General features: G+C 38.7%; 3 protein-coding genes across 4 annotated transcripts; 2 read left to right on the top strand and 1 right to left on the bottom strand.

The window, feature by feature from the left end:
- The first annotated feature begins 36,737 nt into the window (after positions 1–36,737).
- Positions 36,738–41,242, top strand: INSM2 (INSM transcriptional repressor 2). The gene has a single exon (XM_085061877.1). It carries the CDS (start codon positions 36,738–36,740, stop codon positions 38,145–38,147), a length of 1,410 nt encoding a protein of 469 aa, XP_084918003.1. The 3' UTR covers positions 38,148–41,242.
- Positions 40,251–171,787, bottom strand: RALGAPA1 (Ral GTPase activating protein catalytic subunit alpha 1). Of its 2 annotated transcripts, XM_085061879.1 has the most exons (42): positions 171,411–171,787; positions 160,291–160,401; positions 159,764–159,813; positions 158,327–158,384; positions 157,594–157,637; positions 156,495–156,672; positions 154,795–154,910; positions 152,718–152,856; positions 146,404–146,612; positions 145,807–146,046; positions 143,437–143,625; positions 142,834–142,971; positions 140,474–140,622; positions 139,066–139,195; positions 138,092–138,329; positions 136,665–136,826; positions 132,337–132,477; positions 124,611–126,182; positions 122,584–122,708; positions 120,216–120,432; positions 118,890–119,066; positions 115,463–115,615; positions 113,781–113,974; positions 113,547–113,645; positions 113,279–113,434; positions 111,700–111,828; positions 110,588–110,713; positions 109,671–109,729; positions 107,527–107,635; positions 103,949–104,059; positions 102,933–103,001; positions 101,533–101,670; positions 100,613–100,796; positions 92,884–93,748; positions 91,337–91,408; positions 90,269–90,392; positions 89,390–89,545; positions 77,991–78,149; positions 75,680–75,807; positions 55,507–55,631; positions 43,142–43,256; positions 40,251–41,601 (listed from the first exon to the last, which is right to left on the bottom strand). In XM_085061879.1, exons 1-42 carry the CDS (start codon positions 171,514–171,516, stop codon positions 41,505–41,507), a joined length of 7,857 nt encoding a protein of 2,618 aa, XP_084918005.1. In that variant the 5' UTR covers positions 171,517–171,787; the 3' UTR covers positions 40,251–41,504. The 2 variants fall into 2 exon arrangements, with proteins under 2 accessions (XP_084918005.1, XP_084918006.1); XM_085061880.1 differs by lacking the exons at positions 43,142–43,256; positions 132,337–132,477 and having other exon boundaries at positions 171,411–171,786.
- An 8,581-nt stretch (positions 171,788–180,368) lies between these two features.
- BRMS1L (BRMS1 like transcriptional repressor) lies at positions 180,369–201,927 on the top strand. Its single transcript, XM_085061878.1, has 10 exons — positions 180,369–180,582; positions 185,619–185,709; positions 188,650–188,777; positions 191,423–191,502; positions 195,042–195,138; positions 195,496–195,579; positions 196,416–196,480; positions 197,915–197,954; positions 198,637–198,763; positions 200,390–201,927. Exons 1-10 carry the CDS (start codon positions 180,447–180,449, stop codon positions 200,511–200,513), a joined length of 972 nt encoding a protein of 323 aa, XP_084918004.1. The 5' UTR covers positions 180,369–180,446; the 3' UTR covers positions 200,514–201,927.
- Positions 201,928–279,789: the final 77,862 nt, after the last annotated feature.

Here is a 279,789-nt window from a genome sequence, read left to right as displayed (position 1 = left end):
CTCCAGCAAACACATTAAATTGTAATTTCCTGATTGCCACGCTAATCATGACAGCAGTCTAGTGTTGTTGACTTACCAGAGTTGGTCCCTCAACTTCATCCTTTTGTGATTGCTGCTGCACATACCTATTAAATGTTTCCTCTTATTTAATGTCAGAGACTGTACATGGCTCCCAGTAAATGTACAAGAAAAGGTAGTTAACAACATCCAGCAAGATCTTGGCCCAGGATGTTAAAGCCAAATGCAAAGCAAACCAGTGAAGTAGACCTGCTGTCTGTACATGCATGTGCACATGCAGATACCCCTTGAAATAGGTCTCTAGTTTGTTGCTTCAAAGTCTATGGACTTTGTAGTGCAAGAGAAGCCAGGGGACACTTGACGTTGTCATTTTGATAATATTTTGCAGTTAAAATCCACATAGCTCAGTCTCCCATTTACAGCTGCTGCAGAGATAAAAACCAGGCAGCTCCAAACACTTAGTCCAGTGGTAAACAAGGAAAACGTATTTCCCTCCTGCTTTCTAATAATAATATGAGTAACTAATTTGAAAGTTTAAAGAAAACAGCCAAATGAGAGAAAGGAAAGTTATGCAAAGTCCGTTTTTGTCAGCCAGGATGAGGGCCAAAGGTGTTGCATGTGCCATGTGGCCTGTATGCCTACCTCCTCAAAATTTTTAATCAGGGATTATTATGGGGTGGTCAGATACTCCAAAGAGCAGAATGGTGGATGCAGTAGGAAGCATTTCTCCATCTAATTTGAGCTGATATAATATCCAAGCAAATAGTGTGCAGGGTAATTTTTGGCACCTAAAGCCAAGGTCCAAATTAGGGCATTTAAAGTCCTACCCATGTGCCACAGACACAAAAATAGAGTTAGCTGCAGTGTCTTGACCAGAGTCTAATGGATCTAGAGTTCTGGTTGGTTACACTAGTCTGTTTTTATTTTTTGACTGCAGCTTATTTTTGGCATGTCTTACACTGATGTATTTCATCCCTGGAAAGGTCTGTATTTCTCTACATGAACTGTGGGCTCTTTGTATATCAATTGGTTGCATTTCTGGGGATCCTTAGGGATGAGATGTACTATATAAATTTAAACTGCTTTTATTGTTATGCCTTAAGGGTAAATATAAGTCAAGTAATTTGAAATTTGCTACCACTTGGAAGACAAGTTTTCTCTGGTGTCATTCCCATTTTTCATGTGGAAGCTTTGTTAAAGCATGTTGCTCAAAAAGCTTTAAGCTGATGCTCACTGCCTGATGCAGCAAAGCTTGCTGCCACATGTGTTTCATGTAGGAATAAAGAGTCTTAGGGAGGGAGAAGAGAAGTAAAGGCAGGTCTCTTGAGCTTGTTTTACTACTTTCCCTCCAGCAATACGTTGCTCCCCATCAGTACAGCCCCCTGTGTGGTTGCAGACAGAGTGGAAGCACCTGATGGTGAAAATACGAACTGGGAGCATGCTAATAATTAAAAAGGGACTTTCCCCTGCAGACAGCTGTGACATTTGGTAATGTTACAGTCTCTAGTTCTTCCCAGCAAGTAGGAATATTGCAAAGGTGGAGAGGGCAGAACAGTGGGACCATGCAGAAAACTGAGCTGGTGAACATTTGGGAAGGATAGCCTGGCAGAGTGGTAGCATGCACAGCCAGCTGGGCTGTGCAAAGGGGGAGCTGCTTTCCTTTCTGTTTGGATTACAGAGAAAGTCAAAACCGGATCTGGATATAAATTTCTCTGGGTTACTAGGTGGTATTTTGAGCAAACTAGAGGCCTTAACTGAGTTACTCTGGGGCTGTCAGAGCCAGGCTGCATGTGGGCAGTGAGAACTGTTTGTTTCAGCACTTAGCTTGCTCTGAACTTTTAATGCTCTTGTGCAACCCTGTGCCTAAAGTTAGTGGTGCAAATAATGCTAGATAACAATAAAAAGCTAGCATACTGCTCCTCTGTGCACAGTGGGAGCCCAGTGCAGTGGACAGGCACATGGCAAGCCTGAATTAGAAGCTGAACTGCATGGGATTTCCCTGGGGACGGATGTGGCAAACAGGGACTAATGAACTGAATGCTGTAGCTGTGTGTCTGAACTAGCAGGGGAGCTGCCAGGGGAGGAAGCAGGAAATGCTAGACAATACTAACGGTATAACCCTGAGAGGAAAAACCCACAACAACACAAGATGAACTTTGGGCTGTGTGCTTCCTGAAAAAGCCCAGGGACTGCCAGCCAAGGGATTGTCGAGGTCAGCTCCTCCTGTGCTCACCCTCTTTGGAGGAAGGCAGGCTCTCTGCTCTTTGCTCCTTCTCCTGGTGAAAGTCCTCTGGAGTCACACAGCCTGGCAGACAGCATGGCTCCGGGTGTGGTGACCCCAGTCTGCTATCCACAAATTGCCTGAGGCTGGCAAGGGGCGTCAGCAGCAGCTGCTGCTGAGATAGTTCTAATGAGTGGCTTGGCTTTTAAATATCTCAGTGCAAAACGCCCATCTGGGTGTTCTGGGGCTCTGCTTGGGAAGCTCCCAAGGTTTTAACCTGAGTTTCTTCTGGCATGGCTTGAGCTGTGCTCAGAGCTGGATCATTGGCTGTGTCAGCGGGGAGCATGCAGCATTGCCAAGGGCAGGATGTGCTTCTGGTGCCATGTCCTGGTCCAGCCCATCCTTCTTCTAGCTAAACAAATGACTGTTGATGAGATTGGGGCTATAGCACCTGGGGCAGCACAGTTATTCTCCACGGGAGAGCAAGCTGGGAGAAGAGCTCCAAGGGACTGCAAAGAGCTAGACTGCATTTGGAGGAGCGTTAGCTGAACTCTGATTTTACACACAGAGAGGCTGAAAGCAGGCTGAGAGAGGTTAAATACATCTCATGCTCTGCATGCTCCAAGTATTGCCTGCAGTCCCAGGACACAGGTTCTCTAGACCAGGTTATAATAAAATCCTCATTTTCTTGCACAGCTCCCATCCCCTTATTTTCATGCAGCCCATTGTTTACTCTGAGAATGATCTCTCCCAGGGCAGGTGATGACCAGCAGTAAGTTTGGGGCCACCATCGCATGTGGGAGCCAGGAAATGAGCAGTGCCATCCTGTGGTGCTGCTTTACCTCTGCTGCCCAGCCGGTGGTCGGAAGGTGGGTGTTCCTGCTTGTCCTGTGGTATCCGATCTGCATGTAGAAAAGGGGAACTGGAAGTAACACTGCATCTTACAGAGTGGGCTGGGACTAGTGGTTCATTATTGAAGCTGTTTTGGGAAGGAAGAGGGAGCAAATGGAGATTGCAACACAGATTTTCCAGCGTCTACAGAGTTTAAATTTATCTCTCTCCAAGTCTGTATCCATTCCTGGGATAACTTTTCATTTAGCATATGCCTTTTAGGGCTCCAATTTCTTTGGATTTCATGGAAGTAATTTACTAACTTATGGTTGTGGTGTCTCCCAGACAGAAATATCTCTCTGGGATAAGCTCTCTGGGAAAGCTTTCCTTTCTTGGAAAGATGGGTCATGCACAGGCAGTTCTGTGAACTCCCCATCCTGTGCTCATGCTGTGGGGAGGTCTGGAGGGCCTGCCCATGGCATAGCCCTGAGGACACATGGTGCTGGCTATCCCTAAATGTTCAGAATCCTGTACAAATGGTGGAAACTAGTCCTTGAGTTCTTCCCAGACCAAATTTCCGAGCAGGCAAAAATATAACTTGCTTGGGAAAACATTGACCTCTGGTAACAAGCTTAGGGTCACAGGCTCAGTTTCATGCTTAAGTCAGGAAGATTCGTGGAGGCTTTGAAATACATTTGTGGGAAATCGAGCAAGGGAAGTGAGGTGGGAGGGAGTGATTTTCCCCAGAGCATTAAAGAAAATCTGTATCAGTCCCTCTTCGAAACAGGTGTTTGACTGTCACATTAATTCTTCTGCCTGCATTCTTGACATGAACCCTTTTCTTGGCTGGATCCTCTGCCTCCCAAAGCCCAGCATCCCACTGTGACCATTGCAGCTACCTTCTGTATCCTCACCAGATGGCAGATCTTTGGCCCTGCAGACCTGGGAGATAGAAGTCATCACAGTCAGTGTTCTTGTGTCCAGGAGCCTAAAGGAACTCTAGCTGCTGGAGCAGTGGTCTGCCCATTTGGTGGGAAAGCTCCAGTTGGGAAAACTTTCACATCAGCTCTGATCTCTCTGCATTGCCATGGTGCTGTGCAGGCAGAACCTTACCTGTAACCTTCTGAATGTGGTGAAGGACACCTGTGGGAAGACACCTGTAGTCAAGGCCTCCCATGTGGGCAGGCACTGCTGCAGGGCAGGGGCTCAGCCTGGCTTTGGGAGAGTGGGGTGAGCCTCTCTGTGGAGGAGGGACAGGAGGGCAGTATAAGCAGGGTCTTAGCTTATGGGGCAAGGGTGGGGTATGCCTGAGAGGGTGGAGGAGGAAATAGCTTACTGGGCTGTTGCACTGCTGCCCTCACAGGTGGCACCCACTCAAGCGGAGTTTGGAAAGAACCCATTTCAGCCTAGTTTAGCTCAGGTTGTTTTAATCCTGTTGGGGTGAGCTGCTGTGAGAAATCACATCACATATGATCAAGCATGCATTGGCAGAGGCAGGCACATTTCCCAAATGGTTTCTTCCCTAAGGACCATGCAGAGGCACCAAAATGTGTTGCCTTACAGGAAGGATGGAGCCCCCGGGAGGTGGATTGGGCAGATAAAAGCCTTCTCCTTGGGAGCTCAACTGCACATTAGCTTCAGCTGCATCATCAAAGTGAGTCATTCAATAAAAACAATTAGCTGAGGAAATATCACTAAAGAGTAATAATTATCTAAACGTCCTAGCATTGACCATTTAGAGGACTAAATCAACACAACAAATTGTGTTAATGAATGCTAATTCAAATCTAATAACTTTCTGGTTTATTTGATTATGTATAAAGAATTCACCTGCGATATTTGGACAGGATGAGGTGGCAGACCAACCAGATGCTTGGTCACCTGCCTACCCTGTGGACTCTGTGAATGTGTGGTCCCCAACCTGCCAACAGCAAATAGCAGTGTCCCCTATTTAGTGTGCAGAGCAGGAGAACAGTGCTGAGATGTCTAGGTACCCTTCATCTGGGCAGGCAACTGTGATGATCTTCAGAGAGGTTTATGCCCATGCAGAAATGCGGTGAAGCCTCTCAGGAGAGGTTACATTCTCCTTTCTGCCTCCTTGCCTGAAGGCTCTCACAGAGGTCGGAATCTCCTAAACTGGATGACTGGACAAAGTCACACAAACACCAGATATCCATGTTGTCTCCCTGGGAATAAAGGGGTATGGAGGGAACAAATGCTTAAAAGTGACAATTGCAGTTCCAGACAAGAACAAGTTGCACTTGTAATTCATGTTGGAAACTGACCCTCTGGCTTGGGGTTTTTACTCTGTTCTCCTGTCCTCATCGCTAGTACCTAGGCTCTGGAGGCACACAGGTCTTCCCTGAAGTGCTTCATGCTCTGGATGGACTGTGATCATCCTTCATTTTATTATGCATGGATGTTGTTTTGTTGTGTCTAGACACTGGTATGATGTTTTCCACCGCAATATCTAGAAATTATGAATGTTATAGATCCAGTGGGATTCAGCTTGGTGCTGGAATTGCCCGCATGCTTCCCTTAAAGGTGCAGTGCCAGCACACCCACCCTTCTTAGTCAATACTTGCAGGTTCTTGGAAGAGATTGATTCAGAAAAGTTGTTCTTTAACAGTATTTCAAGAAAGAAATCAGCAAAGGTACCAAGAAAGCAGCCTGCCCTGAAAACTGTTGCCTGCCATACTATTTTCATGTCTGTAGAAATTGTTGTGTTTAGCTCTTCTTGTGCTCTGCAAATGCAGGAAGGAGTGAGTGTGTCTGGCATAGGGACCGGTTATGCATTCTTGCAATGTGGTGTGCCAGGGGTGGCTAAAACCCAGCACCTCTGAGATGAGCAGCTGTCAGACTGTGCTCATGCCTCTCTTGTTGATGGTCTATCCACTGAACCATGTTTTTGTCTCAGGTGAAAAGCAGTGCAGGCATCAACAAGGCGAATTTCTCACTACAGCATTGAATGGTGGGCTTAATATGCAGCTGAATCACTGTGATGTGCTGCAGCAGGTCTGGCTCCATCCCTCTTGCACTCACCATCCACAGGTCTAGCAGTGGGAACAGGAGCCACCTCAGGGAGCTGGGAACACTTGCCATCAGCGGAGGGAGGCTGGCCATGCTGTTGGTAGGAGCAGTCCTTGCACCACAAGGACAGGGCTTCTTTGCTTGTCTGCTAGTATTAACATTCATTTGCTCTCTGAAGCAGACTTGGTTTATTTTTTCTTTTAGGTCATTCTGTGTAACATAATCATATTGGAGTAGAATTCTTCTGCCTAATCAAATGAAACTTCATGTAGTTAGTTTGTCCTTAGCATTTACTAATGAATGCAATTGTGAGGATTTAGTTTCTCACATGGTTAATAGGAAGGCATTTAGATAATTACAGCTGTCTAGTGTCTTTCCACTGCTAATCGCTTTTACTGCCTGGTTCATTTCCAGACCAGCAAGTGAAGCTCTGGCACACAGTTGTGCAGGGAAACTGCCCCTGTGGTTATGTATTGCTGTATTCCTGATATGATGGTTTGTAGGTGTGAAGTCAGTTCCCAGCTCCAACCTAAATTTCATATGAACTTCAGAAAATCACAGCCTTGCTGTGATCCAGCTTAGAATAGAAAAATATAAGCAGACAAATATGTGATGGTCCTGCTCCTGGACTGTGCATCCAGCTTCCAGAGCTTTAGGAGTTTTCCATGTACCTTTGTTTAGAAGCTGCAGTGAATGTCTTTAATCCCTTGCTGGACTTTGCCACATCTTTGATCTCCATGATAACCTGTGACATTGATGCTGAACAGAAACCTGCACCAAAAATCCCTGGTGTTTGTTTTAAAAGTACTAGGTGGTATTTTAATTGAGAAAAATCAATATTTCTGTTAAGTGAAACAGGGATTTTGTTCTTCACCTTTTTAGGGCACCTGTGATATGACTGAGCTGTCACCACCCTCTGCTGTCCCCTTTCCAAGCTTTAGCTAGTCCTGCTTCTATCCTGGTTATTTTTTTCTCAAGTGAGAACCTTTACATACCTGGTCGCCTTTTACAGAACCTATCATTTTTCCTGGCTACCTTTTTAATACAGAGTGCAAACTGTAGTTAAGAAGGATTTATAGAAAGGTAATGTGATGTTTTCTGGTTGGTCCTATTAATTCTGGTAATCCTTCCTGGTGTTTTGCCCACCATGGAGCCCTGATCTCAAGTATCCATCATGGCTCTAAAATTAATTTCCTAGTAAAACCAGTTCATTTAAAGTCTCTGACATGTATAGATTTCCCCCCTCAGGTGCTGTATAGTGCATTTGTTCATGTGGAATTTAATGCAAAATCTAACTTCTTACTGCTGTGCTACATCACATTATGAAATATTTTTGTACTTTGTAGCTGTAGTTTAATCTTTTCTGAATAATTCTGTGTCAACTTCAGCCTTTGCTGCTTTGCCCTTCACTTCGTTTACTTTGATCATTTATGGGTGCGGTAAAAAACTTGGCATTGTTTTCTTTAAAGACAAGATCTGGGGGAGGAAACATGCCTATTACACAAGCTAAATGAAGTACGTTACAATGATGATTATGGCAATGATAGTTCTCATAACCTTTTTTGTCATTGCTCTGTCCTTTGATAGTTATCTTGTTGCTAACAAACAATTCAGTAGCTGTTTGGAGCAGTACTATCTTTTCAGGAGCTAAATGGGTCAAGGAGTTCCTGCCAGCAGGAGAGATTTCTGTACTGGTTAGATGAAGAGAACCAGGAGGAAGCCATTTTTTGGCTAACATTAAATCAAAATTAGAAGCTGTGACTACCGTTCTGACAGAGATGAAGGACCCTCGGAAACTCTAGCATCCCTCCCAGCTGTCGCTCCTCAGTTTATTATGACTATTTAATTTTAATTAACAAATATTATTTTAGTCTAGTTTATCATTACTTTCTCCCCCCAGACAGTATCATTACTGTTTGCTCCCCCCAGAGTTTCAGTGTGGCATCCCTCTCCGTCCCGCTCCTCTCGCGGTGATGGAGCAGGGGAAAAGGGTAGGACAAGGGGAAGGGAAAAGCTCCTCTCCCCCGCCGCTGCAGCCCCCGGGAGGAGCTCGTCCGCCCGGCGCAGCGCGGCTCTCGCCGCCGCTGTCCCTGCCGCTCGCCGCTTCCCTGTCCTTGTGAAGCTCAGGGAGGGCTGCGGGCGGTGCTGGGTTTCCCTCTAGTGGTGCCTGAGCCCTGCAGAAGGATGCAGTGTCCCTTCCAAGAGGTAGGTGTGGCTGGGTTGAGAGCCTGCCAAGCTCACCTTTCCAGAGGTACCCGATCCATGGAGACCGAAGTTTGTCTCCAGGAGAACAGCACTGGCTTTACGGTAAAAACAATATAGCTGTGTTTCCTCCGTTAGACTCCCAAGCTATGTCTTTATGAAGGACTCTTCTCTCCTTTACCATGTGAGGTCAGTGTTCTTGTTGCATTCTAGTTCAATAATGACACTGTTTGGTGCAGTCCAAGTCTGCTGGCATTTGGCACAGCATTCATGGCACAGCTGAAAAGTTTGTTTCCAGAAATCTATATCTGGATGAGTTGGGATGCTGAAGCATCAAGCTTGTTCCTGGTCACCTGGTGCTTCTTTGGGGAAGGCCATGTCAGGCTGTGACTCTCTCACTGATGTGCTGCTGTCTAGTACTACAAGCAACAGGCAGATATTGGTAAAAATAATGGTAGAATTGTTGAAAATAACCGTACTTTAAATATGCAGAAAACAAAGTGTTGAACATATCGGAACTGAGGTAAAACGCCTTGTATGGACAAGACACTCTTCACAAATAGGGACCAGAGATATTCACAGCTTATCACAGAGTATTTTGAGTTGGAAGTGACCCACAAGGATCATTGAATCCAACTCCTAATCTCTAGCCACTGCATAAACATATAGTAATCTCCTTCTCCACTGCTACTTGCAGGGCCTTCAAGTTTCCTCAAGATGTTCTGGGTAAGGGATTTTCACCTTCTTTAAAAAATATCCCATGTCTCAAGGCAATTGCAAGTGGGTAGCTAAATCCTCCAGCTCCTCTTAGATCTAATATAAATGGCATCAAGGAGTGGATTGGAGAGATCCTTAATGACAACAGCTCAGAGCAGTATGGAGCATGCTGGCTTGAGCCCAAAGGTGGGGGAGTCCTGCCTGCAGGGTGTCCTGCCCAAGGATGGGGTACCCTATGCCCACCTTCCTGAGAAGTTTGGAGTTACTCTGAGCAAACCTCATGCCTGCTCCTCACTGCCTATTGACTGTGAATGCTAGCAAGTTCAATGCAATATTTTTAACCTGTCCTGTGCACAATTAACCAAAGCAAACCCTTGGGAGGAGCAAGGTGCAGGACCTTCTGACCCAAGCTTCCAGGTCTGTCTGCATTGCATCATTACCTTGTGCCTTTATGTCACTGTGTTTCAGAGTAAACCTCTCTCCCCTTGCCCAGTCTGCACATTCTCTCCTGAGACGAGCAAGACTGTTGAGGCAATGCCACCTGTTGTTGACCCACATTTGACCATCTTGGCACTTGCATGCTGGCAATAACACTTGGATTCTCCAGCACTGCTGTTGGCCTTGCTTCCTCCATATATTTTCCTGCCAACCTGTTATCTTCCTCACTTTCTGTCCCTTCAGCAGCAGTGGCTAGAAGCCATTACAAGGCTGCACTCTTCTCATCATAAGTGGGTCTTGTAATGAGAAAAGGAAACATTGTTTTGTTCCTTGACATCTGGTAGGGGAAGCAGGTGATTCTTCTGATTACTGCTCTTAAAATGAAACAGCTATTAAGGGTACTTTAAAATGTTATTAGTGTGTTGAAGTAGTAATGTTAATAGTTAATTTGTGCTCAATAATATTATATCTTTTAAATATTATTATTACATTGTCTTGTAGGAACAGCTTTAAAGGTTCTTCATTGGCCTTTATTTAGGGCAAAGCACGAGCACTGGCAATGGCCGAGCACTGACTGAATGTGCATCCAGCTCTGGGTGGGATGCAATCATGGGACTTGGGCAGGACTCAGACACTTCAGTTCAGAGCTGTGATGATGAGAGCTGCCTCCCAGTGATTGTCTGACTGTGGCCTAAAGTCTGTGAATGCCACACTTTCATGTGGTGAAGGATTTCAGCTGCTGAGCATCCAGTGTTTCAGCCTCCACGCAGACCCACAGTTCTGGGGATCTTCAGCCCATTTTCCTACAGGACCTGGCTGGAGTGGGCTTGGTATACTGGTGCTTTCCTTGGAAACAACCCCTGCTCTCCTTTTTCCAACAGGTCAGTGGTTATCGCACTGAGGACCTGGGTTCCATCCCTTCCTCCCAATGAGGCCTGGAAGTGCCTAGGCCCATGAACTGCTCATCACACGCCTTTGGTAAGGTGCTGCTTTGTGAAGACTTTTCACAATTTCTTTTGTTGGGGAAAAAAGAGAAGCTGGGAGAAGATTTATGCAGAAGAGGAGGTGTCTGCTTCAGTCACTGGACACAGCTACTCAGTGACTATTTCATGGGCAAGATAAGCTCTCATTGAAGCATGGCCTGAAGCCCTGGATGTCCTGCTCTCCAGGTGAGCACTCCCATTCCTTCATGGTCTTTCACAATCTCCGGAAGATGCTGAATGTTTGCAAGGGGCCAAAAGTGAATGAATGGAAAAGCCAATCTAGAAAATCTGTTAAATAAAATGACACCACTCAGGAATTGCCTGAGCCAAAGAGGGCTGTTGAGAGAATATTTAGAGAGAGTACCACTTTGTGATTTCCTGTTCCTATATTTTTCTCAAAGCACCTGCTTTTGTCCACTGTAGGAGACAAAATACAAGATTAGATTGACTTTCAGCAAGTAAACAGTATATTTTAATAAAAATATATCTATAAAATATAAAATATGAAATATAAAATGGATGTATATTTATAAAGCTACACAGGCCTTTCTGTTCTGTCTTCTTGGTAGCATTTCTCAAAATCCTGGTTTTTGTGAATGAGTCTTGGGCGGTGATCCTAGTTGTATGAGAAAGCTTAAAATTAACCAGCTAATAAAGTAATGAAAATGAGAATAACATTAAGGCTGCAAAATGAAGCACTTAGAAGGAAGAAAACGGCAAAATAAAGGGACTTGTAATCTTAGGATTGTAACTTTTTGGAAATTCCCAGTCTGATGCCCTGCTGTGTGTACTAGGAGAGACTTGCTTTACACAGTAGTACTCTATTTTTAACATAGGCTCCCTCCCTTTTTCGTATCACAGTGTGGGGGATGACTAGCATTGAATTAAAGCCCAGACTGAAGGAGAGAGTAGCCTGCAGAGTCCTACCTCCTCCTCCTGCCCTCAGAAGCTAATGGGCAGAGAAGAGCTGCTGGTGAACACTGACTATGGTCACCAAGCGCCCCTGAGAGAGTGCCAGTGCAATGTTGGATGTCTTCAGTGAAATCACATTTTTCAACAGAGGGTTTAGATTCTGGATGCTGACTGAGGGCACCTGGTGCTTAGCTGTAGAAATGTTTGTCCCACCTCAATTCCTGTCAGCTAAAGCTGTGCATGTCTGACAGCCCCACTTATTACGAGTAAAATTTCTATGTCAGGGCCCAATTCTAAATATCTTTTTTACTGGAAGCAGGATTAGCTCATAGTATACATGATTACATACTTAGAAGAATCTATCTTTGTTTATGGCAGTGTCCATGCAGACATTTATAGTTAGGTACTCTACTATAAAAATAACATGAGAAAAAATGTTTTGATGGCAACAGCACTGATAACCAGGAAGTTATTTAATGCTTTACATGCAAGTACATGTAAAGGGTGAAAATTGGATGTTTTGGTATAATAATTTTTCCTCTGTGATCAGATATGCATATACAGGTAGCTTGTCATGTTGGCATAACATGACATGAGCAGACAGCAGTTAATACAAAGATGGTCTGTCCTCTAACAAATGAGCACTATTTGTGGTGTATAACACTGCAACGATGAGCAGTGATGTGTAATCCCTCTGCCCAGGACCTCCTCAGACTGCTGGGCAGATGTTCTGGCAGACTTTGAGACTTTAAAGTGGAATCTGCTCTTCCTTAACCCCCAAATCTTCATGAGCCACAATGTTTTTTTCTTCCTGTTATCTCTCATAATTTTTTCCGTTCCTTGTTTGACTGTGGTAACACTTCCACTTACCTTAGTAGTTGCCTTTCTGCCTCACATGTAACTTTTTTTTCTATTGATCATGACTGTCAGCATTTCCCATCTCTGTCTCTTCTGCTCAGGTAGTATTTCCTCAATAGTGGCACTGTTGTTCTTTGGGGTGACCTCAGGGCTTAAGGGTGTGTTACAAATGCCTGATGTCACTATGCCTGTACAGAATTCTTGGTCTGCGGTAAGAGTTTCCTTAGGGACACTGATGGTATGGAAAAAAACGTGGAGACTGAGGATGGGTTTGTCATGCTTTGGCTGTGTTGGTCAAGGGCCAGGCCACAAAGAGACCAAAAAAACTGTCAAAATATCTCATTTAGGCTGTGGTGAGTTGCCCCTGAAAGTTATTGTCATGTGAAAGGTGCTTTTTTTCCCCCAAAAAACAAAAACCTATCTGGTTTCATAATCTATTAAAGGATGACTTGACAACTAAGAAAAAGACTATTTTTCTAACATGTTGTCATAGTTGTGCCTTGCCTGTCTGTGAAAGAATACACCTGCTACTCAGCCTGAAAATTGCCTCCCAGCAGTTAGTGAAGCTATCACTTTCCTCTGTGATGAAGTTAAAATGTAATTAAGGTTATGCCACTTTGGAGGATTTCATTGGTGACGTGGTGGGTAAAGGGAGGCAAGACTGTGGAGACGAAATGTGCTGGAAATTAGCATGAGGTATTTTGTACTCACATCAGTCTTCAGTGTGTCCTGGCAGTTTGTCATGAGAGAGTCTGTTGGAGGATGTGATGTTTTGACTGTGATACACAGCATGAAAATGTGGGATGAGCAGGAAGGCAGGTGTGATGGGGAATTTTCTAGAGTATTTGGTCAAAACTTAATATAAACAGATTATTGGGGGCAGGTGGAAGTGTGATTAAGTAACAATTGGCATCCTTTATCTGTGTGGAAGGATGACAGAACTTCCTCTTGAAACGAGAAGAGAAATTTCTAAAGTAACAGCTTCTAAAGTATAATCTGCTCAGATTTTTTCACTTCCCAACATGTCTAGAGGTTACAGTAGAGACTGCATCAAAGAGAGTGTTTACTCTTCAGTTTTATTGTCCATTTTTATAATTAAAATTGGAAACTGTCATTTTGCAGCAAATTTAAAATAAACAGAACGTAACTTTCACAAAGTCCTCAAAGAAAACAAAAAATCCCATAGGTGTTGACACATCCTATCATCAGGTTGAGAAGGTAAGTACGAGGAAAATGATTGTTATCAGGTGTGAATCAACATACAGTGGATTTGCTCACAACTGAAGAAGGTGACAGGTATAACATATGCATTAATAAAAGTCCAAATGGAAGGTATGGCCATAATTAGAAATGGTACTTGAAGCAATGCTATTGATTCCAGGAAGTGAATTTAATTTGATGGCTTTTACTGTAATTAACACAATGGTTTGTATCAGCATAGATCTCTTAACATTATTATCTAAGTTGACAAATTATGAAATTAAATGTTCATTTAAAATGCAATTCAAAAATTTTAAAGGTTTTATTGAGTCAATGGATCTCAGTTAATTTCCTTAAAGCTAACGGACCTGATTTTTTTTTTTATTCTGACAGTTTTCTGCAAATGAAGCTACTTCTGATTTATATCAATACTGCAATAAAAGCAACATATACAAAGGAAACATTCACAGGTTCTGATGAGTTCTTGACAGCCTGCATTGCATATGCTTTGCAAACTTGAAAGGTATTTTCTTTGTAGCATTAGATTTTAATGGTACTGAATGTAACGTGCACATATAATAACAATAATTCACTTTTCTTGTGTTTGCCCATTTACCTTGTCATATGTCTGCTAGATGCAGGGTCTGGTTCTCTTCTCTTTTGCACCTGTTTTACCCAAGGGCTGTTTATTTTGATGCAGTTACTCCTGATTTAGACCTGTGTATATGAATCTGTTATCTGCGAGAGGTAAATTAATGCTTTTAATCAAGACCACTCTTCTGCCTACCCATCAACATCAAAGCCTAGACATGCTATTAGTTATTGAGAAAGGAAGCACAGTGTGAGTAAGCAGCCCTCAGCTATCTCTGGATCCCCATTACCAGAATTTTAGCACCATTACCTCAAAACCATGAATACTTTTATCCTCACAGTAACTTGGAAAGGCTATATATCCCATTTTACAGACCAAAGCCACAAAAGGAGGCAGAATTTGGACAGAAATAAGGTGCCTAAACCCCAGTGTAATCCTTAAGACCATTTTGAGCAGCTGCTACCCAAAGTCTCCCTACTTTGAAGATGACTCTGTTGTGGCTCCCACATAAATGAAGATTTCTTTCTGACCACACCTTGAAGAACCCTGATCTTGTCAGGTCATAGGAGCCACCTGTTCTAAACATTGCTCTGTCAGAAAGGTGGCCTCAGCAGGACTCTCTCCACAGGAGGGTGAATCTGCCATCATCTACTTGGAGTCTGCTGAAATCCTCAAGACGGATGTCACATTTAACACCACTGGAGTCCCTTTCTTACTTTTTCCTTCCCTTTTGCCAGATACAAAAAACTCTGGCAGTATTATCACTGGTCTTGTATTTGGTAACTGAATGAATAGATCAGACTATTTGGGAAGATTCAGAGCTGCCTGTGCATGCTTTCAGTTAACTGCCCATGCCAAGAGCCAAGAGAGAAAGGTAGGACTTCCCAGTTTATTGATTTCACTGAGGCCTGGTGAAGATGCAGTGCATCGCCTCTGTTTCCGCATGCCATCTACTCCAGTGGAACCAGGCCACTCTGCTGAGCTTGTTTCCTCGGAGATGGGTAAGAAATATAGGTCTTCATGCTAGATTTCTTGTAGTCTGGGTAAAATATTCCACTAGGCAGCTGAGCTATAGGGTACTATACAGAACAACAGCTGAATGAAGTCATATGAGCTCCGTGGAGCAGGGACTGGAACAGGTAGTTAAATTTTGCTCTGGTTGTCTTAGACAACAAAGTTGACCATTCTCTTCCCCCTTCTCTGTGAGTATTTTAATAATTCAAGGACAGTAGCATCATCCCTACAGAAGGAGTGGAGAATGCCCCAATACAGCTAACTCTCATCAGATGGTGAGGAACACTTAGAAAGGGGAAGGGTGGACTCTTCTTGGAGTGATAAAAGCATTGAGTCTGTTTTTCTGTGTCTTGGATGCATGTGACAAACTGTTGTACGAGGGTGTAAAATATGGTGTAGGTGTCTGTACCTCAAGTGAGCAATGGCACTTAAATGCAATGTTGCACCAGAATGCCCAATCCTAAGGAAGGCTGGAGGTTGCCATGCAGCAGCCTTAACAATGTTCATTGGCCTCCTTACGTGTTTCCCTGCTCCTTGTGACAGCCGTACATCCAGCTGCGAATGATCCTCTGCTCTTCAGGCGATGCTGGGCGCTCAGGCGAGGGCTGTGGCACCTGCCAGGGCGACCTGGCGCCTGTGGGCTGGGTGCTGCGGCGGGCAGCCAGCACAGTGGTGGCACCAGCAGTTCCCGGCTGCGCCGAGATTAATTAACAAGCACATTCAAAAGGCATTTCGGCATTTCAAGACAGAGATCGCGCATATCTAGCTGGCTGGCGAGTTGGCCCGCGCGGTCTGCCCCGCTCTCCAGCGCTCTGCTCAACTCCTCCCCTCTGGAGGGGAAATAGCGAGAGCGGTGGGAGCCGCGCCGCGGGGCTTGGCGGGGAGGCGAGGGGGGCGAGGGGAAGGGCGGCGGGGCAGGGCGGGGCGGCACGGGGCGGCGGGGCCCATGCCCGGGCCCATGCCGGTGCCGGGATCGGAGCCGATGCCGGTGCCAGTGCCAGTGCCGGGATCGGAGCCGATGCCAGGGCCGAGTCCCGGGCCGGGGCGGTGGAGCAGCCCCGCCTGCCCTGCGGAGCTGTCCCGCCCCGTGGTGCTGAAACACGGCCAGCGCCGCCGTGCCGGCTCATCCCGAACCTGCCCCTGCCCTGCCCACCACAGCTCCCCAGCAGGGACCAGCAAGCACTCGGGACGCGACGAACAAGGGCCAAGTAATTTCTTGAAATACACGGCCACACGTGTAGACTGCAGTCCCTCTCTATTTGCAGGCTGATTATGGCTCTAATTGCTTTGCTATTTATCTGTGAAGCATCTTGTTCCACATTGAGGATAACAACATTAGGAATCGTTGTGAAGAATTCTAATTAGTTAAACCCAAAACTTTGAATTTCCATCCCGGCTGGAAAGTGAAATGCTCTGAGATAATTATACGTTTATAGATTATTTATGCTCTGGACAATTATACAATTATACAGACAATTATATGCTGTTGACCTGAACAATATTCCTTACCAATGGCAACAGTAGAAAAGAAAATAGGCAAACAAATTGATAGGCAACTCAGCTATAGAATTATTTTAAGAAGATAGATAGAAAAGTGCACATTTTTCAAAACAACGTCATGGTCCAATATTGTAATGTGAGTGAATGAAAAATTAGTTTAAGAGAAAGCCAAAAGAGAAATAATTCTCTAAGCTTAAAAACTAAAAGTTAAACTCTGGCTTTATTTCTACACGTGTGATTTTTCAGAGAAGTAATGAATAAAATTATAATTACTAATAACAAATAGAATAACAAGTTTCTATTAATGCCTATAAACTCATCTTCCTTAATCAGATAATGACTAATAGAAGCATTCAGAAAGTAGTTAAGAGATATATTTTTTTTAAAACCAAGTGGCTAAGAAATGTAATCCGACTGTACCTCAGTAATTGTTAAAGGAAGGACCCATTATCATAATTATGTTTCTGGAACAAACATTATTTCAATGTGATAAAAGATGACATGACACTAAAGGTAAAGCCACAGCAGATGTTACATGAGTAACAAGACAATATGCCCACATTCTGGTAATTTCTCCCCCCCAGACATGTTCTCATTAATCTGTGATTAATAGGATTTGAGTATAGTAAATGATGTTGATCTATTGTCTGTCTTTGTCCCACAGCATAGAGAGAGCAATTTGTCAGCTCAGCTTTTGTGTGACTGTTTAATAGCAAAGAGGGGGAGAGAAAAGACGCTAATCTTCTAATTGGCATCTATAGAGAAAGGTCTAAGAACACTGCCTGCCTGGAAATAGCTTGTGTGCAATTCCTATGCCTGCGAGGCTGAGGCAGACAGACAGCCGTAGCACCCCAGGTACCCATGGAAAAGGAACAGCGTGTTCCTCTCACACAATGAGCCGCTGTCCAAAGGGAGAGTGGAGAGCAAGGTGCACTGCAGAACAAGGTGCAATTGCTAACTCTTCCAAGTCTGTTGTGCTTCAGCCTGTTATGTCAAGGGAGTACTTCTTGACTGGTGTGACTTTATTAAAGACAGAAAGCTTCCTCCTTCCCAGAGCAGAAAGCAGAATGAGGTGGGGGAGAAAAAGTGGGTAGTGATGAAGACCAGAATAGTCCTCTCACCAGCAAAATCAGAATCAATGGAGAGAACATGAAGTGCTCAAACACCTTTCCAGAGATGTCAGGTGAACAGTGGCTTTGTGCTAATATAGTGTCACTTCTAATTTAACTGTCCTCCTCAGGTGCGAAGGTTACCTAATGAAATGACTGTCTTCAGATACAAATAATTTCACTATTAAGTCACTGGTCCTAATATAGCAAAACATGAAAGCTACTGCTTAAAACTAGGTATGAGGACAAGTGCTTTGTTTTTCTGCCATCCTCAAGTACCTATTTTATGCCCTTCCAAAGGTCAGAATGAAGACTTGGCTTTTGGGTGCAGTTGAGGACTGGATCCCTCTGGTGCATCTACATTGCAGCAAAATGCAGGTTTATTTTGTATAATGATTTCTTAAGTGGTGAATGGTAACTAAGAGTTCCTTGTTCAGTTTAATGACCTGAGCCATTCTGACAAAACAACATTCGAGATAATGGAACAACTTTCAAAAAATGCATTCCTTTATAGAGTTTAGGGTGCTTTATCCTGCTCAAGATGCAGTGAAAAATATTCCTGCTCCTGGGAGTTTCAGTCTAAATCCGTACACTTAGGGTAAGGTCATGCCTTATGCAATGCTTTTGTACAAGTATATGTTGTGGCCAGGTTCAAATACTGCAAGCTTTGGTTATTTTTTAAAAATGAGGTTAGTTTTTATTTTTTAAAGGCTCAGAGCTGTGAGAATGGAGAGGTTTGTTAATCTTGTAAGCAAATAAGCAAGCAAAATGCCCCCAAAGGCTTGCTCTGAGTAGACTCAGAGGTGTTGCAAGGCTTCAGGTAGCTGTCTGTGATCTGGACTTCATCTGACAAAGCCCTCTGCATCAGGGCATGAATTTATTGCATCTGTCCATCACCACAGCTCATTACATGGAACATCAACTGTCACATATTTTCCAACATATTAATCTCTATCTAGGACATGAAGTTGTTGTGAGTGCTATTTGTTATTTGATAGTTCATGCTCTCAGCCTGCTCAAAAAGCTGCTTAGTTAAGAAGGATCAAAATTCAGAATGACATTGTTCTTTAAGAAAGCATTATTACAGAGACTCTCACACTGTTAAAATGCAAGAATATCATGATAGTAGCAAGTGTTATAAAATGTTATTTTATAGCATTACCTGCTTTCTGCTCATCTCTTAATATCACTGTGCTTAGAGGGGGAAGAAGGCTGCATTTGGAGCAGTTATCTCCTAGGCAGGCAATAGCATCTGGTGATATTAAAATGTCATCAAATGAAAATATATGCAACAGCTTCCACCTCATTTGAATATGAAATGCAAAGACAATCCAAGGCAGACAAATGCTTGTTTAGAGTGATATCTGAATACAAAGGCTGGATCATCAATAATAGATAAAGGTTTTTTGCTTGTTGTAAATTAGAGGTATGATGGGTATTCTAGTTTTGTTTTTTAATTATTTATCACATTAGCAAGGCTGGCTTTTACAAAACACCAGGCAGAGTAAAAATGTAAAATATGAAGCGAGAAGAATTAATTTTATAATCTGACACTAGAATAAAGCATCCAAGCCCTCTATCAACTACACTGAAAATTAGATAGTAACATTCTGGTAGTTCTGTCAAAGTCAAATACAGAAGCAATTGTTAAGTGTTGATAGGCAGTGGATAGAAGGTGTAATCCGCTGGGAAGGTTTTGATCCAAAATGAAACAGTTTTCTACCCCTGCTAGTCAGGCAGAAATCTAATTACTCTCTTTTGATCTCTATGGAGAGGTAAACCAAAGAGTTATAGGTTATGGACAGTTTTATTGATTTTTATCTCAGAAATCAACAAGTGCAGGCTTTACACTTTACACATACTTGCTTAGCTGGTGATAGGATCAAATATTTCAAACTGGCTTTCCCTGCTACCAAGTCAATAAGCCTCTTAGTTGTTTTGTTCAAGTTGCACTGTGGATGTTAATATTACAGAACTTTTTGCACTTAAAGGCTTTGGGAGAAAAGATTGTCAGGTTTATATTCGGGCATTTTAAGCAAATATCTAAGCTTTTTTTTTTCCTATCTACTTATTTCTCTCTTGCAAGACTGCACTGTTAGATTATGGCTGTATCTGGACAAGCAGCTGTATTTTTATCTCTGCATGTGAGGAAAGGATCTTCATTACAAAAGCAGCAGAACCACAGTCTGAAACAGAAGCATCTGCCAGTTTCTGCAAGTTTAGCATCCCTTCCACTGACAAAGTAGAAAAGGACAACTGCAATTCAGTTGGCAACAGCAGTTAAACCCTTTCTGGAGTGCTCACAAGATATTTCTAAGGTAGTCCTGGAGTGCAAAGGAGGAGAAAGATTTCTGTTTCTGGAATCTGCAGTGTACCTTTGAGAAATCAGACACAAACTTCACTGCTTGTATTCTAGCACTGAAATATACCTTGGTCCTTTGTCCTGTCTCTGTGGGTGCAAACATTTCCACAAATGCCCATTCTCATCAACTACAGCTTATGAAAATATTTAATCTTAAATATGCCAGCCCTTCTTCTCCCAGTTACTTCCTATAAATCCTGTGCAATTTTGCAGGATGAGTTTGGACATGGGCTGAAATGACCACGGAGAGAGAATGCCTTGTTTTTCATGAAGACCCTCTCATGGATCTTTTTGATTAAGTGTGAATGTGTGTGAAAGATTTCACTAGCAGTCTCACCTAAAACCTTGGCATGCAATCATGTCCTCAATCCAGCAAACTGGAGTTGTGCTATCGAGCTAAAAGATGTCAAGATTTCATGCCAGCTTTTAAGATGTATAATTATTTGGGGTCTGTTGTTAATTGTACATATTCATGCAATCTAATCAGTCTTCAAGAATGTGCATCAAGTCAGGGTCTGCTTGTTCATACACACAAAAAGCAGTTATTCTCATTTAACTCCAATGTCAGAGCCACAGGCACAGACACAGAGCCTGGGATGCGTGTAGCTTCGTGATTATTTTGATAGCTTCTCTTCTTTGTGTCCTGGGAGATAAGGCTGTTTCTCCCACAGCTGCACTTTTTCCTGAATGACTGACAACCCCTTTAGAGGAGATCAACCCCTTTTTGTGCCCTTTCACTCACTCGGAGGTTATCAGCTAAAACTGCACTCAGCATTCAATCACATCTTTCCCCTGTGGCTGTAACTCCTGTTAACACAATTAACCTTCTGATGGGAACATAAAATGAATCTAGGGAGGGAAAAAGAGCAGAAATACATTCCCATGTTAAGGATTAAATGGCCTTAGTGCTTACAGCAGTGTTTTTTCACGTCTCTCTCTTCCACAACATTGTGTGTAAGGGGCTATTAGCAGGAAATCACCTGTCACAAAATTCTTCCTAGTAATCCTGGCAGCTCTTATTTTATCAGTGTTTTATTGTTTTTTTGGATTTTAATTTATTTTAAGGTTAATGGAAAGTATTATGGAACACAAAACTAAATAGACAAGCAAATACAAATCTGTATTTCTTTGTGTATTTGTGTTTTGGTTTGCTTATGTGCCTCTCTCCCACCAAAAAAAAAAATCAAAATCTAAATCTGAAAGATACTGTTTGACAGCCAACATTTTCTTTTTTTTTTTTTTTGGCAAGGGGAATGATGCTGACAAAAAATATCTGTCTTCTTTTGGGTGCCTTTTCTTATGGCAGCATTTTTAAATGATAAACAAAGCCATTGTATGTTCATGTTTATTCTCATTTCCTGTGTTTCTGTACTGAGCTCTGTATGTGCTCCCTTGGCTGTGCCCTAGAGTGTGTCTACTCTAAGCATGTTTTAGCCACAGTATTTTTGAGAAATCTGTGTACACCCCCAACTCTCCCAAACCTGAGATATGAATTTTCATCCAATTTTCCCCTCTTTAATTCTCTCTTTGCTGCATGGGTGGCTCATTGTCCTGAAGAGCTGGGGGTCTGATATGGAGGCCAGCAACATCTCCCTGGGCACAGGGAGGTTGGAGCCTGTGGCACCAGCTTCTGTGCAGGTCTGATACTGAAAAAAACTCTGGCCTGCCTCTGGTTCTCACTCTGGTTATCTTGAGCAAGCTAGTGCTCTGCTCCACCTTGCTCTGCAAAAATATTCATGGAGGATTTCCCTTAATTTTAAGTGAACTGAAGTCCTCATATAATGACCTGGTCATCTATTTGAGCTGCTGAGGCAAAGTACTTGGAGCCCACTGACTCCCAGTGATGAGGCTGAAGGTGGAACAAGGCTGGAAGGCACTTGTTCTCTGACAGTCTATACCCACTCTGTGGTCAGGAGAAGGATGTGTAGATTCTGGGCTTTTTGAATTTCTCTGGTCTTGTCTATACTGAAGTATTGTCCAGCAGCAGGTAATTGGCCTCTGTATGGTTTTAGTATTCCAGGTGTTTGCAGGTCGTGGTGAAATTTGTAACTGGTCAAGGGATGGAAAATGAACATCACTTTTCTAGCACAGACACATCCCCAAGCACACAGCGGTTTAACTGAGGCAGCAGTTAAATGAGAGGAGGACATTTCATGTTTTTCTGTAAGATTACAGTAATGCTGATTTTGACTCTACCCCATTTACCAGGTTTGCATAAACACAATAAGTGCCCAGGTCTAGCTGCTAAAGTGTGCCTGCACTCTTCCTCTGTTGATTGAATGAGTTTTATGCAATGGCTCTGGTGACAGATCTAGGGGACTTTCATCATTGCAGTATCAGATATTTATCATGCAAGTGCCAGATTTGTATTTTCAGCACCATTCTCAGAGGCAGAGGTAATTGCTTAAACAATAACTGAAGCAAGCAGAGAAAGACAACAAGCCACTCCTTGATCTGTAATTATAGATTTTTGTATGCTGTGATGCAGGGGATAATATTATATGCACATAGTAGGAAGAAATGGACAAGGCAAAATAATTTGGGACAGACTTTAATAATGTCCAATCTGCCTTGTATGCTGTTAAATTTCCAAGTTTCTTTCCCAGTTTCTTGTTATAACCCTGTTCTCCCAAGTAGGGAGTTAGGTGATGATATGTATGTGTGTGGACTTTACAGTGTTGCTACTGTAGATTTGTAAAAGTGTCATGAGGCTAAAACTTACATTGAAAACCCCACAGTTAATAATGTTCGAATGTGTCCTTGGCAAAATAAAAGAAAGGTTTTGCGGCCAGAGAAGTCTTCTTCAACAGCACAAGTGCCTCATGCTGTTGAAGAAGAGCCAGGGGAGCTCTGTGGACCTGCCAGTTTGCAGATGAAGATGCTATAGGGCTTGCAAAAGAAGAGCAAGAAAACACAGTTCACAGGAAAAGGAAGATGCAAGGATATCAGCTGACAGCTAAAGACTGGGCTAATTTTCATTATAGGTTTTTTTCTCTATTTCATACCTTTTTTCTCTTTTCAGTTCAGATGTGATAGTTTTTCACCTATCCTTGTCCTGAGAATTGATCGTTCGATCCATTGGAGATTGCTGGCATGAAGAAAACACTTGGAGTAATTAAAGTGAGGAAGGCTGATGTCGGGATTGCTTCTCTCTTTCAAAGGAACTACGACAGAAAACTGTTTTGTTTGAAAGCAAACTTCATTCCAGTGGATTCAGTATCCATACTGACACAATTGAAACATGGCTTATTGTAGAGCTGTAGCAATGGAGCATGACTGTGGAGTTCTGCAGTGATCACCCGTAAGGTAAGGGTACAGCACGAGAATTGCACATAGAAAGACCAATGAGGGGTGAGGCAAGGTTAATAATATTGTGTGCCTGGCTCACACCAGGATGCTGTGGATCACTTTTCGCAAGATACCAGTTAGCCATTGTCCTTCCGCTCACAACTGCCCCTAACTCTCATCTTACACCTTTCTGTTGCTGCATCTTTAGAGGACACAGAACCTGTGTGTGTTTGGGGGGGTTGCAAGGAGGTGGCCCCAACAAGATGCACTGTGTGACAGGGCAAGGGCTTCACCTGGGGCATGTGTGCAGAAGTGTTTTTGACTGGGCTGAGCCAGCTGGGAAGCCCATAACCAGCACGGTGGTGGGTTGAGGGCAATGCCATCAGCTTGGGATTTCCCACTGGGGAGAGAGACATGGATGTAAACCAAATGGCTGTAAAAATGTGAATGCAGGACATATTAAGCAGCTCTTATCCTCCCAAAAGGCATGTATGCTGGGGTGTTATGTAAATCTTGAAAGGATATAGCCTCCAGCTCATCCCATTGTTGAAAAGGATTAAGCCTCTCTGAGTGCTGGGCACTTAGGGATTATGGTTCAGCATCCAGAGAGGGGTGCACCTGACTGACTGGCGGTGTTTAAGGGCTTTATACCTTCACTGAACACCTACAGCTGTTAGGATTTCTTTTGCTTGTTTTATGGAAATGTCAGGACAGATACTCTTAGTTTTCCCATGTCCCATTGAAATGCAGATCATCATGATCTCCCTCCCTGGATCCACGCACAGATGTGCTACTGAAAAGCACTATTTGAGAGATGGCATTCTATCTTCTCTGCTAAACTTGGTCACCTTTATGCAGAGCAGCTACCACATGCATCCTCCTTCATTGCCAAAGACCCACAGCTATATCATGTAGATGTGTCACCAATCCCCTCCCACAACAGCCTGTGTTTTACAGTCTACAGCACTTCAGGTTACTTCTTCAGGTAGAAGTTCAGTATTGTGGTCCAACCCTTGGGAATTAGTGTGTGAGCTGGCTCTGCAGTACAGGGGTGATATGGTTATCAGTCCTTCTGACAGGGCTGGAGCAGGCACTGACTGGTGGGAGGGCTTGTGCATTACTACACAATACATCAAAACTCTGGTGCGGCATCTTCTTCAGAAGAGGAGAAGAATTTTTCACTGCCTCATGTGCCTCTGTGCAGGGCTCTGTCATTCCACACACTGAAAACACAGCATCAGGGGACTCAACCAAGAGTGGAGAAGGCTAGGCTTGGGTATTCTGAAACATGTGATCTGATTAAGATGCCACTTAACACAACTGTAGGCTTTTGGAAAGGAGTCTTCTAGTACAGTTCTTGAAGGGAAAAAAGAAAAAAGAGCTTAACTGGGGAATTAACTGAGACAATTAGGTAGTATAGATTATTTCCTCTTCCTCAGCTTCTTCAGGTGGAAGTGGTGGGACAGCCTTCTGCACCAACAATTGCAAGAAAGTTACACCTTCACTTCATCTATTTTTTCATTGAGATGAAGTCCTTTTGTTACAATTCGAGTGTAACTGAGGCTGTATGATCTAGGCTGTCCACTGCTGTTTTATACTCTGCATTCAACAGCTCAGAGTCACAATGGACATCAGTGACAAGTGGTGTCCCTCAAGGGTCTGTATTTGGACCAGTTATTTAATATCTTCATTAATTACATAGATGAAATGCATTCTCAGCAAGTTTGCAGATGACACCAAGCTGAGTGGTGCTGTTGACACACCTGAAGGATGGGATGCCATCCAGAGGGACCTAGACTCTGGGTGGCATCAAGCTCGAGAAGTGCAAAGTGCTGCACCTGGGTTGGGGCAACTGCTGGTATCAACACAGGCTGTGGATGAGCAGATCAGAGCAGCCCTGCCCAGAAGGATTTGGGGGTGCTGGTGGATGAGAGGCTGGACATGAGCCAGCCATGTGCATTCACAGCCCAAAAAGCCAAACTTATCCTGGGCTGCATCCAAAGCAGTGTGGGCAGCAGGGAGAGGGAGGGGATTCTGCCCCTCTGCTCTGGTGAGACCCCACCTGTAGTGCTGCATCAGCTCTGGGGTCCTCAGCACAGGAAGGACATTGACCTGCTGGAGTGAGTCCAGAGGAGGCCACCAAGATGGTTGCAGGGATAAAACACCTTTCCTATGAGGAAAGGCTGAGAGAATTGGAATTGTTCAGCCTGGCGAAGAGAAGGCTTTGGGGTGACCTAATTGTGGTCTCCCAGCACCTGAAGGGAGCTTACAAGAAGAATGGAGAGAGACTTTGTACAAGGGCACGTAGTGACAGAACCAGGGGGAAAGACTTCAAACTAAAAGAGGGTTGACTTAGATTAGATATTAGGAAATAATTCTGTACTGTGAGAGTGGTGAGGCACTGGAACATGTTGCCCCAAGAAATGGTGGATGCCCCATCTCTGGAAGTGTTCAAGGCCAGGTTGGATGGAGCTCTGAGCAAACTGGTATTGTGGGAGGTGTCTCTGTCCATGGCAGGGGGTTTGGAACAAAATTATATTTTGTTTGGAACAAAACCCAGGCCATTCTTGGACTCCATGATTATCCAGTTTTGCTTATCTGAGCTGAAGCTCAGAAAACAATAGAGAAAACAAGGGAAGATGCTAATAGGGTTGGAACTGCTGTTTCAAAACATCTGCTGTTCTCCATTTTTCTTGGCTTTTGCTTCCCACCCCTTTCATTCCAGTAGGCATCTCTTGATGAAACATAAGTAAAATCCACTGGTCTGCATTTCAGAAAGTTGTCTTCAAACTTTCAAACATGGTAGACATTTTCATCTATTATTCTCCATGCACAAAAACTGCAATGGAAAAGTATCAGAGCAAAATCGGCAGTGTATGCCTGGAGGTCTCTTTGAAAAAATAGACCCATTCAAAACTATATTTCCCCCTTAGTCCTAAATAACTGGTTTATGTTCCAGGTGAATTTCTACTGCAATTTGCAGTTCTACTTTTTCAATTATCCATTTTTCCTTTATTGAGATCTTATTCATTTCCATTTACTTCTGCAAAGTCTTTTTTCCTGTTCACAGTGCCATTATGCCTTCCCTGACTATCTCTTTGAAATTAAGTGCTTGGTTCTTTATCTTTTCATCATTAATTACTGATGTCTTTTTGACCTCTGCTTTGTAAGTGACCATGTCATATTTCTATTTCCTATCTTTTAGGCTTGTTTAAGATATTTTTTTTTCCTTTAACGACCTGCTCTGAATAGCTTTGTTCTTGTTTTTCAGTCATTTCCCAGAATGGCCACGCAGCAGAACCTTTGCCCTCCTCTCTTGTTTTTCATCTTGTCTCTACTGTATCAATGGCCTAGTTAAAAATGTATTTTACAGCTCACTGAGGCCAAACCTCTCTCAGTTTTTATAATTATGCTGAGTATAATCTCAAAAACCTTTTGCTGTGACTGAGGCCAGTTAGCACCTCTCTTTTGAGGGACAGATGTGAACAGAAGTGGGTGCTGCTGTTAGACTTGGGGTTTGGTTTAGAAGAACACGAACAGAAGCCAAGAATCTTGGATTAGTGAAATGTTAGTTTAAATGGCTGAGGACTTTTTCCTGTGTAAATGTTGTAAACTCCTTTTTGGCAAGTTCTTCAGTGAGATGGATGAATCTTTGGTACTTCAGGAAGACTCAAACCTGTTGTTAGGTATCAAAATTATTTCTTGGACTGGTTCCACATATACCATTTCACCATCCCTTATAGTGGCATTTTCACTTGCTTCTTCCTTCTTAATAATTCTCCAAGGGTTTTTTTTTAATTTTATAATTGAAAATATTCAAATAATTCATAAATTATTTTTCTGTCTTTGCCAAATCTCCCATTAGTGTCAGTGGAATCTCATTTAGCAGGGAAGGTTAGACTCCACCATTGCTTCTCAGTATTCCTTTCTCAAGGAGTGACAGCTAGGAAGGAAGGCCAGCTGTTTTTTTCAAAAGTGTGAGAGTGCTGAGCTTTGCCACTGAAATATATTTAACATATGTGTAGGGGGAGACATGATAAATGCAGGCATTTGCTGTCATTTTGTTCTTTTAAATAAATAACTGAGTATAATGGGTCTCAGCCACAGAATGAACGTAATGAACCTTCAAAAAAGATGTTGTCTGAGAGAAATATTTACCACTGAGGAAGGGATTGTTAGAGAAATGAGGATTGTTTAGACGTTAGTGGGTGAGGTAAGAATCTATTAAAGAAATTAAAAGCAAAGATGACTCATCACACATTTCTGCTTGTTTGTAAGAGACACATGAGAGGCAGGGATTTCAAAACATTTGTATTAGAAAAACATCAATAACAAAGCCCCCTGATTTAATTTTTTAGTCTCATGGGCTTCAAAAGAAGATGTGACTTTTCCACATTTGCCTTGAAAAACACACAGCACTGGAAACGAGAGAAGGCCTGCTTTGCCTTGCTACATTTCATTTCTAGACTGGTCACATCCAGGTGATATTTACACCATTTCCTTCTCTGCAAAAATCTAGAAACTGTTGCTGTTGCATTGAGAGTCAGGTTTCTGAGATGTCTCAAAGGGGAAGGCACATGTCCTGATGCTGCTGCTGAGGCTCCAGTGGCTTGCCAAGGAAAGCCTGCCTCACCTCCTGCTCACCACTTACCCCCGTGGATGCTCCCCTTCTCCAGCCAGCCCACCACTCTCCCTGCTAAGAAAATCCCTCTGCAACAGAGATCAAGGGAGACAATCAGCTCTCTGTGTTTTGCTTTCCCTGCCACAGGCAGGAGACCCTTGCAGTGGGTTAGTGTAATGATTTAGGCACAATACAATAGGGCCAGGCTTTATGAGGTTATGTGGGTACTGGAGCAAAGTCTCACAGCACAGCTGTAGTAGAAAATTTATCTTAAAGTGTTTTTCATAGCAGAATACAGATAATATTTATAATATAATATAATATAATATAATATAATATAATATAATATAATAATATTGTATTATTTTCTATTATATTGTATTATAATGTAATATAATATTACAGAATTTTTTGGGTACCTTTGTTATAGCAAGTTAATAGACAACACAGGAACAAAAATATGAAACAGAGAAAGAAGTGAAAGAAGAGGAAAATATGTACGTAGAGAAGCAAGGTGCTAGCCTGTACAGTGACTATCTTGGGAAAGAAAAGGAGTTACAGTTTAGCAAGTCTCTATCCCTTTCATTGTAGCACTTAAGTTTTGCTGAACAATATTGTTTCAGATGCCTCCTGCAAATCCATCATCTGTAAAAGCAGCCCTTGAAAATGAACTGGCTCGTACGAGCTCCTGCTAATTTTGACAGGGCAGTCAGTAAAGTCCTGACATGGTGGAAAGTGGCAATAATTTGCCCGCTGTGGAAGAGGCACATCAAGGACCAAATACACTTATAAGGCTGTGCAGCAGCTGGGAAGGAGGGAGCCAGGGAGGAGAGGGAAGAGTGTGACCTGGCTGTTCCCCAGGTGAGACAGAGCCACTTGACCGAGCACTGCTAGGAAGAGTTGCAACACTGCTGCAGCGCTGCTGCTCCTCTCCCTTCCTCAGCTCCTGACTCGGCAGAGCCCAGTGATTCTGAGTGGGGACAGGCAGAGCCCTGCAGCTCTCTGACTTGGATGAGAAGTGCCACACATTCAGGAAAATTAAGCTGTGCTGAGCTAAGGACGGCAGTGTAAAATTCCTGTGAGATTTCTCCAGTCTGCCCCAAGGGCTTATTCTGAGGATGAGAAGGCTAGGCACAGGGAGGGAGGACAAAAGGGACAAGGAGGTTCTGAGGTCTCACATCCTTCTTGAAAAGGTGCTCTATGATCTTGCAAGGTCAGCAGAAAGTGAAGGGAGCTACTTCGGGTTGTGGAGGCATCCTCCCCATCCCCTGAACCAGCACCACCTCCTGCATGGGCTGGGCACAGTAGGCACTGCAACACAAACTGGCTTCTGGGGGCTTTGCTTTTTAGGAAAAAATGATTTCTTTCTGAAGTGTAACTTTATGGGGGAAAAAAATTCTCATTTTGAGAATTAATAAAACGTGTTTATTTTAATGACACTTTTCCTCTTTACTCCATACCACTTAAAATGCCAAACTGCATTTTTCCTCCCACTTAAAGATACAATAAGCCATATAACCATAAACCAGACATAGGACATTTCAACCCAGAAACCAACTGTTTTCAGATTCATCATGCTCTACAAAAAATGCCTTTATCCTAAGAAATACCACGCAGCCATAGCAGTCACTGCCATGTTTGTTACAACACATGGTAGTTGTATAAATCCTAGCTCAGACATTCTTTATTGCAATTTTCATTTCTGATACAGTTCTGTTTGTGTATCTTCCACCTGAACATACTGTGCTTCTGTTTAACTGTCTATTTATAGTCATAAGAGAAATAAACATATAAAATAAATGCATCTTGATGCATAGCTGTGCAGCAGTACAGATGTTTTATTAATGAAAATGAATCCAGCTTTTTGTAAGTCATGGCAGCAATATAACATATCATTGTTTGCTTTTCTGCTAGATGGTCCCTGCTGTTTTTACATAGAAATTCCTGTAATACTTAACGGACATCTGGAAGAATTCAGCCAATTAATCGAATTCACGCAGGAGCTAGGCTAATGGCTGTCTGAAAGGCAGATTACATTAAATCAAACTTGCAATATGAATGAAAGTACTTAATCATACATGCAACATTCATTAGACGTGGCACAGCAAGTGTTTTGATTACTTTAATGAAAGATCAGGTAAAGTGCATCAACTGAACAGATTGAAGAGACAGCATGCTTACAAATGTTTGATTATGTTGACTATCAACAGAAACAGTGCCAGTAATTTATAGCAAAACATATTTGGAGGAGGAGGAGGAGGAGGAGGAGGAGGAGGAGGAGGAGGAGGAGGAGGAGGAGGATGGAGCTGGTGAACTTGGGAGGCAAAGTGAAATTTAGGCCTTGTCTCCAAGCACTTTAATTCATATTTAGGATAGCAATACTTTAATGTCAAAAAAGAAGCAAAACAAATGTAAGTGGAGAATCCTGCATACAAGCTGCTAGGGATCACTTATGTTAGCACTACTTGGAGCCTGATGCTGGTTTTGAGTCTCCTCTCTGACTTTGGAGTAAATAGAGCTAAGTCTAAATGGAAAAAATATTTTCAAAACAAGGAGATATATAGTCAGTGATTTTGGTTTGGTGCTGCTTTCCATCTGGGTTCTGCTGGAGACATCCTCTAGTCACCACTGCCCTTGCCTTCTATGCAGGCACTGGCTCCTGGAGAGGGGAGGAAGGTGAAGAGGAGCTTTGGCTGTGCATCATCCTGAAGCAGTGATGCATTTTCCCTTATCCCACCACAGCAGCCAGCAGAGTATTTTGTCATTGCCCTCCAGGGCTGCCCATGGGTGTTCACCCACAAAACAAGGGAAGAGTTTCCATCCTGACACACACTTGCCATGAACCAGCACGGCGGCCTCGCCTCTCTGAAGCTTTGTGCACAATGGGCGTTTGCCAGGTCTCACTTGTGGATGAACAAGGCAGCTGGAGGTGCACTGTTGGACAAGAGCAGCAGGTCTCTGACCTTTCCTTTGCCCATTTCTGTCATATTCCCTGCAAAGAGATGAATCACCATTCCATTTTGGGAGTGATCATCCTCCTCGTTCCTTTTCTGAGAGGCAGGCACCCAGCTCAGATGTGGTTTATTTCCTTGTAATGCGATTTTCCTGCTAGTTTCTTTTGAGTGCTGCTCTGCCAAGCTGTTTCTAGCCAGCTTTCTATGCCGGTTTGCTTGTCTTCTCCCACCCTCTGCCACTGGTGTCCTTATCAGCATCTCCCATGCTCCATCTGCCCCTTTGCAACTGTTGCTGGCAATGGTGGCTCCTGCACTGCAATCTGCTTTGCAGTGGCCAGGCCATGCCTGCCCCTTATTCCACAATAAATCCTGCCATTCCATTGCATAGGCAAGCAAAGACAGTTCTGGAAGGAAAAGGACCTGGGAATTGGGTGTGACCTGAAGAAAATGGAGGGAGAAATAGAGAGAGTATCGGAGTAGGGATGGGAGAAAGGTCTTGGGCAACAGCCCTGGGGAATTGCCTGTTTCACCTCTGAGTCGGAGGAATTTTATTGAATAAAACAGCCTTAGCACAGGGGCATGAAAAATTTACTGGGCGGGGAAAGAAAAAAGGTAAATATTTTCCTGAGGTCTCAGCTCCCTGCCAACATCCCTGCAGAACTGAACATGCTCCAGTGCCACCACAAGAGCAGGATGAAGTGTGACCATAACAAAATTAAGTATTTGTGGCTGTGATTCATCTGGTCCTGATTTCTGCTCTCTGAAAGCCTCCTAGATTAAGCCCTTTTTGAAAATTAGGAAATGAGCATGTTCCTCTGTCCTGTCTAAACTTTACTGGAGGCAGGCATGGAGTTTCCCAGCGCAGCGTGCAGCAGAGGCATCCCTCTGAAACTTCATTTCTCTCACCCTGCTGCTGCCTTGTCTTCTGGTCTCTTCAGTTGTTGCTCTCTTTGCATACAGAGCCATCCACCTGTCTGCACACACACCTACACCGAGCACAGCTGGGACTCCACTGCCCTGAAAGCCACTACTGATACCCAGATGATTAATTACCATGGCCTTCTGTACCAGGAGATCTTTTTTTCCCATAAGTTACATTATTTAAGGATGCTTGTAGGGAACAGACTGCTGAACATCTCATGCCAAAGGAAGCCGAATCTTCCTATTTATGACACTGTGAGATCAATAAATAACTCCATTGCAGGCAACTTTGGCAAATGGTAAATGACTTCAGCCTGTGGGGTGTGAGCTGAAATCCAGATGAAATCTGTAATGAAGTAACAAAAGTCATAATGGTCCCATCTAGTCTCCTCTAATTTGTATAAGTTTGGGAATGTCAGTGTACTCCCTGGAGAGGACCTGGTCTCCCCACAATGGGCTAATGCAGATGGATAAGGGGAAGAACCAAAACATGAGAGTGCTCCTTTAGCCCTAGTGCAGCTGCTCACTTATGGAGTAGGGACAGGAGCCACGACACTACTGTCCTCCCAGTATCACCTTAGTGATGGGTGATGTGACCAATTCACAGCATCAACTTCATTTGTGGAAAAAGAGGAAGGTTGAATGTTTTCATAGTGTCTTCTAAACTCTTCAAATCCCTCTAACCCAAGTACCTTCACAGAACAGTGTTTTCTACCTTCCCTTACAGAAAGCTTTTTGTTAATATTTGAGCAATGAAGAAAACACAGCAGCTGTTAGCATCATTTTCCTCTTGAAGCAGATTGTCCTCAGGTAAAACAAAACACAATGAAGATACTAGCAAGGTCAGTTATATTAGACAATCCATATCCTTATAATGCAGATATTTCCTTCAATGTCTGTCACCAGTATCAAATCCCCAACTGCAGCAAGATAATTGGCAGCCTTGTTCTAGGGGGAAGATGAAATGGCTTCTGTTGCCACCAAAACCAGCCTGGATTTTGTTTAAGTGCTGGAGCCTGGGGGTGGCATCGCTCATCGAGCTATATTGCTGGAGAGTCATGTATCAAGGACAGGCTTCAGAGGCAGCTTCTGTCTCCCTCCTATTTACTGCTCCATTAATTACAAACCAGATGTCAGGGGAAGATTTAAAAGTCAACTTTATTTGAAATCCTGCAATAGAAAAAACTTGACCACAACAATTTTTTTTTGTGGTGGGGTGGGGAAACTTGAAGGAAAGAAATGTTCTTTAATAATTTGCTTATAGTTCTTTTCTATTTTATTTTTAACTCTTTTTTTTTCAAAGTTGTGGTTATTTTTTCTTTTACTAAGTGGCAAAAGGCATTTCTCTTTTTTTTTCTGTCCCCTCAGCCCCTAGAAGAATTTTTAGGGTTTTCTCTGAGAACCAGACCTCACTCAAGACCTCCTCTCTGCCAGCTGGCAATTCTGTCATACATTCCTCTTGCTGTTTATGCCCCAAGACTGTTGAGAAACAAATGCAGCTGACCACTTGCTTGACAATGTTTTATTTGCGGACCACACTACATCTTTTCAGTGTCTGCACAGGCTTCCAGGTGTCCTGGAGCTGCTGGAGACATGGCTGGGGCTGAAAGCAATGGGATCCCTGCCTCACAGCCAGAGATGACAGTCCCTGGACAGTTGGGACATACAAGGACCTGGGTGATGAACTTCTAGTGCCATACTCTGGAGCACTCTGGGCAATAAGAATCCCCCAGAATCCTCCAGCATCCTCCAGAATCACAGAATCATGGAATCATTTTGGTTGAAAAAGACCTTTTAGAGGTCAGCCATTCACCCAGCACTGACAAGTCCACCACTTAACCATGTCCCTAAAAGAAGGCACCAACAAGGAAAGGCATTTGGAGGAACCTGAAAATTGTCCTCACTTTGGAATGTCCCCAAGAGGTTGGTCCAGCCATTATTGAATCTGATTGCTGAATCATGACAGGGTTTGAATGGGCCCCTCAGGCTTATTTTAGCAGCAAATTATGAACAAGGTTAAAAGTCCCTTCACACAAAATGAGAAACTTCAGCAAAAAGGGAGGCAGAGCAGTGCCATACTACTCTTGTTTTCATTCCTTAGCACACCAACATTCAGCCTCAACCAGAGAGGAGGGAATAGACTGAGGAAGCAAAGCATGTAAGAGGAGGAACTGGTTCCTTTTGTTTTCACTCCACCAGTTCCCCCCTAGCTACTGCATTTTTCCACTAGAAGTTTGATTTCCTATTTACTGTGGGATTAACCCTTTGGTTAATCTCAGGTCAAATAAGGATGACTCTCATGGGTAAGCAGCCAACATGTTTAATCAAGGCCAACCTGATTTTAGCAGACTGTAGAGAACACAGTGTAAGGACAGTAGCAATAACATCATTCAGTTCCTTGCTGAGAAAAGCTTTGACCTGAAATAAAGTTCCCTTGTCACCCCCTCAGGGTGAGGGGCTACACTCTCAGCTATGTGATGGGACTAACGGAATGTAATTAGTCAGTGGAAAAAAGATCCAGCAAATTTATGCAGGTTTTGGGGGAGTGTGCACAAAATTGCTAACTATTCTTACAAATTATCTGAATTTTCTAATTATAAAATTTTTGGAAGGATTAAAGGATAATGGCAAGAAGATGAACCCATGTAACAGTTTGGAAAGCTTAGAAGCTGTGAGAGTTGGGTGTGATGCCAATCACTAGGGTTACATTCTCTTATAAATGTGGGAGGGAGGGGAAATAATCTGTAATCGCAGAATATTGACCCTTTGAGTGGGAGCTGGGGCACTGGGGCAGAGACAGCCTGGGGAAACCAGCATGTTTACTGAGAGAAATGAATCACAAGGTGGCTGGACTGCCTTGAATCCCCAGGCAATTTTGCCAGTGTTTTTGTGCGCGCACTGGCACATGCTGCAGCAAGAAAAAGGATGGAATGATGGGTTCTATAGTTTTGGGTCCCACCTTAGACACTGATCATAAACTGAAGGCAAGTTTGGAAGGCTACAAGAGGGCTGTGCTAGAGGGCACTGTGAGCAAGGGGGAGGCACAGTCGGGCACCAAATCACAGGGAAGAGCCAGAAGCACAGCAGGAGGGACAGGGGTTGTGGAGATGGAGCAGTGATTCCAGGTCTGTGACTGTAGGCTATCCCCCAGGCCTTCCCATGATATCTGGGCCATGTTAGATGATGACAGTGGGGGCCTGGAGAAAATCCCTGATGCAATTCCAGCCTACAGATTTTACTGGAAAAATGTTTGGTGTTTCAGTAAACACTCAGCACACCTTATTTCCAACTGGCACTTTACCTTCTGCTGCTTCTGTGAGGGAAAAGGCATTGTTGGATTCCTCATCTTTTAGGACTAGAAACTGAACTGGACATTCCAGAACTGAGCATTCCCACCACAGACTATTTTTGCAATGTGACAAAAGCAAATGAAACATTACTGGGAACATTATTTAAAAGGGGAAACTGAAAGAACTATTTACATATCACTTGGAGAAACAGTGGATCTATAACCAGAGATCCAGTTACTCAGTGAGAAATGTAGCTGGGAAGTTCAGCTACAACGGTAAAAAATGTTGGGTAAAAATCAAGCAGCCACTCAGTGGAGTGACCTAACTGCACGAAAGCATGGCTCATTGGTCCCAATTACAGCCGTTTGTACTAACAAAGGGTGATCTCTAGCCCACGGAGTCTGTAATCCAATCTGAGATTCAGTGCAACCATGAAAATGGAGGAAAATGGGAGAGGAGAGTAATGTAAAACATGATTAAGATTTTGCTAAGCAAATATAATCAGAGCACTTACACAGAGACGTGGTTGAGTGTTATGAGCAGGTGGGGCATTCTGGTCTTGCATGAAGGCTTCAAATCTTCCACTTCTGGAAAGCCCCTCGAATCAGAGGTGCTGTTTCTCCCTTTCTCCTGGTGCTCTCCACTTCCTCCGGCTAGGGGATGCTTCCAGCAGAGGGTGAGTCTGACCATCCTGCCGTGGCAAGGGACGTCTGTCCGTGGGCAGGGATGGAGCGAGCCTTTAACGGGGCATTTCCAATGGCACGCCACCTCGTGTATGCTGCGGGCAGCGGGTCTGCGGGCGGGACAGCACCGCCCGGCCCCCAGACACAGGCTCGGGTTCATGGGCGGTGAAATAGGAGTCGCTGGTATCGCGTGGTGGGGCCGGAGGTGCTGCTGAAACCCCGCTGCTAGTGCGCTTTATTCCCCTAAAAAGCCACCAGACTCACGGCACGGGGAACGGGCCGGGACTGGCATCGGGGCGGAGTGGGGGAGGTTCGGGCGCTTTTGCAGTTTGCTGTACGACACCTCAGTCTTGCCTCCCCTGGGCTCGGGAAGCTGCCCGCGGGTGATGCTGCCAAGGGACCACAGTCATGGCCATTACGCAGAGCCGTGATTTAGCATTTTACGCGGCGGTGGCAGCCCTGCTCTCGCACTGGGAGCTCACCGCAATACCGGAACTTTTCTGGCTACTTCTGGGAAAAGTCCTGATGTGGCCGTGGAGGAGGACGGAGCCGGTTCTCAGCTCTGGCTCCCTTCAGCGGACAGGCGTGGGGGCGATCCGTGCGGCCCCGGCGGCGGATGAAGGCACCGGCACAAACACTCACGCGAGACGCCCCTGCTCGAGCCCTGCGCGGCTCCTCGGCAGGAGTCTCTCTCATCTCGGGGTCTCTCCCATCTCGGAGCCATTCCCGGCCCACAGCTCACTCAGGGCAGGGCGCCGTGGCAAGCGCTCCCGGGACACCCCGCCCGTCCTGCAGCCCAAGCTCGCCCGCCCCGGCGGCGACAGCCCCGGCCCGCTCCGGCCGCCGCCGCCCCCCGCCGCCAGCGCCGGCCCCAACTCCTCATTGGCCGCGGCCGCCGGAGGGCGGATGACGCCCGGGCTGGAGCGGGCACCGGGGCTATAAAGCCGGGCGGGCTGGCGGCGCCGCGCTCCCGCCGCCCCGCACAGCCCCGCCATGCCGCGCGGCTTCCTCGTCAAGCGCAGCCGGCGCCCCGGCGGCTCCTACCGGGCGCGCCCGCGGGAGCGGGACCCGGACCGGGAGCCTCCGCCCGCCCCGCCGCCGCCCCCGCCGCCCGCCGGCGGGGACAGCCCCGCCGCTAGGCAGGGGGCGGAGGAGGAGGAGGAGGGCGAGGAGGAGGAGGAGGGAGCCGTCGCCGCTTGCCCCGCGACGTGGCCTCCCGGCGGCGGCTGCGGCGGCCCCGGGCTCACCCCGCCGGACGGTCCGGCCGCATGGGGAGCGACGGGGCCGTGCAGCGCGGCGGGGCCGCGGGCGGCTCTCTTCGAGCGGTGCCTCAGCTCCCCCGCGTCCGCCGAGTCCTTCCCCCTGGCCGCCTCCTTCCCGCCCGCCGAGAAGCTGCTGCTGCAGCCGCGCACGCCGCTGCCCGCCCCGCCGCTGCCCTCGGTGCCCGCGCTGAAGCGGCCGTCGCGGGCCAAGGCGCCGGCCAAGAAGGGCAAGGCCACGAGGAAGCTGAGCTTCGCCGACGAGGTGACCACCTCGCCCGTGCTGGGGCTGCGCATCAAAGAGGAGGGGCCCGAGGGCCGGCCGGCTCCGCCGGCGGGGCGCACGCCGCTGGGCGAGTTCATCTGCCAGCTGTGCAAGGAGCAGTATGCTGACCCCCTGGCGCTGGCCCAGCACCGCTGCTCCCGCATCGTGCGCGTCGAGTACCGCTGCCCCGAGTGCCACAAGATCTTCAGTTGTCCCGCCAACCTGGCCTCGCACCGCCGCTGGCACAAGCCGCGTCCCGGTCCCAGCGCCGAAGGCGCGGCCTCCGCCCCGCCGGGCAAGGAGAACAGCCCCGAGCGGCGGCCCCGCGGCCCCGCCGCGCCCCCGCCCCAGCCACCGCCGCCGGCCCGTCAGCACCGCGGCGGCGCGGACAGCGCCGGCGGCACCCCGGCCGCCTCCGGCCCCGGCCCGGCTCACGGCGGCGCTCCCGGTCCGGGCGGCGGCCCCGGCGGGGAGGCGTTCGCCTGCCCCTGCTGCCAAAAGCGCTTCCGGCGGCAGGCTTACCTCCGCAAGCACCTGGGCACCCACGGGGCAGCGCGGCCCGCCGCCTTCGGCCCGCCGGAGCGCGGGCCCCTCGCCTTCGCCTGCCACCTCTGCGGCGCCCGCTTCCCCTCGGCGGATATCAGGGACAAGCACCGGCTGTGGCACGCCGTGCGGGAGGAGCTGCTGCTGCCGCCGCCGCCTCCCGCCGTGGTCCCCGAGAGCGGCGCGGCGGGCGGCGAGCGGCAGGGCTTCCCCTGCAAGCACTGCCCCGCCACCTTCTTCAGCGCGCCCGGGCTGGCGCGGCACGCCAGCAAGTGCCACCCGCCGGAGAGCAGGCAGGTCCTGCTGCTCCAGGTGCCCGTCCGGCCGGGCTGCTAGGCCCGCGGCCGCCCCGGTGGGACTGCTCCGAGAGCCCGGGCTAGCCGAGCGAGCCCCGGCCACGCTGTAATTCCTATGGAAAGTCGCGGCTCTCACGGCTACGACGTCGGAGGAGCCGCGCGGTGATTCCCGCTCGCCTTCCCCGGCCGGTGGGTAGCGACGCGCACCGGCACGGCGGCGTGTTCAGCCCACGGGCGGCACTGCCGGCAGCGCTCACGCCGAGCCCCGTGGGGAGGGAGCGCCGGGCAGCCCCCCAGCCTCCTGGGCGGCCCCGGGCTGGCGGCAGCAGGCGAGGAGCCTCGCCGGCAGCAGCCGAGAGGCGGGCGATGCCGTCGGCCTACCGCCGGTACATCTTCCGTGGCGACGGACAGAAGTACAGCTGTATATAGGGTATCTAAAGAGAGGAATTATTTTTCGTGAGAAAAGGAGCCTGATCTAGTGACCTTGTTTTAATAGCCTTAGCCCCCGAGCTTCAACATTCGTAAGGTGTTTCGTTTGCTGTACTCTGTACTAAGATAGCCAAGGTAAATGTTCATATTAAGTCAGTGTCGAGTCATATAATAGCTAGCAAAACGTATGGGAAATTAATTGTGCTGTCTGCTTAACTGAAATACAAGATGTTGATCTTCTATAGCTAAGTATGCATCTCCTGCTTACCCTGTGTGTCTGTACTCTAGCAACCGTGCGGTAGGCAAAACACACGTCTCTGGCAGCTGCCCATTCCAAAACCCGCTCCGCTCCGTTAGTGGCTCGTTAGTGCGGCACCGACAGTAGCCAGAAGGGCAGTTCAGTCTCACCACGCTGGGCAGTGTGTGGCCCCGCCAGCTCCTGCATCGCAGGCAGGCGGGAAGGACCCTGTGTGCAGCTCACCTTTCCAGGCAGCCTCCGACCCCTCTCCCCTGTGAGCTGTGCTTTCGATGTGAGCTCCTCCGAGTCTTGTGAACAGCTGAAATTAGGACACGAGGCAGTCTTTACACATGTTGCTAAAGCACAGGTGACAGGCTACTTTCCTTCCCCCTAATGACACCTACCTTTAGCAAAGCAATCTGTGGTGTGTATTCCCAGGCTTTGACAGTGCTCTGGCCAAATGCTTTGAAATGCTGTTGAATTTACCAGCTACCGACACTTCAGCCAGTATTTGTTTGTTTATTTATTTATTTATTTATTTACTTATTTAATTTTCCCACGATGGCTTGTTTCTAAATGTGATAGCAGATGAGGCTAAAAATAAGGGCAAGAAAATTCAATAAAAGATTTAAGACAAAGCTCACGCCTTTCTTGAATACAGCAGGGCAAAGTGGGTCAGCTGGTGATTTCCGAAGAACCAAACTGATCCCAGTCATAGTCTTTGTTCTAACACTCTCTCTGAAATGAGCATGCAAAATATTTCAATCTCTTGATTAGCATCCCCTAAATAAATTATTTCTGTAGTTTTATATTTTGCTACACACAACAAAAGATGTATCGTGCCCAAAGGCTGCAAGTGAGCGATAAGTGCTTTATGTTAAATGTGTTCACGGACTTTGTCATTTTAGTTCCAGGACCTGGACAAATGAATTAATGCAATATAACCTAATGCAGCCAAGATTTGCTTTCTGACAAAGGAGGCTAAACTTGCAACTCACTAATATGCCAAAAATAAAGCATGTTATTTTAAGTTGTGCATTTTTCCATCATTTGTTGGTAACAGAGACTTATGTAAAAATGCTGTTTATGCAATTAAATGAGTTTGCCCCTGGAGAAAGTCACTGTCTTTTTTTAAATCACTGTTCTCCTTTCTCCCCTTGTGTAGTCAAAGATGACGAGCTCCAGACCACACAAATGTGATGATTATTAACTGCTCCTACAATTAGCACTTGAACAAGCAGCCTGCAGGAGGGAACGGCCTATGCTTTATATTACCTGCAGAGCTACATGCAATGTATTTACTAGATCTGGCGGAAAGTTCTCAGTTGGGCATTCTTGCAAACTCATGTGTACTTTTAAATGCAAATGAAAACTAAGCTGCGTATTGCATTTAATTGTGTATTCCATGTCCATGTAATACACAATTCTTCTATAAATTGGGTCTAAGAATCTAATCAGTGAGGTGAATGACTAATGTACAAAAGGTGGAAAGAATAATTTTATTGGATTATTAAATAGCATGTCTTCTCTTCAACCATTACAAATTTGTAGATACTACATGAATGACAATACATAATTTCTTTTTTTATTTTTGCCCATATGATATATTTACACATGCAGTTAGTACCAATGCCATGCTACATCTTGTTAACAGCATTTTGTTGTTTACTAGACTCAAAATGTGAGCATTTCACGTTTTGTAGGAAAATACCTCTGGGTGGGTGGAATTTGTGTTCTAATCTGCGCTCAGAGGGTTGAAATTATCAGCATTTCAGGCCAGGCTCCCGGAGCATGTTCCCTTTTCTTCCCTAGTACCCATCATCACAGCAAGTGTTTGTTTTTAATTTTTTTTTTAATGTAAGAAAAGAGAATATACATCTAGATGGAGCAGCCTAATGATAATGGCTAAAACTCATGAAACTTGATGGCATTTACTATTGACACCACTTGGAAAAGCAAACATTATAAAAATATTTGGAAGCCAAGCATAAGTAGAATTTCAGCACAGTGATTTTTTTTTTTCTGGCATAGATTATCTGCAGAATTATCAAATGATACATCACTTTATGATGAAAGAGTTGGTGCTATGAGTAAATTATTTCATTTGGACTCTGTAATGCTTGAAAGGCCATTGAACTATTTTATTCTCAACATAAATAATCTGTACACATCCTGTGCATTAACATTGTGACATCTGACAAAGACTTTACAAATGCAATTTCAATTTAAAATTGTACATTCATTTTCAAATTGTACATGTTTCTTTCTTTGTTACAGAGAAAATTGCAATGGGGCACAATAAATACAGTGTAATCCAACTGCAGTCTCCAATTCCATATTAAGATCAACCAGAGTTAAAACTCCAAGTTAGAATATCATAATCATCCAAGAAGGTAAAAGGTGCAGGTTACAAACTGCACTGCAAAGAAAAAAAAAAAGGCAGACTGGAGTTTGACGAAAAAAACAAAGCTAAAATATTTAAGTAAAATTCCAGTGTCACTGTTTAAAATAAACATACAGAAAAGGAGTATGCAGGGCATGGGCACACACACATGAGAGACATTATCCTTGAGTGAAAGGTGTGAGCAGTAAAAAAAAATCAAAACCCAGTGAGAGGCTGCAGGAAGGGTGGCCAATTTCTGTTCACTAGAAAGCTGCAGGCATCTTGCCACTTAGGACTTGTTGGCTGAGCCAGAGGAGCGGCGCAGTTTCATGGACATACGGCTCTTGCTAGTCCGAGGAGACATTGGAGAGGCTAAGTCTGTTCCATCCACCTGTGCTGTTGCTGCTGCTGGAGTTTCTCCCGGCTGAGTCTCTGGGCAGAAGCCTGCAGAGGACAGCAAGAACCAGACGGGTCAGTGCTGCCTTCCGCACCTGCAGCACGGGATCTCATAGCAAGGGGCAGAGAGGATTTTCAGTGCTGCTGTCACTGCCACAGCATCTCCTAGCCCTTTACCAGCTGTGGGTGATGGTACTGCTCATGGAACTAGCCATAAATCCACCCCTAGCGAAAAGATGATTCCAGAAACCACTGAGCTATGGGACTGCAGAACCCCCTTGCCCTGAGCAATTGAGGCAGCACTGAAGTGGGAAGTTCTCCTGCTAACCAGGGAAAGAAACACCTCCAGTTCCCTTGCAGGGATGGGGAATCATTATTCAAACCATAACCCAGAAGAATCCAGTCTTTAATGAGAACATGAAAGTTAACAGCTCATTGCACATGAAAGGAGCTCTAGGAATGCTGCTGAAGAGGTGGAGTGAATTGGGGGCCAACTGAGAGATCAATACATCTTCTCCCATCCCGACTTTAGTTGGTGTTTCAAAAGGCAAATTTCTACAGGGCCCACAAGGCAGAAGCTTGAACAGATTGTACTAACTGGTTGCACTATACATTTATATTTCTTTGTAAAAGGAACAAGATGAATTTGAGACAACGATATGTAATTCATTAGCTCAGTGCCCAGCTATGCTCCAGTGGTCCCGGAGCCCTCACTGCAAGGGGGAAAGGCTCTTTCCTATATACAGCCTGTCTCCAAATCTTCTTCCATAAAGGTACAAAAGGGAAAGGAGAATATACGAAAACAATATTACATTCTCCTTCCCATACTACAGAAAATTATGAACTCCCGTCTGTAAAACTAAACTGCATTTTAATTAGCCATTTACAGAGACTGACAGTGTGATTGAACCCAGCAACCTCAGTTGCCTCTAAAGGCTTCTGACCCATATAAATTATAGACAGAAGCCTAGTCCTGCAGGTGTCAATGGGGAAACCCCTGCAGACTGAAGTAAGCCAGAAATCACTTCCTATTTCTTCCACATCATGCTATTACTGGTAATTCTTTAAAATAATAATGCAATAATCAGAACTGAAGATCTGTCTCAGTAGGCATTTCACATATAAAGGGTGCAAAAATCATCCAAAACTGGTCATGATTTATTCTGGAAGATTCCTCTAAAATCAAATGAGGTCATAAGTTAAGAAGTCTAGGAGCAAATTTAAAAGATTGTCACAAACCTGTGGTATTTAGCAACCTGGCTGTTGTCCTGGCCTGGTCCCTCACCTGCCTGCTCCAGAGCAACAGCACAGTACTTTCTATCTTCACACTGACATGACCCATCAGAGTGACAGGGGAGAGAAAGGGCTGCTATTTGTTCCCCAGCTGGTGACAGTAATTCTGTTCATGAACTAGGTACTTTACTGCCAAACAATCTGGAAAAGCATGATAATGCCTGACTCACTGTGCCTTATAGAAAAAGGCATTTTCTGAAATTCTATCTTGTTCTGATTTTACAAGAAATTAAAGCATTTCAAATGGTGGAAATTAGAGAATAGAAAATAACCGTTGTTGTTTTGCACAGCATACCATTCACAGCTAGCGTGAAAGACCTTCCGTTTCAAGCCTTTGCCCTTTACCTTGATGTGGCCAATGCTTTCTAGTGGAGGTTTTGGAAGGAGAAGAAATATCACAGCATTTCTTTCTTTGTTGAGAATGAAGAAGTGATGAGGAAGAAGGAGTGGAAAGAAGTGAGGAAGGGGGAGGAGAAAAGATAAAAGATAACAGGTGTGAGACATGAGACACGAACCGCAGAGATTGAAGGGTATTAACAGATGAGCACAGAAAACGGAATTTCGAATTTCATTATGCAATTGCTGCTCATGCTACAGGTTAAAGAGAGTGATGAGTTAGTTATGTGCAATGAAGCAACAGCTCTGAAATCCGGCATCATACTTACCAACTAAGCATTACAAGAAAAAACAGGAAGGGAGAGAGAAAGAAAAGAATTCTATAACATTATCCAGATCCAGCAACCTTGTTAATAGCAACTCAGATACATCCTAAACACTGTCTGAAATGCTTGCTTAACATCTGTGAAAACAGCTAAATACTCACAAACATACACACAACTGAGAAGGAAAAACAAATGGAACTTGATATATGGCTTCTGCTCCCCAGCTACTTCACAGTACTGAATATGTTAAAATTATAGCCAGTGTTAACCTGAGATTCCTGAAATCATGTAAAGAAGAAAAAGCAGCAGCTAGTTTTAAGCTAGTTAGTCTGCACTTGAAGGGCTAAGCCCTAGGGTGAAATTTTATCACGGGTTGTTGGATAAAGAAAACCTTGGTCTGCCCCATTATTTCAACTTCAGTATTATTCCAGTGGTACCTTAAAATTTTGTTTCTAATTCCTGCAGACAAAAGCACAAATTCACATTTAACCACATTTTTGTAAAAGAAACTTAAAGCTATTGAAGAACAGAAGTCATGTAAAGTGATTTTCACATCTAAACATACCACACCAGAGGAGTGAAGAATAACAGAACTTAAAATATATTTAAAGTCTGACAGAAATTAACAGATTAATTAGTAACTAAATTTCTTTGAATTTTAGATAAGCATATAGATTTATATATACATACATATGCTCATACACATGTGGATATTAACTATGGTATATAAAAAATTTGCAGGTTTTGCTTCCCCTTCAGAGTTTGAAAATTTTCAGTATAAAATGCTGTAATCTTTATCTCTCTTCATAATTCTGGTCAGGACTGTGTTAATTTTTGCAGTAGGCAAGAGCAGGTATGGCTAGGACCTGGAGGTTATCCTATACCACCTTATGTCATTTTCTGGGTCAGTGTAGTGTGGCAAAGGGAGTGGTATTGTTGTGTGGGGTCCACCTCCTACATCAAATCATTTGCCTCTTTTTTGTACCCTCTGTCATTAGCACTGTTGTTGTTACTGGATGTTTTCTTATCTCATTGCTTTTTCCAGTACAAAATGTTCTTATCTCTTGAGCTTTACCTTTTATGTCTCCAATTCTCCTCTCCAGCCTGTAGAGGGGAAGGGGAGTGGGAGTGATGGAGCAGCGCATGCTTTGGAGTGGTTTTAGGGAACACTGAATTGGAGAATACCATTCCTAAACCACAACAGCCTTCTTTGGTGCCCAATGTGAGGCATGAAGGGTTGAGATAACAACAGATCTGCCCAGAGCGAGTTGAAGACAAATTTGATCTAATCAGATTTGATTTGTTGTGTTAGGTCCTGATCTACTGGTCAGTGTTGCTTGGTCTGGTCATGTGGGTGTGGTACCTAACCAAACCAACCCCACACGTCTGCTGTAACATCCTCCAAAACCGCAACAAATGGCACCCAAACATGGGGCAGAAGCCACCCTGGAAAGCGTCCCCCTGCAGCCGCAACTGCGGCAGGGGAGTAGTCGCATTTGGGAAGCCATTTCCCCGACGAGAAGCTTGCATTCAGCGAGAAGACCGAAGGGGCGGCTGGTAGCCTCTGGAAAAAAGTCGCGCTTTTCAAGGAGGTCGGCCGAACGGCGGTGGACCATCCCGAGTGATTTTTTTTGATTCTCCGTGCTTGGTAAGCCCTCTGGAAAGCCCCTTGGGAGGGGAGCCGGTGAAAGCCTGGTCGGCTTGGTACGAGGGTCCCTTTTTCTTTTTAGTTTGTTCTTTTTGCCTCGGTGTGGGTGGAGGGTTAGAGGTGGTGTCTTGTCGAGGTGAAGGGAGTCGCGCTCCATGTAAAATCTCGACAAGAAAAAACCCACTTCTAACAAGGAGAGACCTAAGTTTTGTGCCCCCATTTTGGGAGAAGTTTTTCTTATAAAATTAGACATATTTTATAAGGAATGGGGAATCAGCTGTTGTATGGGAAGTTTTTGCACGCGAGAGATAAAGTAAACTAATCTGTGTTTTGTTTTATTTAGTTATCTGGCAGTGAAAAACCCTTGTTCTCTCCCTAATAACCACCTTCCCCTGCATGTATCCCCCAACATGGTGCCGACCATGTGTTGGTGGCACCCCCTCCTCCACCAGCTCGTGTTCCCCCTCTGTCCCTCAGGAGACAGCTGATCGTACGTTTTTCAGCCTCTCCTGTCCCTTTCCCGGGTTAGAACTGATCACTCTAACTCGAGATCCCTGCTAACCTCCTTTCCTGTGCCCCAAACCTCAGCCGAGCTGACTCCACGTGTTTTCCAATATGGCGCCGGCCGCATGGTCAGACACGCCATGTTGCCTTCTTCCCCTTAAAATTTTCCCAAGCTTGCCGAAGCTCCACCCCCTGCATCCCTCGTGTTCCGTTGTAGCCCCTCCCCCCGCGTCGGTGGGCGCTCCCTTTGGTTACAGATCCTTCCCCATCTGAGTATTTCTCTTCGGTGCGGGCCCCTCCTCCCATCCTCTCAGGTGTTCCCTCTCAGCCAGAAGCAGCTATAGCCTGGCCAGGAGCGGAGCCGCACCTCCAGTTTCCCGTAGCAAGCTCGGAGGAGCCGGTGGGGCTGCACCTCTAGCTCCCCGCAGCAGACACTGCCCCCGGAGCCCGGTAGAGCTGCGCCAGAACAGTCCCTGAAGCTGTGCTGCCATCTGGCCGTGCTGGAGCCTAGTGGAACTGTTCCAGACCCAGCAGAGCCACAGCAGGGAAGAGCTGTGTGTCACCCAGTGGAGCTGCGCTGCGTCCAAAGTTTTCTCCCTCTCCTAAGCTGAGAAAGACTTCGGTGACAACCCCGTTGCTGCTGCAAACCCTGCCTTCATCTTAGCAGCCCCAGCAAAAGAAAAACAGACTACAAACATACTGCAGTCCGAAAATTCAGCCTTACTGAATTCCAACATCAAAATCAGCCAGCTGCATCATCGTTTTCCCCATACTCACAGCAAAACTAATTTTGTCATTGCTTTACATTATGTTGTTTTACCATTTTCCTGTTGTTTAAAAATTTGCTATGAAAGTTTTTAGAAAAGCCTTTCCCTCTTTAATTTAGTAAAAAATGGGGAAATATTGTGATAATGGCTGCAAGTTCCCCACACCCCTTTCTTAACGACTGTACTTGTCACCTATTGTCCTGCCTTCCCTACTCCACATAGTCCTAGCCACGCCCCCAGTTTTCCCTATTGGTTCCTGTACCCTAACCCCACGTGGCCCTGGCCACTCCCTCGGGTTTCCCTATTGGTTCCTGTACTCCTAACTCCGCCCCTGTACCTCCCCTGTACCCAGAGGTCACTGGGCCTGTGTGCTGTCCCTGCCCCTCTCTGTTTCCCTATAAAACCCCTTACCCTCCGCCATCTTGCTGTCTATGCTCCACGTGTGTCTATGCTCCACATGTGGCTGTGCATGTGAGGCCTTCGCCCTCGAGGCATCTCTGCCTCGGGGAGGTCGTTGGCCTCTGCTGCACCATGCGAATAAACATCTTCCATGACACAACGCATAACCCTCCTCGCCTCCTTTATCATCGCCGGTTGTGGAAGCAGACAGACCAGAGCTAGCCTTATGGCTCCCCGGCCGGTGAGAGCGCAGTGTCCAGCCCTGGGACAGAGGGTTTGGAGCACTGAAGCGCTGAACTGGGCCGGGTAGAGAAGCTCTAGGGTAAAGTCTGCTGCAACATCCTCTAAACCGCAACACCTAACCCTGTACATGTTTCTGTATATGCACTATGTGTTCACAATGGTGCTCTTTTTCAGAGCAGGGAGAGGGATCTAGATTGCTTTATTGTTGTTTTGTGGGGTATCAGTTCATGACATAATAACATCAAGGACAATGAGGGTCATTTGAGATGTGAATCCAGCATTGCTCTCCTATCCTTACTCAGGCACTGCCTCTGGGAGGCCACTAATAATCACACCCAGTCTGTGGGGGAAAAGGGGGAAGATGATTTTCCCCAGCTTTTCATCTGCCTTTCCTCTTTCAGAGCTGTTAAAACAGCTTTTGAGAATTTTGAATTCCTGCTGGATCTTATGGAAAGCATATTCTTGTTGCTAAGTCTGACATGTCTCCTCAGGGCTGTCTATACCACATTTAGAGTCAGGACAGAGATTTCTAGGGAGGTCATTTAGAGATCTGTCCTGAGGTGGTCTGGCAGTTCACCTACACGACCCTAATAAAGTGACAGAATATTTGCAAAGAGAATGCTGTGGCAACTCCAGAGAGGAGCACTACAGAAGATGTCTGTGCATCTACATGACATACTTTTTTAGCCAACCTCTCTACCCAGGCAGTGATGTCTTGCCACAGTTACATGGTTCCTTCTGCACTGCCAGTTGCTCTTTTCACATCGTTCTTGCCACACCCACAGACCCACCATCCATGAGTCAGTGCAGAGGTAGAAGGCTGGCCATTCCTCTTGTTCAGTGACATCTGAAGCCAGCTGGATGGCTTTCAGCTCTGCACCCTCACTTGATCCACCTTTTCCCTCAATAGCTTCTGCAACTTCCATTTTTGATGCATCCCTACAAAATGCTAGGAACCATCAGTGAAGAGAGCATATCCTTTTTTGTTTTCTGGTAGCTGATTACATGGTGGCGTTGGAGTTGGGCTACTGAAGAACCACGCAACAATGGACAGATGGATTGGGCTACCAAGATTAAAGTGTCACAGGTGGATCTGGCCTGGCAACATAAGGGTGAATTATTTCTGACTCGCTGGGCCCATAATACCTCAGGTCACCATTGAAGAGATGCAACACCCAGATGGGCTTGTGATTGAGGGGTGGACACCATATCCCAGGTTATCCATAACCATGAACTATGCACTGCAATCAGTCAGGCTAAGTGGGTAAAGCCTCTTTGGTGTGGGGGATGATGATCGAAATATAAATGTGAGGAGGCCTGGCAGATCAATCACATCACACTCCCACAAATCTGCCAAGGCAAGTGCTATGTGCTGACAATGGTGGAAACAACCACTGGATGGCTGGAGATGTGCCCTGTGCCTCAGGCCACTGCCCAGAACACCACCCCTGAAAAGCAGCTCATGTGGTGACATAGCACCCCCAAAAAAATTTAGTTGGACAATGTGACTCATTTAAAAAATAGCCTCATAGACACCTGGGCCAGAAAGCATGATATTGAGTGGGTGCATCATATTCCCTATCCTGCACCAGTCTCTGGAAAAATAGAACGATAAAAAAACACATTGAAAGCAAGGGGTGGTGGGACCTTCAAACACTGGGCTCTGCATTTAGTGAAGGCCCCATGGTGAGTTAACAAGACAGGATCTACCTTGCTGGCCCTGCCCAATCAAAACCTCCATGTACAGCAGAAGGATATAAAGTCCTTGTGGAGCATATAAGAAATGTGTTAGGGAAGACAGTTTGGATTAGTCCTGCCTCAAGCAAAGGCATCAATAGGATCCCATCCCATGGGATTGTTTTGGCTTAAGGGCCTGGGTGCACTGGGTGGGTGATGCAGTGGGACAGGGAAATACAATGTGTACCTCCAGGGAGTTTGATTTTTGGGTTAGAACAGTCTGTAATGCTGAATTATCTAAAAGTGGCTGCTGAATGACACTGCCACTGTATGCCAGAACTACCTTGGACAATGAATATGAACTGCTCCAATTGTGAGCTCCTGGTGCAGCTTGCAACCACCTGACAGCACACCAGCTCTCCTGTCCTGGGAGATACCTATGATGGATTGAACCCACAGTCATGGACTAAAGGACCTCAACAGACACCCTCATGGGACGGTCATTGACTATGGAAATGTTACTCATGCTTGTGTATGCATGAATATATATTTATACAGGTGGAAGATGTAGGGTCTGGGCATGATGTAGATGGTATAGTATAAGGGAAATGTCCTAGTTCTGGCCAGGACAGGGTTGATTTTTGCAGTAGCCAGAAGGGGACATGGCTAGGAAACAGAGGTTATTCTATACAACTTTGTGTCATTCTCCAGGGATGGAGGAAGGGCTTGCTTCCAGACTGGTGTAGCATGTCAGAGGGAATAGTTGAGAATTGTCAGGAATGGGGTATGTGTGTGTGCCCATGTGAGTTGTTTGCCTCCCTCTTGTACCTTCTGTCATTAGTATTGTTGTTGCTGCTGCTGCTGTTCATTTTCTTATCTCCTTGCTGTTTCCAGTAAATTGTTGTTATCTCAACCCCATGGCCTTTGCCTTGCATGCCTTCAGTTCTCCTCTCCAGCCCACCAAGGGAAGGAGGAGTGATAAAGCGGCACGTGGTTTGGAGTGGTTTCAGTGGGAACACTGAATTGGAAAATACCATTCTTAAACCACAGCAAAATATTTAGTTATCTAAAGTATAAAAATAGGGTTATATATGAAGGTTTTATGGACAAATGATGTGAAGCCAGAAAGGTCCATAAAATAAAATTGATGGCTTTGGATTTTTAAGAGGCTGAAAAACGTCAGGAAGTGATCCATATTCTTCTCCTCTTAGGTTTGACAAGTGACAAATAGCTTGATGAACTATGATATTTTGGGGCCATAATGCAAAGCCATTTCAATTGCATCTGAACAAGGAGGTGGGTCAACAAAGTTGAAATGCAACATTTTCACACTCCATTTTAGAATCTTCTAATGATCATATATTGTTCATTTGACTCAGAAATTAACTATTTAAATCTAAAATGGAATCCTAACTATACACACACTATATTAGAAGTAAGGTGAGATGGAGGAATCTGGAGGTATCATAACATATGCACTGCCATAACTCATCCTGCTCATCAGTTCTGACTTTCAAAGGTGAAAAATTCACCAAGGAAAAGCCTGACAGGGTGCTGCATAGTAAGACTACTCTCAGTGCTTCTGGCTTTATCACATCTCATTGTCTGAAACAACACTGTCCTGAGTGCTGTCTCTGAGAATGACCACAGAGGAAAATATAACTTGTGTCTGTCGGTAAATTTTGATGGTCTTCTAAGATACTTCAGCATGTCCCACCTGACCTTTAGGGAAGAGGGCAATCATTTTTCTACAGGTTGTGTCCTTCACCACTCTTACAAATTTCAGTCCAAATCTAGCCACGTTGTCTGTCATGCTCAGCAGCACCTTGCTAGAGTTAAGTCAATTAAGTCTCTCACTAATTTTGTGAAATGAGGAAAGGAAGTGAGAAGCAGATGTAGAAAGACTGCAAAAGCAGCTGCAAAGCAAGGCAAAAAGGTGAAGAAGAGATGGTCTAAAGAGCCAGGAGACCAGAACTGGGTAGAAGAGAAAGAAAGAACTAAGAGGCAGACATGAGAAAGAACACAGCAAAAAAAGATTAAGTTTATGGCAAAACAGCAGCCAAGTCCAAGTCCAGGGAAGAATGCTCTTCAGAACCTATCTGGAACCATGTGTGCTAGGTAAGCCTATTTCTCTCTGTCAATTAACAGTGAAACCCACTGGCAAAATTCCCAGTCTTTCCACTAGTGGAGATTCAGGCAGTGCTAAGAGAGCTTACCATTCCTACCAATTACTGTCCTATCTCAGCCTGCAGAAGGCGGTGGTTCTAGAGGTTGTAGTTTGCTTATGTATCATGGGGCTGTAATCAGTGTTATAGAATTTCTATTTTGCCCTATACTTTAAAACAAAAATGGAAGTAATTACACAAGGCGAATGTCACAAGAAAATAAAGTAAAAAATTCAAAAGCTAGGAGATATCCAGATTAAAATTTAATTTTGTCCCCCTCTGTGTGTGAGCGCACAGGATGTTTTTAAATAAACAATCATAGTCTCTTTTTCAGTAGACCCATTTCATTAAATGTAGAAAGTTGATCTGTTTGGGTTTCTAGCAGTCCACACTGAATTTACTGTCTCAAAGTGCTGAGTGTACCTTTACCCAAGTGGTTGACTTTAGGACAATAGCTCAGAAATGCATAAGGTTTCAGCTTCAGCATTTCCAATATGAATTCTTTGGAAAACGTCAGTAAGTTTTGAGGTTTTGCTCTGATTTGGAATAAAAAAAAAACCCTTCCTAAGTTTCGACCAGAGAAGGGATAATGAGAAATTCTTCCAGCCCTGACAGACACAAAGCACTCACTTCTGTATTTCAGCTTCATTTCCAATCACAAACCACCACCACCAAGTGTTACTCAGATCCTTCTACAGTGACAAAAGCACCATCATTGTCATCTGTGAATGGGTGGTACAGGGCCAAAAAGATTATTAGTTTCAATGTTCTGCACCAAGGAAGCAGCAGAAGAAAATCCAAGCTGTTGAACATGATTTTCAATTGTGCAAGGCTGAAGCATCATTACTTCTACATTCCCCTGCTTCCCTGCCTGTACAGTGGCAACCCCACTTAGTCTGGGAGTGGGGTAGCAGAATTGTTCTGAACACAGACTTGAAAATACAGGAGTGATTGATGGGACCAAAAAGCCTAATGTTTTTGTAACAAGGAAAATACTATGACTATAATGTAGAGGGGCCTCTTTATAAAGTTTACTGTAATGAGGTACTAGTCTTAGTAGGAAGAAAGGGAACAAAAGAAGACAGAAAAACAAACCCAAGACATGAGTACATTTTAAAGATCAGAATCTTAGCATCATGAGGTCAATATGCCCTTCAATATAATTGAGCTTACCATTGACAGTTCCCTCGACCTATTCTGGTGTCACAGAGATCTGGTTCACTCAATATCTGCATAGGACGAGTTACTCTATTTAGCAGAGTATTTGCAGTTACTCAATTTAACAGAAACAACACAAGGTAAAAACCACAGAGGCAACTGAATTGCATTCTGTGATTAAGTACAGGTAAATCTCAATTTCTTTAAATGTACCCATTTGCTACACTAGTCAGGTTCCTAAACATGGGAAGGTGGACTTGTCAGATATTTTGACAAGGCAAACTTAAGCTTCTAGATAAAACAGCAGCTGCCACAATCACACTGTACTGAAGAGCAGTCACAGTAAAAAAGGAAACAGCTTTTGGTGATGTCTGAACCTTTGATATAGTAAGTCCATCTGAAAAAATACAGTTTGTTATTGAATGGCATGTTCTCTGTTTGCTCTGATTCTCATAGTTCAAATAAAAAAAAGGCAATGGGATCACAACAATAACAAAATGGTAACAGCTGGTGATGGGCTGTAGCAGCCTCATAGTTTCTAAGATCTTTCTTGGATGAAAAAATGTATAGAATATTTTATAAAATTAAACATATTCAGCAGTTGTAATCTTGGAGATCATGATACAATAAAAGAATTAAGTCTATAATACCTAAAATGTGGATTCCCCCCCCCCCCACAGTCTCTTCTGGTCAATTATTTTTTATTAAAAGAAGCCCCATACATATATGAAATATTTAGTATTTAAAAAATGTGATGTATTCTTGGAAGCTGGCTAGAATTTTTAAGATGACATGGACACATCTGGCAGGGAGCCTACAAGGTTTTGTCTGAGTCATCTTGGGGGTGATGAATGCATGTGGATTCCCAGGCAGGACTCCAGCACCACTCCTATGTGTAATCCTGGCACAGTTCAAAGCTCTGTACCTCTATCAAGAAATCCACCTGTTGCAGGGGCCCTGGAAGTTTAGGGGTATCTGTTTTTTTAACAGCACTGCTGGTGGACTCTTTCTTAGGATCATGGTCTATCAGAAATTTGGGTCATCTGCAGCAACAGTTCTGTCTCTGCTAGAACTGGAAACCAGTGGTTTGCAGGCTAAGCCCAAGCCCTGGGGTAACCTTTCTGGAAGGTGACTGCAATTTTATTTTATACCTGCCTCAGGCTTTAGAATTTGTGCCCTCTAGAGTCAGCTTGGAGGCAGGTGGTTTGGTGCTACTCCAGAAACTGTCCTGGAGCTGAGAGTTCCAGGAGCCCCAGACGGAACAGGGATCAGGCTGCAAGCAGGACAGCTAGAGCATCCCCAGCTTCCCTGGGCTGAAATGAAAGCTCAGAGTCAGGCAGACGTGGGGCCAGGTTGCTTGACTCTGACGCTGGGGCACACTGTGCTGCATGTCTGTCCTTGGAAGCTGCTGGCTGCTCCCGACACTGATATCTTGGTCAGTTCCACTGCACAATGCAAGGTCCAGAAGAATGTGGCTCCCAGGATAGGACATCGTGTTTTGTGGGATGTAGACAGAATACATATGTGCAGATGTGAAATACATCACAAGCTCCTATTAATGAGATTCCTACAGAAAATTATTAACTTCGATAGAAAGGTTAAGTTAAAATCAAGTTTCTAAAAAATCATAATCTCATTTCAGCTCATGCTAGAGAATACCAATTTAAAAAGAATACAGGAATTGACACTGTAGAGCAGTGTACTCTGATCCACCAAACTAGCACAGAAAAGCAGCTTTGCTTCACCCTGAAAGAATGAATTAGAGGAAGAGGGCAGAACGACTTGGCTTGGAATAAGATTTCTGAAAATGAATAGGCAGAACTTCTACAAGTGCACTACAATATAGAATATACACTAGCCATACAAAGTGTCAGGTGCTGAATATTCACTAAGTCCATTAGGCAGGAAATGTGGCAAGGACTGGTATTCCTGGTTATTGTTCTTAATGTTTTATGTTTCTAGTTACAGATTCTTCCTATTCGAATGTTTTCATACTTTATATTATGTTACTAATTTTTATACTGCTTTAGTTAAATTACTTACTTTTAATTTTGTTTTCCTTTGGTCTCAACTATTTCCACTAGCATAATTATACCACTTATTATACTTTGAAATTGCACCTCATTTCTAGCTATAGTTTATACTACAAAGTAAAGGAGCCTCAACATTTTAACATCTCTCAGTCATTCTTTCTGTAGTCTATCATAATTCTTGCATAATTTAGAATTAATTTCTGCATATATTTTTGCAATTGAGAAACAAATTTTCAGATAACTTGCCAAATTACTCTTACAAAATTTATTTCATTTAGATTTAGTTTTTCCATGGAAGCACTTTGATTATCATTAAATAAGGTTTTTCTGAATAGGGAATTTCAAGTGTTACACATTCTTTTTCTCCATCTCTCCTAGGTTATCACTGCAGAATGTCTTACAACATCAATGAAAGACAGTACAGGGTACAAAACACACCACTGCCATCCAGTACTACTTGTTCATGCTGAGAAACAAAGGTCAACACAATAAAGTGTTACTCATTCAACATCTGTCTCTATCATTAGTTACCTTAATCCCAGAACCAGTGTTAGTGCTTCATGCAGACCTGAGGTTAGTAAAAGACTAAAACTTTTAGAAGATGTAGAGGTCATTTCTCAATCAGTGTGAAATTCTTTTAGTGTGAACAAGGGCAACAAGGAAAGTTTGCATACAATTTGGTTACAAGCTTAGTGCTCTAGTAAAAGTAAGAGGAACAAAGGGTTTTTTTGGACACTTTGTCTTACCTTCAGATAAACAGAACTGATATTTAATGATCTAAAAAGAGGGGAAATAAAATAATGAAATAATCATAAGGAGTTCAAGAAATGTCAGAACAGGAAGGCCTTGAGTTACTCATTTTCTTTTACCGATTTTCTTATTAGTAACAAAAAATGCAGTATCCTCTTATAAAATAGTTACTTTGCTGGAAAGTAAAAATTACCTTAAAATCAAGTTTGTGACTAAAAATCTGGGAACAAAATTAACAATTGCAAGGCTCAGATTTTCAGTTTGAAGCTTTACATTGTAAACATGTAGTGAGCCTTAAAACTTTCTTATGAGGAAGGTGTACTTAAAAATGTTTCTACCTGAACTAGAATAGATGAAAGAGTACCAACATTTCTATGCAGACTTTATATGAGGGATTGTGATAAAATCAGCTGCAAAAATAGAGGGTCTGGTAGCTATACTAATGCATCTTGCCAAATCTGAATGGCAGGAATTGGCTCGTGATGCCAGAAAACAAAGATTTAAAGTCAACTTTGCCCACATTCTCAAGCATGTATGTTCTTTCCAAATAATGGTAACTCTTCATGATGTGCAAAGGTCTGAATTTTTAGTCTTTATAAGTAAGGATACTGCATTTCAAGTAGGACTGTGTAAGAACTGTTTGTTATGTCTTACCTGTCTCTGAGGGCAAATGGTGGTAAGGTGCTGGACAGAAAACCTGAGCAGCAAAATCTTCAAATGTTGTAGGCTCTAGATGATGTTGAACAATTGTTTGCAGGTATCGCGCTCTCTCCTCATAACTGGTTTAGTCAAGAATTAAGGATTAATTTGTATCATATACTGTAACTGCTAAATATCAGTGCCTAGTAGTTCGGAATTCTTGTCTTTGTTAAATTCGTATCATGTATTTCAGTGACTGTACACACTTATTTTTAATTCTTTATATGACTGTGATATTGTCTGATGCACTGACATAATATTAAGCATAAGATAAACACAATCAATGTAAACCTTATGGTTCAACTGTATTTTTTTCATGACTGATGCAAAATTTCCTGAAATCATTTCCAAACAACAGCAACTTAAATACTCTCTTAAGTAACTAATTTGCCTATATTCTGGTCACAACTAAGTACAAAAATGTTTCAATTTTTAGGAGGTGCAGCATGAAACATACCTTAGCATCAACAAAATAAATGATTTTGCACTTTTCCATAATAAACTGCTTTCATAATCCCTATACATAAACACATTTGAGACAAATATAGTGAAATTTCAGTCTTGGGAAAAACACCTTGTCTATTATGTCATTAAAACAAGCAAGAATATCTTTAAAGAATCCACAGGACCCTTAAATACTGGTTAACAGGGTGTTGGCAGGGCACTGACAGCAAAATACTGTACTTCTTCTTTTTCCTGGGTTCTCTCCCTCTAATATTACTGACAAGAGACTGGTATCTTGAAGTGTTGTTGTTTTTGAAGAACCCTCTCCAGGCTTCTTGTTCCAGCAGGCCCGATTGTGCTGTTAGCACAGAGAGAGCGAGAAAAAGAGAGAATATTTCTGCTGTTCATGAAAGCAACTATGGAAATGGCTGTCAAAATGTAGAGCAGCAGGCAGCAACATACAATTATCAAGAAAAACTACCATGCTGACTTCATGTTGTATAGTTGCTGAACTGAGAAATCAGTTAACCTTTTCTCACACAACTTTCAGAGTCCTCCAGTTGGACTCAGTATGTCGAATGAGGCAAACCCTCTCCAGTTATCTTACAGAAACATAGAACGATCAGAAATTTCCCCTCACATTTACATTTGTGCCCACTTTTTTTTTTCATATTTTATTTGCAGATAGTGAGATAATTTTGTCCTTATATAGTTCTGTTTTCTAAAGAAAAAACCCAAACAAATCAACATGCTGTGGAGGAATGTACTCAAAATAGGTTTCTCTAAAGTTCTGGGGTCTGATTTCAGGTCTGCTGCTCTTTTTGGGGGAATCAGGGACAGTGAGGAAACTACCTTTCTGACTCCATTTCACCACTTGTGAAATGGAGATAATATTCACATTGCACATATTCTTTAGCAATTGAAACATAAAAACTGTATTACATGTGATAAGCATTTTTAATTCCAAATGTTAACATTTAAAATAAATAACAATACTATTTTCAGTTATGACAAGCAATAAAATTCCCAAGGCCAAAATCAAGTTGGAAACAATAATCTTCATATTCACTTACAAAACTACACTTCTACAATTACAGAACATTTCCTACTCAATTTTTTTGCAGCTTTTTCTGTACAAAATTTACTGTAGATTTTACGGTCTATCTAAATATGAAAAAAGATATAAAGAATATATTATCTAGAAACAACTTCCATTGAATAAAATTATTTCTATCGTATTTCCTTAGACCATAACTTGGTTACACAGTGAAATTGGGAAACAGTTTTCCCTTCAAAATCTGTGCTCTGAATTCTTTCTGAACCCAGAGACAGCTGAACCACAGCAGAAGTCTCAGTTTGGGGAAGGTATAATAAAAGCACTGGGACAAGAGAAAATATAAAAATCTCCCATTGTAAAGATTCTTAGGTTGGGGGATAAACACAGTATTGAGCCTTAACAGAGGACAGTAATATAGCACAGTTTTTAAGAGCCTATGTATAAGTGGTAGAGGATGAAACTGATGGCTGAAGTCTAAATAATACTACATATCTCACAACTTGTTGAAAAGCACTTTTTTTCATTGGGGGAGATTCACAGCTGCTGAATTTTCTGCAGTTAATAGAGTCCTTTGATTCACAGCAGTGCCCCTTGCACAAAAAATACTGGCCTTTGTGTATTACCAGAAACTAATTTTCTATTTGGCTGAAAAGGGAAAAATGGGGTTATTGCTTCTCCCTCCTACAGAGCTTTTCATTATGCCTGATGCACTCAACTTCTAAGCTCTTCTGAGAAAAAAAAATAACTGAAGAGGCAAGAGGTAGAAAAACGAGCTTGTTAGCACATTAGAAGTGAAGTATCTTGGTGGGCCCTAGAAATTCCCAGTGGTGTGTTAACTTATCACTCTATGCATGCTGGCACTGATAGTCTCCCAATTGATCACTCTCTTTTCGCACCAAAGGTGCTGCCAGGAAGCAAAGGCTGAAGGCCCACAGGAGAACAGGCTGCTATCAAAACAAGCTGTTTTTAAAAGTCTGCTTGAATGGGTAAAATGTTTCATGAAAAAGTAGGGTAGAGACACCTACCTGCTTTTAAAATGCTCTACTTTCAGAGGTCTCTAAAGGAAACCTTTTAGTTTATCCTATTATATCCAAAGCTTATACACAAATAAGGCAAAATGAAGGAAAGTTACTGTTTTGAACATGACAAGGACATTCTCATTCTCCAGTCTTGGTATTTATTTCCTAACCAAATACAGAAGTCTTGACATAGGTGCTGAGGATGATAATGATGTTTTTGTTACACTGTGAAGAGGATATGCTTTTATCAGTTCTAGAAGTCTAATTCAAATGCACACTTAGTACACCCAGAGAAAAGTAATTCAGCTAGCTGGGTTGTTGCTCATCCTCAAGATCCACAAAAACATCTGCAGCTTGTTAAAAACATAACCCAGCTTAAAAACAAAACAAAAATCTGAGACAAACGGCAAGTCCAAAGCTTGGGCTATTCTGCACTAAGAAATTACATGTTCTCCTCAGAAGAACTCTTTCTGTATTAGAGAGTGCGTAGATGAGATTGGGATACTTTTATCTTCTATTCATTTATACTTTGAGAACATCCTAGTCATTTTGAAACTCCAATTCTATATGCTTTTGTAGCTGAGATAACCTAGTTTTGCACTGTATTTGAATGCAACTGTCTGCAAGAGTGACCATAAACCCATGGAAGCTAATTTCTACATTACTTGTAATAGGCTAGACATTTATTTCTTTAAAACACTGCTCTCTAGGAAAGACTTATTAGGAATTACAGATTGAGTGGCACATACAAACTCAATGGCTAGTAATAATAGGGCAATGCAAGCTGTATTCTTACTTCGAGTGGATGTTGCCACTGGCATCAGCAATTAAGATGAAATGGGAAGGATGCACAGGCAAACCAATGGAGAAAGACTGGCACAGAGAGTAACGAAACACTTAAACAACAGTGTTATGAGGTTTTTTGCTTCTGAAAAAGGTGCTAACTGAACAAAAGAGAATAGATAAAACATGTAAGATCTACATTAATTATACAGGCACTTGCCCAAATGTGTCAGCTAAAAACTTGTAGATGCTTAACTGCAAAAATCATAACAAAAAAATCTAATTACTTCATTATACTTTTTTCAGAAGAAACTGTTCTGAAAAATAGAATCAGTACCAGAAAATTAAGGAATTATATCTTTATAGGCCACTCAGGTTGTAGTCACTCCAGCTAATATTTCAGTTGCATTATGATCCCTTTTACTTATTCTCTAGATCTGTAATTATTTTTATTAATAATTATCTGAAAAGATCTATTTTCTGAAAATACTGTACTTTCCATTATCAGACCTGTTGATCTGCACTTGGGAACAAGCACTGAAAGCCTGGCTGTCAGATCACCTACTCATGCCTAATCTTTCTGAAAAACATGATTTCATGTCTTCACCTAATAGCTCTCCATCTCTGTTGATTGTAGAGCTTCCAAACTTTAGATTCCTATGCCAAAATACATCTTGCAGACTTTTTATACATAATCTAAAGTAAAACCTTTTCTAGCCATCTACCTGAACAAATTACCCAGGCTCTTACCTCACTTCTCAGCTACTGCCATATTCTTTTCTCTAGCCTAAATAAATGCATTTTTAATCCTGCTAATAATCTACATAGAGCACTGCAGAATCCACTTTCAGGACATACTACTTAGATGGTGCATTCTCTCAGATATTGCCATCAGTCTGCCACTCCCTAGCACAAATGCAGACTACTTACTTGAACTTTATAGTCCCTACCTATTCCATCAATTTTACCAAAACCACTCACCTCCTTAATGCAGTCACCTTTACTAATCTTGACATTTTTGGAAAGGCACTTTTGTACCTTCTTCTATGTGGCTTCTTATGTCTAGCATCAGGTCTATGCAAGTGTCCACAAACAATCCCCACAAACTCTCCCCTTGCTATGATTATTGACTTTTTACCATTTACTGTGTCATTCTGACTACACATTTCATTCTTCTTCATGCCTCTCAGTTTTAGAGCTGACTAAAATGCATTACAATAAATCTATCAGGTATTTTTTAGTTAAGGAGTGGATGTATGATTCCTGCTACAGTCATTGATGGAATACTAATCCTAAAATGACATTAATCTGAGGCTGGAAAAAAAGAAAGAAAAAATAGTTCAAGCATGGAATAAAATTTCCAAGACTTTATTTAAGGATATAGCACTTCACAACTATGTAATCTATCTATTACCAGAACAACAAAGTGCTAGATTCCCAAATGGGCTGGAGAAGAAATTCTACTGCCTGCTCCAAAAACCATTTGATAACAAATGCTTCCTGAGCACAGACTGGAATCCAAGGACTCTCCTATCCCAAGAAAGTACTGTAACAATTAGACTATATAGACAAGCCTTTCCTGTGATTCAGAAGAGATTTTATTTTATGAAACAAAGAGCAACTTCAGCAGCGCTGAAGTAAAGACGCTTTCATGAAAGTTTTATTCATAAATCTTCCCTCCTCATACTTGCATTCTTGTATATATATGCAGTTTACATGCATAGTATACCATCATATAACTGTTTATCGGTATGTAGATGCTTTGGCTCCAGAGCTAGGAAAAAAAGACAAGGTTTTAATGATTGCCTTGAAATACCTCTTAGAAAAAAAGCCAGAACATGCATTTCTAAATAGCAAGATGGATTTTTTCAGGTTAAATTACAAACTACTCTCAGAAATACATGTACAGCTGCATCACTGGCAGTTCCAACTGTTAGCAAAATCATCTAAGAAGTCAATATATATTGATATGATTGTGGAGAGTATGACTTTGTCAGCCAGGCATTTCAAAAATAATTTAAGATAAGCAGAAACTCAACTGCTGCTGCATCCTTATCTGGAAAATAAAAATTATACACCCAGAGATAGTTTCTTGTAGGAGCAATGGACACCTGCAAGACGTTTTTAATTGGACATATACACAATTTATATAAAAGTACTTAACAATATTTTAAGAAAAGCTACATACGAAGGAACTCTCTTGTTTACTACATTTGCCCCCTCAGCAAATTTAGAAGCACACAACATTCTTTATAGAAAATACCCCACAAATCTGTAGTATTGTCAATATACAAAAAAGCTCCTAGGATATTAGGGACCAAAGTAAAAAAAGAAACAGTGAAGCACAGTAAACAGCATATGTAGGTAGGAGATTTTAAGTTTTTTGCTTTCTGGCCTGAAAACGTGTGCAAACACCACAGAATTAATTGCTACAATTTGCTACTTAAAATGATGAAAGAATTGATTTTATTTGGCACATTTTTCCTGGTAAACTTCAATTCCTGACATCAAAGTGTGAAAGGAGGATTGCCTCCCCTATAAAGATAACAAGTATAGGTTAGGATCAAGGTTTTAAGCTGAAAGAAAAACAGCCCCAGCAGAATTTGACTTCTACAGGAAGACTGGACAAAACCCACACATCACAGAAATGGAATTCTTTTCTGGGAAATCTCACTCTAAAAGAAGAGATTGTGCAGTGGTTGTCAAACCAGCTGAACTCATACTGAGTCACAGCAATTTGTAGTCTTTGTTGGCTCTTAGAGTTAAGGATGTAAGTTGGGCTGCTATTGATCCAGCGCTGGAAGCCCTGCAAGTAGCTGCATTTTGTATGTAGGTGGGTGATCAGTATCAACTGGACACACTGAGAGGAATAGTTAAAGTTCTCTTCTATTCTGAAAAGTGACTCTGTTGAAGTGGTATCATGGTGTTCCCTATTTATTGCATTTCAGTAATTTCCACATCTAGTTTGCACAGTATACAAATAAAGAGGGTTTTTCTTCTTCCATCTGTATATTCTATTTACTCAAGTTACCTTTATATCTCAAAGTCAATCTGGGTTTTGTGTTTCTTAAATACTGCCAAAATTGAAAATGGCAAATAAATATTTAGCTAGGTACATCTGTTTACACAGCTATGCTGTAAATGAAAAAAGCACATAAACTGGACTTAACCACAACAGCAATGATTCGTAAGGCAGAATTAAGCTCCTTCTTATCTAATGACAGTTATTTAGGTGAAAGAATGAAAAAAAATTACTATGCTTGACACTACTAAAAAGGTGAAAGAATTAAAATTTATAGTCTTTTGAGGTGATTTTTTCCTACTGAACCATATTTTTAAGACTGCTCTTTTGCAATAAAATGTAACAACATATTTTCTTACTCATAAAAATAGAACATAAACCTCAGAGAAGTGAAAGATGTATTTCAAAAGTAAACTTATATGTTGTATTTGGTGAAAACATTCTAAAACTGCACAAGGGGCTCTATTAATTATCTAAAATCAGTAATTTAAAGAGGCAATGTATATGTTACAATCAATTAATGTATATATCTCACTAATAAAATGAGAATGTATATGAAAAACAATTAACAGACCAAGACTGTAGAATTTAAGCAAATGTAAAATGTATTATCTAACATATTTAATGACATTCTTTTTCAATTCAAGTTGTAACTGCAAAGGGCTTTTGGAGACAATTTTTGAGGTATACTTCTTCATTAAAGAAATAACAGAATATGTAATAGATATATCTATACAAACTAATTCCATAATTTCAGATATTGCAATATGTTTCTAAATCATAGTTGCAATATTTTAAAAATAAAGATAATGAAAATTACTTTTAATTTTTTGCACTACTAAACAGTGAGATAAATCTGTGATAACTGAAGTGTTATCAGACACTTTTGCCATTTGGAGGAGTTTTTTTAATTTAAGATTACTATTTTTACAGTTAAAGGAGATAATTTACATTATATCTACTCCATGGTTAAATGTCCCACAAGGCAAGTGTAGGCTAGATAATGCTGCAGCCTTTGAGTGTTTCCAAGTCAATGGTATTGTTTTCTACCTAGTTTACTAACACACTACATATTGAAAGGCATTGACTTTATCTGAATTTATGTAAGAATCTTCATTTTGACAGTGTGGGCAGTTTCAAAATTGCTAAATTAATGCAAGAAACTCTAATTGATGCTTACATTTTCATTAAAAAACCCAATACATTTAACATTCTGCAACACTGTCCTTCTAGGAAAATCCTTGATGTATTGTTTACTTTTATGTTGTTCCACCAGATCTTACAGCTCACTAAATTCATCAGTGGTTTATAACATCTTCTAGGAAGAAAAAGCTGTGATTCATCAGTGCCGACAAAGCTGGGCTTTAATCCATTTCTATAACCATATTGCCAAGTCTATATTGTTTACATTGCGTCTCAATTAAGAGACAGGCAGGACACCTGGTACTTCTTTATCTAAGTCCCACGGGCTGCCAGATGACTCAAAATCCATAACAGGTGCTAAGGCAGTGTGAGTGGAGCACCATTAACACAAGCTGGAATTGGATAAAATTTGGACTACGCTTAACCACTTAAAACACTCAATTACGAAATGAAAAATGTAACCACTCTGCACCAAGCTCCTTTACAGAAGGCTTATAAAGATATGTAGAATTAAAGTGCAAGTGAACTGAGCTTCACAAAGATTTTAATTTCAGTATATTCTTTAGAATATAAGCTATATAAAAACAAATTATGTAAAAAAGTTTGAGTTCTTTTTAAGATAATAATATAAAAATAAATACTGAATTAATTCTAATTCTGGTCATCTGCTTGGGCAGCAAAAATGACAAAAATTATGCTCAGACTTCTAGCTATTTGAAAGTTAAGGGAAAAAAATGTGAATTAATACTACTTATCAAATTCTTCAACTCTGTAGAACCCAGAAGTTATTTTATTTTAAGGACTTTGGTAAATGAGAGCATCTTATGGAAGGATTTAAAAACCAACAAGGTTCAAGTGAAAACATATGATAAAAGATACTCCTTTGCACCAAAAAATCCCATTGCAGTTCTCTTTTCAGCACTTTTTCATCTAAGGTGACTGAACTACATATTAAGCTTAGACTCCAACAGAACACACTGCATGAGAGAAAAAATGAGTATCAGAAATTTTACAGTGGACAATTACTTAAGAACTATCTGTATCTAAATGTGCAGTAATCCAATTAAGTTTCTATTTAATATTGTAATTATCAAGAACACAATATAGTGATTTTATTACCAGAGTAAGCAGCTACAAAGTACAGTAAACTGTCATTTAAGACAGTGTCAGAGTATCTATGATAAGCAGCATATTGGCTTAAACTAATGCACTATATGCCTCTAGGGAATGACAGGCTCAGAGACTGGGTTTTAACATCAGAATCTATCCATTAATCTTGACTTAAATATAATCTACTCTGTAGTAAGAGGAAGAATGGGCATTCAATGAATTATCTGTTTGAAATATAGCAGGAGCATACTAACACAAACATATAGAAGAAAGTATCGGTTTCGGTACCATTTATAGTGTATTGTTGGTTCTACAAACCCTGAACTGCATTTTAGCATGAAGTCAAAAAGTCAGATCAAATGGCTAGCAGGACTGGAAAGACGAATACCTCAACACTATAACTTTGGCTGGGTGCTTAGAAGAATAATGACAGCATTTAAAAATACTCCACTTGTCCACATTTTAGTAACAGGCTACGAACATGAAAACAAAACAGTGAAGAAAACAGTGCTGAAGCCCATATGCAGGCAGAATTCCCACTCCAACTTCCAGGGAGGATCTGTCATACTAATGCATCCAAGATGGGAATCAATGAATCTATAAGGTATGTTGTGCTAATTGTTTTGAAGCCCATTCCAGCTGCCACTGCTTCAGGCTCTCTCTGGAGTGGTGGAGCACTGCTGCTGCGGTCGGACAGAAGTGCTCACCTGGCAGCTGCAGGTTTGCAGGAGGCAGCAGGGGAGGCGCAGGGCCACCGGCTTGGGGGACTACAGTTTATTAAAGCTCTGGTACCAAATGTACCGAGAGATGTTAAGGTGTGGGCTGAACTGATGACTGCAACAAATGTGGAATACAACAGGCCAGAGGGGAATTGCAATCCCACAAACTAACTCCTGATGTTGAGAGAGGGATTTATCCTCACTCTGACATCCAGCATTACATCAGTTTTAACTCAGGTAATTAAGGTAGATAGGTGTAAAGAATACAGAAGCAAAACTAGTTCTCTGCTCTCTGGTATTAGCATGAATGTTTAAGCTCACTGTTTTCATACATTCAAATATTTAAATTTCTACTTTAAATATCTCCTCTGCATATACAAGCATATTAATTGATGAGAAAAACAGTAAATGCCTTTTCATAAAGAAATCATTACAAAGTGCAAAATTACACAAATTAAAATTGTATTAGTATTAAATACTGTCCAGTAAAAATACTGCACAAACAGGTATGTGTTCATTTGCCATTTCACACTACCAGTAACAAATGAAACTTCTCTAATGAGAAATTCTGTCATTAATTCCAATCTGTACTTTAATGAACTTTACAACTATCTTTTTTAAAAATTTGTAGTTGATGAGAATGTTTTCTCTTTACCTTGGGTTGCTGCAGTACCAGTAGAGGATAATCTACTTATAAGCCTCTTTGGAGGGCAGTAAAATCAATTTTAAAAATGATTTTTAAAACTTAAAGTCAGGCTTCTATTTAAATGAAGAAAAACAAATATTAATTTTCAGTTATTTCCCTCTTTTTATATTTTGAACAGCAATTAGCAAAGCAGCCCCTTCGCCCTCCTCCCTAATGCTGTCAAGCTGTTGAGAGCAGTCTGAAGCACTACAATGGTACTATTGTGAACACAGCCGGAGCTTCCTTCCCACAGAGAGTTAAGTGGGCAGTTCCTGCTGCCCGTGATTGGTGTCCAGTGAAACAATACTTAAGAGCCAGGTTTTATCAGTTCCACGCCAAAGAAGTGAAGCCAGGGAACCCAAGCCTTCATATCATGCTGAACCATATGCCAACCCTGCTGGCCCCTAAGGTTTATCACTAAGAATCAGGATCCATCATGTCCCCTGTGAAATTTCACTTCACATACCTTCTGTGAAATGCATGGCTTTGCTGAAAACTGACCTTTTTCCACAACTGGCATGAACAGATGGATGCTAACTATGGTTTAGCAAGCTGAAATTAAACGATTTTCTAATAGCATGCATTCTTCTGTGTTTGGGAGAAGCATTCAGAAGGAGATAGATGTATTTGTGACCCATGGATCTATTCAGGTGCAGTTAATCGGCAATTAAACTATTTTCTCAGTGTCTAGAAAGTATATTGAGATTAATTTGATTGGCCAGGCTATGATTAAGACTCATGTCCTTCGGACTGCCATATGGTAATTCCAATTACTGTAACACTAACTTTTAATCCTTGCTTTATGTTAGCTTATTCCATTTTTCTACTAAGTATGTGGCACATACAGAATAAACTATAACCTTTTTTTTTTCATAATTTTGACCTGCTAAACTGGTGAGTATTTTTACATGAAGTACATTCCATCTCCAGCTAGATATTTCCACATACTACCAGGTATTATATACAACACCTTTTTTCAGTAACTGAAATACAGACTTGTAGGAGGACAAAGACAACCAATGTGCTAGTTTCTATTAATCTTTTGTTTTGTTTTGTTTTTCTACCTATGATCTTCTAATCCCTCTGTTGGCACTGGTGAGCATGCCCCAACTGTTTTGATTACTATATGCAAAATGATGCAGAAACAGTTTGCCAATATCGTATTCAACTCACCCAAAAACATCACCCTATCTCACAACCATTACTGTTTTGCCAGTTTTGGTAGTTATAAATAATCTCCCACATTTTTCACCAATTTAAGTATCAGAATCAACCATATGCAATGCCATATACTTATTTTTATATCCACATGGCTTTTCATGTTTTAACATACAAATCTTGCAAGTTGTTTGCACATCCCTTATCTGTTATGAGGGTCAATTTATGACAAGAAAAGGATTAAATCAACGCACATTGCTGTTTTTTGCAACATAAAAACAGGACTTAAATAGTTTAAAAACATTTCTTTCTTTACATCTTCAAAATGTCAGGAAAATTTATTTAATCTTCAAGGCTTTTATTCAGACTTCAGGGAGCTATCAAAGAAATCCGTATGAATTTTAACACCTTAAGGAGGCAAGAGTCTTAACATTTTAACAAAGGGCTTTTGTTACCCAAAATGTTTAATTAATTAATAAGGCTAAGTAGGTATTAACAAAAAACCTGTCACTTTGTGTTACACACAAGGCAATCAACTCTGCGTAACATTGGATTAGTTTATCTTTTTCATTCCAGTTTAAGGACTTGTAGCCTTCTCCCCGCAAATTGTTGTTTAAAAAAGGGATTTACAGACTTTTAAAACACATTTGATAATGAAAGAACGATTGCACTACTAACTTTCCGATTACAGCATACAAAAATTTCCTCCCTTAAAAATGTAACAAAGAAAAATTCCCTTCCCTCAAGTGATCTGTACAGACACATCCAGGCTCAGAAGTTCTAGGAGGCTGATAAAGCACATCACTGCTTTTTAGGATAGCTCACTGCCATCCTTCTGTTCTAAAACAGAATGCCACTGGAATAAGCATACACATATTTCATAGAGAAATCAATAGAACCAATATTTCTCATTCAGATGGGTAAATTATATTTATGAAAGACTGTAAAAGAATCTAGAATATATTTTTCCAAATAATACAAAAATATTTGAGTTTCCCCTATAGCTGTCTAAAACATTAACAGAGCACTCAGGTCTTTGTAAGTGCAATTATTAGTAGAAAATTATGTTTCTAGAGTAAATCAATTTTTTCTTATTTGGTATTTTGTGTTTATACCACTTTCAAGAGAGTCTCATGTATTTCATTAGGGAAGAGTCCCTAATAAATAAAGCTGTACTGCTAATTAAAATATGTTATAGCTTCCTTGTGATAACAGCATTATTAAACCCATGCACTTAAATTATACCTCCTTACCATGTGCTTCAGACCAGGCAGTTTCAAGTCAGTGCCCGCCAAGATTATGGAGCAGATCTTTCTGGAAACTATACTAAGACACATGGGAAATAAGGTGGTGATTTGAGATGGCCAACATGGCTTCCCTAAGGACAAATCATGCACAAATTTGGTGGCCTTCTACACCAGTGTTACAGCACTGGTAGATGAGACGAGCAATTGATGTCATCTGCCTGGATTTGTGCAAATCATTTAACATCCGATACAACATCCTTGTCTCTAAATTTGAGAGACATGGATTTGATGGATGGACCACTTGGTGGATCACGAATTGTCTGGATGATCACACTCAGAGAGTTGGGGCTCAGAGAATGGGACTTTGAGCAACCTGGTCTAGTGGAATGTGTCCATGCCCATGGCAGGGGGGTTGGAACTACGTGATCTTTAAGGTCCAGGCCAAACCAAACCATTCTGTGATTCATATCTGCTGACAGCCCATTAGAAGCAGTAGAGAAGGCAGGTTCTGTGGGATTAAAAGCTGGTCAGTTACTGAAGAAAGTATGTTTACTTGAACATGTGCAAATCCAGAACTATTGGTAAAGAAAAGCATATTTATGTTTTGCTAAAAAATTCACAGACTATAAACATGAAAATATACATTACAAAAGAGCTTTCAAGCTTCATGCTTCAACTTTCTCCTTATATTAAAAATGCATGAAATTATGCAAGTGAAATTATGTGAAATTATGTTCACGACATGAAAATGTAGCAAATGCAGCAGCTTGGTACACATATCTGCAAGTATTCCTCCAGCAGTTATTTGAAGTGTCTATATGACAAACACTAAGGCAAGAGTTTAAAAGCCTATCACAAATGTTGGCTCAGTCAGTTGTCTCTAGTGGCTAAAATCAAAGGCATTTAAAGTGATGCTTTGGAATTATTCATTGCAAAACAAGCCTATTCTTTCAACAGGTAACTAATAAATGATGGCTGAGAACAGGCTTGCACTACCTCTGAGGTCCAATTGTTACTCAGAACACTGCCTACTTTTGCTCCCTGGTGTTGCATTTTAACTCTAATTGCATGATCAAGCCAATAAATTGGACTCAGGGGATAAAAAACCCTGCAAAAGTACCTATCCTGACAAAACCAGAGGTTTCAAGAAAACGCACTTCAAACAGAACTGAGGCAAGATGAGACAAGCAAAGGAGAGGTATCAAGGCTTGAAAGATAGTCATTAATACTGACAGATTACAGTAATTCTGGCTGTCAAGGTGATCGATTTAAGCAGCATATGCCAATCAATACTCTTCTCATTTACTGAGCAGCATGAGATATATAGTTAGGCAAGATGTCCCTAAGACAGGATTTCAAACCATACTTAACGAACATAAATAGCACAATTTATGCTTCGGAATCTTAGCTCTTTTTTCATTTGGCCTTTTTTCAATTGGGCAAACTTCTATGCAATATTATCCATACAAAAGTCATTTTAGATTATTCTATCACACTGCATTGCCATTGTGTATACAATTCCTTTATGTAAGATAATTCAAACTGTAGTAATATTCTGTGTAATGTATTACAACATTAATCTCGAGCATGAATATTCTGGCTATTTAAGTACTATGCATTTTGCTTTTATTGGCATTAGTGGTTTGCCATTCAGAGCACTTTAGCCATTCATGGCCATACAAGTAAGCTGGTATTATATCTTCCTGGTATTTTCCCAGCAATTTTACTTACAACACTCTTTTTTTGTTCAAAAATACTTGTGAGATCACAGAAAAATACATTAATTTGATGCATTACTTCAGAGGAAACGTAGCTTAAAGGTAATAAAGATATAGCTATTATCGTCATTGCATACCTACAAGGGGACACACACACACACACACACATGACTCTACAGAGATATAGAAATATAAGACTTTCCTCTTATATTTAGGTTTTCTTATACTGCGCAGAGAAACTGTTACATGATTCCTTGAAACTGAAATACCTGAACAGTCCATTAAAACACTCATATACATGTCTGGGAAATCTTCAGTTTTTCATGTTATATGATTGTATGCAGGCATTTAATTAACCAATCACATTTATAATTATTAAAATATCAAGTGAGTTGTCAGCAGAACTAGGATTTGGGAGAACAGCACAACTGAGCAATTCAAAGTACAGGAAAGATCGAACATGATATTCTGTACCTTATGAGTCTTGCTTGAACTAGGAAAACAATTTCCACCGCTAAGCAGTAAAATAGATTTCAGAAATAACTGCATTTTCTTCTGGAAAAAACAGCAGGGGTCATATGATGAACTCATCCATGGCTCTTACTTGAAATCATATCAGATAAGGCTACAATGGTAGGACTCAGGGATGGAATAAATGCTCACTGAAATTCTGAAAATTTCAATCGTTTGTTTAATGCATATAAAGTAGTTTTAAAAAAGTGCATCAAGCATTATTTTTTATGTTGGTGTCTTCTCACCTATGATGACAGAAAAGAATGAGTAACAGGTATGTTAAAACCTTATTAAATGTCCTGTATCAAGAATGTATTGCCAGAAATACAGCAAACTTTGTAGAATCTTGCCATATGGCCAATGAAAAAAAATTCTAAACCAGAAAATACTAGAAGAGCAATTATAATGTCATGCATGATTCCTTTCATTACACCAAAACTACAAGAGACGGAGCAACCCTTACACTTCTCCCATTTGATACACAGTTGTCACTGATGCAGTATCACCCTATTCACTTTTTTCCTTGCAGATGCTTGTCCATCTGTAAGAAAGAAAATTTACTGGAGGAAGGGAAACTGGCATTGCCAAAATCAGTGCCATCCAGTTTTAACTTCTGTTTCTGTACTTGGGAGAAATATTCAAAATCTTCTTAAGTTAGTTTGAAAATGAAAATAAAACAAATATTCTTAACAAAGTGAAACAAATGTATCCAGAAATCTGAAGAATATCCTTTACTCTCTGTATGTCATTAATAAAGTACACTTTCTTCCCTCTCCCAGTGCCTGCAATTCTACCTTGAGGCAGGAGATGGTCAAGCAGGCACAACAAACAGCAACACTACCAGTTGTAATAAAACCCTTTTTTGTGGCCATTGAGTATCAACTCAAGAAAAAAAATTTTCTCAGTGATCAGTTTCTAATACAAAGCAAACTTTTAACAAACCACTCATAGACATTATTTATAAATAGGTTACTGTCTTGTCAGACACCATATGGGTTTAATGCCTTCCCTTTCTCTGGGAGACAACTGTCAAAAGATTAGCTACAGTACATCAGGTAACAAATTCTTAGTCATACAATTCAAGAAAGTTAGGAGGATGTCAATTTTTCAGTCTTGATAACAAAGATTACTTTATCCAATCATTTAAATTAAGATTTACCCTATACATTTTTTTAGATGGAATAATTAAAGCAGCATTCTTTTTGCTATTTAAATGAATTGGGTTCATGTGACAAAAAAAAAATCTCCAAAATTTAGAATAATTGTTAAAACTCCAGAATTTGTGTACAATGAAAAAAGTGACACTTTTGTTGTTTCACACTTGGAATTTCACTCCCACAAGGTTCTAGTATTTGCCCTGCTTTGTTGCAATACGTGTAACTAGTATTGGATCACTGAAGGTGCCTACTACATCAAGGTGTACCTCCTAGCATGTGGCTGACACCTGCTGTTTATCAAGGAAGTTAAAAAAAAAATATATTAAGCCACACTTTCTATTGTTTCAAGTATTTCGTATTGTTCCATTTCCCACACATGGTTGATTCTGAATTCAGAATGTGACAAAGTGCTTGCTCTGAGACATGAGCAATGAATAACACAATTCATACCAAAAATTTCAGTGCAATTTCGTAAATAAAGAGTATTTAACAATCCCTAAATATTGGCCTTCTTATTCTACATCATGGTGAAAATGACAGTTCTCAATATGCAGTCCTATTATTAAACCTGCATTTAAGAGTGTTACAAGTTTTCCTAGCATATGTGCAGCTGGAGCACTCTCAGGAGAGCATACACTCAGGAGAGCATGCACTTCTTAAGACAATAACAAATGCAATGAGAAGAAGAAACACATCAGCTATGAGACAGAAAGGGCATTACTGCTGCATCATTAGCAAGGCACCACAAGTATTTTGTGTTTGTTGCCTGCTTCTCTGTGCATGCATGCTACCTGTTCCTGAGGAGGTACTAGTACAAGAGAGCCAGACCACCAAAAATCATCGGGAGACCAGGGAATCCTTGAAGGAGAAACGAAAGGAAATTCCATGCACCAATGCAAAAACTCAACCCAAAATAGCAACATTCTCTTCACACAGCTGCAGCAATGAGCATGTCAAGAACCAAATAAGGCAGGACACCCACCATGCATGAATAATGTTTACTGATAGATTTTTAATCTTAGAACATGACAATATGGGAGCATATCATTATAGTATTCTGAGCAAAGAATAAAACCACAGAGCAGGTAAAACCTTTAAAAATCATTAACGAAATAAAATCTTCAAAGTGTTTTGCTATCTAAGCAACCTATCAGAAATGTCAAAATACCGTGAGAAAGAGGAAGGTGATTGACAGAATATGTCACTCACAGAAAGCTACTTCAGACCATACAACACATACTCAAAGTTGGAGAAGACTATAAGAGGGAGATGAGCAGAATTTCTGGTTTCCATGCAACCATTATTATACCATTCACACATACTCCCATTGCCACATTGTGATTAACAGACAAGTGCATTAAGGAAAAAATTGCAATCAGGTAACATGAAGAGGACTGAATATCCCTGCTGATTACAAATGACAGCTCATTTTTTCAGTCAGGTCTGCACTTAGAAAATGCACTGTCTCGGAGGGCAGATAAGCTCTCCATTGAAGTAGGAGAGCCAAACTCAGTGCCCATTTTTTCCCATCCCATACGCAAGCAAATTAACATAGTTTAATTAAGTGTTTACAGTGATCCATCACCACAAGGATCTACAACGTGACATTTTAAACATTCTCCAAAAACAGATAAGCACAGGCCTACATACATATCTTTAACTCCCTGCTAAGTCAAAAAGTGCCCACCAAGTATTACACAGCACCATGAAACAAACCACACACCAGACAGAGAGGCTTCCATGCACTGATGCTTTGAAATGAACTATTTCTGCTGGTCTACGGCTGTAAAACAAAGAGCTAATACAGAAATGTAGTGCCTGACATCTGTTTTCTGTGACAAAAGTCTCAAGTGCTCTTGTGCCCTCGACATCCACATTCAACTGGATATCTACTAACCATCATCCAAGTTCCTAATAAACTAACACTGCCCCAGTATATCACACACTCATAAGTAAGTAAATGAAGATCAGTTTCAAGAACATCACTTCAGGATTATTTCACTGACACTGTTATGGTCCTGGACTTGCGGAAATCCTTGGTTATCAGCTTAGCTTTTCCATTTTGTATACCTTCTGAAAAATAGCTTTTTTGTTCCCATTTTCTTCCCTCTTCAAATGTATTGTTTTCCCCACTCTGAGCCCTCTTTTTCTTTGCTCCAGCAATATTCCAACATGAGGAAAGGCCACCTTGATCAGTGAATCCTGTCTGTCTTCTGCAAGAGACATTAATTCCAGTAGTGTCTCCAGAAAAACTATTTAACCACAGACCATAAAATATGCCTGCTCCCTACAGCCTTTAGTCCACTACAAACTTAAAAGCCAGAAGTGAATTGCTGCAGCCATAGCTAAAATATCCTGAAGGAAAAAAGCAGGAGACAATAAAGACAGTCCTTGACGTCTTCAACTTCCCACTATCGCAGGAACATAATTAGATTCAACTTTCAAATGCTCCTAGATAAAAGACCAGGTCCATGTTACAGGAAACATGCACCAGTCTTATCCATTCTTGTATGAGGGAAATTCCTTCTTGACCTAAACACCAAGAGCATGTCCATGACATATTTAATCAAGAGGTTTTTAAACAACTGAGACTTAGGCCAGACTTTGAAGTTTAGCATTTTTTGCTGTTCTCCACTGACAAAACTGACTCCACCATAGCCTAATTCAAGCCAGGAAAGTTTGTAGAGTCTTCTTCTAATTTCACACCAAGCAAACAGCTTTTAAAGAACTTCCCACAACCCCATTTTAATTTTTAAATTATTATACTAAACAGTACATATAAGATACTCCTAGCCAGATGGAAAAAGAATTCCACTGACAACTTAACAAAGCCACTCTTTAATATCAGTGCCCAGTCAACTGGTACTTCATAAGCTTACCGAGTGATGACACAAACTCACCAACCAATGCTATCTAAAATAAAATATACATAATGTTTTCCATGTACCATGTTAACCATATCAGGAGACATATCAGCATTTTAATGGAGGCCACACTATGTTATAAATGACATGCTGTGCTTTGATGCATATTAAAAAGTACAATTTGGAGAATGGAATTAAAAATGCAGTGCACAACTCTGTGGAACTGGCCAATTCCTAGACATTGAGATGGCTAACTATGTCCAAGGAATTTAATAAACTTTCATATTCTGTGAAGTTTAAACATACAGGTCTGAGGGGGTTTTGTGGTACTGGAAGTTTACTATTTCCAAGAAAATTGTTTTCCAATTGCTCATTGTTATACATCAATATAATGCTCTAAACCATCACTTTTGACGGTTGATGATGATGATGATGATAATACATTTTAAGTGCTTTGACTAAGCTACTTGAGTAATGACAAAAAGATCGGACCTTTCCAAACATGAAAACACAATAAATCAACATGTGTCATCTACAGAAATGGCACAAATGTCACTTAATGTGATCACATAAAACAAATTCATCATTCATCTGTCAATCCATTTCATCACATCTAAACCAAAACTCTGCAAGTATTAACAGTCAGCCATAGAGAAAACAGTATTTTAGCAACAATCTATCACATGACAAGTACTAGAATTTACAGCTTGGTTGGAAATTCAGAAACAGAATTCTTTTGGATCAAAATTTAAACTTATCTTTCAATTTATGAAATTCAAAAATAGTATATTCTTGTTAATTTAACTAATAGGTATATAACAGAACTTAACCTTAAGAAGGGCAAGGGGTGTAAGTGACTGACTTACCTTATGGTTTTTAATTTATGGTTGAAAAATCTATTCTGCCAAGAGCAGCCCCTCCAAAAAACATAATTTCAGTTCAAACAACAACAACAAAAAAGAGACAGCCGTTTCTGACACATTTACAAAGACACTAACATGATTTTGATATCAACTTTATATTCTGAGCTGAATAACAAAATCTGTATGACAGAAGTTTAACAAATTTCTCACCTTGAAGGAAAGCAGCATTCTTGGAACTAGAAAATAAAACTAAGTCACACTAATACTTGATAAATACTTCATATCTTAAGGAAAGAAAGATTATTGACACCATAATATTGCTATTTTAGAAAGACTACTCACAAAATGGTCATTCAAATAATTTTGTTAACAAAAAGTGGAAAGTCCATGTTATAAAACATCAGAAACAGGCAATTTTCCAGCACTTAATCTATTCTTTATTTAATTAAAAATGGATGGTCTTCATCTGAATTCTCTTTTATGGGTTTAAGTTCCCTAAAGGCAACATCACCATTAAAAAAAAATCCTATATTAATCTGGAAAAAAAAAAAGAAAACACAAAGATCATATCTGTAGAACTGCAAGGGAATGTACATGCCTTGGAAACCATTTGAGTGAAAGGATACAAGTTTTGGTATAATGGGATTAATGATTTCAATGCACGGCTTGCATTTATAGCTGTTGCACGAACCATAATAGGCAGAATTTTTCCATTCACAATAGCACCATCAAAAAGTGGACCAAAAAATGGAACCTGTATAAAAAATTAAGAAGTTCAACATAAAGCAAGATCTAAGCTATAACAATTAGCAATCAACATTAACAATAGAGCACTCAAATATGTATCTTTTTCCCTCCTCATGGCTAGATAATCAAACCAGTTATTGTGTTGCAAGTCAGACCTTTTCTCTTGTGGAAATATACAGCCATATTACTGCTTGATATCCTTGGCAACAGATAACACAGCATTTGAAGAAAATTAAGCAACTATTTGAACACCATGTCTCATCAAAGACAATTTCCAACATTTGCTGCAAAAATCCTAGGAACAGTCATGCATAAGATGTTTATGAGGTTGAAAGGCTAGATGACAATACTGTAGATGGTAGGAGGCAAAAGAGATAATTACTCAAATTTTAGAATATTTTTAATCATGGTTTTAGTTATTAACATGTCTATAAGGACCAACCCAGTATGAAACTGTCATACAGTTACTGGTGTATTGACCCTCACCTTCTATTTTCCTTTTTTTCTTCTATCTGTTCTTCTTCCTTTCTACAATATCTTAACATAAAGACTGTAAGCCCTTTACAGAAGAAATCCATGGTGGAAGTTTAGCCTCTTTGGAGCCTGGTTGTAAAACCTTATTTGTGAGATCCATAGAAAATTTCAGTATTTAGTACAGCTAGTCCCCGAAAGGTGAACAAATAGATCTTATATTTTGGCATTACATTTCTCTCTAATTAATCATCATTTTGCAATTAAAAAAAACCAAAACACCAAAACAAACATTTGGTATTAAGTATCTTCATTTCCTGTACATGTGAATAAAGTTCTGAAGCTGATGACATAAAGCAGGTGAAGAGCAGCAAAATTTGTGCATCAGCTCAGCAAAGGGAGCAGAGTGTACACTAAATAAATATTCTTCCTGCTAAGAGGAAACAAATGTTGCAAAAGAATTTTAGATCCCTGTATTATTTTTGCCATTCGTCATTCAATGTAGTTTTGAGAATACTGAAATCTATTGGAAGGCACTTCTTTTTTCATATACAAGGACTTCTTTTTGGACTAATGACAATTTTTGCTTTCCTTCTTAACCTGCATACTCCCAATAATAAAACTATTTTTACTTGGAGTAGTAAAAGAAAGAATACACTTATTAGCTAAAAATATAAGTAATCCAGTAATAACAAGACTGTGGCTAGCACAGGCTTTTCCCATGAGAATTCTTTTTGTGTTTTATAAATAAAGATAAAGTTTGGATGTTATTAAAAACAGTGTCCCAAGATCTGGACGGTGCAGGCCTGGCCAATCAGGCCTAGGGGGAGGTTTCTGACTGACCAATCTGGGTAACCTTTGAAAACTCTATATATATGATGAAATCAAAACAATAAAGGTCTTTCCTTCTTGCCACGGAGAACTGGTTCTTCTTTACTCTGCTAGCGGCTCAACAGCGACATAAGACTGATTATCATTTCATGCCTATCAATAGAGGTAACCACCATAAAGACGTAATCCTATTTCTGTCATACCTCATTTATCAATATTAGGGCTTGTAGTAATAATTTTAGTATTTAAAGTATAGAAATTCATGGCAAGTGACATTACACACAGAAGTTAGGTACTACAAAAACTCCTGACTACTTTTACTCAGTGAGTGTTCACTACCCTAAACCACTTTTTTAAGAACAGAGCCAACACTGACATTTGAGGAACAATCATTAGAAAAAATGTGTGTTCATATGTCTAAAGGCTAAATGGTCTTGTTTTACTGAATTCATCTCCAAATTATTGTGTGGAGCTAAGAAGAAAGTAAAAAATGGCTTTGAGAGGAAGAAAGGGGAATATGATGTGGATGGAGGAAGTTGGAACAGGCCATTATTCAACTACCTCAGTTATGTATCAAATTTGATAAAAAAGTTTGGCAAGTGCACTGTAATATTTAAATTATTATGCAGAATATTCTAGTTTTATTTCCAGATTATGTTGTTAGCAGATATGCTTTACAGCATCAAGCCTTTGCAATTCCAAGTTACTGATTTTACTATGCATTGTACTCACTGAGCTCTTCCTTTTCCCTCCTACCACCACTGCAACGGTCCATGCTTAAGACATCAACTTGTTGGATCAATCTATTATACCAAAACCTCAGATTCTAAACATAACTCAGCTCATGTTAAACACATGAAGGAAACACGAAAGAAAACAAACCCTTACCTCAGGCTTTTTCATGATCTGGATACTGAACATATGGTTTTTCATGGGGTAGATAACTATAAGAACATCACCAAATTCTGTTGGAATTATTCCTCTTCTATAATCTCGAGTATGCTCTGACCAGACAATGTGCACTTCATCATTTCCTAAATGTCTTAGCTGGAAAATCAGAGATAAAATCCAATCAGTTTAAATATTCTTAACAAATATTCTTAATTTAATACAGCCATACAGCTGTACTAAATGTACATATTTTAAAAGGACAAACCCACTAAAAACACATGAAGAAAAATTATTAAAATAACCCAAGTACACTACAGTTCTTTTACAATTTCAGTGTATTAGTTGACAGTACTTGTTTGTGCTATAGGTTTTTACACATTGGTGTTAATTTTTATTTAAATTAACAGATATATGAATATCTGTTTTCTACTAAAAGCTAAAATTTTGTTGATATTATCTCAAGAATGCAGGGTGGTTCAACCTGATTTACTAAAATGTGTTCAAGACTGCCATCACTGATAGGCAGAAAATTACAAAATTCTGTATGAATTTTTAAAGTAGATGAATGGACACCTGTTTAAATGCTACATATGTGAGAAGTTAACCCCATCAGTCTAGCCAAATCTCGAACTGTCTATGACAAACAAAAAGCTTTAAAAGGAGAGTAGCTACTGTATTCTCCATAGCCCCCACAGTAAAGAAAAATGCTCATTTTCCATGAAACCTGTACACCTTTGTAAAAATAACACCCTGCTCCCCCCCAAAACTACAAAATGGCTCTTGATCTGGCTCAGAAAGGCCAAATGGGTTCCTCAAAATCCATGCTGTCTTCTCAGATGTAATCATATAATGAGATTAAGGAATTCCTCGACCACTTTGGAATTATCTGCGTTGAAGTTCTAAAACAATCCTTCTGATAAACATTACCACCTAATAACAAATGTTTGCATCATGGAGAGAGGCTTTATGTATACTGATCAAATACATTCAGATTACTAAATGTGACTTTCTTTCCAGTAAGGGTTATTTCTGAAAATTCAAACTGGAGTATCTTTTTTATCTCCTAGTCCATCACCAGTTACTGACAATTGTCTTCAGCCCCAATTTTCAGCTTATTTCAACAGTTTAAGGTAGGTGGAATTTGTCAAGCAATCACCTTGATGTTATTCAAAGGACTGCACAGTGAACTGCTGTTATCATGTAACATGCAAATACCACTGTGAGCATGTACAAGAAGCCATTCTATATAAAAAAGCAACAATTTGCCATACACATGTTCAGAACATAACTGGACTTTAAATAAATGCAAAACACATGCACAGTCTCCAGAGTAATTTAATTGCAATTATTCACTTGTTTATTTTGCAAAGCCTTCTGCAATGCTACCTTCATCTTATCTGAAGGCCTACACCAGTTGTCAGTAGCTGACTTAAAAAAAAAACAAAAACCAAACCAAACCCACACCCAAAAAAAAACCAAAAAAAAAAGAAAAGAAAAAAAAAAGCTGTCTCTGCTCTCTTCTGTTAGCTTTAAATTGTATCAGACTGAAGAACAGGGAAGTATTTCTATTGAAAAAGGTATTTTCTTCAGTCCTGGACTGGGAAAAGGACAGATGGCTTCAATACCCTATCTCTTCTTTGATGCTCATCAAGTAATTTGTTTTGCCTGGACTAGATTGTACATACACCTATTCTACAATGGCTGCAGTACCTTTGAATTGGCTGTTCTCACCTTTTGTGTAGATGGCTGAATTATTTTGAACGACACATACTCAGGGATGCTCCTGCATTAACACTTAAAACCAACCCAGCAAAGAACTGGTTAACAACATTCACTACACTGAGCTTTATTTTACTACATTAGAATAAAACCAGACAGCAAGCTGAATGGCTGATGTGCAATGCCCAAACAGCATCTGCAGAAACCTTGGATAACACTTAACGATGACAAATGTCATAAAAGATAATTAATTGCAAAATTTAACCTCTCCTACCTTAGTATCACAGAATCATTTAGGCTGGAAAAGACCTCCAAGATCATTAAGTCTATCTGTTAACCTAACACTGCCAAGTTCATCACAAAACCATGTCACTAAGCACCACACCTATTTATCTTTTAAATACCTTTAGGGATGACAACTCCACCACTTCCCTGGGTAGCCTGTTCCGATGCTTGGGAACCCTCTCTGTTAAGAACTTTTTCCTAATATGCAGTCTGAACTGACCCAGCGTAACTTGAGGCCATCTCCTCCTCCTGTCTTCTTGTTACTTGGCAGAGGAGACTGAACTTTGCGTCACTACAACCTCCTTTCAAGTAGTTGTAGAAAGCAATAAAGTCAGTAAGAGCAGTAAGAGAGTGATATGAAGCACACTCAGTTGTTTTGTTTTTTCCTGGCCATAGCTTGGAGGACTTGGTAAGATAAACTCCAAAATACACAAACGCCTCCCACTCCAGCACCCCAAAATCACCAGAAAAGCAACTTCTCCACCTAACCCTTTAGTTTTGTAGCAAAACATTAATTAAAGAAACCTTGCACTGCGGCACCAGATCAGCCTCAACCATTGATTTTCATCAGGGCAGAGTTCTTTCAACTTTATACATGGCTCAGCATCACTTCAGTCTCCTTCAGCATTGCTGTTTAAGAAATCGTTATCCTTGGCCTCCTCCTTTGGCCACAGTTAACCATCTTCTTCTTAGATAATTTTTTAAATGGATCACGAACAGGATCCAAATGGGGGAAATATATGCCAGGTTTTTGTGTTAAATTCAGCTCATTTCACCGTACTGGTCTCAAACACAGCCCAAGAAAACAACTTGTTGGCACCTTTTTTTGAAGCATGAGAGGAGCAGAAAGCAGGATTGTCTTAAACTGGCTTTATCACCAGAGAAGTCAGTGAGGAATCACACCTCAGATTAAAAAAAAAAATATTCCCATTTTGCTTCCTTAGTGAAGTGACAGTCAAACTAGCTGTTGAAATATGACAATGATAAGGTATCAGGGATTGACAGGCTTGCACTTAGAAGCAAGTGAAAAGCTCAGGGAGAAGGAGTCTGCCTAGCCAAAGAGAAAGCATGAGGCAAATCAGTTTGGACGTGAAGTGTTGTGGAGTGCAAAAAACTCACATGATCCTAAACTGAGGGGTGGCCACCTGGAGTACTGACTGAACTCACTGAACCAACTGCCAAAAAGCAGAACTGGCACTGATACACCATCACTGCACCATTCATAATTCAGCAATATTGAACTATCTACTAAAAGAATTATTCCCCCTTTACTTGCCATCTTTGGACTCACAGACAATAAACTCATAGACTGTTAGAAATGAATGATGGTGACAGTGCACATGCCAAATAAATAGCTTTAAAATTCAAAACATACAGAGAATTTAGATATTGAAACTTCTGGATGGCATCACTGCCTCTGAATTTCATTTATCAAAGGTTGCCCTTGTGTACCTGTTACTGATACCTGCAGTTAAACAGACAGGTTACAAGTTCTTGCACTTCCGTGAAAGCTACCCAGATGGAGCATCATTACTGATGCATGCTTTCACGTTAGACTGATACAGATTTTGCTGTGATAGAAATGTCCTGTGTGGTTATTTCAGAAGGATTACTGACAAGGGACACATATTTTTGGATGCCAAGTGTACCAAAGCCATTAGTGATTTTTTTTTTTCCCAATTGCAAAGTTTGCTTTATATTCATATATATGTGCGAGAATATGTTGGGGAAGATGAAATAGGAAAGCCTTACAGATGTGATTACCTTGCAAAAGATGCTGAAAATATGGAAGGTATAAGCAAGATTAATATGAAGACAAGTTTTGAGTTGATGAGTAACTAGGAAACAATGGTATAGCCACTGAAGGTAAACCTCCTTCTTGATAGAACAATGCCTTCTGCCTAGGCAGGTCCAAAGGTCAGAGCAGACCCTGCCTGCCTGGTAGAGATTCCAAAAAGCAGTTTTTTAAGGTTTAAAATATAACCCCATATGGTAATGTGATGATCCTTATAGGTTGTATGTAAATGTTGTAGGGTTTATAGCTTGTCTCAGATTGGTTAAAGAGAATTAGAATATTCAACACAGAAGATGATGTATTGTATTGTAAATGGCAAATTGCTCTCTTTTTGCTCTCTCTTGCTCTCTCTTTTTGCCTCTCTCTATCTCTCTCTCTCTCTTGCCTCTCTGGCCTGCTTTGAGCTGTGTCTTGCAGCCTAGCAGGCCTCTCACACCCATGCTCCTTCACAATAAACTCTCATGCTCTAAAACCCATCTTTAGAGATCTCTTGTTTCTATTTTATCCTCATAACAAAATCCCACAGAGTTAAATCCTACAAGAATACATTCCAGGTTAAAAGCAGAAACTTCTTCAGAGGAAAAGAGAAATGAAACAGATTATTTCAGAGTTCCAAGTCCTGTCACATGTATATCACCTTATGATTACTATCCAGAATGATCTGGCGATGACCCGTTTGAGTAAAATGCAGAATGGCATCTCTGTGACATGTAATGGACTAAGAGTCAAAATCAGATGGTGCAATTAGGTGGATGATGGTATAAACTATGAACGGCAGTATATAACAAAATGAAACATATTCAGGATCAAAACCTTGTTTCTATTATAGGTGGTCAGATGACTGACAAAAATAATAGACAAGAAAACAAGGTTGTGTGTCACTGACTTTATGTTTGGAGAGTAACTAAGTTCTGGATAAGTCATCCTGTTCTTTTTTCAAGATTAGATCAGAAGAAGCTCTGACACTAGCACAGCGCTCCTTATTGCTACTTTCAGATGTCCTCTCTTTGGTCAGCAAGCAAAGCTTCTGAAAAAGCATGAATGGTGGTAACTTGACTCATCAACAACACTTGATTCATGAAAGAGATCTGATAGCTGAAATTGACTTGAAAAGCTTTCCTGGCTTTTTTCATCTGCTAGGTTTTGCATAAACTTTTTAGAAAGAAGAATTTCAGATTTCTTCTCAATTTTTCATTTGAGGACCTTGAAATTCAGCAGTGCTTAACAACCAAGATCTCTTGCAAGCACGGCAAACATTTTGAGAATCCATCGTTCACTGTAATTATTACACCACAGGAGAGCCAGAGCCTGACCTCTTTCAACTTTAATCTGGATTCTTTAATTCTTTGTACTGAATTCAAAGGATCCCAAAATTCAGTGCCCCAGACACAAGGACAAAGATACTGAGCTACAACCACCTCTGCTCATTGAAACCTTAAGGACAGACAAAAACATGGTTTCCCAAGAAGGTGTGGTCCCACTGTTATCTAACAGAATGGGATTTGGTGAACATAGAATGGACAGCTGTCAAGACTGAATTCTGTTTTAATGGTTATTCAAAACTTGCCACCAGTTGTGTCATCATACTTATTGCCTGACCTTGGCTTCCAGAATTTACAACTTCCTATGTGCATACAACACAGTAAGCCTAACCAAGTGCAAATCAGTACCAGAGACATAAGGCACTGCAATAATATAAATAATAAAAAGTCCTAAAATCATGTTATACTTTGGGCAACTGGTAGTGCACTGGAAACACCTGTAACTATAAGTTACACACCAGTATTCTAACACTCTAAATGCAGATCAAACTGTCCTAGAGAGTTTATTATCTAAGCATAAGACATGACACAAAATGGAGATGAACAAATGCAAAGAAGCTGTAAAAAGGTGTTAAAGATTAGGAAAATGTCATTTATATCAACGTTCTTCAATAATGAAAGTGTCAAAATCAGAGAAAGGAAGGTTCAGCAATCAAAATAATAGTTTATGATATAGAGAATAAATTTTAGCTGTGCATATGGAAAGGCTATGTTGAAAAAAATGTTAGGTGGGAAAACAAGAGTCTTAAGCACAGCATGAACATAAGAATCCAGAAAGTGGACCAAATTAAAGATGATTTCAGGCTATGGGCACAAGTGACAGGCACAATGGTCATGTTATCTGTGCTGATCCAAAAAGGTGGCAATGAGAAAGAGATTAAGAGCTCTGTTTTAGCCATTTTAAACCTGAGCTGTCGGGAAGACAGCCCTGAGGAGATATCAGAGACAAACAGATTTTTTTAGGCTTGCTTTGAAACTCTACTCCATTAGAACAAATATATAAAAATGACCAACTGTTAGGTCACCTGAAATTTCAAATTTAACTCAAAATACTTTAAAATATTCTTACTCTATAACCATCATCATGTGTCAGCTCTCCTAATACATTTATGTTAACTGAATACAAAAGAAACGTGAAATAAATATAACCAGGAGGGATGATCAAATCTAATTTTGATACATTAGTGTCATATGCTGTACATGTTACAATAGCAGCCAGACTTAATACTAAGCTGCAGGCTATACTGAAATTTCCAAATGGCAGATTGTTCTAAGTGATACCAACTATAATTGAAGTAATAAACGATAGTAAAAGCAAAGCACACTGTCAGGAAGAATTTAAGTATTTACTTTTTAAAATTAAATGAGTTAGGTTTGGAAAGGCAAGACAAGTGAAATAATGCAGGGCTCAATTTACAGAAAATTCCTTTTATTTATCTGTTACATTAACCCTTGAACTCTTGCCAAAATTACTGTAATTTCTAATACCCACTTACCTAAAGGAGGGAGAAAAAAAGCTACTATATTTTCTTCTGATAGAACAGCTAGCCTCAACTTTTTTCTTCTTCAAAAATGGAAGTGTTTATTATAAAAAGAACAAAAGGAGCAGAGATATATGAAGTAATGTCTTTATGCAGCTACTTTTTCCCACTGAATGTAAGCCGCATTACTGTCTATAGTGCATGTACCTTCTATATGAATTTTTCACAAAACTTGGTCCCAATAACTACAGTGTGTTTGGGTTTTTTTGTTTGGTTGGTTCGGTTTTTTAGCAATATGTGTATCTAACTGCAACTAAAAAAAATAATGTACTAATAATTTGCATCTATAAACTTTCAAGTTCCCAACACATGTTAGTAACACAATAAAAACCCATAAGGTACTGGAAGCTGTAAAGATTTTACGTGGTTAGGATCATATCCCACAGAACTTAGAATTGTGTAATACACCAAAAGCTCAAGATGAATTAGTATTTCAACCATTAACAACATTACTACTTTTTATTTACATATTGTGTGTATAATAGTCTCACTTACAATGCCTTAACTTATTTAAGAAGTTCCTCCTAAGGAAGGAGGAACTAGATAGGTGATAGCAAATTTTTGTGCCTCTACAGCCTCTGTCATTCTGTGAACTGAGTCTTCACATTATTTAGTCCTGATATTCTCTGCAAGCTTGTTGTTGTAAGGTTAGTGTAAAAACTTTTTACTTTAACCTTTAATTGTAAGAAAACCAGAATGCATTGTATTATCAGCATTAAACCTTTAATTTACTATTTGCAAATTAAGTAGTTATTTTATATATGCATTTTGATGTTAAGTTCCTTTACACAATTACAAATTTCTCATCGGTTCTTGAATTGATGTATTTTTTTGCTCTTGTTCATATCTTCAGAAACAAATGCTTCAGCAGTATCAAGACATGCAAAAGTTTAATTTATTACTCTCTAAGACTGACGGAAAATAGGTTTAAAAATGGCTTAGTCCCTGAAACAGCAGAATCTTGATTTTGCAGTGGCTCAACTGGCAGGAAGAAGTTTTGTTTTAATTTAATTTTATTTCCATTTATAAGATGAACCTATCATGTACCTCTAGGCACATTTACAACATAAAAACCAACAGCCGTTCGAAGCCAACTACTGCAAGTTTGCTTGTTTTTCTCTCAATTAATAAAACAGACAAAAATCACATGAAAGACCTGTAGAGAAGCTCAAATCTCAAGTTTCTCTGAAGGTCACGAACAGTACATGCACTCAGAACAACTACAACTGTTAGCACTCAATTTTGATAGTGTGTGTGAGCTGAACAGTCTTTCATAAAACATATTCCTTTTGCTGATGTGTTCAGCATGAGTAGTTGCAGAATTAGTAAATTAATTAAGACTGTCTTCCTACTCATGGCTCCTTGATAGCACTTGGTGGTTTGTCCCAAGATATAAACTTCAGCTGATGTTTCTTTCAAGTAGAGGATGAACTTCTTATCATCTTTCTTTGGTGCTGGTTCCTTGATATCTAATGCTTCTTCCCACAAAGTGTTTACTTGCTGAGTAGGAGCACTAAAAGTCTCACCCACTCTATCTCCTTTACTTAGCCTACCATCAGTATACATATACAAAACTAATAGCTTTGAAACATGTCTCTATTAAATTTTATTGGAATGGGCCAAAAACTATTAGGGAAGGGAGAAGAGACAGAGAATGAGGCTCACAAGCTTCTGTTCTTGGAAAAATGTGCTTAAAAAGAACAAAATCGACACACTGAGGAAGAGGAGAGGAGAGGAGAGGAGAGGAGAGGAGAGGAGAAGAGAAGAGAAGAGAAGAGAAGAGAAGAGAAGAGAAGAGAAGAGAAGAGAAGAGAAGGAAAGAGAAGAAAAGAGAAGAAAAGAGAAGAAAAGAGAAGAAAAGAGAAGAAAAGAGAAAAAGAGAAAAGGCACAGAGAAATAAAGTAGCTTGATTAAATAGCTGATCACTAGCTGAGCCACAAATATAATCCCATCTATTGATACACTCCACATATCCATACAGACCACCACATATCCATACAGACCACAAATATTCCAAATTACTGATGAGTGACATTGCCAGTAAAGTAGGAGAGAATTAGGCCTGGGGCAAGCCAGGATAGTTAAGAAGCCCAGCGGACACAATTTTCCCAAGCTGAATCACAGGAAGCCTGGACCAGCACTGAACCATACCTGGCAAGAACAGCTGTATGTAGATGCAGGGTATCCTGTGGTGGTGTATCCCTCCCTCCTCCCTTGGACTGCACTATCATCTTAGAAATGCTCGTTAGGCCTTGGCCTTGATGAACAGCACCTGGGCTAAGCTCCTCTTGAGCATATCAGAAACACTGTCTGGTCCCAGGAACTTGTTTTGTCTAATGAGCTCCTGTTTTTTAATGAACAACCTTGGAAACCCATTTCTCTTGCATGAATAACAGGCCAAATGGAACAACATTTTTGTAATCAAATTTTCAAAGAAAGTTACCAACCTGAATTGTGGACAGGATGGAAAATTACTATGACTAAATTCAACTCTCTTGTGGCCCTATAAACAGTGGTCGGAAGTGAGACTCTTTGAGCTCTCCTGGACCACCAGCTGGCTGCAGTCAGCAATCTCTCTCTGAGTGGGACACTTCTCAGAGCCAGCAAACTCTCAAGTACTCAAGAGGATCGCTGTCAAATGCCACTGATATAGCCTGGGCTGATACCCCCACTCCCTGAGGATCAATCCTTGTTGAGAAGATGCAAAGGCATGTGACATGTGCAGTTCACTGAACTCAAGGGGAATTTTTCACAGGCATATACCTCATATATACTCCTTTAGATCTGTATGTATGCAAGTGCAAATGTTCTGTAACATCTGTACTATGAATGTTGTTCTTGGATTTTTAAGTACTTTAGACTCATAAGTTAGGCCTATAAGTGAATTACTGTTTTGCTACAGTCAATTCTATAGTATCTTTTGTTATGTTGTTTAAATTAGGCTATTGATGTTACGTGCTGTTAAGTTTAAGTTCTAGTAAAACCTTAACACCTAAATCACTGTTCATGTCCAGGGCTAAGTTTGGCAAGAGGGTCCACTCTGAACCTTGTGACTCAAAGGGAAGATCTTCCTCATTGCTTTCCTCCCTTACCCTTTCCTATCCTTACGCTTTTTTCATCCACAGCCTCCATACAGATCATACTTGGTTGATTTTAGTTTTAGATTGATTGATTTTTTTACATTTTACTCTGACTTTTCTCTGTGTGCTTTAACCATCCAGTAGGCAGTAGACTGAACCTAGCAAATGAACTGTGTCACACTTTTATTTGAATATTAAACTTGCTTTTGCAAATGCCTTTGCTGGTAATTCTTTGAGCTAGCTAAAACACTTACTCACAACATGCTCCTGGAACCAGATGTGAGGTCCTGCCTCCATGTTCTGCTGAAGTCCACAGCATTTTCAAATTAATCACTATTAATTATTTTTCACTGTGACCCATCTTCCCCCTTTTCAACACTTTGTAACACTCTAATTCAAACAGATTATAAACAAACATCGTAAGGCTAATTGCAAGCTGTGTTTTATAAACCCAAGTTTTTGCTTAAAAAATAAAGAAGCCAGGCAACTTAAACTCCCCTCCCCCATTGTTCTATACTAAAAAAAAGTAGCAATTATCTACTTTTAAAATTAGTTATTTTTGCTATTAAACCAGGTTTATAAATAATTTAACAACCTATTACCCCAACTCTACTTCAGGAAATAAAGAACAGAAAGGATGCAGCATCCTAGGCACACATGCAAAAGCATTTTGAATTAAAAAACCCCACACCAACTAAACCAACCTGAGATGGAACAGTGAGAAGTTAGAATTCATAGTCAGTCTATAATAAAAACAATAATATTTTTTCTTCAAGTTGAACACAAAGAAAAAGAAGTCATTAATAATTGAAGCTTGCCAGAGGCATGGCTATTTCTCTCTTTACTAACTGTCTACCATCTAATTTAATTACAAGTATTAAAGACCATGCTGAGGTCAACCAGCTTCAGTTCCTCCAATATTACACTTCAACCAGTGCTCATTAACGTGTCTAGTGAATGGATTAGCACATCTGAAGATGTATGTATGCAGGATGGGGGGACAGTCTAATGATAGCTAATTGTTCATTTATAATAGGACACACGTTTGAGACTGTAACTTATTATCACTAATGTGGAATTTATTAAATTCTAAAGAAAAAAATACCAATACAGAAAACCATTTTTTCTTAATGCAGCTATAAGAGATCATATCATTGTTGAGCATCTGTGCCTCCTCCAAGACAAAACACCCTACATACAATAAATATTGTCTTCATATTTTTAACTCTTTTTTTTTTACTGGACAATTATGTTAATAACCAGCATATGACCCTTAACTAAATAAAAAGGCATCTCAGAAAGTACTCACCATGTATTTATTAATTAGCATCTCAGGTCTCAAAAGTATTAAGATATCATTCAGATGTAGTACTTTTTTTCCTCACCAACCATTACTTCCCTGCACTTTTCCCCACTTTACATATGACATATGTTTCTGCCAACAGTTTCAATGACAGTAAAAATCACGAGGAGTATGGTAAAATTACCAATTGATAGAGAACTGATATACCAAATCAGCAGGTAAAGATGTTATGATATTTTATGGTGTTTTGTTCCTGCATTGGATTTTTTTTTTAAGTTACTGGATTTTCTTTGACTCTTAATTTCTCTGGGTTTATGACCACGAGAACACTCTTTCTTCAGAGACACCCACCTTTTTTGTTAAAGAATCATCTGAATCAGAAGGCATTCTTGTTGACACATGGAACATTACTTCTACTGTTGAGGTAGCAAAATATGGAGTGGTCAATCCAGTGCTTTTGTTTTTTTGCAGTCCTCCCATAAAGCCACAATGGTTTGTGAGATTTACCTAGGAATAAAGACCAGGAAGCTTTACAAGGAAAAAAACATTATCAGGTGATAAATACACTCTTTAGACTTTAAAATGCACTTTCAACTGAACTTTAAAAGTTAAGATCCTTCTCACAACAGTATAGTTACGCTTTCTTTCTAAAAGAGCTCAGACTTGCTAACTAGACTGGATCCTGCGCATTTGCAAGAAAGGAAATCCTTGTAACAGTATCAAACAAGTGACTAAAGAGCTGCAGCCCCACAGAGATGATGGGGTACATTACAATATTTCTGACTGCTATAAGAGAAGTAGAGTGGAGAGTGTGAACTCATACATGCCTGTAGTGGAAAGCAGAAAGAAGGCAGCATGTGAGAAGCTGCTTGTCTGTACTTTTTGAAGTTCCAAATTCGAGCGAAGCTCAAATTTCAATGGACTTAGCATTTCACAAGCTTACAGGGAAATCAAGATGCCTCCTAATCAGTCCATGAAAGCCAAGTAGAGTACTGCACATTAAAGAATTATTTTTGCCTGCACAAACTTTCTTCAATTTTTAAGAGCTTAAATTTAAATGGCTAGTATTGGTAATAAAATTTAAACAGGAATTCTTCTCTAAATCCCATTTTAAAAACAGTGTATTTCAGTACTTGTGGGTAATGCTGAAGAGCCAAAGACTTGTAACATATAAAGGGATCTGTAATTTTCTTTGTAACAAACCTAGGATAAAAACATTTTAATAAATACCTCCCAGCCAAGACCAGCTACAAAATCCTCATAGGCTTGACTTCCCCCAGTATTCGTAAGAATGGAGTGTTTATCTTCCTGTCCCTCAGCAACATAAAACACTGCAATCTTGTGTGTCTCTCGGCTGTAAAACAGAATGGTCACTGCATGACAGTACCTCAACTAATATGAAAGGAAAATACAGAAACAATACACACAGCTTTTAAAGCATAAAAAAAGCATAGTGGAATTACAGTACAACTATATGGCTCCTTTTTGGATACCCCTTTTATTTTCATATTCTCATTCTGTTTTTCTAGTCTTATCTTCTCTAGAGCTTAAAGTTTTGCCATACATGAGCAGCATTTACTCCTTTCATCACTTCTAAGATGCAGGATGGTGCTGGCTATACCAATTGTTAATGGAATAGCTGGGCTTTTGACATGGGCAAAACCTGTAATGTGGGCATTATCCACACTGCACACTGCCCATTAACAACAGTGCCTTCTGAACACTGCGAGAGTGCACCTTGTGCAACTGAATGAAAAATCTTTAAATACATTTTAAAGATCATTCCCATTTAAATGTCTTCTGTTGACAGGTTGCTTTTAGACATTGGAAAAACAGGAGGTGGTTTCTCACACTTCTAGGACCTCTACTGGGTTTTGTTTCAACTTCTACAAAAACAACTCAGTTTTTAATTCTGTTCTACAATTCCAGCTAGAGGTCTTTGTCTTCAAATACTGGGACCATTTGAAAACAGCTAAACAATTAATCAAAGCTTAGTAAGTGGAGACTGATATATCAAAGTTTTAAAACAATTCAATGTTATGCATATACAAACGCTCATAATTATAATTTGTTTTGAAATTTGTTTATCTCATGGTATTCTACTTCCAGAATCTGACCCTACAAACAAAACCAATGCAACTTCAATATAACAGAAATACCTACAATACAATGCAAAATACATTAATAATTTAAAAAACTATTAAAAAATCAGCTCAACTCTCACATCTATGCAATTAGAGCCATTTGAGTAAAAGCACACTTAAAACAAGTAAGTAGGCAGTCATTAAAAGAGTTTACCATTGCCTTGAGTCCAAATTTCTGAGTTCTCGAAGTAACTTCTCATTTTTCTTCAGGAGATGAAAGCTCCTTCTAAACAGAGAAATTTGCAACTCTTTTATCACCTGTTCACTGATGGATACAGAACACTACAAGAACGGTACAAGAACATTTCCAAGTCCACTCAGGAACAGTCAACAAATGCTTCTGCCTTTTCAACAGTAATTTCTTAATATTTAAAAATTAAGACATCTTTTAAAAAATATACAAGCAATTTTTCTTACTCCAGCAAATCTTCTAAATTCATTACAGCTCTCAGTAAAATCTTTATTTCTTTCCACTTTCTTCTGTCAACCTATTGGCTCAGACTGGGATCCATCTCTTCTCTACAGAAGGACAGAACTCCCTTTGATGTACGCATTAGCCACGCACTTTACAAAACCATAATATATATGCTTAGTGACAAAAGACACTCCTATTAATCTACTGTTGTAGGGAGTTGGTGCATTAAGCACAGAACTTTTGCTATCCTGAACTGCAGAGCAGAACATAGCTCAGTAATCACCCAGCCAGCTGTAACAATTTAAAGAAAAAACAAAACCAGTATGTTAGAGCAAGAAAGACAGTTTTCATTTCTTTTCAACTGTGCTTAAGATGTTTCCCACAAAACACTTTGTAATTAAGAGCAGTCCTGCTCAAAACCAGACTGCCTTGAGGAATTAAAGACCCAAATAAGAAGGTTTGTAACAGCAAAATTTTGTCTGATTCCAGTGATATCTCAGTGGCAAAGATTATTTTTGTTTTACAGAATATCCATTTCCCTACATAGTAGGAAAATACATCAGTTATTCTAATCCAGAATTTGACAGCAGTGGCAAAAGAAGATTTCAAAAAGACTCAGAATTTATGAGTCTTTTTGAAATCTTCTTTTGCCACTGCTGTTCATATTTGTACATACCTACATGTATGTGCAGACATGTACCTAACTACATCCACACAAAAATAATAATGCAAAGAAACATTACTTCTGTAATTGAACATGGCTTCTCTCCTGTTGTTCTAAACAATATCCAAACAATACTCAAGCATGGCCAATGTTGAAACAAAAGTAGGAGACATATCTTTCTCATTAGCTATCACACATGCAATTCTTTGAAGCTGCATGCAAGCATGCTTTTAGCAGACAAAGCAGCAGGGCATTGTCCAGCAACACAATAGCTGAGAATATGACACTTTCTGAGTATTATTCTGAGATAGAAAGGTAACAATTTTTGCAGCAACATACATGGGAAGCAAAGAAAATACATCACTCCTTCAATTTGCCTTCAAACACTTTCTAAGGAAAGAATATAAATCACAATAAATGCAACAGGTTCCTCCTTTCTTTGTCTCAAAATGACAGGCTGAAATGCAGAGGAAAGCTGCTGTTTTGCCCTTAGTTGCACATCCCTTCTCTTTTGTTAGCTGGCCTGGAGTAATTTTGGTTTAACAAACTCTATGATCAAGGTAGGAATAGCACAATTCCTTAAGAAAAAGTTCTTAAGTTTTTAAAATAAGAGTATTTTTACCTTTTATCCCATGAATTCATTCCCAGTATACTGAGAAGTAATCTACAGTAGTAAAATGCTGACTGTGGCTTTTGTGATGTTGGCTCATCCTGCTCCATAGCCCTCATATTTACATCATTGAAATGCTTTTCAACAAACTCTCTCTCTTCTGTGTGCTGTTTCAGAATTGCATTGATGACATCATTCTCCTGCTTTTCTGAGATGCAGACTGGCTGAGGAGCAGGGATGTTTAGTGAAACTCCAGTTCTCTGTAAGCATTCCGGGCTTGTAACACCTAAATACTGCAGCAGCTCATCAAGAGCGTCTTCTTCGTCCCTAATTGTATCCCATGTTGGTACAGTGTCTCTAAATTTCCTTTTAACTTGGAGTGTAATTCCATCTCTTGCAGATACATCCTCCACATGTTCAAAAGATGAAAGAGCATCTTCCGGTTTGTCTTGCTGAGATAATGAAAGTGCAAAAGATGTTTGTTGTGAAGATCCACATAAAGATGATGGTCCATACAAAATGGCCGAATCCCATGAGTATTTGCCAGACAGATCACGCACTATAATTCTAACATTTGAGTTAGCAGATGCAAGTCCAGCAGAGAGTCCCCCTCCAGGCATGTCATCTTCTGCTTGGATTTGTATGCAAGACACCAGGGAAGTATTGTTTAACACAAAGAACTGAAGATTTGGGTTCTCAAAAAGTTCAGGAGAAAGCTCAGGACTTTCACTGTAAGGATTGTCATTGTTTTCACACACTTGACTGGTCAGCATAGCAGGACCTCCACTCATAGGATAGTGACCTAAGTGGTTGACTAGATGTGTTATCACAGTACGAGCAGCAACAGAAATTAATCCTTGTTGCATGTGAGTTTTCACTGCAAGAGAAAGAGCACAGATTTTAAAATAAGAGTTCAGAAAACAACACTGCGATTTATGTATTTCTTTCAGTGTCTTCCTGAGTTTTAAACAGAGAGAATGAGCACTGCAAGCTAAGGATACATGCAACTAAGCAATGGAAAATATGTATTTTGATGACCGTTGGTCTTGTATATAAATAGCATGAAAAATCCTAAAATAGTTTAAGAATTCTTCCTTTGCCATAACTTTGTTATCAGCATTGTTCTTCTAAAAACCATAATTTCTTATCTAGTGAAAATAAATCTTGAATTGCTGTTGAGGTAGAGATTATAACTGTTTTGCAAGATGTCCATTCCAACTCCAGTGTATTTTTATATTTATACACATCATTACATTGAGAAATACAAAGGAAGATAGATGCACAAAAGGTCTAATCCATCTTAATTTCCCTGGGGAGCATATAGCTGTAGGTTAGCTTGAGAATAGTACTGGATAATTTTAAACTACAAATCAAAGACCAGACTGTCTATACCGAACACATCTAACATTATCAAATTTTTCAAAAAGCAAACAACTGCATTTTAAGAAGTTTCAGATTACAAAACCTTAGGAGGGAGAAACAAAAGTTAAATGTGTAATCTTTTGTGAAATTCATCCTGTGAGATGCACTGGTAGTTCAATATAGTTTTTGCCACCTCCTTCTTTGGTGCATACCTGCCACTTGCATGTTATGTCGTTTAAATTCACAAAAGATATTTTAGTTTTTATATCACATCCTGCTAATCCAGCACCATATTGTAATTGAATTATTTTTATCAAGTCCACTCTACAGGAAGTACATGAACCAGGCAAAGTGACTGTCTCAGGCAGAGAACCATCAAGTGATTCAGGGGACCCACTGAAGAACCCATACATAAAAATATTACACTGCAGAAGACGACAGGTAGAAGAGGGAACAAGATCAATCTGGCAAAGTACTTGTTTTCTGCATAAGCTCTCTTGTAACTTGGCATGAATGCCCTGAATTTGGGATTTAAAAAGGGAAGATGAAAAAAATGTATTCCCCAGGATTACATAATGTCTTCTTTCTCACCAAAAATCCAACAAACCAGAATGTTCTGAATGATGCTACTTTTTCATTCAGTATTTACTGAGAATATGTAACCTCTTGGACATAGAAGTAAGGTACAACTAATTAATCTCCCTTTATGTTGGATATTTATAAGCTACAAACCCTAATGTTTAATACACAAATTTCTCTTTGCAGTTTAAGATGTCTTAATTTGTTTAACTGGAAAAATAAAGGTAAATTTGTGTTGCATACTGACTGCCATTACAGATCTTCAGTTTCTGAAGATATATAGATTCTGCATCTGCAAAAATAAACAGGTAGTATGTACCTGCCTTTTTTCCCCCAATGGTTTGGGTACAGCAGGTAAGAGATGTTTGGCATTCTGGCTATTCTTTTAGGAAGCACTATATCAGAGCTACAAAAAGGGAAACATTTGCTCCAGTTAATAGCTGGCAAAATCAACACAATATTTACACAATCCCAAAACTCATATCTACTCAAGTATTTTAATACATTTACTCCTTGAGAATTAATATAAGCAAATTAAATATTTTTATCATCTATAGCCTTCTTGAGGTTTAAAATTTACAAATACAATTTAAAATTTACATTCAGGGAGGCTGAATTAAGTGTCCAGATATTGACAGCATACAAGGAAATTAAGTTACAGTGCCATCTGCTGAAATACAAGAAGGAACTGGAAACAGATTTTATACAAAACAAAGAAGAATAAACTGGATGCTTGAAGAATTGTTTATCAGCACATCATTGACTAGCACCTGGACATGGCAGAGGATGGCCCAACCTTGTCAGGATATTTATACCAAGTATTTAGCACTTGCCACTGCACAGATAAATGTGGTAATACTTTTCTCAGGTTCCCAGGAGCAGAGACACACAAGCTTTCCAGATACCAGAAGTCCCACATTATGAAGGTTAATTGCCCCCTATTAAGTTCTGCTGAGAAACCTGAAGAAACAAGAAGGACCTTCTAGGCATATAAGTTATTACTATTACTGTTGTGTGGCAAGCCCTAAAGATATCAAACTTAACCATGGTTGTTTTGTGCCTCTGTGTATGTGAATTTACTCCCTTAGGAGCCTAAGGGACATAAGGAAAATAAAGGTGACACAGTGATACAAAGAGTGGAACAATAATTTAAATTTGGAAGGTCCATTCTCAGTCCTAATACAGCCTTTCCCTGAAAACTGTGCCATTTGAACTAAAATCATAAATCTGTCACTGTTTCTTTTATAAAATGAGCACATTACTTCTGAGTCTTCTCTAAGAATACAGTGTTGTTGATCTAAAAATGACACAGAAAACTTAAATTAGAAGTATCAATAGAAGTACACTGAAAAGTAAACTGTAAGATGCAACCTGTTATGTTGAAATAAGATAGAGCAATCTTGAAACACTTTTGCCACACAGAAAATCAGATTTTGGGTGTGGTTTCCCCAGGAATGAAAAAAAAGAAAAAAAAAAAGAAAAAATCCCAAGCCCACTAATGTATTTTGAAATTATGAGATTTTTAAATTGATTTTGCAACTTAATTTATTCCTAGAAGCACGTTTCTGTGGCTAGCACAGTTTTTCCCATGAGAAGTTTTCTTGTGTTTTGTAAATAAAGATAAAGTTTGGATGTTTTTGGAACAGTGTCCCAGAACTTGAGCAGTGCAGGCCTGGCCAATCAGGCCTGGGGGAAGGCTTCTGACTGACCAATCTGGGTGACTTTTGAGAACTCTATATATGTGATGAAATCAAAACAATAAAGGTCATTCCTTCTTGCCACTGAGAACCGATGCATTCATTACTCTGCTAGCTGCTCAACAGCGACACGTTTCCTCAGTCAGGAATAACCGGACATTCAGTGTATTAAAACTCTTAAAATGAGTATCTAAACCATGCTCTTTGCTTCTAGAGGATAAATGAAAATATGTAATAATGCACACCACCACACAGTATTACCACAAATTTGACGAACTAAGTAATCTCATTACACATTACAGCAGTCCAGCTCACTGCTTTGTTGACCTATCTTCCTGGTAGAACACATGGCTGCTCTCTTTACAGTAGTACTGCCTGTGGCTTGGGCAGTGTAATTTATACGTGTACATGATCACTTGGTAATTTACTAGAAGCATGTAATACTATTTATTTTTCTCAGTCCCTGAAATTACCTCTTTTGTGGAAAGGCTTAAGGTCATCACCACTAATTTGTATCTGTGGTATGAATGAAGGATTCCTGAATTTCCTTAAGATGTATTGTTAACTTTTTAATTCAACTTTGGCTGAACAGTATTAAATAACTGTGGTTATGTAGTAGAAGAAAAAAGTCATGACTGAGGCTGGAGTTTAACTCTCCTCATCCTTTCAGCTGTCTAAAGAATGATGACCTGTACAGACTGATTATCCTCAAATTGGAGCAATGGGATGAATCAGTCTCTGAAAACTCTTCTTTTGCCTTCATTACATTTAGAGGGAGCCTAACAGTGTTCCGCTTAGCTCAGTTTCCTGTATTCTACATTAGTTCAAGCAAGCCTCATTCATCTCTAATTTTAAGCCAGCTATATGGGCAGCCAGTTACAGAGAACCCATCTCTAGAATACTCCCCACAAAACACGAACTGTGGTAATCTGGATACACTATCTAGACAGTATTTTTGGGAAAGTGTACATTTTGTCTCCATTCAATAAAATGGGAAACTGCAAAGCCTTAAAAGAAAAGTACTTTATATTTCTATGTTTTAATCAAAAGCTAAGACTAAGCATCAGGTGGGAAAAACTTCTTCATTAGAAATTGAAAAATATTACGAAAAAATGATCAATTTTTTCAATTTCCCCTGTGGAGGAAGGAGCAGTAGAGACAACATGTGATGAACTGACTGCAGTCTCCAATCCCCATCCCCCTGCAACACTAGGGGCAAGGAGGAGGTAGAGACTCACAATAAAGTTAAGCCCAGGAAGAAAGGAGTAGTAGTAGGGGTATAGTGTTTTGAAGATTTGGTTTTATTTCTCATTATCCTATCCTGATTTGCTTGGTAATAAATTCAATTAATTTCCCCAAGTCAAATCTGTTTTGCCCATGGCAGTGATTGGTGAGTGATCTCTTCCTGCCTAACTCAACCCATGAGCCTTTTGTTATATTTTCTCTCCCCAGTCCAGCTGAGGAGGAGAATAATGGAGCAGCTCTGGTGGGCAGCTGGCATCCAGCCAGGGTCAAACCACCATTACCACCACTTCTATGCCTGTACTGTAGCTAGAGTAGGTTGTTGCCAACACTAGCTAGAGAACAGTTCATCAGCCTACACGTAGAAAAGCCCAGTGATTTTTTAGCTGTATGAAAGCAACACAGACTTGCTGTCTGCAAGTTCTGAAGACACAATGAAAACTTCCTACTGATGTCCTTACTGGGAGCTGCTAAAAGTTCATTCTGGTTTAGATATAACAGTTTAATATGCTTAATACCTGATTTCAAACTCATGCTTTGTATATCTCACACTAAAATTTACCACTTTATCGGCTACAGAAAGGAGAACAAAATTTCACAGATAATCCTATGTTAAGAGCTGTCTTGTGAGAGACAGAACTTGGAAAGTTACTGAAAAAGAGAGGCCAATAATCATCTTCGATCTCAGCATACGCCTGTTCCCAGAGGATTTAAAAAATCTTTGCAGTGCTGTTTATCGCATGGCTTGCTCCAAACCTCTCAGTAGATCCTGTCCCCACTACACAGCTGTGTCACTCTTAAGTCCCGTATCTTCTTAGTCTCTTACCACATTGTGCTGTGGCTAAGTATCCACAAAACTTGCGATGGATCTGACCTTGAACAATGGCAGGCATAACAGGGTAAATGAATCACATCCATTAAAGCTCCCTTTCTTAAGAATTCTGCCATTCAGTACTTTCAGCTTTGCTTGTAACCTAAGGAAAGAGTCTTGGAATTCCTACCCCCTCTCTGTAGAACTTCCCTGATTTCCCCACAACTTGTGCCTTGCTCATTTCCATTCCTTAAAAATATACATTGTGATGGCCCCTTTACTCTACTAAAACATGTTGACCCATTGCCATACTGTTCTGCTGCTAGCTTGTACTAATTGACCCTCTGTCTTGCTAGAGACCCAGACTGGTTGTTATCCACCAGTTTTACTCCTCTCACTCATCCAACAATGCTAGGGAGAACAGACGCTGTGCAGTCGGTTAAGCACTGCCAATTTCATTCACTGCCTGGCAATGGGGACTAGAAGTGCCAAGGTTGCAAGACCAGGGTTGCATTATAATGCTGCAGTCTGCCAATTAAATTTCACAGTCTAACTTACAATTCCAGAGCCCTGAAACTTAATTTATCTGGAGAGATAAAAGGAACATCTGAAATTACTTTTATTAAGAAATTTAACAAGAAATCATAAAAGAAAAGATCATGGTCAGAAATGCAAAATGAAGATATTGATGCCAAGGCTTTGTGCAACCGTATTCATTTAAAGAGAAATCTATTCAGGGTTGTCTTTTCAGATTGTCAGATTAAAAAAGCCACACAGCATTTGCTTCTAACCCGTAATTACAGATTATTACAGAATACAAAAGATGCCAGGCATAAAAAGCTACTACAATTCACTACACTGTAATAGAACATGCAGTGGAAGTAAATTTTGGCAAATGCTTTAAATATTAGCTTTACATAATATGTATAGGTGAGACTGTAATTAGGACAGAATGAATCCTTCGAAGCCTCTTTCATTCTGACCCTGCAGATGATTACTTTTTACTAATAAGGCCACAGCCATTTGACGAAAAGCCAACTATAGTACCTTGCTTCATTCTTCAGTAAATTTAATAATTACAGCTCCTCCTGCCAGTAGTTCTCAGATCAGACTTGTTCAATCCAATACTGAGCTTATTAGGGGACAGCTCTATGTTTAGAATTCTTTGGCCAAAAAAGTACTTGAGGATGATGAAGCATGCCTTAGACAAGGGCACAATGATTAGCCATTTTCTCTACATAAAAAACAGCACGTAGTCACTACAGACCACAAAATCACCTGCTGTTAGCACACAGCTGCTACAAAGAGCTGCTGCATTTATCTGGTTCTTAATACCCTTAAAAAAGCCTAAATGGAACAACTTAATACAGAGGCAGAATAGCACTACACAGAGTTTCTTGTATCTTAATCTCATCTTTTTCAATTTTCTTCCCAATGTAGCCATTTGATATTTACTAGATACACTGCGTAATACATGACAGTCCTCTGTAGCTTAGATTCTTGATTCTTTATTTTTATTTTTGAGTTGTGAAGAAAATGTTAAATCCCAGGTCTCCTAAGGTTCTAAGCAGATGACAGAAAATTTCTCTCTCTTCAGACAAATCTGTGGTTTTAACCAGTGTAAAAAGAAATCAACAAGTTATGACAGGCTAAAAAAATTCACAGAAAGCATTAAATACTGCAATGTGTGACAGGAACAAAAATCCAAAATACTCCTACAAAAAGGGGCAAAATTAAGAAAAAAATCAAATTAATTTACTGAATGTAAAATGAAAAGCAACATTTACCCATGTTACAGTAGTTAACACTTTTGCTGATACACAGAGCATGGAAGAATCCATATCATATCCATCTTTGTGCTGTTTAGAACACACTTATTTCAGTTAATCAAATAGTAATTGCTCAAAATTATGTTTGCTCACTCCATACCAATGGTTCTTACCTAGTGTCTACATATAGCCAAAAACCTATGCTTTAGACCAACATTTCAATACTAAAAACCTAGATAAAATCTTTTTGAAAGAAAATGTATTTAGGCAAATTGACAAACCTTCAGTGACTGGCTGAAGTTTAGAAGACCTCTCTGAGTCTGGAGAATGCAGTGGTTCTGGTTCCTTTAAGCTTTCTAAATGCATAAATGGATCATAATCCATACATGCTAGATCAGAAAGGCTCAGAGGAAAATATTTAGGGTTGCTAAAACACTGAGACCCATAGACACATCCATGCAGAACCTAGAACAAAACCAGAATTTCATTACATTAACTACTGAAATTTATACTTGATAGTTTTATAAGACATGATTTTTTTTTTTTTTACATTTATAAAATTGGTTTATTAGAAGGTATGCATGACATAATGTTGGAAAATTTTACATGCTTAATATTTACAGAAACAAACCCTGGTCTGCAAAGAAAATTATTAAAAAAGAGTCTACACCAAAGTGGAATATAACAATAAAGAAACAAAACTTAAAAAAAATCATTAAGCTACCTTTATTTTTAGATCTCCTATCTTCTTTAATTACATATGCTAGGTCTAAGCTGCTAGAGGTTTTAATCCCTTTCCCTTGCAATAAAGAAAAAAAGCTTCTTTCTTCTGTGTTCCTAAAGACAGTAATTAGTGGTTTTTGCTTTGCTTATTGCCAAATAAAATTGCTTGATATATATAAGTTACATCCTTTTGTATTAAATGTATAGTTAGTATTTTACAATACAAGCATCTGCAATCCATATGACATACAAAAAAAAAAGGCTTGGTAAACCATCCAAAATGTAAAATAAAATCTACTATTCCAAATGTACCAAAGGTCAAAATGTTATAGTGAAACATGAAAGAACTGAGCCAGCACTCCCTATTTCAGGAGTAGAATGGAGGTTAGCTTACAGAAGACTTTGACTTAATTTCCATGAAAACTGACACTGCCTCCAAACATAGAAATTTTTAATTAGTGAGTAAAGAAACACATACCTTGTATATACAATTAAGAACAGATCTTTCAGTCTTATCATTTTCTCCTCCGCCTGTAGTGTGAAGTGGCTGCAGCAAAGTCTTTAATGGCAAGGCCATTATCCAATCCAATAAGCACAGAAGTAAAGAAACCACCAACTGGAAAAAAACATTTTCCATTACAAATCAATTAAGCCAGCACCTGCTACTTCATATTTATCACTTTACTTTATTTCTCTGTTTTGCTTTCTTTTTTGATTCAGTAAAGTCAACCTTCTGCAGTCATGGCAGGTCCCACTTGTTAACCACTTAATCTTCAAAACCTACAGCATCAGTAAAAACTTCAGCTACTGAGGTATCTACCAAAGGCCATCCATTCAACAGTTTCTCATCATGGTAAGACTGAGAGCAGATACTACTTAAGAGGACACCCACAGTTTTCAAAATTGATTGCAGGGTGTTGTTTTTAAAATGACAGATAAAGCATGTCCAAATTAAGGCTGATGTGCCATTTTGCACATAAAATTCACTGTAAAGTGAGTCAAGGATTACGCAGAATTGAACTAATACATCTGCATTTAGTGCTTTATAAATAACAGAATGTCCTTCACAACATATCAATAGTGTTATGCAGTATCAGGTATCATCTGAAAGAAATCCAACTACTTTCTGTATTGTAGGTTACTCAGTTAGTAAAAGAATCAACTGCCTCTCAGGATGTTTTGAAAGACTCTAGAACAGAATTAGATTAAGACACACATCCACACCAAATTATTAATAACTTACGGACCAAATAATTATTTTTGAATTTTAAAACTTAGCTATGGAAGAGAAGACGATTCAGATAAATACCTGCAAGATTCCCTAAAATATTTCTCAAGTTAAACAGAAGTCTTTAAAAAAAATCAATTTAACTAATATACTCATTTCACATAATGGATTACAAGTTTGTCTCTCAAAAGTATAATAAACTTAATTATGAAGGGCACTGAATCTTTTTATCTTCAACCAATTTTTAAGAAACCCACTATGACTACATTCGTCAAAATAGGCAAGACAATTTTTTATATGATATCTGATATACAATGATCCTCAGCAGTTCATGCGGAAACTTTGTAAACTATGGAGAACATCCTCAAGTGGGAAAGTGGCTAGCTTGGCATGTGAGTGTAGTATCAACAGCTCCTGACTTCTTGCAAACAGAGACAGGAGATGAAACAGAGCTCTGGAGGCCAAAATGAGCAATAGATGAACTTCTGCTCCTGTGGGAATGATAGCCCAGAATGATGGAGCTGTCAGCAACAAACTGCACCAAAGTGCCCAAATTTAAATGACCCATTGAGCCCCAGAGCAAAGCTAAATAATTCAGAAGAGATATAGCTTTCAGGAGGCAGAAAGCACTAGAAATGAAAAATACTTACCCTCTTGTCTTGCTCATAAGAGGAAGCTTCTGTACTGGGTAGCAGATGTGTAATAGTTGCTATCAGAATCTGTTGAAATACACCATGTTTCTTTTAAAATATAACTTAATATTTAAGTTTAAAATAATTTTTAAGCAGGTAAATCTGACATGATGCTAGATTCACAGTAAATTCTGTTGAAATTATTTTGAGACAAGTTACAATATTCCTTGACAATGTTTTAAAATAAAAACACTTCTAATTGAGTTTTGCAGAATACATGGAAGAAATATGCTCTGCCTGACTCACGTAGGTGCATTAAGGACAATGAAATTACACAGGTACCCCAAATATTCAGGCAGGAAGAGAACTTGGCTCAACACATTTGTTGGATGCAGGAAGGAACCTGATGCTGGTTTGTGTATGGTGCTATCTCAGCTACATTATTTCTTAGAACTACTGGAACATATATACACCCTGTCTGTACTTGATCACAAACACGACTGCAGAGGAGCACAGAAATGCATGCTACATCTCTTAAGAAGCTTTCACATGAAAAGAACCTGGGAGACTTCTGTCTTTTCTCTATGGCTCAGACTTACAGAGGCCATAGTCTACCTCCTTGTTATGGGAAGGGTATTCAAAATATTATTTTTGCTTTATACTGAAACTCTTTAATGGATATGCAAAATACAATTGCAGATCCAATTTTAAGCAATCACTTTCTCACTAAACTTAAATAAATATGTTTGAAGATATTTAATACTAAAAAAAATTGTGCTTTATTGACAATATTCTCATGTCTTTTTTCCCTGTGAAAAAACAGGCATGATATAGACACATTACAATTCAATACTGGAGTCAGGAACTAAATGCGCTGCAAACCCCTGCTGCTAGTATTAAGTAAGAATACATTTATATTAATTCAATGTTTTGCAAAACATAATTGTCAATATTCAAGTGTTTAATTTTAGGCAAATACATTTTAGTGTTTCTTTTAAAATAATCAAAAATATAAAATTAAAAAAAATACTTACTAGAATAATTCTTAAAGGTGAATCAGCTTGATACAGTTGAAGTCTATGTACATAATGGATGAGCATGTTCAGCATACTGCAGGCAACTTGGGCTACTGTTTTATTTGGAAACTAGAAAAGAGAACACAGCACCGTAACAATGACAAAACAATTTCACCTAAGAGAACATTAGGTGGTAGGGTGGCTGCAAATTTCATTGTGAGTTTAGTACATATAATTCCTTAAGTAGCTATTTATTAGAGGAACAGAATTAAATTTTGCAAAACTTAAAAGGAATTATATTTGTAAACAAATGATAGCAGCTAACACCCAAGTTTTGGGACAGACAACAATTAGCTGCACACCAGAAAGGGGAGAGGTGTCTCCTAACTAACAGAATTTTGTGATGTATCTGCAGCACTTTTTAGAGAAGCATAACAAAATCATAGGTCTGAATGGCTGGTTAGGGTCCTTTGTGCTCAAGCTTCAGCAGAGGTTAATGCAGACAGAGCAGTATTGCCACACAGCTGGGAGAAGCACTAGCTTTGTCCAAAGCAAGCTGCTGAACTGCAGTTCTGAATATGCTTCTGGTATTTCAAAAATAAGCATATAATTGCTGCTAACATTTCTATTCAATGTTATTTGCTCAATTGAACTTATCAGTGAGTTGGACTAGGCCTATAGCTCCCTACCCATTAATTTCTCCTGAAAATAAGAAAATAATCCATTCTGGGAGTTCAAACCTCTGACTACTTGGTAGCCAGGAGACTGCTTAGGTAACAAATTAGATCTAATTTATTTCTCCCATGACATATTAACGAGCTTTTCATTTCATTATTAAACTCAATTGCGAATATATACCATTGCACAGAACTGGAAAAAAAGACAATGTGCACTGGATGGTTTTGCCAACGTAAAGCAAAGCAAAGTAGAAATATAAAGATCTCTGTTTTCTCATTCAAAAAGTAATTTATGTTTAATATAAACAAGATAAAAATAATTGGTTTAATAAACATGTCAGAGAAAAAGAAGATAAATCACTATGCGTTTCAGGATTAAAAATAGTTCAAATATTGATAAATTGAAGCAGCAAGATAAAAACATCATTTGCCTAATCACAAACTTACACAGGAACTTGATAACATGTAGAAGTTAAGCATTATTAAAAATCAAGGGGGAAACCCTGGAAGAAGGTATTAGTTGAACTGCAAAGAATGAATGTGGTTTTGCAAAACAGGAAATTGCAATTTAGAGTCTAATACTAAAGGCCCTGCAGCTACCTGTTTTATATAGAGACTCAAATCCTGCTTCACAGGATGTGAGCAACTGATCTGCAAAGTTATTTTTCAGATTCCCATTGCTTAAAAGAAAATAATAATCCCCAAAATCCGACAGGTGCCATGTGTAACAGGCGTATACTCCAATTTTTATCAATGTGTATATACAGGAAGACTAGACTATTCACAGAATTTTGATGCAAACAAAAAGCATACAGGTTCTGAAGATAAACTGGAAAACATTTAAATAAGTTGAAGCTATTGCTCAAAAACACACAAATTTGAACAATGCTTAAAAATAAGATGTTTTTACTAATATTCTAATTATTCTATAAAATAAGAACAAATGCAAAAAGATTTAAAATTGTAGGAAAACAAAATCACTCAAGGAAAAAAAAGCCAAAAAGATGCAGTGCCTGAAATAAGCATAGAGAAGGACTTTGCCACAGCAAACTAAATATTCCCCAGTGCTTCCATGCACACAATATAAGTACTCTGCATTTCTCTCTAAATACCAGCCAGGGCTAAGAAGCAATACTGCATAATGCAATGACTCTTGAACTCAGAAGTGAACATGCACAGAATGTTGTGAGGATATGGAGATAATTGGATTTGGATGGTGGGGGATGAAGAGGGCAGATGAGAAAGAAGCACGAGAAGCTTTGGGAAACCAGTTTGGCCTTTGCATTTGTCACCTTCCCACTTTCTTTCCTGTCCCACTCTTACGGTGGATGTTCTGCTCAATCAGTAGCCAAAGAGTACAAGGCAGCAACTTAGCTTGGGAAAAATTTTATGATATACGGCTGATGGCTCCCAAAACTGGGACTCCTTCTAACATCCTCTCTACCGCAGCCTTTTCCTTCTGCAGTGCCACAGGAGAATGTACCATGGAGGCTTTAAGAGTATTAGCAACTCTGGATGCCAATTGGTGAGGTATGTGACTGACTTTGACAGCCATGACTAGCCTAAGCAGAAGACACAAATGCTGCAGAGTGGAAAACTCCAATATTTTTGTACTCCAGTGTCTTTGTATGGATCTCTACTGCGTGTATGTGGCAAGGTTTTGGTACTGGAGAGTCTACAGGGGATTCTCTGTGAGAAAGGGCTAGGGACTGCCCCATGCCAGAAACAGCCAGCTCTGCAATGAGAGAGCTGGAGAACAGAGAACAGCAGAGAGCCCACCAAAGAACAGGAGAGCCCATCTGCCAAGTATGTGGTGACTTTGTGAAAACGTATTTAAAAAAGGGTAAAAATGCCACATAGGCAGAGAATGAGGAAAAAATAATAAATGAGAAACAGTAGAAAAACACAAAGGTCACAGAAGGAGGAGGTGCTGCAGGTGCTAGAGCAGAGATTTCTCTGCAGCCTATAGAAAGGGCCATGCCAGTGGAGTCAACCTACCCTGCAGCCCTGGAGTAGCCCACACTGCAGCACTGGGTATTTCTTGAGGGCTGTCTGTGGGCACAAAAGGAGGCTTATCCTGATGGGTGGCATCCAGTGAAAGAAGAGGGGAAGGAGCAGCAGACAGTGACTGTGATCCTAACTCCCAATTTCCCATCTGCTCTGCACTACTGGGGAGTGGACAGGAGGGGGCAGAAACAAACCCGGAAACGAAGGAGTGAAGTTGAAAGTGAAGACAGGGAATGGTGGTCTTTTAAATTTTGTCTTTGCTTCTCACTGCCCAAATTATTTAAACTAGCAATAAATTAAACTAACTTCCCTAACTCAAATCTGTTTTGCCCGTGGTAGCTCTTAAGCAATCTCCCTGTCTTCATCTTGACTCACAAGATTTTTCATCCTGTTTTGTCCCCCTGTCCTGTTGAGAAGGGGTAGTGAGTGAGTGGGTGTGGGGTGGGAATTTGACTCTAATTTAAGGTTAATCCACACAGGTTCCTAGATCTGGTTACAAACACATGCAGGAAACTCTGGTGGAAGTCTGGGTCCAGGATGTGGGAAGGGGTGTAGCTGGACAAAATCAGACAGAGACAATAGTGTTTTTGCTGAAACCCGAATTGCAAGGATTATTAATGAAATATGGGTGCTATGATACCCCAAAGGGTATAAGTTAGAGTGGCTAATGATATATATTAAGATGAAGATGCACTGTCTTATCTCCCAGCACACCATTCCCTCCAAACATAAAGAAGAGTAAAGAACTTTTGGCATTTCAGAGGTAACACTCACTAAACTGAGTTCTGTCTTTTGTAAGGATGGCAAATGAGACTGTGAAGTAAGGATGCCAAAATGTCATCATGATTTTGAAAACGCAAAGTATCTTTACATATAAAGGCAATATACACTGTAAAAGTTTAATTCTCTCACCTTTAAAGAAACACAAATCACATTCAATGCTTCCTTGATCTGAGGATGATGTGATTCATGAACTAGCTCCTCACAGATCCAAATACCAAGGCTGCAAAGAGCAACACATCTGTAAAACAAGGTTGGAGGAAAAGATGTTGAGAGACCTTCTACAAGAATGTGTAATATTTATGATTCATTACATCTTGCTAAAGACAGGTAACAATAATATGTTTTTAATATTTCCAAAACAACTGCACAAAAACCTTTATAGTCCTGCAACTTATATTAAAATGAGCAAGAAATCCAAAATATGCTGGTGAAGGCAGAGGAAAGGGCAGAGGAAGGGGCAGAGGAAGCACGCTTCTGAGTAATGGAAAAATCCAAAAGATGTCAAGAACTGTATCTCTATGTGCTTTTTTGATAAAAAATATTACCTGAAATCAGTGTATGGGAAATTCTTACTTGGTCTTATTACGGGAAATTTTTACTTGGTCTTATTTTCTTAAGACCAAGTAAAAATTTGGGTGGGAGCTTCCTCCTTCCCAATATAAGAGGTTGCTCACATTTATTAAGAGCTTCCAAGACACAGAGACGATAGGGGAACATTACTCCCTCACAGACGTTCACATTGTTTTAGATTGACAACAAACAAGGATAAATAGAGGAGGGATAAATGAATCCTGGAGACAGTATACATATCGTGATTAAGTACATCAACTTCTGTTGTTCTTTCTTCATTTAAAATCAGGAAATAGAAAAGAAGTGTAAAGGTAAAGAGTATTTAGATAAATGTGCTCAAATCAGCAGAGATGGATGAAATTTGTTCAGAAATGTTAAGCTTAAGCAATCTCTGAGTCATTAGTTTTTTCTTCAGGAACACAGTCTGCAAGTATTTTGGAAACGACTTCAGAATTCAAAATCCTGGATAAAATTGGAGAGCAATCCAAAATTGAGAAGACAAAAGCTGGTGATGTGACCTGCAATGCATTACATCTGGGAAGGAAAAATTGTATGGTAGAAAAGAAACAGAAGTGGCTATGAAGCCTGTGCTGTAGAAAAACAATTTTAAGGCTACACAGAATCACAAAAACGCTTACAGATAGCAAAAATACATACAAGACTTCATTGTACATTACAGTGTAAAACCACCCTATTTTGTACATTGCCACCAAAAGAATAACTGCAAAATGGAGAGTGTTATGCTTTTTAGCAATCAGTTTTGTGACATGGAAAATTAAATTGATGTGATCGCAGAATATTCCCTCCTTTTCCTGTCCTGAGAAATACTACCAGCTCAGGGGAAGAAAGAGGTAAGTAGGCTGATGAAAATTGCTCTTGGTTTTCCAACAAAATGTTTCAAGGTTCAATAAGCTGATCTTTCCAGTTTTGTAGTTTTTCAGGTATGTAGTTCTAGTATTTTTAAGAAACAATACATTAGTTGGACATATATATACACTCTTTCCAAATATACAAGGCACACAAATTTGCTCTTGCTTGGCAGGCATTGGAGATTCCTGTTCCAATCCCATACTGTGTAACTGAACACTTCTGAAGATGGGTAAGGAGGAACAAAATCCTAAGTAAATTAAGAAACAGAAGAGAAAACTGGTAATTTTCTTCTCTAAAGTTGTTTATTTGATGAAGATGCTTATGTTTAAACATCAGAGCAACCATTCCTAGTTTAATGCTTAGCTCAGTTTTTTCTGCTTCTTGTTTCTACCATAAAGAAGGGCTCATGCACATCGGATTGTTTCTGTTTTTCGAATTAAATCATGTGATCTAATAAAAAATAACTATACTTCCCTCATAAATAATCTTGACCTTAATCAAAGTAAAAAATGCCTCTCTAGTCCAGCAAATCCCTGAGCTGAACACCAGGGTAGGCTGAGAATGCTTTTTCTCTTACTCTTCTTTACACCCTTTCCTATCAGCCATTATCACTGAAAGAATACTGGACTAGACCAGCCCAGTCTGTTATTTTAATAACTCTGTTACAAACAATTTCGAATTCACATCATGGACCAAAGTTTTGATAGTGGCAAAGAAAGCCATTAATGAAATGGACATGAACCTTTACTTTAAGCTCTCTGATATATCCACCTCAAAACAGTCGAATAGAGAAAACAATCCATTAATGCCGAAGCTCTTTCTGTATGACCTACCGTGCAGGACCAGATGGCTCCTCTCTTGCTGAACTTAACACAGTTTTAATTATCAGTTCCTAAAATGAAGAGGAAAATACTCACTGATTTAGATGTAACTCCATCACATAAAGCATCAGAATATTATTATAGTGCACACAGGCATATTGCTTAGCTGAGTCTCTAGGTTGGATCAGATGAATTGTTTGCTTACCACTACCTCAAACTTCTAGTCTGTCCCAGATACTTATTATTCTGCTACCCAAAAATATACCACAAGTTACTTTCCTAATTTCTGCTGATGAGCCATTCATCCAATTCTTGTCAAAACATTTCCATAAAATATCAAGGGCAAAAAAAGAAACAGTAAAGGACTCCCTGAAGCTAGCTTCTGTGAATAGTGCTGAAGGGTATGCAGAAAGAATCCTTCACTCTGAGGTTTAAACAAGCATTTTAAAAAAATTAATTGATTTTAAAAGTAAGGACTCCATTAATATTTGCCTTTTGCCTAAAAGAACATACTGCTGTACAGAAATTTTCTAAAGCCCTTAGGAAGACAGGCAGATTTCACCAGTTGTGAACTCTCAATAAATTAAATAATGAATCTTAAGTCTCTCAATCTTCTCATCTTAGCTAATTAAATCTGTGATACCTGTAAATAGCCCTAGTGAGAGGAGGCTTGAAAGGGTGAGATAATGTATAATTTCCTTCTACAAACATAAGAAAACACTTTATTATTAAGTTAATAGCAATTATAAGTATGTTTAGAAGTATAACATTAGACAAGACTTTATGGCATCTTGGGTCTTAAATCTATTTGAAATTACTTTTGAAAAATTTTAGGATCTTAAAATTTTAGTTAGTATTTTCTGGAAAAGCATCATATTAAACATGTATTTGGTAACAGAATACTAGCCAAATATTCTTAAAATTCCTACCTTAACATCTGTAAACTGAGACACAGCAATGTCAGGAATATTTGGGTGAAGAGCTGGTAGTTCACGATACAAATTGGGAAAACAGACTAGAGATCCTAAAAGAACCTGTGCTTCAACTCTTGGTGCCTAAAAAAAAAAAGGTGGAAAGAAATATATATTCTTACTGCAATCAGGAAGCTGACATTTCTAGCTGCCTTAAAAGAGAACAATGGCTGAAACTGTATACAGCTATTTCCTTTCTCCTGCAAATTCTGCGGAGCTGGGTAAACACAGACCACAGCCCCTTCCTTGGATTGCTACTAATGCACACCCCTGCTCCCATTTTCCAAGACAGACAAAAGGAAGCAGAAGAATTGTTAGGACTACAGACAAATGACTGAGCTGCTAAGTAGGCTCAGGTCTTAGGTTCAGCTAATTGAACAGGATGTGGGAAACTACTAGATGTGACACGAGGCATTGCTGAACAGGGAAAGGCTACACTGTAAGAAGCTGACAGAGGCTTCGGACAGTACCTTGAGGGAGGCTGGATTTCATAGCTGGTTAGAGAGGGACTGATGGGAGAAACAAGTCAAAATTCACAGACAATTAGAGGACACTATGGGGGATTTGAGAGAGTACAGTATGCAAGGCCAATAGCACTGAGGTAATTGTATCAGTATTACTATATAAGGCTGAACTTGCCTGAGTAACAATAACAGAAATGTGAAAAAAAATCCAAATAGCACAAACAGTAGCAGATTTGAGTTCTCAAACCTGATCATAAGTCATTGCATAGCAGGGATATGACAGAATAAGTAAATTTTAAAAATGAAACAACAGTCAAAATGGACATTTACTCTAAAACATCTTCAAGCACAGAAAAATGGCAGTCACAATTTTTAAACCCTAAAATAAAAGATTCCCTGCTTCAACAGTAATTTTTGCATTCTTCATATATTTTCTGAAGATGTATTTGTAGTGCTCTAGAACAGATCACTAACATTATCTGTATTTGATAACCATTACACTGAATTCTGGAATCAATTTAACACCCTAGTCAATGAAAAATACTGCTCAGTATTCTCTCAAATTCTTCCTCAGCCATAAGTGAGAATTAACTGATGAATACTTACATTGAGGAAAGAAGAAGCAGCCACCCTTCCTGCTGCTACTATGAAATCCATAATAAGCATGGTAGCACCAGGCAAACCAAGTGAAAAGAACTGAGGAGAGCAGTGCTTGATGATTGTATTGACAATATCCTCGCAGAAGGAAAAGGGAAAAAAGGAAGAGTATCAACACAAATCAAGATGAAAACTAATGAAAACAGGCAGGTATTTATCAAAGATAGAAAGTAATAATGTGAGAAAGAAAACTCATTGTGGCCAGTAAGACACTTATTAGTGAGAGAAGAGTAGCACAAAAAGATAAATTCCTCAAGTATACTCATATTAACAAAAGTAAACTGTGATATACTTTATAGATCAATTTAAGCTTGGACAATAGTTCATATATTAATTTATATTCAGCTTTTGAGAGTTCTATAACAGATTAACCATTCATTTGAATAGGTACAGAAGAGATAGCTTAAGATAACCAGCTATTATACCTTCTTAACAACTGCTTACTGTTCTCCAACAAGTATTGCCTGATTACAACCTTAAAAAAAGTATTAGCTTCTTAAATATACCCATAAGGAACCAAAATTTAAAGAAAGATAATAAAGTGTTTCATAACATTTCTGGTATGTAGTTAATCAACACAGCATATTACGTTCTTTTAGACTTACTGAAGCACTTTTAAAAAATATTGTACATGATGCAACTTCTTCAAAAGTACTTGAAAAGTTATAAAATGTTTTAATTATTAAAAAACATTCCAAATTTACTGATAGGCAAACCCTCCCCCCGCCTTTCTCCTTTGAATAATTGTCTGCTAGTAGTAATAACCAACTAAATGGCAGGATGTCATAGGAAGATCTTCAATCCAGCAAGAAATGCAGCATTAACTGGTTGTTAGAGGACAGAAACTGGAGATCTGTCCCATCCATAGCCATCTGTGGAATAATTTTGGACTAATTCTATTTTTCCCTGTTTTAAAGAAAACAGGGCTGTTTGAACCTTTGATCTCCCCATTCCTATAATCATTCTTCAAAAAAGTTCACAAACACTTTTTTACATTTCTGATGCCAACATTTAGAAAGTGCTTAAGCCATACAATATTTTCAGACTTCTTAATACTAAAACCTATGAAAAAGATCTACTCCCACTGATTAGATACACTCAGTATATTTCAATTTGCTGGTTCCTATACTTGCTGTAGAAACAAAGTCCTCCAATGTAGTGAGCACAATTTACTAGCTAAACTGTTGCATCAGGGAGCAAGTAAGAAGCACAGTAGACTTTACAGAGATCTGCTTCCTTCTCTTTCTTGCATACTTCAATCTGTAACATACAATCAATAAAAAATGAGAGAGTACCTTTTCTGCCTTCATATTTGCTTGAAATGGACTACAAAAAAAGCATTTCTGAATACAACCAAGAACATGAGGATCATTTATCAAAGTTTTCTTTTTAGAAAATGCATCAGTTGTAACTAATTTCAAAAACAATGTTAAATTACTCAGATGAAAATACACTGAGTATTTTAGAGAAGAGGATTTTATTTTCAGTTATAACATCTATATTATCTTGAATTTCATAATTAACTTACTTGATCAACATGAAGAAGTCCACAGTGCATTATATTGTAGAAATGAGTTAAAAAATCTCTGTTTGGAGAAACATCTTGTCTTCGTTTCATTGTCTTACAAATAAGTTTATAAGCATGTAGCTTTCCTTGTTTGTATTTATCAGTCAGCATTGTTGCCTACAGTTTTGGAACAAAATTTAGTATTCGTAAATAAAAAAGTTACATTACACATTCTTCTACACTTACATTAACTTTGATTTCTGTTTCACAGTTTAGTGCTCAAATTTACCTTGAAGAGCCATGGTGTTAGAATTCTCAATGGTGGAATTAAAACTGGTGGTGATGGTGAGGTTAGGTTATCTGTTGAAATACCAAGATTGTCTCTTATCTGCAATTATTAAAAAAACAAACAAACCCAAAAAAAAGGAGAGTTATTTAAGGGAAATACACAATGTGGTGGTTTTTCCCTTTTGAAAATCCTGTCCAAACAGGTCAGGTTGGAGAAAAGGTTCAGTTCTTTTACCTTGGCCAGATTCTGCCACAGTTCACACAGATAATCAAAAACCTGGGCATGAATCTCTGGATCCATAATGCTGTTGACATCTCCCAAAATTCCTAGCATCCTCCTCCACATCACAGTAGCAACATCTGCGTGCCATCCTGTAAGTGTTCCCCCAGCCATCACACTGCAACATTCTGAGGGGAATTCACTAGTTTCTGTAACAGAAGAAAAAAAGTATAGTGAGATCTACCTCTCCAGAAAAGGAAAAGCTCTGATACAACTATTAAATAAAGAGTCTGCTAAAAACTAAAAGTTTCGGCTTTCAGAACAAGCTTATTTTTTACCCATTCAGCCACATATTGATCTCTGCCTATTATAATCTCTGTAGAGGAAGAATTGTTCTGTTTCTTATATTCTTTCATTAAACAGCATTCAGGGTCACTACCGGAGCTCTAACACAGATCTGATGGACCCAGAAGGGCCACTCCTTTTATAAGTATTTTCTTACATTCTTTGAAGTCAATCAATCTCCAGAACTCCACTTGCCTGCTTTCAAGTAAAATTATCTTTCAACTTTACGTTTTTCCTAATAAAAGATAAAGACATTTTTCTTAGAATCTACTAGGAACACATTTCATTGCAAGTTGAAGAGAAAAGTGTGAGTAAACTTGTCTCCAGCTACTGTCCTTTAAACAGTAAATTTGTATGAGTGGAGAGGCAATATTCAGTCACTCAGCACCACAGTCCTAACACCCATCTAGCTCTTTCCATACATCAGTGCTATACGAATAAATATTCTTTTTTTAGGTGGAAGATGATTAATCTAGACTGTCCATATGAAGAAATGTTCAACAGATTATGATGGCTCAGTCTACTCAGCTCATGCTTAACTACCTAAACAGTCACAAAAAACTAGATAATGAGCCAGTTTTAAAGAAGCAGGCACTCAGAATCTTCTTTCCACCCCCTCAGATGGATTTTCAAAACACCTCAGCATCAGAATTTGCTGGGATCTTCTGAAAATCTCATAGCTCCCACAGGCAAACCAAATCAAAATTAAATGTGAATTCATCCTCTTATGAACTTCTGGGCCTCTGTGGTAGACACACTGTTGGTTTCTAGGCTCTGGATTTTAAAGTACAAAGCAAAATGATAATATTTCTGTCCATCAGTAGGCTATTTAAAGAAATAGGGTTTGAAATATGTATTAGACAACCTTCTGTTTTCACGAGACCAAATGTGGGAGAAATGTGAACATATTTACAAAAAGAATGTATCTTAGAATTCAATAGCTAAGACGGTTGATGTAATTATAAATTTTTTTAAATATGAAAGTGAAAAGAACCAAACTTCCAAGGAGAAATGATAACATTACTTTAAAATTATGTCTTATTATTTGTACATCAATGATAAACCACTCCATGGCAGGACCACATACTAGATTAAGCTGCCACAATTCTAAGCAATTAAAAGCACAATTATAAATATGTGGGCTATTAATCCACTGCTAAAAATTCCACTGACATGCAGGATAAAATGCAAAAGGTTTGTGTTTGCTTTTAAAAGAAATCACTGTAATTAAGTATTTTTTAAAGTGCAGATGAAATAGCCTTCTACAGGATTGTTTACAACTCATGTGATACCATTATATTGCATTAAAAAGAAAGAAAGAACGGGTTTGTATTTTCTATTCCAGATATTGCCTAGGTCATCTGGCGTCTGTAAAACAGAGTGGTGGAGCTTCTCATCCAGCTGCAGATCCTTCTGCTCAATATGATCTGCATGAAGAGTGGCAGGAGAGGGTGTCTGTGATCGGGATCCAAGAGCAGATTGGATTGGAGAAGCACTTTCAGAGCCTGCAAATGCAATTTTTAACAGTTACCTTAAAAGCCTTTTCTATTTTCTTGAATTACTGAAAAGTTGTCTAAATACAGCATTAACAGAAAACTGAGCTGCTTTTATCTACCAAATAGGCCAAGAAAGATATAAAACAGTAAGCAGATCTCCCTGTGAATGGTGCTCTGAAAGAAAACAAAGTACATGCAGGAAAGCTGAAAGATGAACATCAAAATCAGACAAGTAAGTGGACTAACAGACCACTATTTTAGGTCCACATAATCCTAAATGCGTTTGTTCTGCAGCACTTTCAGTGTTTTGAACCAGCCAAAATTCTCATCACAATCCCTCACCTAAATTTCTGTCCAGCAAAATGTTTAAGCAAAAATTTTCCTGGAACAAATGCTTTTCCAGAATTAGAGATGCATGCAACTTAATTTATAAATAAAAGCTCAAACAAGTAGCTGATAATCTTTGATGTTTATCTACTGATTGAGCTGAGAAAATCCGCATGGGAAAGTTCTGTATAGTTAGAGGAGTGCTATTTCCTCTAAACCAGGAAATCACAAGTGTCTGAATGGCAGTGCTACAAAGGCATTTTTCTGTAATCGTCTCTGAGCCACCTCTCTAGGCAATTATGTGGTCTCTACTGAGAGATCTGTGGAGAGGAAGTAGGTACTTGTATTTTTCTTCTGTACTATCTTACATTTCACATCCTGAATTTGTCTAAAGATCCTTATAAAAAACCGAGATTAGCCAGAACACGTCAGTCACATGGCAGACAAAAAAAGAGCAAATATTCACCACAGACTTTCCTACACGTAAGCACATGTTAAAATGGAAGAATTCAAACCTATTCATTTCAGTTCGTACATAAATGTAACAGGGATGCAAAAATATTATGTGTGAAGTTTAGTATTAGTGATAAACCGAACTTCAGCGACTGCAATTGAAAAGTGAGTCTCTTAAAATAGTAATTTTCGCAAACTATTGTGAGAATAATTGGGAGAACACTTCTAATTTGAGAAGTGTTATTTCTTGTAAAGAGAACAAATTGTTTAAAGAACTTGACAGAAGATGTTATCTGTATCATCAGAACAGAAATTGCAGAAAACAATCTTTATTACATTGTTAAACTGCAAAGGCTTCTATCTCCTTTAAATGACTGAGACAACAAAGCTTTTACAATCAATTTAAATCAACATCTCTGTGCAGGAGAGAGGGACACTTCTGCTTCACACACAGACTATGTTTCACATCACACAACAGGTAATGATCCTCTCCTCTTGCTACTGGCCACTTGTTTTCCACACATTTACAAAGATAATGTAAAATACACCCTTCAAAGATGTTCAAAGAAGTATTTTCTGACTTCATTTCCATTCTGCTCATTAGTTGGGGATGGATGAAAGTAGTTCAAAAAAAGGAGCAAGAAAGAGTGATGGGGAAGAGAAAAAGTGAGGTAGAGTGGGATAGAGAGGGAAAGAAAGGGAATGAGATGGAAAGAAAGAGCAGGCAAGGAAGGCAGGGGAGCTGAGGAAGGAGGAAAAGAGAGCTTCATGTGACAGAAGAGAATGGACAAACAATATGGAAAATTTGCAGAACTACAGGAGTCTGCACTCCAGTGTATGTGGATCTGACTTTGACTGAGACTCACATGGGTTCAATTTGTTTTAGAACTGGTAAACAGCAGTCAATAGTCAACTTTATCGTTTACTTAGAATATGATGTAATGCCCATATACCAAGAAGAAATTTTCCTTCCAAAACCCTTCAGATTTAGAAAGGGTAGTTTTGTGACCAGCAGAACCACTGAAAACTTGTTTATTATGAGTGTGTTTTGAGGAAGAATTTCTGCATTGATTTGCTGGCATCTTATATAGTGAAATTCACATTGCAGCTTCCATCATGAGAGTCCACATACATGCAATTTTCACTAGATAGCTGCCTATCGTTCATAAAACATCAAATAAAAACACACCCTTCTGTTTTCTTATATGTCAGTTTAGCAAAAATTAGACAATAGGCTCCAATATTGTTGGATGCATGGAACAGTAAAAGACAGACAGTACAACTGCACAAGTAGTGCTTCCTCAGGAAAACCAGCTAAATGCATGTGACACACAAGAGCTGCCTCTCTAAAACAGTGGTCCAAGCAAGAAGAGATAACCACAGAATCTCTCAATGGACAACACAGTCACTAACTGCCATCTTACCAATTCAATTACAGTGCAAACTTGGACAAAAATACCAAACGGTAATAAAGTTATTAACATATAAAAACATACAAACAAACAGAAAAAGAACAGATCTACAGCAAGGACTTTCAACAAGCACACAGCAAAGAGAAAAATGAAGAGAATACAAGTCAAGCTGAACATTGTTGAACAAGCTGAACAACAATGTCCATGAAAGCTAATACCATGCTTCTTTCAGCAGAAGAGCACTTTTGAAGTGCAAATTATGGCAGTGGAAGCAAAGATGTCTTTCCATATCGCTGAAAATGCAGTTTGATTTCTAACAGAGAACAAGACACAATATGTAGGTATAATGTCTCACAGAAATACAGATACTTGTTGCAACTAGGGCTGTAACAGGGATGGTACTGTACAACACCTATGGAACAAGGAGTATGAAAATGACTATGGACATCTTTACTTCTCATTTACAAAACCTGGCAAGAGACCATTCTTTCAGATCATCCTCATAGAGAAGAATTCTCTCTTTCAGACAGGAGCCCATTCAATTTTGGTTAACTGCATCACTTTTCAGTTATATAAATGGAAAGTGATGTTACATGGCCACATAACTTACATTTTGAATAATAAAAGCTCTCAGTTACACAACCAACTATACAAAAAGATATTAAGATGGATGCATATAAAAGAATCCCAAGATATTTCAGAGTGATATGCTGGTTTGAATGAGCACTGTGAAAACCTTCCAAAGCAGAAACTTTTCATGATGTTAGTTATTAAACTACCAGAAACAGAAGGACACTTGTAAGAGATCTAGCATACATTATGTAGTAAGAGTTTCTCCTTGTTAATTGTATAGATTTTCTCATGACGGATTTAAAATACATTTAGGACCATGGGTAACTAAGTCAGACAAAGGTTTTCCACTTACATTATTTCACATATTACTTTTCAATAGCAATCAAAAAATAATTGAAATAAAAGAATAATTTTAAATAGAATATAGAGTCATGGCAGAAGCTGGAAGTTGCATTCTTCAGGATGGGTGAAAAATTTCTGAAATGAATACTTTTTTTTTTTTTTTAAATCTACTTTACCAGTAATAGTTGCAGCTTCAGCAGACAATGGTTGCTGATTGAGACTACTTGTTTCAGAATCTATGTGGAGTGTAGTTAGACTGGCCACTTCTTGTTCCTCAGCACTCTGCTGCTGTCCTGAAATTGCATCAATGTCAGTAGAAGCTGGCGTCCCGGCCTCAGTGCCAAAGTTGAAATCTGTATGAGGATAGCATTGTATTAATTTACAACATAAAAACACCACTAATATGAAAAATTCCAGCGGCCCAGGACTTCCAAACCAAACAGAAACCTTGTATGCGCATCTTCTATGCTACTAGCACACTGTTGCAAAATTTAAATAGAATGCAACAGCAGAAAGTTATTGACTATTATGAATATTCTCTTTCTTGTCATAAACCCATGACTTTATGTCTGCAGAAGACATTCCTGTTGCATGTCTGTATTCTGCTTAGTTGCTGTAAGTGCACCTACGTCTGTATAAAGCAAAAATAATGGAATCATACATAAAGGCATTTATCTGTAAAATTTACAAGCTGGAAGAAATATTCAAGCTTGTTGTAAAAGCATTAACCTAAACTAAAAATATTACGGCAAATGATACTATTACAAACATTATTTTCAACACTAAAGAAAAAATGTCAGGCTGAAATGTAGATTTAAATATGATGACTTATTTGCATCATGGAGACATATATAAAAAATTATCCTTCTTCAAAAAATTCCACTATATAAACATTATTTTTATCTTACTTAATACATGAAGTTGTAATTCCTAACAACCATAATGACCCTCTCTATTAAATAAGGGTGGGAATGGATAAATAAAATTAATGAAAAGCATTATGTCATTAAACAAAGCACACTAATTTTAACAATGCATACTAATTTGACCATCATATTAACCTGACTAATCTATAGCTACACAAAGATGACTGTAAAAATATCAGAGGCCCTTCTTTACACTTTACCTAAATGTTTTCAAAAGAATTAAAATAATTTCCAAAATACACAAGCTTTAATTTTTATATTTTGTGCAAAACAGATGGATACACTCCAGGGAGGAGACAATATTGCTTTCTAACTTCTGTTTAATGTTGTTCTACTTTTTCCATAGTACTATTGCAGTGCTCTTTTTTTAGTATACTAAAAAAACCAATAGCCTCTTGTAAGAACTTTTCTTGCTCCATTAACTTGCTAACGGTTTCAATGGACAATCAAAATAGTCTCTCTCTACAGAAAACTGCTGGCATACTTAATCAGGGGGAAAAAATACAACAAACAGAACAAGGGAAATTCGCAATAAATTACTGAAAAATGCTATTACTTTTGGAAAAATATACTTGCTTTCAAATTTGCGGCTCTCATACTGGAAGGCGCTGAAGGAGTCTGAGTGGCTGTCTGAGCTGATGAGGTCACTGCTGCCCGCACTGGCAGGTGATGTCCACTCAGAAGGCACGCCTGGGTCATCTACAGGACGCATTTGGTTCTGCTTGTTCAATATATCAGGAAGGTCTTTAGGAACTTCCAGGCTGCCAGGACTGCTTCCTCTTCTTGTCACATTCTAAACAGTGAGGATACATAAATTATCTTCCAATCTTGGATGGCTTATTTACATAAAATGGAAAAAGCAATTCCACATTTGCTCAAGTCAGAAGGTAACAAACAGTTCTTAAGTACCTAAACCAGAAATTGCCATCCTACTAAATACCAAGACTTTCCAAACCCCCAGAGAGGCAAGAGCAACTGAACAACCCATGCAGTCACAGAATTTCATCAATACCAGTTTTAATTGCACAGTGGATTTTTGGACCCATATTGTAAAAGGCTAGGATTCAGACTAGCACGGGCCACATGGGAGGTAAGATGTGAGAGTGAAAAATAGTTTGAAAGTATATTACATGTAAATTACTAAAGAGAACCTGTTAACCCTGATTTCAGACACAATGTCTTTTCTGGCCTATAGGCCACCACACTATAATCAGAAACTAAAGTTACAGAATGAGCAAGTCAATTTACTAATTCATGCATTAATATTCTTATTATTAAAACACAACTTTGGTACTGGTTTGGAACATAGAAGATCACATATAACAGAAGCAAGGCATGCACCTTTGCTCATGTACAAGTAAGGTGCTGATCTATTTGAAGTGTTTCTTTAAGGCATATTTTTCCACAGACAGAACTGTTTGCTTGAGAGGGAAGAGATATCAAAGAAGAAAAGCTGTTTTATGAAATGGCTTAAGATTTTTAAGCATTATGAGACTAAAGATGCTTTCCTTTTATACTAGGCCTAGTCAGTTCTGCATTCTTTTACTACTCTACTGCTAATTAGAGATTAACTCAGAATAATAAGCTTTTTATTTTATGGTTTTAGCATTCAATAGATATAGCAACCTAAAACTAATCTGAGTAAGTTGGTACTGTTTTAAGAAGGCATATCTATTGTTGTGTGCCAATTACAAAAATGAGTGGCAGTTTCAGACTATTTACTCAAACTTATCTCAGCTCATTTCCGCTACCTAAGGAAAGTATCAATTCTCAAAACAAAGAGTAATCCCTCCCATTCTCTTTTCTTCTGGAGCCAGCTCTGATGATTTCTGTTTCATTAATCTGCAGACTAAGTTAACTTTTTTCATAGACTACAAGTTAGCATTTTGTCTTGTAACTCAAGACCTACTAACAAGACTACTTTGTGCCAACAATCAATTTTCATAAACATGAGTTCAATACAAAAGAGAAACACAAGTATACATATGGACAAACTATAGCTCCTCTCTTGCCATTTATAAAAGGGGACGATAAATAAACAATTTTTTAAAATAACTTTGAAGAATCTTCTTCTGTGTCTTATTATCACTATTATCACCAACTCCTTACTGACAACTTTCTATAGGAGCATGTCATACAGAAGCATGTCTTAAAATGACCTTAAAAACTTTTAAAAAAAAGAACTAAACACTTTTGAAACAGTCTTTAAATTGTTACCCGTTCTATCTTAATTTGCAACTTTTTTTTAGTATTTTCCCTTTTGTTACTACTTAAGAAGCACTTATCTCTTCCAATTGGTTGTCTCCTTCTGTAAGCATTCAACTGTAACCAGAAATTCTTGACTTAAAATTTATTAAAATTTCTTATTATGAATGCCATTCCAAATAATATGACACTTCTGGAAAAGTGAAGGAGGAAAGCATATGAAAGGTTGGTTCAATTAGCAGAGCACTGTTTACAAGAAATTTTTCAACTCTTGGAAGTGAAATAAGAAAATAAGGGGAAAATACATATATTTGAGTAGTTTTGTAGTCTGTTGCATTGACTACACCTGTAGAGAACAGTACTGTACTACAGCATGGTACTCAATTACATACCACACCGAGGCCTGCAAATTTACATTTAACTAGTATTCTGAAAGTGCCTATGTACAGCACTCTTTTCAGGTGCAATTAAGGCTGTTTAATTCAATGAGACAATTCACCTGACAGTAACTTCTGCATTTGTCATTCTTCCATGATGAAGATTTAATAGATAAGAAAACACAAATGGTATAAAATGGCATGAATCTATGCTAAAGGCAATGAATAATTACGCAATATTCTTAATTCTGATTCATAAAAGCCAGAGAAATACTTCAAGTGAACTGATTTATCACGCCACTGACAAGTTTACACATATATGGAGACTTAAGTATTAAAATGTAGCAAGTTTAAAGGCTTACCAGTGCATTACCACTGCGGAGTCTCTCAGCTATAAATTCATCCATGAGGTCAGGAACATTTGTATTGCTACTGCAAATATCACTATCAATAGGGTGCAGCTTTTGACTCACGTCCTCTCTATTAGCTAAAAGCAAATGAACAAACATTTATAGTAAAGAACACATCAAGACATTTTCAAAACAAAATGTAACAAATGAAAAAACCTGCTTATTAACAGAAATTTAAAAATCATAATTGCCAAACATGCATTTTAAGTATGTCCCTCTTTTAAAGCAGATTCTACTTTCAGAATTAGTACGGCTTCTTCTTCCCACTAAGCAGGGGTTAGTTGATTTCCAATTCCACCTTTAAGAGCAGGAAGCTTATAGGTAAGCACTACTCAAAGTTGTTAATGCTTGCTTTAAGTATAAAGCATATGCTCTTCCTCCATATCACAAGTGACAAATTCTAAAAAAATTATGTGATCCCTTCAGGCTCCTTCTTCATTGCATTCCTAATGAAAAGCAATGTAGTGGAAAAGTAAACTCGGTTGTAATATATACTAATGACAAATGGCAATGTGGCACTGTATACCGTTAGTATAAATAATGCAAAGAAAATGTTACATATAAAATTACATGCTAGTACATGGAATGAAAGTTCTAATTCTAGATGATCAATGGTTATGAACAATTAATGAAGTTCACTCATTTATTAGTGTTATATTTTTGATATAACTATAGTGCTCACATTTAGCTGTGGCTGTTACACCTGATTTCATGATATTTGCTTTTAAAGTCTTCAAGTTATTCCAGTTCATGTCTCTTTATACAAATTTTTCCCTCAGTGTCATCTCTGATGAAACCACAGTGTAGTTTATTCTAGCAATGAGGCTCTGTTAAATGTTGGATTTTAAATAACAGGTACTTCTAAAATTGGTATTTCCTAGGTATCTCTTTTTCAGAAGTCTAGATTCTGAAGAGCAGCAAATAATTTTTGAGACCCATGACAGTACCGCTCTCAGCTGCTGTGCTTACAGAGACTGCCCTCAGGTGGCATTAACATCTCGATGCAGGATGCTTTGCAGAATCCTCTGTTAATCATGCCAGCATAACAATGGGGAAAAAAGAAAACCTGCATTACTGCTGAAAGTTAATTTATTGTCCATTTAAGGTTAAGTGAACTAAAACAACGAATATTAGCGTCACAGCCTTCTTCTTCAATCAGTCCACAGAGGTCTCACAGCAGGAGAAAGACTATCACAAGACCTTCATGAACATCCATGATTCCAAGAAAAAAAGAAAGCTATGGAAGATGTTGCCAATATGTAACTACAGCCATTTTGATGAATGAACGTAGGAAGGCCTATGACATATTTTGAAGAAGACTCAAACAAAACCTTTTTATTAGACTCGGAGAACTGTTGTAATGATATCATTCCAGTAATAGCAGATTGCTGCTTCGGACTATTTTTTGTAAAGTATCTAAAATGACCTCCAAATGTAAATTTGAGGGGCTTTTTTTGTTTTTGTTTTGGAGGAGGAAAAGGAGGAAGAGGATGAGGAGGAAGAAGAAAACACACTAAATGAACCAGAAATACAATTAGTTCAACCTAGCTAGTCAGGAGCCAGGTCCTTCTGACAAAAAAAACTACACTCAGAGTGGAATAACACATTCTGATAAAATATGCAATGCCAATCATTCAGTAGGCTTAATTTGAAGGCTCTGCATGGTAGATGAAAATTCAAAAGACTCAAGGCTTAATCCTTTATTAGGTCATTTACTGTCTCTTCCTCTTCCCTAACCTGATGATCTTCAGCAGCAAAGAGGTTCAACTAAATATCTTGAAAAGAAAAATTAGTAATTTAAAGTATGTAAATGTAACTTATGCTGGGAGAAAAATCAGCTGGCTATAGGCGCATGCATAACCAAACAGGGAAAGCAGTGATCATCCCAAAGCCTTTTGATTCAGAGCTTGCTTCAGTTGCATTAAGCCAAACTGGTGTTGCCTTTCTCCTTTTGCGCTCTGCACACTGTTAGTGCTCACCTGCAGCTTTCCTTCCAAAATAGCCCATTACATGACTGTACAGATCCCTCAGTGGAGCCTCTGCTGGCATTCTGTTCTGCCTCTGTGGGGAAACATTTGCCTTCGGCTTCGAAAGAGCATGTACAACAGTTTTATAAACACCACCCAGGGAGCCCTGCTGTTGTGCCGACTCCTGACCTGGTGCTCTAAAGGCACTACGATATTGGAACTGACTAACTGCAATACCTTCTTTCTGCAACACAGCTGCTTGAGTTTCTGGAGATTCCTTAACTTGCTTGCTGCTGGCAGAAGCAGCATTGATTGCATCTAGATGTCTATACATTCCAGGTCTAACCAGCTCTGTGGTAGCTGATGAGCTAGTGCTTGCATTGGTACTGCTGCTGCTGCTGCCACTACTACTACTACTGAAGCCACCAAGTTTACGAAGTCTTGCTTTCCAAGCAGCCTCTTTGTTCTCAAGAGGATTGTAAAACTGAACAGATTCTGTAGATGGCCTAAAAGTAACATGAACGCTGTTTCTTTTTTTAGTTGTTATTTTCATGATTTTGGCCCTATGTGTTACGGTTTCAGATATACTTCTTTTAGCTGGTGCCAGTTTGCTTGTGCCTGTGATGTGAGGCATTTGAGGATCAACTTGTGCTTTAGGCAGAATTTTCTTTGCATGGACAATACGCGAGTTGGTCGCTTTTTCATTAAACTGGGCACTTTTATGCTTTTCAGCTACTGCTGCTTCCGTAACTAAATCTACATCAGCTTCAGTGGCTGCTTGCCTGTATAGATATCTCTTCCCTTCTTTGTTGCTAGGACTACTTGACCCATGATCAAACATTCTTTCATACTGTTTATCAATATCTAACTGTCTGGCTTTATTGAGTGCTTGATTTCTTGTAAAAAAGTCTACTTGAGTAGGTGCAATATTACTTATAAAGCCACTTGGGTTTTGTTCTAGGTGCAGCTCTGTGTTATCAGCTCTTTCTGTAACAGTGATGCTAGTTGTGCATTGACCAGTCTGATCTCTATTTTCTAATCCATCCAGTGGTAATCTATCGTTCCTACTTACTGATGCATCAACTTCATGAGCAGAAGCCTCACATTTATCTATCTCAAAGTTACCGCAAAGTTCTTCTTTTTCTTTATTGAGATATTCTCTCAGAGAGGAAAGGAGATCATCTTCACCTTCAAGGTCAACATATTGGCTTTGTTCAAAGGCAGTGTTTGCAAATTCTACCGGCCCTATTAAATGACAAAGATGGTCATAAATACTATCCCCAACTTCCAAGGAGGACTCTCTGCTATTTGTATCAGTGATATGGCTTTCAGTGGATCTATGCATTGAAGAGGTCTCAGTGGAACTCTGTAAGCTTGGAGCATGATGGGATGAACTGTCAATGACAGGAACTGCACCTTTGGCTCGTTCAACTGTGAATGGTTCCAGGATGTCAGAGGTGCTGCTGCTTCGTGGCAGTGGCTGTTCCTCATTTAATGCACCGAAAACTTCACTTGGAGCATCCTCACTCTGAGAAAAATGTCTGACTCGAGGTGGACGTGGAAGAATTTGAGCATCGTCAATGTCTGTAGGAAAAAGGTATATGTAACATGCACAAACATTTACATCTAAAGACAATATATATTTACCACTACATCCTAATTATGTGACTCTAAAAGCCAGAAAAGTCCAGAGCCTTGTTTTCTTAGGTACAACAAAAATACTTTTTCCAAGACTAGAGTGTTAAAAACACACGCACATAATATCCAGTACAGAATGTAATATAAATGAGTTAGACCATCAGAACACAGTTTTTAATGTTAACATGCATGAGAACAAACAGTGAGGTCATGGAACATTTGGAAATACAGTTAAAGCTAGAGCTGTGCCAATAAGTTCAATATTCAACCAATAGTATTCCAGCTAGCTTGTTCAGGAAATGGTTACTGGAATATAAATTAGCTTAACAATAGTACTCCCTTTATGGAATTTACATCTTCGGAAAAATGGGCAACTCCAAAGAGAACAAGCATATTTTTTAGAAAAAAAGGGTCATCTACTGAAGTAACAAACCATTAATAATAAAAAAATGTATCTATATAAATTACTGAGATATCAGAAAGAATACTATCATAAGTATTATGGGATATTTAATATAGTGTGTACCTTAAGACAAAATCTTTTAAAATGACAAGGAAGAGCTGACTCTACAGAAAAGATGACTATACATAATGGACAATTAAAAAATATACTCTTTTCCCCTAGAAGGATGTTTTGTCTCTCATCTTCAAAATATGAAACTAATTACTTAGTAAAGGCTTACCTCCCCCTCTTCTTCCAGTTTTACTCTGTCAAATGTAACATTTATGAGAATTACAGAATTAAGGACTCTGATATCAAAAAACATCCTGCAGCCTCACAAAAGTTAACATCAGAGTAAACCCACTTTTTTTAATGAAAAGACCAGAACATTGGTTATGACCATTTAAATTAGTGATTCCTTATCTCTGTTGAGACTCTTAATATGTTAGTGTCAGTACAAATCATAGTCAACTGTAATGAAAGCTGCAGTTCTAACGAGGATCACCTAAGAATTGTACAGAAATATCTCCAGCTCATTTCACATCATCCACAAAAACAAAGACCCTTCATGCATCTCTTCAGATTTCTTACTATGTTATAGGAATACTATATACGATCAAATCACCAGTATAGGCAAACTTAGTATCCCTTACAGACAACTCAACTAACTGCAAGAATTCGTGCTATCCCTTGCAGTCCTTTTGTGAGATAAGCACTTAAACAGCAAGGTAAAACCACTTTACTCAATTTTCTGTTGGTTTCTTTTTGACAGAATCCTTTATTCCCCAGATTAATTTTTTACTACCTACTACTTGAAAAGTTGTAGAGATGCTTTCAAGATCAGTAGTAACAGTAAATAGCTCAAATGAACACCATAAAGAGTTATTTGCCACAATAAACAGACTTACCTTGTTGCTCTGTCTAGAGGGTTTAACTTCAGGACTGCAGTGGTGAATTTACTAAACACCAGAACAAAATTTAAGCCCCTTTCCCTTCCCTAACTTTGATGTGTTATAGCTAAAATAAAATAACTATGTATATATCTTAAAATGTTTCTATTATTACTAGACATTATAGATAAATATTACTAAATATTTCAAAATATTACTTTCTTGATCTCTACATATTTCAGTAATATTGTATATTGATAACCTGAAGTCCCCTTAAAACCTGTTTTGACCTGCTTGCATTTTTCTGAGAATGTTAGAGCTCGAGCTGCATTTTCTCATATTCCACTTCTGAACAAAGCATATAAACCATAGGAACGAGATATGTCTGTACTTAACTAAACACATGTTCCAAGAAGATGAAAAGTGGTATGTCCATGCTCAATTTTTCAAAGAAGTGAAAATTTGAAAGTAAAAGTTTGACCTCATACAAAGTTTACTGCACTGTAAAGAAGCTATTAGACAGGAAATTGAGAGATCTATATTGAAAAAAGAGAACAGACACACTATCTCAGAAAATAAGCATGAACTGAAAAATCATCAAATACCACACAATCTATTATTCTTTTTCTCTTCAGATTTGATAAGCAAATCTCCCATCATTGTTCTTGTTCAACTTATTACGAACTACATGAATTAACGCTCTCTGAAAGGAATGGTGTCTAGTTGGAACTGTTATTTCAAACTCCCTTTTGACTTAGGCAGAGATTAACAGAGGTTATGCTAACATAGTCTCAAGCTGTTTCTTACAGCTGCAAAGAAAGGACCGCAGGATTCAGTCAAACATACACATGATGTTATATATGAGATTAATATATGCAACTATCATACAGTGATGTAATCTTGAGCTCTCAGTATGCATTTTTCATACCTATTATAAACTCAACCTGACCTAAAGCAGCAGCCTAGGAATTGCATACTGCATGCATGCAGTGATCGTGACCTCAGATGTTAAAAACAATTGGACAGAGAACTCAAAATGCACACAAAGCAGCTCCACACATTGAAATAAATCCAGCTAGATTTATTTCAATGTTGATCCAGAATTAATTTTAGGTGCTCACATATTCATGACAAGCACATACAAGTACACATCTTCAAACAAACACGTGCTTGTACCAATAAAGATTTCTTTTTTCTAGAACAGGAAGAAACTAAGGAAATAAAAAATGTTATTGCAATACCGGCACTGAAAACACAGACAATATTTAAAAACCCAAACAAACTGCTCCTTCACAACCAGGGCTCACCCTTGCACGCAGGTACACACTCAGACTGGGACACCATAAACTCCCGAGGACTTTCTAAATTGCAACTCTGTACCAGCAGGTTGACACTGTGGATCTGACCCTGCACACCCTTACAAGGAACGCTGCCCTGGCTCATCATATGGTACAGTAAGGAAAAGATTGAAATTGGTGCAGCTGGCCACAATTTTCCTAAATCAACCTTGCCTCTGCTTTTGCTGCTAGAAGGCAGAAAGAGAAGGTTGCTTTTCAACATCAAGCATGTGGTAGATATGCTACAACACAAACTTATAGAGAGACACATTCTGACCAAGAACGCTGGGACAGGTTTATATTTCAACATGGAAAGTGAGTTCAGGAAGCAGAGAACAAATAACATGTTTTGCTTCTCAGATTTCAATAGTTTGTTGGTTTTCTAAAAAAGAGCACATGCATTCTGTGAGTTTCTGGGATTACAGAGTAATTACAGCCATATTAACATTACAATTATGATTTCTTTATATTTCATCTTAATGATTACTTACTGATTTGGGAGCAAGGTTGTAAAGACATAATATGCATCTCCCTTTCATGTTAATACTTTTTTGACTCTTTTAGTGCCAGTGGATAAGGAAAAATCTCCCACCTGCAATTAACTAGTTTGCTCACTGCTTCTAGGAATCTTGCCTACATGGCACTGACACAGTTTCACAAGTGGTCTTGTATCTGAAAATCTCCAACAGTTCCATAATGAATGGCCATTTTGCTAATTATCTTGTAAATGTGTAAGACTGGATCTCCTACGATTCTGACAGGCTAAAGGAAAGTTCTTTTCAGAAATACTGCAGATTTGCAATAAATATACTACACCAAATCACTACACTAACTAAACATCTTGAAGTGTACATCGCTTCCACTTTCTGTATCCTATTTGAAAAATTGCAAATATTCTGCACATGGAAATATAGCATAACAGAAACTACATGAAGGAATTACAACATTAGGAAAAGCATCCTCTATTATCTAGTTGACTGGATGTCAATATTGAACTTTTGCAATATATTTTATCAATCTACTGATTGATCTTCAAGCAGAAACAATATATCTCACAAATTATAGTCAGATTTTCTGCCTCACTCTTGAAAATTAATATACGGTACATAAGGTAAAAGTTTGGTCATAAACACTTTCTATTAGACTACCTGTCCAGATTCACCAGTGTTCAGTGGGTCCACCTTTCAATGATAAGTTTCACAGCTAAAAAGAAGCTGAATATTACTTCCAAAAACTTAATATTAGGCATCCTATTATTCTGGAATGTCCTCTCCTTCAAATTGTATTGCATCGTAAAGTCATTTTGGGTAACAGGGATATTAATATAATCCTGTAGTAAGATGGAGGTCTGTCAAAGCTAGCTAAACATCATTAATTATCTAGAATACACTTATGATAGAAACAATTTGATTACTTCCCAAATTACACGCTGTATATCTGGAAACAGAAGGCTTTCAGAAAACAATATATTTAATACAAGAAGAAAAGGCAAGGAAAATGATAAAGCTTCATGTTCAAAAAAAAAACCGGAAGAAAGAGCACAATTGAAAAATGCACAAAATTAAAAGAGCAAAGTGCACTCTGATCCAGTGGACACTGTTTCCCTTTCTCTGCTATCCCCATCACCTGCTATTCCCCACCAACACTCTAACAGCTGGCTTTTCTTTACTAGAGCTTTCTAGTTTTCTGGCAATGTTAAAGATTCCTGGGCACATCATGGAGCTGCTGCAACACCCATCTGTTGAGAAGACACCAAAACCAGGAAGGGCTTAGGACTTTTTCTGTGTTAGAAGTTCAAAGGTCTGTAACATCACTTTCATAATTACATTGATCATGCAGTTTTTGTATTGGGTAAATATCAACATAAAGATATTAGTAAGAGAACCATAAGATTTGGGACTCATTAGAAGTAATATGCAAGCCAGGACTTTTCAGAAATATGGATGATAAAATTGACTACAAAAGCACTTTCTCCTTCTTTAAGAAAGGATAATTAAGTATCAGCAATTATGTGATCACATAATAGTTCACTGTGAAAGCTCATAACCGTTCTGCAGGTGTTCTTAAGGTCTTCATTAAGCATTGACTATTTCCAACAATGCTATGTCCAGGTAAGATCCATTTTCTAATAGGTTGTTCATCTCTAAAGAATCTACATCTCTAAAAAACTCCATCTTCTAAGTTGTAATAATTTGCATCCCAGAAGAGATACTCTTTGCACTCATACTTTTATTAATTTATTACATATAATTTGTGTTTGTGGTGTCAAGAATTACATTCAAATACTTTGTAATTGTTCATTGTCTAAGTCTGGTCTCTCTGGACTAGGTTTTTTGAACTCTTCTGATTCTCCATTAATGTTTTCAGACTGCATACCACGGCACCAAGTTTCTGTTTCACAACAAGAATTTTGTGACACATGACAAAATACAATTATGAAGTTACAGTTCTTGGTACTTTTCAGGTAACAAGGGCAGGCAAAGGAGACAGAAAAGAAAAAAAGTCTTTCATAAAAACATTACTGCCATTAAGTCCTTGTATTTTTACGTCATTTTGACTATATATATAGCCCTCCCACTGTGCTTTCTTTTTTTTTTCCAGTCATTGATACAAAGGCATAACGACTGCCAGCCTTAACACAATACTAATTTATACCAATGTAATATCTGCAAAAATTACATTATCTGAAAACATGCATTTTTAAAGTATGTGCTAATTCTAATTGTTGAACCTATTTGTTCAGAGAAAAGTATCCAAAATAAGCTACCATCCAACTTTTAGCCAACCACCCTTCTGGACCAAATAGAATGTTGAAGAAAACTACAGTTCTGAAAAATGGATCATTTGGAAAAGAACACCAAACATCACACCTGAGAATTTCAAATTACAGATCTTTTAAATGTTTTTATATATTAATGAAAAACAGTCATACTCTAAAGCATATTATATGATACCATAGTCTTTTTTCATGGGAGCTAAAGTGTATCCTCATGGTTGTTCACACAATGTCTGTGACACTGAATTAAAAAATTTACACAGAAAGATGTAAATGGCAAATTAAAGTAAAATTAAGCTCTTCCTTTCCCTCCCTCACTCATCAAAAATAAAAATTTTAGATTAGTTGTACCCTCTGGTAGACAGATATTATATTGCTGCTCACCAATAAATTGGAAAAGCAAAGAGATTTCTCAAATTTTCTCTTTTATGATCATAAACATTGGCACAGCACTAACTTCTAACAGTTCCAGAATGAATTGTAAAATAGCATGGTATCTTACAAAACTCAAAATATCAATTCTTAATCTCTTCCCCTCTCCCACCATCCCCAAAGTATTTTTACTTTGAAAAATTTAATGATTTAGCAGAATTTGAAAGCAGAAGGTTTAAAAAAGTGATAAAGGGGGTGCAGAAATTAGCAGAGGTGGCACTACCTGAAAGCTCATCAGAAAGGGGAGTGAGAACAATATCAGGCAAGAAGGGTTTGGAAGTATGGATCAGAACAGGAGCACTTTTAGCACTGCGTATATAGGCCGATGGCAGAGCACATTCACCAATGGATCGGCTTCTCATGGCTTTAAAAAGGAAAAGAAAGAAGTGGGGAAGGAAAAAAGAAGAGTGACTATAATGAAAGGCTTGTGTCACAGAAAAAGCAGCAACAGAGAAAACAAAGATAAAAAGGAAGAAAATTCAAAAATTAAAACTTTTCAGCACGGCAGATATTGGCAGAGCTGTAAGAAAGAAAAAAAATCAGTGGACACATAAGACATTCTGAGTTTTCAACTTTTATGTAAAGCAGAAACAATGCCTTTATCATGACAATTACAGAGATTTTGCATTTGAAATCAAGAAGCTAATTAACACATTTTCCCACTGCATCAGGGGTTGAAAAATCAAAGTTAAAGTTACTCCACAAGCATTCTGAAATTGAATTTTTTTTTAACAGAAAAAGTAACTTGCACTACACTTACATTTTTCTAGTTTCATTTGATTTTATCCTGAAAATGCATCTTTGTATTATACATATACCCATACTCTTGAATTCATGTTCTCCAAAAAAGATTCAAAATTGTAAGGAAAAAATCATCAGTTCTGTGTGGAGAAATTTGCAATAAAGCTTCTAACAGTTCCACATTAAAAATGAAATGACTGAAGTGAAATGGTTTGACAGTGAAAAGCACTAAATTGTTTTATCCATGAGGTCTGGCTTTTAATTGATAAATCTTGCTAAACCAATGTTAATTCACCTTTTCATATCTCACATTCTGCCAACAGTCCTACAGAATACAAAACTTACATAAGAACTGCGGTATTACAACCAAGGTTACATGTGCAGCTTTTCTAAGAGATTTAAATGAATCTTTGACATTTGTTTTTCCTTGTCAGAGTAAGACATAGCAAGAACTAATACTGCATTTAACCTCAACGTACACTGGAAGTTCTTCAAATGTAGTATTTGTTGTTTCAAGCAGCTTCCTTTCAAACTATTGTAAATTTGCTAGCTTGTTTTATTATTGCTGATAAAATTCTTTAAGGAAATTTCAGTGTATCTTACATAAATATTGTCAGTGCAACACTTAATCAGTCTAAACTTTTCTCTCTATATATATTCTTTCAAAACAGTGCTCCTGATCTGCATGGGAGATGTATGAATCAAATGTACATGAATGGAGTGCAGTGAAAGTTGAGCACATCACACTTCTAAACCAGGTTAAAGAATTGTTGCTAATAACAACATGCAGGTAACCTGGGTAGGTCACACAGAACAGAAAATATATTTGACAAATGCAGAACAACTTAGGTGGAGTCGTAAATTCAGTTTGAAAAAACAATTCAGAAAGACAGACCTTTTAAGACTGAAGCAATACTCTAGTAAAATTGGTAAGACAGAAACCATTTTTTTAAAAAAGGCAATTATGTGTAAGGCTTTAGTATCAGTTTGTTTAAGAGATACAGTAAAAAAACTCAGGATACAGTTATAGTTAGGTGCATTACAGTCATCACTGTTAATCTTACAATTAATGTAGGCAAGAGAAAAAAACCAAACTATATAGTAAATATTAAGGATCTTTTCCAGCCTACATGATTCTAAGTAAATCAAGCTTTTGATATTGGATACTGTGCTGTTTACAAATTTCAACATAAAGTTTTCCTTTTAATTTGACTGGATATTTTTCCACCATATTACATTCAATTAGATAGTTAAGTGGACGCAGACTTAGTATCAGAACATGGACTCGATATTTGATAGTTTATAACGTTCTACTACTGTCTATACAAAAGCAGAGCAATAGATAAGTAAATTCTTTCTGATACAATATTGTTATAGGACTAGAACCTACTGCCTAAGCCAAAACTTCTATATCTAACCTCACAGAAGATTTTTCAACCCATATGCATACTATATTTAAAGGCCCTTTCCAAAAATTACTTTACATAAGTTCAGGCTAAAAATGTACACACTGCATATCAAAGAAGCTTTTTATTTGAGCAGCATGCACACACACATATTTGGTGCAGCAATAAATGTGTGCTGGCATGATGATGGCTCAAAAAATAGAGGTACACAGATGTACACAAAAATGTGTACAACATAAAACAGATGAAAAAGAAACCCCAGCTTTTTCTTACCATAAAATATTCAACATGCACATCCCCCCAACTCAGATATTAAGAGTATATATTAGTCACAATCAAAGGGAACGCAGTACATATCAGATATTATGTAACATATTTAAAGTCTGACTCAATTTCAGATTTAGCTTGCAGACATAATGGTAAACTGGAGGAGAAGATCTGACCAGCAAAATGTTCTAGATTTTACTTATTGTGACTACTTTTTTATTATTTCGCCCTGAATTAATGGCACAGATTAAGAAGCAGCTGAACAGTTCTCTTTGCAGACCTGAGAGGCAATAACAAACAACTGTCTTCAGGCAGTTAAGATATATCTAGCATTTTGTAATATATTCCTCATTAACCTTCAGAAAAGCTGAAGAGTTTGGGATTCTGGTTCTGACAACTCTTTTTAAGATCACCGCCTTTTAAAATCATCCTAGCAATGCTGGGATGCTTGTCAACAGCTGGTATTCTACAGCATGAACAGAACTGAAATTTTACCTGGTTGCAGCAATGCAAATTTAGCTTATTAATACCAAATATGTTAGATAATTGGAGGAAAGGAACAAAACCATGGAAGCTAAAGTGCAGTGAAACTACAATCAGATTACTCTGCTGTTAACCAGGTTAATATATAGCTTGATTAGGATATATTCCAGTCATTTTAAGGCTAACATCATATAAATAGCCATCTTTCAAATTGCAGCAAAACAAAATCATTAATAAATTGACCAAACAACATAACCTTCGGACAGAGTATCTGAAATATTAACAATTTGTAAAGGAAAAATTTTAACATGAACTTTATCTTGTTAAGGCAATTAAGATTTAAAACAAACCCCCCATCACTGTTAATAACAAACTATCTACAGAGAAGCAGAAATTACATTTAAAGTATCTGTGATTCATGAGGAAAACAGGTGCTGTCAGCATGAGATACACAACAAGCTGTATAGCATTTGAATGTGCAAAAAAGACAGGAAATTTTGGAGTAGGGACTTAATTTTCTTTCATTTCCATATGCCTTACAGGACAATTAATTCTCCCACATCAACAAGAGCCTTAGGAGAGAAAAAAAATTTAAATGGAGAATTTTGAAGGATATTCAAATAAAAACTTGGTCTAAATAACCTCTGTGACTTAAAAAAATTAACTTAAAATGTTTTTGGAAAAGAACAAAAATGTCAATTTCTTGAAAGCTAGCACAATTATATATTCAACTGCCAATATGCATCCCCAATTTTAAAAACTGTAAGAATGTATCTATTTCCAAGAAGTATCAGTAAAGTAACAACACAAAGTGACCAAAGCCACTACTACTACAAAGACAGTAAAAAGTTAGAGATATTCTTTAAAAGGTTCTTCTTTTAAATACAAAATTAGAATCAGCTTAATTTTCCTTCACATAAGAAACAGCACTGAGATCATCAAGATGAGACAACAGAGTAAAGAAATTTGTAGTCCAGTTCCTGTTAACACAGTCTAAGAAAATCATATGAACATAAATGAGTCTTCTTTTGAGGAGTTCACCTAAAGCATTGTTCAGCATAACTCATTTATAACAAAGGGTATCTGCAAGTAATAAAATTCAGAAATAGGTGACTTCAGGAATGGAGAATTGCACACATCTGTGTCAATCTTTCATTATTGCAATTTTCAGATTATAGTAAAAGACAGCACATTTTATAAACTATGCACACTTACACGTATTTTCCCACTTCTCTTTGCACAGTTTCAAAGTTCTCAACCCATCTTGTGCAGTTTATGAAAACACACACTTAAGAAACCTTCTGTTACCCACCCATCCGCACCATTGCTCAAACCATTCCAGCTTTTTTCTCCTTCATATACACACAACAGTATTATTTTCCAATCCAGCTTAAGCATGTGATCAAACTCATTAAGAATTAATATATCACCTGCATTACTTTCATTTGCAGTAACTGTAATTCTAGTAACCACAAGCTATTCAGCTCCCCTCAAAACACATAAAGCTGCATAATTTACACATTTAACTAATGTGTAAATCATTACAGATAGTATACTTTTGTGGAAAGAAGCTATCCACATTGCTACAGAAGTCAGCTATTAATTCCTTACCCTTTCTCAAATGTCACTTTTATCAGCTCTTACAGATACTTACCAACTGTTTTCTGCCGTACTATACTTCTTGCCTTTTCTGTTCCTGGAGAGCCAGTGGTTGTAGCACTGCGCTGTCTCATTGGTGCTTGTCCAGGCTGATCACGGCTCCAGCCTCTAGAGAAGGACTTATCAACAGAAGACTTTGGGAATTCATGCCCAACTCCTGCAAAAATAAAATTGCAAATGTATTCACTTCTATTCTGGTATCACCAGATAATTGTCAGTGTGTTCTTTCAAACAACTTTAAAGCTGGATGGATTAAATTAAGTTACCAAAGCAAGCATGAATTCAAAAGCTCAGCCAGCATTAACACTGAGGGATACTCAAACTTTTTCAGAAGTGTTGGTAGTATTAAACTACTGTAATTTTCTTTTCTGAAAAAATGGAAGCATGTGAAATGTTTTTAGCAAAAAACAGCCTAGAGCAAAGTCCTCTTTAAGAGAGGGAATCCACATAGATTGCTTCTCACTGACAAACCATAAGATAGTACTAGGAAGCACCTTCCCTCAAGTTTCACTGGAGAAGCACAGTAATCAATCAGAGAGAGGTAAAAAGTAGACTAAAAATTACATGTTTTTACATCTTTATTACTCACTCTAAATATAATCCTGCTCTCACTATTCGATAACAATGCACTTTTTAAAGGAGAATATTATCATTATCCATTTTTTACAAAAGTGGGAATCAAATTATTTCAACTGGTCATGCACAGAAGGTCAGTCTCTGCACTGAGAAAAGAATCCAGGTTTTGCAACCTTCAATCCAGACCTCTGTCTAGGAGGAAAAACTTCCTGAGCCTTACTAATTCCAGAACTGTACAATTATAAGCAGCCACCTCCCCTCCCCATATTATGTCTTATAGACTATTTTCTTATTAGGAATCAGTTTAAAAACACTCATATGGATTATTAAAACTACACTTTCTCCTAAGTAATCCACAAAATCATCTTAACAAAACCTGTCTTTACTATGGGCTGGTGCTCAATTAGTACCAAACAAAACTATGTTCACCTTACATTTCATCTTTTAGCATTTCAGGGTCAATAGTCCAATTGTGCTTGAAATGGCTTGATTTTCACCAACTGAGTAGTCTTTGTTACTTTGAAGAAGTTATGACTGGGACTCAGCTATTTAATTGCTTTGATAAAATGAGAAAGGCTTAACCCACTACAGTGTAGCATTTTCGTTTAAACTCAACACACTTTTAAGAACTACATTCCAAATGTGCCCATTTGCAGAAATGAATCTAAACAAAATGATTTTGTGGTAGTTCTAAAAAGCAGCTTTACCTTAAAGGAACAAGGTTATTTCAGGTAATAGAGATGCCTAATTAGGTATACAAAATAAGGTGAGACCAAAATTATCCTGTGCTCAGCACCTCATTACACCAGCTCAAATTCAAATGATGTCTATACAGTGCTCTCTTACCTTTGCCTTTGTGTTTTTTCTGCTTCTGCTCACTTAATTTATCCAATGGCAGGTCACTGAGGTCCAGGCTATACAAGTTTCTAGCTAATACTTTAGTAAGTGTCTCCATTGTCAGTGACCACTCAGTGGCCAGCTCTTCCCAATATGTCAGTGATGACATTACAGACAGCAAGTCATCCCAAAGTTCTCGAGAAATGTACACATTTAGATTTGCTTTGATCCAAGCTACTATAAGAGTCTAAAAGAACAGAGAAAAGTTGGATTGTGAACATAAGCTGACAACATTCAAATGTTACTATTTGTCAGAGGTTGGAGGTGTTGTGAAAGGAAACTTCTAAGTGCCACAGAAATTTCTGTGTATTCCCGACATTGTTTTCCTCACAAGTACACACAGATTTTTAATGAATTATCAGCTGTTAACACAGGGTTCTGACTTAGATACAAGAACAACTGGATTAACTCATTATCTTGTGTATTCATTTTTTGTTCCATTAAATAAAGTGGAGTCTCTACAGATCCTAGTCACTGAGACACCACCACCATAGTACTTTGCAACTATCAACTTTGAAAGAATTTGCTACAGCTTTCTGTAAGGAATTACAGAATTCTCTAAGAAATAAAAAATCCATTGGTTAGGCATGGATAACACAGAAGCTTTCATGCTGACTTGGGCTAATTTTGCTATGGAAGCAAGCTGAAACTGCACACACTGCCAGTTATCCTTGCCAGTTATTCCAACTCAACTAAAGGACAGCAATTTTTCAATTTTACAGTACCGCAAATACTGTTGTCACAGTGTCGTTAAAATATAGGACAGAAAGTAACAAATGTAACCAGCTCTTTGACCTACACCCACATAATCTGGGTACCATATCAGCAATCTACAATGACAAACTAGCCAACAGTGGTTGCTGTATCTAATCTATTTGTGAAAATTAGGCTGAATTAATTAATGTGAATTTATGTTTACTTGCCTGGAACAGAGGTCCTGCCAGTCTTCCAGCTAAAGTGGAGTTTTTTCTTCCTTGATACTGCAAGAAAGTTTGGGGTGGTATTTTCAGCACAGATTCAGTTACTCTGAGCAGCACAAGTAGCATCTGCTCCCTGCAAAACATTATTAAACTTAGAGTTACCATTTTGTTATATTTTGGTATATACCCAGATATTTTAAAAGGCAATAATCAAGCCTGATTTACTCAAACACATTCCAAAAGGGATGTAATGTTTACAAAGAGGCTAACATGATTGCTGCAAAAGACATTATTCCAATCTTTTTTCACACTTAAAGAGAGAAGAATCCCTGTTGCCCTCTAATATCTTCTTCTAAGTCATTCAGTTGCTATCACTTTCAATAGCCTGAAATTAGAGGCAAGTTTTAACTGTATTCTCAGTCTAAGTTTTTTGTTGGGTTTTTTGCCTATGAATTACAGGTTTTGGCAATTTTACATTATCATTAGCATAATTCATAAATTATTTTGTGTGGCACAATCTTTGCCATTGTGGTCTAGAGTTCCTTCTTTACATTGATGTGAAACTGGGAAAGAAAATACCTAGTCTAGTAGAATCTGTTTTCCATTATCACTCCCAAATTTCCCAGTGCCTACATTGACTGGCTCCTCAATAGAGGAGACAAGCTTGACATGACATGTAGTGTCAGCTTTACTTACCCAGAGTTCAGGAAATACTACTGACAGATTGAATGCAAGTCAAGTTAAAATGGAGTAAACCAGACATTTGAAATCGCCTTAATACTTCTTCCTTGCAATGAAGAATGGTGGCAATATACTACCTGATTTAAACTACTATTTAAAGGAGTGGAAAATAACAGAAATTACTCTAAAGCAGGGTTTCCGAAAATAATAGAAATTGCTTTAAAGCAGGTCTCTTGTACCTGCTAGGCACCATAAGCACTGGAAAGGAACGACACAGTTACACAGTATGCAGACTGCTGTATACAATTACAGGTCAAGGACAACACATATCTGATTGTAACAGTTATCCATGCGTATCTGGTGATTTTTTGCTTATTTTTAAATAAGGCTGTGAAGCTTTGTATGTTTTCATATTTTAACACTTTGATACATCAGCAAAATGTCCTGGAAAAAATCATCACTAGCACCTTAACAGCGGTCTGTATATCCCAGCTTAGTCCATTTTTCACTGAGGGCTAAGCTGCTGCAAATAACCTAGGAGCTTACTAGAGGCTTTAACAGAGCAGATAACGTGCCCTATTCTAAAGTTGTCTGTGATGTTCAAGTCCATGTATTTACTCATTTAGATTGGTTCATCTAACCAATACCACTCTACTGTGTTTACTACCAAGTAAATTTTCACACTGGTCTTGTGAACTAATAATCTAAGATAAAAGCATTAGCATATTACCATGTCTTCTTGTCCATAGTCACTTGGACTACCATGTGGCGATAGATATTAAGAATGCGCTTGCACATATCAGTGTGTTCATCCAGCAGAGGTTTAAATTCATTTGCAGGTTCAAGAAAGAATATATTTGAAGAATTTATTATAAAAACCTGTAAGCAGAAAAGAGTGGATGTTATAAGCCTGAAGCACTTTGATGTTTTCAGCAATTCAGTTGATAGAACCAGGAAGAAAAAAAATCTGTAACAGAAAATTTTTAACAGAAAAATTGCATCAGCACACAGAAGTGTATGTTTAAATATGTTAGTCTGAAGTAATGATTAAGCAACAGTAAGACTGACCTTTTCCCTATTTTTTCTACCCTATTTGTATAGTTTTGTTCTTACAGACAGGTGGTACAGCAAACTACTCAATATGATTAGTTTAATATGATGGACAAAAATGTCCCGGTAAAGAAATCTACTCGGAAGTTCCACCTGTAAGCCAGCAACTGACTAGTACAACATATGCTGTACTGCTTGAGATAGTCCTGGTACAGAGTGTGTGCTTCAGCACATGGCCTGCATTACACTCCGGGAAACTAAAGCGCTCATCCCACTGGGATCAGCAAGGCTTACCAAAAGTAGGAAACAGGATATGCTCCCCCAAGTGACTGACTTCAGTGGACAGTGAATTAGGGCCTTCAGAATGAAAATTATGAAAAAAAAAGTAGGCAAAGACATTGTAGAACTTACAGGAGCAGCTACTGAAGTGTTATTATATTTTTATGTAAGTTTAGAAAGCACTTGAATCTCAGGCCTAGATTTTCAATATTTTTTTGTCTTTCTTCAGCTACATGTACAGGAGGTCACTGGTACTAAAGTAGTAGTTTTCCTCTACTGAAAGCTTTGGATTTTTAATAATTGAAAACTATTGGTATGCAGCTTTACATTCGCTAGCCCCAACTAATGGACCTAACCTACTCTAAATGCCTAGAAATAAGTCTATGCAAGCATTAAATGGGAAGAAAATGCAAGACAGAAGTCTTGGGTTATTGATTCACAGAGAAAGTCAAACGCGGCTCCACGTCAGGAAATCTCTCAAATTGAGACATGGTACTGGGTTAGAATGATGTCTTGACTCTGATTCAGGCTAAAAAAAAAAAGATATTTGGTAATCAAATGAACCTTTGTCCAAAAAACTTCAACATGAATAATCTTCAAGACATTCTCAGATGTGTAAACCTTAGTAATATATTGGAAACAGATACAGATACAGACACTTCATATTTCTTTCCTCAGTAACACTTCATATTCTAAAAAGTTTTTGAAAACAAAGATTATAAAGCTTAAATTATTGTAACATATTTGAATTTAAAAGTGATTTCAATTACAAAGTTTATTTGTATATATAACAGTGTACAGCACAAAAGAAAACCCTATTCATAAAATCATTCAAGCTGCAGTAAAAATGAGTTTTGCTGAGCATGATCACACAGAGTAGAAGTGCATACAGTAAAGTGGCAAATGCACATGTCTATTTTATTATGTTCAGAATAAATTTTCTGCTGGATAAAAGAACATTATGGAGGGTAGAGACATATACCCACCTACATGAATGTATGTGCACAAACATATATAAAATGCAAACACTTTATATAACCTTAAGAGCATTTCAAAGACCCTCAAACTATACCCTCTTGACTTGCTATAGCCTCAACTTCAGTGAAGCATTTTGTTAATCACTTGAAATTAACACCATTTCTACCCTGTCAAATTGCCTAGAAGCAGTTAAAAAACTTCTGTTAGGGTAAAACTGCAACTCTTGCCTTCCATAATGATATCACCAGAGAGTTATGGTAGCTCATCAAAGTTTTCAAATGTTGCAAATTCAGAAAAAGATGAAAAAATATCCCTGTACACCTTATTAATTGGACTAGAAAAACTATGGGATTGGATGTTTTGGTTTTGGTGACTAATAGTGTAAAAGAAAAAAGCCTCTACACATTCTCATAAAACACTTAATCAGAATAATTTGAAGATGTTGCAGTCACATGAGGATTATTTTTTATCTACTATGATGCAGAGCAGAATGCATGTTCTGATGCAAAGTTAAAAGATTGTTTTTTTTACTGTGTTACCCAACACTGGTCTATACATTCTCCAACTTAAAGATTTTGCAAACCACTGTCATTATTCTAACATTTACTATCATACTTGTTACATATAAAATAATTTTAACATTTAGAGATGCTTTAGAGATGCACAGGATTCCCTGGCAGAAGTATTCCATTACATTCCACTCTTTACGTACTGATAACAAGAGTATGAGATAATTTTAGATAGATAATTTAGACAAAATTAGATTTCAAATCTCTTTCATACCTGCAATACTGACTGCACTCCAGCTCGTACATTTTGCTCTTCAGTATCAATTTCAGATGCTTTATGCAAAGTGTCTTTGTAACAGCCATTTCTCGTCCAGTTTGAATTTTTAACATGACTGGAGCTCATCCCTTTTTCCTGAAAAATATTTTTATTAAAATTCCACAGATTTTTAGACAAGTATTTTGGCTTTATATTAAAGGAAAAAGGACAGAATAGATATTAGATAATTAACAATGGCAGGCACATGCACTTAAAAGACACAACAATATTTCATTAAGCTTGTAGCAATTATCTTAAAGTACTTGAATGAAATAACTACTATTTTTGTCATCCTTTTATTTGTGTATAATTTTTACACAGTTGAAAGTTGGAATACTGCAAAATCTACATCTTGAAAATAGTTCATAGAATTATGAACTAATCACATTAAAAAGCTACAGGTAATGGATAAAATTAGTAGCTTGTCCATACAGTGTCTTACCACTGATTTTCCCCAATAAATGCTCTGACATCAAAGTAAACCACATATAAACTACCAAGGAAGCCACTTCTCTGTCTATTGCCATACTGATGCACAAATATTAACCAACTATATTTTACCTCTTCTCTTTGTTTTCCTTTCTCTGATGAATTATGGTCAACATTTTCATCACAATCTACAGTTGTGCACTGTATTACTTCCTCAGGTTCTTTCATAAATAAAGGTTTGTCTTCTTGTTGAATCCATTCCTGGTACACCTTCACCACCTTCCTCATGGCAGCTGCTTCACATATTGGCAACAGAAATGCCTGTGAGTAGACAAAGAAAGAAACAAAACACAGTTACAATACTTGAAATTAGTTGGGCTCTATAATATACAAGTTCTAAGAGATAAGGGTGGAAAAATACAGCCCCTGTAGGATCTTAAAACACAAACTATTCCTAACCCTAAATGGTTGCTCACTTTCTTCATATGCAAATTGAAAACATGAAAAAAACCACAGTTAAACAAGAAAACTTGTCAATAAATAGTTTGAAAACTTAACTGCCAAAGAGAGAGAGATGAGAATCTGTATCTACTTAGCACCTAGCTTGCTGAAATTAAGACCCAAACATTCATCAAAATATGCAAAATGAATGAGCAGAAGTTTCTATTACATCTTTCATTCAAAGGATTTGAAAGAGTGGAGTTAACCAGTTCTAAATGACTAAAAAAAATTCAAGTGACACACAATATGGTAGTCACATATTTTATTTTTATCTAAGTGAGATTTTACAAAACAGTATCCTTGAAACAAATGGCTCCTTGAAAATATTTCAGAATTATTGTTTCTAAAAATCATGCATTTGAGTTGATGTGATGGCTGATCACTGCCCTCTTCAGTAGGTTTTCTGTATCAGCTGTGCTGATAACAAGTAGTCATAGACTAGAAACTTCTAACATTAGTCAGATTTTAACTAACTATAAATACACTCACCAAAGACCATGATGCCCTAATTATATTTTTAGAAGAACAGATCAACTACACTAACACACACCTTCACAGATTCCATGTTGTGAATGTTGAAAACTAATTGCCCATGTCTTTACAGATGGCCCACTTAACACAAGTTGCATGTTCTCTCTGCAAACAGACATTTCATACTATTATAACACTAAAAAGAATTAAGCTGTGTATCACAGGATTAAATTGACAAGTTCAGTCATACAATTGCTCATCAAGTCTAACATTCTTTGGCAAGTCCATATACATTTTTTTGTACCCTGAAGTCTCAAATGCAAAAAACTGGTTCCCTACAGACAATCTTTCCACCCTTCAGTACAACGGAAGCCTCCTCTTGACTGGAATAACTTAGTCGTAATGTTTTAGAAACATTACAAAAACTTTGTATGTTAGAAATTAATTTACACTGAAAACTTTGGGCTAAATAATGATGTAAATAAGATTATATAATTGTACATGAAATCCAAATAATCTACATAACTCACAGAGTGCCTTGCGAAAAGAATGAAGGAAGTTGCCTTTGCTACTTTTCACTGTGGGGACAATTTCTAAACAGACCATTGATAATTTAGACTCTACATTCAATGTCTCAGACTCTGTAAACCCTTGAGTGTCAGCTGAATTTGGGTAACTTTGCTATGTCCTTCAGTAATGTGTCCAAGCTCTTCAATACATGGGATGTGGATAAGCTTCTAGCACTTAATTGCCTCATTCAAAAATACCCATTTCATCCAGATAAAAGAGCTTTAAAGTGTTCAGCTTTCTTCTATTTAAAGCAATTGCAGCATTTAACTTGAAACTTAGTATATTTTTCAATATTATTATTTGGAAAGCTCTCTTTGTCTTTTGATCTATAGCATGGGGCATAAAGAAAGTTTATCTTACTCTATTCTCCACCACTGAACACAAAGTCACTATAAATAAAGACTCCATATTCTGGCATATGTTCTCAGTTTAAATTTGTTTAATAGTTTCCAGTCAAAATACACTATTTTGAATAAGCTTAGCTAACATTTCTGGTTGCAGTGGCATCAGAAGCTGTTACTTTCTATAACCACCTGTCCTACTCTCCTGATGAACACTATCGAGGTAAGGACATTTGGATGCTCCTAAAACAGCTCTTTAACAGCAGCAGACTCCCACAGGAGGCTTATGTTAATATGGTTGGTTGTGACTTTTAATAGCTACAGAATTGATGTATGAAAAGATTAAACATTTCTGTCTATGGGGAACTGTGAAGTCCAAGTTAAACATTGTCAACCTGGCTGTTAAAGATAAAAAATTAGAAAAATCCGGAACTGGGGATATTCTACACAGAAAATATTTCAGAATTTTAGCTTTTCAATTTTTGTAGGCAAGATGACAGAAAAAATCTGTAACTTGGTATAATGTTCTACTTATCAAGTGCTCTTGAAAGAAAACCATGACATAGTGAAAATTTACAATATAATAATCAAGATTCTTGCATTCTAAAGAGTTTTTTACCTGTCGAAAAATCTCAGTTAGAAAATTAACATTGCTTCTTTTGGAAGAAAAAACTTTCCGGACAATTTCAATATCCGTTAAATGCTCTTCATCAATACTGCACAGGCTGGAAGAACTTGGTTCTCTCTCTGTTAGAGTACTTGTATTAGAATGAGATTGTTCTGGTTCTGCATTTCTATCCTGCTTATCAGTACTGTCATTTTTGCTGTCTTCCCTTGAAGCCATGCTAGCAGCTGCTCTCTGAAACAAAATTAAAAAATATTCTACAGTTCATTTTTAGCACAGCAATAAAACAGTACAATTTAAATTATATGACAGTATAATTTAAAACAGTACAAATAATTAAAGAAAAAAACAAACAAAAAAAAAGGATTTACTGCATTTCAAGGTTTCTAACATCTAGTTGATTAAAAACAAATTGCAGAATTCGAAAAAGAAAGCAGCACTGCAGGTCCTTTTAACGTGAATTCATAAATATAAAATTTGGTTAGAAATTCCTTTTTTTAAACTTTTCATTAGTTATGAGAGGAGAGCATACTGCTGACATAACAATTAAGACAAAAACATGAAAACACATTTCTGTGTATTTGGTTTTACCTGAATATTCTTTGGCACATTTTCACCTTCCATTCCAGGAATATGAGGTCCTGTATGAGGTTTTGGCTCAAGCCAGAAAGACACCAACCATCGAATGACAATAACACGAGCCTTAATGAAAGGTTCCTTTGTGCAATATATTGCCTCATTGGTTTCAGCGTCTTTCTTAACTATTACATAGTGTGGCTTTGGTCTCATTTGTGGTATATCTGTAAGGAAACAGAACATCTTAAAAATATGTGCAGAGAGAAATATCTGCATAGGAAAGAAATCCTAAAACCATAACCAATACACATGAACTTTCAGAGGTGTAGTTTTATTGCATTCACTGTTGCACCACTCATTCCAAGATGTGCTGGAATGGATGCAACAGAGACAATGTCAAGACTTGTAAGACATCAAAACACTAGAATTTTCTCCTAAAGGAAGACAACACTGCTGGTCCAAAAGACAGAAACTTGTTTCTGCTATGCAGAACCTTGAATTTTTATCTGAAAATTATTTCTATAGCCTTACATTTTTGCTTGCATTTTTTTCTACACAAGTGAACACATTTCATTATTTTCAGGTTCTTTTAAGCTACATTATACTCAATATTTACAGATAAACTTCAGCAAACTCAGTACTTCAAATTTTTATTGAAAACTACAAAGTTCCAACCAGCAAAATAACTGTCAACTACACTATGATCTACACAAGAAAACTATTTTAATATAAAATTAATGTATTGTCAAATCTAATCATGACTCCAATGGAAGATATGCAATTCCAAAATGCAAACGCAATAAACACAGCCTCTTCTGGCCCTGCAATAGGTAAAAGATGAATAGAACAGAGAAATCCTGCTCCAAAGCCACATGAGCTTTGCAGGTTCACCTAGTGGCCCATCTTCTCTGTTGAACTTTGCTGGACTTTGCTGCCAGACCACAGGGACATACATCTCCCTATAACTTAGCTGCAAGATGACTCTGTGGCAATAGCTTCTGTCCTGGATTGCAGGGAATGTAATGAAGGATGCTCAGGGGCACACCAGCTGTTAAGAACTGTGGTTATTTGTGGCCTATAATTGACAACTCCATTTCACCATCCCATGTTCTATATGATGGTTCAGAACTGTTTAGTTTTTCTGGTTCTCTACCGTGCTAGAGTCATCAGTATTCCTGAATCTGGCTCAGAAGAAGAAAGTGACAGTACTTAACTCAGTGTGGATGGAATGAACATGTGTGGTAAAAGCATTACAAAAGATGGGGATGCACATGGATACAATTTTTAAATTGTGCATTTTTCTGTGACTCAACACTGCAGAACATAATTTCTGGATTTTACAACCCAAGACATGGTGCAGAACAGTTCTGCATCACCAATCACCAACCTGAAGCAGCAATGGTACTTTCATGAGCAAATGACATTTCTCTGAAAGTGGCATGCCAACCAACTCTAGTCCTAGTACTATAGAGGCAAATATGAGACATGCTCCAAAACAAAAAGAAGATGAATGTTTGTGTGAGGACTGACTATATGTGTTCTCAGAACACCCCCATGCTAATGTTTCAGTATCTTTTTTCAGATTTTCTTCTAGTGACAGCACAAAACTCAAACCAAAACAAACACAAAATAAACCAAAATCCAAACCAAAAAACCAACTAACAAAGAGAAGGAAGCATGGAAAAATGATGGTCCTATCCGTATACAGAGAGTGACAGGCTGGACAGAGGTGGTATGTCAGCACTGCCTCAGCTCTTCTATAGCCTGTAGTACATGAGGCAAGAGAGAAGTTCCATGGTTTCAGAGGCCAACCAGAAGGCAATTCAATGACACTAATGGCGAGAGTCAAAGAAACTTTGAAAAAGTCACACTGAACAATATATAGTTGTTCCCTGGATGTATCTTCCTAGGGAAAAGTCAAGAGTTGTTTTAGAGGATCCTGCACAACTTTGCCAGTTTATGGTGTTAGAATACAGGAGGGACAAATATGGACAGCAGTGAAGAAATAATCAACTATTGTCTAGGCAATTATATTATGACAGCCTTTTAAAGGCATCTAAAGTGAAGCCAGCCTATCTGCCAGACTGCTGTACGGATTTCCTCGTTATAATTACAAATACACAGAATCTAGCTCCTGCACTGAGGATATCCATGCTGGTCTACCTTGGTATCATTTCAAAAGCCATACACATAAGTAGTGATAAACGCACCACAATGCTGCTAAACTGAGAAATGATTCCTATACAGGCTTCAAAATTACATCCACACTTTTCAACAGAAGCAGTATTTTTAGGGGGAAAAAAACCCACGTGATTCTTGCACACCATCTACCTAAGTAACAGATGCACAGAATACTCTTTGACAAGTTTACAAATGGTTTATTTGCTACAAATAATAAAACCCCAGTACATTATTTTCATTCTGTGAAAAGCAGCAGGTTAGTAAGAAAATTAAAAATTAAGGTATCTTAAACAAGCATGTATAACAGTACAATCTGTGAAAAAGGAAGCAAATGCCTGGTAGCACAGCATTTAAAGATGCAAAAATCAGTTCTCTGGTATCTACCAGCATCCAGCAGAGCACAAAGGCTGCAATACCAGCAGTATTTTCAGAAGGACTAAACATGCAGTAAACACATTTTTGCAGCACACTGTCTCCTAGTTTCATTATAACCTCTCAGAATATCCTCTCTCTAAAATTTTTTTCAACTGCATTATGTGCTGCAGCTGCTTCTCAAATGTATCCTCCTTCAGCCATTTCTTGTATTTTCACATTGCTGTCCATCTTGGAAGAAGGTATCAAGGCTTCAGATGAGGACACAGACATAAAAGCAAAGCAAAACAGAGCTTGTTAGATGGACTCAAACAGCACAAGAGGAAATATTCCCTTCCCCCAGCCTTCCATTTGTCTTTTCTGTTGTGTTTTGGGCTTTCCCCACCCCCTGCCTTTCCCCCTCTGTGAACCTGAGGTGAGCTGACGACAAAAAGGGCAGGAAGCTGCAGATGGTGGAAGACACACACAGGGTAGAAAATGAACAGGCTAGCAAAAACACAGTTATAATGATGGACACCTGTAAGCTTTGACCATGCTTAATTTTTAAGACAATAAATGGACAATAAATTTATAAGGAATGGAGAGAGCTAAAGACAGCTGTAGGACAGCCCACTTTAGTGTCTCCCTGTTAATGAAGGAGCCTTTCTAAATGGCTTGGAAATGGCATAGAAAGGCACATTAGTATGATGGAAGAAGCAATGCCCCTGGAACCTTACTGCTGTATCTGTAGTTCTTCCTAAACAGTTTCTAACTCAATCTCAACACATGTTTAACAAAGACATTACAATCAAATTAAACATTAAGGCAAAAAAACCCCAACTGAAAACATAAAAAGGCAAAAAACGCTAAACAAAACCAAACTAAACAGAAAAACCAAAACATAAACAAAACAAAAAACCCCAAACAAACAAACAAAAAAAAAACCCACCCAAAAAACCCAAACCACCAAACAAAAGCCCCTCAAAAAACCATCTCATAGGCTTTTCTAATGTTGTATTCCTCTTCTAAGTCTGTAATACTAAAGAATTTGAAGGAAGCACAATACTAGCCTTCTTGTAACTGGAGTAGCTGGGTGCTTGCTACTGTTTATCAGGAAAGAAATCTCTGTCCAATATACTATCTCCAGTAAAGCCCTGTATCAATGCTTGCTTACTAAAACCACTGCTCTGATTTATACCTCATGACTTCTCCTAAATTAAACATTATACCAGCGGCATGAGAACTGTTCTCACTAGCAAGCTCAGTGCTCTAGTTTGCCCTGCTTTCAGCCTCAAGGCTGTAAATTCAGAACAAACACAGGATTATTTTCAAATAGGTTGGAAAGATGCATGCCAGAGAAGAACTTCTTAGAGGAGAAAAAATTACTCTACTTACCGGTGCCTCTGCTGTTTTCATCACGGAATTGTTCCAGAAATCCTCGTTATAGTTGCTGACTGTGCTTAGTTTAAGGCACTAACAGTAATTTTGGGGATCTGTGAACATTTCTTCTTGTTTTCCATTGTCCTCCTCTTTAGGCTTTGGAAGTTTCTTGTTTACAGCTCACAGAAAAACAGAGGACTGCAGTAACATTTCTATGGAAGACTCAATCAAGGTCTTCATAGAAAGAAAAAAATAGCATTTCCATATTTCTTGTTCTGGAGTATCAAGCAATAGTAGATTTGCTTTTTCAGCACTGCTTACCATCCCTCTTGTAGCTTTTTTATCAGTGAACCTCTTCAGCATCTCCACAATAACTCTTATTCTACTGTTACTTATGGTTGTATTTATACTGGTTCTTCTCCCCTAGATGAGAAGGTCCACTGCCTGGCCTTCCCAAGAGAACACTGTTTTGACACAACCATCTCTGAAATACAAATAAATGTACATGGATTGGAAGAAACTAAGACTTTTTCAACAAACTTCCCTGACAGCCTGATTTTAGAAAGTGCAGTCATGTCTGGAGATCACTACTAGTCCTTTTGAGATGCTGCATCAACAGATAAGAGGAATGGTGATGTGACTGTATTACTCAAGTGATGAAATGGTAACTTAAAGCCTGTGTACAAGGCGTTGCTTTGCAAAGAAGAGTCTTGAACTTTCTTGACCTACAACCAACATGTGCATCGGTGCATGCAAACCTTAGATAACAAAATCAAGATTTGCTAAGAACATTCTGGTTTAAAATAGGCTAAAAACTCTGAGTAAAACTCAGGTTTGCGTAGCAAACACCTAACATTCTGCTCTCTGTATGGAAAGATATATTCTAGCACCATCAGCTTTAAAGATTTTGTTAAACCCTAGCTTCCTCTTCCTACTGCAAGCTCTTGATGAAATGCAGTTGGCACAAAACCCTAACTGTGCCCTGTCAGAACTATGAGCAAGCACCATATAATCCAAACACTCTGATTCTGTACAAATAAAGCCAACACACCCAAAGAACAGCACACTAACACCTTTTATTTCAGCAGCAATAGCTTCTCTTCAGAGCCTGAGATAAACAATAGAGGTCACACTAAAGAACAGTTTTACAAGAACTTTTAATTTACCTCATTCAGGTTAATAGAGCAAGATTGACTCTAATGAAAGGGTCAGAGGCTTCCACAAACAAAGAACCGAAAACCATAAACAGAAACCTTAACATGTTCTTTCATGACAAATACTTTTAGAGAATGCCCTTCATGGGCAACATGACTCAAGCTCAAAACTGCTTTGCTATACTCTCTTGTTAGGAGTTCAAGAGCACAGTTACCTGTCTCAAACATTGTTAAGGCCACAGAAGGAGGGAATTTGTGACAGGAAGGTGCTAATTCCAGACCCAGCAGAAGCAAGATTTGGTTAGCACATCCTGGTTAACACACTCCCACTGTGACAGATGGTGTGAAAAGAGGCACCTGCTTATATGTGTATCACTGGTCAACTATCATCTCAAGTTACGGAACAGGCAGCACCTATTGGCCGCCAGTGGCCACCAAAGCTCCCCCGAACATGCCTCTGTGGATACCCGAAATTTGGACTGTACTAAGGCAGTACTGTTGTCCAGGTGTTAGGACCTAGGAGGAGGTTAACAAAGCTTAGGAAGAACAATGTTTTACTGATAGCGGATACGAAGAATGAAGAACTGGGGGCCACAAGGACATTTGGCAGAAGATAAGGAAGAAATTATTAAAACCAACTCAGCAACTCTGCTGAAATCAGCTCCAGTTGGGTAAAAGGTAATTCTGCAGGAGGAGATCTACAACCACTGACTCACCAACACAAGAAACCTACCATCTCAAAAGAAGAGAAAGACTGAACATGTGGACTAATTAGCATAAGATGTAAGGGAGTCATTTAGCCAACAGAAGATGGAACAATAATTAATAAGAGAACTATATTACCTGCAGCCAATAAACATTAATTCATTTGTTTGCTAAAATGTATAAATAGTGAAAAGATTCGATAGCTGGTGGCGGATCTTGTGGATTCAGCAGCCCTTTCTGCAGGACTTACTAACAGATGAACAAATTGGGTCCCGCACTCCACCACCAACCCCAGGGTGAAAAAGGACCAACAAGACACCACTGGATCCATGGGTGGTAACTACTGCTTGCATCCTCTCTCTCCTTTTCCCTCCCTCCCTCTCTATCTGTCTTTTCTTTTCCCTATGCAATTAATGTTACAAAATAAAGTCAGTATTGTTGAACCAGCATTTGGTCTCATTGGCACCTTAATTTGGGCAGAGGCATCTCTTACTAATCAGATCATAACATTGCTATTAGATGAAAAGTAATAATTTTATCAGCTGTGTTAATACTTACCAAGTATAGGGTTATACAAGCTGGTCTCCTTACAGATGTTCGGAAAAATAGAAGGTAAGTAGTATTTCTTAAAATTTGAGAATAAAAATGAAAATCCCTTTTCCTGGTTTTCCTTGTTCTTCCATTCTAAACTCTTAACCTTAAAAAAAAGAATTTGGAAAAAGTAAGTATCTATAAGAGATAACTGATGAAATATCTTCTTTTTAAGTTCTTTCTTTGAAGCAAAATCATATCTATTTTAATAACCAGTTTCAGAAAGATGAAACAAACTAGCTAGGAAATGTCAATGAAGCAAAGACTGTTGTCTTCCAAAATATTGTTTCAAAACGAACTTGAACATATAAAATACTGAAACTAACAGAAACGTATCTGCTTTTGCAGTCATCTTACCAAGTCAGGGAGTAAGCCCAAATTGACTGTTTCTAGTTTCATATTTAAAAATGTTTTGTAAAAAAAGAGTAATTACAAATATTCCATTCCAAATATTTCTTTGACAATTTCTTTTAACACATTTTGACTAACAAGTGTCCACACAGTCATTATAATAGGTACTTGGACTCATTTGTGTAATAGGCAACATGAAACAAATTTTTCAACAACAAGCAGCAGAAGATACAACCTTAAAGTTGAGTTACACAAATATACTTTCATGGCTCATGAGTTCTAAGCATTCCCTATTATGAAATGTTTTCCTGCATGGTAATTAGTACAAAGTATGGTAAGTTCTCCTCAAGAAATCCAACATGCAGCTTCCATTTTTGTTCATCTGCCTGCAGAGCTGGGTAATCTGCCAAATCTATCATAAATAATATAAAGGAAGACTTCACTCTCCTTTTTTTTTTTTCTTTTCGGCTCCACTGCTTTATTTCTTACTCAAAGGCAACAGTTCTATTATGACTATTTTCAGGGCAATGGGTCTGTAGAGTGGAATACATATGAATATATTTTATCCCCCAATAAAACTCCATAGAATGGGTGATACACATAATTTAGTGACACAAAGTCCTTTAGCAGAACTTAATATCAAAGAAATAACTATTCAGCTTGCAATTCTCAGTGCCTCTAAAGGGACTTTAGCAAACGACCTCAGTACTCACACAGCAAACAAGCTCTATGACACCTGTCTCAACCACTTATCTGAATTTAAATATAATACTACCAATTTATTACAGAAAAGGCAGTTGTCTTCAAAAATAAAAGGTTTCTTTATCTTAAAAGTAAATAGCCAGCATTAAGCTTGCCCTATAGATCACAAGAATGATGACCTCTATTCAAAGTGGGAGATGCTGGAAGCAACAAAATGAGGTTGGAAATCATTGCAGCATAGCAAGTTCACAAAGAAAGATAGATAAAGGGAAGCCATGAAATGTTTAACATTTGTCATATTTGGACACTGTCCATCTTCTCTAGTAAAACCTGCAAAAATGTGAAGAAAACTTATGGATACCCAACTGGGCTCTGCAGAACAAGTCTGACGCCCAAGGAGCTACCGAGGAATACCTATCATGTCATGCAGCAGTTTGCTGTGCACATGACAGCACACTAAGCTCACAAGCAGCACATGCTAATTGGCCAGCAAATCAATTACGTAACATGTAACAGCTAGGCCATGGTTTTTGACAGAAGCTGTTGCTGTGCCCTATACTGGCTGAGATCATGGAATTGTCAAACCTCAAAAGCAAGAACATTGTGTGTGTCCAAGTTGCACACCATGGACTAAACACTCATTCAAGTCCTCGTTTCCTGCACACAGTTGATCCAATGGTTGAAGACAAAAGGACAGGGAAGGGGAGATAAAAATGAGAAGAGAACTGAAATCAGCATTGCTAGAAGTGACTGACTTGATCAGTCTTGATCTGCTGGAAGATCCTGTGGTAACAGGTCTAGGAATCTTCACACGAAAGACAAGGGAACATTTTTCTAGGAGAATTTGCTTTTTACAAAAAAGAGTGGCAAGGAGGGAATCTTTAAAGCATTTTTATATACATTTGCAGTGCTACAAGTAAACAACTTACTGTAAAGGACAAAGAGGTGTTAATTGTTTCATGCTTGCTTGTTTGAAGACTACAGAACATACCTGGATTACCATGTATTTCAAAAGTGCTTCTAAAAAATAGCTTGTTAAATCTTCTTGTCCTTTATCACCTGATTGTGGAGGAACAAGTGGAGTGATTTCTTCAATAGTCACTTGAGCTATTTAAAGAAAAACAGAAGTACATCTAACATTTAGATCATTTCTTCTCGTGTAAACATCTACCAAGTTATGAAAGTAGAAATGCACTGTGGTAAGCAGAGACAATTACAGGTAAAACAGTCCCCCCACAGATTAATGAAAATCAGGAAATTTTAACTAATAAACCACCAGAGAACTAATTTCTTACACATACAAAAAGCACAGCAGACAATAAGTAGTTTATGCACTTTTGGAATCTACCTGCCAAACCCAAATTTTTCCAAAAGGTGTAATCCACTTCTCTTGGAATTTATGCAAACAACAGTGTAACACTTAAGGTACAAAAATGCCAAATCTTTATTTACATCTTTCACCATTCTCCCATTTAGCAGTTGATCAGTTACATTTCCTTCAAGTTTTACTAGCTGTATCATTCTTTGTCTTGATTGTGAAGCTAGTCAATTTTTCTCCTGTTCCTGTGGTTAGATGTTCATGTGTCATTCTTTGCACTCTGAATTTCACAACTCCAAAAAAGGGTTTAAGTCGGTAGCAAAATTTTACTTGCAAAGCTGTCCTACCATGAAATTTGTCTGCTGTGTTTCAGTAGATTTCATTACTAGTCATGGAGACACTGCTTTCCTCTATAAGCAATAAAATACTCAAATAATAAGAGAAGATGGAAAGAAGGCAACAGCACTTAACATTCAGGGAAAAAAGTGTGTAACCCTAAAGTTTTTTCCTATTTACGTGAATGCACAGTTTGCACTTACATTCAAAGACCTCATCCAATTAATATTAATGACCACAGTCATTAATAAATGAGCTTCAAAGCCCACTATCAAGAATAAATTGAGTTAGGAGGCATTTAATACTAGAGTGAACAAAGGAAAAAACTGTCCTAAGAATTACCTTAAGAGAAAAATCATCCTCACTCTACTGATTAGAGCCAAGATAATGACCTAGCCATTCAAAAAAAAACCATCCAGAAAGTACAAAAACCTCATCTCAGAATGCTCAAGCTTTTCCACTGATGCAAACCTTTATGACCTCGAGTTTTGCAATTTACAAGGACCAATCCTTTTTGAAGATTCCAAGTTGCAAGAATACCACAGCCTTAATTGCCTGGTCATACACAGACACATTTGTCCTGACACACTGCCCTAACAACCACTCATTCACTTGGACGCTGCACCAGAAACTGCTTTACACAGCCTGCTCCCTGGAGTATGAACAAAGCCACTGCAAATATTCGACACAAGCAGAATTCACCTGTGCAAGTTTGCAGTAGATGCAGGATTCGCTTGCAATTCTTCAGAATTACATACAATTGGTCAGTTTATTTTCACCACTTTGTATTAAGCTACAATAGCCTACCTGGGGAGAAAAAAGCCCAACAACCACAAAAACCAACTCATTCTGAAAAACAACAAAAGAGACAAAAGTTGCTACAGAAAGAAGACCTGATAAACTGCTAAGAAACTCATCACAGCCCCGTCATCTCCCTGGGTACATATGTGTGTTAGTTACTTGTTACTTCAACTTGCCTTGTCTGTGACAAGATTTGAATTATGTCAAAAATTGAGCAATATTACCAAATTACTTACTTTCTTGAACATTAAGGGGAGGGTTAATGAGATTATCTAGTGTTCGGGGGCCATATTCGGACTGTGGTGATGAAAATCCAGGAATCAAGCAAGAAAACATCCATAATTGTTCTTTACTACAGTTATTTTGAAGTGCTTGCAGCCACAAAAGAAAGAGACGCACACCTTCTCGACGTATCTTAAAGTAAAAAAACACAGAATAAGTTATCTTGTCCCACAACATACAAAAGCATTTCCATTTGCCCTGGAGGGAGAAGGAGAAGGGCAGTGCTTAAAAAAAGAGGACAGACAGTATGACCCCCAGCAATCAGCAGAGCCAAACTAACACATCTGCTGCTCCTCATGAAATGCAAGGGAAAGCCTGGCACCTCCACTGCTGTTTGCCTCACAGAATTTTTCACAAGGGTTTCTCTGAAAGAAGAGGAAGAAAACCAACACATGTCTAATCACCTGCTTGACTGCAGCACTGCAAGATGCCACATGAATTTATCAGAAAATACAAAGAGAGACATAAAACTTCTAAATATGTTCATGAATTATAACAGTGAGCTTTCTGTATCAGGACCAATTCTACCTTCTCCTATTTCTCCTTCAAAAAAGGTAATAGAGTCCTAGAGCACTCTCTTCCTGGCTCTCATGCTGGAGAATTTCAGTACCAGAGAAGCCTGCAGGTGGTTTACAGAGGAGTGGTGCAGCTGTTCGCTGCAGTACCAAAACTACATGTTATATTTGAGTGGCCTTTGACCCATGGTCAACCATTTAAATTACTCTACCCACCGGCAGGTCTCCCCAGTATAGACAATCTTCCACTTGCAAGGTAACCTAAGCCCCAAAATCAGCTTCCTTGCCCCTAACAATGGATGGTTAAGGCTTACTACCGTGTTAATGCAAAATCCTCTAAACCACTGGGTACTATATATAAACACACTACTACTGTGAGTAGTTTTACTGAGATAAAGCTGATGATTTGAAGTCATTCTTTCAAGACACACTAGTCTGGTTCTCATTCCTGTGCTTTTTACTGTAAATATTTGCCCTCATGTTCTTATTTGTATTTTAAAGTATTGTAGACAAAAGTACATGCAGCTTTTTGCAATACCTTTAATGAATTTCCAGTGTGAAGAAGCTTCTTTAAAATCAACCCTAAAAAAAAGGAAAAAAAAATTGCTTTGCTTTTGTTCTTTTTATATTAAGTAAGATGTCAGAGTTCTCGGTCAGACTTGATAGTCCCTTTTAAACAAGTCCTTGGCAATCTCCAATTTTATCTTGGTGACCTTGATACCTTCAAGCAACTGACTCAATGCCAGAAGGAAAAAAAGTCAAATATCACCTTTCATAGCTTCCTCAAATAATATCTTTCCCCAAGGACTTTTGAGATGTGTACACTAAATCATTCTCAAGTCATCACTATGCATAAAATCAGCATTGCCTATTTACAAATACAGACCTCATGTCAATTTTGAAATTTATTACTTTCAGAAAATAAAAAGGAAAAAAGAATAATTAAAACTTTAAACTTTTCCCCTGTCCTTGTTCTTCCTCAGCCACTCCCATATTTCCACATTCCAGATTTAAATCTATCTAGAAGAGTGTCCATTACATTGGTAGGGGGTTTTTTTGTCTGTTTCTTTTATTTTCCCATTTTTTCCCCTTCACCCAGTTTGCAAAATTTTCAGGATAATCCCTGTTATGCCACTTAAAGTTTAAGAAAATGAGTGGCATAAGCTACTGGTAGCTGCTGATAAAAAAAGTGGAAGAAAAGTAGGAAAACAGGAAGCGAGAGAGGGAAAGCGAGAGAGGGAAAGCGAGAGAGGGGGAGTAAATCAACTTACCAATACTATGAAATTGCCATCTCTGATGAATCCTTTCAGGAAGGAGCTGTAAAATTTTCTATAAAAAAAAACAGAACCCGAGGATATAAGTTGCAGATATTGCTCTTGAAAGACTAAACAGTGCTTTCACAAAGGCCACAGATCAGAAGCTGAAGCACCAACTTACAAAATTCCCACACTGCTTTTCTTAGAAGTATTATTGTCCTTTCAAGATGATCCCATTCCTAAAGCTAAGGAGCCCGAAGACTGTCTGACAAGTCCTGCATGGGAGACTTCAAATGTTACTGCAGGTCATCTGGCTCCACTGCCTCTCTGGATACTGCTGCTTACAGCATAGGGAATGGAATGGGATGTGTGTCTGTCTCAGTTGCTCTGGTTCACAACACCCTGTGTTAAGTTATTCCACCTTCCTAATGGCTTCAGCTAGGATGTTCAGCTATCAATTTGCCTCAGTGGCACTATCAAAGATTTGCTTCAGCCTTCTTAAGCGATAGGTAACGAGCTAGAGCAAAGTAAGACTTCTACAAACAGCTTAGAGAATGATCATCTCCAGACAGCAAGAAACAGAGCAGTTAGTAATGAAGGCAGTTAAAAATCTATCATGTAGCACTTGCAACATTTACACTAGAGGTATTTGCAACTTGTAAATATCCTGACTTCCCAAATGAATGGGAAATCAGCACCAGTTCCCTCCAGCACCCAGTTCAACTGCTTCCAAAGCACAGATCTCATTTATGCAGGAACTAATGAACAAATGAACTAGCTCTCTTTCAGATTCACCAATGTACCTCACAAATAAATAAATAATAGTTGAATTTGTATTCAACCCTATGATTAGCATTGATCAGCTTTTAGTTTTGCATATTTAAAAAAAAACACAATCCTTGTTCTATAATTAGAAGCCTTCATCAAAAAGGGAAGACAAAAGCTTGACATTCTAAGCGATTTCTAAACTATAGTGTCTGCTCAGACATGATTTTGTTAAATTATTTAATTGGTTTCTAATTCAACTTAATTAAGTCAAAATATGCTTTTGGAAAGAATACTGTGAAATGTGATTTTCAAATAATGAATATTTTTTAAAATAAAAAGGATCTATTCAAAAAAACCTCTGCAGTAGCAATCTGAGAAAAATAAGAGATAACATGCCATCGAAAGGTCAAAAAGATCACAACTAGAGATCACCTTTATAAGAATTTCAATATGAACACCATCACCAAAGACTAATCAATTATCTAGAGACGGAGAAAGACCTTTTTCTAGTTAAGATATCTTCTTGCAAAACTGTAAGTCAAATTCATATTATTCACACAAAATACATAAATTCAGCTCTATGCAAAAGTAAGAAGGAATGCAGTTAAATGCAAAGTATATTTAGAGACAACAGTAAAATAACAGGACTTAGAGCAAAAAAAAAACATATTAAAATTATCTTACCTCAAAAATAAAAAGAATAGAATCTAATTCTTCTCTCTGAGACTTGTGACCTAGTTGCGATTAAAAATAAATAGCAGATGCACTTTCATTATCAAAACAAAGATCCTTAAATGTGTAAAATGAAAACATGCATTTATACAACCATAACTTTGCATTGCTTCTGCAAACAAAAATTATACCCTAAAATACAGTTTATAACAGCTACAGTTTGTATAACTTCCTATCATGGCATCTACAACTGTAGAGAGATTAAGTTACACAGTATCTTGTTAAAGAATTCTGCAGAACACAAAGCATAACACCTTAAGAATCCTCACTTTGCAAATGAGCAAACCCAGTCATCAGAGAATAAACACTTCTTGCTCACTTCCACTGCACACACATCTCATTGCTCTGCCTTTATCTGCAAAGTTAGTGCTTATACATATTTCTGCAAGCTAACATTGCCATTTGTGACTACACAGAGCTTTATCTAAAGCACTCTATTTTATAACGAAACCACAAACCTCAAGACATGAAATACTTACCTTTTTGTTTAAGGCCTACTTCAATAGTGACAAAATTTTCAAAGAACACATAATATATATGTGAAAAATGTAGGTCGAAAAACTGTTTGAGATCAATTGATTCTGCATTCTCTGAAAAACAGAACAGAACATTGTTTATATTAGTTTCAAATATTCAGAGTCAACCACTGCATACCATTATCCAGCTGTACAAACTGAAGATATTTAAAAGAAAAATTATCATAGGTAAAGAAGCTATTGAAGTTTTCATGCTTTATACTGAGGCTAATGAAATTCAGTATGACATGCCATAAGTGCCTAGTGAATTTTAAAACAGGAAGCAGCATCTTCTTGCACATCCATTGTTTGCACAACAGTAATGCTAACAAATGCCAGTCATGAACCAAATTCCACCAGGACTAGCACTGTACAGGTGAATCTGGTTTTAATTGTTAATTTAATAGAAATAAGCTAGTGACACTGCCTAAACTCTACAACAGAAAGACCATCACAATCCCCAACTGTAATTACTAGACACAACTAAGCTTACTAAAGGAAGTGGAAAAAGGATAAGTGAGGAACATATCTGCTCTGGGGAGAAACAAGCTGGGAGGATGCAAGCAGCAGCACTGGATTGCCACTGGTGCCTCCTTATTCATTCCAAGTTCCAACATGCACTTTACTTTCTAGTCTGGCTCAGTCCCTCACACTCCTTTGATTGTGTGGTCTCAGGAGATCAGAAGGTGGGAACTCAGGGATATACTGAGGCTGAAATATCACTGTAAGTATAGAGGAATGTGCTTTCTTGTGCACCCCAGGAAGGTTTTCAGATTCTCTCCTCACAACTCCCTAGATAGTTTTCTGCAAATTCCTGGTAAAGAAATACAGAGTGATTTATTTAGATTAATTTTAAAGTAATCATTTTAAACAATCAAACCTTCGTACACACTGAACCAAAAGACACTCCCTGTCCTGTTATTTAACTACATAAGACTTGAGAAACTAGGTGGACAAAACAATACCATGGATGCACAGAGGAACAGGAAGACAGTATTTTAAATGGCAAAACTCTCCTCTTTCAGAATACTGATGTGAAACAAACAAAAGCAAAACCTGAAAAAAGGTGAGAAAAACAAAACCTTTGACCCTTTCACCAGCTGTACACACTAAGACATCCTCTCTCACTGTAGATATATTTTCTAAAACACTCCTTCTTACTCTGTATTGGATCACAGTGTTTTTAATCCTTTTTAGAATGACGTCAATCTTTATCATCTCACATGACTGGATATACAAATGTAGAGTACAAAGTCAGGAACAATCATATGAAAGCATGGCATATTTTCAATTATATTTTCTTATGTAGCTGTAGAAGACTATCAACTCAATTTTAACACATATTTTGCTACAGAAGTTTCCAACACAGATTTAATTTTGCTGTATTACAGCATTCTGCCAATATCTTGCATAATGAGTGTAGCAGAGCCAGTGTGCTCTTGCAGCAGACAGCACTGTATCAGCAGCCAAGATCAATCAATGTTTAAGCAAGGCAGCTGAGCTAGGAATAAACAGTGGTTCACAGCAGCAAGTGTGCGCCTGACCATCTACAGCACTACCAAACCCCCAGGTTTGCAGAAAATGCCACACCACCTTCAGATCAGCAGCTGAACTGCTACAGTTTAGAGACAGAAATGTGAAAGGACAACAAAAACCAATTCCACTACAAACAAATGGAATGATTTTCAGTTGATCAGGGAAATGCACACAAAATGGAGCTATGACTAGAGCATAAGCACAACCATTACAACCACTTCCACTCATGCGGCAGAACCCTAAGTGAGTTAAGCTAGAGACAAGAAAATACTGGAAGAAAAATCAAGAGTTTGAGATGGGAGGATTAAAGAAAAAAAAGAAAGCGATGATCAATACTTTCAGGAGAAAGAAGGGTGACAGAAGGTATCTTGTAGTCCATATGTTTATAGGACTGTACAGGAATTGCACACAGAAAGCACTGGAATGGTACACTTGATGCAAAGGTGCAGAAAATACTAATTCCAAATACTAAAGGGATAGGAAGCAGTTAAACAGGGTCTCTTCCAAAACACAAGAATGCTGCATTTTTGCAGGCATGTTAAATGTTTCATTTCCTGAAATAGGCCCTCATTCTTTCCCCAGACATGGGTCAACTCTGAAGCAGACCAAAAAAACCCCAAACCAAATGTATCCTTTAAACACTCAACCTCAACACAACCAACAGTAATTTCTGGAGCTGTTATTCCTAGATTCTCCAGGCAACAAAATGAAGGCTTGTCCACATAACCAGCTGAACAGTGGCTGTCATTTTACCACATAATTGCGTATGTACAACCGGTACTGTGGTAAGGCATTCTGCCTTTGGGGTGGAGGATGAAGTGGAATTTCAGAGGCTTGTCCTTTTTTAAAATTTTAATTTAAGAACAATGTGGTGTCAATCACCTCAAAAAATGCTTTGAGGAGCAGTGGTAGACCTGTATTATTACCACTAACATCCAATTAACACTAAAAGTATACCTTCAGAATACTACTATAGCTTGCAAGTGTAAGAGGAAAGTAAAAAATTCCTTGACTTTGCAATTTCTATTGAAAAAAATTTTGCATATTTCTATGCATTTCACTCTGATTCCTTTCTAAGATCACACTTGAAGCAAGTTTGTAACATGGAAACCAGTTAACAACAACTGAATTCTTGCAATAAATACTATTGCTTCAGATGGAAGAAAAGACAAGATGTTATTTAATGGGAATTTTATTCTTTGATTATATGAAAATAATACTTTTTTAAAAACCCACAAACTATTTCTGTTAATGCTGAGAAACAGCTTTCCTCCTGAGAGAGGAGGGAAAATTCAGTTGCTCATCTGACAGGCTTGCCACCTACAGCAAAAGAGAACATCTGCTCATCAAAGGACACCTATACTGATTCAGTGAGCTGCTAATGCAGAAATTTGGAGCCTTGCATTGGTTGAGAAGTTAGGAACTCATTATGAATGAACACTCTGACATGAATTATGGCAAGATGGAGGAGGGGGGAAATAGCATGGAGATAACAGTGTATATGGTAAGAGAGTTTGATCTAGCCATCTGTAAACATCATTACATTTCACAGCTACATCTACACTGAACACAACCCACAAGACTAACACATGCACGGAGAGACTATTGCTCTCTCTGATTACTGTATCATTAAAACTTCCAGTTATACGTTGCTGTTATAGCTTTCTTCCTAAATTAAGGACCTGATTTTTTCCCCAATGTCTCCAAAATATTCAGTTTACCTCTATCCTTGTCATCAGCTAAAGGATCAGCTCCTTAATTTTCACATCATAAACCATTTTCTTCAACCCCAGGTCTTCTGTATGCTCTCTCAAAGTATCATGAATGTTGCACAGAGGTAAAAATAATTTCTTCTACAAGCAGCATATCCTTTTCAGACAGCCTTGAACTGGGAATTTGCAGGAAGTTGCTTCTCTGCTTTGGCTAGTTAAATACTTTTTGCCTTTTTAAGAAGAAAGACATAACCTTGGTTTTTTGTACAGTGGAATTAAACAGAAACAGGCTTTCCTCTACAACTTCCAGTGCATTCCAGTTTTATTATTTTTAAACAAAAGAACTTTATATTCTTCTACCATAGATCATGTAACTAACACACACTAATGTACTCCTTGTGTTCTTGCTTCTATGTCCAGACTGGGAGGATGGGAAGAACTCAGAAATAGATCTAGCACCATATGAAATAGTTGGAAAAGTTCCTCAGAATGTGAGAGGGAAAAATGGGATACTACTGTATTCCAAAGGGACGTAAAAACTAAAGTTTCTACTGTACAAAGCATAGTTTCAGTATACTAAAATCCAGATTTTCGGCATTTTATGAAATCTGTTTGCCAAGAAAATGCAGTTTTCTCAATGCTTTACAACAGCAAGAAGCATGGATCTTTGCTGATTTTTCTTTGATAATTTTCTGTTACATAAAAGCTGGTACAAATCTGATCTCCATACTAACTCTGTGTTCAGGGGTGCATTTTATTTTGGGGAGAAAGCTACATTTAAGCACAAAGAGACATCATACTGTGTAAAAATTAAAATATTAGAGAGCAAGTAAGCTAGTACTTTTCTTCACAGGACAAAACTTCAAAGGTAAACAATCAAAACGCTGAACTTAAAACAAAACAAACCCCACCAAAACAGATCTTAGACATATATTTTAACTCTTCTGAAGGGAACTTTCATCAGTTTACACCGCATTGCAGACATTTACCAAAACAGTCTGTATCATTACAGATTAAGTTGTGGTTAATTTTACATTCTATTTTAAGTTTTAGAATTTACTACTATGCTTATATATAAAATTGTCAGAGCACATATTATGATGAAAACATTATCCTGCCTCATTCCAAGACGTACTGGCTTTTAAGTCACTTTCCCTTGTCCTTACCAAACCCGAAAATACTAGTGACAACTGCAGCAAACAATGACCTGGAAGATGGCCAGACTTCTGGATCTATTTCTGTGAAGCCAAGGCCTGCTACAGACTGACATACTCAGTATCAATCCTTGTAACAAACCCGTGCCGCTAGAAAGCAAAGGTTTCTCAGTGCCCTCAGCAAACAACCAAACATTCATTCTTAATTTTCCATGCTGAAAAATTTAAGGGTATCTTTACAGCAGAACAGCGGAGAGATTTGGTTACATGGGGACTGTCTTACGAACAGAAAAGCTTGTAACTGAGAAAGGTTAAGTGGAAAACCTCAGGAACTAACTGGTTGCTCTGGCATAGTTAACTGACTGTCAAAGTGAAAGAGCCCTGGCAATAGGCCAGAAATGTAAATATATTAAACAAAGGCTTTACATTTGCCTTTACTGTTTCAGATCTAATTAACAGCTATTTAGCAAAAATAATTTTAAAAAAAAAGATAATTTTGTCAAAGAAAATATTCTTGGGGATTTTGGTACTGAAAAAGGAACATAACTTCAAGAAATTTTCTACTGGACTTCTATTTTGCATCACACAAGTCTGAACTCCCGATCACAATCTTTTAGATACAAATGATAAAAAAATCATAAATGAATAAGCAGGTTAACAGCACCAACGAACATCGTGTGCATACGAACTGTTACACCACCAGTGCTTTATAGGAATGAGCAGAAGCAGCTGCCAGTTTTCCAAGCTAATTCACTAAGGGTGCTTGCAGAGTCCAAAAGAGTTACGCTAGCAAACACTTAAGACATCCACAACAATTCACACATGTTCCAGAACTTAAGCTTTTATTTAAGCAACTTCAAACACTTCCACAGTAATGTACTTATTTTCACTTCAAACTGCCACAAACTAAACCCACACAGACCTTTCCTTCACAACCAAGCGGTCAGAGCCGCCCTTTTGTCTACCATGGGGCATTGATCTGGCTCCAGCCCTTAGCCTTGAAATTCAGCAGCCCTATCCACTGTTGCACTCTGCAAGTCGAGATTAACATTAGCCAAAATACTAAAGGAGAGTAAATCTTGCCCCTGTGCTCCCGAGCAAAACATGAGTGGTTAAGGGCTGTCAGGAGTGACACAACATGAAGCCAAATTTCTTAAACTGCATGCAAACCACATCCAGATCCCTGAGTTAAATGAGCAGTGACATGTCTTCTGCAGTTAGACTAACCAGGAAAGAAAAAAAAAATCTACAACTCTTGCCAGAAATAATACATCTTTGCATATCCACAGAAACTCCAGGCAGCTACTTTTGTTGTAGCTTCTCATTTGCTGTCACTTTAACAACGATAAAACATTTCGCATTTATGACTGATGTTGATGATGTGCACCACCAATGAATGCCATCCAGCTGAAGCATTAGGGCTAACTGCCAGTGAAATAGATTTCTTAAATTAAAATCCCTTTAGACAAATGCAATTGCTGTTTAAGTATATTGTTTAATATTAAACAATATATCAGATTGGATGTCAAATGCAGTCCATTTCATTCTGCCCCATATAATTTGACTTTTCACTTTCAAAGATTATTTACATGAGATGTCAAGCACTAACCTACCACCAAGAATAAGAAAAAAAAAAATAAAATAAACACCCTACACTTTAGATACTCTGCTCTCTTTCATTTTACAAGTATTCTCTCCATGGTTCCAGACATAAAAGCAGTATAGTTTTAGATATCAGATGCAAATAAAATAATTCATGAGAAACAATATATTTCCTTTTTTCTTACTCTGGATCAACAGATTATAGGCCGGTAACTTCTACTCTACAAAAATATCTGAAAAAGGAGGGGGAAAAAATCTCAGCCTAAAAGAAAACATCTATTTTAGGAATTCAGCCCTATAAGTAAATTTTAAACCAAGTATATTCATTTGACTCACTTGCACACAGTAGGATTACACAGGATCATTACATATTTAGAGGATTTAGCTTTTTTAACAAAATACATGTATTTCCAAATTCTGACTGAAACGTCAAATTCAACAGGTAGCACCAACATACTTGATATCTAAACAAAAAGTCAGTATTGTTAAAAGTATGACCTTATGAAGGGTCATATACTTAGTTGTCTTAATTACTTATAGAATGCTCAAAGCACTGTTTTAGCAAAAGGACATATAAACCAAGATCTGATGCCTGAAAGATTACTACAACAAACTTTCATAAACTACCATTTTAAAATAATAGAATTTTGGTTTGATTTTGAAGTCTGATTAAACAGTGCAACATATTAAGAATAATAATTACCATTTTATTTATATATAAATATATTTCTATTGATATTATTTCCACTTTAATGATCCTAAAACTTGCAATTAGCTGCAAATTGACTGGCAACAGCTAAAACAAACAAACAAAAATATATATATATATCTTTTCAGGAAAATCATAGTACATGCAATACCTAACCCTGTAAGGTACATGCTGTGCCTTCCTTCCACCAGCTAGAGAAGCTGCAGTGGTCACACCTGCACCAAGGGCAGCTCTCCTTACAGGAAGGCCTCGCTCCAGGCAAGGCTGAGCTGCTGCCATCCAGACCTCACAGGAATCCCGTCTGACATTCCCGCTCAAGGTTCAGCTGCTCTGACTACTGCAGTCACACACAGCTAACAAAACTGGTACAGCATTCCCAGCATATAGGAACAAGACAGCAGAATAGCTTGCTAAAAAGTCACACATTGCCCAAATCAGCACCAGGGAATTTTATGAGACTCTAAGGCACTTCCCAGAACTGAGAAGAAAAAAACAAATGGAGCAGGGTGGGGTAAACACTTCCCTATGGGAAGAAACTAATACATCTCAAGAGAACAAAATCTATCAAACCAGACAGCTCTAGTTGTTTGAAGAAATATACTGCAGCAACACAACAATGAAAAGCAGACTACCTTTGCACACATACTGCTAAGTCCCAAGAGATGAGACTTCAATATCTTTCCAATTTTCCTAGCATTTCTTAGCAATAGTATTTCTTACTAGTTATAGGTCTCCTAAAGGCTTTAACTTCTACTAAAAACCCTTATGCCTGTGACATGCATAAATTTGTCATATATTACATTTATTTTGACAAATAATTTAACCAGTTCCGAATCAAATCTGAATTTCACAGAATTTCCTCTGGACCCCGAATTACAAAAAAGGCTGAATGGAGCCAAACCAAAGCAGATCAGAGAACCAGAGACAGGATACTGGATTGAAGTGGCAAAGAGCGGTTATCTACTAAAGAGTTACAGAAAAAAAAACAACCCAGAAAAACAAAAACAAAACCCAAACCACAAGAAATACATTTTTCCCCATTATGCCTGTAACTGGTCACTAGCCTAGCATTCAAGAGCTTCCCAAGACAAAAATCATTTGCTGTAATTCATAATTTTAAATTTGGTAAACATTAGCAGATGTTACTTCTTAGTCTTTTTCATATATGTTTACATATTTTTCACCCTCTGTCCCCACAAAAAGGAATTTTAAAGCTTTCATTTCTTTTCACACTAAAATTTTTCTCTCATTTGAGTCATTCCCATACCTAAATCTTCTATACACTGACTATAGCAACAGTGACTCCTAAAGCTGGAATGGTATTTGGTATAATGGTACATCATTGCTTTACATAAGCCACAAAATTTTCTATATATCCTTATGCAGACTAATTTGCATTTTTTACTAAATTTAAACTGAGTTGTCACCAATGAAAGGATACTTTTTCCTAAAAGAATAGAAGTCATTGCATTCCAAGCTATCTTGTAAAAGATATTTTTAAATGCCATCTAATGTACACTACTTTTAATTTTTTAAGAATCAGTCACAGGCCTTTGTGCTATACATCCACTTAGCTTCATACTAAGCTCTTTTTCAGTCTCTTCTGATCCTTACTAAAAATGGCATTATAGTCATTTAAATATCTTTAGATGATGCCGGACTTGCACCATTGTCTTGTAGACTCTGAGTATTTTACCATAATTAAATTTTTTAGATTTCTCTTTGGTTAATAAATAGCCAGCAGTCTATAATTCACAAGCAATCACCTCTATTCATGATTATGCCATTATTTCGGCTTACTGGAGAACTGCTGCTCTGGATGCCTTGGTAAAATAGTGAGAAAATGAACTAATACTCGCTTTCTCCCATCAAGTCTTAACCATGAATCCAAGATGACATCTGTTTACTATTGCTGAATTAAAGACTAAATTGTACAGAGAAAAAAAGAAAAAAAGGAATTCTGGCGAAACACAACTTGCAGGCCTACTGAACACAAAGTAAAGAACAAGAGAAAATTCTCTCCTCCTGGATGTGAAACTGCAGAAAATTCTCTTCTGGATAGTCTTTTAGTCTCCAGTGTGCAAAGGCTAAGAGCAATAAACGAATCATTTTTCATTCATGAAGAAGCTGAACAGAGCTGACCTGAGATTTCCTGCCTTATCCCCTCAGACAGTCTGTTGGTAATAGCTAACTTGGCTCCCCTGAACACATGGAAATATGACAATTATTATGCTGGGGGAGTTGTCACTGAGGACAAAATGATACGCAGCACTACACTGCTCAAGCTGCAGAATGGTGTCTGTATGAGAAGTCACCTCAGGGAGCAGCCTACCTTATGGGCCTCTTAATTTCTGTAATCTGGCCCTGCAGATTAGTCAAGGAAACAATTAGAGAAGAAAGGGCATAGACCTTATGTTTTGGAAGTCACTTTAGGCAGTAGGGAAAGGATTAAGGCAAGGAGGCGATCACAGCAGAAGACAGACTTCAAATAAACTGCTATATATTTGCACTACAGTGGGAATATTCATGGAAAGACCTTACTCTTCTGCCCTAAAAAAAGACTTTGTTTTTGTACTTCATGTGCCTAAGAATATCTGCATGACAAAATCTTGCAGATGTGTCCAAAACAGACAAGCTGAAGAGTATTGTTACACCTTTCCCTAATTACACAGTCACACACTGTATTCTCCCAAATTTGGAGAAAGAATATGTGGGAGCTGTGCTTCAACAGCTGAGATATACACACGGAGGCAGGCAGGGGGGCCATCATATGAAAACATCCCTAGCAAATTTAGTCTGTCCTACAGCCAGTAAACAGAAACCTTTGATTAGCTAAGAATGTCCGTTTGACATAGCTCATGGCTTGTAACTTACAGAAGACATTCAATTATTAAGAAAGCTGGATAAAAAAACCTTGTAAATAAATTGCAAGCAACATAAATACTAAATTTAGAACAGATCAGATAAAAATAAGTCAGAGTGTTGTGCAGACTAAAGCAAAACTAGAAATATTCAACATATTTTAGTCAGGAAATCCAAATTCAGAATGGTACTTAGTTTCTTTAGAATGCTTTTTCCTCTTAAGTTTCAACTGAGGAAGTAGCTAAAAATCAACACAGAACAAGCCACAACTGGCTCGGAACAGCTAGTTAGGCAGAGTGGTACATTCTGTGTGAGGCAAGAGGATGCATCTGACTATTGAAGTCTCTTAGATGGCTAGCTACACAACTATTCTCCATTTCAAGTCTAGATAATTACTATGTTGCAGAAAATAACTCATGCAGCAGCAGATGGTGCAACATGGGAACACCTGTTCCTTTAAACACCAATACAAAAAAAGGGAGCAATAGCCGTTTCCTTTGAAAGGAAAGAATCCAGCTTTGGAGAACAAGACACATAAATACCACCAGACTGTGGGCAGAACCCAAAATAATCCATTCAGCATTCTGTGCTAAACACGGAATGCAGTTGCCCTTGACACAGCCCTGCTCACGTGTTGATAAACTGTCAGACGCAACACACGCATTTACAGAACTCAAGCGCCCCAAAAACACTCCAGAGCAAACTTTTTTCAAGGACAGCTCGATGACAATGACTTAGATTTTTACAAACATATGCAACCAACAGATATCCTGGAATGGTTAACTCTAGGTTTATTTTTCTTTTCCCCTGTTTTTTTTTTCATTAGGCAATTATGCTGTACAATCACAATTTCTAATTCACTGGTCAGGTTAAATGGCTGTTCACATGGAACTGCGGCGGCACTTAAGGGCTTGTGTATCCTCCTTTACCAGCTAGCAAACCAGAAGTGGTTTAAGTCTGCCTGTATAGATGCTTATTCACACCAACTTTAGTGAGTGCTTACTACTACGGCTCTTACCTTGAAAACTTACACAAACATAAATTGTTACTGTAAGAACGTAGGGGGAATAGATTCGGGAGTTACAGGCACCATTTGCCCTCATCAGCTACTTTTATTCATGCGCATCAACTTAGCAGTTTGTGTATTCTAAAGAATAATTCACACGGGAAGCACATCACTTTTTCGCCTCCTTGCACAGCTGCCAAAGGAATTCCACGTTCAGACGGAAATGTCCGGGTCTCAGTACAAAAGCGAGGAGCGAAGCATCCCGCGCCGCGCCCGCGGGGTCGCGCAGCCCCGACAGACATGTCGCCGCAGTCTCACCGCCGGCCGCCCCGCCATGCCGGGAGCGGGGTCTCCCCGCTCGCTGGGTGGGGTCTCTGGCCAGAGCTGAGCCCCGCGCCCGCCTCCCGCCCCAGCGCCCGGCCGGCCCTCCGAATTCCCGGCCATTCCCACGCCGGGACGCGCGGCCCCCCGACCCACTCCTTTCTCCCTCCCGGCCGCCTCACCGATGAGGACGCGTAGGTGCTTCAGTCGGGTGAGCGGGTCCTTGCGGGTGTCCAGCACCTTCTGCGTGGATTTCCGCACGTCGCCGTGCGGCTTCTTAGAGAACATCCCGCCGGGCCCGGCCCCGGCCCCGGCGCCGCGCTCCAGAGGCGGACAGCGGCCTCCGGATCTGCCCGCTCTGGGGCCCCTACATAGCCAGAGGCGGCAGCGCCGCCTCCTCCTCCTGACTCCGACCGCGATGCGGCGAGGGCGGAGGGGCGCGGCGCGGAGCCAACTCCCCGCGGGCCGGGGGGCCGGGCTGGGCCTGCACTCCCCCTTCTTCCTCCCTCGCTTTCCTCCCGCTGCTTCACGACAGCCGTCAGGTACGACCCCAGGCGTCCCCATGGCAACCGCGTCGCGACGTCACGGCGGCGCTGCCCAGCGCACCTCCGAGGCGCGGCGGGCGGGGCGGTGCCGCCCGAGCTGCGAGCGGAGCCCTGCCGAGGATGGAGGGCAGCCGCCGGAGCGGGACAGTCAGGGGCTCGCTGCTCCATCCTCTGCGCAGCTCGGCAACAGTAACTGGTGTAGGAAACTGTACTTCAGCTGTTTGTAAGTAAAATGTACAGTTATCCCATTACACAGCTACTCTGGCTATAGAGACATTGCAGTGTAAGGGGGGGAGTCCTTTGAGCAATAAGGAAATAAAATCCAGGTGGGGACTGTATTCACCACGGCAGCGACTCCATACTTTTACTCAAGCGTCAGTTGTGCAACCAGCAACGATGTGTCTCAAAGTTCCTCTTTCCACACCGGTCCTCAAAGTGCTGCAACTCCTCACCCCGAGCTCCTGCCCAAGCTGCTTCTCCCTGAGTTCACTGCCTACGCCTTCAGCTGCAGTGCTGGCATCGACACTGAACCATCAGGCGGGGCTGGTTCCAGCACCATGGTCTGAGGCATCTTCATTTCTTCAGCGCTCTGTAGGACAATCACGTCCATGCTGCTCCTACAGCAAAGCCAGAAATGGGCTCAACAGAACACATTTGTCCCAGTCCCATCCACAACCTCACCAGCTAGGCCCACAACAACAACCAGGCAAATGTATGAGGTGCCATATCAACTCTTGCTGAGGACTGAATTACTAATATTGAAAAAGTCCCAAGTTCCTCTTAAAATTCTATTTGCATTCGTGAGATAGAGAATTCTTGGACTTGCCAAAAGACATCTCCTGTAGTATCATTTAAGACTCTTTTCAGTATCTCTTTACATTTTACAGTCACTGGTGCTCTATTTTGCACTGAAGATATCCAATTCCATGAGCTAAATCTGATTGCAACAGCTGGAGTTTTTAATATTGGCAGTATTTAACTATTTGAGACTTGTTTTAAAATTCCAAGAGCTGTCAACATTTGTAGACCTGTCACATAAATAAAATAACCCAAGTGTTTAAATTAATGATGGGTAACAGTTAATATTAGAAGCACAAGGACAGTGGAATTTAGTCAGCAGGGCATCAGTGAGGGACTCAGTGTTGTGTGCCTGCCTATGTGGTCTGCCCCAAAGTATTTAATACTCTACCATCTCTGTAAATGAGATCCGAAGATTAGCAATGTTAGGTAATAGCTACTATTACAATTATTTAGTTTACTATAATTATAATTATTTAGTGCACTATATATATATCATATATTTTAGCTCTCTAAGATATGACAATGCTACATTGATTTATGTTTGTTTTCCAAGTTTCATTAATTCTAACCACAATTATGCATATTGAAAAACTTTAAAAGATGTTTTTGGAGAATTTGCTTGCTTTTCTGTTGATTTTTATATCTTTAACTCAAGACAAGCTTTAAAAATAATAGAGAGAGTAAGACATCAGTAAAATGTTAAATGACAGGAGGGAATGGCGTTAACCAAGATAATAATGGCTTCTATAGAGAACCTCCTTGTGCAGACCACACCAGGCAGGAAGGGCATGTTCTGTGCACAGGAAAAGCCATGATCTTGCAAAGGCTTGACTTTCAAGCATGTGACTTTGGTTGCTTTGAATATGCATGAAGGACAATGTTAGAAAATAGCAGGATTAGTTAGGGGGAGGTTAGGTTCTGCTGAATTCCAGGCTGCTGTTACCCAGTGTTGCGCATTTCCACTTTAAAGACAGAACTTTTAAAATATTTTTGTCAGATGTGAGGGGACTGTCATAACTAATTTTAACTGAACTTCTAGAGGAGTACCATAGACAATTAAGTGAGGCAGAACATTATTCCCTCCTTCTGTTAGCTGTCATCAAGCCTGACAGAGTTCAGAAAGCATTTGGATAATACTCTCAGGCACATGGCATGACTCTTGGGGATGGTCCTGAGCAGGCCCAGGAGTTGGACTTGATTATCCTTCTGGGTCCCTTCCATATCAGCAGATTCTGTGATTCTGTGATCTCTACAGGGCCCCATAGGACACTCACAGTAGTGGAGGGCAATTGGGTCCCATTCATACCATCAAAAAACTTCTCCCAGTTCATCTAGGATTTATGATTTCCTAAGATTTCAGCTGTTGCCAAGTACTTCAAAAAACATATGGGTGTTTTTTTATATATCCAAGGGACCATAAACCCTTCAGTTGTAGCATGATTCAGCAGTTCAGCATTTCAAATGGATGGATTATGTTTTGAATTCTTGCATATACCGACAGGTGTCTTAAGTTTCTGGAATTCTTGCCTTTCTAATATTTACACCACATAAAGGTACACGACTAAAAGCAAGTTAAAATTGCTCAAGTTTTCACTAAGTATTTCCCATCTTTCAGGTAGCTAGTATAAATCTTAAAACCAACCCCTCTGAGGTACATGCTCTGAAGAGCTATTTGCCCACATGGTCCTTCAAGAGAAAAGAAGAAATTTAAAAGAATTTTTTTAAGTGTTCCACTGCTTCTGATCTTTTTCATATTTAGCTTCACAGTGGCCCTCCTAAGAGGGTTGTCTTGCTTTTGAGAAAGAAGGCTCTCTAAATTGTGCTGTGGCCATTGGAATGGTGTGCTGTAAACCTCCGGGTATACAGCTTTGCCTATGCAGTAGTATTCCTGTTCATTCTGAGTAACAAATTTTTAGTTGACTTAATTGGCAACTATTTACTTTATGTAAAAGGCCCCCAAAACTAGATATTTAAGTTTAAATAGTCAAAACCACAGTTCTGTACAATTTATTACTCTAGTGTAACATATTCATATTAGAGATGTTTGCTGCTTTACCTAAGCAGTCAAATATCAGGATCCTCTAATATATTTCTTGTATAAGAATAATGGAACAGCTAGCTGTCCCTTCAACAAAATCCTGTTTCTGTGGAAAGTAACCCCATGATTTCCCATTGCATTTTCAGGACTCTGTGTCTCACAGATGAAATCTGGAATCTATATACTTCTGTGTTTAAGGGAAGGAGCTTTTCATGAGCTTATAGTCTGCTTTTGTTTTGTTAAGCAATGTATCAACATTAATACCTCTGTGTGAGCACCTGATACAAAGTCAGAACAGAGCAATCTTTCCAGCTACCAAAGATCCCAAGTTTGAGTAAACTTTTTTAAGAACTACAGAACTCATGAAGCCAGATTTCCTCTGAATTTGTATTCTAGCACTGAAAGCCATGAGTCATCTCCCTTCACAACCATAACCCTTCCTTTGTTTGGACCACCCCTACCTATTTGAGATGGGCAAGAAGCTGGACCACAGTTAAGTCTTAACTACATGTGTACAGGCTAGCAAGCTGTTGTCCCTTGGACAAAAGCCAAGTGAACACAGATCCCTCTCTGAGACATTACTGGTTTTAATATGTTCCAGATACTGTTTCACAAAACATACAGAAACTTGGTAGCTTTAATACCCATACTCTCATGTAATATAAGATCTAAATCAGACAATGACTTCAAAAGTAGCCGGGAGAGTGCAACTCAAAGAAAGAAGTCAACAAAAATCAAATCAGCCAAACAAACCACAAAAGCAACCCAACAATCATTACCTAAGATTTGTTTCCTTAGCACACTTGGACTGTGTCAGCCATGCTCGAAGAACAGAATGGGTATAGGGCCTATCATGATGAGAAATTTTCATACTTGTGGAAGTTATTTAAAACTGGTGTAATCATTACTAATCCCTGGCCAGCAGTGCCAGAGAATTTAGACTTTTGCTGTGCAAAGTCACCTTCAACTCACAATGTTTGAGTTCTAATGTAAGTACTAGCACCCATATCTGATATGTAAGAGCTTTTGAAATGTGAATATTCTGATACCGTGGAAGTTGCAACAACTTTTCTTTTAACCAAAAGTACTCAAACACTCTCTTAACAACTGAGATGTTTTATTTTTCTTTCCCAATTTATGAAATAATTTTGCAATATTGACAAATGCACAAAAGAAACTCTGCATGTCTGCCAGCCTCTAAGGAAGAGACAATTTTGTACAGATTATTTCCTTTCTATCACAGCAAATATTTTGCCCCTGATCTCTCCTGTTAAGTCACCTCCAGAAGTAAACCAGATATTTTAGAAATAGGTTGTATCTCCTTGTGTTTATTTTGATTAGTAGCTTTAAGCTTACTTTACACCTTTTGCAGCATATATCAGCATATTTTGCCTAGAAAAAACATGATCTAAGGAAGGAACATGATCCAACAACCTTCAAATAAAGCTCATAGCTTGCACTCTATGACTGCTACTTTAAATTGCTGCTGATCTTGACCCACATGGAAAATAGTCCTTTCAGAGATCTTGTGATCTACCTCCTAATATTGCACTTTCAAATTGAGGGTGATTAATTAGATTTAATTTGATAAAGTATGCAGTGTATCTTTTTTTAGTGTGTTTAGTAAGTAGCATAATTTGGTTTTCTAGAGTCTAAACACTCCAGGGCTACCACTTCCTTCTGGCTAATATGTTGCTGTCCTGCCTCTTTGGAGGACCTCACCCTCAACAATCACACATGTGATGACCAGTCTAAGCCATACTACATCTTTGAAATGGGAGAGACTCCTAAGGAGAAGGTATTTCAAGCTCATTAAGAGGCAGTGCACTATATTGCACACGTGGTAAAAACTCCTTCATCCCTAATTCTCCTTCAAGGATTCATCTATACCTGTATCCTAATGACTCACATTATATATATTTTTGGTTTCTCCCTTTACAATCTTGTCAGAAATACTCAGTTACTGTGCAGTTACTCACTACAGGAAAAGCTGGCAATCAGGTTTATAATCAGAAAGTTAGTAACTGAGTTTCAGATTCTAAAGTGATACATGTTTCCACTCACTGACTCCATTCCGTGAATTGGGTGTAAAATTACCGCTTTACTTCCTGGCTTTTTCTAAAGGTGTCCCAAGCTGGGAAAGGAGATAACACCATCTGTACTACCCAGCATTATATTTGTTATGATTGTTATTGTGTCCAAAATTTTTGAATACCAGTTTTCAACAGAATTTCCAGTTTTGAATTTTTACATTGTGGCCAACTGTCCCTGTTAATGGTCTCTAATTGTTGGAAAATACCACAACCCCACCCCACCACCTGTTAATCTCCACATGCCCATTAAAAGCAGAGCCGAGCACATGAGGATGATGATAATCACCTCCTTGATGGTAATTTTACTCTAATGAAGGGCATAAGTCATGATCCAGAAAAAAATCACACCTTTGTAGGCATCTAATGCTTTCTTTCACTTATCTTGATGAAATGGTCAATCTGCAGACTGGTCCTCTGGTAGTTGACTGGATTCATAGATGTATGAATACACACATAACAAAAATCTTTGCAAGTCCTCTAACAGGCCAGATAGAATTTCTTCTTTCCCCACTCCCTCTAGCACTTGTCTCTAGAGAGCTGATTAACATAGGTGATGCCATTTCATATGTTAAGGGCTTATAGGTAATCTGATAAATTAACTTTATAGTCTGGAAATAAATTATGAGATGCCATTAGCACTGTGCCACCATATGCAGCACTCAGTAGTACCCTTTCCTCTTAGGTTTTCCAGCACTCTATTTGGACAGTTAAGTTCACTTCAACTAGTACCGTTTTTTTTTCCATGACAGTAGATGTTTATATTGCTTTAGCTATGTTCTCCCCCCCACCCCCCCCCGCTCTAAACAGAATAGAAGCATGTAGAATTGTGTGTTATTAAAAAAAGTTTCTGGCTTAACTTGTCACGTTGCTGATTTCCACCAGGCATGGGAACTTTGATTTCCTTTTGGGGTTTATTTTTAGCTCCTTTAGACCTAGTTCCAACTGTTTGAAAAGGAAATTACAATCAAGCCAAAGGTTTCCTGTTTTCTTGCCATCCCTTTCCCTGAAACTGTTTCTAGTAGTTTTTTTTTCCCTAGTCCAGAACCTTTGATTTGTAGTCTTTTTATCTTGCTAGTCCAAAAGGCAGCACCTGAATTTGGGATTGCTAGACGTTTTTATTTCTGGTTTTGTGGTTTGGGGTTTTTTTTTGTTTGTTTTTTTTTTTTTTGTGTTTGTTTTGGTTTGTGGGGGGGTTTGTTTGTTTGTTTTTTCTTTCTGAATTGCTATGGGTATCTGAAGAGAAACTTCAGATCTAGCTTGTGAAATTCCCTGTTTTTCTTCCGGGATGTCTCCTAGCTCCTTTCAGCCATTTGAGTATCAGTCATCATTACTAACACTTTTACCGGGCTACCTCAAAAGAATACCAGCCCGCGGGGAAAAAAAAAAAAAAAAATTCCTTGGTAACCGCCTCTGTCAGTTTATACAGCTACGTGAACCAGCACTTGGCCAGGCTTCGTGGACCCACAAGTTCCCTGGGAAAAACCTGGGGCCAAGGTTAGCTGCTGTTGCTCCAATAAACAGCCAGAGACATTTAAAATCCCTGGGCCAGGCCAGCTCCCTTACACCCAGCCCAGCAGGCGGAGCATGCGCGGCCACTTCGGCACGGCCGTGCGGTGCTGGGAGCCAGGAGCGGAGACTCCGCGGAGGGCTCGGAGCAGTGCTGCGTCCCTGGAGGGAGAAAAAAGAAATGCCTTCGGCAACTGCAGCTGCCCACTGCTACGGATCTAGGAAAGGACACAGGATTGCAATGTGGGCTACAGTTCTTTTACAACTCGTAGGTTTAGATTAGATGTTGAGAAGACAGCCTTTACTGTGAAGGTGGTGAGGAACTGGAGTGGGTTATCCAGTGCGGTTGTGGATGCCCCATCCCTGGAAGTGTTCAAGGCCAGGTTGGATGGGGCTCTGAGCAACTTGGTCTAGTGGAAGCTGTTAGAGGGGGGGTTAGAGCTAGATTATCTTTAGGGTCCTTTCCAACCGAAACTATTCTATGGATCTATGAAAAAAATGAAGAAAATTCTGATGGGGATGAAGAAAGCATACCAAGTTTTGCTGAGTCCCTGGTTGACTAAAAAGCCAAGGACAACAAAAAGAGAAGGGATGGAGTTTGCACACTGAAGGATGGGGGGTTAATTTTGTCTAATATTTTAGTGTTCTTTGAGAAGAGGCGGCACACCTACATACACTTCTTTTGGGAGAGATACAAGAAAATTATTTGCATTGGATATATAATGCAAATATATAATGCAGAGATGTGGGAGAAAAAAGTGACTAATGTAGTACAGCAATGGTTGTTGTGGTTGAGGTGGGCAGCTATTGCTATGGAGGTGGAAATCCATAGGGAAACTCAGAAGTTATTAAGTGCCTCACAATGTAGCTTCCATGAGATCCATCCAGACAGCAGAGAGGGGCTCAATTTGGATCTCAATACGAAGAACTGTTACTGCCAGGCACATACAACCTTAACTTCCTTGGAGCAGCACACCACATCTCTGAGACACACTGTGCTTTTCTACTGTTCTTTCAGCTGGCCCAGATTTCAAGGGTGAACCTTTGCAGTACTAGTGAGCTCATCTTCACCCCAAAGATAGCACCCACACTGACCTGCAGGCGACGACCAGCTCTGTAGTTCAGGACTCCTGCCAGACTTCTTGTACGTGTGTATGTCCTGAGGTGAAGCTAATCAGTTCCTCAGAGCGAGGGGACACTTGGGACAGCTTGTTCCAGTGTCACTTGGATTCAGTACATCTTTTGTAGCACAATTAACAGCAATTGGCAAATGAACAGAAAAGTACTGATACTCAAAGCCCATAGAACTATCCCAACCCTGCATAAATTGCAGCGTAACTGTTTAGTCCCTTCTCATATCCACTCTCAGTGGAGAGATGTCAGCTTTAGTTAAGTCTGATTTAATTTAAGGCATATCACACTGGGTATAGGACAGCATATGACACTGGGGAAGAACCAAGTTCTGCTGGGGAGGCCACTATTCATAGAATCATAGAACGGTTTGGATTGGAAGGGACCTTAAACATCATCTCGTTCCAAGCCCTCTGCCATGTGCAGGGACACCTTCCACTAGTCCAAGGCTGCTCAAAGCCCCGTCCAACCTGGCCTAGAACATTTCCAGGGATGAGCAATCCACAGCTTTTCTGGGCCATCTGTTCCAGCTCCTCACCACCCTCACAGTAAAGAATTTTCCCTTAATAATCGCAAGGGCCTCTCTCTTCTGCGATCCGAGCCGTAAGGGACACCTAGTTAGGATGCAGAACTCCTCGGCAGGAGCCAGGCGGGTGGTGGGGGCACACCTGAGGCCCCGCGCCATCCCTCTCCTGCTCAGGCAGGGAAAGGCAACGATCGAACCCCTGCCACTCAGGGCCACAGCCTCGCTCGGCCACCTGCGGGAGACGCGGGCAGGTACAAAGAGCTACGAACTCTGCTCGGCCACGATGGAGCCTCTCTCGGTGACGAGCAATCCTATGAGTATTCCGGGACGGGCGCGAGAAGCCCTCCCTGCCCGCCGAGCCCCTCACAGCGGCCCGCCGGCCCTCTCCTCTCACGGCGGACCACAATTCCCAGAACGCCTAGCGCGTGGTGACGCCTGACGGCGGCAGGACTCGGCCAATGGGCGGGCGCGCAGGCGCCGGGCGGGGCGGAGCGGAGCGGCCGGTGGCAGCGGCGGAGCGGCGGCGGGAAGGGCGGGCTCGGGGCTCCACATTAGCGGCAGCAGCAGCGGCGGCGACGATGCCGGTCCATTCCCGGGAGAAGAAGGAGAATAATCACGATGAGATGGAGGTGGACTACGGAGAGAACGAGGGCAGCAGCTCTGAGGAGGAGGAGACCGAGAGCTCGTCCGTCTCCGAGGAGGGGGACAGCTCAGGTACCGCGGCCGCCCGCAGGCAGCGCCGCTGAGCCGCGGCGGTTCCCTCAGCGCCCGGTACTGCCCCGGGAACGCACCGGTTCGGCCCCAGCTCTGGTGGCTCTCGGTGTCCCCCTTTCTCCTCCTCCCCGTGACCCCGCCCCGCCCGGCCTCTGCTTTGGCTCCGCGGCTCGTCTCCGGGCCGCCGGCCGGGGCGCAGGAGCGGGGCGGGGCGCATGGGCAGGGAGCCCCGCTGAGCCCCGAGCGCCGGCTGCGGAGCAGGCTGGCGCCCGGCCTTGGGCTGGGCTGCGCTGCTTCGCTCCGTGCCAGAGCTGTGGGTTGTGCCCTGCTGGGCTTGAGTGCGTCCTCGCAGAGGGACTCCTCGTTGAGGTCTCAAAGGCTTGGCATACACATATACGTGTGCATACGGGAACACATGTGTACGTACATACAAGTACGTATTTCCATGCAAGTTCACCAGTTTCAATTAGGGATTTTGAGACTTGTCTTTGAGCGGCCATTGTCAATCCCTTCCAATACCACTGGCCTCTTGCAATTCGCTTCAGCCTCTGCTCTGTCGAAGGTCCCTTTCTTTTTCCATAGCTTCCCTCTGGACTGTAGATTTTGAATTACTTTAGTAGCTGAAATTTAGCTTTAAAAGGATTACTTTTTCTGTGCTCAGTTTACACTGTGTTATTGAGAAGGTTATTATTATCTGTTCAAAGTTTCCTTGTAATTGGTACTTTTTGGTCTTTGATCTTAACACTACTTTCGAGGTGATAACCAGTAGAAGTTTGTGGTGCCTTATTTGACTAGTGATGAGATGCAAGCCAATGGATGGAAAGGAAGTTGGAAAGGGTTAGTGAGCTGAGAAAACTCCTGATGTGGATGCAGACCAGGACTAGTCGGACTCCTGACATCTAGTTCAGGCAGCTTAGGTGATTTAGAGTGGTCTGCTGGGATCCTGTCCCATACATGAACTAGACAAATGAGGCAGCTATGAAATTATATTTTTACATCTGTTTTTCCATTCATAAGTGATTGATTTATCTGTGGGCTAAAGTCTTCCGTGTACAGATATTTCTTCATTTCTGGTGTTAAAAGATTTGGGAGATCATGAATGTTAAATTCTGTGGCTTTTTTATTCAGACTCACTTATGCAGTTTAGGGAAAGCCCTGGTATGGTGGTGCCATGTGAACTCTTGGAGCTTGTCCTCATCTGCCTCTACATGAGCTAGCAAGGTGCCAGAGCCCCACCAGTGTGCTGCAGACACAGCCAAGCTCAATCTGCAGAAGCAGAGTGAAGACTCTTCCAGTGCCCAGAAGGTGTGGCCTCTATACTGGGAGAGAGTGTAGTCACTCCCTTAGACCTTGATCTGAGTCAATTCTCACTCTGTGCCAGATTTGATCCCCCAGCAGAGGCCTTGCTTAATCCACAAACCCAGGTAATGTGCCCGTGGTTTATACAGAGCTTCATAGCATTTTTTTTTTGTTTTTCCCCTCCTTCTCCCCCATTCCCCCAATCTTTGAGCTGACAAGTGTTGCTGATAGAACCCTATTTTACAAGTAAGGCTGCAGGTCTGTGGCTGTCACCTGCATCAAAATGCTGACTACTACTGTCCTGCCTCTCATCCACCCTTCCTGGTACTCTGTTGTTTGTTTGGCCTTTGTGTCCTAAGCTGTCAGAAAAATAATTCACTAAAAAGGTAGCTTGTGAAAACATCTCAATGAAGAGTCTGATACATAAATGAGAGGCACTGGGGACTATGTAAACCAGTGGTTAGATAGACTGCAGCTCAATAACTGCAGAAGGCATAAATTGCAATTTTGTGAGCATATGTAAATACATCCAATTTAAATCAGTTTACTGGATGCTTGCATGTTCTGTGAATTTGGGACTACTGATTTACGCGTGGTTAGACTAGAGGAGCAGGTGTTTTTTAGTTCTGAGCTGTTCTCTCAGGGAAGATCTTGCATCTCTTGTCTAATGCCAAGCTATACAGGAGATCTTTTCAATCAGTGAACTGTGACCCACATCCAGATAAGGGCTTGAAAGAGTCAGCAAAATTATTTTAATATAGTGATTTTCTTTGTGTCTGTATTAGCAACTGATTTGGCAAAATAAGAAAAGAGAATAAATAGTTCTGAGTAGATAGTGCTGAGGCCCCTGTATCACCAAATTAAAACCATAGAACATACTGAGTTGGAAGGGACTCAGAAGGATAATTGAGACCAACTCCTGGCCCTGCACAGGACACCCCAACTGTCACACCATGTGCCTGAGAGCATTGTCCAAATGCTTCTTGAACTCTGTCAGGCTTGATGCTGTGACCACTTCCCTGGGGAGCCTGTTCAGTGCCCAGCCACCCTCTGGATGAAGAACCTTTTCCTAATATCCAACCTCAACGTCCCCGACACAATTAGATCTGCAGCTGGGGAAGGCTGATCAGTTTTTCTTTACTCCCATTCTCTCAAAACAATTCTGTTGGAAAACAGAGAAAGAAAAATATGATCAAATGGTCTCGGATTGTTTTGGTGAAACCTAAACTAGGCAGCATCTGTATGTGCTGGTGGTTATGCTGGGAAAAAAGGTGAACTTGAGCGAGGGTACCAGGGCAAGCAGCTGGAGGTAATCATGTTGGAAAGGTGTACCTGATTTGTGTATATCCTTGTACATATCCCTGTTGGTATAGCTGTTCCTTTCAGATGTGGCTTGTGAAAGCATGCTGCAATTCTTTTATTATGAGAATTCTACAGGACCTGAAAAGGGAATACTGTATTTTGGATAAGAAATTAATGGAGATAGCTTTTCAAGAAGTTCTGATATATTAAGTTACATCTTTGAGGGGAAAACAGAGAGAAGAAGGGAGGAATATACAGCTTTACTGGGTGGTCGGTGGATGAGACACAGAGTTGCAATGGTCTCTTAGATGAGGTACAGGAGCAGCATTGCAACAAAATCCACTACTTAGTTTGCTGATTTTAGCCTTCCAGTTTGTATTGTAGCTAGATGCTACATGGGAATGCCCTTTCTTAATTTCTTATTCTAGCTAATATTTATGTCTGAGAAAATGTAATTTTCTGTGTGAGATAGTGAGTTTGTATAACATGTAAACTTAACTTTTTCTCTCCCAATTCCCTTGCTCTGGTGAAGAATTGTGTCTGTTGGCTCAAGCTTTGAAGTTTGCTCTTTTTCAAAATTTGCCTAGTTTCCTGTTTGTAGTTCTGTTATTTGCTATTTTTAAAGAAAACTTTGAAGTTTACTAGACCTCTAAGACGCTTCAGCTGATTTTTATTGAAGGCAAATATTTCTGTGGTTTTGTCCCTATTTTGGTTTCTTCTAGGATTAGGAAAGAGTAAGTGTATTTTGAAGTGAACGTAGTTTGTGTGTGTTTCTTTAAAACAATACAAGAAGCTCTCCAGATAATTTCTGTTACATTCCACAGAGAAATGCTTTTAAGGGAGTGCTTAAAATGTGATGATTACAGAAAATTACATGCTTGTCTCAGTGTCTTGACCAATATGAACATACTCCTTGGAAGCATATTGCTCCTACAGACTTAAAATGATTGGCACCCCAAGAAATAAGTCTTAATTGAAATTAGTAATGTTTTTTTTTTTGTTGATTTTGTCCTTTGCTTTACTTGCATTCAGCCTTTTTTTTTTCCTCCAGTAGATGCCAAGTATACAAAAGGTGTTGTTAGAGGAAGCATGACTTGTCCTTGAGAGCTGGCACTCTTTCTATCCTGTTCATTTTGATGTTATGTATTTAGTACAGGTGTCTTATTGACTAGGATATAGAATAGTTTATTAGGGATGAATTAAAATAGCCACAAGTTATGCTTGCAATCCCAGAAGAGAATTTGGCCATTTTTGGAAGCACTTTATATAGGCCACAGCTTATTAAAAAAAGCTATTTTAGGTGCTGTTACATTTTAAGTGCTGTGTGGCTTTTTTTTTTATCTTTAAACCAGGTTGCCCTAATTACTGTGTTGGACTGCTTGAGTATAGTAGGAAAAAACACCCATAGTTTTGAAAGTGTTTAAAAGTACCCAAAATACTTTTTGCAGTATGAAACTCCTGTGGGAAATCTGAAGTTTTGAGACAGGATGGGCCTATAAGCAGCTGTTTTAATATGAAGTGAGCAGTCTTCCACCTCTTGTGATGTAAATTTTCAATTGGAAAGCCATGAGATTTGATTAAAAAAAAATTACTTTTTCAGCAATGCGTATTCCATAATCTGTATGTTGTTTTAAAGCCACGAGGAAGAAATTCCCTAAGTGGGGAATTAAAGATATTTCAGGACTCTGAAAATCTTCATCATTTTATGAATCTTATTGGCGGCAGAATAAAGATGTGAAACAATTGAAGAACAACTTAGCAAGTGAATTGACATCCAGTATGAATGATAGGTAGAATGTAGATTCTAGGCAGAAAGTTAAAGACTTTTGAGAGTATTTGTAGCTGAGACAGCTATGTGTTATTTCTTTATCTACAGAAAAGTCAGCTATGCCCTCAGATGCCAATGAATAACAGCTTCCTTGGAACACAAGTTTAAAATGTAAGATGCTTTCCTCCTCCAACAGCACGTGGGCACTGATCCTCAGCCAGGGTTACAGTTCTAGTTTTATTTGCTTTGTATTCCCTAAACATTTGCAAACAATAAAATCCATGTTAATTTAAGAAAAGCTTTTGAGTGAATTCCTTATTAAAACATACTTAGAAGCAAAAGCATAGCAATTGTTTGGTTTTTCTGTTTCATGCATTCTTATGTATTCTTTGTATTATTGGCTGTGAAATTTAACCTCTAGAGGTCTTAGAGTGCTGTTATTTCCTTTTTTGAGGAAGAAGAATTGCCGTTTAAGGGGTTTGTTCTAGAATTAGATCTAAGCTTCTTACTTTGTAGCTTATATGACAAGTGATTTCTTATTCTGCTTTATGAAAATAATAATATAAACTGTTTGTGGCTACAGTTCAGGCTTCCTTCACATTCACCAGAAACAAAATATCCAGTTCATTTGGTAATATCTTATATTGTTAAATTTTTTTTTTCTTAGAAATGGATGATGAGGACTGTGAAAGAAGAAGGATGGAGTGTTTAGATGAAATGTCTAATCTTGAAAAGCAATTTACAGACCTTAAAGATCAGTAAGTATTTTAATGTTTCAAGTGCCTCATTTGAGGATCCGTTCCATGAAAATGTTGTGTGCAGCTGGTGTTTCTTGACTTTCATATAGGTGGATGCTACTTTTGGAGATGAGTAAGGACTGGGAGTTCTGAAATTACTTACAGGGAGTTGCTCTAGAATACTTATACATATTTACATATTTTTTGTTGTTCTGTAAGGATGGTTTTGAAATGTTGCTGTGAAGGGCTAGTCTGGGTCTATTTCATCAAACTCCCTAGTAGAAGCAAGGAATTGTGATTTTAGGGAAATCTGAGATTTTATTTAATTATTTATTCATTCAATATCATTTGCATAATTTTATATATTTGGGACAGACCTAAGTGCATTGTCTTTGCTAAGTAAGAAATCAGGTTGGGTTTTGTTTTACAGCAGTAGTTTTTATAGTTGGTACCAGTGAAAGTTTCTTGTGATAAATGCAAACCAGATACTAGTACTAGATAAAATGAAAATACTGTTATCTCTCAGTCTGTAGTTTGCCATAATACCTACGTAAGTAGTAAGTAAAAACTTACTAAATGGAAGAGATAAACTTAAAAGCCACAGTTATCCAAAAGTGATTGCCATATGTATTGCAGACTGTCATTTGTATCATGGAATGATTAAGGTCGGAAAAGACCTCTAAAATCATGGAATCTAACCATTAACCTAATAGTGCCAGGTCCACTACTAAACCACGTCTCTAAGCATCACATGTATGCATATTTTTGAACACTTTCAGGGATAGTGACTCTACCATTTCCCTAGGCAGCCTGTTCCAATGCTTGACCACTCTTTCAGTGAAAAATTTTTTTCTAATACCCAATCAAAGCGTCCCTTAGTGCAACTTAAAGCCATTTCCTCTAGTCCTGCCTCTTATTACCAGGTAGAACAGACTGACCCCCGTCTCACTACAAACTTCTTTCAGGTAGTTGTAGAGAGCAGTAAGATCTCCCTTGAACCACCTTTTCTCCAGGCTAAGCAACCCCACCTCCCTCAGCTGCTGCTCGCAGGACTTGTGCTCCAGACCCTTCACCAGCTTCATTGTCCTTCTTTGGACAAGCTCCAGCAATGTATGTGAAGTTAAATATGTTTTCATATACGTACAGACAAGTTAGATGCATCTGTTCAACTTTAAATTGGTGGCAATTTGGCAACTAACTTAATAAGGTACTTGGTAAGTGAGACTTCGAGAAGACCTGGTCTGTTCTTTGGCATGTGCTGTAATTGAAAACCTAGTCAGTTGTTACTATGTTTCAGATGCCTATTTTTATTGTGAGACAGTTCTGCTACAGAACTGAGAGATATAACTTGCTTTGCATAACAGAACAGTATGAGGTCTGGAAATAACAGGATCTGGAAAGATTTGCCCAACAAGAAATTCCTTGCTGCACTATTTAAAGAAAGACTATTTGTCCTGCTGTTCTTTGGGCTGAGCATGGAAGAACCTGGGAAATGGAGCCAACTGAGGAGTACTGGAGCCAGTTGGTACTGATAGGTTTGGCATTTGGAAAACTGTCTGCTTTTGAGTTCAGCCCTACTCTTCAATCTGTTTGACAGCTTGGATGATTGAAAACAATTTGTGGAAACAGAACTTTGAGTGAATATGAAAGAGGGTGGTCTTGAGAGGAAGGAAGCAAGTATTTTTGAGGGCTTAGGGCTTACAAATGGTGTTTGAGAAGTGGTAAGGCTGTGGTATATGGAGGAAGGCATTGCGTAGACACATTGGTTAGTCGAGAGATGGAGGTATTTGTGTGGGCTGGAAGAACAGTGATGGTGGGAATAACAGAAACAGCATTAGAATGATGGAAGAAGGATTATAGGGAGAAGCAGCTGTGAGTAGGGAGGTGATGAAGCTGGGAAGGTAGAAGAAGAGGCATAAACAATGGGATTTTTGTCACAACTAACAGGAGAGATCATGTAATGGTTATGTCTGCATCCTCATCCATTTCAGGGAAACTGAATTTGGATGTTATGAGATAAGTAGCATTTACAGTGGTTTGGTAGCATTTATTAATTTTAAATAAATAATTGTTTGAAAGTACTGACTAAATAGGTGTAGTCCATCAGCTGCTGCATGGTAGCAAGTGGTGACAACACCCATGAGAGCAGGAAAGAAATGAGAGCAGGAAAAGTTAGTTATATTGACGATTCTAACATGGAGCACTATCAGTTACAAGTGGAGCCCTATTGAGATTGAAATACTTGTAATTGATATTGCATTAAATTCTTCAAAGTGCAAGCAGATTTATTCATTGTCTACCAGCAAATACCAGCTTTTATGGAAGGACTGAATTTCAGGTAAAATAAAAATATTTTAATTGCACTTCCTTTTGGCAGGAATGTAATATGTCAGTTAGAAATTGTCTTGTGATATTTATAATAGTATGCAACATGTTGGTTTTCACAGGAGACAAAATTGAGAGCCTGCATCTCTTTTTCCTTGGTTTATGGTAGTGTGGGAGCAGATACATGATTGCAAATGTGAATGATTGTTTCTATCCACAAACTGTCTATCTTTCTCTCTCATGACATAAACCAATTTGTTCTTATGTACCGTAGTACCTTTTTGTGTCCTCTTCCATGTTGATTCACATACATTTATTAACAGATGTGCAATTTTTTTTCTTCTTCCGTAGGGATGGAGATACATTTGATTCTGTCCTGACTTTCTGCAACTTCTGATTGTTTGCATTTGCTTTTCAGAAAGGCTTGATAGACATGAATAGTATAGTTCAAAAAGAAAATCTGAACTGGAAAATTCACATGCTAGCAAATCCTCATTTCAGTGTTTCATAGCATCAACAAAGGAATGACAAATAGTTATTTCAAAATATTTCTTCTAACTTGTGTTTTATTTTAAATAAAATACATATAAATACATGCTTCTAATTAAAACACATTTTTATTTCTATTATTTTAAGACTTTACAAAGAACGATTAAGCCAAGTGGATGCAAAGCTACAAGAGGTCATAGCTGGAAAAGCACCTGAATATTTAGAACCATTGGCAGCTTTACAAGAAAATATGCAAATCCGAACCAAGGTGGCAGGTAGGCATGTAAAATAAGTATTGCTGTTTTAAAGTATAGACTTGCTCTGCATTTTAAGGTCAGTCTTCTCTTTTCTTTAGAATTGTTGAAGGAGTGTGTTTTAAAGTTAGAAATACTGTGGCATAATTTTAAATCTAAAGTAGTTTTTAAATCAAAATGAATATGCTGCTTACCTCCATGCATAAGTTGCCTGATAACATCATACTAAAAATGTGGCTTTTTTATGTTTCACTTAATAGCTGTCTGTCTTTGTGTAGTAAGCACAAAATTACTGAGTTAAAAGCTAATATTTTTTTTAGTCAGAAGATTTGGGATCAAGTCTACACAATGATTACTGTTGAAGAGATATGTATGTGCTACCTTATGAAATGCTTGCCATCTAATATGTAATTTTTTCCTGCTCTTCTAGTCTGTGTCTCTTCTACTCCTCTGCTCCTATCTTTCTATTCCGTCTGGGGAAAGAGAAGAACCTCATGTCCTTGGCACTTTTCTCTAAGCTGAATTTTAATTATTAAAAACAATGTTTATACAGGCTTTTATGCTCATAGAAGAAGAAGGCAAGAATGTTTATCTTCTTCTGGTATACAACCATATAACCATATGAAATGGTTAAATTGTAGGAAAAGAAGGTTCTGTACTTCCCTATTGTAAATGTGTTTCATGTTACAGCTTGACTCCTTTAGGAGGATTCAGCTGTCTGAGGGTTACCTAACATAGGCTGTCAGAGAGCCAAAAGCCGGACACCTGTGATCTCTGTAGCCAGAGAAGCTATACCAGTGTCTTCTCTCTGAAAAGCTGCCTTTTACTTGTCATACTAGTGCTGTTTTGGTACTACTCAGTATGTCTTCATTGGTACTTCTGGCATTGAGAATTTGAAATCGTTTGATTTCAACAATTGCATTTCTCTCCCTCCAGGTCTTCTCTGTAATGCTTTTCCTCAGCTGTTGACCCAGCATTTCTGGGTTTTAAGTTCTTAGCCCAAATTTACATGACTAATCCTAAGTAGCCCACTTGGGCTTTGCGGAAGGATCGCGGGTGAACTTGCAAAAGGTTTGATACAAAAGCAACCTTAATCCAAGCTTTTGATTTTCAGTTTTAAATATGGCTGTCCTTCAGTACTTTCACACAGGTGGGGATGGGATGTGCAGCATGTTACACATTCTCCTGATTGGTCTTCAGCAGCATTGAAGAGCCATGTTTCGAAGTAAAAAGAGCCATGCTTTAAAAACAGCAGTTTCCTTGAAGCTGAGAATAGAAAAAAGGAGTTTTTTTCTGTTTTGTCCCCAGCTGAATGAACTTGATGAAATTATTCTAGAGAAAGCAAGAGACTGCAAATAGGCTTATTTGCTCTAACATTTTGAGAGCCTTGACAGAAGTGGGTAATAGCAAGACTTGAGCTCCAGCAGGTAACCCATAAGGACCTATTGTTACCTGAGAGAGGGGAGGAAGTGGCCAAAAAAACCCCAAACTAAACTATATTTAGCTAAATATTGGATATAATTGCATTTGTGGTAGAAAAGAAACTTGTGTTCCTCAGCTCTCTAAGGCACTATTCAAACAAAATGTGGATCTTGGCTATTACAGCAAGGCAGAAAAACAATGGCTTCTTCTAGACCTGTTCATACCTATATTGTTCCATTTCAGGCAGATAAACAGTGACCTAAATAGGCCAGTCAAAAATAAATATAAAAAATCCCCCAGCATAACATAGCAATGTAAGTAAGAAACATTTTGAATTCTAGATTAGCTTCACAGTGGAAAGATGATTGATGTAATACTTGGTGGTTTGTTTTTCAGAGGAATTGCTGGTAGTAGTATTTTTCCTCTAGTACTGTGTTCATTTATAGTCGGTTGAATTATAAGGGAATTTGGCTTTGAAAGTTCTTCAGTTGCAAGACACCACCAGTGTGTGTGCAAACTTAACTCCTCAAGTTTCCAATCTGAAGCAATTTAAATATTTTGTGTTGAATGCACTGAATATATTAAATCAAGTTCTATCCGTGCTTGCCGGATATTCCATTTCAAATACCTTTCAGATTTTTTTCAGCTGTCTGTTTAGTTGACACATTTTCAGAAATGTCTAAAAATGCTCCGAGTATTAGAAGCAATATCCTTGGTATCACAAGGAGACTATTTTTAAGAATGGAACAGCTCTGTTAATTAATTTAATTTATTAAGGTCATATGGTATAAAGTAAGCCTTATTCCAAATATTAATTTGTAAAACCTTTTACTTTCAGTCAGTTTTATAGCTATTTTAAAACCCCAAAACCTTATTTTAAACTCTAATTGGAAAATAGAAGAGTCCATTTAGTACTTAAATTTGAAAACTGATGATATTCAGGATTGTTTGATCAGAAATATGAAATACACATATTTTTGAAAGTTAGTATGGCCACTGCTGTAATTTATTGACTGACAGGAGAAAGAGTTAAAATAGCGTCTAGTTTTTCTCAGATCTTCAGAATTAAGGATTTACTTGCTCTTATTCTTTAAAGCAGCCAGCCACTCTAAGTGCCTAATATAATATATCTGCATTTTCCACTCTGTGCTTGTGCTGGGGACTTGCAGGCAGTCTTAAAATAGAATTTTTAGTTCGAATATTTGCTAAAGGAAGTAATATTGCTGTAATTTGTCTGATTACAGGTATCTATAGAGAGCTTTGTCTGGAATCTGTGAAGAACAAATATGAATGTGAAATTCAAGCCTCTCGACAGCACTGTGAGGTTGTGCAAGCTGTTTCACATTGATAGCTAATCTCATCTAACTTTACTGTCTATCATGTTTTTGAGGTTCAGTGCATGTTTTTATTATTGTGGTTATTTGCTATTTGAATGCATTTGCTGTGTAATGTTTAACCCCATGCAAGACGTTATACAAAGCATCTGAAAATCAGAATTGTAGAATATGCTGCATTAGAAGGGACCCATCAAGATCATCTACTCCAACTCCTGGCCCTGGGCAGGACACCCAAGAATCAAGCCATGTACCTAAGAGTATTGTCTGAGTTCAAGAAGCCTTTGGACAAGCTTCTTGACAATCCCACTTTTCTGGGGATCCCATTCTAGTGCTTAGCCATCCTCTGGATGAAGAACCTTTTCCTGATATCCAACCTAAACCTCCCCTGTCTCGGCTTCATGCCTTTTCCTCAAACCCTATCCCTGGTCACGAGAGTAAAGAGATTGGTACCTTCCCCTCTGCTTCCCCTTGTGAGGGTATTGGCGATCAAAATGAGGTCTCCCTTCAGTCTCCTCCAGGCTGAACAAACCAAGTGACGTCAGCCATTCCTCATGTGGGTTCCCCTCCAGACCCTTCACCATCCTCATAGCCCTCCTTTGGACACTCTTTAGTAGCTTAATGTCATTTTTATATTGTGGCACCCAAAACTGCACACAGGACTTGAGGTGAGGCCACCCCAGTGCAGAGTACAGCAGGGTATACAGCAATCCCCTCCCTTGCCTGGCTGGCGATGCTGTGCCTGATGCACCCCAGGACAAGGTTGGCCCTCCTGGCTGCCAGAGCACTGCTGACTCATTTTCAACTTGCCATCAACCAGGACCCCAGTTCCTTGTCGCAGCTCTTCAGCATCTCATTCCCCAGTCTGTTTGTACATTCAGGATTACCCTGTCCCAGATGCAGAATCTGGCACTTGTCCTTTTTAAACTTCATTCAGTTGGCAATTGCCCAGCCTTCTAACTTGTCAAGGTGCCTCTGCAGGGCCTCTCTGCCCTTGAGGGAGTTGACAACTCCTCCTAGTTTAGTGTTGTGGGCAGACTTAGTATTCCTTTGAGTTCTGTGTCTGAGTTGTTAATGAAGATGTTGAAGAGCCTTTATTAGTTTGGCTCCGCATATATGTATAGCTAAGGCATCTTATTTTTCATGATAAAATTCGTATTAATAGATTCCCACATGATTTTTTGCCTTTATTATAAAAAGCTCAACAAGCAAGTAACTAAAATATCTGACATAATTTTAGCAAAAAACACCTTATATTTTAATAACAAAACCAAAGAAGTCTTTTTGAGATGCATTAGACAGCTAATGATAGAGTTGTAATTTCAAAAGTAGTTTTAGAGAAAAATATATTTCTCTCCTTGAGCATAAATGTTTCTGTTCACATATCTAAATACTGGATACTGTAGTGCAAACACTCAAGTACATGGATGTCCAATGTTGTACATAGCTGCTTAGATCCTCAGGTTTTCATCGTAGTACTCCTCAGCCCCATTGCAGTTGCTTAAAGGCATTTTCTTCTGAGTGGTTCACCATATTCCTGAATTCTGTGGTTCCTACTACACCAGTAGGGCAAGAATGTGCATGTGTACTTTTAGAAAGCTTTCCATTTTCTTGATGCCTTGGGAAAGAATTGGGTATTATGAAGAACTACTCATTACTGACTATCATTGTTCCTGTGAATACTCCTGAGGTTGGAGAAAATCCTATAAGACTTGCAGAGTCTCTTATGCATGACTGATGATTTGCTTCGGCTATGTGTTATTCCTCTTTAAGGTGGTATTTGCCCCTTGTTTTGCTGTTATGTGAAACATTCAGAATTCAGTTATTCACCATCCAATAAAAGTCTCTTGGGGGGAAAAGCTCTATTAAGTCAGAAATGCTGCTCGTAGAATCACTGTTGCACCAGAATATAACCATTCAGCAAGAATGCCTCTGATATCTATAATAGGTTTTCACACCTTATTTGTCACCAAGTACCTGATCCAAAACGCATGTCTAAACACAAATGCTATTTAATTTTAAAATGGAATTTTAAAATGGTCTCAGAGCAGATAACACTCATTTGTCACTTCAGATATATGTAAAGAGGCTTCTGCCTTTTAAAATCACCTGGGAAATGTTTTCGTATAAGGAGGGTTGAAAAATACATGAAAGGAGGTCTTTAGAATTTGAATACTTTGTAACTTGAAGGGAACAGTAAGCATGACATTGATTTAGTGGAATAGGGTTCCCTGTCTATTCCTCAACTGATTTGCTTCACTCCAGCAGACTAGCTTGAACACTGGTAAAGGTAAGTTTCTGTTAGTGTGCTGTGCTGTGGGTAAGAGCAGCTGAGATGCAGACATCTGCTTATTTGGCTGTAGGGAACTGCAGCTTCTGACAGAGACATGGTAGCAGATAGCTGGATGTAGTGACTTGAGCTGCTTATACTGTTTTTTCAGTAAGTCCAAGCTCCCTGTTTTCCAAGGCTGTTGAAGGCATTGCTTACTGAAAGTGAATGTTAAAATCTAACAATTTGCTGTATTTTCTATTCGTGTTTTTGGAAATGTGCAAACTTATGAAAAAGCAGTAAAGTTATTTCCTTGAGGCTTGGAACTTAGCTTAATTTCAAGTTACTCTCTTAAGAGAATTTAGTGGGTTTTGATGCTGCCTGTAAGAGTAACCGATTTGTGTAGATACTGTGTAATTTTGGTACCAGCCTTGTATGGTGGACAACCATGAGAGCAATTTGCCACGAAGCTGGTTTTCTATTCTAAAACACTTTGAGGTGGAAGAGAATAGAAAGTTCATAATAGAGTGTGGTTTTGCCTGTCTTTTTATATACAAAGGGCTAATGATACGCCTAATATTGAAGGCAATAGGTTAATCTCTGTGGATCAGGAACAGCCTTTTAAAAGGACCAACTAGCTAACTTTTCTAAAACTGTGCTTTAGAAATGTTTCTCACAGCTTTAAGGCAGACAATTTTACTTTCACAGCTGTCTAGATTATGTGCTCAAAGTTCTTCTCTGGAAAGGTATTTTTTAGATCCATGAAAATAGGCAATTATAAATACTGTGGGAATAGATGGTGATAAATGACTTCAGATTTGTCAATATAGGAGGTAGCTTAATAAAAATCTTTCCTTGAAAACATTAGCTTTTTGTGATTTGTAGTGAAAGGTGGCATATAGATCACTGGTTTAGAGTTGCCTATTGTGAATAAATCTTTGCTATCCAAAAGAAAAATACTGTTTGTGTCGAAATGCAAAAAGTTATTCTGGAGAGCTAGCTGCATGCTCTTACATACTTAATTATTCTTGTACTGATATTTGATAAATATATAACTATATTTTCACTTGTGCTAAATGAGTGTGCTGTCTTTATGATGCTAGGGTCTCATGTTAAGAAAGTGGATAGAGGGAGATGTCGTATGCTTTATGGCTTCAGAAAAAGCTCCTCTTATGTTCCTTCCACTGATGCCTTAAATTGTCATATATATTTAGATTATTGAATTTAGTAATATAAAAATCTGTAATCTTGCTTTTTTAGAGTGAGAAGCTTCTCTTGTATGATACTGTACAAAGTGAACTAGAAGAAAAGATTAGAAGACTTGAAGAAGACCGACATAGCATTGACATTACCTCAGGTGAATGGAAATTCAGAATTTGGGTTTTATTTGTTTGTTTTTAATCTTCTGCTGGCTACTGATTAGTTGACTGTACATGTAGTATGGTAAGTTTTAGGTTATCTGTTAGAATGCTATTCAACTGTAGACTTTGGGTGGGGGGTTGAATTTTAACTGAAATCAAAATTGTCAGCATCCCTTGTGTGTTTTGAGAGTATTAATCTATGCCTATAATCATGTAACACCTTTATTCTGTTGAGAAACAGCATCTCACCAGACAATGTTATTTTTCATTTTTGGACAATATTTTCTGCTGTAAAAAGAGCTACACATGTAAATGTTTTTGACTGATAGCGTGTCCTTACTATATCTTTTCAGAATTATGGAATGATGAGCTCCAGTCCAGGAAGAAAAGGAAGGATCCATTTAGCCCAGATAAGAAGAAACCTGTTGTTGTATCAGATATCCTTTTACTGACATCATTGTTCTTTCTAATAGTGTTTGTAGTTTTATAGCTAGTTTTATTACATATGTCATTAATATGAAGTTGATGTGATAATGTGTTATCAAAACTGATTTTTGCATGACAGACATTATTCTGATTCAGATTAGAGATACCATGTTGACACATCCCATTATGAAAATTGAAATTAGGGTTCTTTTATCTAGCTACTAGTTTTATGTAACAAAGAGTAAAAAGTGAATTGTAATGGAATAGCTGTGCTCTATGGAATTTTGTTTCGAAGTTCATGTATTGTTCTAACACACATTTTTTACTTTGCAGTTGCTAGTTTCAGGAAGGGGCTTTGCCTTTCTACTTCCTGTTTTTTGGATATATTATAGTCAGATATGTGGTGCTGACTATACTTTTCTCTTGAAGATATATGATACAGAATACTGTAAAAATAATTATTTTATTAAAGCCGATACTAGTGTAGGTGCTGTTATGCAGCAGTATGTTGAAATTGCAATGAATTTTAATTGTAATTTGAATTACTGCAAATAGGATAGTTTTTTAACTCTTAGGGATTGAATGGTTATATTTCTGCTATTTATCTTACCCTTACGTTGAACTCCAGTAGTCTGAATATCTACATATTATTATTACCTCTTCTAATAATTCTTAAAGTGTACTTCTAGGTTGCATAATTCAAAGATGGGTATGTTTGCACTGAGCTTTTACTTCATGTTGGTATTTCTTGTGTGAAAGGTTGGCAGAACGGACCTATTTATATCTTTCTACAAACATTGGAGTATTCTTCTTATTTCTGTTTAAGAGTTTTCCCTAACATTTCCACGCCCTTATATAGTTTATATGTTACAAGACCTTGATATACTTGAAGACTGGACAACAATAAGGAAGGTAAGATGAAAGGATGAATACTAATGACTGTGGATTTAGTTGGGTTCATGTCTAGTCCTTTTGCTACTTAAAAATATGTAACTGGATTTCTTACATGATCAAAACACTAAACAGATTTTTATTTTTTCAGCAGTCAGTTTATCCTTTCAGTTCAAGCTGTGTTATTGCTACTTCTTCTGATTCTACCCAAATCATACAGAGGAATCCATTAAAGGGGTGTAAGATGATATCTCTGAAATGGGGAGTGCATAATTTTCAATGAAAAAGTGAGCCTAAAGCCTGTATTAAGTGGATTTACTTTGTCATAGTCTAGCCCAATTGGATGGAAACTATGATAGGATTGCCTGATAGGATATTGCTTTATATGAATACTTTAAAAAATGTATTTCATGTGGCATGTTTTCATGTAATAAGTTTTTTATTTTAAGACGATTTCTGTGCTTTGACCTCTCCTTATACTTTATTACATAAATAAGAAGCTGTGTTTTTCTCAGATTACAAGAGAATTTTTATAGGAAGAGAAGTTTGTTTGGTCAACTACTGTATTTGAAAAAATAAATCCAGCTTTTAATTGCATAATACTGATGTTTGTTGAAAGATCTGGCTGCAATGGAATGCTATCCTTGCTTTGCACCAGCAGTCAGACTGTTCCCCTAGTATCCTAGTGCATTTCATCTTACGAATAGCAAACTACTGTTTAGGTGAATTCAAAAACTTGGTGGGGAATTGGCTTTGAGTCAGTTTCTATCCTGTTTGTTTCCCTGCACTTATTTCCTAAACAACAGGTAAAATGTGACCTTTATGGGAGAACTTGACTGACCTCTTTCTGTTGCATCAGAGGGACAGACACAAAATGTATTTCCCTTGAGTTCTTTTCTGTAGTTTTACATGATTTTAAACAATAGCAACAAACCCAGGATCTACTACGGATTTTGCCTTTTCTGGAAATAATTTAAGAAAACCCCAGAAAGCAAACAAATAAATGAACTTTCAAAAACTCGAGTCCTTTTTTTCTTCAAGCCCGTGTGTGGAGTTTGCATGAAGTAACATTTGTGAACTTATTAAAAAAAAAACTAGAATGTTCATATAGCATTTTATTTTTTAGAATAAGGTAATGTAATTTTGTGTTTTCTTGACAGAATTACATAAGTGCAAATTTGATTAATTTAGAAAAACTTCAGTTCATTTAAAATCAAAACTTACTAAAGGTGATTTTTTTTTTCACCCTCAAAATGCTTTTCTATTTAGCTACTGAGTCACCACTGAGCACACTTTTATTTTAGATTTCTCCTCATAGTGTTTTTTGCATGTAAGTGTAAGTATATACTTGCCTGTGAAAGCAAATATCACTGCATTACTTCACAATAGAAGCTGGCAGTTGAGAAAAAGTGACTGTGCTTGCTGACTAACTTTAATTTTCTTTTGTGTTTCAAGGCAATGGCTACACTTGGGCCACACAGGGTAAAGCCAGAACGTAAGTAAATATGGTCTAGTTTCACAAGACAGAACTTGTGTGGAATGATGTTAACTGCATCTAGGCAGACTGTACTGACTATAGTATTGGTATAGTGATGTAGGATAGGCTCAGAGGTAGTTTCAAGATGTGGCTTTTGTCTTTCCCCTCTCTCAGGTGCTGACAGCTGTAGCTTGATCTGTTGACACAAATTCTAGAAAATTATCAACAAAAATCCAGGCTTCTAACAGTGGTTTGCAGCAATTAATATTAGCAAGCTATGTCAGTGTTTGCACAAGATTAGGCAGAAAACTGAGAGCACCTGGACCTTACAGGTGCATTTCAAAGAATGCTCACATTGACTGCAAGCTATGACCCTGAAAAAGCAGAGCTGTGGGAAAGGAGTGGTATTCATATTTGGCACTTAACTGAGAAGCATGTTCATGCTAAGTAAAATCACATACTTGGAGGTGAGTAAGGAGGAAAAAGGACAGTAGGCAAGTGGGTTATAGCTTCTATTTGAAAATGAAAATACAACTTTTAATTTATCTGACTGGAAATAAAAAGATGTATTGCTTCCAATTTTCATGCAATTATTAAAGATGGACTGGTGTTGGAAAAATATGTATTCTGTGTAAATATCTTATTTAAATGTCTGATTTCTATGAAGTCGATATTAAATTACTTTTATTACTTATTTTAGCACCTGTCAAATTAGAAAAGCATCTACACAGTGCTAGATCTGAAGAAGGAAGACTCTATTATGATGGCGAGTGGTATGGACGAGGGCAGACAATATGTATTGATAAGAAAGATGAATGTCCTACAAGGTAAAGATTATTTAGTTTATGTGGCTCTGTACATTCTTATTGAGCAATAACTAGGATGATGGCATTGAAGAATAAGGCCTGTTTGGAAATACTACCACCTCAGTAACATTTAGTAGTTCACCTTGGAATACAGGCACTACCAAAGAAAGTTGAGTGTTGGAGTTGTGAGAGAGTGGTTTAGCAGGTTAGGATTTCCCTAACAATTTAAGCTGTTACTAGTTTCTGATAGCCTTTGAGTAATGTTTTTTCTAGAATCTTGGGAGTTTGTTGCTTTGAGAATTTGATCTTTTGACCTACCCAAAAATACTTAATTACGTAAAACCACTTTATGCTGTTGAAGATAAGCTTTGTTTTCAGTTGATTAGTGCTCTGAAAGAAAAGAGTTGGAACTTTTTAATGGTATTTCCTTCTTTTAACAACACTTCTACCTGGGAACTGTCTAAATATTAGAGAGCAAACTTGGTTTGAATGTTTAAGATGTATAAATGTATTTTCTCTGTATGGATAATATTTGTAAACTCTAAAAGTCTGACTGTATTTAAAATAATTTAAAATATTTACTGAATGGGGCAAATAATTCTAAGCCCAGTGTTGATTAAATATGCACATCTACTCAGGAAAATTGACTTAAATTTAATATATAAGTAGTTTACTGTAGAACTGGCTGTTTCTTTTCTTCCCTGTGTATGGTGAAGAGGAACCAATTTTGGTGTTTTTGGTGTTTGTTCAGGGCTGAAACAGGAAGGTACTTTAGTAAACTATATTTTGTGTCTAAATTTTAAAAACTCTGAATTAATTTAGCAGAACATAGCAGTTATACCGGGCCAAGTAAAGATCTTAGTATCCAGTGTCTGACAAAAGCCAAAAGCTGATGCTTAACAGAGCAAGCATGCAGTGGGACTTTCCCAGGCTTTCAAGATTCCAGCAGCTTCTAAGGCTAGAGGGAGTTGTCATGCTCAGTATGCAGTAGATCTTTATTCTATTAACTGTTTTAATCTTTGTTTTTATGCTTTCTATTTTCCCCATCAATCTACTTGAAATTACAGTTTTTTCTATAGGATACGGAGAGAGAGTTTTGTTCTCTGTTAGTATTAAAGGTTACCACAAGAAGCATAAAAGTGGGGCTCGTTTAACAGTGCATCAGTAAATCAGCTTTGAATTTATTTATTATCGTCTTGGTATAATGATTAAGAGCTGAATACACTTTGTGCTTTAAATCATGGCTTCAGGCTGTTCAACTTTTTTCCAAATACTTCATACTTGATGTAATTTCAAGGCTTTTTTTTTCACTATGTATTGTTTCTGGTTGTGTTTTCTCTGTGTGACTGTTTTTCTTTTAAACAATTAAAATATTTGTGCATAGTAGGTTTTTTTCTTAAGAGAACAAAATAGATGGCTGAAACATTAGCTACCTTCACTAAAGACACATGCAGTTGCCAAACAAATCTGTTAAAACTATCCTTAGAGTGGAGCCAGTATCTTTTGGGCCTAGCATTTACAACTAATGCATATTTTCATTTACAGTGTGGAAATACTCTTTCAGTTTTGAGGTTATTTTTAGCTTATAAGCTTTCTCAATTATTCTTGTTTTTCTTCACCTGACCCTTCTTCCCTTATTTTCTGTAGTGCCATAATTACAACAATTAACCATGATGAAGTTTGGTTTAAAAGACCAGATGGAAGCAAGTCTAAACTGTATATTTCTCAGCTACAGAAAGGAAAATATTCAATAAAGCATAACCACAACTGACCACTGCTCACTGGATATGAAACAAGTGGTATTGCCACAAGTGATGTGCCATGGGGTGACAATTGTATTTAATAGTGTTTTGTATTCCTTATATATTTACAGCAGTATCTAATGTGTATTGGTCGTGCTGTATGTAAACTTCATATGGACGGCCTTCAGAAACCTGAGGAGGGTAAATCCTGTTAACAGACATTTTTGCCTCTAAATTGGGTCCAGTGCCTAAGATATGAAGTATGCTCTTCAAGTATAATGCTTCAAAACTTATCATATTTGTAAAATGAAAAAAAAAAAATTTTTTTCCATTGGTGACCAGTTGGTGTGAAAACATTATAACCAGAATTACCAGCAACTCACTTTATTTTCAGTGACCGTGTCATGCTTCTCTTGTGGATGTAAATTTAGCCTGCTTAGCTGTTGCTTTTGAATAGATTGTAACATGCATAAGCATTCTTTTATCCAAAGTGTACTGATTTATTAAAATTATTGTCCTCAACAGCTCTTCTAGTATTGACTGTTATATTTTGTAAGGTTTACTATATTGCTTGTAATGAGACAAAGCCAACATTTTAAACTATGTTTTTTGAAGAGCACTTTTCCAGTGTAGGACCCTATTATATAGCAGACAAATCATTGGTGATTTTTTTTTCTTGATTGCCAGCAAAATTTATGCATAAGGTAGACAGTGTTGCTCCAACCTGTGTTATATGTAGCCCACAAAGAACGACTGCGGGGATGGTTATGTAAATGCTGTTGCATGGTCTGCATGTTTGGTCCACAGTTGTATGAAATACAATGAATTTTCATTAGAAAAGGAAGATATTTCCCCAAAAGACAGATATCTGGGAGAATTTATGCTGAGTTTTTCACCAAACACTATGCACAGAATTTCTGTACCCCATTTCTTCTTATTGTACACCAGAAGTATTTCATGCAGCTGAGGAAGCTGAATTTCTTTTAAAGTCGTGCTCTTTTAGCCACAGAGAAAAGTCTTAAATCCTTGATGTTACTGTGATGTGCTTTGAGCATCTAGAATGATAGATGGGATTGTTGAAGAATTGTTAATGCGTTGGTTATGTGCACTTTAATCTCCACTTATGATGATTCTTCTTGGAGAAAAAAAAGCATCCATTTGCTTTAAATGATCACAGCAAATAAATATTTTTACTGTAACATACGAATTAATTGTCTCTTCTAGTGCAGGGTGGTAACTACTTTCCAAATGCCAAATCAGTTTCTGCTGAGTGATGCTTTTCTACAATTGTATGACATTATTAATCAAATGTACATAAAGTATCGATTGACATGTTGGCTTTTAACAATATAAACTGTATGTATACAGTTGTTTGATAAACTTTTTGTAATTAAATATTTGCATTTTTTAACTTAGTATATAAATAAATGATCTGTGGTAGTGGACATCTTTTATGTTGTTTTGCTCTTTGATTTTATAGTCTTGTTGAAATTGTTAATCTGCCAAATGGCAAAGGGAAATATTTTTAAATAATCAGAAGGCCTAAATATTTTTTAAAGCTTCTGACTTGCACTTTTTTCTTTTGATTTTTGAGAGTTTGCATGTATAGATTTTGTTTGTTCTTATGATCTTTTACAAAATATTTGATGGAAGCTTTATTCTGTGTCATTCATAAAAAAAGCATAAGCACTGTCAAGAATTTTATAGCTGTTGACATGCTTTAAATTGAAACTTAGGCCATGCTGGGCACTCTAAACTGTTTTTGTGGTTTATCCCTTTTTCCTCTTCCGTATTTTGTATCTCTCTAGCTGCAATTGGTTATTCCTACAGCTGTTTCTGATTTGATCTTGTACAAAGCATAACTTTGCTTTGTACAGCCCTCCAGTCTGGACTGACACTTGGTGAGTGTGGTTTCTGAATTCAGAATAAACATAACTCATATCAATATGAGAGGTAATAATCGTAGCAGTATGGATTAGTGATCAGACAACTGGGACCTACCCTGTTGTGTTACTAGAAGTACAGGAAACTGAGCTGTTAGCTTTCCTTTTGACATGCAACCATTTCTGCATATGTGATGGGAAAGCTGTAAGGTTGGTCTTTGTTTATAACTGGTTGATTGTTTCATGCTTAGGTGAATCATATTTGGTACATGCTTTGTATCTTTTTAATGTTTGAACAGTTAATGTTTTGCTTGATCCAACATAAAATGTAAGAGGTGTCTTCCACAGATTTTAGTCCTTTGAAGTACAGACACTGTTAGCCTCTTGTCCATCTGCTTTATCTTTTACACCACTACTTTAAAGCGTTTCAAGCCTTGGTAACATTGTTTTAACCTACAAATAGGATTTAGATCTATAAAGTGCTGAAAGAAATTCTGTGATATATAATATGTGAAAAGGGTAGTAAGTGAAGAACAAGAGGCACTGAGTGACAAAAATGTCTTACCATACATGTGTAGAAAAGCCTTCTCTATCAATAGTTATGTTTCAGAAGAGATGCAGTTTGGTTTTTGCCAAACACACAGAGCAGGCTGATTTGTGCATCTTTCTGACAAGATGATTCTGATCAAGATGATTCTGCATCTTTCTGACAATGAAGTATCTGGTAGATTTAATTGAAACGCAATTGATTTAACTTGACAATACTTAATATGTAAGTATCATGTGGAATTTAGCCTAGGGATTTTGTAATAAGCAGATCCTAAACTTTCCAAATGCATTTGAATTTTGGCACTTTGTTGTAGTGTGTTTGTTTTTAAACTATAAAAATTGGCTATTTATAGTCCGTGAGAATCTTGCTCTATGTAAGCCAAGGCCTGTGTAAGTAGCTCACCACCCCCATCAAGTGGTAAGAGATGATTAAGTACTAAAATTTTCACTCATTTTGAAAACCTATGCTGTCTTCCAACAATGGGTTCAATTTGTTCTGTGTGAGGTTTTGTTTGTTTTTGTTCTTTTTTTTTTTCTTCTTTTTTTTTTTCTTTGAAGTAGAAAGAAAAATACATGCTTAGACTTTTATGGAAAGAGAAGTACTAATACAGTTTCAATCTCCTGGAGATATTCTTCAATTATTACTGTGGGAAAGAACAGACTTTTCCCCCCCTTTTTTTTAGAGGACAAGGGAGAGAGATAAGGAGAAAGAAACCCTGTGTTCAATAGACTTTGCATTTAAATAGCTGAAATCTTCAGTGCTTTAATCCCCGTGAAGCTTTGAGCAACCTGGTCTGGTGGAAGGTGTCCCTGCCTACAGCAGAGGGGACGGAACTTAGATGATCTTTAATGTCCCTTTCAACGCAAGCCTTTCTATGATTCTGTGCTAACAGACTGACAGATGACAGCTCTGTCCAAACAGCCTTTTACACCTGGCAAATTGAGCTCTATTTTAAAGGTATATGATCATTCATAAGAAGGTCCTTTACTGTGCTGCTCTCAGGCAGAGGCACAGTTACTGTTGAATTGAGACCAGGTAGCTGGTATTTTACCTCTGGAATGGAATTTGCAGTCTACAATTGAATCAAAAGCGCAGCATATATTCAGTAAACCTGGTATTTCCTGGAAATGCCAGCTTAATTGTACTTGCATGACATTACGTATTCTTTTGTTTCTCTGTATGGAAAAGGGTTGTGATGGATCAGATATGCCTTCCACCACTTAAGACTCATTACTGTTTTTTTTCTGGAACTACCAGCCTGGAAAGCTGAAAAATGATGTTTTAAGCTGACTCCTGTTTCAGTGTGCTGGCAGTCCTGCAGACCTCACTTCTAGAAATTTAACTTTTCCAGATGTTGCAGGAAGAGTTTGAAGGCTGAAAATAAGCTGACAGATTCACTAGCAGGCCGAGGACGTGGTGCTGAATGCCATGTTGAAAGGAAGAAATTCCTACTGCAGTATAAAGATTGGATGGGTAAATGCAATAAATAAAGGGATGAAGTGTGCATCAAGCACCAGCATCTGGAAGAAAATTGGTCATATGAGTAATTTAGCCTTGGTTACCTTAGGCACTGACTGAGACAACATCAGTTTCTGGTAGGAGAAAATATTGTATGATTTTGTAAGTTAGGATTGTTTCAGATGGTAATGGATTTAAAAAAAAGGCTTTGTAGGCAAACTTTATGTTTGATATTTGTAATTTTTCCAAGGGGCAATGTTGCTCTTTCAGTGTGGTTTCTCTGAATGAAAGAATGTAAATGTATAGGACTCAGGCAATTCAGTAAGGCAGTAATTTCCAAATTTTCCTACAAACAGGTATTTTAACTACGGATATGGTATTTTTTATAAGGTTTGACTTGCTAGAATTTTTAAAAAATCTGGCTTTAATTTTAGAGCATAGTCATTTCTTTGAAAAATAGAAAAATAGAGAAAGCACACTGTTCAAGAGGGTGTCAGTTCAGAAGGAAAATCGTCAGTCATCACCGTCTTCACAAATAGAAGCAAGCTGTAATAGGACAACAGATATCAAAATAATTGCATTATTTCATTAAGCAGGGCAACATTAGTGGGTCCTCGTTTTCCTGTAAATAAAATAAATCTGAATCAATTGGCCAGAGTTGGAACACCGAATTTGCTTTCCCTTCATCCCCCTGCTCCCATGCTCTAGAGATCCATGATGGTGAAAGCCTGCAGGTGGCAGTAAATTTATGCTGAAGTTACTTAATGATTAGTTTAGAATTTTCTGTCTAGATCCTGTTAGATTTTTTTTTCAGTTTCTCTTAGTTATAGCACAGCTACAACTGGCTTTAATCCTAATGCATATTAATTAAAGGATATTTGGAAAGAACAGTACTCAGAGTTCTAAAGGAGGATTATCTTTTGCAGCTATACTGTGAAAGAAAATCACTGTGTAAAGGCTTAAGAAGAACAGATATGGATTAGATTCTGTCTAGTTGCCATAGAAACAAAATATGTAATTAAACAAAATGAAATATATTACCTCTCCTACACTGATGAAAGTGCTTAGGAAAGGTGGGACAATGGAATGAGTGTTTTAAACTGCAACACCAAACCCGGAAATAAACAGAGGGTTCAGGTTTATTTTTCTAATGCAATTTTCACTTACTGCACTTCTTGTGCTTGGTTAACCAAAACCAAAAATGTTTTGCTTCCTAGGGTGAACCTATAAAAAGGAATGTCAGTAATAATCAGGAATAAGTAATGCAGTGAAAATTTGCATCAATACTGTTTCAGATTAATAACATCAATATTCTGTGTTACTTAAAATACAATTAAATGAATCTTAAGCAAACCAAACAGTATGAACAGTTTGATTACACTTTAAAATAACTTCTGGCAGATCACTTCAATGTTTCTTATTCTGTAAGAGTATCTGAAAAGTTTCATACCGTTGCTCTATAGCTAATAAAGGTAATTTCTTAACAAAAAATGTGTGTTCCTTTTAACCAGTCGCTGCAAGTTTAGGATGTTTCAGAGCCCGCAGTAATTGCCAGGTGCCAGGAGAGGGCACTTTGAGGTTTCTCTTGAAACTATTTACTTTTAAAAGTTTAACTTGAGTTCTCAGACTTTGTCATTCTTCTATCATAAAATTTCACTTTATAAAGTTCAGAAATGTAGCAGTGATTGTTACTTCTCTTTGTTAGTTTAACTCTGAAGGTGACCACGTTCTGCTATTTATAAGTTGAGGAGGCTTATTGCCATGGTAAGGTCTCTTATTTAGCGCATCTCAGTGTGTGGCCCTGGGAGGTGGATGGAAATTGGTTGGCTATGTATTTTACACTAGCAACACCAAACGAAAAAAAAAAGTAGAGAATTGTGGTACATGTTTCTTTATCCATCAGAGTAAAGGAAAAGAAGAAAGTAAAAGAAATCCTTCACTCAGTTCAATTTATGACTTCAACTTCAGGTGATTTTGCCAAAACATGGCTAAAATATCAAACTCTACCTTATACAGAGAGTGTTGACCTTGGAAGTACTTTATCTGGCACATCTGCATTTGCTTGCCAGGCTTCAATGTGGAGTGAATAATTTCTTACAATCCCCCTGAGGACATAGCAGTCTTGATTTAGCACACCTATTCCAGGGCTCTGCACCTCAGGGTGGAAACAAACAGCAGGAAACATTGAACGGACACAGCCAGCTCTGCTGCAAAGTGTGTCCAACATACCTACTCACTTGAAACCAAAAGGGAAATAGAGAAAAGGGAGAAAAAAACCTGAATTCTTAGAATTTTCTGGGGTAGAAATTTATTTGAAATCTGCCTGCCTTTTATTCCTCAAGCAGCCAGTTGCCTCATACTCAGGGCGGTGTGCGTTGTTATGTTTGGTTATATTTACACTGATTTCTAAATCATCTGAAGCGTTAGTCCAGCTAACCAACCCTATCAGTATAAATATCTTAAAAAAAAAAAAGCCCCAAACCTCTAGAAAAGTGTATGGATTCCCCCTGCCCCCCATTTTGAAAGCACAGTTTTTCAACAGACAAAGTTGCTTGGAGTTTTTCATAACTACAAAGCCTACTGTTTCTTAAGTGTTATCACTAGAAATTTTGTATTATATCACAATAATGCAAAATTTTCACAATTAACCTCTCACTTTAAATTGTTAACACCATGCTGTGCTCCAACAGTGTGGTCAGGATCTGTAATATACCAAATGCCTAATTTTCTGTGGCTAACACTACATTGATGTTCTTATGCTTAATAATGTTCTTACAAATTACTTGACTCCTAAACTATGTACAACTTCCTAAAGGCTGAGACAACTCAATGTTCTTTTGATCCCTGACTTCATTTTTACCAACCAAATAATTTCCAGCCTTTCTTATAAAGTGAGAGGTGGGGAAGGGCACATGCCCAAAGCCTCGGGGGACCAAAGTTGAAGGTCCTTTTTCAAGCCTCAAGCAGTTGCACAGCTCAATCTGTTCTCAGTGCAGGTACTGCCCTGCTGATTTGCCTGAATACTGATAGTGCCTCAGAAATGGAAATTAAGGACAAGCTCAGTCCCTGAAATGTGTGGGGTTTGTTTGGCTTTTTGTTTGTTTATTTTCTACCTAATTAAGCATGGCTTGTTTCTTACCTCTGTTGCCAGCCTTACTGAAGCTGGAGGCAGCCTGCAGAAGGCATTGGGTGCTGTCTTGTGGCAAAATGGTTCAATATGCAAAAGCCCTACATGGTGGTGGTAATTGCATACTAAAGTGCTTCCAGTAAGCCTTAATGGTAATACATACAACAACGTGAACAAGTGAGAGTGCAAGTCCCTGAGTTTGGTGCTGAGGGTATTCCCAGCAGGTCTGGGATACAGAGCTTCACCTCCTCAGTACCTGTCCAGATGTGGATGTATGTTTGAATCAGAGTTGTTGTAGCCTCCTGCACGCAATGACTGCATCCCTGTGCTCGCTCTTGCCTCAAAATCAGGCAAGGCTTTGCTACTCGGTTCCTAGGTACTACTGAGAGTTTGGCTCTCAATCTGAGCACTCATCTGTCCCCACTTATAAAACAGCACTTCCTTGTGGGGAAGCCATGAAGTTGAAGGTGTTTGACGCTGATTTATCAGATTATTTGGTTGTGGGAATCCTAGAACTAACAAAAATAGGCAGTTATATTTTATACAATGTATTTTGAGCTCAACACAATCAACAAGTAATTTTGCATTTAAAACTATGAAGCAGGATCCAGTTTTTAATAATTCAAGGATTATTTTGTTGGAATCATTATTGGATTGAAGGACATGAATAACTTGAGTAAGGCAAAATCCATGCACGATATGTAAACAATAGCTGACCTCAAGTTTTTTACCATTTTAACAGCAAGAATCAAATCACAAATTGGTTTTGTGAGATTATAATTTCTGTCTCAAGAACTCATTTGTGATGAACAGCCTAAAACTCGGCACCTGTGGAAAAAGTGAGGTCATGTGATAAAATGTGTTATTAGTGGCACAACAGTTACTAAATTCTCATCTTTGTCCATAGTCTTTTATTTTCTGATTGTGTGGTCTTTCTGCTTGTATGACTGGAGTATTCATTATATCTCTAAATAGAAACCAAAGGAAAGCTTTTTGGGTTGAAATGCATTTTTGGTTTTTTTTTTTTTTTTTTTAATTCTTCCAGTGTTTGCATTTTAAATAGTTTGAGATGCATATAAATATTCCTAATGATTAAGGCAGTAGTCAGCCAACTCCAACTTGCCTACAAATGAACATTTTTAATCAGGCTTCATCTGAATGGGGCTCTATTATAAAAATTTCACACACAAACTTGGAGAAAGCTCATTGTTTCTCATTTTCAGTAATGTTCTTTCTGTGTGGATTTCTGGTTGGTTGGTTTGTTGGTGGTGGTGTTTGTTTTCTTCCCTTCCTGGGATATAAATAGCCTGGTACTGTTTGAATTTGTATAGAATAATCTCTTTTCCTCACTATGTAGGTTTCAGGGTGTGGATTGCTTTATTATTCTACTTTATAATACAAGAAAGATTTTTGTTACAGAGGAATGACCATATCCTGCTCATGTTTTATTTCATGAAGAAGGCTTTCACAGTAAGGGCTATTTCCTGACGCCTAATATCAGGTTAATCTCATTATCTCCAATTTTAACTTTGGAAACATATGTAACCAGAATGTTAGCACTCACATTTGGTGATAATAATAAGTAAAAATTTTCAGCATCACCAGCTTTTGTGATTGGGCATCCCTTCCTTGGAATGAGCAATTCCAATGTGAGTGGGAAGCCACTTCCCTGGCCTTAAGGGTACGACCTCCACCAGGACTGGGCAGCAGAAGTACTCCTGATGCTTTAAAAGCAAGAAGTGGAAGATGTAGCTGATGGAAGAGGAGCAAGAATGACCTTACCCGTAGCCCTTGGGTCTCCTCTTCCTCCCTCCAAATGGAAAAACATAGGCTGTTCCTCCCACCCACAAGTTCTCACTCACTGTAGCAAAGTGCTTTCTCTGAATCCTCTTGCTGCCTTGTCTGAGTAAGTTCTGAACCTTTTAGAGTGAAAGGACTGATGGACAGAGAGGCGGTGTAGTTGAATAAGTCTCAGTCTTGAATTTGCTTAGAAAACTACGCTAGGTATGTGTGTTTAATATCTAAAATAGTGAGCAAGGAAACTAAAGCCAGGAAAATGGTTTTGTTCCTTTTGCATTTTTAAAATAACTTTTATAATGCTTTAGGCATTAATCATAAATTCAATTCTAAATACTCAGAATACTGCCTGTAATTTTATTGGTACCTTGTGGTCTGAAAGTTCATACAGAATATGTCAAATCTTTTCTAAACCAGTAGAAAGTAATCTAATATAATTACAAGGAGAGTATTATGGTCATATTTTAGGGTTTTCTGTGGCTATCAGCATGTTTAGAAGTTTGGTTTTTATGGTTGGTGCAACAAGTTTAAGTATGTATAATAGATAACTGTTTTCTTTGGTAGTTTTTTTGAGTGCTGTGAAGAATTCTTTAATAGAGCAGAAAAATACACAGGGTTTAGTGATGCTTAACCAAATGGTGGGAGTTTGCCTGAGGAGCTGCAGGCCTGTGCTGCACTTCTTTAGCAGCTTAAATACTGCATGTTTAGCTTTGCTTTCAGAGCTGGATGTACACCTTGGCCACAGGATAAATGTTGCCAGTGAACTGTGATGGTGGAATGTGCAGGCAGCTCCCAGTCGGTACCAGTGATCACACCACCCACGAGACCACGTCTTTACCTGAAAATGTGGCAATAAGTTCTCCTGTGAAGGCCCTTTTGTTTGACAGTAGAAATGTGTAGAAATGTTTGAAGAAAATCCCATAAAAGCTTATAAACTCCAAATGGGGTAGAGATCAGTGTAGCATGCTGAGCACTGATTGGATCCCCATCTGATGCTGTGCAGCTCAGGGTTCCCAGTATGTAAAGTCCTTTATGCTATCTTCAGCAATTTTATGGCATTAGCTCCACTAAGTGGTATTTTAAGTGATAATTCAGAGTGTCTAAGTGCCTATCTTATTGGGATCATAAGAAACCAGGACCTCTTGGTGCAGAGCAATGGTACACTAATTTTGAGAGAGAAATGTAAACCCAAAGGACACCAGTCTGTGTTGCTGGTATGACTTGCAGAGGGTAAATATTAAGAGAAGAGTATCTCTCTAGTTGTTTTGAATGCCTGGTATTAAACCATTTGGCTTTTATTTTTTATGCAGTAGGTAAGTCTATTGATGGTCTTTTGGTGCTGTTCACATTAGGTACTCTCAAAATAGGAGGCCTAGTCTTGGACCTGTGGATGAACTTTGCATTCCTGGAAGGTCTTGCTTACATGGAAATAGAACTGCAGAGGTATAAAATTGGCTTTTGTAGATGTGCAAGTTCTGGAGGATCAGGCTTTTGATGTTTAGGAAAGCAGGAGAAATACCTGTGGTCTGCCTGATCTTATATTTGGAACTTCTGTACTGCTGTGATACCAAAGCTACTCTTGGTGTTAATGATAATATCCCCTCCATGCTGGTGGGTACAGTGTGAGCTATGGCATAAATAAAAATTCCTGTTGACTCTGGCTAAGTTTTAATTTATCTTTTAATGCTTTGCATAAAGTCTGTGTAGGAAATCTATGAGCAAACTTTTTGTTAGTGGTATGCAAATTAAAACAAAATTATAGCCCAGTTTTACACATGCAAACAGAACATGTGGAGCAATGTGACTAGATGTAAAGGGTGCTCAAGATCAACTCCTCTGTGAATTCAGGGTTGGGTATCAGCACTTAGAGTAGTGCAGAGTCCTGGCAGTGTGGTGGCTGCAGGACCACATTTCCTTCTCTGATTTATTACTCTGTTGAATCAACTGCTCTTTGTGGTTTCTCTGAGTCTTGTGAATGCTGGATTAGTACAGTGAGGGAAATGGGAAGTTCCTCAGTGCCATGTGCCTCAGAGGACAACCTGAGGCATCTCAGCTTGGTGGTCCTTAGCTAAGGATTTTGGAGGAAGCTATGAGTGTGCATTTTTAAGAGCTGCATATTAAATTGGGTTCAACTCCTCTCTAAGTTCTTGATTTTGTGAAAAGATGGATGTTTTACAGCAACTTCTTTTCATTTAAATTATTGAACTAAAAGTGAAAATACAAGTGCAATTGGTACATTAGCATTTGTGTGTTGTCCTTTTTAAAACAATCTGTTTTTCAATCTTAATTTGTGTGCAGTGAATACTCACATTTAAGCAGCTTTTATCTGCCATTAACTTCATAATAATCACGACCTGTAATTCAGAAACACAAACTTTGCTATTTTTGGAGTAAATGTGGGTGTGGACTTCCTTAAGGTAGGAAAGAATACTGGACTTCTGGTATTTTGGGCATAAATGGACACTTGATTATTTGGTTAATATCAGAAAACCTCATACTGTCATTGTGCAATTTCCTTGAGGTGCAGACAATACCAAAAATTGTAACCTCGTTGCTGTGATGTTGCAATATTTAAGTGATGTCTACTAGCATTTGTTACTAAATCCTCAGATGCTCAGTACAGTGTAACAGCCTTGTTTTAAAGGCAGCTTCAAGTGTAATGCACTGTTAACAGGAGGGAAAGCTGCTAGAGATGTGTCAGATTTGCACCACTACAGTGACACCAGGTTTTTCTGGAATTTTACACACAGAAACTGTGAATTAAGGCTCTGTGTTCTTGTCTCAAGTATAAAAAGCACATTATTATTTCCAGAACCAGCACTGAAAGAACCCCAAAACCCACCAAAGAGACATTACTTTTGAGTTTTCATAGAAATTGAAGAGATGGCTTTTGACGTGTAGTGATTCTTGTCTATGCAAATTATTTTATGGTATAGCAGGCTTTCTTTTTCTAACAGCAGAGAAATGCACACCTCTATTATCACCAAAGCTTTTTGAGCACTAATTATGAAAAAACATCACCTCTTAGGAATGGTATTAAAGCTTCTCCATCTTTTGGTCTAATTTACACTGCGATTACAACATTTACACATGCAGAGTTACACACACAAGTAAACATACATTTATGTGCAAATATAGACCTGTCCATTTGAAGGGAGACTACAAACCTCCAATGCATGTAACTCCCCCCTTAAAATGTTTTTTTGTTCAGATTTATCACAACTCAAAAATAATAATTTCAAGAAATGAAGCATTATTTCTGTAACTGCATGATGGTTTAGGACATTATTATCAACCCTGTTTTATAAGCAGTTACTTGGGGCAGGATGTGCTCACCTGTAGAACCACGAGCTTGGGTGCTTCTTGGTGACTCCATAGCAAAATCCAAGATCTCTTCCCACAGGTAGCTCATGGTGCTTGGCCTTCCAGACAGGCCTTTGCTGAGACATGATCCCCCACCTTGAGATATGGGCTATGGGAATGGTGAGCTTTTTGCTGCTGTCTGAATTGTCACAGGTGTGCTAGTGGAAGCTGTGACAGATGTGGAATGGCATGGTGCCAGCTCCAAGGGGGCAGCGGATCTCTGCTCTGGCTCATGACTATGGCAGGAGCACAGGAGCCTGCTGGTGACATGCTGCTTTTTACATGAATCCGCACTAGAGATGCCACCTTTGTACCACGCTGCTTGTGCACAGTAAACACACTGCTCATAAATCTAGATCTGCCAAGAAGGTAACCCTGAGCTGGACACTTGTAGCTATCCTTGCCTGGCTCTAGACTCACAGGCAAAGGCTCAAGCTGTGAGAGGGGCTGTTTTCATCACAGGTTGAATGATATATTGCCGTACAACAACATGGTAAGGGGTGTTTAGGTATGTCATGTTGATCTCACTTTTTTATTCTTTCTTACCTTAAGGAAGTTTTAACATACTCTCTTCTTTGCCTTACCTATACAAGCTAAAGGTTCAGCCTACAATATTACTGTGTCTGAAATTTACTCATATATTGGCAGCAAAGGCCATGCATTCTGTGAACATCCCATGCCTGGATGCAGTAGACAAATTTATCATAGAAAAAATCCACATACATAGGACTTATATTGGTGATTTGTTGTTTAGAACAGCAGTATGTGGCAACTGCATATTGAAAAAAATGAAGAAATAAAATATGCGGGATAGAGCTCTGTATGTGTTGATCGGTTTTGCCCTTAGACCCGTGCTTTTCCTTTCTAGTAGAGCAGTTTCATTTTAACAGCCATTGCATGTGGTGCTGCTCGGCTAAAGAACACTTGAAAAAAGTTGTGTGACACAGGTATTCTGATGGATGACTTTTGCTATTTCTCCTTTATTGGATGCTGTATTTTCACTTTTATTTCCAGTACAGATTTGTATTACAATGGTTGCATTTTTCTATGAAGGACAACTAATGTACTAAGTAGTGAAACCCAGGGCAGTAATTAGTCTGGGAGAGATCAAAGGGTGCTCTTCTAAATCCCAACAATTTGATGGTGGTGAGCAAAGCCCACAGTCTTTCTTTTTGCCTTGGTCTCCTATTAATTTTTACTCTTGTTTGCTGCAGAACAGCTGCTTTCTTGTCAATCCAGTGCACTGCTTGAAAAAAATCCATTTGGATGTAACAAATGCAATTTCAATGGGCTTAGTAAAACATCTACTCTTTCACTTAACCTTTCACTTAACTCTGTTCTGCGAGTGACTCGCAGGAAGAAGAAATTCCTTGAGCAATGATGTCTCCAAAACCCATCAAAACACACTACGGGGGAGAGTGTGTCTGAAGCCAGTGACATGTTCTGAGATATGAATTAGTCTGGGTCTTTGCTGAGTGATAGCACAAACCATGTGTGATTTAAAGGGGAAAAAGAATTAATATGAAGAACTAAATACTCTGATGAGAAGTTGCAGGGTTGGAATGGTACTATTAACAGCCCACCACCAGTATTGTCAGCAGAGAGATTTCTTCCTTAATGCACCCTGCTGAGCTAGATGATCTCTTGAAAACTATTTCAGCCCAGAATTTTCATGATTTCATGACTTCATTAATTTGATTTCATAATTTCAATATCTCAGTATTTTGGTTGGTACTCGAAGTCCTGTTCTCTCTCCTTTCTCTGCCCTATATTGTCAGGTGGGCAGGGTGAAAAAAAGAGGTTTGATTCAAGTTCCTTTTTCTTAAAAGCAGAGACTACTCCTGTGCTCCGCAAGTAGAGAGATGATGGGAGCATGTCTGTGTTCCTGTCTGGTGTGGGTGGAGAATGAGGTGGCAGAAAAGGAGATCCTTGCCCAACAAAGAGGAAAAGGTAACATCACCAATAACCCCAATGCCCCACTGAACACTATGGGAGGAAAAGATGGAGGGAATTTTGCACACGGGAGTGGAAGATAGCATAGACGTTGCAGAATGCCTTAGGATGAAGTGGAATAAAAAGAAAAGATCATCAGGCTGCAAAAAGAATTCCACGGCCATAGTGTTTTCTTCCCTTTACTGATTGTCCCTTGGCCTGTCTTTTGAAGAATATTTTGATAGTCCCTTGTGTGAGAGTGGGAAAAAAGAGATGAGGATAGCTTCTCTATGGGCTTAGACCTCTGCTACTACATGCTGGTCTGAATTTTGATCCCTGTTGGATTCTCCCACCCTCTGGTTTTATGTGAATTGTTGGTAGATTATGGAGGCAGTGAAAGGCTCTCTCCCCTTGCCTGGCTGGAAACTGAGCCAATAGCTTTCTAAACTAAAGCAGTGCTTGCTTGCTTCTGGTATTGGTGGAAGAATTGTTGTTAGCTCCCCGATTTAATTCTTGCAGGACGGAGTAGCTGGAGTCACATACTTCTCTCTGTTTCAACTTTGCACTGGAGTTAGGTTCTGGAAATATTAATAGTTTGCAGTTAGCTAAGTACATGGAAAAGCCCTCTGGTTATCGTATCTATCCCACAGAGATTTGTGACCATTTAAAAGTCTGCTCATTTTCTTCAGTATTTTGTGAATGATAGAAACCACACATGTTTTTCCTACAAGTTATCCACAGACATTCTTTGCAAGAAGGTTTTTTTTTTTTTTTTGCTTATTGTTCATGTCTTTGTGTTACAGAATGTGCAAGAATGTGCTCAGTCCTGATTTGACTGGAGAGGTGCCCTGGTCTGTGCTTTTGGGAGAACTGCCCCTTCCTCCCAATCTGCAGCATATTTGTATCCCAGAAGGCTAAAAAATTTCTGTGTTCCAGACACTGTCAAGTTGGACACAATTGTTTTACATTTGGAGTGGGGGGTTGTTTGTTTTGTTTTCTTTCCCGTTGAATGCAGATATTGTTGTACAGTGGGATCATTGCATTGTCAGGTGCTGGGGCAGGGGTTATTGTCTTGCTCCGTGACAGGTGGGCTGACTGAATCCTTACGAGACGCAGATAACCTGCAAATACAGCCAAATGGAACTGAACTCTGTCACTGCAACTGTTGCAGTGTAGGTTGTTGCAGTGGGGAGACTAGCTGTCATTTTCAACTGATGAGCAATTAAATTTCAGTTTAATTTTTGAATTATCTGTCAATTGTAAAGGCATTTAATTCAGATAGCCAAAATGCAACTCTTTAAATGTGATATGAAGGCTTTTAAAAACACTTCTTTTAAAAAGAGTCCATTTGCATTAAAGAAAGAACACATTTTCTCTTACTGCTTCATTTCTTCTGCTGCTTCTGTTCTGAACCCCTTTGAAGTGACAACATCTGAGATCTATGTAAAGCTCAAGTGCTAAGTATGTGTACATGAATGACGTGATATTAAGTGGTTGACCTGCCTATTATAGAATTTGTAAGGCACAGAATATTTTATTACACAGTGATAAATGTCACAGTATGGAGAACTGAAGTTGCTGCTTACCAGTAGAAATGAATCTGGTTTTAACTATCTGTAATATTTGTAACAAATATTCTTTGCTTTTTCATTAAAATAGAGAGAATTAAATCTTGATTTTTTTTCTCATCTCCTAAAAGTACCAACCAGTATTGTAGAAAGTGATCCTGGTTTATATTTGGATGTGTTAAAAATACATTAAAAAATGTAAGAAAAATTATTCTAGCCATAGCCTGCTTTAGTTAAATGAATTATTTCTTTAAGTGTAAACAGAGAGTGTTAAGCATTTTTGCAGGGGTGAGACAATACATGTATGATCTTCCAGTCCTCACTGTATGTTCTGTTACCATCTAACATAGTGAGAAGACCTGGGTGAACAGAAGCAACCAGCTTTGTAAATCCTAAAATTCTGGAAAGCAAGTCGGAGCTATTAGTTGGGAGTTTTAGAAAGACTGAAAAAAAAACCCCTAAGAAAATAAATGTCCTGTAAAACACTTTGGCATATACATTAGGACCAAAAGTTGTGTAAAAAGAGCCATTGTACCAGCTAGTACAGAAGCCTCCTGCTCATTCTTCTGGGAGAGGGATCAGGTTCCTCGGTTTGCTGGTCATGAGAGACAGCAACACCAAAGGGAGGTTTTTAGAAATGTAGAATTGGAGACATGGAAGGAGAAGGCCAGCTGTGAAATTACTGCAGTTTGTGGGTTTGTACACATTTATAAAGGCATCGAAGACTAAGTCATACAAAACAGCAGGAGTTTCTTTCCTGATTTAAAGTTCCACAGAGATCTGCTGAGCCTTTATGGTCATAGGAATAGAGAGGACAAGGTGGAAATAATGAAAAGCAGGTGATTCCACACTAAGTGAATGCAGTTTTCCTTGGGGAAAATTAGTTTGAAAAAGTTTCTTGTTGTGTTATGCTGGTAGAATCTTTTATGATATCTCTTTGAAATTATACAGCAGCATTTAAGGTCAAAACATGAATTTTTTTTTTCTTCTGGATCAAAAACCTCTGAGAAGTTCCAACTGTAGTGAAAGTTATTACAAAATGTGTAATGATGATGAACAATGCTTAAAGCATACTTGAAGTCTGCAAGTTAGACATCTTCTTGGACAAAATTTCTGTTAAGTTTTCTGGGACCTTTATATGCTGGATATTAAGTGGAAAACAAGTATTAAAAGTTAGCAAATAGTAAAGTACTAGTGAAAACATTTATTTTATCAAGATGTCTTTTGCATTTCCTTATGTCTTTTGAAAGCTTAGAGAAAGAAAACAAACATATATCAAGTTTCATGCAAAGGGCCATTCAAAACCTGATGTAAATGGATAGATGTCTGTAAAGGGCTCATTTGTATGTTATGGCAATTTCCATATTTATAGAATTTAAAGCAAAACCTCTTTTTATTCAGTAGGCCTTCCTATTGCTTTCAATAGGTAATCATATATCCCACAGACAGGTTTATTTAATGATTATTTGAAAATGTTATTAGTCTGTATCACAATTTTTAATGGTATCAGCCTGAGATTGGAACAGCTTAGTTATCCATAAGTAAAGAACATATTAGTAAGTAATGCAAATCATATTCAGACTGTTAAACATAGAAGTAACCTAAAATATTAATTTCATGATTGTACTGATATAATGAATTCTGTATTCACAAAAATGGATTTTGAAAAAAATTACAGTAGCTCAGAAAAAAACCACCTTCTGATGGTAAATCTATCCACCAGACCACATGATCCCAACAGGAATAGCTCACCTGTATCTCATTAATCTCAGCACTCTTTGTCAATTCTCTCATTACAGTGGATTTTCTTTGCATTGGAGTGGAGAAATGTTGAATCTGTTTCTTGTGCAGAACTGGCTACTGCCTACTTAATTTTTCTAGCCCACAGTTTCTCTTCTGGCTATATAGAGTTGAAGGTGTCCCCTGCAGGTAAGCAGGGGATTCAAACAAGAGCCAAAGTCCAAATAAGCGGTTTTTGGTTAGTTTTAGAGTTGAGCAAAACTTTCTGGTGAGTGGTCTGAATCCATGACCTGTGCCCTGTCCTGACTGATTGCCTGTAGTTGTGGGAACCCCTTTTGGAATGAATCCTATCTGAGACCCTTTGAGTGATGGAATTTCCCCAGGCAGAGGAATTTTCTTTAGTGTTTTTGTTTTCTCCCCTTCTGTCTCATATGAAGGATTTGAAAATGAATGCAAGTCTTTAGGCCTAAGCAAGGAAGATGTTTGTCTTGTTCAGAAGTAATGTGTTTTGTGGAGATGTTTACTTCCCTTCTGCTGCACATTTACCACCTACTATGAACGCAGCATTGGAAATTCATAGGCAAAGTTATGAGTTGTTAATTAGAGCAGAAACTGTGGCAGTTCTTTGCCTCGGATGTGCTTTGCAAATTCACTTTGTATAGATGCTTCATTCAGAATTGTTAGGAGCCCTGTTTTAATTGTGTTCTGTTTTGTCTTTGAAACATTAGAGGTGAACATTGTACTCAGCTGAGAAGAAAAGATATCTGTGCTCATAGTGGATGAGAGTTCAACCATGTTTTGATTTAATTTAATTTTTAAAAAGTAATCAAAATAACTTGATGTGCCCTCTAAAACTTAATGAAATGGTGTAATAATGTGTCCTGTAGTGTCGTGAATACTGAAACAGTTTCCATTCTCGCTCACAAGGTCCAATCATGCAGCTCAGAAAAAATAAGGGAATTTATTTATGTGTACATTAAAACCCAAGTTTTCTGCTTCCCACAAAATGAGAATTTAACATTGCCTACAGTTGGTGTGAATAGTAAAAGGAACAGGAAACAAAAAAGTCCTTTGGAGCTCGGTTCAAGGGGGTCTGACACGCTACAAGAGATCCACATGACATCTGCACATTTTTCTGTACGTTAGCACTGGAAAGAGGATAGAATTACCAGGAAATGTTGCCCTGTGGTTTCTGTATTGAAGTGGCTCCATCTGTGCCACCTGTGGATGACATGATTGGAGCATTAGTTCTTGCTCTGCCTTAGCACTATTGATAACTCTGCTTAACATCGCCACAGGGGAGGCTTTGTTGGAGGCTGCAGTCACTTCGCCTGAGCAATGGTGTACATTGGCTCCTCCATTCACTCTTTTTTCTGACATTATCGCATTTGAATGGGCCACCAGTGAAGCCATTCAGTGAGAACATGCAGCGGGGCTCCTGGGTGGCCTGGGACTGAGCCCAGCACCCCCTTTAATGGACTGCCGGCCGCAGCCCATTGAGCTCCATGAACTCCGTGACCAAAGAGAAGTGAGACAAAGATGTCCCTCAGTGCAATGTGTAGGTCAGGGCTGGACAAAAGCAGATAGTGACAATCAAACCTGTTTGATTGCTCCCCTAAAAGGGGATGCCTACCACCATGGACCACTGTTCCCGCAGGGGCTGCGCCCTGCACTCCCCTCTGCCCATTGCCTGGGCCTTGGGGCTGTGCTGGCATGGCAGCTCTGAGCACCTGGCTGAGCTCTTGCTCTGCTCACAGCAGGCTTTGCCTTCTCCTGGAGCTTGCAATAGGTGTAATTATTGCTGCAGTTTGCATATAAGCATGCATATAACCCTCTTGTTTATTGTTCACCTATCCAGTGTGCACATGCTTGTTCTTGCATGAAATGTCAGAGGCAGCTGAGTGCAGGATGAAACTCTCTCATCTGGCTATTTGTGCATATGATTTTGATAAAGGTAGCAATCCTTTTCGAATGTTGACCCAAGACTGGTGAATTCAAGATGGAAAGTGGCAGATACTGTGTTGTATCTCTCACTCCCTTAAATAAAAAAAATGTTCAATATAAAAATCCCTTCTGTTGAAAGAGGGTTTTTATTGCATTTTGCCGATGATTACAAACCACACTTCTAAAAAATTTTGTGCTTGTTGCTTTGCTTCTAGCTTACATCTGCTGAAACTAACAGCCTCTGTTTGCAACTGTTAAAGCTACTCTTAAATTAGTGGGACTGCAGGTAGTGAGAGCTTTTCTTCTAACAATTAAGGAAGGAAGTTGGAGGTGGGAGTTAGCAGTTCTGAGCTCTGTACTGGCCTATATCTGAGATGCTCTGATTTGAATCAGTGGCTTGAGGAATGTTACTTGGCTTGGAACAGGGATAACATGCAAGACTACACCTCTCCTTGCATCTTTGTGGGCTCTTCCTGAAGTTCTTTGGACAAGGGATAATGGTTTTCCTTGGAGATTAACCGAGCTGTGTTAGAGCAGCTAACAGAGCTGTGAGAAACACCCTGAACCCAAAGTATGGGTTGTGAGAGCAGCTGTCAAATCTGCTCATTTGATGAACTGGTTGGGGCTACACCTCTGTTATTTGTCTCCGTGTATCTTTGCTTTCAACGTTGTGAAAATATGCCCCCAAAAATTTGTATGGGTGATAAATGTCCTGCAGCTAGGGGGAACAATGTACATGCCCCTTGATGTTACACGTTCTGCACCTCATTTCCCACTTGCTTCAGGAAAAGCCCTTAGGACTGAGCCAATACCCAGACAATGTGTATTTGCTTGGTAATGCACCTCCCATGGAACTAATCTTGCCTTTTCTAGATCACCTCTCCTGCCTTCAAGGTGCATGTGAGTTTTCTGCAGCAGCAGACAGCATGACAGGCTCTCAGCCTCTTTTAAGTATTGAATTTCCATTTTGATTGAAGACAAAGGACAGGAAAGAAATGAGTAATTTTCTTTCTGTGACATTATAATGCCTTACACCACATATTCTCTACCAGGGGTTTCTCCTACTTTTGAGTTTTTACCAAAATTAAGACAAAATAGATCTAGCCTCAAAGACCCCAGACAGAAAAAGGGAGGAATGTGGATGTAGAGGTGGAAAAGGATGCTGAAGTGGTAAAGCTTAGCTGAAAACTACTGTGGGCATCTTAACTCCACACTTCATTAATATTGAATAGATTTTGGTTTCAGGACTGTGAAACATACAGCTGAAATCAACAATATGAGAAAAGGGTTCTAGGAAGAAAAGACTAGAGTTGGGAAGAAGTCTTCAGATTTCTGAAAAAGACAAAGGAAAAAGAGGCCCAAAATAAAGAGAATGAGAAAACACAGGAGAAAAAGGAAAACACAGGAGATACTTGAGACTGATTTTCTCAGATGAGATTAGACACATCTAATGAAAAAACAAATATGTAGAGTGGCAGGAATGGCTGAGCCAGTGTGTCAGCTGTGTGTTTGAACCCAGAAGTCTTATACCCTAGCCCTGCTTTTTTAGTGATAAAACTATTTCCTACATTACATAAACATCCATCACTTTGTATACTTTTTTGTGCCATTGCAGTTGTGATCATTTACTGCTTTTTCAAGACCAAAAAAGAACTCAGCTAGAGAAGCTTCAGAAGAATGAGTGGGAAGCCTTCCTCACCTTGGTATGTTTTGATGATTGCTAAGCAGATAAGGTGTCATAAAATCTCTTGTGTTATTATTTTAAACACAAACACAAAAAGCAGTATGAGGAGCATGTGATTCTCTATGAGAAAACAGTAAATATCAAAATTTATTTTTAGGACTGCAAGTAAATCGATACCTTCAGATACAGAATAATAAGAATCAGAGGACACTGCATCTACCTATTGCCTTTAGAATGAGATTTCAGCTGCAGCAGTAGAGAAAATGATTCCTTTCCCTCAAATGCTGATTGAAGCCTACAAAGCTCAGAACTGACTAGATCAGAGCTGTTTGGGCCCACGGCAAAGCAAGGACAAACGATTTTGTTGTCAGTACTAAAAAAAGCCAATGTTAAGAGAAGCAGTGCAGTCTCTGGGGGGCAGCACACTACCACCTCCCGTGCCTGGATCGAACATCACTTCAGCTGCACACATCACCTTAGAGGAATAATTGCTTTTATTGCTAAGTCTTCTGAAAACTTGGGTTTGATATCACCAGACTTCTTACAGGAGGTACCTTGAATTTATCTTTATACATTGATTATGTACTTTGTTACTTAAAATCTAGCGACTTTGCAAATATTAACAGTTTTATGTGTGCAGCAATATCAGTTTAATTCTGTTACAGTCCTGCCTCCTGTAACCCCTCTGGTATAAAATGACCTTATGAAAAATAGTTCTCATCATTTTTTCCTGCTTCCTGACAGATTTTTTTCATCAAGGTCCTGATATGTGGAAAACCAGTCCTTTAGAAAGGATGGGGTTTTTTCACTTCTTGCCAAGTGGTTTCTGTACTGGGTGTTATGAGATCTTTTCTGCACACATTACTGGAATCCCAGAGGGGCAGTTTATCTGCTTGACACTCCATAAACCTGGTTAGAATCAAATGGGCCTATGGGATTCCCAGCAGATATTTGTTCTGATTATGTTATCAATAATCTAGAACTGTGCAATGAACAAAGAAGGATCCAGGGGCTGATTTAAGTCAGATTTTTTTTTTTTTGTTCTTATTAGCAATAACGGAAAAGGGCAGGAGATTAAGGAGGAGAATTTCTCTTCATCCTTTAGTGCTTTCTACAGTAAAGCATCCTGCTATAAAATAGTAGAACTCTCTTTGCACCTAGAGGATGTTTCTGCAGTTATTAACTGTGGTTCTCAAAGCTCAAAATGAACATGTGAGAGTACTGTCTTTATTTTGATTAATAATTCATATGCCCAATAGGATTTTTTTCAGTAGAAAGTTTCAAGTGAAAGGAAAAGTTTTGCACATTCCAGCAAAATTTGATCCACTGTTTTTGGCTGAATACAAATTTTAAGGTGTTAGGGAGCATTCACCAGAAGAGCAAGGAGAAAACTCCTAAAACTATTTGTAATCAGTAACCAAGACTCCCACCAACAATGTATAAACCTACATTCCAGCCTCCATGTTGTTTGATTTAGGAAAGAGGTTGCAATGCAGATCTTCTGCACTGGAAACCTCTATAATATATGAAAAAAATCCCTCTTGCATATATGAAAGCTACAAAGATTTGCTTCAGAAAATGAGATAGACTCAGGATTGCTCTTTTCTTTAAAAAAAAATTGCATTTCAATATGCAAATTAGTTTGGAAATAATTTTAAAATGAATAATGTAAAAAATTTCTGCATCTTCTTTTTCAGTGAATGACTGTAAGAGTACCTCTTCTGTCATGAGACCAAGAAAACAACAACAACAAAAAATTAATTGTTCTTTAAAAAGTGGATTTTATCTGGACATACAAGCACTAAAATCCCCTATCATCAATGAGCCCCCTTTACAGTTGTGGAAATTTTTTCATTTTCTCATGGTCTGCCACTATTATACTTTTAAGAACAAATTCTCAAAGGGTTAAGCTAAAACTCTAATCTGTAACATTGCTCCATGGAATAGCTGCAGGTCTCTTAACTTGGCCTTGACAACCATAGTTGCCAAATCAGAATCTCATGATTATTAGCTTGTGTTATTTCAGGCCTGTGTGTAAGGCCCTTCAATATGAAGGAAAAAAAGCTTATAACAATACCCTAGGTATCTTCACATATTTGGATTTATTTCAAGGGTGACTTACCCTGATTTTCCAAGGGTTCATAAATACGACTTTTAGAATGGTTACAATTCAGCCCTATAATGATTTTACCCCAATTCATTGCGTCAGGCATCTTAACTTCAGCTCCATCTTCCTGGAGATTTTCTCTGTCAATAAGCACTGATCTCTGCTTCAGAGGGAGGTGCAATGCATGTAGGTTTATGTATAATTTGCAACATGAAACCCAATGTTCAAACACAGCAAAGAAATGAAAACAAACACAATTACATATAATGCTTTTCTAAATCTAGAGGATGACATCTCTTTGTTGGTCAGCACCAGGAGTACTTTTTACATATATGTTCTGTGGTTATAAGCCAGGACTTCATCTTTTAGAGCATGTTGAGGTGAGACTTGGCATTGTGAGAGCAGACGTATGGTAAAGAAGATGTTTGTAGGATGCATCAGAGAGGAGGATATTTAAGGGTCAAAAGTTAGACTAGCAATGTGAGGAAAGTGTGAAAATAGGACTAGAGAGGGTTTGAGAAGAGGCAGTAAGCAGTATTACAGGTGATTTGGGAGGGGTGTCTATAGCTATCTATACAGGGGAAAAGATTATGATGCCAGGTTCTGCCACAGTGGAAATCAAGAGCAAGCAGACAAACCCAGAGTTGTAATTTTGGTTAAAGTAGGAAGACAACAAATGAATTTGTTGCTGAATTAGCAGATTTTCAAACACTAAATCCTGCAAATCAGGAGACAAAAATCCTTATGAATGCTAAACAACTGGTAAAAGCAATTATTTTTGCCAGCAAACCAAAAACCCAGAATTTCCCAATCACCTCAAACTGCTTCTTTGTGTAACCCACAAAGGTTGGTTTTGAAAGGCAGCCTGGCAGTGGGGAGAGCCCCAGAGAATGAGCATAAAAGATGCAGACATGTTACTGTGGTAGTTGCAGGTGTTTTTCCAACTGGACACTTGGTGAGCCTGACAAGTTTGGGTTCCAGCTCAGCTCTGGCTCATGGTCACAGCTTGTCCCAGGTTTTAGAGGTGCACGTAATAAAAGCTGCCTAGGACAGTTTGGGGGAGCTGATGTGTAGAGTCTATTGGATTTAGTATTGTACACCTTGTATCAGACTAGAGAACTTTATTTGAAGAGGGATTTCTTTGCCATCTGTGCTGCGATGAAATGTCTCTGAGTGAGAAGCCAAAGCGATGGATTCCACTAGAAACCCTGGTACCCAACAGCACTTCCATGAGGGGCATCTGACAGAGGAAACCTTTGGTAAAATGTAAGTCCAGGGTGCCCACAGCTTTGAACTCTGGAAAAGCTGTGCTGAGTCAGTCTGGGGGTCTAAAAGAAACTGGTGCTTCATGTTTCAGTGGAGAGATTAGAATGTCTTTGCATCAGAGATAAGCCCATGCCTGAATTAAAAATCACCAATAAGTCACAACCAACATGCAGACAAAATCTGGGCTACACCACATGCTTGAGATGAGCTTCCAAGAGGAGGCATAAGGTGAATTTTGTTTTGCCTGTCTTTGGCCCTACCTCAACAGCAACCTGTGTGCAGCACATCTGAGTACAGCATTCCTGGCCCATCACTGCACACACATCATTGCCCCTTGTTGCAAGATAAAATGTTTCAGAAAAAGGACCTGACATCAAATGCTGTAAGGCAAATGGGATTTACAGACAGCCTGGCTTGTGGCTTCCCCATGCTGGCTGTCTCTGCCTCACTCACTGGTGCTGCATGGGCATGCGGACAGCAGCATGGAACTGTCTGGGGGAGTACAACAGCGTTTGTTCTTCTGACTCTCCTGGTTTCTATGGGGCAATGAAGTCATGGCCTAGAGGCTCTCTCTGTGGACCATTTCTGCTTGGGGAACAGGCTCACACACAGCACTCCTGCAGATATCCAGAAAGGAACTTCTAGCAATCTTTGTGGAACGGTCATACTTTAAGAAAAAAAGTTAACATATTTGTTTTACAAAATGTTCTGTGGCAGTCTGGAGAATATGAGTCAATGTTGTCGCACTCTAGTCCTTTTATTCATGGTAACATTTCCTGATATGCTTGACTGTGGATGTAAAGGAGGACAAAGATCAGTGATTCTCTGGGAATCTGAGTTCAGAGCTCTCCTGTCCCTCTGAGAGTCTCCTTTGGAAAGTGATGGCTGACACAGGCTGGTTAATGTGTCAGTGAAACCTGTCCTTATCGACAGCTTCTTATGTCTCCAAGGGGTTTTTCTGAGCTGCAAAATAAAGCTGTAAAACCAGGAAGAACAGAACTGTTGTAATTAACTTGGGAAAAATCTCAAGCAGTCTAGCTTTTTCTTGGGATAAAGGAGCCACCATAACCCAATTCTGTGGTTCAGGGTTTGCAGAGGGAAAAAAATAAGGTGCCAAAACTTCTCTGGGACAAAGTCCTTGAGTGGACTTGCCATGTCACTGCCCCACTGTGCTGCACAGTACTGATATGAAAGGTGGGTTGGCAGAGCAGCACAGCATACCAGGCCCTTGGCAGAAGGACCAGATCCAGCAGACCAGGCTCACAGAAGGAACATGGGATCAGGAGCATCTGGAGGAGGACAGGGTCAGGAAAATTGTTAGGGTCTCTGTTGGGGTGGTGGTGCTGGCTGTTGTGAACAGTGTATGTTTTTACTTTTCCTTGTTTTCAATTTCTTTTCCAATTAAACAAAATCTGTTTAACTCCACCTGTCCCACTCTCTGCTTGATAGTAGAGGTAGATTGTCCAGTACCCAAATAGTCCAGGATAGTCTGGAGAATATTTGATGAATAGTCCCTTGCTTCCTGTGTTGCAGACTGCCCTGCAGTAAATTTAGCAGCTGTTCATGCATTTTGCAATCTTGTGGGATTTGGAAACTCAAACAGATGTTTTGAGTGTTGGGGTAGCTGTTTGCTCGAGCTCACTCCTTGCTGGCCCCAGCAGTGCCCCAGTGCCACTGCGAGGAAGGAGCAGGCAGGGTGAGCCTGCAAGGCACAGGAAGGGCCCCACGTGGCATCTTCGCTGTCTGTCAAGAGGTAGCCTTCCTGTGCCAGGTTTCTGTGGAAAGCAGAGCGAGGCTGACTTGATTTTAAGTGTTTCAGTGGTTTGGGAATTGAACCCTTGTGGCTGCCAGGCAGCAGTGTCAGAACGATTACACAGAAAACTGAATCACTCAATCGAAACACCTCCTGAAATGGTTTCGTTCCTCCTGTCAGTGCAGTGGGAGCGAGGCAGTAAATACCTGCTGTAAAACCAGCACAGAAGGTATTTGAGGGTAGAAAAGTTTGGATTTCCTCTCTGATTTACTGCTCTGTAGTAGTGATGGAAGATATTTTGCCCATCTTACCCTCTTTGATCTGTTCTGAGTAATTTGCTGCTGCCTGCTGAATCACCAGTATAAATTTCTTTTTTATGACTGTAACCCTAATTTTTTCCATCTAACTCTTCATTTGATTTAACTTGTTGAACTGTTATTGAATTTGTACTATGTAAACATCTATCTGTGGGAGTCAAATCTGACAGAAGAGAAATCAATTAGGGTAGGAAAAAACCCCATACTTGAGAAGTCTTGAAGGACACTCAACTATATTTAATATCCACTGTGGGCAGGAAAGCTTCTATAAGGTGACTGTTCCCTGACATTGAAAGTGTATTTACCATTAAATCATAATTGGAATATGAGATTGTGTCTTATTATCCAGAACTGTTAAAATGTAGAAAGGCTTTATTTCTACCATGGGTCAGAAAGGTGTAATAATAGGTCATACATTTTTGTACATTTATATTTTGAAAAGAGTAGATAACAAGTATATTTTAAATACTTTCTTCCCAATATTATATTGAAGCCAAACAGTATTATCCCTAGGTTCATCTGTATTCACAAAAGGGCTGTATGTTTACTTGAAGCTTTGAATTTGCATGGCATATATCCTATGCAGCCTTATAGAAGAAATATTTCCATTTTAGAATTCAACTTTTGTAACCTTTGGCAACATGTAGTATCAATGGCTCTTTGTTGCTTAAAAAAAGTGAAACTGTAAGCTATCTACAAGGATATGCAGGGCATTGCTATAGCAACACAGCCTCCCTTCCAGCACTAAGAGAAAAGTCATGAATAAAAGATGGAGTTCTAAAGACAACAAAATAGAAAAGGTTGTTTCAACCCTTCTAATACCTGACATTTGCAGTTATTTTGTTAAATGCAAACCAAAAAAAATGTTAGGAAAGGACATGCCTTTGTTGAAAGTATGCGTTTCTATATTGGGAATGTCACCAAGTAGATATACACTTTTTGCATTTATCAGCTTAGAGAAAGGAATAGAAAGCATGAAGCTGACAGCATGCAATTTCTTAAAATTTACATAAAAAAATAAACATCTTAGATATCTATCTGACTGGAAAACAAGTGTTTGCTTTCTATCTGAATTAGCATAACGAATTTATAATGTTGGAAAAACACCACCATTTTCTGCTCTGTACTTGAGGTTTTTAAAAAATTGAAATGGAAATTGTACTTCAGAAAAGGAAAGATTCCCAACCTCAACAAATTCGTATTTTCCTTTAGCTGAATAGAGATTATAATGAAAGTAAAGCTCAATCTCATTTTCCTCTGTGCCCTATTCCACTTTCTGGCCCTTAGCAGTTTTCATGGAAATTATTAAAGAATTAACTGTGAGGCATAACAACAGCTGTATGGTTTGAAAGGGTCTTTTTAGAAATGCATGTTATTTGTCACTGCATTTCAATTCAGATTAAATCCAAAAAGGACAAGACTGTTTGCTGGCTATGGTCTTGTTTACTAAAAGATTCTTATAAAAAATACCCTTCCTTTAGAAAAAGAATTTATTACTCACAAGGCACTTTATTTGAAAAGTAGAGGAACATTTATACATAATAACCTTGTTTTATTTACTCTTTGGAATAATCTGTAGTGTATATCTGCACCTGGAAATTTTCTGTTTGAAATCATATCATAGTGAGAGATGACTGTTGGTTATGCTGGCAAATTCTCCCTGAGTAACTGTAAATGTGATGGAGGAAGCAATGTGATCCAGTAGTGTTAAAACTCCCTCATCTCTTGGTCCTGCATCTTGGCTTCAAAACTGGGAAACTCACTTCCTTCAGTGCATAACTTTAGTTTGCTTTGGGGATACACTTTGCTTATAATTACATCTTTCCACTGAACAACAAAAATATGAAGAAAGATATAGAATAACATTTCTCCTCACCACTAGAAAACTCAACTAATTACTTTTTGTTTTGTTTTTTTTTCCTCTCATTCGAATCCAGTCACTTTTTGGTGTTTTGATGTGAAGAAAGCAGATGAAATGTCATCCCAGAGGATCTTGAGAAATTCTTTAAGCAATTTTATTAGCCTTTAAATATGGCATTAATGGTCCTTGATCTTGCAAAAAAAAAAAAAAAAAGCTTTTGTGGGGAGATGGTGAGATAAGTCCCCCTTTGCATCCATGCTGCTGCAGAGCTGCTGGTCGTTTCCATTCTTCAAATCCTCTTTGTTCTGCTTGGTGGTTCTCTGGTGTGTCACATGTTGCACTGAAAGCCTTGCCTTGGCAAGACTTGTGGCTCTTTCACAGCCCTAGACACAGGAGCAAAACTCAATTCTCTGTGTCCCTGCAGAATTCTGATTTTGCTCAAGAGATGTGCTATAACACAAACTGGAATGGAAAAAGGGTATATCTGCATTTAATAATTCTGGAAATATTCAGCCAATAAATTTGTTTCCATTTGGACATCTCAGTACATTTTCATTAATCACAAAACCTGTAAAAGGTGTTTTACTGGAGTTTTTCCAAATGAAAAGAGGCACCTCCCATCCAATTCTATTAGGCAATCCTGTTATGGGACAGTATTACTTTGGAAGATGAAGGAAAGGCAAAATATCACTGACAGGACTGGGGGGTGACTGGCTGGAGGGGGGAATTAAAATCTGCAGTTGTTAGCATATTATTATTCAGATCAGCAAAACTGTGCAGTGCCAATGTCAGAAACAGCTACCAACATGATTCCATGCCAGGCTTAAGGGTATTTTAATACTCTGTCTAATGCAATTTCATGATACCTTTCTGCAGCCCTTCTGGTGACAGACATACTTGGACAAAGAGCAACGTTTTCATGCTCCCTTTGCCACTTTGAGCAAATCTGTAGTAATCTGATCCTACCACACCATGTTAGAACTCTTTGATTTTTGGACAGCCCAAAGATACTTCCTAGCTATAAATGTCAAAATTAGCCTGTTTAGACACTGCTGCTGAGATTTTGTTTTGTTTTGAGCAGTTGTCTGTCTAATGCACACTAAAAATCGTCTGTTAGTTTACTTTTTTCCCTGGAGATAATGGTTTTGTGTTGATTTTCTATTTTCTATTATAACAGCAACCTAAGTTGCCCATGCCTGTTTTGTGATTTGTTATAGAGGAGATACAACATTTTAACCTGCTGTCTCCTTTTTTCTGGCCTGTCTGTCAACACAAGGTCTCTTTAGCTCTGAGAATGGTCACAGCTCTGATCCCACTGCCTGTGCACTTGAACATTAGGAAAAGACAAGACAAGCTACCTGTAAACATTGAAGTGGACTAGCAGATCCTTCTTCATATTAGCAGTTGCTGCACAAATTGCTTTTGCTCCTCTCTTTATAGGAAAAATGATCAATATTCATCAAACCATTCCTCACTGCCACTGAATGAGCCAGTTCCAGTGTATGTTCCAATACTTTTTCTTTGCTCATGGATCCCACTCCAGTTTTTAGTAGCCTGCTGTTGAAAGCCTTTATAAGATCTGATATGGTTTATTTATGTCTTACCTCTGGCTCCAGGACTCTGTGTGTCCTGGCAATCTTGACCAGGACAACTTTCTTCCTGCCTGCTGTTGGACTTCTAGGTACATCACTACTTTATTGTCTGGTGGAATACAATTAGCACGTAACCATCTAAATCAGCTTGCTTACAGGTAATGAGAAACTAACTAAAGATTTTTCGGAAACATTTTATTAGTGTATTGGAAACCATATTGCTACATTCCATGGGTAACTTCTGCTTTCAAGGCCTAATGGTATTTATTTTAAAAATGAAACTCAAAATAAATCCAGAATTAAAGTCTCTGTAGGAAGCATGATGTGCTTTTCTTTTTAGTGCTAGGCTGCATCTGAACAGAGGATGGTTACAGCTTCTTTGTCATGGCATGTGGCTCCACTTGAAGAGTTCTAGACAGAAAGCATGCCATAGCAAGTGGCAGAGTAGCCAAAAATACTGCAACTCAAAATTGAAAATAGGCCACATTTGAAACTAGGGCTAGGTGGAACAAATAGGCATAAACTGAAATGTGGCAATTATGTGCAGGTGTCTATTGCAAAGGTAAGAATGTGTGTGTTTTCTGCTGTGTCAGGACAATTCTTTACTAAAAATATTCCAAAATAACTGAAAAAAACCCCATTATGTCAACACAGAGAAAAATTAAACTGTTTTGACAACATAACAAGAACTCTAAAAAGAAACATACTTTGATTATTTAATCAATTAGTAAAGACCTTTATTTATGACTGCATAAATAACAAGTAATAAAGGCCATGCAGTACATAGCATTGCCCTAAGTCTTAATGGCAAGGAAATTTCAGTCGGAAAAAGCTGGATAAATATGCAGAGAAGAATTAAAGGAAAACCTGCCTGACCACAAAGAAAAAATCAAAAAGGGAATCGGAGGCAATGCAACACTTAAAGCAAGAAATAGGCATAATAAAATAAGAACTCTTTTCAATGAGGTTATCCACCACTTTATTGCCCAAGTGGCTAAGAACCAAACTTGTTATGGCATTTAAAGTTTAGGCTATGACTTTGATGTTTGTGAAGTTTAGGGATCTATTAAAAAAAGATTGGGCCAATTATTCTATTCTCATTGATGCATTGGATGGCTTGACTTATTAGTAAGTGTCAGCAATGAAGTGATTTCCAGTAGAATTCATGGTTGTTTTTGTTATTTATTAAAACATTTGTGAAGAAGAAATATCATACTTACAGGAATTTAATTCATTTTTTTAAAAAAATGCTAAAATTAGATAAATTGAGAACTGTGGCATTCTTCTGATTTCACCCAATAAAAAGAGTACATTTTAATGTGTTTCTTGATTAATGAATTTGTGGGGTTTTGGCTAAAAAAGCACTTTTTCCTAAATGTATACAAATGCAGAGTTTCTCAAGCTCATGCACTTCTGGGATGCAGAACTTGTCACAAGCTAAGGCAGATTTTTTTTTTTGCAAGTACCTCATGGAGAAATAATTGGCAGAGTATGATTGAGAAGGCTTCATGAATGCCTTGTTAGCACTGTGTTAAAAGAACCTCCTCTTCTCATCAATAGATTTTAATAGAATTGAAGGTTAAACATTTAAATTGCACAAAGTGGAGCAAACACCTGTTAGCTTCTGTGAATAGATGTGTATTCAACAACAAAAACTTTCATTCGAATGTTTTATAGACAGACAAATCTTGTCAGAGCTTCACAGCTACACATCCCATTGATTACCCTGTGAGTTAGTTAGAGGCAAGAGTACTAAGGTGGAGGGTTGTCCTTGAAAACCTCATGATGTTGCCAGGCAAAGATGTGCAAATGATTGATTGATACCTGGATAACTTATTCAGCTTTTGTCTCAGCTGGAACCTGGGTCTGTATTTGTGTGAACTTCTCTGAGGACTGTGTTTTCAAGCATTTTGCTGATGTTAACATGGCTTAATATTCATCACAATCTATCTTTTCATAAATTAATTCCATGAAACCACAAAGTTCAGTGGTGAAATTGCAAAATAGGGTTTGCAAGACAAATGTCTTCTTTCATGACTGCATATTGTCCTGGTTGCTGTGTGGGAAGTACCTCTGTTATGGATGAGTGTCCAGCGGGGCAGAGATGGGAGGAGGTAAGAAGCATCACTTGGAGAGGAGAGGAGAGACAACCAGTATTGTTTTATTTTTGTAACAACATACCACTGAACAAAACAGATGCAAAACCAGAGAAGAAAGTAGATAGCACAGTAAGGCATCTATTGTTTTCTATGAACTGCAAACAGGTGTAAAGATTCCTAAGCCATTGAGTTTGCTATTATTATTTTAAGATGTCTCTATGAAAAGACTGTAACTAGATACCTCAGTATTATGCCCTAGGTACACTCTTATGAAAGAAATGTGTGTAAATTGACTGAGGCTGGCTTAGACAGAGGCCGTGTTCCAGTACCACTGATATTTGAACACAAATAAATCAAGAGAGGCTAAAAAGAGGAGGAAAGCTGGGTAGACAAATAAAAGAATGCACATTGATGTGGAGGAAGAGAAAAAAGAATCCAAAAATGTCAGGAAAAATCAACAAAGCAAGGTGTACAGAGATGGAGGAAAAAAAAGTGTTAATTTTGAAGAGAGTAAAGAAATAATTTGTTTTATTTTAATAAAAGTTTGTTGCAAAAAAATATTTACATGTAGTTGAAGTTATTTTCAGTGTGGTGTAAAAAGATTTGTAGATGCTTTTCTATATCTTAGACTGACTAAATTTGATTACTCTACATTCTGGCATGAGGTGTGCAATATTTTATTATATTTTAAGTGTATTTGAAAGAAAAATATTGCTTTTCTAGTGTGAAGTACATAGAAGAGGGCTTTGGTTGCAATCCATGTAATTACAGGATGGAAAATTCCTCTTGGAAGTGGTGCTGACATCCTTCAGCTCCTACCATTGAAATTTCAGGCAGTCCTGGAAATTGTGGCTTGTTTCATACTCACTTAAGAAAGTAAGAGGCCCAAATATAGTCTATAGTCACCTTTATTCATCCTTGAATTCTGTTCAAAATTTGCTTTGTGACACAGTGGTTTCAGACCACTCAATACATGTTTATCTATATGAATCTCTTTTCCCATGCACTGACTATTTCTCCCTGTGCTGGGGTGGCCTTAGTGAATTTATCTCTGTGTTAAACAACCAAAGCTTCATTCTGTTCTTATTTTAGGAGAGCTCACTGAGCTGGGAAAAAAAAACCCAAAACACTCTGGGTAACAAAAGACATAGATAAAAAATTATCAAGCAATATTACATTCTAAAACAACAACAATGAAAAACGCAGAGTAACAGATTAAGTAGATCATAATAAAATATTTCACAATTAATCCCAGACAGTATATGTTTTATTCCACTTTCTCACTTAATGGACATTATGTAAATTAGATTGTGTTGTTAACTATGTGCCATACAGTGCACTGATCCATCTGTGACTACAATTCTTAAGGCTATAATGCTCCTACATAATAGATTATTAAAAAAATAAAAAAGAAAAAAATTTATTTTTTCCTTGTAATTATATACTAAAATCACAGTGATTATTTGTCCTGTAATACTGGCTGCAGTCTTCTCAAATTTACTATCAGGGAAGGCAAAAACCCCACAACTTCTTGTCCATCTGCCCACTATAATACAATTTACAACTAGAAAGCAAATACAAAGGAAACTTTCTCAAAAGAAATCAGGTGAAGTAGCATAAAGGGCAAAATCTTTGCAGAAGACTTAAAAGCTACCAGAAATGTCTTCCACTGTGGGATGTCTACCTAAATGAGAAAATAGAACACCCTGGCAAGATATTGAAAAACTGTCATGAAAGAGATAAAAAAAATTGTTGAGCCTTAACTTGCTGAAAAGTATTAACACAAGTAATAAAAGCATATAAAATAAAAGAAGGGGAGAGTCTGACTCTACTTCTGATGAAATGTAAAAGAAACTTTCGATAAAGACAGGATTTTAGCCAAAAAATATGGGAAATATGTCAACAATTTAAGGGAGACCCCTCAATTGGTCTTCCCACTGTATGACCCCCCCCGTGGGTTTTTGTCTTTCTTTGGGTGTGTTACCTGCTGCTGGTGACTGCCAGTGCCTGTGAAGGACTCACACCAACAGTTTATGGAATAACACTCTTTGTTAATATAAAATTGTGACAGATTAAGGTTTGCAGATTTTCAGTGATAATACCTGACTGCAAAAACATATTCAAATCCATGCACAGACAAGTTCTAATACCCAGTCAAAGTATTCATCATGCACAGAGTATGATTGATACCTAGTAGGTATCCCTATGGGGGAGAAGATAGGTTCAGCCTATCCACAGATCCCAGCAGTTATGATGGAGTCTTCCCTAACTTTCCCCCCATTCTCTACTTACCTTTTTACTAATTTTTTATATTTAGGTGGACCTTGAACGACTCGAGTCATAAATACCTTTGTTACTGATTAGTGTAAAATTCTCTTGCTTTGCCATTTAAGATACAGAGCACATGCCCAGTTTGGGGTGGTTGTACCTTGGGGTTGGGTAACTTTAGGGTGGAGGTTTGTGTTAATATCACAGTTAGGCTATAATGAGCCAAGTTTATCTAGGGAGAGAGATTTCACCACAGCTGTTGACTCAGCAACAGGACATCTTCCCCTCTCTCTTGGCTGACAGGTGGTATGTGGTTTATCAGCTGCAGTGTTCCCTTCCCTGCAAGGATTTCAACAGAGCCTGGCTGTGGTGTCTCCAGTCTGCTCTACCCTCCATTCCATCGCCCTTAGCAGGTGCTTACAGTTGTATCTGGAATCATTGTGCAGCATGCCAGCTGCTTTCCATCCAGGGAGTAGCACCTGTATTTTACCCTGTAATTTCTGTACTGTTATAACTCTTGTTAGGATGTGATTATAACTTCTCAGTTTCCTCTGATTTTACTGCTAGCCATCTTTCCACAAATTGGAGATAGAATAAGTTTCTTTCTGAATTAGTAATGGGTTAAAAAACACAGGAAAATAAAAAAGGGAAAAAGAATAGAATAGATAATTGCTTTCCGAAAGATTTCGTAGTTGAATGGATTGAGCTGTATGCCACTCAACATATTCTTAATTGATCTAGCAAAGGGTGCAAATAATGAGACAATTTTTGGCTGATATGGAATTATTCGAGATAGCCAAATCTTGCTGTAAAGAGTTGTGTGAGGAATTAGTGTTGAGTGGTTGGGTGAGAAAAGACTAAATTAATGCTAAGTAATCCTCCTGAGGGAGAAGCAGTTTTAATGATGAAACTCACAGTGGTGGACTCTAAATTAACAAAGATCTCGAAACTCTTTTGATTAATTCCTTTAAGACATCAGCCAAATTCTCAGCAACCATCAAAAGAAAAACAGAATACTAGGAAGCACTGGGAAAAGAATAGCAGCAAAAAAAAAAGCATCAGAAAGCTTGATTATGTGTATATTGATGAGATGGAAACACAGTGAAGGGTTGGTGGAAGTGTAGAGGCAAATGGACCTAGAAAGGGCAGAGAGAAGAGCAGAGAGGAAGGTCAGAGGTACGGGACAACTTCTGTGAGACATATAACTGTGTACCAGTACTCTTCAGCTTGCAAAAGAGACAACAAAATGTGGGTGTGAGGGAGGAATTGCAAATTATGAATGACATGAAGAAACTGAATAGGGAATGATTACTCACTGTGGGGTACCCAAGGAAACTATTAGGCAGCAGGTTTAAAACAAACAAAAGAAAGCCCTTTCCTGCATAACAATATTACACGTTGAGATTCATTTTAATTGGATGCCAAAATTACTAATAAGTTAAAAAAAAGATTAAACAATTTTATAAAGAAAAGACTATGAAGAGCTATTAAATATGAGATGGATGATTTGAAAGAGAAGTAGCTGGCAACTACTGTTCTACTTTCCCTCTTTCATATGTTCTTTTTTTTCTTAACATCAGCTGCAGGCCACTAGCTGAGAAAAATCTTTTGGTTTTTAGTTTGATCTAGCATGCCTGTTTTTATGTAAAGCAGCCTAGAAAATATGGTTTATTCAATACTAAATATGTAAGCTCTGACTCTGCTATCCTTTATCCCAGCCTATTGTCAATATAAAAGCTAACCTGGTTTCATTTGGGTGGCATGATTAACTGTCATATAACTGAGCACTCCTGAATCAATAATATTTCAATAATAATCCAACCAAAACCTTCTATTAAATGATCATTTTTAGACATTTTTCATGTATGTGATGGTACAAAAATATTTTCAATATTGCTAAGAAAAAGAAATAAATATAGAATTTACATCTTGAAACTGAGTAAGTATTGCATGGGTTAAAGACAAATGGGAGAGATATATCTCCACAATCTAGCAATTCACATGCTAATTCACTTTCTCTAGGGTCTTGCCTTAGTGAAACAAAATTAAGAAGGAAAGAATGGTTAAGTATTCTCATTATCTTTATGTTTACAAAATAGTACAAGAAGAACAGTAATCCAGGTGGGTTTTGTCCTTTATTACTGTATGAGTGTGGAGACTTCCATTTATTTCAAAGGCTGCTCCCACTAAATGTGTGATTTCTGTGGGAAGAGGAAACAGTGTTCTGATTGGAGAACGTTGGTGTCTTTGTGGATCTTCAAAGCTAATGTTACAATGATCGTCTCTCTGGCAAGGCCCAACATGAACACAACTGCAACTTTGGAATTGGCACATGGAAGTTCTACAAAATGTTAGCAGAGTTTTCTCTGAGAGAGGGAAAAACCCTGAGGGTTTTTTCTGAGGAGAGAAAAATGAGGTTACTCCTGACCGCAAAGCTGAGAAAGTTACAGTTTGAATTTGGTCTGCTGGTTGAGAATGTGGGGGAAAAAAAAGCCTAAATATTTGAGGAAGAATGAAGCCCTTTGAGCTCATGCCATGGGAGAAATGAGAGAAAATGGAAAGGCTGGCTGTTAATGTTGCTATCAACAACTGAAATAGAGCTGAACTCTCAAGAATCAAGTGTTCCCCTAGTGATTTCAAATTTATAAACAGTTACTGTTGTATTACCTGGAATATTCACTTCTGAAAGCTGAAGCATGACAGAGTTCATTTGAATGGGCACCCCACCACTCAGGCAGCTTCCTAATGGAGCTGGAACTTGTACTGACATTTGTTTCCAGGATAAGAGGTCTGCCAACATTAGACAGGGCACTGACTTCATGTAAGGATGCAGGTGCATCTGGACAGGTTCCAGCTGCAAGAGTAGTATGTCTGCTGTGTCAGGTTGGACTGGCTGGAAATACCATGTGGAGGTGGACATTGGTGGTGTTGGATATATTGCACAACGGCAATGGGCTGAATGTTCCTGTCAGGTTGTTAGCCTGTGGTGTAAGAGAAGCACTGTCCTGAGTACTGCATGAATGTCCCAACCTCTGGGGCTTGGACAGACTCTGAAAACATTTTCTCTTTCTTCCTGAGCAGGGTTCAGGTGTCATTGCATGTGCTTCAGTGTCTACCTTTAGGTGCTTTGAGAAATTCGTGTCAAAAATTGAGATACAGACTGAATGCAGGTATAAATGAGAATTAGAATCCAAAACTACTGCCTTGAACTTTCACATTTTTCTCATCCACTCTGGCTTGTCTGATGCACCTTGGTCACTGCCAATTGCTTTCTGATTATGTTTGATGTATGTTTGCAGCTGGTGGAATCAAGTAGTTATTTGCAGAAATGTGCTGAACTCACTTCTTGAACTCCTGGAATTACAGTTCAATGAAAGCAGAACAGAAATGGGATCTGCATGTATGCTGGAGTTGGAATACTCAAAATGGAAAAATTCCTCATGTGCAGTCTAGGTGAGAGTATCAGTGTAGGCTTGTTTTCTGTGGGCTGGTGGAAAGAAGGTGTTGGGTGAAAAGAAAGAGCAGGATTCAGTTCCTGCTGCTACTCTGAAATTTTGAATAAAATGTCCAAGACCCACAGTCTTCATCTCTTCATGCTGTTAAAATGTAGGTAGTAAACCTTGGCCATACTTGAAAATGGTATTGTATTTAAAGTTGATAAAAAAACTTGGAAATTATTTTAACAAAGAAATTAATACGAGGGGAAGAAAATATTTCCTCAAAACATTTGAGAATGGTAAAATAGAAACTTGTCTTCTTGGTGACTTTTCCCTGGAAGTTTGCTTTGGGCTTCAGAAATGAGGCTGTTTTTTGGTTTGTAAAGTCACAGAAATGCTGGCCCACTGAAGTGGGTCTGATAATAAGTAAGGCATAAACAATAGCTCCTCTCCTACTGAGGAACAGATTACTGAAAAAAACTGTAAAATTTTTAAACAATATTCAGATCAAAATATTTAAAAAATATTTGCACTCTTTCTTTTAGCAATATAGTTTCTGCTGTCAGAATAAAGATCTTTCAGGTTTCGAGCAAAGTTGATAGAATTTTCTTCTAAAGTATCCATCCAAAATGAATGTATTGAACAATGCATTTGTTTTTTGTATGTTTAGTTGTGGAACTTACTTCAGCAATTTAACATAAATGTGGCATCTGGTGCTGCTGGCATTCAATTATATTGGTGAGAATTAATAACTGGAGGAAGGATGGAGAGAACAGACATATTTCTTTTAATTTTCTAGAATTAAAACAGTGGAGATATGGTGCCAAATATTCTTAATGTTAATCCTAGTTATGTTTTCCTGTACTTTTTCATGTATGGGACACATTTTAACATGCATTATCCTCTATTAATTGCATGGCATTTCTATAAGGCAGTAGAGCAATAACAGTGTTGGAGAATGTGACAGGGAATGGTGCTTTTTTTTTTTAACCCCCACTACTCTCTGGCAAGGTCACTGTCTGAATGGATTTTCTGCTTACAGCCTTTTGTGTTGTACAAGTAAGAGATTTGGTGATGTAGTTGTCAGATATTAAAAAGTTCAATTAGATTTTCTAAATTTGAGCACAGGTTTTCTGGCCTTCCTTCTGCACCTGCATTTTTGATAGTCTTCAGATTTGTTTCTTGATTTCATAATGGGCTTTCTGATACATCCTTGCATGTGGTACTGTGATGTTTTCCTGAAGCTGTTGTTGTTTGTGATGAATAGGAACTATTGGAATAATCTGTAGTGATGCTAATTCAAATTCACTTGTAGTGCTGCTGCCTGGATACACAGTAATTGTTAACAGAGCCTCCATTCTGATAAGGACAAATATTCATGATGAAGACATCGCTGATTTTTAACTCATTTGCTTTTTCAGCTCAGAACTACACTGTTTTTTTCCTAATGAAGAAAAGCAAAAGGACAGGTATACGGATAGAGGTTTTGAGGAAGTGTATGTATGACTTTAATAACCCTAAAATAATGTGACAAATCAGTGGAACATATGTGATGCATATTGTTTGAATCTTGTGTGCTACAGTGTACTTAAAGTATGAATGCCTTGGATGCCACAATGCCAATGTATCACCATTGCAACCCTCCCTGTCCATGCCCACTACTAAGGCACTGTTGTACAAGGGGGATTTTCCCTGAAGATAAAATTCAGGTTGAGTGTTCCTCAACCAGCTGTTGGTTTCAGGTGGCTGTGCACCCTGTTTGGATGCACAGAACTGCAACAAGCTGGAGAGCTGTAGACTGTTATTGAGTTTAAAATTGTTTAGTTTCTGTGTTTTCAGCCTTTAATAAACTGAAGGCAATTTATTTATTTATTTATTCCAGAGTGGTTTGCCTTTTAACCTTAAAAAATAGTAAAATAAAACAATCACTTAGGGATTTTTGCTTGCTTGCATGTATGGGTGTGTATAACCATGCAGTTATCAGTTGCAAATGCAGGTGTTTGTGGACAAGGGTTTTTGCAGTAGTTTTTAAGATCAGATTAAAAAACATTGTTCTAGAGGGTTCACTTGGAGTTGGGATACCCAATGAGAGAGAGTGGTGGAAAAAGAGCTTGTAGAAAAAAATGCTGAATCATTGGTTGTAACTTTGAAGTGACCATTTTTAACAGCAAAGGTTAGGTGGTGCAATCTATATTTTCTGGCCTTTTAAAATCAAAATAGATTATCTTTCAAGAAGTCGTTGAATGTACAAAATAATCAACTCTGTTTGTGTCATATGTTCTGTAGGGCTCTGAGTTAATACAGAGTTTTCTTCAGCTGCAGAGCTCCAGGCTTTACTTTCAGAGTACTCACCTCTGAGTTTTATCTCTGGTGCTGCTGCTAAGCCCTGAGTGGTTGGGGTGCTCAGGAGACAGATAGTAGGCAAGCCCTAGAAAATCAGAGGATTGTTTTTTTTGTATTAATAACACCATGTTTATTTAACTGTATTAGAATATGATAAACAGGTTATTTGATTTGCTTTTGCATTTCATGAGCATTTGACATGTTTTATTTCATTTAACCCCTCAGCTTCAATCTTCTTGCTTTGGTTGGCAACTGTTAATTTGAACCAAACTGAGAAAATGCTGGAGACCTTCTTTTGTAATGGTAGTTTGCTAATCTGACTTCTCTGTCCACACAGAAGTCAGGGAATTGGCTCTCAGAATAGCTGCTCTTTGTTCAATCTATAGTATTCTTAAATGCCTTTTAAAAAGTGGTGATTGCTAATTACCATATATCAAGTACAGAGAATATATATGAGAGAAAAGGAATGTAAGAACAAATAAAACTGCATTCCAGAAAAACTGTACCATAGAGATGAATGAGAAACTAGGGAAAACTGGTTTTCTTTTCATCTTTTAAGAGAGAATTTTATAATCTTTTACATACTTTTGCTCCTGCTTCTTATCCAGGAAATACATAATTAAAGTTTGGATGAAGAGCAACTTAATTCAAACTAAATGTATATTTATTTAGAGAGTATATAGATTTTAGAGGTTTTATTAATTCCAGTTACAATTTAATATAACACTTTCTTATGGAATATTTGAATATGCCTCAGGTTTACTGGCTTCCACTTCTCCATATTAGTATTTAAATAATTTATTAACAGAGGAACTTAGTGAGCAATAAGCAACAGCTTCCCTATTCTTACCTCCACAATTGTGGACTGACTGCTTGTTTTTCTAACTGATATGGACTGCTATTGTCTACTGGCATTCTGCTTTTAGGAACTAATTAAAAAAATATAATACTCTCCCTAAACAGTACTATCTCTTGGTAAAGAAAACTGCTATGAGGTGTATATCTAAAGAATTAAACATGTTTCTAAATTTAAAATCTAAGCATTTATTTCCTGCTTTATCCATATTGACTCCATTGTTGTAACTACCATTGATAAGTTATGCCTTTTAAAGTGCTGATAGTTCATTGCAATAGCCTTTACTACATCATATTAGGAAAATGTTGAGAAGCTATTGCTTTTGATTTCCCAAAAACTTCAGAACCACTGACTATACAGACATCAATTTATTTGGGCAGGATAGCTGATGAAGGAATTGAATTGCAAAAGATTGTGGATAGAGTAACTGCAGAATCTTTTTCAAATGGATACATTGCACTTTCCCAAATTATTCTCAGGTTTCACTAGATTCTGTGCTGTCTGTATGGCCAGTCTGGATCCACCTAGGAATTGTTCACCTAGAAATCTGGTGGAATTGTTCACCAAGACACTTTGCATCATTTGCCATCAGTCCTGGCTAACCAGCGAGGTATCAGACAACTGGAGGTTAGCTGATGAGATGCTTACCGACAAAAAGGGATGGAAGGAGGAAGGGCTGTCAGCCTGACCTCGGTACCAGGGAAGGCTATGGAACAGAGTGCCCTGAGTGCATCACAAGGCACAGACAGGACAACCAGAGGACCAGGCCCAGCCAGCATGACCTCTTTTTATGACCAGTTGACCGCCTAGTGGATGAGGAAAATGCTGTGGATGTTGTCTACCTGGACTTCAGTAAAGTCTTTGATACTGTGTCCCACAGCATTTCCTTGGAGAAACTTGGACAGGTGCTCTGTTCACTGGGTAAAAAGCTGGCTGGATGGCTGGGCCCAGAGAGTGGCAGTGAATGGAGCTACATCCAGTTGGCAGCCAGTCCTCCATGGGGCTCCCTGGGGCTCTGCTGGGGCCAATCCTGTTTAATACCTTGGCTGGTGATCTGGGTAAGAGGAACAAATGCACCCTCAGCAAGTTCACAGGGAACACCAAGTTGGGTGGGAGTGTTGATCTGCTGGAAGGCAGGAAGGCTCTACAGAGGGATCTGGATAGGCTGGATTGATGGGTCAAGACCAACCATGTGAGGTTCTACAAGGTCAAGTGCTGGGTCCTGCACTTGGGTCACAACAACCCCAGGCAGTGCTACAGGCTGGGGGCAGAGTGGTTGGAAAGCTGTTCAGTGGAAAAGGACCTGGGGGTGCTGGGTGACAGTGGCTGGACATGATCCAGCGTGTGCTTAGCTGGCCAAGAAGGCCAATGGCATCCTGGCCTGTATCCGTGTGGCCAGCAAGGCTAAAGAAGTGATTGTCTCCCTGTACTGGACACTGGTGAGGCTGCACCTCAAATCCTGTGTTCAGTTCAGAGATAGCTACTAACATGTGATTCTAATTCCAGCCTACAGTTTCATTTTCTGAGTATGAACGCTACCAGACTTGTCAGTGAGGCACATAGCGTGGGTTTGCTATGTAGGTTATTTTTCCCATTCAGGGTGTCTTGATGATCCTTGCTGCAATATTTCAAATCTTTCCTGTCTTTTCATGTAGCAGAAATTGGCATTATCTTGTGACTCCGTTACAATGGCATACTTTTTGACTTTTGTTGTAATTTTGTTCTCCTGACAATTCTTCATATTGCTGCAAAGATCTTCCTTCTTGTGTTTTTATTACCTTTAATTCCCTTGCTTTGCAAAGTCCATCCCCTCCTTGCTTCACTAAAACTAAGCTGTTGATTAATTCTCGAGGCTTTTCGAAACTGTTTGCAGCATACTTAGGACCTTATCTTCAAGACTGAGGGTGAACACCAACCTCCAGTTGGCTCTGGAACAATTACTATGTATCTAGGCAGCAGCACTACAAACGAATGTGAATTAGCATCACTGCTGATTATTCCTGTAGTTCCCATTCATCACAAACAACAACTTCAGGAAAACACAGCACCACTACATGCAAGCAGACAGCAAATATATCAGAAAGCATGTTTTCAAATCTAGAAACAAATTTGAAGGCTAATAAAAATGCAGATGCAGAAGGAAGGCCAAAAAACGTGTGATCAGCCCAGACTTTTCCATCTACTTGTTGAAGTTCCAGGCAGACACAGTTTTTGTTCCCTGTAATATTCCTACACCTACCCTTAAGCTGGGAAACAGGAATATCCCTATAAGCAGACCCAATCTACTCCATTATCCTCCAAATCCCTGCTTAATATTCTTCTTAACTCAGACTAATACATGAGAGCATGGGCACAGTCTCCTGAGATCAAGCTGAGCAATGTCGGTTGCTTTATCTCCACCATTGATGTCTGCATTAATTTCCTCTGTACTTTGCAAAATTAGTCGTCTGAGGCAGGGGCAAGTAGCATAAACAAAGTGTTACAGCAATGCAGTTGATAAGTAATGATTTTGGAAGGGTGGCACTTCTAGCAGATTTTGGAGTGGTGGCCTATGCTACATGAATGCTACAGAACATGCACCTCTGGCTGAAGAATAAGGTATTATGGGATTTACTTTTCATTTCCTTACTTCTATGAAAGGTTATTTTTTTTATAGAAACATTTATTGTTTCTCAATTAAGTTATTTGTATAATAATGGTATGTGTGGGTAGCAGAGGATGATAAATATTGAATATGTGCAAGTGATTCGTATTTCATGAACTCTGATCCTGACCTTCTTACAATTACCAGAACAAATTACATTAATTACACCAAATTACATGACAGGTGGAGGAAGTTGTCATTAGTATCCATTACATACAGCAAGATAGAAAGAAACTCCCTGGTTTTCTGTGGTAATTGACTGTAAGCATGACCACTCTTACATAACAGCAATACACACTCAGGAGGAGATGTTTTGTTTGTGTAGTTTTCATGTAAAAAGAGCTTACTTATTTCAGAATAATAAGGTTGTTCCTGAGTGATAAAATCAATGGAGCCTGGATTCCTATGGATTAGGGTCTACTGTGCCCACTGTTTCAGCCCCTTTTCCACCTTGCTCTAAGCTCTCTCTAGTGTCCTAAACCAAGCAGTAATGTGGGTGCCATAGATGGAGCTCCTGTCAGTGTTTGTGCCAGCTGCACTGGCAGCTGCAGAGGCTATCTGTGCTCCTCTGGGGCAGACATGCATTCCTGTCTTTTAAAATTTATTGCTAACTGCTGGGCTTCAGGAAACCTGTAGAAGTGATATAATTTATAAGTTTCAAATTTGGGTTAATAGTGATTGTGTGTGTGTGTGTGTGTGTGTGTGTGTGTGTGTGTGTGTGTGTGTGAAATTAGGTGAGAGGGAGATCCTGTGGTAAGAGAAATCACATTTCCTTAGGCAAAGAAACAGCCAAAAATATTTTGTGCAATGGTCAACATCCAACAATGTGCACCTGAGAATGATCTAGAAAGGTCAGGCAGTATGACCCATGTGACAGACTGCTGTGACATGGCATTATGCTCCACTGGGAGCTCCACCAAGCTCTCCCACAGTGTAGGCATTCCACTTGCTTTTCATTTTTAGTCACAGTGCAGCGTTTCTGAGGGGAAAGATTGTGATAAGAAAGGGACTTATTCTGATATTGTTGCATTTTACCCCAGCCAGCAACTAAGTACCCTGCAGCTGCTCACTCACTCCATGCCCTTCCTCTGCGGGATGGACAGGAGAATGGTTAGAAGGTAAAATCTGTGGGGTGAGATAAGAGCAGTTTAATAACTAAAACAAAGGTAATAATAATAATAATAATAATAATAGGGAGAAGGAGGAAGAAAAGGGACATAAAAAAAGAGAGAAGGTAATAAAACCCAAGAAAACAAGCAATACACAATAGAATTGCTCCCCATCCAGTGGCAGATGTACAGCCTGCCCCCAAGCAGTACTCAGTCCCCCCTAGCCAGCTCCCCCCAGTTTATATATTGGGACTGGCATTCTATGTTATCAAACATCCCTTTGCTCAGTTTGGTCAGCTGTGCTGGCCATGCTCTCTCCCATATTTTTGTGTACCTCCTCACTGGCAGAGCATCAGACACTGGAAGTCCTTGACTTGGGGCAAGCACCACTTAGCAACATCTAAAATATCTGTGTGTTATCAACATCATTCTCATACAAAACACAAAACACAGCAGTGTACCAGCTACTAGGAAGAAAATTAACTCTATCCCAGTCAAACCAAGGACAGATATGGACAAGTTTTCTTCATGCCTGACATAGTTGAATTGTTTACTAAGCACAATGGAAATTCACATTTTACCAGAAATTATTTTTTCTTCAGTTTTTTTTTCATGGAAGAAATAAGCTGAAGGACACAGATAAGATCTTGTTCTTCCTTTCTTTGTTTTATAAAGCCTTTCACTATGTTCTTCCCTGTAGAGCTTGTAATGTGCGCTTTTGCTTTCCTTTGCTCTTTTACCTTGTTCCATTATTCATCCTTAAGCAAAGCTTTTTCTCCATTTTTAGTTTTTGTTGCTAGAAAGTGTTTTAATTTAAAACTTTCAAGGTAATATTGCCAAAAAAGAGAGAGAAAAGTGTATGAAAATAACTGAAAAACTTACTCCTAATGTTTGAAAATCTCTGATTGTCTGTGAAGAGTTTAGAGAACGTGACTGTAAAAATGTATGGTAAATACTGGTTTATTCCATTATCCATATTATTTAATTTCCTTTGTAAACAGTTTTTAGCCACTTGACAGGCTCAAGTAGTGTAATATAAATGGAGACACCTTCCTTTCCTGGATGTCTGAGCAGAGCAGACTTTGACATTGCATGTAATTTATGGGCACTGTAGCCCTAAATACCTCTTAGGACTGGGGTCTGATATCCTGTTAATGTAACTGACCTTTTAGGCTCTTGCAGCAGCATCATGAAGGACCACGTGCAAAAATAGCCTCTACAGGTATTTTCTTGCACATACATAGGTGTTTTTTTAATGTAGTATGCATGATAAAAATAAACTGCTTCCATGAACTCCAGATTGTTTCCCAGGTAGGTGAGCATACAATTTGATGTATGTATAAAAATCCAGTCATGAACAACAAATGGGTCTTACTTAAAAAAAAAAATGCAATGAACCCCCTATGTGAGTGAAGAAGCATAAGCTCTTTGTTTTCAAAATTGTAGTAAAATCTCATAAATTAAGTCAGGAATGCAATCAAGAAATTAACTTGTATCGAATCTTTGCAAAAAAGACAACAGTATCTGTTAGAGGAGACAGTGGAGAGGAAAGGTTTGAATGAAGACTTAAAAAAAAAAAAAAAGAAAAAGCCCTAAAGTGATCCTTTAAAGAGTGGATTAATGTGGTATATGCACAGTGGTATCCAGTGAAGTGTCATTGGAGGGAGTGGTATGATTAGAGTGGGTTTCTGTGACCTTCCACTCCACCTGGGGCATCTTTGGCTGGACCAACCTCAACGTGGGAATGGCAACTCCTCTCCTCCAATTACCTAGAAAGTATTTTTAAACAGTTAAAGATTTGTGTATGATTAAAAAACCTTCCCTCTTGTTGATCTATCAGATACTTTAGAATGATGGCCCAGCACCCTAGTTTGTGGAAAAAACAACGTATTTCTGCTATAGGTACACTTTGTCAATAAGATGAAGGATGCTAAGAGTGCTCTGGGGCTGAGGACAGTTGTGTATAATGAGGTTTCTGCAAGAAAAGACCAAAATGTTGTAGAGAACATAAGAATGGAAAACTTGAAGAATAGAATAAGGTTTGTGCTTTGCCTTGCACTGACTGAAGCATGTGTTTGCTGAATTTGTGCAGAGGAAGCTTCTCTTTTTGAGGCTGCCTAACACAATAGGAGAACTTTATCTTACAGGTGGAATCGGAATTTGTAAAGGTTTTTATATTATAACAAACACACATACCTTTTAAGCTATGGTCTTGAAATGCAGGCCTTTAACAGCATAGTCTGAAATGTCATATGCACATGTCAGCCCAAGATGCAGAAAGGGCAGAATATATGGGGCACAGGATTTAGCCATTTCACAGTAAATAAAACAGGACTTCTGAAACCTTTTGAAACTGTATTTTTCAAACTTTATTACTTTTAACTTGTTTTATAAAAGTTAAGCCTTGCTTCCCTTTTCTTGGAAAACAATGACACTAACACAAAATTCACTTGTTTGATATGTTATTAGAATTTTTCTTCAAGCCTGAATTGAGCATCTATTACTGTATAATAATTTAACTCCATTTTAATGACTTCTGTAATATAAATATTTAAAGTAGAATAACAATTATTTTAACAAGTGTTTCCTGATCCCAGGCATGTGTAAAGAAGATGGGGTATGTAATATGTCTGACCAGATAACTGCTTTTACAAATTATATTCATTCTTCTTTATTTTGCTGCAAAATGAAGAGAGTTCAGTGCAGTTCAAGGAAAGCATTGTGATAAACAGACAGCTTAAATGTGAGCAGTGTAAAGAGCAGCAGCTTGCAGAAATATTGCTATAGATACTAAGACCGTATCCTGCCTCGCTATGGACCACACATAATTGAATCATGTTCAATAGAAGGCCATTACAAAACAGTGCTGATTTGCAATGCTAATATGGTGAAGACAGCTGTCACTGGGAATTAAATATGATCATTCAAAGCCTGAATAAATGAGGTGCCCATTATCTTCTGGCTCTGCTGCAGCCTGCTTAAAGAACACAAATAAATGATACTGTCTCAATAACCAGCTCAGTTTTGTCTTCCAGCCATAGAAATATGAAGAAGACAGAGGGAAGAGGGAGGGCACACAACAACATCAACAACAAAAAGCAGAGTCAATTTACAAAGACACGCAGAAAACCAATGCCCTACGACTTCATTTGCAAGAGAACAGTATTTGTGGAAAAATGGAGAAAAAGCTCTTTGACCAAGCTAACGTGTTGTAGTGCAGAGCATGCATACTTATTTACAAAAAAAAAAAAAACAGTGAAAAATCCCAGGTGTCTAAAAAACTCAGTCAATGATTTGCCAAAAGAAATCTTTAGAGATGCCATAATGTCAGATGAACTGGAACAGTCTGCCAAGAGTGAAAAAGGACAGGTCAAGATAAATTTCTTTTCCTTTTGCCACCGAGTACTTTTAGTGTCATAAAGTATTTCAATTCAATCTTAATGTGAACCATTATCTACACCCAAGGAAAATGCTGATCAAGTGGAAGAAATCTACATTTGTTTGAAGAAAAAATTTGTGGGAAATTTGTGTCATTTTACAAAGAGAAAAAAACCCATCAGTGATCAGAAGAAGGAAAAAGAAAAGTTAATATAAAAACTAAGGGTATTTCTACTTCAGGTAAGACTGCCACAGCCAACTGACTAGTCCCTCATGTAGCTAGCTCAGTGCTAAGCGGAATTGGCCTGTTTAAAGCTGCAGCTGGGCAGTGCAGGGAGGCAGCTGAACCCAGGTGAGAGCTGTGCAGGGCTGGGATGTGCTCCATGCCAGGTAGGATTCTCTGGCTGGCCTGCTCCGTGCCCTGGCTGAGCAGCTGCTGGGGCTGTGGCACTGGGCTGCTGGCAGAGGGGATCACCAACAGCTGCTGTGACAAGCAATGCCTTAGTTGGATTTAATTACCAACCCATGCCTGTGGAAAATGCTGAGTAAAATTTGCGCCTTAAAGGAGAAAGAAGAGTGAATACAGAGCAGTAACTTGCGGAAGTCCTACTGATAGCAGGTATGCATGTGTGAAAGTGTTTCTTCAGACCTGTGAGAGCATCAAAGGAGAGAAACATATGAAAGAGTACAGAATTGGCTTCTTCTCCTCTGAAGTATTTGCCCACCCACTGCCTCTTCACAGTGTTTTATATTTTCCAGTAGGAAAATCAGCTGTTGGAGCCTGGAAATAGTCAAAATGAGCTGGACAAAGTGGGAGGAAAGGAGCTGAGCATAACAATGACCTAGACCACTGTCTCTTGTAGTGCCAGGTCTCAGAGCAAGTGACTGTTCTGGGACCTTTGGCAGTCCTGTGTAAGTACACAACAGGCAACAGCTTTCACAGTGGAGTTGGCTGAGCATGCAATGAGTTTGCTGGTCTAGACCAGTGAGATAATTGCAAAGGAAGTAAAGGTACGGGCAAGAATTAGAACATTCATTGTACAAAACCAGCAAAAAAAAAAAAAAAAAAAAGGCTTAGGTGGATAAAAACTGGGGCCTGCCTCTTGAGAAGTCAAGTTTAGAAATGGGTGGAGTTTTAAAGATAAGAAAAATAATGGTAAAGTTGAAAATGGAAGCATAAGATGTTATTATTGAAATATTGTGACTACGTGCAAAATGGAAAGCAACAGTGCTTGCAAGACACATGGCATTAATGCATCTGCACTTGAAATCCTGTGTTTGCTTATATCCTCACATGTACTGAAATGCTTATAAAGTCAACAAGAAGGACATTTAATAGCAGAGAAATACATAATACAGAGTACATGTGTAAGGACTGCTAGTACTGTATCTCTCTTCTTTAGAAATTAGAAGATTCAGGGGAGCAAATAAGTCAAGCTATACCTGAAGAAGTGGAAGTGTTTATATTTTTGAAAGAATCCATGGATGCATGAGACACCCATGTAAAGCAGATGTGAAAGGAGTTTCAATGCGAGAATCCTTTGGTATCTAAACATTTTGTAGGTAAACTTCTCTTGTGAAATAAAATACAGCAAGGTCGAAGAAATACAGATTTGAAATCACAATTTTAAGTTCCTTCATCTGTCATTTACTTGATAACTATGTGGTTTGCAAACCCATTATCTGTGAGCCACTAAATAGAAGGCCTGTTGTGCCCCACTGTGAGAATATCTTTAATGGATTCTCTATTTTCACAGTTTCACTTGGGGTTTAGTATTTTTCCTGCTTTAAAGCCCAGGGAGTGAAAACCTTGTATTAACTGTTTTGAAACTCTGTGGGTGAGATACAGCAGCTGTACATTTAATATCAAAGCCTTTGATTATGTTTAACTGAGGGGGTTCTTCTTCTCTGCCCTATTACTTCCAGTGTCTCAGGCATTCCCTGCAGATTTATGCATTTTACCACTTCAAGAATTTTAAAATACATTTTAATTGCTAGGTAACTTTTTCTGTAAGACTTGTTGATGCTGGTTTGTAATTTTTTAAAAATGTGACTGGCAATGCCAAAGGTGAAATGCAGCCAGAGAATGAAGCAGGGCATGGGCAAATTGTCACACACTGCACAACCCCACAGTGCTGTGCCTGTACACATCTCTCAGGTAAGTGGAATGTGCATAGTACTGCCTTTCAGCCCCACTCCTCTGACTCTGGTCCTTTCGTGGTGAGACTTGTGGCAGGATTCTTCCCATATTCCTTCATTCCTCCCATCCCACAGCTCCCACAGCCACATCATTATTTTGTCCTTCTCCTTCTTATTAGGTGCCTTTATTACCAGACAGATTACTATCTCCATGTTTTACTTTCAATATTATTGCACTTTTTATGCAGGGGCTACAGCATTTATTTCACAGCAGTAAATGCAAGATTCATTTGGTATTTTTTCCTCAGGTCGGCCCTCACATGCCACTGGATGAATGAACAATCCTGATTCTTTACAAAGAAAAGCTAGGATAGTTCACAATTCTCCATTTCTGGTAAAGCTCTTATGCTTTCGTGAGTTGTCATTGTAACATTTAAAGCTGTAGACATGGTAAATGGCAAACAGTTTATATATTTGCCAATTGAAAGTATGGCTCACCCATAAAGTTTCCTCCTAGCAGTGTGAAACCAAACTTGAGTGTTGTTAAACAAATGACTGTTCTGTTAATAAATGAATGTTCTGTGTCAAAGTGACCAGTGTAGTAGTAGATGTTTTTTACCTGGACTTCAGCAGAGCATTTGACACTGTAACCCTCAGCACCCCTCGAGTCCTGTGTCCAGTTCTGGGTCCCTTACTGAAAGAAAGACATTGAGGCGCTGGAGCAAGTCCAGAGAAGAATAACACAGCTGGTGAAGAGTCTGGAGCACAAATCTGATGAGGAGTGGCTGAGGGAGCTGGAGGTGTTTAGGCTGGAGAAAAGGAGGCTCAGGGCTGACCGTATCGGTCTCTACAACTGCTTGAAAGGAGACTGTAGCCAGGTGGGTGTTGATCTCTCCTCCCAAGTAACAAGCAAGAGGACAGCAGGATATGGCCTCAAACTGAGCTGTGGGAGAAAAAAAATACTAGGAAAAATTATTTCAGGCTGCCCAGAGAAGGGAGTGAGTTACCACTCCTGAAGGTATTTAAAAGATGTGTAGATGTGCCAATTAGGGACAGGGTTTAGTGGTGGACTTGGCAGTGCTGGGTTAACAGTTGGACTCGATATCAGAGGCTTTTTATAACCTAAATGAATCTAAATAACCTCTTGAAGTGAATTTGTCCGCTTAGGGTTACCTTGTCTCAACATAGAAATACAGAATCACAAAGCACTTTTATTAGAGAAAGTGACTTTAAATTGGCTCCACCACGTAGGAGGTAAGCAGGTAAGGTGCTCAGAAGAAGAGGAGGAGATGTCATTGTAATTGTAAGATATACATTTGATTCATACCAGGGGAGTTCTGAGAAAAATAGATCTATGCATAACCTAAGCAAAAAATTAAAAAACCCAGGAAACTACATGGACATGTTCTACAGAAGGCAAGGGTTTTGTTCCCATCTATCTGCCTCCCTCTTGATCTTTTAATAACACAGCTAGTGAAGCTTTATTTCAAAAAATTTTGGCCTTATGCCTGACTGCATTACCCCCAGTACCTCTTGTTCCACTTACATCTCCCTACACTGCTGAAAAAAAAGGGACAAAGCATATATAAACACAGTATTTATATTCTGATTTGAAATCAAAGCACTTGTAACTAAAAACCAGAGAAAGGGGAAGAGGAATGGAGCAATGGGTGGTCTTACTATCAGTAACTGGAGTACTTTCTGCATATTTCAATTCCAAACTGAGATGAATACTCTCATGTTCTTTCTACTAGTCCCATTTATTGCAAATTTCTCTTGAATGCTGCTGAAATCCATGGGAGAATTCCTGTTAATTTCCAGGCTTGCATTATATTTATTTTCCTGTCTTGTGGTATTAAGGTACTAGAATCTAAATTTTCTAAAATACACTCTTTGTGATGCCTAGATCTTGTTTCATTTCATATTTTGTCTCAGAATCTAGAACAATTAAGAAAAAAGAACATAGATAATGATGGTATTGCTTTCATGTAGAAATGGAGTAAAATCTCATTTGGATTATCTTGTTGATATAGCTAAGGAATGTAGCTTTGTCTGTGACAGAAACATGGTGGATTTTGGTGTTTATGGTTCTTATTCAGACTTGCTTAACTCAAAGATCAAAGTCCTAACTGCATACTGCCTCCTAATTTTGTGTCAGGGCTTCAGGTATTGCCCAGCTCTTATTGCCATGGTGTACAACCGCTGCATTGCAAAGTGAGTGGAACTTTATAAAAATCTCTGAAACCTTTAAGTTAGCCACGTGCTTAGCTCCCTACATAATCCAGCAATCATTACTCTTTTCTTGCTAAATGTGGCAGGTAGAGGGAGGCAATTGGGCTAATTAAAACCCAGCATCAAAACATTGAGTCTGTTTAATGTATTTTTTTAAACTTTTGTTGTTAATCCTGTGTATAAACTGTAATTTATTTCCTTTTCTCATTATGTGTTAGACTGAATGGGATAAGTGTTGTGCTAAAGTGTTTGTGTCATGTTGATAAGGTTGTATTCATAGCTATGAGTCTGTTGCGCAGCAACGAGTCTATCATTTTTACATTGTGACACTACAGTAATTTTTGTATGTTATACTCCAAATATTAAAAGAAACTGTAGAGGAGGGAGTAGAGCTTTGTTTGCAGCTTGCATTTTTTCAGTAATTTTGTGTCTTTTCCAAATGATCTAAACTGTATTGTACTTCCTGACAAATTTAATTTAAAATAATTCCAAAAACTTCACACTGATTAGCTGATTGGGGGCATAAGATGTTCTTTCTGTCCCTCTCTATTTTTATTCTTGTTTACTTTTGAAGTGTGAATGGGGTGGAAAATGCTTCCACTAAAAGGTAGATGGAGATAATTGAACTCTTTTCATACAGTCCCAGGTAGAAATCAAATCCAAGACCCAGAGGTGAAAGGTGAGCTCTGTAACTACTATACCAAACTATTCTTGGTAATTATCACTATGAACATAATTATTAACATTTCAATTGTACTCACAGTATTACATCTCTCCAAGGGGTTTAACTCCACTGATTTTCAACTTGTCTTATTTTTTTGGTAGACATCCAGTTGGAACAAAGTTGCTGGATAATATTTTTGACACAAAAGGGTAACATACTTTTCAAAATACAGGATCTATATGTTTTGTCCTCAATAACACTTGTATGCTTCCAGATTTTGATTGCTTGGTAACACTGCTTGGCACAGTGAGTAGATTTAAATAGATTTAAATAACACAGGAAATAAAAAACTGCACAGGAAATAAAATACTGCATCCAAACTCTTCTTTCTTAAAATATAAAGTTTGAAATTGAGACCTAGATTAATAATAATTCATCCTTTAATTTCAAAATGTTATTCAATCTTTGTTGTTTAATAACTTTTTGCATATGTTTCTTAAAATTTGCTTAGTGAATGTATAAAGCCAAAAAAGGTATCTATTACAAAATATATTGTTGTTATGTATCTAAACTTTTTCTGATCAAACTTAAAATGCATAATAAAATAAGGATTTATGATCAATGGGAACCACATGAGGTATTTCTGTGCCTTTATTAATTCTATATAATCATCTTTAGTGCTCGTACACTATGGTTTAGTTTGAGTTACCGGGTATGTGAGCATCTCTGAGTAAAGGTTGTGATAATTGCAAATATAACTCGTGTCAAGCAACAAGTTGTTTTAGATGTGGATGTGATGAGGGCATGACAGCCCTAGACACAATGGGCAAGGGGAACTGCAGTAAGGAGTGGGGTTATCCTTATAAGAAATAAACTGAGACACAGAGATGATTTTCTTTTAAGGCATGGAAAGATACCAGACTCAAATATATGTACCACGGATGTTACATTAAATATTTCCAACTACAAATGTCATCAAAAGTTACATAGGTTATTTCTAATCACAAATGTTGTAAAAGTATTAAAAAAAAAAAGAGAAAGAAAAATTAAATGAAGTTTCTGTAGCTGAGTTATAGAAATTGTGCTGTAACTGCCTTTTAGCCCACCCCTCTTTTTTTTTCCTAGCTTTTGCTTGCTCCGTAGTTTTTAGAACCCCTGATAACAGCAAAGATGCAAGCGCAGAAGGACCATCCCCTTTACGACCCCCAGCAACAGACCCCAGCAACAGCAAACGTAAGCGCAGAAAACAGAGCATGACGTGTAAAACTCGGGAATTCAGAGAAGTGGCATTTCTGAGAAACGAAACTAAAAAATGTATAAAAAGGAGTTTTAAACCGAAGGTGTGCTTTGTCTGTGGAGCCAGAGACTCCCAGGCACACCCAGCGCTGTTTGCTTATTGCCTCCAGCCTTATATTCTAAATTCTGAATTTTAATATTTTGTAATCTGCTTTATACAAAATTTTTGCTACTAAATTTTCGATTGACTCATTTTCATTTATAACAGGGTGAAGTATTATTCAGTATTTATAGAAGTGGTACTTTCAGGAAAGGCTTATGAGAGAGACCAGTCTATCTGGAAGAGGAATGGAGACATTAGCTTGAAGACTGAGTATAACAGCAAAAGTGACTCACAGCCTAGAGACACACGAATTGGCACAAAACAAATTAAGCGAAACAACATTAAACATTAAAAGTATCAAAGGTGGCACCCTATGTTGTTGAGGCTCGTCCGCCCGGGAAATCTGCCCTGCCCTCAGTCTCGGGCGCTCGCTCTGCGGCACAAGGCGCAGCGGCTGGCAGCCTGTCCCGGCGCCGCTCGGCTGTCGCCTCTGCGACCGTGGCTCTGTCACCGCGAGGCGACACCAGCCCCGGACGAGCGGCAGGCGCGGCGCGGTAGGAACGGGACAAGAGGTAAGAGGTTGCGGGAGCAGGGTCGCCCTTGAGTTCTCCTTTATTAGGGGGGGCAGAAAGAGCACCCAGGAGGTAAAGCAATCAGGCAGAGAATCCCGATAGCTTCGGGGTTACAAGGGGTTTTAAAGGAGGGAAAAACGGGGCTGAGCATCAGACAATACTCAGTAAAATACAACTGGGGGAAGACACACAAACCAGAGAACAAATAAAACTTTTTAAGGGGAGGGTATAACAAACGAGAACCAATCAATAACATAACTCAGCAGAACTTTCTGGAAGAGGGGGAAGGTCTCAGACCTCAGTACCACCTCCGGATCCCTCCGAGGAGGAGCTCCACTCATCGGAGGCGGAGTCGACCTGACAGGCGGCCGCTGCTGGGTACGGACCTCCCACACTATATTCCTGCTTCTCATCACATGGATGTGAAGGAAACCTTGTTTAGCAATTGTAAAATCCTTAAAGTTTCATAAGAAAGTGGAAAACTTCCAACAGGGCCAGAAGAGAGAAGACTACAGTAAGCCTGGACTGATGCTGTATGGTCATTTAAATATTTTTCTGTGAGAACCATTCTTTTTAAGGTTATAAGCTGATGTAAGTTACTGATGCATGGAAAGACATCCTATAGCTTTGGAGAACCTTCCTTGCCTCCCCTACCCAAAACCAGAATGTCTTTACATATTATTAAAAAATGTACTTTCATAAAAAGATAAACCTTTGTCAAGTCAAGGGGTAAAAAAAAGCTGTATTTTTACCCCTATTCCTCCTGTAATGAGGAATACAGTTGTTGCAAAACTATGGATAAAGACTTTAGTAGTAGTCATGCTAAGGCTTGGAGGGATCAGTAGGCCTGAGTGTAAACAGTGTTGTGTAGCGAAGTTGCCAGTAGCGATCAAAAGGATCAATAGAGCATACTGAGGAGGGTAGAAAGACTTGTCTAAGGAATGTAGCTATAGAACAGTTTGTTTATTTAAGTAATCTGCTAAGTGAAGTGTGTGACTTATCTAATAGGGTGTAGTAGATTAATGATGATAAAGAATGTTCAGTTAACGAAAAACAAAGTCACAACGTAATCATAAATCAGGTAGATGTGTCTAGAAATCAAATTCGTTGAGATGAAGCAATTTGGAAAGAAAACATATATATACTCAGTCATTTTGTAAAAGGTGGGGGCTCTGACTTTGGACATTAGTCCTCAGGTCCCCAGGGCCCTCAATAAAGCACCACATAAAATAACTTTGGTTGTTTTGTGTTCCTCGGTTTGGGCAACACAGTGGGGGCTTAAGCAATTTTGCATATATTAGTGCCATGCAGAACACCAAAACCAGATGTACTGTTCCGCTCAGAACAGGAAAAGAAAGACAAAGAGATAAGGTAGATATCTATAAACATGTAAGGCTACAATGATGTCATCAGCTCTCTGGAAGAAAGACAATCAAAACTAACTCAATGCAGTTCTGTAGCAGAGCAGTAAAATATCACTACGGAAAATGTAAATGCCATTTACAATGCCAGGTAAAATTTTCATTGTGGAACTATCAGATAAGTGTCAGAAAATATCAAAATAATTTATGATTTTAACTTAATAACTTTGTCAAAAAATGAAACACAAGCCAAAATAATATACAAAAATGATTAGGTGTTATAACTGTCCTTCAACAATTGATATAAAATCGCCAAGATGAAACTAAGGAACAAAAATGTCTTCTGGGCACATTATACCCAGAAAAACAATTCATACTTCTGCAAACTAAAACTATCTGCTAATTTTGTTAGCACTGCCTGCAGGTACAGAGTGCCATAAAACAGAGGATATTGCAAGCAATAATGAGAAGGAGAGATGAAAATCAGAGTTATAAATGCCTGCAGTAATACCAGAGACAGAAGCTGTGATGATGGTAGTACAGAAAAAGAATCAGATTTTTTTTAAAGGGGGTGGAAATTTTATTGTTCTTGGATGTTACTGAGTAGAGACTAAGTCAGAATACATTCCCATTTTTTTATATTACAGATGCTGAAGAAAGACCCTGTGAATGAGATGCAGTTATTTTTGTGTCTCAGCAGTAGACAGGTGATTCAACATCAAATGCTTCAAAAAGTGATAATTTCCAAAACCCAGTAATCATTACTACTAATAATTACTACTGTTACGGCCCATGCAGCTGAGATAGAACTCAGTGCCCTTGAGAATGTGGAGGATTGGGATGAAATGGGAGAAGTGCCAGAAGAAAGTGAAGAAGAGATGGATTATCCCAGCAACCTCCCAGAAAAGTATTACAGATAGTATAGGCCCGTTATCTCTCTCCAACCACTCGACGCTTGCATATCTCAGAGTTAGACATTGGTAAATTTAGACTGTAAATTACTTGTATTCACTTTTCTATTTGTTCTGAAAACTTGTAAACCCGCCTAGTTATGTACCTTATAACCTGTTGTAGAGCCTTTGTTCTGGGCTCTTCAGATGTCTCTCCAAACTCTCCTATCCCCTATGTAACCCCGAATAAAGCTGAAGAGACCTCATCTCGTTCTCTCGCCTGAGTCGACTTCCAGAAGCCCAAATTCATCTCCTGTGTAGCTCAAAACAGCCCTTCTCCCCACTGAATGAACTTTCCTGTGGCATTTAAAGCACTTCTGGTTATGACTTCAGAAGTAGCCGCCGCATACTACTCCAAAGAACTGACATATTTTTGAGTCAGCTCTGAACACATTCACCATCTGAGTAAACTTTGCAACAACTGAAGGTAGTAAGGGCCAGATAAATTTGGTATTTCTTAGTGTAGTTAAAAAAACAGAGCACCTTTTCTCCTTCCCCCAAACCCAACCAACGTTGCCTTGTCTATTATAAAATTCACCTAGTAATAGCCAGAAACACTCCTCACGTTTATTAGTAAAAAATTGCTGATGTCACAATTTCCTGCACAATCATTTTAGCAAACTAGGCAAGCATTTGTAGAAAAACATTAAGATGATAACTTGTAATAGCAACTAAAAAAATAAGTTGAATGGAAGAAAAATTGTGTGAGTGTGAAGGATTAACAAATCTGTACGAAGGGGTTCAGAATATTTTATATGGGAAATGAACTGCAACATAGGCAAAGCTGTTGTGTCTGCCAAAAACACAGGTCAATTCACAGAAAATTTCTTGATCATTGCAATGGAAATTTGGAGTTTGGACCAAAGTGATTAAACATCTGTTTCTGAAAATTTGAAAGAGACTTATTCAGCCCTAATTTCCCTGAAATAAATTTATTAGAAAAAACTGCAGCTAGAGAAGTGATTATGTATCTGAAATCTATTGTCCACTGTCATGTACAGGTCAATTTCCTGCCAACAAAGCCCACTATTATGAGCAGGAAGTCAAGCAGCTGGCAGAACTGTGCAGTCTCAGGTAGATATTTGGTGCTCCTGACCGTTCTCAGCCTATCTACCCAGGGAAAATGGTGTATAAAGTTGCATTTCAATTAGAACCCTGACACAGATTGTCTACTGTGTTTATGACTGATTAAATTACAGCCCATTACCACTACATCAGTAGTGGATTCACCCTGAACCTGGTGATAATGGGAGACCTGAGCTGCAGAACCATTTGATGGTGACTTGGTAATGAAATTTGAACATCTACACAGTATGAGACCATTTTATTGCTGTAGCTCTCTTTCTCTCTCCTGATACTGAATGCATACTCATTCCTTGGTCCACCATCTGCGTGGGAGTGTGATGCTGACTGTCTCAGCAGTGCCTGTGCTTAGGAGAATACTGTAGAGTTGCTGTACTCCAGATGGAGAAGCTGCACTGTATTAGTTTGAAAACAAACTAGTGGGAGATCGCAAGTCAGCATTAAAATTTAATAGGAAAAATTAAAAATAAGTTCAATAATACCAGGAAAATCACTGACAAAGTCAGATACAACCTGACACCCTGTTAGGGTGGTGGTAGCAGTCCAAATGAAGTAGTTCAGTTGAAGCAGTGATCCTGTGAAGGTCTGGTCTCCACCTGAAGGTCCAGTGGTAGCTCTTGTCCTCTGGGAACTCAGTAGACAGGACTGACTTGGGCAGTTCCAAGGCCAGGTTATATCCAGGTGGGAATGCTTGGCTCCTCCCTCCTGGGTGGAGCATCTCACAATAGGATAAGTCCATGAGTCATGTGGTGGGTTCTTGATGGCCCATTGTCTGTTATCAGGGGTGAGTCATTAGCAGGAGATAACAGCTAATGGCCCACAGCTGGTGCTAATAGAATACCGAATACATCTATATTGTAACCTAGGACATGCACTGTCCCTAAAACCAATTAATGAGATGAGGTTTAGCAAAAATCTGCTAAAAAACAAGGTCAGAGGTAAATGATAATGGTAGGTGCCTGAAACACAGGAATTGGAGCAAATGGACTGACCATCTCTTAATTATGTACAATGGGCAGGGTTTGAGTGTGTTCACTGTTCACACAAGGCACTTCAGACTATCCTGAAAGTTGGTAAGAAATTCAGTTGATAGTATAGATATCTTATAGTTATTTGTATCATATTCATATCTCTTTTTTGTAGTGCATTTTTTTTTTTTTGCTCAGAAGGGATGTTGTGACACTGGAAACTTAATTTCAACACTCAAAATTACTAGGGGTAAATGGTGCTGTGGAATCTGTTTAGTTACAGCTCACTAGAAATGGCTAAAGTGTGAATCCACTCTTCTGCAACAATTGTTTTAAAAGGCAAGACTGGCTAGGGCAGAAGAAGTCAGAGTCAAGTTGTTATGTGGCCTTCAATTCAAGAGCAAGGGTTTGGATTTTAACAAAGGGAGGGAGTGAACGGCACCAGAAGAATGTTGTCTTAGCTTCTTGCAGTTGGACAGCATGTAGAGGAGGGAGCCAAGACTAAGACATGCTAGAAGGGTAGTTGTTGTATTAGAGGAAAACAAAATCCTGAAATGGAGCTATAATGATAACAGGAACTGGGCTCCCATTTTCTTTATCCAGATGGTGGAAATGGATACAGAATAAGGTCAGTATTGAATTTATTGCCTTGAGCAAGAGTCTGATGAAAATGAGATGTCTAATCACAGGGGCAGGCAGTGCAATTAAAGTACAGATGCTTCTACTGTGTGCAGAATAGTGAATCTCTCAATCCTCCATAATCATACTTCTGATCTTATGTGCATGTGTACAAATGTGCATTCACAGTAGGGATGTGCATTGTCGTAACTACTTGTTTCCAAGCAAATATCTCCAAGCAAAGATCATTGTGCACAATAGGAATAACCTGTGTTAACACCAGCCTCCACAGGTTTCACAGAATCAACAGGTTCTGCCTGAGGTGTGATGATGACTCCTTGGCAGCAGAACACCCCAGTGCCATTGCTTCTTATGCCCTCTCTTGCATCTCATCCTGGAACATTCAGCTTTGGAAAGATGTTCTTTTCTGATGCACCTGAGAAATTAGGATTGTACCACTTATTTACTCTTTCTTTCCTAATATTACACTTTTGCTTTTAGAGTATTTGTTTTCTAACTCTTTTTAGTCTCACGATTCCAAGTGTAGTGCTAGTGTATAACTGAGGATGCAGAGCTTCATCATTCCGCTCCACTGTATCCAGCAAAAGTCCCACAGCAACTGAACATTTGGAAACGTGAAGAAAACAACCTACTTTTCCTACTATACCACCCATTATTTCCAATGGCCTGTAAAAAACCCCTGAACATCAAAACCAAACCAAAACAAACCCCACCCAAATAAAATAAATAGGGCCATAATCCTACCTGATATAGTCTAATTCTATTGCCTTAAGTGTATTTTAAAGAATATGATGATCTTGTGCTAGGACTCCTAGCCTGAGAATGTAAAGACACCTGCCTTATTTTGACAAAACTTCACTTTTTTCAGCGGGTTTTGGACTAGTAGTAACTAAAAATCCACCACCTGGTAGCAGCTGATGTGATGAAGTTCAATATTTGCTCTGATATTTCACTTTCTTAGTTTTACAACAACCAACAAAAAAACCCCATATCTCCCTTGTTCTGTCAATGTCACATTGTTACAGTGGATATTTTGATTACATTATGTCATTTATCTGCACAGAAAAAGTGTGTAGGGAACTTACAGAACACGTGTCCTGATGTTATCTAGAGATGTTGCTGCCCTAGATGGTTTGGCTGTATGTCCGTGTGCAGCTTGGGCCTTGAGAGCACTTAAATATTTATGTGTTATATTTCATCATGAAGCAATATATTCAGAAATGACCACAAATGACCTACCTTTATAAATAAAAGGGTGAAAACAGCATACCTATATGACCGAAGAAACATATGGAGATACCCAGAGCTCTCTGCTCTTCCCATTGTCATTGACAGGAGCTGGTGGTGTTCTGAGTATTTGTTCTTAACCCCAAAATCACAAGGAGTCTTGTCATTTAATTATACTGAATGAGGACATACAGCAAAATTCAATAAAGAATAGACATCTTAATTTTTTTCTAGCTTCAACTAATTGTTCTGTACAAATAGGTATTTAAATAACATAGGCTGTAAAAGCAGCCGCAGCCAGCCAGAGTGTATGTGTATAGAAACTCTCTAATATAAATTAGTGGCTTTTAAAAATCACGGTAAACTCTGTTTTCTGTAATTATAACAAACCCTAGAGTTTTACCCATGTAATAGTAATTTTTTGTGTCTTCACCACTATTTTCCTTTTTATTTATTTAACTACAACTAACTTGAGCAGACAATGTTAAGTGGGGAAACAGATGTGGTTAAATAGCCTGTAATTATGCCTTTAGTCATCTCTTACCATCACAAGGCTCCTCCTGCTACTATGACCAGAAGAAGTGACCTAACTGATTTCACCAGCAGCCTTGCCAGTGTCTGATGCAGAATAGATGGCCTTATTAAGCAATCAGAAAAAAAAATAAATAAAAATCAACCATTACAGTGGAGTAGTAATCAGCAGTGTTTATACTAGTCCCACAATGCACAATCAGAACCATGAATTCTGCTAATTGGGTACCTTTTGCATCCAGAGGTGCCTGCAATAGGAAACAAAAGGGACTTGAAAATTAATGTTTGTAGCAATTAGTTTCTGTCTAAAGGCTTAGCCCAGTTCATGGAAGCCATGATTCAAACAGAGATTATTATAGTAACTATGGTATTGAAATGTCCTCTGTCATTATTTACCATCAAATTTAGCATTGCAAGACTAATTTGGATTTACTCTTTAAAATATGTTTGTAGGGAATTTTTAAAGTCCCCAACTGCAAACCATTTATTTTATGCTTTTTTATGTTTTCCACATCAGCTGTTAACTTTTCAATATCGAGTCCATTTCAGATTCAGTGAAGAGGTGATTAAATATGTTTGTTATTGAATAGATGAGATTTGCAAATTACATATTGGAGAATGTTGGACTATTATTTTTCACATAATGATCTATGCTTTATGGCATGTTGAGGGATTTTATACTTCATAAAAATATAAGGACTAGAAGGTTATTATTTATAAACACAGCTACAAATTCACACCAGTGAGTAGTGATATACAAATGCTTAAGAAGAGAAATTCAGGTATGCAATTATTTGAGTAAATTATTAGTGCATTTTCAGATGGACTTTAGTGGAAGCTCAGTGGATTGTACTAAATTCATTCCAATAAACACTTCACCTTTTTCTTTCCTTTGAATATTTAGCATTTCTCATGTAATAATCCGATAGATCTCCTTTCTTCAGTCCTTACCATTATAGACTCCCTGCTGTAGGTGCTTAAAGGACAAATTAACAGTAGTACTAGTCAAGTAACCTCTTCACCTTTGTATGAAAGAATCAGCTGTATGTTCTTGCTTTGCTAAAAGTGTCCATATGGTTACTGCAGGACTGTGACAATAGCATAAAAAATGTCCAGAATTCAGGAAAGGAAACCTCAGGAAGATATTTGAAAAGAGAGGCAAAAAGTCCTTAAGTTAACCCTCAGTCTTAGCTCTGCTCTTTAAAGGTTACACTGAATAACGGAAATGCATCATCTGCAATTTATTAATAAGTTGTCACCCTTATTAGTTAACTACTGTTTAATCAGTATGTGATTAACTGCGTGACCTTAAAAAGATTGTTATTAATATAAAACATTGCATTATGAAACCATTAAGTTATAGGAAAATATTGGTACTTTCAAGACAATCAGAATGATAAGTGTGATAGTTTTTAGAGATACTATACCAACATTTCCTCTGACTGATTGCATTACATATTGATAGCAAGTATCAGTATGTAGTGCAATCAGTCAGTGGAAAATGAGTGAAATGTGAACTAATGAGAGCTAATTGTCTCATATAATAGCAAGGACACAGAATTCTATCAATTAAATTAGTCTGAGTTGAAACAACTATCAGTGTAATAATGTTGATAATATCAGCCAAATTAGATGTAATGAAATAAATGGTATGCTAAAGATCAAGGATACCCATCGGCTTCAACCCCCACCTCCTGCTAACCAGGGAGAGAGCCTCATGACTTTGGGCTCAGTTTGCTTCAAGTTCTGCCTAATGCACAGCCTGAAACATGTGGTTCTGTACTCAGGGCACAAGTATTAGGGGCTTTGTTTTAATTATCTCAATTTGCATCTGGCAAATGGGGGAAGCCCTCTGGGAGGTTGAGGCAGTAAACAAATAGCAGTGATATGCCATTAAAGACCATTGGTAACTTCGGCACAGCTGCTGGTGAGAGCAGGACGTGTGGTGGGTGAGCAGTGTGGGCTTGAGCACAACCGGTGTTGGGCCTTTTGCTTTTTCCTTGGAAAGTATTACAACTGAACATCTGTATCATGTGATCAGTAACAATCTCACAGTGCTCAACACTCTTTTCTCTCTCCTTGCTTAGTCCTGCTCCTTTCACTTGCTGTTAGGCAAGGCTTCCAAGTCCATTCCAATGCTGTTCACAAACAACTAAATCCACACAGGGACTGAATGGTGAGGCCTAGGTTTTCAGAGAGGTTGAGAATACAGTAGCTCCCATTGAAACCAAGGGAAACACTGGGATCATCAGTTTTTCAGCCCTGATATTTAGGAGTTCAAATTGAACTGGAAGCCTAACATCACCCACTTCTGAGCTGCCAGCCTCTGAAATTTCTGCTTTGCCCTGTGTTGCTGTTTCACCTCCTCATTCTCAGTCTTTCTGGTTCTGTGATCTAATTCTTGGGACCAAGAGAAGCCCATTAAAAGACCAAGTAAATCCATCATGACTCCTGTAAACAGGATTTGGGATTATTAACAATATGAATTCTCAAAAGGAATAGAAACTTTGATCTTGGTTTACTCAATAAAGCAGAAAGGTAATTAATTTATTATAATGGTCCTGATGACCTGATCACTGCGAATCTCTCCTCAGTTAAAACCCTAGAGCATAATCTGATAAAATAAAAAAGCCCAACCTGGGCCAGAAATTGAATGTTCAATAGAGAGTGACTTTTTAAGTCTAAAAAGTGAAAGAACTTGATGACCTGACTAAATGTGAGCATTGTGAACAATTCCAAGGTAAGAACTGTAAAGGCCCATTTTCTGCTCTAAAGCCTTTGGACCATGCTATCAAGCAACTATTTGAGCTGGTGAGACATAGTAAAATAAGATCAGACACAGATAAGATCAGACAGCAGATAAAGGACAGGAACCATAGAAGCAAGTGGGCAGATGAAATGAGCGGGAGTTTCCATTGGTGTGGCTGTATAAACTGTTTTCATTTCATTACTATCATTAACAGCATGATGTTCTGTACTGCAATGACAGACCCAATACAGTGAATTCTGGAGGTGAGAATGGGCAACTAACCAAAGACATGAATGGTCCTGAATATGTTGAAAAAGACAAGCACATACACTGACATAAATCCTAAAGATAAAATGCTCTTTAGTAGTAGGAATACATTGAAGAAAAAGGGACTCTCAAAAACTAGCTGACAATCTTATTTAAATTTTGTATAAATGGAAAAACATTCAGGAAAGAAATTAGGGAAGCACTAAGGGAATAATAACATAGGGAACGCTAGTCAACATGAAGATCACATGGATGATGGATGGATTGGTGAGATCACAAAGATATGAGTCAAACTAGAGAAGCATCTGAAAACTGCCACAACATCATCACAGACCATGCTTGAATATGCAGATGTACTTTCTGAAGTTATAATAATCAGTGAGTGAATAAATTTGTTAGCTAATTCTCATAATACATAACGATAAATGAAATATTTAAATTTTATAAATAATTAAATTGTAAATTTAAATTTTAAATTTAAGTTGCAAATTTAAAATGTATAAGTAAATATTTAAATTGTGGAGTCTTACATGTGATTACCAATAGTTGTTTTTGGTGGACCATTCAGTGTTTTCCTTCTATTTTTCATTTAGCAAGACTATTATCTTACCTATTTTTCAGTCGCAATTAATTTAATCCCCCTCATCTGTTAATAGACTTTCTTTCTCTTTCATATGTGCTTCCCTAGCCATAAAAGCCTTTTTAATTCTCCCAAGTCTCTTTTTACTTATTCTGGATTTGACAGTAATGCTACACTATGTCCTCGATCATTAGTTATGTTGCCCCAGGAGCAGGCCAGCTAATTAAGCAGGACTTCTTGGAACTCTGGTCTCTCTCTGTGCTCTGCTCCTGAAGGCAGGGTTGGATTGTGGTTGTGTGCCTCCAGTCTAATCAGTAATTTTGTCTGAAAAGCCAGAGGGAAAAGCATTTTGCAGATACAATGACTGATTTCCCTGCTGATTTGTGTGCAGGTGATGGGTCCTGATCTCCATGCCAAACATTTTTGCTGCACAAGAGAGCAACATGCAGCAGGTAATGGAATACTTTGCTGTTTCTGTGAACCTCAGCTTCAACGTTTTTAGTTTTCTTACCCTTGAGCTGAGCAAGAAGTCTCAATGCTGTGGTGGCCAGCTGACACACAGGTACTGTCAAAATGTTACGGTCAGGCAGCTGAGCTGGGGAAACAGCATCACGTCCTGGTGCATCATCAGTGGAGTAGCATCCTTCTACTTTTTGTCTGTACATGTCAGCTTTCTCTAATCATGTATGAATGTTTTAGGCCAGTTTGCTAAGGAAATGGCCCTTCTAGGATTTTACACTACTATGTGTGTGTACACATCTCTCTGCCTACATTTTAGTTATTTCCTTTCTCCCTTTCTCTTCTTCTTTCTCTTCTATAATTTTTCAGCCTATTTTCCAAATCCAATCACACAGGAGTAGAGAATCCAGAGATGTTTTGAACACAGGTGGTCAGGTAAGGAAAAGAAATCCTGTGAAATCTCTCTTCTTTTACGTATCTTTATAATCTCAGATACATCAGCAATACTTCACAAAGACAATGTTTAGGTTTCTTTTTCACAGGAACTATCTGTGGTACATACACTAATTCAAAATTGACAGTAATTTTTTCTGAGGGCTCCCTTTTCATCTTACGTTGTTTGGTTTAATTTAATCAGATACCTTTTTATTTGTTTCTTACTGTTCTCTTTTCAGATAGCTTCTGACTGCTGTTTCTTTTCCTCTGTGAATTAACATGGTTTCTTATTCTGGGTAACAAAAGTTTGTAACTTGAGAACCTCTTTAATACCTAGGTGATTGTATTTGTTATCCAACAGAGAGATGGGAGGTCAGGTTTTCTCCATGATGGCTTTTACAAGCTGGAGAAATAATTATCCCTCCTTGGCTCTGTGTGCTTTGTAGTCAGAGCTGTTCTTCTCTCAGATTTGCTCAGTGTGTGCCATTCCCCACGCTTGGTAGGGCAGGAAGATTGCCATATGTGGTTAGTAGTCTGCCCTTGTACAAAATTCAGCCTGTTGCACTGTATTGCCATAAAACCCTAAAGCACTCTCCACTCAACTGGTGAAACTTGCAGGGCAAACCAGTGGGATGAGTTAATCTGTAGAAGAGGAGAAACTAGTTGGATATTTTCTCCATAATTAATACCAATTAAAAATGGAAATGTGTCAGAATATTTATCAAAATGTAGAATAAAATTCTACATAGTCTTTATTCGGCTCTTCCTACATTTTTGTCTCTATTCTTCTGTCTTGAATACGCTTGTGAAAAAACCAGCAGTTATGACATCTGAACACGATGAATTTAATGACCTAAAAATATGCTATTGTCCACAACTGTAACTACTTTCAAGTAACCTTCACATTTGGCTGCTGCTATGTTTCATCATGTATGTTGTGGCTCTTTTTTTATTCTTCCCTTTGCTTTTGTATTGCTTTAAAAAGACAACAGAACATGCTGTGAGTTAATGTTTCACTTGTAAAAGGTTATGGATTAAGCTCAGCTGGTTTCTCAGGCTGACACAGGGTTCATGATTAGAAGAATGAAAACAAACATGAATTGAAAATGTCACTAACCTTTATTGGGCCCTGAAAATCCCTGAGCCTGCATGACAGGAGGCTTTCCTGTTTTCAACAGGATAAAAAAGATTGAAACAAAACAGCACGGATCTTGGCTATTTACATCTTTTAATGAATGCTCTTCACGTTTTGGTCCCTTTGTCAATCTCCCAGTTTTCAAGGGTTTAGCTGTGAAAAGTGCGGATGGTATCACATACTCTTATAAACCATGGAGTAGACATCTGTCTAGGATGCTTTTCCCTCCAAATTATGCTGAGTGTAAGGGACCACATTTTAAGCTTCATTTACAACTATGCATGTATAAGGTAGCCAATTATCCAGTCTGAGTGTTCAGTAGCAGAAAAGCTGAATAAAACCATCTCTACATAATGCAACCAATTTAATTTTAATAAAGTAGATCAGAGAAAAAAGATTTATAAACTCTAGATGATAGTGTAGTTTGAACTCTTAAACTTCATTAAAAAAACAAAAACCAACCCAGACTATTCGCTTAAAAATAATCAGTTCTTGCTCTAGTTGATATGGTAGGACATGCCCTGTCCTAACAGGGGTAGGAGGAACACAAATCCAACTCAAACTGGCCAGAGAGGAAACCAAAAATGTCATTGACCTGGGATCCTTTGTTCTGTCAAGAGCACAGATCCAGGTCGAATATCTTAGATCTACAAACTGAAGGAGACTATTGTGTGGTATGGCTGACGTTCTTCAGCACTAACTCTCCCATACATTAGGGAAAAGCCAAGCATCTTGTTTGCCCTTACGGACTCAGATATTCCCTTACACTGCTCAGCTGACCTTTTTTCAGTCAAATAACTGAAAATACAACAGAATTATCAAATTTTTTTCATCTAGGAAGAAACAAAGGTATATGTTTCCCTTAATTTTAATTTTTTCTAGCTGCATGTTTTAATAACAGCTGTACCATTGCTTCACTGATTTCATAGGTAACCTGAGAAAATACTTTATGGAGGAAGAACACCAGGGGATCCTGCAGCCAAATCTATTTCCTTCTCCTGATCTATAAATGTCTGGTGGATGTGGAATTTTTGCCTCACAAAATCACATTTACCTTTTTCACAAAGTGAAGTGAGGCAATATAGACCCACACTTAGTACATAATTATTTAACATATCCTACTATTTCATGGTGCTACTCTGACCTGTAACTGAGATTTAATGAAGTGCTTTGGCAGAGAATTAATATTAGGGGGAACATAAACCTGCAATTTTTTAGTCTCACTTCATCCAATTATAGTTTGTTCTTACATTACATAATCTATTTTACAGTTTAAAGTGTAGAGGCAAGAGTGAGAGCTTACAATATTTAATGAGGTCTAAGGTTTTTTATCTCTAGCTCTTTTAGTCTTTTGCAAATATTGAGGGAAGTAATATTTGATAAAATCTCTTAAGGATTCTTAATAATTTAGAACCCTAATCCACAGCTTCAAAATCAGCTGAGGCCTCAGTTTCTAAAGGAATGTGGGCATGTGAGTTCTATTTACTGAAACTGATAAACCAGATTAAGTGAGTTAACTGAAAATGAAATAAATGGCTCAAAAACTAGAGTTTTGGTTTCTTAAACAGTTGAGCTTGGGTTGACCAAGGAGGATTTGCAAGGCAGAATCCAACTTCCAAGTGTCTTACCACACACTGAATACACACTAACAATCCCACATTCTCTAAGTGGATGAAAAAAGTAGGTGAAGAGGTACCCTAATTATCTATGGGAAAAAATACCAGGGAGTGTTAGTATTGTCCAAAGCCATCCTGGAGAAGAGGAACATGTGTGTTTATAACCTTGTAAATCCATAATTATGTGTGCAGACTGAGGCATGTCCCTGATGTGCTTCTACACAACAGGGCAGCTTGATGCAGTTTGATGGTTAAGATGCTCACATGGAAAACAGAAATACAGAAGTCTAAAGGGGATACTACTACTACTGACTGAGATGAGAAAGTTTGGAATGAGGGACTGGCTGTGCTTTGTCTGAGGTTAGACATCCTTGGGGTGTATCTGACATTTCAGCTCTTGAATATAAGGTGGTAGAAAACCTTGTCTGGGAATGTCAGTGTGTTTAGATGTGAGATAGACATCAAATTGCTGAGTACTTCCAGGAACTGAGCACTCCTGCTCATTCTTTGTACAGAAACTCTCCCAGGAGATTTCTCTTGCAGAAACTTGAAGAAGTTTTGAGGATTTGAATTTTTTGTATTTTTATTTTGGGTGCTTAAAGAGATATTAAGATCCTGCATACTCCTCTTGAATCTAATTCATGGAGGCAACTTTTTAAGGATACATAGTGTGTAAAAGTACATGGAAGCACCTTATTTTTGTAAAAAAGGTGCATGGGCAATTCCCTTTATTTTTGTACTATTTGTACAAGACATGTAGAGATTCTCAGCATAAATAAGGTAGAATTAGACTCTTGGGATCTTCAGTATCCTGATCTATCTATCTATCTATTTGTCTTGATATAATTTTAGACACTGAATATATGTGAAACTAGCCATAAAAGCCCAATGGGTTTTTGGAACCCAAAGGTTCCAAAGGCACTTATGCATCTTTGTAAATTTCTTATGGCATTTTACTGCTGAATTACCTGTTGTGTGATAATAGAAATGTGAAAAATAAAAGATAAAGAGCAGGCTTTTTCATTTTGTCTTCAGCTATAATGGTTAAAATCACATACTATTTCTCTGGGAATAAAGGAAAGAACTACACTGAGAGTATTTAGAGCAATGTAGCATTGTTTAGTTTAATTTGGTAAGGTCTTGAGAGAAGTTTGACTTAATACACAGTGCTGTATAATGTCTTGGCTTAGTCTGGACTGTGCGAGAGAGAAGCATGAACTCAGGCATAACTCAGTGACTTGTTTTCAGTCTAGGATATACATGGGCTCACCTGATTTATAACCAAAGTAAGGAGCTAGTGACACTTGGCACATGGAAATTACTGTTTAGCTTGGTGCCAGTTTCTGCTAAACTTTCCCAATGTACTTTTGTCTTGGTCCGATCACTCTTGACTGTTCAGGGAGAAAGGTTTGCTTCAGCAGAGAACTGAGCCAACTGTTTAAAGGGTGTTTTTTCCCTAATAAAACTTTACAGCACTTTTACATGAATTTAGTGTTTGTGAAAGGCCCTGCACTGACAGCCCAGGGAACAGAGGCTTTAAGTTTGTTCACAGACTATGTGCAGTGCAGACAGGGTTGGTAGCAGCGCTCCTGCCCTTCTGTACTGGCACGTGTTCTTCACAGCCCAAACATGATTACCTGTGGTGGATAACAAGACTGATGTGTCTCTGATGCTCTTCTGTCATTTGATTTTCATGTGATTCTGCCACAGGATTGTGGCCAGATTCCAGCTGTGGAGAGATTTTGTGGTGTGGATGCCTGCATGTGACCTTCCTCTTCACAACGTATACTGTAACTTCGACCAGGTAGTTTTCTTTTATTTTAAACCAGTTGGATTTGCACCAATAATCTCCAGTGAGTGAAACATCTTTCATTTAATCAAGCTCTTTGGCTCAGTTGAAAAGTGATGATTAAAACAGTGGAGGAAATGTCATTACATAATACAACTAGAATAGAAGCATTTATGTTGGCATCAACAACACTACCTCTAACACAAAGTGTAGGGGTAAATTTGTATTAAAATTGGTGTGCACTTCAGAAGCTACAGGTGGTGTATTCAAAGGCTATAACTCAAGACAGCAAAGATGTCAGAAATAAGGAGGCCTGTCAGGGTCAGTTGGACTGCACATACGCTGAGACTTTGTGTTTGACATACATACCCTCTTGCATTAGCTGGCCAGGCTGTCCAGCTGGAGCCCCAGCCTGATCTGAGAGGTCACATCACTCTTTGCCTCTAAAATGAGAGGAGGTTGGCTGCTGTACACTGAGCAGTTCAATGCCAGGAGTGATGCCAAGGGACAGGGGAAAAAGGCATTGCCACCGCTATCAGGTGAGGGAGGAGGGGATGGGGGACCACGCAGACCCAACACCCTAGGCTCAGCAGAAAAAGAGGCTCAAGCATTTTGGGCAGTCTTAGGCAGGAAAATCAGTATGAAGGTGGTTCAGCAAAGACACAGTACCTCCAGGTATAAAAATTAGCACAGCTCTGTGTATCGACAGCACTTTTAAATGGATATTTTGAAAGTTTAAGCATTGGAAAAATGATGCAAATTATGGCTGAGTTCTGTGGACTGCTTTTAGGAAGTTAAGAGAAGAAATTGTGACATTTTTAACTACATTTTGTCTTCCTGCTGAGAATTTTTGAAGTCACATGAATTATGGTCTGTGAAACAGTCATGGTGAGGTAATTGACGTTTTCATCAAGCCTTTAAAATACAGGAGGAACGAAACACTTAGCAATGGAAAATGCACTTCTCCTGGTCTGGCATCGGCATTTACTGGAGCTCGGAGGAATCCTTTCCAAGGGAAAAAAAGCCCTAAATCTCTTGTTATTTGTGTGAGTAGTAAAAAGATTACTAGTTCTCTTAAGGAACTGTCCCATTGTGATCTGAGATTAAATGCCTCACTTTATATTGTCCTGGTGATTCAGCTCTGAGTGACTTGACTCTTCATTACTAATTTTCCTTAAAGAATAATTAAAAAATATTAAACCTCAATTAATTTGAGATTGGATTCAGTACAACTGACTATATTTAAAATTAAATGCAACCATTCAATGATAAAGAACTTATTTTACAACAGTGTATTTTGTGATGATGCTATTTCAATATGTACACAAAAATAGGGCTGAGTACTTCCTTATTTTCCCCTATGCTCTGCTTGTACTTCTGAAAGATCTACTGGAATATTGTAATAATTTCTATGCCACATCTTGCATATATTGAGAATTGAGAGAAGAAGAGTTTGAGAGAATTAATGTCATTCACCAGTCCACCAAAATCCCACCTATAAAGTGTTTTTCCTAGATGGCATCGAAATTTCTGTGTGTTTCCAAGCTGCAACTTTTCTTAGACAAGCTTGTTTTGTTGCATTTCATATCATGGTTCCCTACAAATGCTTTGTACACAGTACTTATAAATGTTTTTCATTTAGAAAGTCTTGCCAGCAAGTTAAGATATTTCAAGTAATTCTGTTCATGATACACAGCAGAATTATTAGAGATTGATGCGTGATGGTGTCTTGGATTCCTGGTGGAACAAAGTCATTAGGATATGAAGCTGCATACACACACAGAACGGGGAGGATAATTGTATTTGGTTTAACAACACTAATTTATTGAAACAGGCTTATTATCTGGCCCATAATTTATAACCTGAGTTTGATGTATCCTTTTCTCTCTCTCCTTTCTCTTTCTCTCCCTTGCATCCTCTTTTTCTCCTTCTCATTCCTCATCCCTGCCATCTTTCTGTCTCCCCCTGAATTCATGGACAAGTAGCAGAAGCTTGAGCTACCATCTTTGCTACAGTTTGAAAGATGAGTACATGCAAATAACGCTCCCTTGGATTTGTGTAGCTAATCAGTGACTTTTGAGGCCTCTGTGGCATGTATTGTCCTTGGGACAGTGACACTGAGATGACGGAGAAATCTCATAAATCTGGGCCACCTAAAAATAGGGTCGCTACTCAGTGACTAAGCTCTTACTGTGCTTTGCTCCCCATAAGGGATGCTTAGATGTATTAGGGCCAGCAAAAAACTCCCTGTGCACTACTTACAGCCTCAAAATAGAGCTTATGCTGCATATAAGTGGCTCCAAAGACTTATTCTGGCCCTCCGTGCTGGAATGACTGTTGTGCAGCACGCGTGCAATGACTGCATCCTGATGAGGAGTGGTGTCATCTGATGCTAAATGACAAGGGAGCAAACCAAACACAGGAAGGTCTTTGCTTGCTGCAACAGCTGCTCCCGCTGCTAATTGATGCTGTGTATCTGTGGCATCATCCCAGTGCCTATTTTAGGCTGCTTCCAGCTGTGAAGGTTTTTGTCTCACAGCTAGTGGTATCTGTGCAGCTGGCAGAGTGAGGTAAAAATAAACACAACTAATTCAGCAAAGCAATGAGAAAAATGTAGAAAGAAATGTAAAAATAATATAAGTCAAGGTTATTTGGGAGAGATATCTGAGTTTGAGTGGAGAACGACTGATCTAGCATGGAAAAGGGTTGATTACCTGTCTGTGACTATCAAGAAAAGTGGAAAATTTTAATGTGAATTTGGGACTTATTAAATTTGTTGGATGATGAAATTTTCCAAAGACCAAGCTCTGATGGCACTATTGACGGTTCCTCTACAATGTCCAATATGCTTAAATATTTACTGTGAGGCATTTTGAAGAATGAGAATATATTTATTCATATATTATTTTCCATGAACTCCTTGCCTCTTTACGGAGTAGTAGTTAAGCAACTGCTCCTAATTAGAGGTCTTTTCTGTTCCTCTTTTAATTTGGATAGTTCTCTTTAAGGAATAAAATTTGTACCATCAAACTCACTTCTCCCCTAGCCTCACATCTTTTGCAGTAATACCCAAGCTAAAACAGCATTAGGGATGACTGCAAAGATAATATGCAGATATATGAGACCCTAACCACATGTTGTGCTTATTTGCAAGGTAAGACGAAACCAACTGCTCTGCAGGTCTTGTGCTGCAGTTTAATATCTAACCTGTTTGAATTCAGCCTGTATGCAGGTGATTTTAGAGGAAAAATATCCAGGTGGATTTCCTACCAATCCTTTATGATATTTAGAGGTTCTGACAGTTGTAGGAACCTTAGCATTGGAAAATTGTCATGGGAAGAGAAAATCTGATGAACACAAAACCTACTCCCTGGGTATTTTGCTTATGCGCTTTTATTTATCTTACCTGCTGGTCAAAACAACTGTGAATATGTGAACCACAACAATTTTAGACCTCATTAAACATCTGAATGTATGTAGTTCTGGAAATTTGTATTGAACTTTAGTGACAGGAATATAAATACTTATACACTGGTTAAAGTTTCAGTTTTTTTATCTAGGGAGTTTTCCTCCTTAAAACAGAATTTGATTGATTTTATTTCAGTACGTTTTTCCAGAGATATTTGTATTTTTTTTAAATGCTTTTAGTTGGCTAATGTTTTGTAAGAAATGTAGGTCATATGTGTATTGATGCAAAAACCATCATGTATTTTCATTAACAGGAAATTAATTCTAATTTTCCATAGGGAAATGTATCAACTACTGTTTTGCCTCAGAGTTTTGGATGCACCACCACAAGCCATGCATCAGTTCCTTGGGTGGGGAGCCTGCTCTAGCAGTGCCAGATTATAGCCTGAAAATGCTGACCTCTGCTCATTTTAAATATATAACAAATTTCTTCTTGCCAGAACTTAGGGAACTGGCATTCCCAGGTCAGTCCCATTACCTAGAAGGCAAATATGTTCTGCTTACAGTAGTGTGACATGAACTCACAGAAAGGTAAAATAAATGAACTTTACTTGATTTTAACAAGTTTATTTGATAACCTTGGTCAGCTAGTCTATTTACAGTATCATTAAGTGTTTTCTTAATGCATTCTGATCTGTTTCATAAGGAGAAATGGTACCTAGAAACACAGAAACAAACATTGCAACAGAAATTAAGCAAGTTCATAAAATAATATTTAGTTAATCTTCAATGACAGAGAAGTCCCTACTTGGTCTCTTTGTTTCAGGATATTAATTTCTTACAGTTGCCTGTAAGTTTGGATCCTACACTGGTGTAAAGGTACATTAAGATTGTTACATGGCAGTGGAATAAGATATGAAGTCATATCTCTTCATATAAGCTTTAAATCAAAGTTGTTTGCCCTGCATCACATGTATATTGATAAGTTTAAAATAAACATTGATAATTAATATTGATTCATGTATTTCTGAATTTACTAAAAAGAAGAATCTTTTAAAGTAGCTAAAATTCACTGAGTTTAATATTCTACCACAACGTTGTCTCTGAAACAGTATTGAGTAGGAAAGAAATTTGTCACACTTCACTCAAAGGAATACTTTAATGTTCTCATTAGGAACAGCTCAATTGTAGGTATGTGAGTAAATAAGTAGAAATTTTATATCTACTCATCTCATATTCAAACACCCTCAGTTAAAAAAAAATCCTTTTTCAGTTTTACAGAAAAGTATATGAGTGAAGCTCATGATAATGTGACTTTTTCTCTCGGGAAAAGAGTGTGCAGTGGTTAAACTTTCAAAGACATCTATTAAAAACATTTGGTTTGCTCTGGATTAATATTTTTTTTCTGTGCACTTTTTTGAAATGTGTGTTTTAAAAAAAATCTAGACCATGTTTTGAGAATGAAGCTTTCCGGAGTACTTGTTTGCATAGCCTGAGGATAGACGCCATCTATCTAGTTAGTGCTAGAAGAGGTTTTGCCATTAATTCTGCTGAGACGAGGATTTAATTCAGTGAGTTTGCATTTTGCTTTAGGGTGGGGCAGTAGAGCTGAGACCTCACATAAGGATGCAGCTCCTGTAAAAGTCACTTGCTGCCTGCCAGGTTGCTGTTTTGCAGCCTGTGAGAAACACTTCTGGCAGTACAAGCAGAAAAGCATCGAAGTGTAACTTACACAGCTGCTTAAATTCTAGCTTCTCTTCACAGTGTTGTTCCAAATCCTGTATCTGATGAGGCTGCATCTCATCAGCTTATGTCAGATAGCCAAAAGCCAACAGAGAGATACCCCCAATTTTTGCCCACAAGCCTGAAATTGCTGCATGGAATGAGCACTGCAGAACAAGGGGTCTCTCCATTGCTAAAATGCTATCCTTAATGCATCCTCTCTCAAATAAAATCACTCAGAATTATTTCCATGGATGTTCTACCTGAAGAGACAGTGACCCAAGGAGAAAAAACCCTGAGAGTTGAGGAGAAGAAAAAGATTCTTGGATAAATAAGAACCAATGATTTTTTTCCCCCCTCAGAGCATCCCATTCCTTTTATCAAGCCACCTAGGTAGATTCTCGAATCCACCTCCTGGAAAGGAGGCATAAACCTGCTGCCTGAGCTGTCTTAAGAGCTTGATCAAGCAGTGAGGTAAGTGCCTTTTACTACATGGAAACTACGAGGTCAGAAGGGGAAAAAGTACTGACAAGATGGTGATTATGAGCATTAATCATAATAATATCAAGGTCTTATATAGCACTTTTCATCAGGAGATTTTAAAGCACTGTACAAAAGAGACGAGTCTCATTATCTCCATATTTTAGATCTAAAATGTGACCTCCAGTGTGCTAAGGCTTGTTCCCTAAAGGGAAAAGACTTCTAGAATCAACAATACTTATTCTTTGTTAAATTTCTAATCGACACAGTGAATATTTTTAAATCTACTTGTTCTGTGGACTGTGTAAGGGAATTTTAATTGGTTTACTAGCAACTTGATATAGAACTAATGAATAAATACAACTTTTATCAGGATGCTGCTATCAACTGATTGAACCAGTACATTGACATTTGCAGGACAGATTCAAAAAATTATGTTAGCATGTTCAATTATGTTGCTGGTTACTGCTTTCTTTGTTGGGGATTGGTAATTGGATGTGCACGTTGCAATGCACAGTAAAACAGATCAACTTAAACCACCTCCAAAAAGGTTTTAAGCCAAGCCTTCTCCTTTGCGTCTGCATAAACCTTTCAGAATATCCTAGCTAAGATCTTGCACACTAACAACTGAGAGGTGTTTTCTATTAAAAGAAGCTAATGCTACCAGAAACAACTAACTGTGCCCTGAATGCCCCATGATGGAGTTGTGCTGTACAAAACAGGAATATTGCTGAAGCTATTACTGAAGGGCAAATTTTTACCTTCTGCTGTCAGGAAAATATTTATGTTTTATTGTGTTAGAAGATAGACCTTGACACCAATCAGCAGAATTTTATCCTAGGAGAAAAGATTTATGGCTGCAGAACTGCAGAGAACAAAACTCAGTGCTCACCTCTTTGCAATGCCTCTGGTGCAGGGAGGCTAAAGCATTTGCTTGGGATTTCGTTTCTGCCTGGGGCCAAGGCCAAGTTGTGCAAGGGAGTCTTAATGAGAAGAGAGATTTTTACAGAGTTTTGAGGAGTTTTAAATATCCAGGAGGAAAGTCAGAAATAAAAATAAAACCATAAATTTGTCTGTGTTCAGAAAAATGGCATTAGTGAGGTAGTATTTGAGAAGGTTTAATGTCACCCTATAGAAAATGAAGGTTTGAGACCTGAGTTCTTGGAAACTTTTGTGAAATGATGTTGCTATTTAGAAAGAGGCCAGTTCTGAACAATATTGTGGACAGTGACTATTAAAGCTTCTGCTTCTAGTGTAGGGCTTGACCCATTTTCATTATTCATGCAAACAAGATTTGAGATATGAAGTACATACAGGGAAAAAAAGGCAAAATTACTACATTTTAGGGGACCACCTGTCTTCCTACAAAGAGTGAGATGTTTTTGTGTAGGAACTGAAAATATTTTTATCGCATAGCAAGATATAGTGTATTCTCCTTTTGGCTAAAAATAACTCTAATGCCAGACACAATGTCTGAAGTATGATCTGCTCAGTTTTATTTCTCTTTTTTTTTTTTTTTTTGTTTTTTTTGGGGGGGTTGGTTTTTTGTTTTGGTTTTTTTTTTGTTTGTTTTGTTGTTCTTTGCAGTCATGATAAGGAATAAATAAGACTGATCACTTTAGGCTCACCTAAAGCATCCGATCTTTCAGCTCCATTGGATATAGACCAAATAGATCCTGTACCAGGTAAACTTAATTCTGTTCATGGACTTCATGTTTTCTGGCTCTGATGAAATTTCTTCTAAGAACTTTAGCTCAAAAAGGTCTTACCTATGTGAAAGATCAAAGATACTCAAAACCCCATACCAAATTTCCTCCAAACATTAGGCCGGTATTGGTTCCAGTTGCATAAATTTAATGGTTTTAACAAGGAAATTCAAGCTAGTACTTCAAATATGTATCATGTCAAACCAAATCTGAAATTGCTACAGAAATCAATACAGGTTATTTTATATATTGTTTTCCTCATATTTTTGGTTATATGCTGTTTGCCAACAATCGTCTAAATATATTGATTCCTCTGAAGCGTTTGCAGAGCATCTGCAATAACTTTTAATCTGCTATTTCTTGAGGTGAGATTTTTTTGGTATTACAAGTCGGAACTATTTTGAAAAAAATTTACTAGTTACTTATTTGGATTTTCAGATGCATAATTTAAAAGAAATAAGTTTCTCATTAATATTCACATTATTTTGTGCATTGTACTGTGGCTATACATTATAAGGAAATAATTTGCAAAGATCTTTGCAAGAATGCCAATACTAGATATGCAAAATCAAAGTGAATGTCTTGAAGTTTTTAAAAGTCCTTCAGGATTATTTTTCGTGTTCTTTTCCTATAATAATAACTATATATAATATGAGGTTTGCTTAACACATGTGATTTAATTTCCAAGTAGAAAGTTGGGGTGGCAAGAACATTCACTGAAGTAGCTTTACATTCCTAGAGTAAGTAAACACTAAAATTATTTTAAAAGACTTGGAGGAATAGGAAGAGTTGATAACTTACTCATGTGACATGCTGACTTCTGTCAGCCTTCAGGAGGCAGTGAATTTAGAAAGTCAGCATTTCCTAGGATTCCTAGGACTGACGCCCAGGGAGATCCTGAGCAGTGGCCCCTGCCCACATTTCCCCTTGGTTTATGATATCATATGATATGGAATATTCCTTTGGTCATTTTGGGTCAGTTGTCCTGGCTGTGTCTCCTCTCAGTTTCTTGTGTCCCCCCAGCTGATTCACTGTTGGAGTGGTCTGAGAAGCTGAGAAGTCCTTGACTTGGAGTAAACACTACTTAGCAACACCCAAAACAGTGTGTCATCAATATTATTTTCATACTAAATCCGAAAAACACTGCACTGTGCTACTTGCTACTAGGAAGAAAATTA

The sequence above is a fragment of the Lichenostomus cassidix genome, chromosome 5, assembly GCF_008360975.1.
Source record: "Lichenostomus cassidix isolate B80296 chromosome 5, HeHo_3.0, whole genome shotgun sequence".
In the NCBI taxonomy this organism is placed as follows: Eukaryota; Metazoa; Chordata; class Aves; order Passeriformes; family Meliphagidae; genus Lichenostomus; species Lichenostomus cassidix.
The sequence above is the reverse complement of the archived record's forward strand: the minus strand, read 5'-3'. Positions and strand labels throughout refer to the sequence as shown.

Bases quoted from the DNA above. Each gene is read 5' to 3' on its own strand.
- INSM2 (XM_085061877.1), top strand. From the start codon at position 36,738: ATGCCGCGCGGCTTCCTCGTCAAGCGCAGCCGGCGCCCCGGCGGCTCC.
- RALGAPA1 (XM_085061879.1), bottom strand. From the start codon at position 171,516: ATGTTCTCTAAGAAGCCGCACGGCGACGTGCGGAAATCCACGCAGAAG. The intron at 132,478-136,664 runs GTAAGTATCTGT...TCCTTTTTAAAG, and splicing joins AGTACGGCAGAAAACAGTTG to CCATGAGAAGCCGATCCATT. The intron at 109,730-110,587 runs GTAGGAATTTTA...TCTTCATTTTAG, and splicing joins CTCAGTTTACAGATGTTAAG to GAACTGATAATTAAAACTGT.
- BRMS1L (XM_085061878.1), top strand. From the start codon at position 180,447: ATGCCGGTCCATTCCCGGGAGAAGAAGGAGAATAATCACGATGAGATG. The intron at 185,710-188,649 runs GTAAGTATTTTA...TATTATTTTAAG, and splicing joins TTTACAGACCTTAAAGATCA to ACTTTACAAAGAACGATTAA. The intron at 196,481-197,914 runs GTAAGATGAAAG...TTGTGTTTCAAG, and splicing joins ACTGGACAACAATAAGGAAG to GCAATGGCTACACTTGGGCC.